Consider the following 288,358-nt stretch of genomic DNA (forward strand, 5'->3'; position numbering starts at 1 on the left):
TTACCAAATCTTCTACTTCTATATCGAATGAAAAAACCCGGAGAGACATTATGAGGTTACTGTCTAATCTAGTTAATTGAACTGTCTCCTAGAGTCACTTGCCAACACATAAGTACTTTTATGCTAAATAGTGTATTGCAAAGGTGTAGATTCAAACCATTATGGTTATGTTAACCAGACCTTTATTAAATTAAAATTAAAAGAAGGCAGGCTAAGTTCCTAAGCTTGTCCACTAGGCAGTCGATTTATTAAGTTTTTTAAGTTTTATTTGTTTGACATACTTTGTGTTCTAGTGGAGAAGCATACCCGTGACTCGTAGTTAGGACATGTGTTCAGAACAAAATAAATCCTACTTCTAAAAAGAGTTATGTAGGCAGTCATTGCAGCCCATATCTGTATCTGTAACTTAGATTACTATTTTTGGCCACCTCGTCAAATGTAGGTAATCATCATCATCATCATCTCAGCCATAGGACGTCCACTGCTGAACATAGGCCTCCCCTAATGCTTTCCATGCTGCCCGGTTGGTAGCGGCCCGCGTGCAATGTAAACAAAGGTCAAAATGAAGTTCTAGCCAGCCCTGAACGCTGTAGACTTGTTTGTAATTCTCTCCACATTGCACGTAAGCACAGTAGATAAATCAAACAGTACGGAAGCTTCATACAAACGCTCGAAATCAGACTCACGCACACAGACGCACGCTTTACACGGGCTCTAAGCGAACCTCGCAGTCCATCCGTCGCGAGTGTCGCGCGCGTTGTGTTTTTAATAATAATTTTATTGCATGCACTGTCCGCTGTATTTTTAAAAACATGCCACGAGTGTATTGCGTAGTATACGGCTGCTTGAACTCGGCATCTTCAAAACCAGAACTTTCATTTTTTAAACTTCGTAATAATTCTGAATTGTAAAAATGATTAAATATTACTTTTTAAATAAAGTGCTTACATCTAATTTTGTAATAGTTCTTTTTAAATTACGTAATTACGCTTTTTAACAATTTATGTTAGTGTAATGTTCTATTTGATAAAGTAATTTGCTCCGCACGCTTTTGTACTAAGTGATGAACTGTATTTAAAATGAGGCAATAGGTATGTGAAAGTAATATCCGGTATTTTATTTATGAGAATAGATCTTTTACCGGCCTCTAATAGTACTTAATCAATTTATTCGATTATGTATTCGATCATTATTATAGAACCTAATTAACGTATTGTTTTTTTGTTAACTACTTAGTAAATTAATTTATTCCATTAGGTATTTGATAATTAAAAAACCTAAATAAACGTTTTAATAAATAAGTAAGTAAGAACCTTATTAATTTTATAAAGGTTAAGAGTGCCAACCCTAACACTCAGTTGAAGTGTAGGTATTTAACTCGCCGAAAGGGCTAAGTTTCCGTACTGCTTTAGCTCATATATATACTGTGACGTAAGTGATCATGCATTTTTACCTGCGAAGGACGCGGACCGGTTCCCCCAAAGGTTAGGACGACGCGATTTGCGTGCCATTTTGTATATTGGAGGTCATAAATTACAATATTTAATATACATGGAAATATTATAGGATTTGTTTACATTTGAGACTTTTTTTTGTTTTCATAAACTACTGTAATAATTTGGATAGATTAGCCTGGAGCTGTGACTGACAACCCTAGTGTCTTAAAACCTAGGCCATAATGTTAATCATAGTCATTGATAAAAGCTGTCAAGCTTTGTCTGATCTTCTAAGCTCGGAAAAGCGTTCTTATTATATTATAGGTTGTTTACGCCTAAATATACTATAAAATAATATTATAAGAATTTATTTAAGAAGCACAGTTTTTTTTTTCTCAAAGTTTCTTTTCCTAAAGCTAAAAAAAGATGCATCTACTAGTACAAAAAAGTCAACGTGTAATTTATTTCCTTTTGTGAAAAATCTCGCGTTAAAACTGTACTAATAAATTAATAAGTGAACACCCTTAAAAGCTGAAAAAGTTAACATTCTGTCTTGATACACCGGGAAAATATTATATTGTTCTGACATAATATTATTAGATTTATTTTCCTCAAAAGTAACACGCTCGTACTTTACACGTTGTAAAGTTTCTTCAAAAGTTCCGTTCTTACGATTTTCCTTAAAGGTTTATTTGAATAGAAATTAGATAATATAGGCATTTATTATTATCTAAATTAGATTTTACTATTTAAATCGGCGAGACTAACCTTTTCAGAAAGTCCCAAGACCTAAATTATAAAATTGTACATAAATAAATGTAATATTCATTCAACTACACATAAACTTAAAATACACAAAACTTTAGTCTTTCCCTTTGAAAAATGAAAATGTTAAGTTTTATTCAGCGACAATAAACAACATCAAAAACCTTTGGTGAAGGAAAGGAAAGTTAAATTATTTTATAGTATCAAAAAATGTAATACCTATCTCTAAAATACCAATATGACTAATCATTTCAACCCTTTAATTAACAGCCTAAACCACACTGGGAATACCAATCTCCCATAAAACATTGAAAAGGCACTATTTCCTGGTCTAATCTGGACTGTAATTATTATTTTTGAGCTCACTTGCGAGCTCATTACTTAATTAACTAAGTTTTTATTAAAAACGCAACCAATTAAGTAGCAGATTTTATAAAAATTCATAACATAATCCCGCCGGAAACTGAGTCGAAATTTATTTTTTCCCGTTCATTTTAACCTAACCTAATATAAAAAAAAACTTAATCAAAATCTAAACGTTGGAAAATATTATTATTTGTGCCTTTATTAGTTTTTGCTGAAAGTTCTAACAAATGTAGGTATACCTAGGCGTAATAAATTAAACTTTTCCTCTAAAAGTGTAAATAAAAGTTATCCTCAAAGTTTTGGTCTTAAAGTACCTACTCTGTTATTTTTTATAGCAAGTAGGTATAGTACTATAGACGACTTATACAAAAGTGTATCAAAGTCGAAGGCCGAAGCTAGTGTTCTTAGTAAACAGTAAACATCACGTTCGCTAGACGACGCCGAAATCTTCCGCGGCCATGTCTTGCCTTGACCCTGGCTAGTTCTGGATAACATCTTTATCACAGAGTACTTTATAGTATATCTTGATGAACTAGGATCTTAATGAGGACCCTACCAAGGCCACAGTGATCTTACTGGGATAACAACTTTATGGGATTCACCTAAGTCTAAAAAAATAAAGAAGACTCATTTTAATTTTATTTCATCACAACTTGTCTGATTCCAATCACTCAAACAGAAATACAAATCATCATAGGATAGTACCTAGGATATTTACTATTTATAAAAGGGAAAGGTCACTGATTGACTCACTCATTCATCACGAAATTTCAGAAACTACAAGTGCTAGGAGTCTCAAATTTTGTATGGGGGTTCCTTTTAGAACGTAGGTGCTCACTAAGACGGGATTTTGCCTCTAGTCCCAAACTAAGCAAAGCTTCTAAAAGCTTGTAGTTGTACTATTGGTATTGATTGCTAACTATGATATAAACTAAATCTTAGCATACAGGGTGGAAACTATAAGTGATCTCACGCGATTATTTCTAAACTATACAAGATATCCAATGACTGGTTACTGATCCTGAAAGTGCTTTACGAGCTCTTTCCAACGGTATAAGTAATAGGTTACAGAATTAACTGGATCTATCCGAAAATTCAATGTTTTCAGCCTCCATACTAAATGTATGCCAGCCACACAATATTAGAAGTGTTATTTTTTTTATTAAATAATAAAAACTTAAATTGAAATCGTAAATTGCATTCTCATTTAAAATTATTCATGGAAAACATTGGTTTTAGGCTTTATTTGCTATAATATTATCAAGACATGAGTGCCATGACTGTGGCAGTACTAAATGTATGGAAGCTGGAAACATTGAATTTTCGGATAGATCCAGTTTATTTTGTAACTTATTATCGGTACCGTTGGATAGAGCTCGTGAAGCACTTTCAGGATCAGTAACCAGTTTTTTGATATCTTGTATAGTTTTTAATATTATGTGGTTTTGCTAAATGTATGGAGGCTGGAAACATTGAATTTTCGGATAGATCCAGTTAATTCTGTGACCTATTATTGGTACCGTTGGATAGAGCTCGTAAAGCACTTTCAGAATCAGTAACCAGTTTTTTCGATATCTTGTATAGTTTAGAAATAATCGAATGAGATCACTTATCGTTTCCACCCTGTATAGGTCTGTGATGTTTTATAAAACAGAGATTAAGTCATGACGCTTGTTTTCGGCGGGTCTCGCCACGTTAGGTAATAATAGTAGATGCTAACCTGCTTATTTATGTTAAATTGCCATGTACGAGTATATCAACCAGTAGCAAAGGTACAGAGACAATTTTGTACAGTTATAATCATTTTAAAGTTATCAGTAGTGAATTGTGATTGGATTGAAAAAAAATCACTTAAAAATGGCATTAAAATTGTCTTAATTTGGAAACAGAGATTTTTTCAAAAGCTTATACCTACAGCATTCAAAGCTTATCTAGGAGTGCTCATATTACTGAAAGCTCAGGCTACTCAGATATGATAATTATAACTTATTAATGGTGCCAAATGGATACAAGCTATCAAGTTACACAATAGCTTGTATGACTAGTCTGACCAGACTAGTGGAGTTAATATAGTACAGTTCAGAATTCTCTAAGATCTAAGTAAAGTATGTGGTCTAATCCGTGATCCTATATGTACCAACTAACTTTCCCACTACATTTGTGAAGATTTTTGATCTTCACTAAAGAGCTTGTCTTTCGCTTTTAGCTCTACTAAAGATATCATGACTAGCCACTGTCATTTCAGCTTGTTTATTTGGTCTTTATCCTTATGGTTTTATCCGCCAGAGAAATTGCGAGCTTTACATAGCCATCATCTGAAATTGAGTAACTAGTCGTAGAATAAGCTTATGCCTTACTACATTAATTATCTCTTGCTTTGTGCTTGAATTGTGTCGAAACGTTTTCTGAACTACTTTGTGAAAGCTAAAATAAATTCAGCCAAAACAATTATAAACCCCACCGCGTCTCATCACTGACTGCAAACCTGCCTGACTGCATACACGCTACAAAGTAAACGATCAAACCCGTTCGCCGCGTCCTTTGGACGCTGGCCTAAGTAGGCACTAAGTATCCAAGGCTGCTCAAGCTACGGTGGAGCCTTTAATCTTTAGGTTTATCACTCTACTAGTTTACTCTGTTAGTTGGTTTGTCTTTCTGTTCATAGTTATCACAAGAGATTACAAAAAAGTTTTACTGAACATAATGCATCACTTTAGGTGCTTGGAGTCTTGTCACAGCTTTCTTTTTGTTGTATTATCGGCGCCCTAAAGAGGATAAAGTTATCAGGGAAAATTTCAATATTGAACTGTTTCATTTATGGCATGCAGCTGCTATTGCTACTGAATATATTCCAATTTCTTCAGTCTCTCTCTTTTCTGTATTAAGAGATGAAAACGTTGGTCCAGATTTTCTTACAAACAGATTCACAATCCACATAGATTTACAATTCAAAGTATGGAGCTTGCAAATAAGCAGGTTTTTTGCTGCAAACTTTCAACGTGGGCAAATTAAGCAATATACATTTTAATCACACAGACAAGTTATCGTTATGTATGTGTATCAAGTCGAGTAAATCCCCTGCACATATAGTATGTAACATTATGTTCGCGGGTCACGTCGACACTACGATCGTATCACTGCCAAGGTCCAGTTTTGAGACTGCGTCAGTCAGCGCTTGGGCCTTGAGTTTAACTGTTATTGCCTTCGTATGATGTGCTTCAAGATTTTTTGGGCTTAAGCAAAACACAGAATACGAATATAATTTGCCGAATTTTTGGACCTTTGCACCCATTTACAGAGAAAATATGAATGTACATCACTTGCTTAATCGAGAGAACTGTTATCATAATTTTTCTGCAACTGAATTCGCTAACCATTTATTGATTACAGCAACTCAAAATTTAGATAGATCTAGAGGAATTCAATCAAAAATGATTCTATACTCTCTTCATTATTGGTATGTCCATAGGACAGCTCTTCTATGCTTGCCATTCCAACCTACTTAAAAATATTTCTTCTCACCCATCACGTCTCAGTTCGTTGTGCCTCGTGCTTGTCAATTGACATTTCAGCTTGCTAATCCACCAAGCTATGTCGGCAACCTTGAGTCTTCTATTGAATTCAGATTAGATCTCGCGAACAAATAATAAGTTGAAGCAAATCAACGTTTATTATGACAAACGATGTCCAGTCTAGACCCATCCTGGCCACTCTAAACAACTTGGACATACACGCGCGCGCTTTGTAAAAAAAACGACTGCAAACAAGTTTCATCAAGGTGTCTTCACAAAGTTATGCAGTTTATTAACACCCGAAAACCACTCTTATGATTTATAAGATAAGCATGTATCTGACTGTAATGCAAATTACATTTCACAAGGTAAGGGCATCCGCGCAGTTCGCGCTATCACACGGCTACCTGAGGTTTGGGAAATGTACAAATAAATTCGACGCAAGTTGATCAGTTACATTGTTTTTGAAGTGGTTCTTAATTATTCGTAATTAACTATTGAATGCAGTTAAGTTGTGTCACGTTTATTGAATCACTCGTTTACAATGTAATTTTTATGGAGGTCATTAAAAATATTGAATTGACACGTTGATGATTCTCTCAATATAACGTTGCGGAAAACAAAATGGTAAAAAAAAATATCAAAACATAATTTATTATTTTTCAGGTGCACATTTTTCCTATTGGACACTTGTATTGACTCCTGCAATATATCTAAACTCGAATAAGTTGAAACATTCAGTATTGTTGGCCAGCAGCCTGGAGTGGACCAGAAAACTGGTCTCACATTAAAATACACATCATGCTTTTGCCATTAATTAAAGAGTAATGATATCAGTCAAACTAAATTACCAATGCAAGTAACACAAGCTACCTGATAACAAATGTGCTACAAAATGATCTATGCTCTTTGCTATTGCCAGGAAATCTCATTTACGAGTAATTTGTATCGATAAATATGCATGCATCTTGATGACTAGATCAGTATATTGATGAACTGGTTCTGGTGCCTTTACATACGTTTTGTGCTTTTGTACAAACTAGTATGTAAATAAGATTGCACCGGAAATGGGTGGGCGATTTCTTAATTGCGATAGAAATAATTATAAAGCAGAAATGTATTTATTATAATCTATTGCGATATTCATAGGATAATGCAATTTACACAGACACACAGAACATGTTTTGTTAGTTGCTACTGGAATTAAATAAATTCATTAGCATACATAATAAATTTTAATTTCAACTGTAGTAGGTAGTTCTTTTTAAGTAGTATCCAAGTTTATCATCACATCGCTACCATCTTCATTTCTTATTAGGTAGGTCTCCCACAACATGCACCGACGTTTGTTGTCTTTTCTTTTTCCAATCGGATGCTACATTTCAAAGTAAATGCATGTGAGCTTCATATTAATACGAGACCATAAACAAAACAATTTCTTTCATCTTTTTCAAGACTATTATTATCTTATCAATTCTCCACAGAAGCATTTAATAATGTTTATGTATGATGTAAATAATAATATTAATTACGTAACAGGCCCAGTTTGAATAATGCAAGTATGTAATTGTATGCGCATTACCTGCCATTAAGGTCAGCAATAAGACGTTATTATCAACATGGCGGTGACAGGAGGAATCTATAAAATACGACAGAAGCATAAATACATTGATTAAATTGATACAGTCATAGTTCATAAACAAGGGAATCCCGTGCTTTAAGTGCCTTTGCTTCCTGAATGCTTTCAGTAGTTATTCTATAGCACTATAAATTGAAGAATAGTAAACACTAAAGCTATCTAATTTTATTAATAACAGCCTCCTGGCTTGATAGAGTTTTGCTTACTGGACTATAGTACCTGCTGCCTGTGGCAACGTCTTCGAATCCCATAGGGAAGACATATCGAATTATGTTAAGCACGGGCATTTTCACTTAAACTAATGGACCTTTATAGTATTTTTATACAGTGACTTTACCAATAGACAACATTGTCAAATACACGGTAATAGAGATAAGATAGAATCCTTCACTCTGCAGTACCTAACAACATTGCCGTGGCCCGATGTCTTAAGCTCCAAGAGAAAAAAACCTTCACATACTTAATTTACTCACACTTTTCAGCACATAATGTTAATTATATGCACGGCATACATTTAACTTATGCACTCTTCAGGGGTGACACGATGCTCGGGGAAACCCTTCAGGTGTTGTGTCGTGTCTAAAAGTTTCCGAGAACGCCGTTATCCTTGACGTCAAGGCCGCGACACGGCACGCCCCATTATTCACCACCAGCCTTTAAAAAATCCCAAGCGTGTGGTTGCGGCTTTATGGTGAAAAGAAAAGAAATGTTGCGCAATATTTTGTGTCTGTTGCTGCTTTTAATCATATGATGAAATGCTACATGAAAAAACAGTATCTGTTAAAATCCTATCTTATCAATAAGCCTTTAGCGGCGTAGATACTCTTATGCTGCTTGCTTTCTGGGGGGATCTGGGATGGTTGGAGTAGGAAGATAAACCAAAAATTGTGCAAAATGGTACAATCTAGAGGTTTAGTGCGACTCAAATGCCCCGCTAAACTAACTACAATACTAACTAATCCAATCGTAACTTCTTTGTGACCACGCTCCTTTGCGAGATCATTTGTTTGCTTCCACTTTTCTTATTCCTCATTTTTCACCTAAACTCTCTGAACTAGAGTCTATTATGTTCCTGGACAGGTTTATTTATTCTGGTAAAGTCTTATAGTGCTGGGTCCCGACCTCAAAAGGACCATCCCATAATCTAGACAGCGCTGCAGTCATAGTAGATTGATTCTACTATGCTGCAGTGCAACGCGTCGAATTCAAAGCTCAGACTCTGTTTGTTCACCACACGCACGAAAAAATCGCTATGACCCGTTTTGTAAAGAACTGAAACTAATTACTCAATTCAATACTCAGTAAACTTTCAATCAGGAAAAACAACAAAGAAATTCTGAAAGCATCCCAGATCGTATTGAGCTTTTCTGTTATAATGGCTGAATAATATAATTGTGTTTATTTACATTTCAATAGTAGTAATAAAATTTTATTATGAATTAAATGCACTATGCAAATAATTTATATGAAATCTATTAAACTAAAAACCCGCCATTATTGCGGAGCAATCATCGGCACGAGCTAACGTAATATATCGGTTTTGTACAGTATATTATAGTTTTCCTCATTCCACATATATGCTGCCGCCACATTCTACGAGTCCGACCTGGGACGTTTATGTACAAATAAGCATGTAATGTGTTTAACTAATTATTTCCCAGAAGACAGCATAGCGGTATTGTTAATAGAGAATTAACTCTGGTTCAACGTGTAAGTACAAGCCTTATCAAGAGGCAAGAGGTTTACTTGGCTTGATGTAATTTCTTTCGATTGTCAAGTAGTCAAGTTATCAGACAAGCCAATAGGTGGTTTTGTCCGTCAGAAATTTGATGCTGTTTTCTTAGAAATAAATTATTATGTAAACGTATGCTGAAGGTCTTCATTATGAAGTCTAAAAGTTTATTGCAAGTTGATATTGACTTCGACTGCACAATAAGATATTTTTTTTAATAATTTCTTAAATGATCCTTGAAAATCTATTACTGTTACTACTACTTATTTAATAACTAGCGGCCGCCCGCGACTTCGTACGCGTGGATCCCGTTTTACCCCCTTCATCTATCTTACGCGGTTTAGATTTTTTCATACAAATGTTTTTTCCCGCTAACTCCCGTTCCTGTGGGAATTTTGCAATATCCTGTTGTAACTAAGCTTTAAGTTTACTAAGGTACCTGCATGCCAAATTTCAAGCGTCTAACTTAAGCGGTTTAGATTTTTCATACAAATATTTTTTCCCGCTAACTCCCGTTCCCGTGGGAATTTTGCAATATCCTGTTGTAACTAAGCTTTAAGTTTACTAAGGTACCAGCATGCCAAATTTCAAGCGTCTAACTTAATCGGTTTAGATTTTTCATACAAAAGGATTTTCCTGCTAATTCCTGTTCCCGTGGGAATTCCTAAGTATTCTATAACCTGCCCAGAAGTATGAAAAATAATTGTAACAAGTTTCGTTAAAATCCGTCGAGTAGTTTTTGTTTCTATAAGGAACACACAGACAGACAGACAGACAGACAGACAGACGGACAGACAGACAGACAGACAAAAATTTTACTGATTGCATTTTTGGCATCAGTATCGATCACTAATCACCCCCTGATAGTTATTTTGAAAATATATTTCATGTACAGAATTGACCTCTCTACAGATTTATTATAAGTATAGATAAAACATAAAAAGGGCCATTCAATATCTGTACATAGGTTGAGAAAACATCATCATTACGAATCTGATCTAAAGCTAACCTAACCGACAGAAAAAGAATTTAAAAAAAGTTTAGGATGTGGTAATAAGATATTTTAGGATACCTACTTTTTGTTAAAATTTGAGGTATTCTTCCACTCAGTGACATGTTTTGGCAGTATAGATGGCAATAAAATCGAAAAAGGCACTTATCATCGTATAGTGATAATGTGCAATGATGACTTAGGTACAAGGTGACCCATGTACGCGTAAACAATCGCTATTATAATAAAGTTTGTTCATTAGATTACCAATGACTTAATCTGTCAGATACCTGACCTCTATCCAAGACCTGTGAAACCAAAAGCGCTTTTTATTTAGCAGAGACTTTCTCCAAACCTGGGAAAACTGGCCCTAAGCCTCCTTCAAAAACCAACATTTAAATTTATACTGTTTTAACCAACAATAAGCTTAATAATTTAAATAAACCCAAAGCCATAATTTATCAGCTAGTCTAAATTTAGGCTTGACGAATAATAACGCTTTAGGTACACCTATACCAATCAACAGTTGTGTATTTTCCTGTCAACTGACATTATTGAAACCTGAGAGGCATATTCCATAAATAATATTCAGATAAATACATGAAACATGACTGAAATATTCAACTAATTAGTTCCATGTAGAGTAGAGGAGCTGTATCGTCTGTAGTTCATACCTACGTGTAACCATATTCATTACTAGCGGTCCGCCCTGGCTTCGCATGGTTTGATATAGCATTTATCTAAATAAAAAAAATATATAGATCAGAAAAAAATGCCTTTGTTCATCAGAAAAAAAATTGATGGTGGAACAATTTTACGGAGTTTCGGAGCCTATTCAATACAAACACACAGAATACAAGTATTTCTCTTTTATAATATTACTGTAAATTCATACTAATTTAACTGCTTAAGTTTTTTGTGTCTAATGTTAGAGGATATTATGTTTAACTCTATTTCGTTCTCCAAATTAGGTAAATTACCTACCTAATACCAACATTAATTAGGTAATATACATTAGGTACATAGTTTCAGTGGTTTTGGCGTAGAAACGTAACGAACAGGCAGATAGAGCTACTTTGTTATATTATTACTTAAATAACTATTATCAATATACCTCCGTATATCTTGTTGGAATAATTAAAAGTATTTTTCATTTTAAAATGTGTGTTGTTTTAACCAATAAAATATAAGATTCAGAGCATGGCTTCCTCAATGATATCAAGACAATAAGCGTTTAAACTTGACCGACAGTCGCAAGGCGAAAATCTCAGCGTGTGCTGCGCATACTCATGTTAGCACGTAGGGGCGCTGACACTGAGCTGTGCAGAAGGCTCCGGACTGGTTTATAGGTCATGGCAGGGTTATTTTATGGTCTTAGACCATATATCGTTACGTTGAAAACAGTACAGCTAATGCAGATGTTTCAGCTCATGCTGGCGGGTGGGAAGAATCTCAGACGATACCGGTTTTCACAAATTAATTTAATCAAAAGAGTAAATTAAATTTCATTTACATTATTCTTCAAATAAACAGCTTGAAAGCTCAGTTTATTAAATTGCATTCATAAAAATCCCATAGCTGCTCTTCAGTAAAAGTGTTGCATAACAACAACATACCTAATAGTGCATGTCTTTCCTTGCGATGAATGAACTGTTAACGACGGTAAATATAAACAAATATTATGTTTTTGTTGACACAAAAATATTGATTTCCTCAAAACGTCATGGGGAAGGAAGAATCACAGAACTTTAGTGGAAGGAATCTGTTACGTAGCAGATTATTACCTCAATAAGTTACACACCCATACAATTATTTAATGAGGTACGTACCCACAGGTTTTGTCACTTGATAAATCATCATTGTACATTAGTCGTCACTTGATAATCTGGGTATCTGTTTATGAGGCGGTGAATAGCTGTTTCAAAATAAAATTGTATCTCTTGCTTTAGCCATATACAGTGAAAAGGTTCTTTAACTGATCAAAAAGAAGTTGTGGAACTTGGATGAATTTCTTTCTTTTCGCTTTTATTTTCATAAAAGAGATCCTTGATTCCCTAATATGTTAAGATAGTAAATTAATTATTGTTTCTTATTAGATATTGAATATTATTATGCTAAATGATTACGTGTATGACCCCCAACTACTAAGAATAATGTAGAACACAAAACTGTATATGCCCCTTATGTTAAGGAAGGATATAACCAGAAATCACCTAGGTGCCTACAGCCTACTTAATATATTCATAATGTACAAAATCGTAGTACCTATTTATTTTTCTTTGTGTTGGATTATTATGTGCTTGCGACGTATTATGGGCTCGCGCTGGGCTAGGCCGATAATGGACGGAGTATATGGCACTAATTAAATTTATCTCCCACTCCTGACGCAAGCGGCCAGGAGCCGTAAACAGCGCACGCGCAGCGATAGGGCTAATCATGCTCCAGGGCTGCCACTCGGCAGCTAACCCATTGTTTTAAACGCCATCATTTCGGCCTATAGCCAAATCAAATCAATATACCTATTAAATGTTGAGCAGTATTTTGGGCACTTATGAACGTAAAAAACAATAAATAAATAAAAGTGGCCCTTAGCAGTCACAAATAATAATGGCTAGTGCTCGCTTACAACAACGGAACCCATAATGCACGATCCCTCTCCCACAGAATCACAGAACGCCAAAACACCTGATATTCCACTTTTTTCAACAATCCACTGCCTTTTTGAAGTAGTTGATCCATTTATGTAACCGTATCATTCAAAAGTTTCATCGGCAAACTTGATTTCTTCAGAGGATAACGCTTTACACTTAAAAGAGAGCTTGAATTGACATATAACAGCAACTTAATTTCACACTAATTTTATAATGCGATAGTAACTCTGTCTGTTAGTTTTTCATTCTTAAAATTTTCCTTTTTATCATGTGTGTAACAAGCTGCCTAATTTCGTACTCCGAACCCATTTTCTTAACTGTACTGAAAATTACATTTATTTATCTTACTCAGTTTTACGGTGACCGGACCCCTATCTACATTACCTACATCTGACCGGGGTGGCAGCTAATGTGTTTAAGCGTGAAGCCATGGTCGAATTCTTTCAAGAAATATTCAAACAATTAATTGAACTCTAAATACATTTTCAAAAGCGACAACCCTGAAGCGACTTCGCATCAAGCCCGTCATGTTTCGTTTTAGTTATTAGCCGAAATATTGGTTTACACGTTAATGTTCTTACGCCGTACATTATAGCCCCGAGAGTGCCCGAGATAAGGTTTAATTATTTTTTATATTTCGTCAACTATTCCAATTGTGTCGCACTAGAAAAACATAAAGTTTAACTGCTGTGTCGGTTTATATTGCCCATGAGTTACTGACCAAAATAAATGTATAAATTATTGATAAGTTCTTTTACACCCAAGCACTCGTAAGTTTTAATTAATCTAAACCTTGAAAAATTGTTTTTACTTGTATTATGAATATTGTGATAACATTAACTAGATCCATTACTTTTAGAAAAGAAGTCTCTTATTTATTACTCGTAGCAGGCCTGTTCATCTCCGCAAGTTTACATCGAAAACAAAACACGCACGATGGCCCACCTACAGGATACTATTCGACAAGGCCTCACATACGAGCGAACATTGACTCACGCACGCGTATTCTTGTGTATGATGGAAGAAAATAAAGAAAATGGTGTACTAAATACTGTGCAGTATTTAACTGCCTAAATAATAATAAAAACACAGAATGTACTTTTTTAAGTTGCCTCAAGACACTGAGAGGTAAATAAGTAGTTAATATTATTCATGATAATTCATGCTAAATCATGTATTTCCTCCGCCATTTTCCGCAGTTTGGCACCTCACGTCACATCATTTTACCGAAGTCAGCCCTATAGCTTCGGCGCAGTGCCGATCACTGACGTTTGTCAACAAAATGGTGCTTGACTCTTGAGACAGGCTAAATTACACCATATTGTTATTGACATTGAGCATATATTTTTTTAAATACCTTCGCGAAGTAAAACTTCTGTACGTAGTACTTATTATTATTCTGTGCTCGTAGTAAATAATGTCTCAGTATTGCACATTGCTGCGGCGATTACCGCCGCTCTTCACTTTCGTCGGCCGCCGTCAGCGTCCAGGCATTAGCTTGTGACACATGCTGAGACGGAGACCTTTTGCTGCCGCAACTCTGCTCACATTATTTCATTTCTAATTGTTTTTTTTTTTATTGAATGTGCATGTTAAATATTGAATATTGAATTATGTAATCTTGTTGAACTATGTATGTGACTTTGTGTGCAGCAAATAAATGTTTACTTACTTACATATTGAAATCATGAACTGCATGTTACACGGACATAATAAATTATTAAGATATCGTATAGTGATTCGTTGAAGTCTTTTACATCCACCAACTGTTTTTGTATTGTAAACATGCGTTCACGTAATTTTTTTAACAATATTAATTAGTGGCATAACAACAAAATGACTAACTCTATACTGAAGTACGAATATGCTATGCTAGGTATTACTTTTTTTTATGCAGGACAAGGAAAGTATGTGACCGCAATCGTACCTAGTATTAAATAAGATACAGTCTAGGATGGTATTTAAAGTAAGTAAGTAAGTAAGCATTTATTTGCTGCACACAAAGACACATACATAGTTCAACAAAATAACATAGGTAATACAATATTTAACATGCACATTCAAAATAAAAAAAATAAAATAAATAACAATGAGAAATGAAATAATGTGAGCAGAGTTGCGGCAGCAAAAGGTCTCCGTCTCAGCATGTGTCACAAGCTAATGCCTGGACGCTGATTTTCAGACGGCGGCCGACGAAAGTGGAGAGCGGCGGTAATCGCCGCAGCAATTCGCAAGGGCATTAAAACACAAATGATAAAGAAAAATTAAATAAATAAAAAGTGACAATTAGTTTAATGTCAAAATGATATATTAAATTATGTAAATTAGATGTCAGGAATAGGATTAGCAGGTCAGTATTATAAATAATGTCAAATTAGAGGGGTCGACTACACCTGGCCATTAGAGATTTTTTGGAATGCCAGTATGTGCTTTTTAAGTTTACTTTTAAAAGTAAACTTGGTTATAGCTTGCCTAATGGGTGGTGGAAGGTTATTCCAGCACTTCGTAGACAGGTAGGGTAATTCCAGGATACATGCCCAAGTGGGATAGGTGCCGCGATTTTAAGTACACTATGTTACAAGCAACTTAGCCTAAAGTTATAGTACGTTTAATAGAAAGGGACCTCCCCGTACCACTTTTCGCCTCGCAAACCATCAAAGAGTGCGTTCGTTTAGGCAGTGAGAGCAAAAATCTTCCGCGGCCAAACCTTAGCGAGCGTCGAAATAAAATTGGTAAGTATCTTTTAATGGATAATTTTTTTGTCAGCTGTAAAATGAAGCAGATTTTTATATAATTTGATAGACTATCTTATAAATTATACGGGATAGATATGTTTAATTCGATTTTTAGTGTTTTTATATTTTTTATTAAAAAAGGCACCTATCCTATACTAAAAGGATAGTTGCCTAATTTTTTTTGGGTATAGATGCCCTTAGGGCCATGTCCCATGCACCTAGGGGCATCTATCCTAACCTGCTCTTTAGTCACAAGTAGCAAGTAAGGAGAAAAAAAGAATGTAGTACGGCTAACCTTAGGAAAGTAATAAATAGGGTGCCCTTCTGATCGAATTACCTTTTTACCCGACTGCGCTAGAAGGAGGGTTATGTTTTTCGGGTGGATGTACTATGTACTATTTTTAATAAAAAATATTAAATTTCATTTTTAATTCATTTAATAACAAACAATCTTAAATAATAATACTTGGCTTGTTTGATTTCAAAATGCGTTTGATCCTTAGAATTCAAAAACTGTATTAACGAGTCATCTATCCCTGCATCAGGCATCTATCCTTTGAAGCAATCATACAGTGAGTCTTCTATCCCCCACATTAGGCGTCTATCCCACTTTTTAGAGGTCAATTAAAATGGTATTTACTCAGAATCGGTATAACTTAAACTAAAATAATTATAGTAATATCGTAGACGAAAGACCAAAGTTTACAGATACTAAGGTCAAATTGTTGATAAAAACTTACTGACTGAGTTACAGAGCTGTTTCAAAAAGTGGGGCATCTATCCTGGACTTACCCTACCTAAAATTATTTCGATTTTTCGATTGTCAATATGACATTAGTTATAGGGAATGGGCCTTTTAAGTGTGGTTTTGGTGGATTAGGCGGGGGTTGCACCATCTTACTTTAATTAAAATAGCTTTTGTGCGCGGCTTCACGCGCGTGAAATTTAGTTTGTCACATATCGTCATAAATTATATAGCATTTATATTTTATTCTTAGTTATAATCAATAATACTGTAGTTTCATCAAAATCCTTTCAGTAGTTTTTGCGTGAAAGAGTACCAGTACCAGATATCCACAGAAACTTTCGCTTTTATAATATTAGTAGGATAAACGTCAAAATCCATACAAGAGTCATCGGTTATAGTAATAGTTACAGTTAAAGTTAAGGTACTGTAACTCAGCCTTAGATAATAAAGTGATTAGGTATGGTTTAAATCAATACATGTATTATTAATCGCATTTATATTTAATGTCAGTGAACTAAAGCCCCTTTCTAAATATAGGTAATTAGTTTCATGCGTTCGTTGTTGTTATTCTATGGTTATTATTGTTTCCATAGACAATCTTGGATTAAACCATACAATAATTGACCACAGATACTGAACTTAGGCACTTTTAACAATGTAATCCAATAATTCTAGGGTTTTCCATTTGGCACAATACCACTTACTCGTTATACCTACCTTTGCGATAAATATACATAAATAGCTTTTGTTTCGATATATGTATTAATATTTAACACTCATTAGTAATCGTATTAAACGAGTACCTACCAGTTATTTTATATTTAGGTATCACGGTACTAAAATTAAAGTGTAAAAGCTTTAAAACTTTGGTACATGACCACTGGATTATTTGAAATAGTTTATCAAGGTATTTTTAAAATTTTCATAAAAAATATCTTCATACTCATGACACGAACGAAAGGAGAAAAGGAAGACTAACTCTATAAAGAGTAAGTCATAGTAGTATAATAAGTTGTAATAATTACAGTAGGTACATAACTTGAAATGGATACCAACTATTGCACGAACTGTACTTTTTCAATGCAATCGTTCGTTCACTCGATTGACTCAGTGCTAGCAACGAACTTTTATTCATTAACTGTAAATATGTTTGTAATCGTATGTACCTAGTACATGCTAGACAATGACACTTGACTCATTGATTCTTATTGCAAGACAATAAACAAACAAAAGCCGACAGCTTATCAAGTTCTCTGTACTTAGTTGTAATTATGCAATGAAAATATACAGTCTGATGGCCTGCTATAGTTTTTGCAATTCGCGAAGGCGAGTGAGCTTTACACGTGTGATGGCTCGCTACTGTTCGTTTTTCAAAAGTTTTGATAGACATTACAGTATCTTTATGTGCATTACACGTACAGTACTTACACACACGAGGAAAGCTCACTCGCCTTCGTGAGTTGCAAGAACTTTACTTGCTAAGTGTCCCCACCGATAAGTATACATACCAGACTACAAAACAAGTCAGAATTGTGGGTTTTGTTGCTCGTCAAATGACAATCCCAAAGTTCAATAAAGTTTTTTCGGCAGTTAGACGCCTGTTTCTATCCAGAGAACTACTTAAAGAAGCATTGACTATGATTTTTCACGTCGTAAGTACCCATCTCAATAATTAATCAATCGTTTATTGCTTTACCACATTAGCTGGATCGAATTCAGAACCTACGCATCGAGAGAGACCACCAAAGGTTTTCCACAAAGATCGGTCCTACGCCTCCCGCATCCAGGCACCTCCCGCGACCTTCACCAGATCGTCGTTCCACCTAGTGGGAGGCCTGCCCACACTAGTCTTCCGGCTCGTGGTTGCCACTCGAGAACTTTTCTGCCCCAGCGGCTATCAGCTCTACGAGCTATGTGCCCCGCCCACTGCCACTTGATTTTAGCGATTCTGCGGGCTATATCAATCATTTTGGTTCTCCTGCGGATCTCCTTATTTCTGATTCGATCACTCTCTTTATCTCTATCACTAGGCCGTAAAAACATGCAAAAGATCATGTAGACACGTCATCAAATATAACCTAACGTCACAGGGTCGACGCGAGGTCTCTACGATGACGTGACTGGGTTCCGAATCCGGGCCGGGCCCGGCCCTGGCAGTGCGAACGCCCTGAATTATGCATTTGTGCCATTGCCGTGGTTAAGTCAATTCCGGAAGTCTAAAAAATAGCCAACCCTCGCCTAGTCATGAAAACATGACAAGAAGTAGGTAAGTAGGTACTTACTTAGTAGTTTTCTCAAGATCGTCAAGTTCTAAGTCAAACAACTTTAAAATGACAATTATTATCCACAAGGTTTTGCCCGCGACTTCACCCGCCTGAAATTTAATTTGTTTGATCTTCATAAATGATAGCCTAGTGGTTCTGGGTTATAAAAAATAATATTGTAAAATTTCATCAAAATCCGTTCATTACTTTTTTCATGAAAGAGTAACAAACATGTTAACAGGAATCTAAACATACATACCTACAAACTTTCAAAATCAAAATTCAAAATCAAAATCAAAATTTTCTTTATTTGTTTAGACTAATTAAATTAGTACTTGCAAATCGTCAAATGCTCTTAAGGAGCCTATACATGTCTCATTCTTTTTTTGCCCTACCAGCATTCGTAATATGCCCTACCAGCATTTCGCATTTGTAATAATTGTATTAGTAGAATACTTACTGATATTACTAAAGTTTTTTCTTTTAAATCATAAAATCTACTACTACCTACCTAGGTTTTCAGGAAAGTTCCTGAAATCCTTTAAATCCCCGTAGTCATTTAATTTTAAACTTTTTGTACTGCATAAGCCATCTAGCGGAAAACGTTAGAACTGCGGCCCGCGGCTCATCGTGCATGCTTTTCCGTCTCTCGAACGGCATTTCAGTTGGTTCATAAGCAAATAAGTAGATGACGCTACTCACGAATTAATTTTTCGCCATTTTTTTTTTCAGGAATGCCAACCAGTTTTTCAGGACAACACAAATTGTATATTTGTTAGTTTGTGCTGCTATTTAAATATGTATTTTTGTGCTCAAAAACCTATTTTTTTCCATGAATAAATTAAAAATAGTCTTGAAAATTTTCAAGAGAGCATCTACGAGTATAACCATGGTCCATGAATATGATGAAAATAAGATGAATATATTATACTTTGGCTATTGAAGCTTATGATATTTTAATAATAGCCAATTCAAAAAACTCTGTTTTGTTTTGTATTTTGGACTGCGAAAATAAAGTTCAAGCCCAAAAATATTTTCTGTTTAATATTATCATTATCATTTCCATTTCAATAAGACTAGTTTTAAATAAATTCTGTCCGAATCTCGCTGAACATCCAATTTGTAGATACAATTGTCAATTTCGTCACACAATCAGTTAGTGTAGTGCAAATATCGATAGGTTAAGGTAATATGGAATGGCGACCAATACAATTATTGAAGTGTGTGAAATGACAACTTTTCAGGATTCCTCCTGATTTTCCAGATATTTTCCTCCAAGAAACAGAATTTCTGTAAATACAACGTTTTAGATACAACTAAAAAAGCTTTGATCTTTTCTTTTTACCATTTTTTGTGTACATTTCAGGTTTAGTGTCATGTGCTTGAAGTTTATTCTTGCATAATAGAATAGAATAGAATATAAAGTATTTATTTGTCTCAAAACAGGTTTAATATTAATTTACTACACAACATTTTTATACCAACAGTCATCTCATTAAAAGTACCTACATACATAAGTTTTCTTCAAATCAGCTGGTGATACGTAACTAATAAAACATGTAAAGCTTGGCAGCAACGAAATGTTATTATAAAATATGAATTAGTGAAATTACAATTGCATTTTATTTATTTATGTTCACCATATTTTTTTATCGATAGTTTAAAGATAGTCATCGCTGGACAGCACTAGCCAGCACCCACTGCTCGCGGAAGCGGCGCGCGCGCGGCCTCGCGGCTTCCGCGCGAAAAACAATCGCGGGAGCCATGGATGTCACGGCTGGGCTTACAACGGACGCCGCGGCTTAGTCAGGGTGGTTTTCAAAACAGAATGAGGTAGGTACGGTGATTTGGCACATTTTTTTGTGTTCGCCATTTTTATTACTCAGCCATGATAAAAAACACAGTTCTTGGTGTACTGGTGTTTACTTTCTACAGTCAAATTATCAATCTATCGTTTACCACTAGGGTCCTTTTCAGAAAACTTATAAAGCTCTTAACAAATTCATTTCAGGACAACCAATGTGTCTTCCGCTTCATCTTTCCTTTTTTTTCTTCTGATTATTTTTTGCGGGTCCATTGACAGTTTCATTTTCCTCGGGACTAACATTGCAGCCCTCAAATTATCTGTTTTAGACTGTTTTCTGGCGTAAATCACCTCCTTTCTACATCTAATCTACTCATAATTTTCAGCTACAAACACCTACAATCTACAAGCTCCAACAAAACAAAAACTATAGATACAACTGAACTGCTCTACAACTGAAAAACGGATGCATGTCTTAACATAAACTATGATATTATGTACGTACATGTAAGTAGATATCATCAGTACCGGCATACAAAAATGGTAACCATCAAAATAATTCTAAATCTATCCAAATTCATTTCAGTCGAAGACACACCGTTGAACGTAAACCTGAAGATACGCCACGAATACGAGTTTTTATCATCCAGCCACTGCCAAGCCAACTGTCCTCTTGAGGTCAACTGTCAATAGGGCAAAGGCGCCTCCTACATTATGTTTACCGAGACGTGGGTGGAGTAAGTAAAGTAAAAAAAGTAAAAAATGTTTTATTTGACAAAAAGAGCGACATCACATTTACATAAATTATAAAAAGAAAAAAAAGAAAAACATTGTGCCCTGCTGTCAAATAGGGGCCCGCTCAGCATTAATCGGGGCATGCCATGGGCATGCCTTGACACCGATTTTCAGCGGGTCCCTTGACGTTGCTGCGCCCTACCGCCGAAGGAGAAGCACTCCGTAAAGTGCCTGTCCGTCGGCGGGAACACGCAATAAGGGGGCGGCAAAATTATGTACCCATAAAAACAAACACAAAAATCAATTACAAAATAATGAAAACAAAAAGTGGACGTGGAGACTCAATACCGAAACCCGTTTACCCCATCACCTTTCATCAGTTCTGCGACAGGTATGATCGGTCCAGTTTCTTTGGCTTGGTATCATATTACCAATTACAATCTTCTAACATTTGCCACAAAAATACCAACCAATCAGTCGAACTCTTCAAGTCCCAAAAAACTAATTAGAATAGTTTAATTAGCGCAGTAATTAATTTAAATGCAATCCGGAAAGCGAGCGCTCCTCCGAGCGAAAGATGCGCGGGCGCCGCTTCCGGTCCGAGCCGGAACCAATGTGACGTCTTCGCTCCGATTCTATCTAAACTGCGTGTGTCAACTCCAAGGTCGTCTTTCGTTGTCAATTGTCACTAAAAAGACCAAGTTGGTTTACAATTAGGCTCGTTTTGTGTCAACTGCGCCTTTGTCACAGTATAATCTGAACGCAGAAAACTTCAGGTGGTGTTACAGTCAGCGTAAAATAGTTCGTGACACCCAAACTAGCAAAAAAGTTCGCAATACCTCTTTGTTACAGTTGAAATAAGGTTGTGTTTTCAATTTTTTTACCACTTTGGGTTTCACTATTTGCCGCTGACTGTACGGTGATAATAAAACGGCTAGTTCTAAAGGTGTTCGTGATTCTTTTCATTTTGTATTACAAAACAACTACAAAGTAAATAAGTATCACAAAATAATAAATAATTCATTTCTTCAGATAATCTATGAAAAACATGATTTTTCTAAAATAAAATGTTGAGACTTCCCTGAAATTCTCATAAAATTAGTACCAAGTAAACAATGGTACGAAACGACAATGTCAATCCCAGCTCGGAACATGATGACAACAACAATGCTGTTGGATCACCTTATTGTGGACCATGAGATCTAGATTAAGGCTTTGATGAACTGGATGAAACCAGTGCCGTTAATTACATAATTGATTTAATTGTTGCTGCTTTACATTCTGTGACTGCACGTAACAGTCGCGAAATGGCTTGCCTTCACCTTAAATAAGGGTACAGACACAATGCGTAACCTAAGGCTTTGAGCACATGGAGCGTGATAGTAACCTTATCTAAGTAATAACGCCAGAATTATTTTCTACAACCTAAATGGGTTCAGTTATCTATTTCTAAAAACTCTCCAAAAAGCGGTTTCCGATCTTTTAAAGTTCTTTTTTTTTCTTTAAATCTCTAGACCAACACATAAACACTTTCTTGGATACTGACATATGGCGACCTCTCTAATAGTTGTTTATAAAGAAATTGGAGATCATTTGAATAATCGCTTTAACAGCGACAAAAACGCCTGGTATCTCTCTCTCTAGAAATGCTTGCCTCTCTCACTAATCTCTACAGTAGTCTATTCCGCATCCTGTCTACAAAAGTCTATCGTTTTGGCCGCCTCCTAAACCTTACCGCTATCTTTACCACAGTGCTCTTACCCTTACTTCACTAAATACACGTCAGCAGCCAATGTTATTGCCCAGAGAGCCGGTCAAACGTAGAGCTCAGCTAAAATAAGCCTTTTTCTATTCAAACCAGAGCGCAGAGGTATGTACCAACACATTTTGCTTCCACAGCTTCCAGAAAGAGTCTCGCTGTCGCTGCCGTCGCCACGATGCCCTGGTGCCAACTGCATCGCATGCAGATCAGAGCTGTCGAGCGCAGCGGCCGCAGTACCGCGCTGCACCTCGTCCCGGCACCGCGCTCGCCAGGTCAGTACGGAGAAAGTCATTTGAATTCCAACGGCGTGCGGCAGTTTCTAACGCGTATTAGGATGTGTGACTTATTGCCGGTTTTGTTTGTTTGTGGAATATTTTCTGTGTATTCGTTTACAATTCTAAATTTCTAAATATTTCAAAGGTGTTTTCTAGTATTTTTGATCAGATTTATGATTAAAATGTAGGAACAGTTATCGGAATACATATCAACAAATGTAATATACGGTGTTGTAATCAAATTGATTTGTGTGACCAAAATAATCCATTTTTGTCGGTTACCAGAAAAGAGTGTAAATATCGCGAGTGTGTTTGTATTCATATACTTCTTTACATTAATTTGCATTACAGAAATCTAGCATTACGTGCTGATGCTAACTCTGAATGAAAAAATATTAATTTATTGTTGTCGGTATCATCTTCTCCATTTGAATATGTAACAAGAAGTATATTTAAATATTTACTTTAAATGAACATTATTTCAGTGGTTGCCTTTGATGTTCAGTTGTTATCAGGTGTGACCAAAGCACAACAGTGAACGCCAGTTCCGCGCCCCAAATATTGTCATATTGCCTTCCGCGTTGATTTGTTCGAGACAACACTGTACAAATATGTTAATGACCTTATCCACAATGGCCGCCTCATCACACCTGCCATACGCACGACATCGCATTGTCCGCAGACAACAAACATGGGTGACATGAAACGCGAGGCAGTGACGACAATCGCTGTAGAGACACCTAAAGTTGACAATAACATCATCTTGACTTAATACTTTTTCTGGCTAACGGTGCTTTTTGTAATTACGTAGGGTAGCTATGAAATGTACGTGTTCTTCCCCTTCTCATCCTATATGTATTTGCTAAACATAGGTAAGTAGTCAATAGGGGTGAGAGCGTGAGAAATTTATTGCGGTCATTCCAATGTCAGATTTCTGACTGAAAAATGCTGAAAAGGGACTTGTAACAAGCCATGACTCAGTATTTCTAAACGAATAGAGTACAATGTTGACGTACGTATCCGTGTACAAACACACCCTTCTAGAGTTTACATTTAATTTTGCGTTGTTGGCAACGGAAAGTTTTAGTGTAGGTATCTATGTTCTTTATTTATAATCGGAATAGTTGTTTTCAAGTATAGACCGGTATAAATCCATAATAAGCTTCAGCTGGCGAATTAACCCAGATACTCCTGAAACTTTTTATACTTGTCAATTTTTATAAATTTTTAGTATGTTTCTAAATAGAGGTCAAGTGTCCACAGAAAAATATTAGAAAAATTCTTGGTCAACTGGAAAAGCCGGAAAATGGGTGGTGTTTTTACACCTGGTCGGAGAATGGACTACTACTACGAGAAAAAATTATACTATGATTTTGTTAGGTTCAAGAGTTAAAAACGAGTTGTAAGTTATACTCATTTATTTAAAAAATACCAAAATCTTATTCAGAGGAGGTAGGAGGATGGTAGAGACATAAATCATAGCCTAGGATGCTTTAATACGTGGCGCATATTTTACACCAAATTGATTTTTTCTTGCGAATTTTACATGTCAGTTACGTGTAGTACTCGTAAGTAAAGTAGTACATAGGGATGTAAGCTCCGTGGACCCTGGTTGTGACGCCATTCTTCATAAATATTGTTTCGGAGTATGACTTTGGCACAGAACTTTCACAGAAGGTACTATATTGCATTGTTGTAATTGTGATTGCGGTAGGTACTTTCATGGCAGAAGAACTAACTGCATTGGTGACATAATTAGATTCATTTCGTCTTACTTTAAAAAATTCAGAGATCGGACTGTTATCATCTTTATCTGAAGAAGACTTGTCGTACTGTACTCCTGCCTCGGCTCTAAGTTGCGAACCTGGATGTTCACGAAAAATAGCAATAGAAAACTTACACGCTATAAGTAGTAATGCAGAAGCAACGGATGAATATTCTGGTGAAGAAGACCACGTTATCTTACAAAATCTTCCAGGTTATAGTTAGATAAACGGAACCAGGCTAACCTGGAAGATTTTGTAAGGTAACGTGGTCTTCTTCACCAGAATATTCATCCGTTGGTTCTGTATTAGCATTTTCTGGTGGTAAAATTGCTATGTAATTCGGTATCTGAGCATCGTCGTCAATGTTTTCTAATACGTCTACAATTCGTGAAGCCTCAGCGGTCTTTTATATCGTGGCCTAAACTTTTAATAAATATACAGGTTAGACGTCGATTATGCGACCAGGTGTTAAAACACCGATTGTAATTTTGTCATAAAAAGTCTCAAAAATGTAAAGCATTTCAAAAACATATGTTTATAGTTTTATAGCTAACAGTAGTACATAAAATAATAACTAGTATTAATCTGAGGTATTACTAGCAAGTTTATGAAATATCTTACCTTTTATTAGACGTTTTTGCACAAAACTAAACAACAGAATTCAAAATAATAAAAAACTAACAAAATAAAGCAAATATGCGATATCGAACATACTCAATTACAGCTTGATTCGTAATGAAGAGAAAATACAAGGAACAGTAAACAAATTCTCAATATTTTAATAATTTATCTGAGGATATTCCGAACTACTTTTTAGAGGTGTTATAACGCCTGGTAGGAGTAAGTGGATTAAGCAAAGATGCTATCGTTTTCAAAAACTCCTTATTTTACCAAATACACAGCATTAATATTCACCAATGTAGAAGAAATCTAATAAAATTTCGTTATGCAAATAAAATTATTTGATTTATTGACGTTTGTCGTCTTCGCTTAACTTTGGTGGATACAGCACCGCCGGAGAGATTACGCTGTATATTTGAAACACGTCATATTTCAGCGTTTTCAGATTTGAAAATGTTAATTTAACAAAAGATAGCATATAGATTCAGTCTAAACCTGTTCTAGAATTCTAGACAACATAGTGATTCCGAACGAAAAAAGCTTAGAATAGTGACGCGCGCGCATTGTTGCTTTGTTGGTAAGGTCAGCTGCACAGAATCAGGTCGGCACGGCCAATGTCGCCAAATGTCAGGCATGCCAGTAATTATCTGCTAAATATTAATCAGTTAAATTACAGTATTGAGTGACAGTTAAATGGCCCGGGGATGGGGTCTGGTGATTTATTGATAGGTTGGAGACAGGTAGATGATGCTAATTAGATAAAATTAGGTAGTAATTTACAAGATTGTGTAAAGTGCCTTAAGACATGAAACTTGGCCATAGAGCCTTTGGTCTTAGTCTATTCTGATGTCCTCAAAAGACGACTAAACTAAGATGCGTATAATTACAAAATGAAATACAAAAATCGATTAAATTTCAAGCATTAGTTCAGGTTTTGGATTGGTTGAATTTCAACATCAGACAGAAGTTAGGACTAAAATTAAAGCTATTAATTTTGAGCGCTGCTTTTGTTCTACAGACCTAAGACCAATTTCAGCGGTAGAGATATGCTGACCATTAGATAGCTATCTATTAATAAAATATTTAAATGAATAATATAACCAAAAGGAGTAGCTAGCCACTTTTTAACACAGATAAGCTCCTATGAAGGTATCAGAGACTTCGTCGACTGAACTTCAGAGCATGACCTTAGAATTTGTGTGGATTTTTAGAGTGGGATTACCTGGATACAACTATCTCTGCTATTTATAGCCAAGACACGTCAGGCATGTGTGACACCGGGAATTTTCCGCGCACCCGCCGCGCACCGTACCTTGAACTTGCGTCGGAAGCAGGCAATTACGTCTTCGGCTCGAGATGAATTGCCTCCGCATCCATCGCCACTCCTCGTCATCGTTTACAGTCTTCCACCGAATTATTGGTGCAGGGACGGACTTGCTATGACAGGGCCCCGAATGTACGGGGGTAGTTCTTGTGACCGAACATGTGGGGCAGTAGTTCAGCAGTTTTACAAAAATTGTCTTCTTGGCTTTTAAAATGCCACCAACCATATTGTAATTTAAATTATTCTTAGAAAAAATATTGTGACACTTGCTGAGACGAAGCAACCTAAGATTCTCCGCCATGCCATATTTTGACTGAGGTGTAGGAGTTAGGGCGTGCAGAATTAGAAGCTTGGCTCTACATGAGATCAGACCTTTTTTACAGTGCGAGCCATATGGTTCGTCCTGGCAACATTTTAAATAAGCACTTTATTTTATTGGAAGATATTTTTTACTTTGTTCATTCACTTCCTGCTTTCCCTAACGCCGGCCCTGGTTATACTTACGTAACACGAGCTAATAAATAAAAGCGATAAACAAAGCATGTCGTAAAATACAATCAACTTATTGTTCCGCGAAAACGATATTTGGCCATTTGCACTTTGCCCATATTTTTGCACTAGGAAGCAATCAATCTATTAGGTATCATAATCTTACTTACTTTTGGTATTGCAGTCTAAGCATATACGTATCTATTTACTTTATATCTATCTAATCAATTCTTTGCTGTAAATTGTTTCATATAGTCTTGTGTTTATGACTCTGATTTAGTGGTGCCTTGATTGATGAACCGTTTGTAAAGAAATAAGTATCAAAAGTTCTTGTTCTAAGTATCTAATCATCAGTTCAATGAACAGTTACAATGATGTAGCATTAGTGGCGCAAACTTTAAAAGTCTCCATCAATCACCCGCCGTCACCTTTTTAAACGTGTAGAAAGGTCACAACCCTGTCAGATGAACCGACAAAAAAATTAGCGTCTGACATAAAAAACATATTTTAGATCCTGTATTCATACTGCTTGCATACATACTCTTTATAGCTAGCTCTACCTACACACAGCAAACACGAGTCCCGTCCATCCACAGCAACCCCATAAAGCCACAATGCACATGGGACCTTGAAGGGTGGCCTTGGCAGTAAGGCTGGTCACACACTACGACTTTGCAGCGATACAAACGCGTCTATCAAGTTAGGCTGCTTATAACGTCCGTTTTTTTTTACCGGACTACGGCCCGATTTTTCCGTCTGATTTAGCGATGGTGTATGGCTTATAATAAACGTGTGCACAATGCACATGCATCGAACATAGATCGTCTGGTGAAAAAACGGATGTCTACAAACGGCCTTATACGACATTTGTGTGTGATGCTAAGAAGGCTTTACTAACTTGTCTCATATTTAACCATTGATTACATGATTCTATAGATGCAGTTGCTCTAAAGAACCAATACAAACGTAAATACACGATTGTATCTTATATCGATGCATACGTGCGTGCAGTCTCTATTTACGTTTCTTTCTTAGAAGTAATAAACACAGAGTGTTATTAAAACTGTCTCAATCAAACTCATCATCATCGCGCTGTTCTTAGCTGCCAATAAATGATTGACATTTTTTTTTATGCAAGACAGGTATTAGACCGCAATCGCACCTTCTGTCTATTTAATTCTTTAGATTATTTACGAATTATACTTATTTATTTGATACCTTTGCTGCATCAATACTTAGTCCCCTATACATAGTATAATTTCTAGTGGTATCTATTAATAGCAACTGTATAGGTAGTAACTCATCCAGATTTTCCTAAAGATACCATTAATACCATAAGTCTCACTCAGTGTGCAAAATGGGCTTACGGTGAACCCTATTTCGCTTATATTTCTTTTCATTAACTCTACTCGTATCTTACCTTGGAAAGATAGAGGTCAATTCGTTACGCGCAATTTAAAAGTTCGTCCTTGAAACCGCGGCAATGTGAATCGTCCCCAGAAGGGTGCGAACTGCGCAGCTTCCGACAGGGGTCGTGTGTGCTATAGCTGCACCTAGGTATTGTATAATTCAGGTCTGTTATAGTAGGGAATTTAGTGCAATGATTTGTATGGAGACCCCTCCACTTTGGTATAGAAGGCTCATTTTGGCAACAGTGGTTCTTTGGATGCTCCTGAGTGGATTTCCGTCGGTAGACATCGGGAGCCCCCCCTGTGGTAGCAGGGGGAGGGGGGGCAAGTTTCCTTCCGCCGCGCTTCACTTTAAGGCCCATATCTTCAAAACTATGGCTATTAGGGCAAGTGTGGTATCATTTTCATATAATTAAAAGATGGCGAATTCATTTCTAGAACAAACTTTTTGCCCTTTCATACAAAAAAAATGAAATATTGAGCAAAATTCACAAAAACAAAAAAGTATTTTTTCAAATAAACGTCGTTTACTTTTAAACCACTGGAGATAATCTAATAAAAAAAATATGACCTGAAAGCTACATTTATCAGGATTATAAAAATATAACATTGTATGGTACTTTTTTCGCAAAAAGTAGGTCAAAAAAATTTTTTTCTTCAGGACACAGCGGCGAATTTTATTGCGCATCGGAAAAAAATATTTATTTTATCCATGAATTCATACTATTTGGTTCATAAGCAAGCAAGGATTATTATTTTAGAATTTATTTAGAGTTGCTGGCACAAGTGGCACATCAATCTACCATGATTTGTATTTTTTCGTCAATTGATTTTGATCTCTATGTGTGAGACATAAGGTTGAAAATAGCTTAAATACATTTTAATATTGAAAATATCATAAGAAGAAAGCACTAAATAAAGAACTTTAATATGTCTAAACGTCTTAATGATTATTATTATTTTAATTAACACTCCAGTGATTTAACAGAAAGGTAAGTGTGAGGAAAATGAGGTTTCACAATCATAGTACGGGAGATATTTTTAGCACAAAGGTTATGGCTGTGACCGTTTTAGTTGTTTTTTTTTTCATACAGCACCAGCTTCTGCACTACTTGCACTTAGATCTCACCATTTCCAGGCAAGCCTCGGCAGCTACGGGAAAATCGGTCCATGTAGGCTCCATGTTGCTATCGACTCTGGTCCACTCACAACCAGTCGGGTAAAGGGAAGACTGAGTCGGTTGCTTGCACCTGATCCTATACGCGAATCCCTTGATATACTGCCAGTAGCCAATGCTGATACAAAGCTGCTGCTGCTGTCTGGGTTATCTTATGTAGGGCCTAAGCTAAGCTAAGCTAGGTCTAAGCGTAGTCCACAGCGACCCATTAGGATGCTCCCTTTTTTATACCCTATCATCCAAAAAAATCCTATCCATTAGGTGAATTAAGCGTCTGAGTGAAAGCCATCTAAGTCTTCTGATACTGTAAGGATGCCAAGCAGACCCATCCTTACAGTATTGATTCATGGACCCCATATGTATTCCACATGCTCGAGAGCTGTCTTCCGTTGTTAGGCCCATTTTGTTGGACATGTGGTTCGTTCCATAATGCCCAGTTTGCGTCCAGTTTGCGTACCAATAATTGCTTGGGCTTACCTTTTATTTCCGCTTAATGAGTTTTTTCCATGACCCTGTGTTTCCCTTTAGGAATGGTTTGGAGAGGCTTATCTTACATCGTTGGAGCTTTCCCATTCAGCACTGTGCTTCTTGGATATGGCCATATTATGGCCATGAGGTATGCTGTTAGATAAAGGTAAGTATCAGTTCTGACCCAATAGGTATCGCCTCTGACCCTAGTTTCGCTAGACTGTCGGCTCTCCCATTGCATTTGATCCGTGTATGTCCAGGTATCCCACATCAGGGACACTTTTTCATGCCTTCCGAGTTTGTTCATCTTTAAGATTGCATCTAGAATAATTCTAGACTCAACCATCACTGAGGCGATGGCTTTTTGTTTGAGTGCTGCCTGGCTGTGGATCAGGATGTAAATATTGCGTTTTTTACACCCCTGTTCTTTAGTGCACACATAATTATAGCGTAGAATTCAGCTTGAAACACTGTAGCAAACCTCCTTAAGCGTTCACTATGTTCGAAGTGTTTACAGTAGACGCCCGTTCCCGTTCCCAAGGCCATCTTTGCAGTGGCGGCGTAAGTCCTAAGACACCCCCTGGTAACCCCCACGATTTTGGGGTTACCTACCGGTTCCAAGATTGAAAGACAATGACATAGACAGCAGACTTGCTATGCAGATGCGCCAGTGAGTACTAATCTGTGCGACATGTGTCACCCCCTGGTAACCCCCTATTGCTTGGCACCCGGGGCGGACCGCCCCCACGGCTGTCTGAAAAAAACAACTAAAACGGTCACAGCCGTAGCCTTTGTACTAAAAATATCTCCCGTACTATGATTGTGAATCCTCATTTTCCTCACACTTACCTTTCCGTTAAATCACTGGTACAATAGTATGTAGAAATAAGTTTTAATTAAAATTATAATAATCAATCATTAAGGCGTTTAGACAAATTAAATTTCTTTATTTAGTGCTTTCTTCTTATGATATTTTCAATATTAAAATGTGTTTAAGCTATTTTCAACCTTATGTCTCACACATAGAGATCAAAATCAATTGACGAAAAAATACAAATCATGGTAGATTGATGTGCCAGCAACTCTAAATAAATTCTAAAATAATAATCCTTGCTTGCTTATTAACCAAATAGTATGAATTCATGGATAAAATAAATATTTTTTTCCGATGCGCAATAAAATTCGCCCGCTGTGTCCTGAAGAAAAAATTTTTTTCACCTACTTTTTGCGAAAAAAGTACCATACAATGTTATATTTTTATAATCCTGATAAATGTAGCTTTCAGTTCATATTTTTTTTATTAGATTAACTCCAGTGGTTTAAAAGTAAACGACGTTTATTTTAAAAAATATTTTTTGGTTTTTGTGAATTTTGCTCAATATTTCTATTTTTTTGTATGAAAGGGCAAAAAGTTTGTTCTAGAAATGAATTCGCCATCCTTTAATTATCTGAAAATGATACCACACTTGCCCTAATACCCATAGTTTTGAAGATATGGGCCTTAAAGTGAAGCGCGGCGGAAGGAAACTTGCCCCCCCTCCCCCTGCTACCACAGGGGGGGCTCCCGATGTCTACCGACGGAAATCCACTCAGGAGTACCCAAAGAACCACTGTTGCAAAAATGAGCCTTCTATACCAAAGTGGAGGGGTTCTTGCACTAAATTCCCTACTATTATGCAATAATGTGTTATTATACAAGTTCTAATATTTTTTCTAACGTCAGCGTAACTTGAGTACATACCTACTATGCTGTTGAGTAGACAAGCACCTGTAATTTCGTTATTATTATTTTAAATTCGATAAATTTGACTGTTTTGTGGCTAATTTCTAATGTCTTCTTCGTCATAAAGCTCTAAAAGCCTTGAAATAGAATAGAGATGCTTCTCAATAATAAGTAGTAATAGTAAGTCATTCGTTGGATCGCTAGAATTATAAAGTTCTCAATTCTCATTTTGACTTATTATAAGTGTAATTTAATCATAATTAATATAAAATATTACATTATCGACCCACATAATTATTCAAATAAAAACAAACATTATGTAACCCAAAGATTACACTATCTCAGCAACACAGATTTGTGTAAACATAGGAAGCAAATCTACTAAATAATCAGCAAATGTTTCAAAATGGGCACTTCGACCTTTGCGAATGCGTGAATAGGAACGTAATAATTTATTGCTAAACAAGCGTGTTAACTTTCAATGACTTGGCTTCCTTTCAGACTTCATACTTTCGTAATTTTATACATCTGTCTGTTCGTATATTACGTTATTTATATTTAATACTAAAATACACTCATGTATTTTCAAATGTACATGTACTTTGCCTAACTGCTTACTGCAAATTATAATTTGTAGGTTAAGTTTTTTGCTAAGTAAAAATACATTTTATACTTTAGTATTTTTTCCCTGATGCTAAACAAAACACATTTTGCCTGCATTCTACAATTTTTGCAGGGGTTTATGCGCATTGTCTAAATTATCAAGCAAAACCGGTCGCCAAAACTAGAATGTTCTATTAGAGACATTTTTACTATCGGCTAAGGAAACGTGTTTTAGCTTATACCTACGAGTATTATAAAGAAATGACATACTTATTTTATTACGGATGTCAGTAAATATTAAAATTTTATCGCCCTATTTCACAAGTCATTCAAAACGAATGTTTGGAGCTACGACGATTCAGTACCGCCATGGCATTTTCAGCGTCGTACCCTACACGATAAAGATTAATATTGCATGCGGATATCTTAAAAGAGGGGTATTCATGATTGCCACCTGTCTTTTTTTTTCTTTGGACACATTCGATGATTCGAGACTTGGCAAACAAACTTTTTGCCGAATATGATTTTAGTTTGCATAATAGGTTCCTGTGTACAAATTAATACATGTAACAAGAAAAGTAAAATATGATTTCTCAATGTTTTTTCATGTAATACATTATATTTTTTCATGAAAATAAAAGAAAAAATAATAATGAAAGTAAAAATTTATAGAAAATTAAAATATAAACACTTCAATTTGCAATAAGTACGTGAATTGTGTTTCTTAATTCAATAATAATTTCCCATCTTGGGTAATTAAAATACATACTATAATATGAATAATTTTACGTCAAAACTACCGCCAACTGAGTTAATAACCATTATTAAGGTTTGCAATAAAATTACTCAAATAAATGTGTGCCAAACTGCTGTATGCCGGTACTCATTTGTTATTTCAACCGGTTCCTGCACAGCCCGGATAGCTCAGTCGGTAGAGCATTGGACTTTTAATCCAAGGGTCCAGGGTTCAAGTCCCTGTTCGGGCGAACATATTTTATGGTTACCAAAGACTAAAATCAAAAATAACAATTTGATCATTTAAAAAGTTACAAATTAATGTAAGATATTTAATTTATCAGTCACTACAATAACAATGTACGACTAACCAATAAATTAATATCTGTATCACCAAGGTCATATTACTTATCATAAAAGAATTTTAAACTTTTATAATACGCAAAAACTAACAGGTATTAAATTGACCACATAAAAAGTCCATTACAAAATCCGCGACCTAATTTGTAATTACTTTTTTCAGATCGCCGATCGGCAGCGGACTGTCGCACGTTTCCCGCCATTTTCACGCCGGCTGCCGCAGCTGACACCCGCTTACGCGCGAAGCGACGCACGCGACATTCCATTTTCGAATTTTTAAAACATTCCAAACTGTGATTATGACATTCCTTTTTTAAGTTTTCAGTGTTGTGTTCCATTTCTTAATTTAAATGTGGGTATTCTGTAAAAGATGTCCCGCGCATCGTCGTTTAAAACCGTTTTTTAACTAAAATCTCTTTAAAAGACTGTGCGTGAAGAAATGACGAAATACAAGTTGAACAACACAGTGCGGTCGGCGTCTGAGGTGACGTTGACTTCTTACATGACCGGGAGCACCGACAGCAGGACGGACCGGCCGTACCAGATCCAGATGGACACGAACCAGAACGATACGGTGAACGCGGAGTCGAATAGGAATCTGGAGGCGAAGACGTGTCACGTGTGTCCTCACTCCTGCGAGTTTCTGGAGAACAGTGGCAAGTTCGCGGCTTCGCTGGTGAAGGAGAGTGACCGGTTCGGGCTGAACGAGCTGAAGGTGGAGGGCCTGGAGCGCAACGTGTGCTTGTGCGAGAAGTACAACGGCGGCTGCAAGCTGTGCCCGCGGCCTACCACCGGCCTGCCGCTGGGCCTGGACGGCAAGGAGGCCTGCCTGGCCTGCCACGACTCCGCGCCCGACCAGTACAATCGTGAGTCAATTTTATTCTTTTTATTTTTCCCTGTAGCCAGCAATAACTTTTTCAATTTTATGTGTCGTAGGACTTTTTTTATACGAACGGAAAATTAAAGAAAGTGGTATCTTATTTACTTTGTTGTAATGAGTATTACAACAAATATGTAGGCACGTATGTAGGTAATATTGTGACGATACATTATATTCAATTTATTGTATGTTATAAGAATGTTATGCAAAGCGTCATAAACGTAAGTGTGAAATCACTTTTTATTGTGCCACAAGTTTCAGTCGCATTTTAGTGTCATTCCAATAAGAAATATAAAAGTTACGTTAATAATTATGTGCGCTGAGTAGGTAGGTGTACTAAGTCGAATTAAATAGTATTAATTTTCAACACTACACTAGCTACACAATCTGACCAAAATAGGGGCCATATTTTAACTTTCTACGAGTATTCCTATCGAAATTAAATTCACGGTCTCCCAACTTTAATTTAACATGATTTTAACCAATTTACAATGCTAAACTGTTTACTACACCATTGCAGTTTATTGCACCAATACCAATGTACATCGTAGTCAGTGACATCTTCAGCACATAGTTTTTCTAAGATTTCCCACGTTGTCTTTCGTTTAGTTTTATTCGCTGTACGTCTTGTTAGGTTTGAGTCAGTTAAGGTTTTATCTATCTCTATATTAATCAGAGACCTAATCAGATACCTTAGCAATGACCATAAATAAGCACGTAGTTAAAGTCAAAGCATCCTATGTTTTATTTATCGATCTATTACAATAGGATTATGATTATTGACATCTGTTTAAATTTCAGTAGTAATGTGTTTACAATATTTATCATACTACGTAATAAATAGTTATTCCAAGTATGAACAAATGTTATTAACTTATAACTGGAGACGTCTTATAAATAACATTTAGGATTTTATTGTATTTTTTTCGGAATTTCTACTTTTAATATTGATTTTATAAAGACTGCAAACTCTTGAAAACGAGGCTGACAATAGTGACTAACTTTCTCGCGCTGCTTCTTCACAACACTTTAAAAGCCTACTTGCAAAAATAAAATCAATGTTTCGAATTTTGAATTTCATTGTTTTTTATGGTCATCAATGTACAGTCACGGAATGAAAAGGTTCGTCAGTTTTCAAATTGATTCCTTCAACGAATCGCGAGCACATATTACCTTTTGAAACTATGTTACAGAATAATCTCGAGTTAGAGAAAATAATCTTTAACTGTTCGTCAGTAAAGTTCAAAATTATCCAGATCAAAGTTGTTTGACGATTTATCTTGTCAAGAAGATTATTATGATTGATAAACTAAAACCTTCTTGTTGGTTCAACCTGCCATTATTATTTCTATTAAATAAAAAAAAACTATTGTCAATTGGTCAATGTCATCATTGCATTGCACTGATGGGATAGAAAAATAAACAAGCAAAACCTTATTTGTTAGCAAACGTCATATTTATTTAAATGTTAGCAGCACTGTTTCTTGCACTGTTATGTTGGCAGGTTTGACTCTTACAGTACCTAGTGCAAGCGAAAACCGACACTAAGGTGACGAACCTTTTCATTCTGCGACTGTACCTAATTATGTTTTTTAATTCAGGGTTTCATCTCAAACACTGAATATATTTTTATGTATTTTATGTAAATGTAGATTGTTTTGCTTTTTGAATAGTAAAAAAAATAATGAGACAATTAAAAAAATAATCAACCATTTAAAAAAAAAAGTATTTCCGTCTATTGTCTTAAAAATACATTCATAATTAAGTAGAATATTTGCATTGATACATAACCTTCACAATATAATTATTAAGGTTTATTTAATTTATTGTTTCTCTTTAGTACGACTAGATTAAATTGAAACTGACACTAAAGATTTGTCAATCAATTTTTATCGGACTTCGGACGCAGGTCGGCCGTAGTAAGGACAATCTGTTCAGGTGGGAATTCTTGGATAACGGGACTCTTCCCACCTCTCGTTCCCACCACTGCAACTCCTATGCTTGCTACAGCTTGACCGCCACAAAAACCCAACCAATGAAGGTCAAGTTTGTTTGGGGGAAAGTTAAACTGTCATTGGACCCGCAACGAAATTAATCAGAAGAACATTGGAGGAGTTCGAAATTAAAGTTCGACTTCCCTGCGGATGAGAGGTGACAAACAAAGGTTTAAAACCTTGGAAATTCTTGGATAGCTCAAACTTGGAGTGTAAGTGTGGTTGTGCTCTCCAGTCGATGAAGCACTTACATGATGTCGTGCCCTGCGTGCCCAAACAACTGCACGCGCACGCTGCAAGATTTAATGAACGCTACTGACAAGTCACTGACTAACTGACTGGTTGAATGAACGGGCTGACACTGTATTAATCAATTTTCTTGCGATTAAGATCTTACCGGAGACAGCCTAGAGCGTGGTCATTAAACTGAATAGAAACATCACAGCTTTACGAAAAAAAGGCTCCGTCTAAGCTATAGCAACCATGACTACGGAGCGCCTTAGCGTACGCAAACTATTTTTATACGTTCCCTAATATTTACTGTAAATGGTCAAAAGATAAGCAACATTTATCGCATCTTGCCAACATTTATTTGTAATTATCTCCGATTAGTTAACGCGGGAAGTCACGTGACGCACGTGTCGGCACACGCAGCCGCGGCCGCGCGGCGCACGCGTCGCCGCATTGCAACAGGGGTTTTGACATTCGACACATTACACAACTCCTTATTCATTCAAAAACCTAGCAGTTGTGAGTCCTGACATTGAAAATTTACATAAAACTTATATTAGGTTGTCATGGCTTTTTGGCAATCCAACATTAGACCTAGAAGACTCCAGTTTATTAGTTTTACAGTGGGTACTTATGTAAATTCGGTGGCAAAACTGACAGGATGACCCAAGCCTGCAAATCCTTAGCATACTGAAAATACTGATATGCTTTATTCTTACTTTTACTCAATGATTTTATTGAGTCACATTTATCTTATTCCTAGAAACGTAGATCATAATCATAATCTTTAATTAGTATTATTTTGCTCTCTTATTAACTTACTGTAAATCCTGCAGCTATAATTACTAAGGCGGGATTATAGGCTGCGATCTGCTCCACCTTAGGTGCTCTAAGTGGAATAGGCTGGGTGCTATTCGTGCAGGTGCTATTTGGGCTGGTGCTCAAAGTGGAATACGTCTCCGTAACGTCTACTAGTCTAGTCTGGTCAATAGTAGTCAGTAATAGGCCTTAGACCTAGACCTAGAACTCAAACCCATAACGGGCACGTGTCGACGCAGTGGGAGCGCGTCGACCTCGGAGCACCTTCCTTAGTTCATCTAGCAATAGATTCTAGTAACTTCCCACGATCGTTTATTGTACAGAAGATACAATCTTATGCAGATTTGTGCCTGGGTAGGCGACAGCGCATCGAGCTAACATATGAATGAGTGCTAATTTGCAACAAAAAATGCAATATGACACCATCCTGAAAGACCTTTTTGACCTTTTTTAGAAAACGACTAAAATAAGCCATTTTCTTGTCAAATCACATTAATTTGCAAATATCTATCCTCGTAGTTTTAAAAGCTGCGATAAAGTTTTTCTATAAAAACAAAGCTTTTCTCATATTTGTAGCTTCGTAGCACTGACAACATTACCGAGTAGAAATCATTAAACATTTCAACAATAATGTTGAACAAAATAAAATCAAGATAGTGTATTTGGCACCTAACTAGCTATCAATTTGAGGATCCACGTGCGAGTTCACGTGCGCGAGAGTGACAGCGTCCGCCGGCCTCCAGGGCATCCACTGGCGCTCAACGCAGGATCGCGCTGGATGGGGCGCCCTATCTGCACGAGACCAAATATAATATAATAATTCTGTCGAGGGTAATGACCGCTGGAGAGGCACGCGACTTTTTTGCTGTTCATCGCGAAAAAATCGTGATTGACGATATTTATTTTGTGATAGGTATTTTTGTATGGTCCTTTTCAACCATGTGTGCGCAACCTCTTGAGATTTTTTTAAGCATAGATACTTATTACACTTACCTACTATTTTGTACAATCATGCACAAATTCCTTGGCCAAAATCTATTCGATATCAAAATGTTTTAGATATTTCGATTTAGCAACAATATTGGCTTACAGTGGTTCTGAATTACAGAATTAAGTAGAAACAGGAAGTGTAGAGTCGCTTACAATATAACATTTTCTTTCACTTTGCATTTGTCCTTTAGGCAGACAAACGGTTTTCCTGTGCGTATTTTCAAAATATGTAACTCCAAAACTGTATCTAACTGTATTACTTATAATTATCTAAGTAACGCATGTATTCACTTATTAGTGGAAAACGAATAATTTTCCGCTCCGTAAACATTCCGTGGAGAATCGCCGTACGTGTCATGTGGCTCTTACTGGGGCTGATAAGACTGTAGCGACCATGTAGAGAATGTAGAGACAATAAGAAGACAATAAGATTATTTACTAAATATGACTAACACACTTCATTTAAATATTCTACTGAAAGTAGTGACTCTACCATAGTTCTCGTCTAGGCATCGTATCTACTCTATTATCTGTAATTATGGTACTATCATCCCATAATATTTCAAACAGTTTAGTACCTACTTCGTCACGAAATCCCTTGGTCACCATCGGATTTTAATAGCTTCTTTAACCCGAGATACAATCGCGTGCTAATAGCACCCATCATGGCAGACAGTAATCAGTGCTTAGTCAACCTTCAATTAACCGGCAAATCATTCTGAGATCGTGGACTTGGAAAAACACACAATGAGATTTGAATTCAGGGTACTGTAATTAATTTATGTTTGCTGAAATAAGTTTGTTGTTGGTTTGATATTAATAGCCTAAGTGACTCACCATCACTAGTCGTATTTTTACCACTTCTGATCCTAGACCTCCCCCAATATACCTATCCACATGCATATTGTGCTTATTGCTAATAACCTCGCTTAGGACAAAATGGCAGAAATCGTCTCTATCTCTCTTCTTGACTCTACGTCTGCTCAAGTGAAACAAAATTCACCTCCAGTGCTTTATTCCCTTATCCATGAACGTAATTCAGCAAAATACTCAACCCTTATGCCATCTTCAGTTCTTTACCTCATATTAGAGGTGGGCGCCGATATAAAATTGGCCGGCGGCGGCGCGCCGACTTTTTGACCTCGGCGGCGGCGGCGTCGGCGGCGTGACCTTGTATGACCTTTGTTCATTAGGTATTTTTTTTAAATCCTTTTTTTTTAGTATCTGTCGTCAAGACTAATCAGGTGATTTGCAGTTGATTGGGGTTTGAGCCACTAGAGCAATGATTTACCCTAGTAAATTAGCTCTCTTGATCATAGATAGGTACTTTGATATTTGGATAGCGGGTTTGGCTGAGATCAGGTTTTCGTGTTCTTTTTCCTAAAGTCGAGCGTAACAATGTGCTGATAAAAGTACCTTTAACATGTATTTTTGAGCTCTTTGGAGGCACATAGTTAATGTTGGATTAGCTGACTGTCGGTGGAATATTATATTCAGTTCTGTTTTATTTATATTTATGGTCTTTCCATGTCATCCTACGGTCCAGGATTTTAATGCAGGTTGACTGCAGGAATGTGTCGAGGTCTAGATTGGCCGGAGGATAAGTTTCACGTCTTAAATGATAATATGGTGAGACTTCGGGGCTTAATTACATGCGCCACTTGGTCAGCCAAGCAGCTGACTTTGCAACAGTCTAGTCACTTTAAGATCACAGTTCCATTTGAGGAATGCCGTAGCTTTCTGGTGTCTGGGCTACTTTATCTACTAGATGTTATAGAGTATCGGACCAAGTACAGAGTCCTGGGGTACTCCAGTTCTGCAGCTAAAAAGAGAAGATTTTGTCACCGAGTTTGATTTAAAACTGTCTGTCACTGAGATAAGAATCCATCAGCAGGTAGTAGAAGTGTGCTAGAAGGTACTTTTTAATTTCATAGAGTAGTCCTTTATGATAAACCCAGCTGAAGCCGCAGCGAAAGCAGACGTACAGGATTCTTTCTTTTCCAAACATTGTACTGATTATGGTTGGTATGGTTTCTGCCAAAATTTATGGTCGGGTATACTATATTACATGGGTCATACTTAGGCAAGGGATTAAACGAGCAATAATGATCCTTTTCCATAATAATTTTAACAATACAAATGACAGATTAATTGACCGATAAGAGAATTCGTTAGGCGACTTGCCAGCCTTATGGATCATTTCCAAAGTTAAGAGACTTGCGAGGTTCTTCTCACTCAGTGTGGTCATTGTCAAGACCATGGACTTCATGGTGATCAGATCAAATGCAAGTGCTTTACGAGGGTCCATTTTGGCAATTTCTTTAGCTTAGCCATCTCTCTTAGCGTTAGTTCTTTCGTTTCAGCCGAAAGACGTCCTGCGCCGCTCGCATCCATGCACTTCTTGCGACCTTCCCCAAATCGTCGGTCCACCTTATGGGAGGCCTGCCCACGCTACGTCTTCCGGCTCGTGGTCGCCACTCAAAAAATTTACTGCCCCAGCGGCCATCAGCTCTACGAGATATATGCCCCGCCCACTGCCACTTGATTTTAGCGATTCTGTGGGCTATGTCAGTCACTTTGTCCTCCTGCGTCTTTCGTCCTCAATTAGCGTAGTAGGAATCAATCTTCTACTTTGAACTTGAGGAGGGTAAGCGGAAACATGGCGGTCAACTCCTCCGATAGTCAAGTACAAAAATGTCCAGAAGTAGCATACAAAAAGATGCAAAATGAGCCCTCTCAAATCACAATGGGAAGGTTATTAAGGTATACCGTGTCAATGGGTTTAAATAAACCGGCTTGTCATGTAGCAAAAGTCTTGAGATTTTTCTTGTCAGTTCGCACTCGCCACTCATGTATTACCGGACCTAATAAGCGGAGAACACTTTGAGGGAGGTACTTTGTTGCCTTCCAGAGGTTGTGGTTCCCATTTGCATTCCGAGACATATTTGCCAATCTCTGTGTGAGTGATTCGCTTAAAATATATAGTCCAATAGTGTGGGTTATCTGCCAGACGAAGGCGGGGATTTTTTTCTTGACAGCAAGAGGGACCGGCGCCTCTCGTGATCAATTAAGCAGTAACTTGAATAATGTACATGATTAACTGTTAATATAGTTAGTATTAAGTTATTCAATCAATTTATTAGTATATCAACGGCATTAAATTCGCCTTGTGTACCAATTTATATGGCATTAAAGAATAAATATTATAGTTAGTTCTTCTGTTTTAATATGGTTTACTGATGGGTCAAAATGGGCCCTAACGTAGGCTTTGGCGTGTATGGAGAGCAGCCGAAGCTTAGGCTATCTCAAAGCCTGGGTAAAGCCTCTATCTTTCAGGCAGAAGTCTACGCCATTATTGAATGTGCGGAAGCTAACCTGCGAATAAATTATGCCAACCACATAATTTACATTAACTCAGACAGTCAGGCCGCGCTGATGGCCTTAAACTCCATCTTAATCACTTCAAAGTTGGTAGAAAACTGCATGAGTCGACTGAATACCCTAGGAAAACGTAACAGAGTAACGCTGAGATGGGTTCCAGGTCACGCGGGAATCGTGAAAATGGCCAGAGCGGGAGCGGAGGGAACACAATATGGTCCAGAACCCTTTTGTGGCATTTCCAAAAGTCTCGCTCGAATGACCCTGGAGAACATCTATTTAAACAAATCCTTTAAAGCATGGTCAGACACGCCAGGATTAACTCATTCCAAAGCTCTTATAAAAGCCTATGACCGAAAATGCTCTAAGCAGATCATAGGACTGAGTAGGATCAAAATGCGCATCTTAGTTCGAGCCTTCACTGGACAGTGGACACTGCAGCTTAAACAAGCACTTGTCCACTATGGGACTGTCCGAATCAAGAACGTGCAGGATGTGCCAAGAGGCAGATGAAACGCCACTACACATTCTCACGGACTGCGGACCTTTGATGCGCAAGCGGAGCTTACACCTGGGCAAACACATCCTAAGCCAACAAGATGTAAAACATATCGCCCCCCAAAAGATACTGCAATTCCTAATGGATGCAGGACTCGGAGGCGAACTGTAAGGAAAATAGCGGCGATCACAATAGATCGGTACCGGTCGCAGTTATACTACGACTTTATTGAACTAGAATAGCCGCTCAACTCAATAAAAAAATAGTTCTTCTGCGTTTGAAACACAAATTAGTACAGTATAGGAGAGGAATAAATTGCAAATAGTTTGTACAGTATCAGTATCGGCGCGCCGACAGCTGGTCGTCGGCGGCGGCGGCGTGAAAAAATTCGCGGCGGCGGCGGCGCGCCGGCGTGGCGCCCACCTCTACCTCATATTGGCAACCCTATACTTAACGATTGATTAATTCGAATTCTAGTTATCGAGGCAGTTAATCCGCCATCAAGTGCGACCAATAATATGTCGATAAGCCAGGAATCTGAGGTATTTCATTGTTTAATTTTGAAATGTAAGGTTGAATGGAATACTCGATAAAAAGGACCCTGGAGGAACTTTACGCATACGTTGGACGATATAAGCACAAGTGAAAGGATAATGTGTTTTTGCTAATCCATATTAGATACTTCCTTCGAAATAAGAGCTTATAAAACTTCTTTGACGTAACAAACGTGTTTTACAACAAAATAAAACGATTCACACCCCAATAGCTACAAATTGTTTCCGCAGAATTATACAGATTTGCCACAAATTTTGCCCAAAACACACAATTTGACATTAATGATCGGTTTTTGTGATCAAATTGTCACACGATGAACATGACATGACCATGACTTAAATTAGTAAACATTACATACAACAACATATGATGTCCATATAATTATTTTCTATTTTAAGTTTCCTGTTCATCCAACAATTTGGTGATATGATTTTTCAGAATTTGCATAGTTAAGATGATAATGCAAATAATTTTGCCTTGAAGATGCTGAGTGCCCGCCGTATATTTAAGCTAAACTTGCTTTTAAACGCCCACGTGAAGAATGATCTTGATCATCTATCTACGCATGAGTTACAACATGCTATTAAGGTCTTTAAATTCTTTACAAATCTAGCAGAGCTGATGACGTGGAATCCGATTCTTCTGACGCACAGTGCAACTATATTATTATCACCTTCTTCTTCTTTCATATCAATAGTGATTTTCCTTATATGGACCTGTTTTAACATTTTACAACACCTGAGCATTATTTGTCAGTTTTGTCACCCAGTGAAGGATAACCTCTTCTAGTATTATAAGGAAATTTCGTAGAGGTTTCCGATACAGTTAGAAAACCTGGTAGTAAAGAACTGCCTTTCATCTCTAAACTAACTTTCAATATCCTGTAGAGATACAGCTCTTCTAATATAGCCATGTTAGATACCATTAGGATCCATAAAATCACACAGATCTTCAGGCAGAAGCCTTGAAGAAATGCTGAACCTAGACAAAAACTTGATCAAACCGAGAAACAGCGCGACAGAATTTAAAGTAATGCCATCAAAATATTCTCCTCTGTAACAAATTCAAATTAACTCGAGATAAAAACCGCATATCGAATAATCGAAAAAGCCTCGGATCGATCTAATTCGATTAGTCCGGGCGATTGCGGCGCGATAAAAAACGAAGGAAAAACAATTCAATGTTAAAATTACGACATCTAATTAGTTTTAACTGTGGTCCGTAAACTTTCACCGGTTTATACATTTTTTATCACGAAGACGATGAGTCTATTGAGTTTGTGAATATGGGCGTGGATAATTAAAGTGTTAGTTTTCGATTAAAGCAGTCTGTAAAGTCACGGCCGCGTCGTCATTTAATCCGAATAGGTAAATGTCGGCTTCCCAGAGAAACGTTACATACGATTCTCATTGCACTAATATTTTTTTTAAATATAAAATAATATTGGTTAATGCTTATGGAAAGTGAAAGTTCTTTGTATTTTTTTACATTTACTTTCGACTTTTCCGTCACATTTTTCCAAAACAAATAAAATGTAGGTAATAGGTGCTTAAAAGTAATGATCCTTCTCTCGCGTTAATGAGCTTTGTTTAAAGCAGTTAAACAATGTTCATCAAACACCTGTTTGCCAGATACATTGTCACTGACGTCTATTGCCTAGCACCTCTCACAAGTCCCTAGTTTTTGCCACAATTTCGATTTCCTGAGCTGGATGGAAAGGCTAATTACGTTTTTTCGATAATTGCTTGGTCAAGGCAGCCAACCGACTGAAGCTTCCTTCTGTGCTTCGCATAGTTTTTTATGTTTTTTGTCGATCACTCTATACATTCGTAGATAAGGTGGCAATGATGTCAAAGAGAAAATTACACGATACAAGCTGTAGAGACTGTAAAAATGATCATAAAGTCCAATAAATAGGTCTACGTAAGGATACGTAAGGACGCAGTCCTTAATAAGTAAACTAGATATGAATATTGCATTAAATGGACATTAAACTTGGTCAGCACTATTCTTTATTTCCTAGAAATGACGCAAGTTGTATCATAAATTCAAGGCATATCCATTGCATTAATATTAATGTAATAAAGCTAATCTATTGCCTAAAGCAGATTCTACACACTTGCAGGACTAGAGTAGACAATTATTCATATTTATTTATTCACTTCGCAATCCGTCCATGGTGAAAATAATCACTCGATCAAAATCAAATCAAAAATCTAAATCAAAATCAAAATCAAAATTTTCTTTATTTGTTTAGACTAATTAAATTAGTACTTGCAAATCGTCAAATGCTCTTAAGGAGCCTATACATGTCTCATTATTTTTTTGCCCTACCAGATCAGACTTTACATGCAGTTTATCTCGGCTGCTATGAATAAGTGCAACTCTATGCGTACTATCGTTCAAAAAACCTCCCCTTCGTAAGATTAACACTAGTAAGGAGCCTAACAGCTATTAAGATTTTCAAAGTGAATAATTTTGGATCCATAATATTAACATCCACGATTGCTTATTTATTAATCACCAGGACACTTTAAGTAAGTGAAAGATTTGAGTTAAAGTCAGTCAAGTCATAAAACTAGAATAAATGCGTTCCAAAATACATGACAATATTAGAATTAGTTACGGGTTCATACCTATTACAATGTTTGAAGAGGTGTTAACATGCGCGTTTGTGTCAACGAGGAAGCAGGTAGTAAGTTTAAGTTAGATAATAATACAATAGCAGTATGTAATACGTATTCGGTCTGTTAATAATATATCTTAAAGATTACTGTGTCGTAATGATGAAATTATTGTTTTTAGATAATTTTCATTGCCGTTGATTTCGTAAGGCTCTAATTTTTTGGCATGTTAATGTTTCAGTTCTTATTACAATCAGTAGGTAGTTTAAAAAGTGAATCACAGTATTTGATGCTACCGCGCACTTTCGCAGCGTTGTTTGTAGGAGTTGTTATGTCTGGGACCGACCACGAGGGTCGCGTTTCAACACATTGTCTTGTGTTCGGGGAAACAGGAACTCGCAGACACGGTTTACAGTATTGGGCCGTTTTATGTGTATATTTAGGTAGTGTTCTAGACGTAAAACGAGGTCTACTTAATTCAGGATAGGTGATACTTAAAACAATTTTAGTCATACTCACTCTAACGGTGCATTTTAATAATTTAATTACGTTCATTTGAGAACAGGGTCGCTTTATGTGACACATGTGTGTGTATGATGTGCCTCTATGATTTAGGCTTGTAACCATAAATTTTGTATGGAGTTAACAGACTTTTGGCGTTTGTTATAGTTAAAGAAAGATGGTGTAACCCAGCCTTAGTAAAATATCTAATAGACATTCGACATGAACATACGAGTATTTCGATTAACAAAAGCCCCATCGGCCTTGCGTGGCCATTCATTCGGGCACTGCACGAGTGGGAACCATCGGCGGCTGGACGATACTGGTTGCCAACCACTGCTTCCTGCGGGATCAATGAAACTCGATGAAAGGTGTTGATGCACGCAGGATTTGACCCAATTTTACCCAATAACTTTAGATGAGAATTTACTATGCAATTCACTAGCCTCTTTAATTTTGCCCGCAACTTCACCCTTTATAATTCTAATAAAATCAAAATTGGTAATCCTTTTCTACTCCATAATAATTCTTGTAGTTTTATGATAAGCGTATTGTAGACATGCTACGGTTTTGATAGCATGTATTTATTTAAAAAATACTTTAACAAAATTTCATAATCGTAAGACCCTTTGCTGTCAGCTGCCATAATTCTGTTACAAAAAGTTACACGTGCCCTTATTTGACCTTGTGTTCGCTTTAGGTGAAGAAATCAGAAGGGCCGACGTTCAATGCACGGCGACTTGCGAAAAATTACAATAGGACTCGTAAAGGCTCCTTAATGAGAACTTTTTTATTCGTTTTGTACTTGGTTTGCTGCCTTTTAACCCATTATAGACTGAGTTTTCTTAAAGTGTCAGATTTTTGTTTTTTTGAAATGTGTTCATAATTATGGTCTACATAATGCTATACAAGCATTAAAAAAATTATTCGACCTGTAATCTGGAAAAAAAATGCTGGTACCATATGGTACCGCTAGCCTCTTACCGTGTCAGTTGGTTAAAACATAACTTTATCATGGACTTTATAAAAATTGGGTAAATTAGATATTTTATTATTATTATAATATTTATTAATATACAAGCAAATAACAGGAGTGATATTAAATGTAAAAAAGCTGTATATTGGGTAAGCAATATTCATTTTTATCTTTAAATATTCAAAAATTTGGAATGGAGCTTAGCATTGCACGCTGCATATAGCCCCACGTTACATTTTCTATACTCTGATATTGTTCGAGAGTTGCAATTATCTTGAGTTCGTTCTATAAATTTCTGCTTCGACTTGGGACCTTCATCGTCCTCCAAAACTGCCAATGTTTGTGAAAGTTACATCTAAAATAAATAAAAACCCATGGTTTTGTAAAGTATAGGAAACTATTTTACTTTATCTTCCTGTATACCATATATACCATTGAATATATCACATACTTCCCAATAAATACAGTAAAAACTAAAAATCATAAAATAATTAAAAAGACACGGTAAGCGGCTAGCGGTACCGTACGGTACCAGTAATTTTGACATACAATATTTCCCATTATTATTACCTATCGATGTAATTTTACACCATTTCACAATAAAAGCACTTATGGAGAATACAAGATTGTAACAAAATCAGTATTTCACTATCACACAAAAAAAATATGATCACTTACTTTTATGGCGCGTCAATTTTTAAGAGAAAATTTTGATGCGCTCACTTCAATCATCAATTACACACAACTGAAAAGAATAACTGTCAATTTTTATTCCTATTAGCACAGACCATATCTATTGGCTACGATTTGCATCAATCAGAGCACTGCAGCTTTTCACGTGTTAATGTATAGAGCCAAATTAAAACACACAAAAAAGTGGTACCATATGGGACCGCTAGTCTATAATGGGTTAATATAATTTTATAGTAAGTGTTTAAATACTAGATTCGCCCGCGTGAAATTCTGTTTGTCACACATCGTTATGAATTTAAGCCTTTGTTATTCGGATGTATAAACCATAATACTGTACGGTTTCATAAAAATCCGTTGAGTAGTTTTTGCGAGAAAGAGTACTTACCTAACAAAAATCCATCCTTAAAACTTTCAATAGTAGGTATTACTGAGTAGCATGAAAGTTTCGTAAATGAAATGGAACTAAACAGCTAAAGTAAAATAAGCGGCGGGCAACTATGGCCAATGTCCGAGCTAGGACAATAACTCGCGGCTCCGTTTCTTTGGGCTCCAGTGGACACCGTCGGTAGTTTTAGTGGGTAGGCCTCGCCATTAGTGAGCAAGAGGGGAGAGTCCCACATAACCCACTGGCCTTCCCCATCGACCAGTGGGTATGCGCAGAGCATTTCCCGACGTTAAAAAAGAGCAACTAAGGCCCACCTTTTGTGCCCTTGACTTTGCTCCTTGCTGGAGTAGCGAATCGGTCGGTTGCGATTAGAAGCAATTTCACATTAAAGTACACAAGGAAAATACTTTGTCTGTACTCCTATTAACATAAATAGCCATAACAAAGACCGAAGCCAAGTGTGGAAGACAACGGGCAGTTACTCACCACGATATGAACAAACCTTGTATTGTCTCAATTGTCCTCCCGACTTCAATCTTCGCAGAAATATTCCATAACAACTAGAAATAAGTTACTAGCAGTAGCTAATTCATTTCAGTAGGTATACGATTAAGATTTTATCCAGTTTTTAAATTTTAATAAAATCTTACGAATAAAAACGCGAAAGATGGGATTATTGTCGATAGATGATGTTCAGATTGATTTAAGTACCTAGGTAATTAAGTTCACTGATGTCCAAATATTAACTAATGTAATTAAATAGACAGTAAACGCTAAAGAAATACCTATAAATGAAACGGTATCACATTATTTCTTTTTCACAAAAGCGCAGGACTTTCAAAACCTGCTAGGGTAGTTTGAATTATGGAATGAACTATAGCCACATCTTTCTGCACGCATGCGCAACTGGTAGAACACTCCCCTCTGTCGATCATGGACGTTTATTTTGCGTTAGCGTCGTTTACGTGTTTTATTTTGTGGCCCTTGTCTCGATCGATTTTTTTGATAACTAAAAGAGAAAGAATCTCTCCGCTCCGCGTGGTTTCCGATCTATCAAAAATTTTGTAATTTGGCTGTGCTGTACCTCACCAACAGATATTACTAGTTTAATCAGTTAAGACAGATAAGTACATGTTATTCCGCCCGCATGCGAAGTTGCAGGCGTAGCTTATCTTAAATAAGCACAGAAGGGATCTGTAACAATCAGTCGTCAGTGTTGACTGATGTTACCCGAGCCCGCACGTGCGTGACCGATTCGTACACGTTTCGCTAGCTCTACACGCTTAAAGCTACGAGTATGTTTCCACCTCTGCAACTGTAGCAAATCTACTTCCGTAGCTCTAATTTTCGTGTCTAGGGATCACGATCTTGACCAACATTAAAAACCCAACTTTCTTCTTGGAGTTTGATCCAAAATTAATTCTATCAATGTGCAGCGCATTTCAAAGTAACTGTTTGGTAAAAAAAGACCCACCATTACATGGTCATGAAATCGCGATTCTGTTCCAGCAGTATTCGAAAATTCTGAAAATGATGTATGATTCATGAAATAGGATAATTAGGTACTTAATGGACGTCCTGGTTAGACCAGCCATGCATCTACTTATTCAATTTGTTATTCACAGTGTGCTTTAGAATTTTACCCACTCAATAGAGCCGTAACTATTATTTCTTTATTATAGTGTGACTTATTTTAAGTAGTTTTCGTATGTAGAGTAAACATAGTTCACACGCAAGCGCAGCGCACGTGTGGCGCGGGCGCATGCTCCGCTAGCCACGCTCCTGGTGACGTCATTATACGCGTGGTTATTATTGCACACTTGCACACGTATAAGCGTGAAAAAATAAACAACAGGAGCAGGAGAAAAATCTAATAATAATAATAATAATGTATTTTTATTTATTTTTTTTGATAATTTACATTGTAAAAAAATATTTAAAATTAAGAACCAAAGTTAATAAAGATAATAATAATAGGGCAGCTTTGTGGCGAGCTGTTGGTGAGTAGCGACACCACGGGGCCAGTTGTTAATCCGAGTGCTCCCGAGAGGCGGTCAAGACCCTCGTCTTCGGCTTGCCGAAGTGGAATCCGAGAGGGTCTGCAGGACTTTCACCTCTGGCTTGCCTTAACCGGCCGGCCAGAGTGGAGTCGCTAGAGCTATATGCTCCAGGGGTGGAAGTGTTAAAGGGCATAACGCCGCGAGTAACTTCGGAGAAAGCGCAGCACACCTCTCTACACCCCTGAGCTGGCAGACGCCAATGTTGCTCCTCAGTCCGGTCTATACGACCCATGACGCCACGGGGGGCCCATTTAGTCGCTGGCTAGTCACCGCCTGCCATTTTTTCAGTCCGAGACTATGAACCAGGCAGGTGTCCCGTAGTCTCCATCCATAGCCCAGTAACCAGTCCATCCATCCTTCATCCATAACCCTAGTCCATTCTCCAATAACTGCAATAGCTCCTGTGCACAGGCTGGGGATGGTCTCTGGCTACATCCCATGATATGGTCAGAGACTAGATCCAGCATGTGCACCACTTTCACTTTTGTCGATTATTTTGCGCTTAAAACGGCCTCTACGTGTTGGATCTGTATCCCCACGCAAGCCTTATAAAGGACCGGGCCACTTTTGACCCGTGAGCTCCAAAGCGTACAAACATAATAATAATAGTCTTTTGTCTGGCGGCAACAAAGTAAGAGCTTTCAACGGTTGGGTGATGCCTCTATTGATATACTCCTTCGGCATACTAAGATGGACTCAGACTGAACTTGACGCCCTGGATAGGAAGGTACGTCAGCAGCTCACACAACATCGCATGTTACATCCGCGTTCATCTGTGATGAGACTGTACATTCCACGGAAGTGGGGTGGTCGAGGCTTTTTAAATGCCAAGAACCTCCACAACCGTGAAGTGTGCAGTCTCAGGGATTATTTCCTTGCCAATGAGTGCGGAATGCATCGCGATGTTGTGGCAGTTGACAAAGGCCTCACGCCGCTCTCCTTGGCGAACGAGAACTGGCGCAAGCCAAAGGTCCTGAGCGTCGCGGATCGGAAGGACGTATGGAAGAGCAAGGAGCTGCACGGGAGGTTCTATCGGGCCCTTACAGGTCCTGATGTAGACCTCCTCGCCTCGGTGAACTGGCTACGCTTCGGTGACCTCTTTGGGGAAACCGAGGGTTTTGCTTGTGCAATTGCTGACGAGGTCATGATGACGAACAATTACCGAAAATATATCCTGAAGGACGGTACGGTCGACATTTGTCGAGCATGCCACCGTCCCGGAGAGTCACTCAGGCATATAATTTCTGGTTGTTCGCATCTTGCTAACGGTGAGTACTTGCACAGGCATAACCTAGTAGCCAGAATCATCCATCAGCAACTTGCTCTTCAGTACGGCCTTCTTGAATCTGAGACGCCTTATTACCGATACCAGCCGGTGCCAGTTCTCGAAAATGGTCATGCATTGCTCTATTGGGATCGTTCTATCATCACAGACAGGACTATTGTCTGTAATAAGCCTGATATTGTGGTGGTTGACCGATCCCAACGTCGGGCAATGCTCGTTGACATTACCATCCCGCATGACGAAAACCTCGTGAAGGCCGAGAAGGAAAAGCAAAGCAAATACCTTGACTTGGCCCACGAGGTGACCGCCATGTGGGATGTTGACTCGACGATCATTGTCCCGATAGTTGTCTCGGCAAACGGGCTAATAGCGAAGAGCTTCGACCAACATCTAAAGAAGCTCTCGCTGGATGGTTGGCTCAAGGGTCAGATGCAAAAGGCGGTGATCCTCAGCACGGCACGCATTGTCCGGAGGTTCCTCAGCCTGTGACCCTGACCACCGGTAGCTTGGGCCCTGCTCCGCTACCAGCGGAATAACTATTTTTAAGTATTTTTTTATAATGTATTTTTATTTATTTTTTTTTTTGATAATTTACATTGTAAAAAAATATTTAAAATTAAGAACCAAAGTTAATAAAGAGAATAATAATAAAACATATATTTCAGATATAAATCCATATAAAGGTGTTAGTAACATGATCATCTTAATCTAGTGTTAATAATAATAGAATGTAAATTGGTACTAATTAGCGCCACGTACGTTTTCTGAAGATCCTAATATAATAGAGAGACTGCTCGGGACGAGAAAAACTGCCGCTGACAAATAATGGCCATAGAACGTGTATGCCATGATTTATAGTTAAGTTTAAAAGCTAACGGTGATGAATGATGTTAATTGGGTCTGGTCTATACCACCTCATTAAATAAGTAGGCGCAATACGGGACTATTCCCACCTCTCGTTCCCACCACTGCAACTCCTGTGTAACCAGGATCTACAGCTTGACCGCCACAAAAACCCAACCAATGAAGGTCAAGTTTGTCCCGGGGGAAAGTTAAACTGTCATTGGACCCGCAACGAAATTAATCAGAAGAACATAGGAGGAGTTCGAAATTAAGGTTCGACTTCCCTCCATTGCAAAGCGGATGACAGGTGACAAACAAAGGTTTAAAACCTTTAAGAAAAAGATTATGCACCACGGACAATAAAATAAATTAAGGGGGCCTATCTTATGAGCAATTAGCAACTACCTGCCAATAATATTTTTCACAAAATCGCTTAAAAGCACGGAAATTTTTCCTTGTCGCGACAAGATCGGTGTAATAAATTGCGGAAACAGATGTATGTTGTATTGAATTAAGCATTATATCACGTTCATGTTTCCAAAGATCACACTCCCACAAGATATGATGGGCAGACTGCTCATGACTGACATCATCAGTGGAACACTCACAAAAAGGAGACGGAACTAGTTTGAATTCGTAAAGTTTATGTTTAAAGTTGCCATGTCCCGTGAGGAACTGCGACGAGCAATGGTCGATTTCTAACCATCGCTTAGTTAGACGTTCGCGTACATTCGGGAAGAATTTATATAAGTGACGTCCTTTGACTGACGTATCCCATCTTTTTTGCCATTCATTAAGTAAATCTTCTTCAACGACTTCTCGGGAATCAAATAATCGACTTATTTTAGAACGATCGCGGCTATTTAAGAAATCGGAGGTTATATTTTCCCTTGATGCGAAGTACATAGCCGCACGCTTTTGTACCTCTAAGTCGACCGGCAGTACACCAGCCAGGACTGGCAGAGCCTCCGTGCTCACAGTTCTGTAAGCTTTGCAAAGAAAAATCAATGCAAGGCGTTGACTTTGGAGTAGTTTCCGTCGAGCGGCTCCTATAGTAGCTCTGTCAGCCCAAACTGGTGCACCATAGCAAATGGAGCTTAAATAAGTGGCCGAATATATTACTCGGAGGATTTTAAACGTTAGACCCCACGTCGAGGTTGAAATGTGACTTAAGGCATAAAAGTTCTTTTTAGCTTTTTCACCGATCTGTTTAATGTGCTCGACAAAACTAAAGTTTTTCTAAGTAGGCGCAATAGAGGCAACAGAAGAAGTGTATTCGTAACTAACTTGATCTAGGGTAATAGAGTGAAGGTATTGTTTGAGAACGTTTTTTTCTTTACCCTATACTTCTTTAAGCTGGCTAATGGTAGAAGACACGATGTACTAAAGGTTACTTGAGCGAAAAAGAAAGGAAAAGTTCAATTAGTCAATAAGCAAATAGAACGTATTAAAAAAACAAGTGACACTAAATGAGGTTTGTGTACAAAATAAAGTTTTATGCTAACACAAGTAATGAATTCGCTAATCACTGCGAGTGGAAAGTCGTCTACGTCACTGCGCAGGTTTGCTTAATTTCCCTCATCGAGAACTTTTGTCACGCTTAGGGCTGACCATAGTGACCATGCCGTTAGTAAATGACACGCAAAATCAATTAAACTGTCACACGCTTTGCCATGAGTGACATTCTATTGACCGATATTATTATTAAGGGCCGATTTTTCAATCGTCGGATAACTTTTAACCGAAGAATAAAATTTTCATTTTGACATGTTTTTCATACTGAAACCGTGCTGAAACTGTCAATGTGCCAAACTTATTCTTTAGTTAAAAGTTATCCGACGATTGAAAAATCAGCCCTAAGTCACCTAAAGTCTAAAGCAAAAATTAGGTATTCAAGATTCTTAGTGCTCCTTAGTTTTTCATGAATTTAGTAGTGCACCTGTCACTTATCTGGCAGTAATGTAACCTTCATGCAAATCCATTAGATACGATGACACATCATCATTCGCTTCGCATCGCTCGCACGGTACGGACGTGCGCTCCGCCTCGCCCGCCCGCTCGCATGCGCTGCGCTCCGAGTTCCTCGAGCTTATCGCCCTCGCTCTGCGAGTCTTGTTTCTGTGGTGTTTTGTCACAATTACGTGGCTTGCCCGCGGCTGCGCTTGGGATACCTAACGATGATAACGAACAAGCGTAGTTAAACGCCTTTCTAAAGGCGGTTCGGTTCGATTGGGAGCGACCGACAGTGCCTTTTTCAAGGCGCTGAAATTTCCTGCCGCCGCCGGTATATTAGGCTGTGAACCTTGGCCTCCTGGAAGGCACGTTTGAGAGGGTGAGGCGTTCCTCCTCGCCCTTGAGACACTCGGTTTCATAGTCTTCTCACTGCCGGGCGTGACCCCCCCTACCCCTCCCTACTTTCCATCCCTGAAGGAGCGTATCCCTGGTTGTTTTTACGACCGGGGCCCTCCTGAAGGACTGCTAGGAGTAGGTACTCACCCTACGTCGCGGCGTTGCTACGTTGCGGCGTAGTTACATTGGCTAGGGCACACTTTTCCGACACACCCCGCTCGGTTTACACCGACTGTGCGGGACTTACACACCGCTATAACCACCGAGTTTCTTGCCGGCTCTTCTCGGTGGTTGCGACTTGCGAACCGGTGTAGATTCACGCGAATCTCAACTCCATGCCATGGACACGGAGGAACTCCTAAAGTTCCTCCGGGCCACTCACCCGGAGGTCCTCTCCGGGTTTAAAGCCCACATACGGGCAAAATCCCTCGCAAGCTCCGTATATGAGGAGCCTGCTTCCCCGTCATGTCCCGAGGACGCCATGTGCGATCCTAACTCGGCCCCGCTACCAATCCCGCTCACGAACGACCACTCTATTGTCATAGAGCACCAATCCCATGCCCCCAGTAGGGACATGGAATGTGACTCTGTCTCAGACGCAGATGACGGTGGCTTCACTACCGTCAGTCGTGCGAAGAGGACCCGCAAATCCGCGGCCTCTCCCCCTCCTTCCCCCCCTGCGAAGGCGCTGAAGGCCAACTCGGGCCTCTCTCAGCCCTCGCAATCTTCCCAGCCCTCCGGCTCGCAGTCGAGCACCGGGCGGACTGTCAGAGTCCCCCCAGTCTTTGTCCAGGACAAGGCGTCCTGGAACAAGATTTCCGGCGCGCTCAAGGAGCGTCACATTAACTTCTCGCACGCTAAGTCGTGCAACGTAGGTATTAAGGTGTCCTTGTCCACCTCGGACGAGCACCGAGCCCTAACACGATTCCTAGATGAAAACCGTATCGGTTATCATACTTTCCCCCGCGAGGAGGAAAGGGAGCTGCGGGTTGTTATCCGTGGCCTTCCCAAGGAGCTAGACTCCGCCTCCATCTTGGCCGACCTCAAGGCCCAAAACTTCCCTGTCAAACAGGTTCATCGTCTGTACAGGACTCGTACTCGTGAACCATTTGACCTTGTCCAAGTAGTCTTGGACTATTCCGATGAAGCAAAATCGATTTTCAATTTGAAATCGGTTTGCTTTATCTCCGGGCTCAAAGTCGAGCCACCCCGTAAGCGCGGCGCTCCCGGCCAGTGCCACCGCTGTCAACATTACGGGCACGCTGCCCGTAATTGTCACGCCCGTCCTAGGTGCGTTAAGTGCCTAGGCGATCACGGCACAGCCGACTGTGTCCGTGACAAGGCCACAGCCACCGAACCACCGAGCTGCATACTGTGTGGTACCCAGGGTCATCCTGCGAATTATCGCGGTTGTCCCCGGGCCCCACGCACTCAGCCGCGTGCCCCCATCCCCTCTGCCCCCAGGCAGATCAATGCTACTCGCAACTTTGCGGTAGCAAATGAGGCTCCAAGCCTCCGCCCCAACAGGCCCAATGCTTGGGCTAGGCCTCTGGCCTACACCCAGGCTGCCAGCCTTACTCCCGCACCCGCCCAAACAGCTGTGGCCCCACCCGCGCCCCAGCAGGCTCCTCAACCCCACCCAGCCCCTAAGGCCACGCCAAAGGCACCTACCCATCAGGCGTCTAACCCAAGTCCCCCTGCCCCTAAGGCACCGGCCCACAAAGTCCCGGCCCCTCAGGCCAAGCCCCAGCCGTCACATTCACCTGTGGCTGACATTAAACTGGTCAGAGACTTCTTTGGCCAAATTAATGTCGGCGAGATGTTTGTGATCGCCGCAAAACTGCGCGCGACTAATGGCGAAGGCAACATCATGGATAGGTTATCTATCCTCGCCGAACACGTAGACTTTTGCTACGCTATCTCCTCTTTCCACGCTCCGTAATGGCTAACCCCACCGCTAGGATCAAACCCCGGTCAATTACCTTAGCTTTTTTCAACGCTAACGGTCTTAGACAGCAGAAGGACGAGGTTACTCAGTTCCTTACCGACCACCAGGTCGACATCTTTCTGGTTCAAGAGACCCTCCTAACACCCTCTATTCGCAATCCTAGGATAGCGAACTACAATATTATCAGACACGATAGGCCCACACGTGGCGGCGGCACGCTTATTTACTATAAGCGTTCTCTGCACTGTGCTTTAGTCGATCCCCCTTCTCTCTCTAACCTAGAAGTCTCACTCTGTCGGCTAGCCATGACTGGACACGAGCCCATTCTCATCGGCTCGGTTTACCTCTCCCCGAACAAGACTCCCTTAAGGAGCGACTTTGAGGCCCTGTTTGCTATGAATAGTGCAGTCATTCTTGGCGGCGACTTTAATAGCAAACACACTCATTGGGGTTGCGTAACATCCACTGCCAACGGCATGATGCTAAGCGAACTCTCTGAGGAACTCATTTTTGACATCTTAGTCCCTATGACGCCCACTCACTATCCTTACAATATCGAGCATCGGCCCGACATTCTTGACATGGCAATTCTAAAGAATATAGGCCTCCGCCTACACTCTATAGAAACCATGCACGCGCTCACTTCTGACCATCGCCCGGTCGTACTACAACTAGGCTCTCCTGAGTCTACACCCACTATGAAGACAGTTGTGGACTGGGACAAACTCAAGGTAAAACTTGGGAACTGTCAGAGCCCACAACTGTCCTCAATCCCCGACGATATAGTTTCGCCTCACGAAACTATTCACGCGATCGATGCCCTCACTAGTCACATCTCGGTCGCCATCGGCGACTCGTCTAGGCAAGTGCCTGCGATGGCTAACCACCGTCTCAGGTTGCCTGACGACGCGCGAGAGCTATTGAGGGCAAAGAACGCAGCCACTCGCGATTATGACGCTTATCCAACCGAGGAAAACAGAGCCCGCCTACGTTCCTTACAGCGCGCTGTCAAGGCTCGTATCGCGGAACTCCGTAACAATCAGTGGGATGATCTACTTAAAGAAATCTCGCCATCTCACCAAGCCTATTGGAAGTTGACGAGAGCCTTTAAGTCCGACACCGTAGCGTCCACGCCACCGCTTTTACGTCCCGATCAAACGCTTGCGTTTGACGACGACGCCAAAGCCGAATGTCTAGCCGACAGTCTAGAAGCACAGTGCTCCCCCAGTACCCTCCCAGTAGACTCTGCCCACCTCCGCATGGTGGACAGCGAAGTCGAACGTAGAGCCACCCTCCCTCCGACCACAACCCTAGACCCGACCAACGTCGACGAGGTGCGAACGATAATCAAAGGTTTCCGTCCCAACAAAGCCCCCGGCCCGGACCGTATCTCTAATAGAGTCTTACGCGCCCTGCCCGCCCCCCTAGTATACCTCTTGGTTGCTATTTTCAACGCGGCCATGTCTCACTGCATCTTTCCCGACGCGTGGAAAGAGGCAGAAGTCATTGGCATCCCGAAGCCCGGTAAGAAACTGGCTGACCCCACAAGCTACAGACCCATCAGTCTCTTAAAGACCATGGGTAAGTTATACGAACGTATAATTGTTTCTCGATTAAGAGATTATGTATTTTCTAATAATCTCTTAATAAACGAACAGTTTGGCTTCCGCGCCTCACATTCCTGCGTACAGCAGGTGCACCGCTTAACGGAGCACATACTTAGCGGCCTCACTGCTAAGCCACCCGTAGGGACAGGAGTGCTATTCTTCGACGTAGCGAAGGCATTCGATAAAGTCTGGCACAATGGCTTGATTTACAAGCTTTACGAACTCGGTGTGCCGGACAGTCTCGTGCACATCTTACGTGACTTTTTATCGAATCGCACCTTTCGTTACCGAGTAGATGGCTCCCTCTCCTCCCCCCGCCCCATAAGAGCCGGAGTCCCCCAGGGCTCCGTGCTCTCGCCCATCCTCTTTTCATTGTACGTCAATGACATCCCCAAATATCCGAATACGGATTTAGCCCTCTTTGCGGACGACACCGCACTCTACAAGTCCGGACGTAATCGGAATTACGTCATCTTGGCGCTCCAACGCGCAGTCACGCAATTAGGCGAATGGTTCAGGAAGTGGCGTATCGAGGTAAATCCCGAAAAAAGTGCAGCAGTGTACTTTTCTAGGGCTTTGTCTGCGAAACGTCCTCCGGTTCGCACTCGTCCTAATGTCCCCACCCATCTCACCTTATTTGACCAAACTATTCCTTGGAAAAGTGAGGCCAAGTACTTAGGTGTCACCCTCGACCAGAGATTATCGTTCGCTCCGCACCTCAGACGCGTCTTGAGCCGTGCGAACCACTACATCCACCGACTGTACCACCTAGTTGGAAGGAAAAGTAAATTGTCACTTAGAAATAAGTTGACAATTTACAAAACCTGCATCCGTCCAGTGTTGACTTACGCCAGTCCGGTGTTTGCTCACACTTCCTGCACAGACCTTAAGAAATTCCAGACCCTCCCAAAACAAATTCTTACGCCGAGCCGCGGATGCCCCGTGGTTCGTGCGTAACACGAATCTCCATAGAGATTTCGAGATCCCATCGATTGATCACTTTATGAAAGAAGCCTCTCGCCGCTACTTTGATAAAGCGATCAACCACAAGAACCCTCTTATCGTTAGCGCCGCCACGTATACACCCCAGAAAGATGTCGCTGCCCAATACCGACGACCTAGGCATGTCCTAGACGACCCGGACGATCCTATTACCGAATTTCTTAACACAGACATCACTGCCTTAAGCACGCCAACTACTCCACAACACAGTAGCTCGTTACACCGTACTCGCCGGCGAGTACGAGGCCCTGCTTTCCATTTCGGACGGTACAGACATGTACCGGGCCGGTTCTCCCCTATCCGTCCCCCGGACACGGCCTGAGCCGAGGTCCGAGCCTACCGTGGCGCCCTCAGGCCGCGTCCGTAGTCCCCTCGATCGGGCCCACTAGAGTGAGCCCGCCGTAGGCTGGACTTGGGTCCAACACCGCGGTGGGCAACCCTCTAGTTGGGTTCGCCACTGATCGGGCGCCTTATGCGCTCGATACGGCCCGATCGCGAACGTCGGTCTGCGACCGACGCGGACGAGCCTGGGCTTCGCTACGCGAAGCCCACACTCGGCCTCGTCGGCACGCGCACCGACGATCGCCAAACGGCTAGAGTACCTTCTGTACTCGCCACTCTGCCCGGTGAAGCTGGAAAAGCTCCTCAAGCTACCAGCGCGCGTCCCTTCAAAAAAAAAAAAAAAAAAAAAAAAAAGATGACACATCATCTGATGAATAATAAGAGAAAACTGAATTAATTCATGAAAACGCGTATCTATATTAAACCATCAGAAACTAAAAACATTATTAACAGAATTTAGTGATATTAGCAAATGAAAACCCTAGCTATGCGCAAACGCAGGCGGCGTCGTAGCTCACTTTCCTTATGCTAATCGTAGCTGTAGGTCAGGTTTATTTTGATTGTAAACGAGCTCGAATGAAGCTCGATTACTATTCATAAATAAACATCATGGCGACACACATTAGTGATTTACGTGTTTACTCTACACCACTACATAAATCAGAGGCAAATAAAAGTTTTCACTGCATTTATAGAGTTGTTAATTAAGTGGTTTATGATTTCGAGTTTAAGGAGGTATAGCCTGACCAGGAACATAAAAACCCTGGCATAGAGGCGCGTCAATTGCATTTGATAGTGCAACACTGAGTACAGTCGTACCTGTGTTAAATTAATAGGCTAACTTTATGTATCAGGATTCAGGATTACGGGCTAATTTGATATTTTCATAAATTAACGAAAAAATATTATTATAGGTAACCTGGTTTAAATAAATAAAATGAAACCATCAATCGAGCTAGTAGGATTTATTTTATTATTCATTAATAATCAAATTCAGAACTTGAATATTCAACTGCAATGTCTGCTCATGAACGCTTCAAACTCGGTACTTCTTTGCCAATTGAGAATGTTACTAGGTATGCAAAATCACTTGAAACCTATGTTACAGTTAAGCTTTTACATTTACAAATACATTAGTTTTTATTTCATTCAAAAATACCCAGTAGTTATGATTTTATAGGCATTCAAAGTTCGCTTAAATATTGAGTCCCGCCGACGGTCACGTGACCCCGTGTGACGTACATTCACAGCGTCCGCTCACTAGAAAACGGATATAAACATACTTAAATATTTTTTTTTTGTAAATACAAACTTATTATACATATTAACACCCAGACCCATCACAGAAATTAAAATTGAACCAAATCCAAACTTGATGCGATTGTGTCGTTTTATTGCGAATTACCTTCCAGCTCCATCATTAGACCCCGATTACTATATAGAATTAAAATACTCATCAATACAAAACGAACGAGCCCAAACTCGATGCATTTAAGTCGTTTTATTATAGAGTTCCTTTGGCCACCTTCCAGCTCCATCATCAGATCAGCTCCATGTCATCATAATATTGCATGGTCATCCAAATCACATGTGTTTGCGAAATTTCAGCTTAATCGGTTGCCTGGAAGTGGGTCTTACTTCAGTTTGCAAGATTCCACCCATACAAATATGAGCCAGTCGTTGTAATATGACGTCACGCGCATAAAATGGCGGGCCGGCCGCCGCCCGCACTTTTAAAATTCAATATCTTGGAAACTAATTGACGTATCGAAATAATTCTTTCACGTGTATTTTTTATTTTTAACAGAGAATAAAGAAAGCTAAAAAACAAAATTAGTGAACATTCTTCATTCCATAAAATTAAACACTAAGAAAGTGACAAAAAACTTTAAAATAGGTAGTTGAAACAAACCACAGCTAATTTTCATAGTGAACTGTACTATACGATAAACATGTCAGTCAATTTGACAACCTTTGTCGAAAACATTATTCAATGAAAATATTGTCCGAACCCTTAGTATTTCTCTTCGACAAATACTTTAACACATTGTGAACCACTTTTCTTTCACGACTATAAAAAGATTTTAGCAATATAATTCACAAAATCAATTGCGCACATTTAAAATAAAGTTTGTTTACACTTTGACAGCAATAGACTGACATGCAAGGTGACATGTCAATGAAGTTTTCAGTTACTGTTGCCATTAAAAGAAATTAGTACCATTAGTTTTCCGCAACATGGCGAGGGTTTTTATGTTCCTGGTCGGGCTATAATTTTACCAACTATTTAGCTACAGTACATATTTCTGCTGTATTTTTATCGTATTTTTACTTCCGATTCCGATTTCTGGCTGCACTCTACATAAATTAAAAATATATGACGTTGTGTATTCCTTTTTGCTGCTGCAACGCAGCTCCTAAATTTTAAACTGTATTTGTGTATTTGCATATAATATTATTTACAAAGGAAATAAGTCCTTACGCATATAATTAAGACAACAGCAGTAATTAAAAGTAAATACTAATATTAGTAGATTGACTACCGCAATATTTAATCTGATTGGCGCCGGTCGTCCTTTCTGCCAGTGGGTGAAGGCCAACGAATTCAATTTACTAAATTCGCTAATTAATCTGCTCTTTCGCGGTGACAGTTACCTTTCAGGGCTGTCTCTATCTCATTGATTAAAATTCACATTTCAGCATCTTGTTTGTATGCTATGTTGATTTCATTTTATTACTGTCTTTGAAATAGTAGTGTCAATACGAATAATTAATAACATTAATAATATAAAAAATTCAATAGGCACCTTATACTTATCCAACATTGTTGTAAGCATGAATTATGATAATTTTGTTATGACCATGAACTAATTGATTAACTCCTAAAGGTTTTTTTTCAACTGAGGACATTCAAAATTTTGAATAAGACCTTTTTTACTTACAATCATGCTCGTACTTTTGATTTTCACCTTATTGTGGCACTTAGGTTATCAGACAATCCCACACACACATTTTAAATTTGATTGGGACCCATTGAGGTTGTATTTTTTAAAGAAAAGTAGCAAGAAGCTCACATTTTGACTGCACACAAAGACGTGTCAACCCTAATTGTATTACCTAAACCGGTATTGTTACCTATTTGCCCGTAATGTTAAACACTAGAACTGCTCAGTCAGAACGGGTCTGGTCCTTGGCCGTGTGGTCGCGACCCTTGCCTTTCGCCGAGGTCGGGGCCAACCCTATTTTTATTTCAAAACATTTCTGCACTCTTTAAAAATGTTGTGAAATTATTTATAGAATAGTTGATTGTTTAGTAGGCCTATTGATGTGTGTCTTAAACTGGTTTTGAGTAAGCCAATTAGTATTTTCTGATAGTTCCGTAGCTCCTTACTACGAAATCGTGACAGGCGTATTTACCACGTAGAGCACGCCGCGTAGAAAATAAAGTTTAAAGCTTTGAGTTCGTCTTTCTTCCAGGTTTTATCTATCTTCAAAAATCAAAAGTGTCATACTTAATAGTCCCAAATTAAATTGAACACTAGATTTGCTCAAGCGTTTTTTTTTTTTGAGATCAAAATAATGGATTGTCACTTTCTTTCAGCGGCACATAGATAATTGCCAGGAGTAGCATGAGGCTTTTGCATAATGGTTTTTCAGAAAACACTCAAACGTTTTCAAAAAATTCGCAAACAACTTTCGCCTGTCGCAACGAGCACAAAGGCCGTCGCATGCCATTGAGCATCCACAATGCTCAATAGGCGGCGCGAGCGTACACAATTCGTACAGCACCGCGCCGCACTCGCGCATCGGACTCAATAATGTAGATTGTAATCGAAATAATAGGCGGTTTGTTAGATTGTATAGTTAATTAATGGATAGAAATAAATTACATTTATAGTTCTAAATTCCTAAAATGAAGAGCTCTTAGTTTATAATCAGCGCTTTTATGTCTAGGATATCGCAAAGAAATTCCTACCGTTAATTACCCACTTTTAGTTTACCAATGCAATGTATTTTTACTGTCGCAAGATACGCAAACTGCTGGCTGCTGATCGCTATAAAAGTTTATGTGCATCAGCAAAATACTTAGGTTTGCCCACTCTTGTGGCGGAGTTTTGGGCTGAAACTGTGTAGGTTTGTTGTCGACACGATAAGAAGAAGAAGCAACATACTTTATCAGGGAATAGCCCCACAGGTCTACCTACTTTTCGTACCGACCTTTATTGCTCTACTAAAAATTTTCCATCTGTTATTTTGTGCTTGACATTGCATGATCTCCTCTTATCTACGCGTAGATACATAGTTGTTATATGTACTTATTGATTTATCATTGTTTCGACATTAACCAAGCTTTAGAAAAGGTTTGTGTGAGCGCAATATCTCATTGCATTCACCTCTATTGTGTCACACCATCAGCTGGTATTGCGCCGCGTAACAACTAGATCATGCTTAGTAATTCCACAAATATTGGAACTGCTCGGTCCGATTTCTTTTATTCGAGGCGACAAAGACGATGTTTCGCCGCGCGTGGGGCGAGCATCGCGGCGTATTTGTGCAAGTGCTTGTAAATACAGCCGCTGTTGATAAACAGCGGACGTCAACTGTTGGTCATACGCGGGAATCATTCCATTTGGAACTTGACACACGTTTTCCGGATTAAAATTTACTTTTACTAAGTTTTCAGTCAGCACATTGTCGACATGTCACATGTCGTCTATCAACTAGGGTTCATACTAATATTAAAGAAAATTCCACTTTTATAGATATCTATTTCCTTGCCTTTCCTATTGTCATTTCTAATTTTCCTTGACATTTTGCTACGAGACGACTTCCAACCTTGTCTTTCCATTATGTAATTAGTAAATCACACTTTCAGCACAGCACATCAAGGCAAATTCTCTGACATCTTATGTGATTGAAATAGGGGCTATTTTAAAATGAAAATTTAAAAGTTTGATGTATGTACTGTCGACTATACTACAACAAATATTCTTGATATTAAATACACATTGGTATTTGGTATACGTGTAAAATGGTGACTAAATCTAAAATAGACAACGTCTGCAAATTAAACAGCACAGGCATATTTTCGTAACATTACTCGTATTAGTCCATGTGTAATATTTGCGTAGCTGCATTTTTCTTGGTCTTCCTTGTTGTAACAGGGCCATGATAAGTACTGTTGGTTGTTGAACAAATACATACATTAAAGCTGTCAAGTCCATAAGTTTTAACTAGGGTGCGAAGATTCTGTGTTATTCTTATCACATCAAATACTTATAGTGTAACCGGTTTTAATTTTGATTCAAGGTACAAAAGGTGTGTGTACATCAGCATCACCATTAGGTAATTTAGTTTTCAATACAGGAACACGGTCCTCTCAATTTGTCGCAAATGGCGGATTTGACATACACTTCTCACGCTGGCCATAAGTTTGGGTAGACCTCTTGTTCGCATTTTTTCCCTTAGTCGATTTTATTGATATCTACCGGAAGAAAGGAGGCATTCCTATTCTACTCTGATAGAACAGCACATGGCTAATTATTCAAATATTATATCCATTCTAATAATATTCTCTTTCCCGCAGACCCCAATGGGCTATACCCAAGCAAAGACAGCGGCAGCGAGGCGGGAATATTTGTATCCATGTCAGTCTAATATTGTTCTCTTGCCCCCAGACCCCAATGGGCTATACCCAAGCAAAGACAGCGGCAGCGAGGCGGGTGGCTGGCGAGACGTGGGCGGCTGGCGGCGGCGGGCGGCGCGGAGGGCGCGCGCCTGTTGCTCCACCAAGACGCTGCGCCGCCGCCTGCCCATCCTCAGCTGGCTGCCCAAGTACTCGGCCAGGAACGGGCTCTCCGACGCCATCGCAGGTCAGTGACAAGTTTGGGAGAACTGCACCAAGGTCAGCGAGGAACTTGGGAGGACTGCATCGAGTCGCGTGCCTGCTGCTCCACCAAGACGCTGCGCCGCCGCCTGCCCATCCTCAGCTGGCTGCCCAAGTACTCGGCCAGGAACGGGCTCTCCGACGCCATCGCAGGTCAGTGACAAGTTTGGGAGAACTGCACCAAGGTCAGCGAGGAACTTGGGAGGACTGCATCGAGTCGCGTGCCTGCTGCTCCACCAAGACGCTGCGCCGCCGCCTGCCCATCCTCAGCTGGCTGCCCAAGTACTCGGCCAGGAACGGGCTCTCCGACGCCATCGCAGGTCAGTGAGTCTTCTTCTTATTATTCGTTTCGCTCTTGGCAGAGCGGTCGTGGTCACATCGGCTGTAGAGGCGGATACAACTCTCCGCACGATCTCCCGCCATCTCTCTCTGTTGGCAGACTGTCTGGTGCAGTTACATACGCCGTCGCCCACTGCCGATTTCACTTTTCAGTGAGTCTTAGAACGGTACTATTCCCACCCCTGCAACTCCTGTATACCTAGGATCTACAGCTTGACCGCCACTAAAAACCCGTTCGAAGGTCAAGTTTGTCCCGGAGGAAAGTTAAACTGTTATTGCACATGCAACGAAATTAATCAGAAGAAAATTTTCGAATCAGTGGCGCGCGTCTGTGTCTATGACATACTATGGAAATCTACTCTAGTTTAACCTACACAAAACTATTTGTCATGCGAGTGGATTTTATGAGTTGAGACAAAGTGGCTTTACAGGAAAAATTACAAGTAGATGATAATTAAGTTAAAGTAGTTTTTTTTTTCTTGAAACTCAGAAAACTTGAAAACTAGCCTGGCTGTAGCTGTAGAAAGAAACTGTTCTTTGAGTTTGCCCATGACGTTCTAAGTCTACATAATGTAGAAACCCTGACATCAGTTTCAGAAACTGCAACAATGCTCGTTGCGCCAAGCACATTGTTGTCCACAAACGCTATTTCACGGATCGGCGGCGCGGGCGCAGGCGAGGTCAAAGCACTTGCTTTTCGCATCATTTATTGATATAATCAGAGAAAATGCAGGTCGATGACTCAATTTTCAAAGTTGTTAAAAATTTTAGAGAAAGCTTAATAAAAATAAAATCATCTCTACTTATTTTCTAACTTCGAAAACGTCTTGAAGCCTTTAATACAACCACAGATAACAAAGAATTTCATTATTCAGTTTAGAAAATTCAAAACCGCTTGTTGAAAGCTTTTTGAAGCCATTAATCCTATTTTTGTCGAGCAAAGTTACTTTTAAGATTTCAATCCCGTCTTTCTGATTCAACTCTTATAATAATTATCATGAATTAATGGTGTTTTTTTTTTCAAATACATACTTACCTACTTCGATAGTAAATAAATTAAAAACAAACTTAATTACGGAGCAATTATGAGTAGGTACCTACTGTATTTAAAGACTCGTTAATAAGAAGTAATTAATTACTATGATTATCTCATTATGATTGTTACCATGAGAAAACTCACCAGTTTAGCACATAATGAAAGCAATAATAAATAATAAGTACCTATTTGCAACTTCGCTAGAATAAACCAATAAATTAAACTGATCATAAACGTCATAAGGCGCTAAAACATTAAATAAGTACTTAATGGAAGGCCTACAGTCATTGTTTACCCGCTAAATACGGATGCAATTTGTGCAAATATTTATCACAGCACACAAAAAAAAACATGAGATCCCAAATAAAACATGCCGTGTCGCTCTCCACTACAATAAGTCTTTTTTCAAATTATTAAAATATGCCTTCTTATTAAAATTAAGTATTTTACCTTTATGAATATTCTGAATATAGTCAAATAAACTTCCTGTACTTGTTTCGCTGCCCCTTGTGAGATGCTGTATATCAGCCTTACAACTACACTCTCGGCATCAAATAAATCGCACCTCCCGCGACAAGCACTTATCAAACGTATGCATCCCCACTTCCCACCAACGTTGGTACCATTTGAAAGCCTAGTTTTAAACTTCATTTCATTAAAGGTTTTTACCCCAAAAATGTGTCTTTACAAGGATCCAGAGTCATTTCTTCAAAAAATAGGTAGTTACGCTATAGCCATTTTTTATGACTATAAAACTGTTAAGTTGGGATTAATCGCTATCCATCTGTTAAAGAGGACACGTGAGATCTTTATTTGGTTTTATAACCATAAAAATTGGTCTGATTGATCCCAGAGCTGCAGAGGTGAGCCCAAAGTGAGGTCTATTTTCAAGTCACATTTATGGTATATGTTAATCATTTATTTAGAAATGAAATGTATTTTTCTTTAAGGATATTTATTGGGCTTTCAAATAACACCAATATTGTTGGGGTACCATGATTGTGTCAGAAGAAAATCTTTAAAGTTCGCGTCGCGGAAGGTGCGGTTTATTTGATGTTGAGTGTATAACGTCTGTAAGAAATTCCGTTCTCTGTAAGAAAGAAGAAGACTCTCCCTTTGTCTGTAAGAAATTCCTTCCTAGCAATAATAGCACCTAAGTGCACTATCTAAGTTTTGTATTTCCCTGACTGTCAAGTGTGTGCAATAAATAAGAAGTATCACCACCACCATCATTTCAGCCACAGGACGTTCACTACCGAACCTAGGCCTGTCCCAATGTTTTTCAGATTGTCTGATGTGAAGTGGCCTGCAAGTTCTGGTGGACTTTACTCGTATCTAACTTCAAATTAACCCATGCTTTTGTCCCGCAGGCATAACAGTGGGTCTCACAGTGATCCCGCAGGCGATAGCGTACGCGGGCGTGGCGGGCCTGCCGCCGCAGTATGGGCTGTATTCGTCCTTCATGGCGTGCTTCGTCTACACCGTCTTCGGCTCCGTCAAGGACTCCGCCATCGGGCCCACCGCCATCGCCGCCATCTTGACGAGGGAGAACTTACACGGGCTCGGGCCGGAGTTCGCTGTACTACTGGCTTTTCTCTCCGGCTGCGTAGAGCTGCTTATGGGAATACTGCAGTTGGGTAAGCAGCATTTCTTAAAGCTCACTAGGAAGCAAAACAGTCCGATGTAGAGTTGTAAGAAACTCGAGCTCTTAGTCTTCATTTGTAGACTTGTCTATTTTCAAGTAAGACTACTAGACTAGGTTACTTCAAACTACAACTATGGATTTAGAGTACTCAGTCATGAGTATTTTTTTGAAAAAGACTCAGTTTTTGAGTTCTTTTTGGCAGAACTCGTCTTTTTACAAAAAACTCAAAATTCTGAAGGATTTGAGCCCTATGTTTCATTAAATAAGACTCCAAGACTCGAATTTCTTACAACACCAGTCCGAAGTCCGGTGTGTTCTCCTTCTATTTAGCTCCTACCTACGGAATAACTTGTTCTAGTTTATAATTCTATGTAACCAAGACAGTGGGTGTAAATTCGCGAACAGTCGACGTATGACAACTAAATAAACTGCGGATACCGTTCGTTCATTATTTCATTTAAATAATGCGTTGACACATAAAATCGCCCGTTGATTCAGTCTGGAACGTCTGGAACTGACTCATCGGATTCAGTGTACTCGGTGTTGCTAAGAGAAAGAAAGGAACCCATTCGCACAAGGAAACAGTTAAATGTCATCAGACACTACCTCTAAGAATCAGGGTAACTTCATTCGGCCTTCTGTATGCAGATTTATCTAAAATCTTGAAATACATGAACCACAATTTACAGAAATGTACCGACTGCCTGTACCTATTTTATGATCTCGAATGTTTTCATACTTTATTTAAGGTGACAATGACTTCAAAGATAAGGGATAAGGAAAAGATTTTCTTGGTAGGTGTTTTTCTCTAAGGGAAATTGTTATAGACTTATACAGGGTGTTAGGTAAATGGGTATATGAGCCGGCACTAGCCCATGATAACATGGTCATATAAATGGTATGGTGAAGTCAGAAAATTGATATCATCATTTTAATTATTTTAATTTTCATACAAATTGGATTTTATAAAATTTATTGTAGCCCATGTTAACATGGGCTAGTGTCGGCTCATATACCCATTTACCTAACATCCAGTATAGGCTAATTTGTAAAAACCTTAAAACCTAGCATGTACTTACTTACCGGACAAAATTTGCATGGATATCGAATTGTATGATTAGTAATATGCAATAAACACCTGCTGATGGAAGGTGAAAATTTTCCTTCAAGTTTGTTTACAATTAATAATATGTCAATTTACCAGCTGAATAGGTGCAATAAAGAAACCTTGGTGTATCAAATCGGGCACACAGTGCTCGATGGAGTACATTGGTGTCAGGTTACTAATAATTATATTAATAAATTAATAAACAATGTATCAGCATGCTCTACCGGCTATAGTATGAAAGGGACAGATTGGATTTGCATATCATTTTAGATTTTACCAGCTTTCCTCCAAACTTACTGATTAATTTAGGTTAGCGCTTCGAACTAAAAACAGGTTCAATAAATCATGTTGTTTTAACAAAATCCTTTAGTTACATCAATAAAGCTTAAGAAAGCATTAATTTCAGTCTGCTGTGATCAACAGCTGCTGAAACCTTATTGTTTGACATGAACACTCACGATGCATTGTCATAGTTACTTACTTACTCATTGCACTTTTTGTATTTATTCTTTTGTCACAACAAATAACAGTGTTGCAAGCGCGTCACTCTCACGCAGAATGTTTGGAATTCTTCCTCTGTTCGTTTTCCTGTGTTATTATACTTATTTCGTAATATTTTCTGCGGCCATTGTATGTTTCATGAGGTTGTACACGGTGCGCTCGTTTATCGCCCGAGCTGACTCAGGGCGGAGGCATGTTTCAAGTTAAATAACTTCTTTTATGGTTACTTGGCTACTGAAAAAGCCACGGAAAATATTTAGGAGAGAATGCAATTAAAATAATAATGATATAGTGAACAAAGTATTGTCCAGTACCAGTCTGAATCACAAAAATAGTTTCGCACGATGAATATTTTGTGTAGAGTTATCTTGAAGGTAATTTTTTCTTCAGCACTTTAAAGCAATTAGGTAAAAATGTCAGTAAAAAATTATATTTTTATTTTAATAAGGAAAACATACATTATATTTACGTTAAATATAACTTGGCCCCGTGAGTTGTGCACTTAATTGCGTACCTAGTTAATCAGAGATGGCACGCACGATACGGACTCGTTTCCGGTATGTCAGATCAGATCTCTTCAGCGCCTCGTTGTAGGTAATAAGCAATAAATATGTGCTTCAGGACTTGATAAGACAGCAATTAAATATCTACATAATAATATATCTTGGTAACAGAAAACTTCCAGACGTCGCCATTTAAAAAGGTTGACTGACTGTATTAGTTTTTGTTACTAAGTCTAATATCGCTGAAAATCGTCTTTTACGGAATTCGTACCTACAACAATATTTAAAGGCTTTTGATTAAATGGTAATATGTCCAGCTGCGATAAGCGTTTATCGCGCATTTTATCGATTACATGCGCATACGCCCATACGTTTGTCGTCTAAAATCGTCGATAAGATTTTATCACCGCCACGCATCATCGCCCTGCAGAAAAAAACACAAACTGTAATCGTTTACCGCGTACAGTAAAGTTTTTCTTACTTCTCAAATGTTGGTTTCTGATGTGTGCAGGGTTCCTGATCGACTTCATCAGCGGGCCGGTGTCGGTGGGCTTCACGTCGGCGGCCGCCATTATCATCGCCACCACGCAGGTCAAGGACATCCTCGGCCTCAGCTTCCCCGGCGGGAAGTTCCTACAGGCAGGTGCCTTATGCCCGTTTTCACCATCAATCCCTAATTTTTAAGGGACCCCTATGGAAACAAAACTTCTGTTATGTGTTACCATAGGGGTCTCTTAATTATTTTTTGTCTTAAATATATAATGGTTGCTAGGTCGCATAGCATCACTGGTTACCTACCTACGTCTTTAAGCTAATCGCATCTACCTACTTAAAATTCCTACTTCAGAATAAAATTATGACTAATTTATGAATATTTAATTATTGTTGCGTCAGATTCCAGTTACAAATGAACTTCAGTTTGCATTTTTTATTAATTGTAATTACTTAAGCCACTTGTCGCTCCAGCTCGCGAACTGTCAAGCAATTATTTTTTGCTGCCCCCATTATGTCAGAATGAGAGTTTTTGCGCGAATAATTTACGTTTTTGCAAGTTGGCACACTTTCCTTCGGCCTTGGCGGCGGCTGCGGCGAGCAGACGTGGTCGTGGTCGTGCCTATCAGGCAACTCTGGGAATCTAGACTAGTCTCGTTACAACACTTATTGATTTAAATAATCACGCGCCGAACGAAGGAACTTGCATTCAATTCTGATTCCTAAATAGATTCAACTAAACAATTTATAGATAAATAATTCTCATGAAACACATTAGGTAGTTATCTATGACTTCCAAAGTACGAGAACTGAATCTGTAAAAATTAGACAGCAGATCCTTATTTTGCTCACTAACCTGGATATGAAGACATAATTACCTATTTTAACCATACAGTCATACGGATTAGTAGTAAAATATCATATTAATTATAATGTTATGTCATTGATTATGTGTGCGCAAACATAATTCTTATGTATTCAAGCAAAGACTTCACCTTAATGTCAAAGTGTTCGACCCTGACCTTGGCTACGTCTCTACGAGGATATTTTGTTCTCTGAACAATTTGATATTTACAGCACAGCAACCCTGCTTTGCTTTTTGCTTTGCTAAGCATACTTACTTACTGACTGAAAGGTGGAAGTTGACTGAATCCTCTAATTTATATTTCCTGCTAATGAATTTCGATGCTGGCCCTTGGCGGGTTGGGTTATTTTATAAACTTATAAAATTGTTTATAATTAAAGATTTATTTGTTGACGAACAGTGAAAGTTAGGATCTAGGAATATTCGAAGTGACTCTACATTCGACTAGATCTCACAACTTAAATTGACGGTTTATTCTTGCGAGACCTGGTAACATTTTCCTCTTTTGCCTCTATTAGATTAGAGAGGGTCGTCCTCCTGTGTTGGAGACTAAATGTCCTAATGATGATGATACGATAAACAAGCTAAATTATGTTCAATGAAGTATTCTTTTATGTTTATTACAACGCTATGCTCGTGCGCAGGTGTGGACGGGCATGTACGAGCACATCGGCGAGACGCGACTGTGGGACGCCGTGCTCGGGCTCTCTTGTATCGTGCTGCTGCTACTGCTGCGGGTAAGATACCATCTTTTTACCAAGAATTAGCATTATAGTCAACGTATAGCCATATAACTTGGCTCTCTTTAAGCACTACTCCATGCACAGGTTTAGGGCTACCATCTTAGACATAAACAGACATTGTTGCTTTTACCAACCCTGGCTTTCTTGCAATCTGGTCTGCATTGAGACCACTCCTCTCGCTCTATTCGAGGGCTAAAGCTCCAAAGTAGACCAAAGTTCATAAATGGACTACATTGGCTCTTTTCAAAACTGTTTTCGTTGTACTTTCAGGACAAACGCACGAAAATTGATTTTAATCATTACAAGACCGCTACTATCAACGCTCATTATGCTACTAAGCAGTCCTGGATCCGTCAATAGGCCGTATAGGCCGCGGCCTAGGGGCGGCAGATGTCAGATGACGCTTACTCGATTTCAGAAGATAAAAGTTAAATAAAGATCCAACCCCATCCTAGCCTACGGGCGGCAAAACTGTAAATCCGCCACTGCTACTAAGAATAAAGTCATCCATAGCATAGATGTTCTAGGTATTACACGAGCACGGCCTTTGCTAAGCAACACAACATTAATGAGCCGTATATTTTTCCATTAAACCTTTGGCCACCTAGAGCTGCACTTATATTATCTGTGGCACAGATAATATAATACTAGTGCTGCACTATTGTTGCATTCCGTGCGTTTAGATTATATCTACAGATGTTACTGCATCCGCCACTAGCAGCTCATTATGTCTCTTACGTGCAGGGCTGTCGAAATCAAATCAAATACTAAAACTGTGATGAAAACCTTTGAAGTAAAACATTTCACCGAAGTTGTTTGTGTATGAATATTTACGTACGTACGTTTTACGAGTCAACGTTAATCGAAATGAGATGAGAGAGATAGCAAAAGTTTATTCCATACAGACTTAACCTGCGGAAAAAATTGCTATAGAAATTCTTCCAGGATGCGTGAAAAAGATTGAAAAATAATCAGCATGTGGCAGCCCTAATACGAGCGATTGCATCGCACTGTAATTTCAGTCAGCGCTGTGCAGCGCCGTGTAATGCAATCAAAACGTGCGATTGTGCCGCAATTTGCGGCAGGTGATACAATTGTCATAGTAATTGACGCGAGTTGATATCTACCCTTATCATTCATGCTTACCTACATCCTAGTTACATACTTTACTATTTACGACGAATTTATTTTATAACGACTTAGTTTGAAACCTAATAATTGACTGACTATTTGGTCTCTGAAATCAGAATTTAGGAGCCATGCATCAAAATCCTTGATGAACTAAAAAGCTCAACAATCTATCTAATATAGGGTTCTTAAATTTTGGGTTCTGGTTCAGAATAGAGTCTAAAATTTTGACATATTATTTCACGAAAACCCTACGCGGTTCCGTAGTATTTTAAAAGCATGAGTACTTACCTATACTACCTACTCTAACGCCCGTACCTATTCACAAACGATGCTTGCTTAAGTGAAGCAGCAAATCAAACGCACAGCGTTGAATAGAGGTCTGTGATTGGTTTCGGGTGTCACCCTGTGCGTTCACGCGCACTGTGAGACCTCACAAACGTTATGTGAATACGGGCGTAACTGTATTTTCCGATTTGTTCTTCATTTTATTTGTGCTTTAAATTTTAACTAAAAACTTCTAGGTAACTTATAACACATTTTTGAACCGTCCACCATCCCGCAGAAAGTGAAGGACATCAACGTGAGCGGGTCGGGGTCGGCGGCGCCCAGCCGCGCGCGCGCCGCCGCCGCGCAGGCGCTGTGGTTCCTGTCCACCACGCGCAACATCCTCGTGGTGCTCGCGTGCGCGGCGCTAGCGTACTACTTCGACACGCAGAACCAGGCGCCTTTCGTGCTCACGGGTGAGGTTTAAATTGCCTTCAGCTTCATAGAATATCCTTCTAGTGCTGGTGAATCCAGCAGCGAGCGTCCTTCAATCATAAAGTTATTTGACTGATGTCCGTTTTCACCATCAATCCCTAATTTTTAAGTGACCCCTTGGGTAACAAATAACAGAAATTTTGTTTCCATAGGGGTCACTTAAAAAATAGGGATTGATGGTGAAAACGGACATGAGTGCTTTAGAATTTAGATCTAGTTAAATTGTTGTGGGCGATATTAAAATTAGGTAGGTACTGAATTGAATTTTAGACATTTCTAACTTGTTAAATATTCCTAAGACGTATTCCTCAACTCTCACCCTTTTACGGTGCTCCTACGTAATGACAATGAGCTTGATCACTTCATTAAAACAAAATCCAACCTGGTCTTGAGAATAGTAAATGTTGTCAATAGGCTAGTATCCTAAAAAAATTTTTTTAGTCCGTCATGTTAAATATCAAAAAATATTGGACACAATTTTTATTTGTCAATCTATCAAATAATTACATACATAGTTATGGTGCGTTGAAGTTCCGCACGACGTCACAACGTGCGGCACTTTTATGCACGCATTGACGTCACGGGCCTCTTCTTATGAATTTTGGCGCGCTTTATCTCTTTCAATTTTCATTAGTTTGAAAAAGTGAAAAATACGTGTAGAGTATTTTTTGATACTTTGAACTGACGGACTAATTAAAACTCTTGCTTTTTGACTCAGGAAACATCCCTATTCCGAATAATTGTCGTTTCCAGGCGACGTGAAGCCGGGGCTGCCGCAGCTGTCGGCGCCGCCGTTCTCGGCGACGGTGGGCAACCACACCTACACGTTCGCGGAGATGGCGTCCACGCTCGGCTCCGCCATCTTCGTCGTGCCGCTGCTCTCCATCCTCGAGAACATCGCGCTGGCTAAAGTCTTCTGTGAGTATAAAACTTAAGCCGGGTCTCCAGCGCGTGAAAACATGTCAACATTCAATAAAATTGCCTATAAAAATGTTGAATGTTCACATGTTTTTGTTGATTGTGTAAGGCAAAAGACGCGCTGGAGACCCGGCTTAAGTTTTCTGCTGAATTTACAGAAGTGATTGGATTTTTCTCCTCAATTACTTAGAAGCCTTTAATGATGCCACTTGACTTAAAGTTTTGACCAGAAGTGAAGGATCTTCTCTTCGGCATATTTTAGGTTACCTTCTGATCCTTGTGCTTAGTAAAACTTTTTTGGTTGACGTGTGCCATGCATTTTAGTGACGTCATATAACTTTGAACGGGCTCACATAGTAGAAATGAGCATGAGTTGCTTGGTTTCCAGCGGAGGGCAAGTACGTGGACGCGACGCAGGAGATGCTGGCGCTGGGCGTGTGCAACATTGCGTCGGCGCTGGTGGACTCCATGCCGGTGTCGGGCGCGCTGTCCCGCGGCGCCGTCAACCACGCGTCCGGCGTCGCCTCCACCGCCGGCGGGCTCTACACCGGCGCGCTCGTGCTGCTGTCGCTGCAGGTAACTACATCGCGTCACGCTGGTGGACTCCATGCCGGTGTCGGGCGCGCTGTCCCGCGGCGCCGTCAACCACGCGTCCGGCGTCGCCTCCACCGCCGGCGGGCTCTACACCGGCGCGCTCGTGCTGCTGTCGCTGCAGGTAACTACATCGCGTCACGCTGGTGGACTCCATGCCGGTGTCGGGCGCGCTGTCCCGCGGCGCCGTCAACCACGCGTCCGGCGTCGCCTCCACCGCCGGCGGGCTCTACACCGGCGCGCTCGTGCTGCTGTCGCTGCAGGTACTAAGCAAAAACTCCCATCCCACCCCTAAGTATGACTCCTATTCCACTTTGATCACCTGGATTTAATCACCCAGGTGATAGGCCTACTTTGGTGTCCTTTAACCACCTAGGTGATTAAAGTGGAATAAACGACGGCAGTGGGCGGGGCACATAGCTCGTAGAGACGATGGCCGTTGGGGCAGAAAAGTTCTCGAGTGGCGACCACGGGCTGGAAGACGTAGCGTGGGCAGGCCTCCTACTAGGTGGACCGACGATCTCGTAAAGGTCGCGGGAAGAGCCTGGATGCGGGCAGCGCAGGACCGTGCATTGTGGAAAACCTTGGAGGAGGCCTTTGTCCAGCAGTGGACGTCATTTGGCTGAAACGATGGAACGAACGAACGATGGAAACGACGTGTACAGCTTGTCTAAGCCCTAAGGGTGGTAGTTCGTCAGTGACCGCGATAGTACATCCTGCGTCCGGCGGCGCTACCACCGCCGGTAAGCTCCACACCGGCGCACTCGTGCTGCGCCATCGCTGCCTGCTGCCGCGCGTCTTGCGTCCAGCGTCCGACCTTAACACCTCCGCAAGACTAAGGCCTCAGCCTCGAACTTAGCGGGCAGTGGGGCGGCGGCGGCGGCGGCGCGGGAGCGGGGCGGGCAACGCAGACCCGTTCTCGAAACCAGCGGGCAGCTCGCGCGGCGCTTTAGCGGCGAAGTGTTGTGTTCGAGGTTGTGTTGTCGATATATTTGTTTTTATTCGCGAATGAAATGTCTGAACAACAGCGACAATTTTATTTCGATTCAAATTTATTCCTTACGCTCGATTTATTGTGGGCAATAAATCGAGCATAAGATCCTGCCGCTCCCGCGCCGCCGCCGCCGCCGCCCCGCTGCCCGCTAAGTTCGAGGCTGAGGCCTAAGTATGGCTGAGTTGCACCACCTTATTTTAACCGGAACAATAACAATAAGCGGTACTTTTTGTATAGTTTGAGTGATTTTGACGTTTGTAAAAGTTAAAGTAAAATGATGCAACTCAGCCTAAACTTTTAATAGTGTTCCAAACAAACAGAAGCAAAAGGAGTTCAAAGTTATGATTACTCGCAGTCGCAACTTGCAGATTTTATAAAGATACTTTTTTTTAATTTCCAGTACTTCACGCCGTACTTCTACTACATCCCGAAGGCGTCGCTGGCGGCCGTGATCATCGCGGCCGTCGTCTTCATGATGGAGCTTCACGTTTTCAAGCCCATTTGGAGAACGAAAAGTAAGGACCAAACTATATTTAAATCCTTATAAGTAGTTTTCTTAGATCATGGTTACGGGCTTAATGAGCTCGCAGCGAATTGTGTGTGCCAGTCTGATCAAGTCATGAAATCTGCTCATTATCAGTAGATATTGTAAAGGCCGGTCTGTGAGCACGTAGAATTTTGTCCAATGACCGCAAGCTACCCATCCTTATCGCTCGCACGTAATTATATTGCTGTCGCGACTGTGCAACGGACGCCCGCAGTGAGTGTGCGAGCGCGACAGCAACATAATTACGCGCGAGCGATAAGGATGGGAAGCTTGGGGTCATTGGAGAAAATTCTACGTGCTCACAGACCAGACTATAGTGTAGAAGTATCCAAGATACCTTGCAATCGAAGAAAAGTTTAATGAGTGATGCAAAAAAAAATGCTAACAAGTGATTGTTTCCCGTTTCAGAGCTGGACATAATCCCGGCGGTGGTGACGTTCGGCGCGTGCCTGCTGACGCGGCTGGAGCTGGGCATCGTCATCGGCATCGCCGTCAACCTCATGTTCCTGCTCTACGCCTCCGCGAGACCTTCCGTCAAGGTCACGCGCGCTGTGGTAAGATCCAATTTTAACCTTCACTTCAAACTCCTCCTATGTTCTTCTGATTACTTTCGTTGCGGGTCCAATGACAGTTTAACTTTCCCTCGGGACAAACTTGACCTTCACTGGTTGGGTTTTTATTGGCGGTCAAGCTGTAGATCCTGGCTACACAGGAGTTGCAGCGGTGGGAACGAGCGATCGAACGTAAGATTACCAGGATGCTTATTGGCAGGCTTTATTCTTTGGCAGAATCTTGTAATCAGGTACAAACCTACAGGTAGAAAAATATGTCGATCCTGCGATAGGTCTTTTTTCAAATATCATTTCCTAGTGATGTCCTTGAGCCTTGATAGTTACCTAACTTTGCCTACTAGACTTAGGACCAACAAAGAAAAAAAGTTGAAATCATCAGGCCATCAGGCTGCTTTATTTATAAGTATAATAGCTCTGTTGTAAACCAATATTTAGCACCATCTATTTATTTATAAATAGTTGTTTGTAAAGCGCCATCTATGGTTATGATATGGTTCTTCCTTTGTTACCAAATTACCGAGAGTTAGGCTCGAGACAATCTAATTCATACAATGAACCATAGATGGCGCTGCATCTGTGCGTGCTGCTTTTTATCGATTGGTCCGCACTCGGTCATTACTATTCAAGACTGGTACCTACCCTACCTTTTTTTTTACAGTGTTTGACGTTCATAAGTGCCATCAGTGGTCAAAATTGAATAAAATATTTTTGATTTGATTTGACGTGTGTTTGGTGTTTTTATGCAGTCGCGCGACGGCGTGGAGCACCTGGTGGCGACGGTGGACCGCGCGCTGGCCTTCCCGTCGGCGGAGTTCGTGCGGCGCGCGCTGCGCAAGGCGGCCGAGCGCGAGCCGCTGCCGCTCGTGCTCGACGCCACGCACGTGCAGGCCGCAGACTTCACCGCCGCCAAGGTACGCCATACGCACAGGGCCGTCCCTGCGCCCTTCTGCTGAACTGGCATCCGCAGAATACCAGTGGTCGTGACGTGCTCTCTGCCGTCACGGCTTATACTGAGCAGATGCCATTTTGGTGCGTGTACTCTGTTTTTAGTGTTTAAGTTGTTATTTATTTGTAACGCTTTTAATACTCGCATCAAATAAATACTTTCTTTCTTTCTTTCTTACTTCTTTCTTTAACCTACTAGGGGCCCCGGGCACTTCAGGATCAACGGGGCCCTTTTCATCTTGAAAAAGGTTTTCTTTGAGAGCAGACGGGGGCAGTGGCGGCGTAGCATGGGTTGGCACCCGGGGTGATCACCATGCTTGGCACCTGGGACGGAGGATATATCCTAGTCGTGTACCTACTTTTCTACTGAAGAAACAGTGGATTGTCCACTCGCGGCACGGATACATAATTTGTATACCTACTCAATTGCAAGACACGTTAGATACAGACTTCAAGAGCTTTACACTGTCTCATCTTGGGCCCGGTTCCCGGTTCCCGTTTCCATCAATGCAGAGCGGAGCGGAGCAGAGAAGTGTTTTGTATAACCAGATTTCATTATATTTTTTACTTCTCTTCTCCGTTCTGCTCCACCTTGGTGAAAACCGGGCCTTATGGCGGGGTAATAGGTGCTATTTTTTTTCAACATTAAATGTCGTCTATTGTGGTGTTGTTGTAGACGTTGGACACAAAATACACTATGCTAACACCTATAACCTGACTGATCGTGTTTGGCAGGGCATCAAGTCGCTGATCGAGGACTTCCACGCGCGCGGGCAGACGATCATCTTCTACAACGTGAAGCCGTCCATCGCGGGCGTGTTCCGCGGCGTGCGGCCGCGCAGCTTCCTGCACGTGGCGCGCCGCGACGACCTCGACCGGCTGCTGCTGCAGGCGCGCGCCGCCCGGCCCGCGCTCACAGGTGCGTGGAAAAACTGCACTTTTACTTCAAATACTTCCACCCCCATCACTTAGATGGTTGGCAGTCCACAACAGTACGTTTCTCTAGAACAGTGGTTGTTAACCGGTGGTCCGCGGACCACTGGTGGTCCCTGAAGACATTCCAAGTGGTCCACGAAGTGCACTTGCACACCTTGGTTAAAACCACTTTTAACCCTATACTTGGCAAAGACGGTTTTGGTTAATATTTGTGATTTACACTATAAATATTGGATTTAGGACGAGTAAAAATCATGAAAAAAATACGAAAAAAAAAATTAGGTATGTAGTTTTGGAAATATAGTATGTATCTTTAAGTGCACATTGCCAGCTTTGTAGTAAATTAAAAGATGGTTTATTTGTTAGTAAAAATTAGTTATTTAAATGAAAATTACTACAAAACCTTAAGCTATTCCTTATTTGAGAAATAAAAAATAAGTATTTTTTACAAAAAACTGAAAACAAAGTAAAAAACCCACTTCAAAGTCTGTAACGCCTTGCAAGTATAGCTGCATTTGGATGTATGAGAACCACTCCATCAGCGTCGTTGGAGTACCTCCTGAACCTCACACCCCTCTTACCATCCAGGAGAAGCAAATGCAGATAGGACACATAAGAATCCTGCAAGACCATTAAAAAAATACGAGGGGTATCGACGCCAAATGGTACCAAACTGTGTTCACGTCTTCGATTGAAGATAATTTGATACCAAACTTACAGTGGAAACGCCAGATAGTGGAAATAGATCTCTGGAACTCTCTGGGAAACTATGCAGCAGTCGAACTGGCTGAAATTCTTCAATCACCAGCTTTATAACCAGAAGCATACAGCAACCTGGATAGGCTGCTCGTTTTTTGGGGGTGATCTGGGTTATTTGGAGTAGGAAGATAACCACCCAAGAGAATCAGGAGGCTAAGTGCGGCTTCTAATTCATCAGCTGAAGTGTCACTGCCACTAACTTTCGACCTGGTTCCAGATTTTGGAACCAGAACCAGCATTTTTCGCGCCTGATTTTGTTGCTGCAGCACAAAGTTGTCCAAAATAACAACATTCTTTATTACATGAATTAAAACTCACATCGGCATATAATTTACAGCTTCAAATATTACTAACTAATAACATGATCGCTTTTTTATACAATAAAATCTATGAAAAAAATCATAAAATAAAGTCAACGAGAACCTGGCAATGTGTCTTTAAAGATACATTCAAAATTGAAAGTAAATTATTACGTATCTGACAGTGTGCATTTAAAGATACATTCGGACAATCCGCATCGTACAAGAATAATTATACAAGTTTTGGGATGAAAAAACAGCATTAGCATCAAGAAACCTTTATTTACTACCCATAATACTACAAATAATCACCAATATTCTTTAAAAAAAACACCGAAAATAATTAAAATTATTAGCCGGTGCGTAGACGCCTGTCAACGGTCTGACATTTTGCATATTACTGATAAATCTGTGCAGCCTGTAGCGATTCTATACTGTGTAACACAATCTGTAGTATTTGGGCTAATGTTATACAGGGTGTTACTTTGCATTCTTGCCATATTTACAGAGGTTACTATATTACTGAAACTGAACACAAATCCGTAAAAAAATAATGCCCGAAAATTTTTTTTTTTAATCTTGATTATTTTATTTTATCGACAATCTGTTAAACACACCACTAATTATCGTAACGCATGAACATCACTTGTTGGCGATGGCGATGGAGACTTTTTTACTTTTTATTGTATTTTTAAATATCTATTGCAATCTTTTGTCTTTAAAATGTCTTTTTGACACTTGTAAAAAACTGAGAAATCCATCAATCACAAATCACGTTATAAATAATACACAAATGTCTGAAGCGTATTCAAACAACGAATAATTTAATCAAAATGGTGCTTGGAGTGTCTGCAAGACGTCTTAGACGAAATGCTTGATGACGTACCCTTAGCGTTACACCAAATGCTCTACTACCAGCAGGATGGTGCTCCCCCACAATAAGGACGTCAAGTGCGCGAATAATACGTTTGGTGAACAGTGGATTGGACGAGGGGTCCAGTAGCTTGGCCACCACGATCCTCGGACCTGACACCAATGGATTTTTGGAGTGACTTGAAACGACTGGTATGCGCAGAAGAGATAGGTAAACAGTGTTAAACGCGTTACACGAAAGGATTGTTTTAGTGAAACTGTGAGACAAAATGTTGTATGTGTTGCGAAAACTAAAGCGAAAAACCTACGCTTCGCAGTGCTAGACTGTGCCTTGATCAGATGATCAGAACGGAGGCCACTTTAAACACTTGCTTCGCAGTATGTAAACTTTGTAAGTAGGAACTTTTTAATAAATAATTAATTGTGAATAAGGTGATTTCATTTCATACTTAATTTATTAATTTGTAAAAATAGGGTACAATGTTATAAATTAATTAAAACCCTAATAATTATTACGTATTTTTGACGGTCCTAAGCCCGTAAAGTAGAAAGGGAAATCTGAAATCAACTAAAGAGTATTTTAAAATAATTATTATGACTGGATAAAAAGGCTGGTACCCAGAGCCATAAATCAACAGATTATTAAGAACTAGGCCACGCCCACTAGGTTTATTCCACTTGCACCTGTAGAACGTGCGAGACAAAATTGGTTTATTCCAATTTGTACTGAAAAACCAAATTTACTAAAATCTTAGTGTACTTTCTTTATGGGAGTCTCTTGTTTATCTTAAATAATAGGTATTGTTCCCTACTTTTATCTCTGTGAATATGGCAAGAATGCAAAGTAACACGGTGTATTAAAAAAACAATTAAAAATAGTTTTTGGTTTCTCGCCTATATTTTTGTTTTGGTCAACGTATCTTTAAATGCACAATGCCAAGAAAAGGGTTAACTGATTTTTGCAGGCAAACTGGTTTTGACCGATTATAAGGTGATTATACTGGTTTTGACCGATTTCTCACGTCCGAAATACCGCAGTGTCTCAAGACAAAAGTATTTGACCAGTGTGTGTTGCCAGTGATGGTGTATGGCTCTGAGACGTGGTCGCTTACTATGGGCCTCATAAGAAGGCTCAAGGTCACCCAAAGAGCGATGGAGCGTGCTATGCTCGGAGTTTCCCTGCGTGATCGAATCAGAAATGAGGAGATCCGTAGGAGAACCAGAGTGACTGACATAGCCCGCAGAATCGCTAAAATCAAGTGGCAGTGGGCGGGGCACATAGCTCGAAGAGCTGATGGCCGCTGGGGCAGGAAAGTTCTTGAGTGGCGACCACGAGCTGGAAGACGTAGCGTGGGCAGGCCTCCCACTAGGTGGACCGACGATCTGGTAAAGGTCGCGGGAAGTACCTGGATGCAAGCGGCGCAGGACCGGTCTTTGTGGAAATCCTTGGGGGAGGCCTTTGTCCAGCAGTGGACGTCTTTCGGCTGAAACGAACGAACGAACGAACGATAAGGTGGTCCCTGACAAGACAAAAATTTGGTAAAATGGTCCCTCATGACTTAAAGGTTAAGAACCACTGACTTAGATGGTTCAAAGTCAAAGTCAAAGTCAAAGTCAAAATTTCTTTATTTGTTTAGACTAATAAATAGTTCTTACAAATCGTCACTGTCGGTTGGCAGTCCACAACAGTACGTTTCTCTAGAAACTTCCTGCCCCGCACAACCAAACTGTGGAATGGACCGTCGTCTGCGGTGTTTCCGGACGGATACGACCTGCAAGCTTTCAAGAGGAGAGCGTATCTTCACCTGTAACGCCCCTGGGTCTGCGGGTGTCTATGGGCGACGGTAATCACTTACCATCAGGTGGTCCGTCTGCTCGTTTGCCTCCTGTCACAAAAAAGAAAAAAAGTAACTACGTGCGGCCGATGGGGCAGCAAGGTTCTGGAATGGAGGCCGCGTACCGGAAAACGCAGCGTTCGACGTCCACCCACAAGGTGGACCGACGACCTGATAAAGGTAGCAGGAATGCGCTGGATGCAGGCCGCTACCAACCGTGCGATGTGGAAGTCATTGGGGGAGGCCTATGTTCAGCAGTGGACGTCCTGTGGCAGAAATGATGATGATGATGAACTACGTGCTCCCATAGACCCCTCTCCCGTGCAACTGCGCCAGTGCGGTCTATTCCTGACTCCAAGCGACAATTTGGAATTGGAATCCAATTTAATTATTTATTTTAGTTTCCTTTAATCCGCTATTTGATTGAATAGACCCGCCCAGTGAGTGAGCCCTTAACTACGCGCCCCTCAGCCCCCCTTTCCCCTCAAATGTGCTCGCAGGTGCGTACAGCAGCTGAGGTAATGTAAAGGTCCTGCTACTGTAACAGCTGGAGCTCCTTACGTGTCCTAGCCTATTCTTCTGCGACCCTCGAAGATCTACTACATGTCTGTCTGTCACTCATCTGTGGTGATCTCATCATCATTATCATATTATTGTATTTAACTGTTGATGATTTGGGATTTATTAAATAAAATAATCACTGTGTCATGTACATCCTGTTTTACTCTCCATTATCCACAGACAATACATATCCAATCTATAGTCTATTCTCAGTAGTGTTGTCACATTACAATAATGTTACATCTTTCCTTTTAACAAATTAATTAAAAGATACATACATTTGTTATCAGTTGATTCTGATACAAAAGTCTAGATGACTATAAACAAACAATTAGCATAACTATAATTAATTAACCCTGCACATAATCTTCTAAGTATTTAGGAAGCCTAATGGCTCTACCTTTAATTGACCTTTTACAATTATTTTGTGATGTATGATTATTTAAATTATCTTCCATTCTATTTTGTACAATGCAGCTAGGTTCTATGCTGGTTTCATTCTGTGATAGACGTTTATTATTAAGTGCGTCCTGGTGACTTACATTCTCATAACAATCATTAAATCCTGGATTTTCAACTTCTATAGCCTCATTGAAACTATTAAACTTTGGATATTCTATTTCTTTAACACCACTTGCAACAAACTTATAATCTTTTGAGCTCTTTTTTAAATGATATCTATTTCTATTAACAATATTTCCCGATTCAGTTATAACATTATATGATCTAGGTTTATTTGATGGACCCAATATCTTTGCATGTCTGTCATAAGTCCCATTTTTGTGATTTTTTATTAATACATTTTCTCCCGTTGAAAACTCCTTCAACGGCCTAACATTTCTGTCATAATAATATTTTTGATTAGTTTGCCTTTTTAATAATTCGCTTCTGACCTTCTGCTGACTTTGACTACTGATGCTTTCCAGATTTGGTATCAGACCTCTAATTTTACGACCTAACAATATTTGATTAGGTGATTCAATGTTGTTTGAGATGGGGGTGTTTCTAAGTTCTAATATTGCTAGATATGGGTCTTTTTTATCTTCTACGCATTTTTTTAGCATCTTTTTGATAGTTTGTATGTGCCTTTCTACCATACCGTTACTTCTGGGATAATAAGGCGAAGAAACTGTATGCTGAAAACCCCATTTGTGTGAAAATTCTTTAAACTTCATAGATGTAAATTGAGGTCCTCCATCACTATTTAATTCAATTGGAATTCCAAAGCGTGCAAAACACTGTTTTATTGCTTTTATTACCTCCTCTGTAGATAGTGACTGTAAAGCTATAACTTCTACATATTTTGAAAAATAATCCACTATTAACAAATAATCTTTTGAATACAAATGAAAAATATCTACACCTATTTTTTGCCAAGCCTCCTTTGGAATTTTGTGTGGTAATAGAGGTTCTTTGTAATTTTCTACACTATGCTTTGTACAAGTATCACAGTTTTGAATGTAATTATCAATGTCTTTTGAAATTCCTATCCAATATACCGACTCTCTAGCTCTTATTTTAGTTTTCTCTCTACCCAAGTGATTATAATGCAATTTGGATAAGATGTCTTTCTGCAAAGATTTTGGGACCATGATACAATGTTTTTTGAAAATTAGTCCATCCATTATATGTAAATCAGTGTGAAATGTATGATAGGGTTTTAAGGAATCCGGTAAATTTTTACCATTAGTCGGCCATCCTTCAGATAATAACTTTTTTACTATTTTTAGGTCTTCATCACAATCTGTTTCTTTTTTAAACTCTTCATATCGTTTCACACTCATTTTTTCTTTTAAATCTACTAACAATATACTACAATCAAAATCATCATCCTCCTCAACCTTAGCTTTTAAATAATTACGTGACAAGTAATCAGCAAGTTGTAATAACTTTCCTGGTTTGTATTTTAATGTTATGTCATAGTGCTGTAATCTTAACCGCATCTTTTGTAATCTAACAGGTATTTCTGCTAAAGGTTTTTTCATTATGGGAATTAAAGGTTTATGATCAGATTCCACCTCAAAGTTTCGACCCATTATGTAAAAATGAAATTTTTCACAAGCAAATACAATTGCATACATTTCCTTTTCGATCTGTGCCCATGATTTTTGTGTGTCTGTGAATGCTTTGGATGCATAGGCTACTGGAAATCCATTTTGTAATAAAACTGCACCCACACCATTACTACTTGCATCTACACTTAATAAACATGGTAAGTTTGGATTGTAATATTGCAATACTGGGGAGGAAGTTAAAAGCTCTTTGATTTCCTTGAAAGATTTTTCTTGTTCTAGACCCCATTCCCAATCCTTGTCCTTTTTTAATAATAATCTTAGAGGAGCTGTTAGTTCAGATACATTGGGAATAAATTTAGAAACATATGTAATGATACCTAATAGCTTTTGAATGCCTGTTACATCTGTTGGTTTCTCCATTTTTATTATGCTGTCTATTTTATCCTCATCAATATAAATGCCTTTATCAGTGAAAACATGTCCCAAAAATTTTAATTTGTTAGTTTTAAATATACATTTGTCTGCATTAAATGTAATATTATGCTCTGAAGCTTTTTGTAATATTCTGTGTAAAATTTTCTCATGTTCAGCTTCACTATCAGCCCATAAAATTAGGTCGTCTACAAACATTTCTACATTTGGAATGCCTTCAAACAGGCGAGAAAACTGTTTATGGTAAACCTCTGATGCTACCTTTACTCCGTATGGCATTCTTAAAAAACAATACCTACCAAATGGTGTTTGAAAGGTGGTTAGTTTTGAACTGGTTTCGCTTAATTTCAATTGATAGAACGCTTTACTACAGTCTAATTTACTGAATACCTTAGCGTTTGCCATTTTTGCAGCAATTTCTTCAAATGTTGGTAATTTAAAATGTTCCCTTAATAGACAAGAATTGAGATATTGTGGGTCAAGACATATGCGAAGCGAATTATCATTTTTTCTTACTATTACCACTGCATTTACAAAATCTGTGGGTTCTTCTATTCTTCTTATTATTTTATTTTCCTCCATAGTTTGCAACTCTTTTTTATATGCATCCAATAGCTTCATGGGCACCGGTCGACAAGGAATTACTTTCCCTGTGTAGTTCGGGATCAACTTGAAATCATAAACATAATCCTTCAGTTCTCCTATTCCTGTAAATAAATTAGAGTATTGCTTTATAATATCTTGTTTTTGTATTTCCCCTAATAATATCATTAAATTTAATTTTTGTATGGTTGGTAATCCTATCAATGGAGATGAATCACAATCTACAATATGAAATTTCAAAACATGTTTTTTATTTTTTATTATACATGATAAATCTAATGTGCCTAGTAAATTAATTTTTGAGTTATTGTAATTTCTAAGAATAGAGCTTGACCTATTTAACTTTTTATGAATTCCCAAACTGTCCAACATTTTTTTAGATATTACATTGCAACCGGCACCTGTGTCTAATTTAAATGTAATATTTTTATTGCAGTCCTGTAGTTTTACCTGCAATGTCCAGTCAGTGTATACTGTACCCAATGTATATTCTTGATTTGTTTCTTGCTGAGGATTCTGCTGTATTTCCTTTATGTTGTGATCCTTCATTCGATTCCTACAGACAGTAGAAAAATGGTTCATCTTCTTGCAATAATTACATTGTTTGCCATATGCTGGACAACGACGTGGAGGGTGTTGATATCCGCAGCTTTTACATTTGAATGCTCTACTCATAGGTTGTTGGCGATGATCTCTATTTATTTTGTCAATATCTTTCGAGTCTTCTTCTGTCAGTTTTCTCATATATTGTGTCGCTATTTCTGCGGTCTTACACATATTTACTTATGCACTTTTCTAATGATAGTTCTTGCTCTCTTAAGAGTCTTTCTTGCAATGTTTTATCTAATAATCCTCCTATTATTCTATCTTTAATGAGACTGTCACGTAGACCCTCAAAGTTGCAGGTCACTGATAGTTTCTTTAGTTGGGCTACATATTCTGTTATATTTTCACCCTCTTTCTGATTCCTGTTAAAAAATGTGTGTCTATTTATACTTTCGTTTGTTTTTGGCATGCAATAATCTCCAAGGGCTTTTAATACCTCATCATAATCCTTCTTTTTAGCTTCAGGCAGGTCTATCGTGTCAAATTTGTCCACTCCTTCCTCGCCCAAGAGGTGTAATAATATTGCTGCTTTTATTTCAGAACTCTTTTTATGGCATTCAGTCGCCACCATGTACAGTTCCACATGTCTTATCCATGTCTTGAAGTTTTTTGCCAAATCTCCTTCAAAAGACAATGGCGGCGGTTGGGCAAGGCTTAATCCCTGCATCGTGTCGGCTTTAATACTCACGGGTCTTACACCCGCGGCCTGGTTCTTGCCATCTCCTGACTGCGCCATATCATATTATTGTATTTAACTGTTGATGATTTGGGATTTATTAAATAAAATAATCACTGTGTCATGTACATCCTGTTTTACTCTCCATTATCCACAGACAATACATATCCAATCTATAGTCTATTCTCAGTAGTGTTGTCACATTACAATAATGTTACAATCATCATTTCAGCCATAGGACGTCCACTGCTGAACATAGGCCTCCCCTAATGCTTTCCACGTTAATCGATTGGTAGCGGCCTGCATCCAGCGCTTTCCTGCTTTTTGTGATGTGGTGATCTATTGAAAGATATAGGCTAAGGAACAGTTTGGCAAGACCCGTCTCATTCTTCTAGTAATTTCATTTTTAACCTGGCATTTTCAAATCAGAACTTGTATGTTTGCAGGTTAAGTGCTGACGAGCAGAGGCCCCGCTGCAGATCTCCTCAGTTCCAGACACGACAGTATTTATTAGTGTGTACATAGACGACGTGCGATGTATTTATTAGTCTCGTTGTAAGTAGATTAGCTAGCGTAGTCAGTTGTGGTAAGAGTAAATAAAATGTTGATTATTTTCTTGTTTTGATCCTTTGTTTCGGTAGATTAGCCCCCAACTGGTGAAGGATATTTTCAAAATAAACATCGCATGCTACAAAATGTTATGCAGGGCTACAAGTTGTGGACAAGGGTGTGGATTAGGATTCGGTAGAGGAAAATCGTTTCATCGAATATCATAACATCGAAAACTTCAAATCGAACTGTCGATATATCGATGGTTCGAAACTTAAATCTCGTAACATCGAATGGTCGAAACGTCGAATGTCTAAAGGTAAGAGAAGAATATGAGAAGATGAAGAACCAGAAGAGACGGGAGAAGATGATGAGAAGAAGAGTAGAATAAGAAAAGAAGATGAGGTAACGAAAAGAAGAAGAGGAAAATAAAAATAGAAGATGAGACAAGTATGAAGAGAAGAAAATAAAAATAGATTAAGACGAGAAGAAGAAGAGACCAAGATAAGAAGCGGAGAAGATTAGAAGAAGAATAAGAGAAGACGACTAGAAAATAAAAGATGAAGAGAAGAAAAAAGAAAAGATGAGAAGAATCAAAAGAAATGATGAAGAAGGTGCTCATCACCTTCTTCATCATTGAGAGAGTAGATGAAAAGAAGGTAATAAGATGAGAAGATAAAAAGAAGAAGAGAAGAAGAAAATGAGATAAAGAAGAGATGAAGAGAAGAAGCGGAGGAGAATATGATAAGGAGTATAAGAGGAAGAAGATAAGAAGAATAAGAGAAGACGACAAGAGGAAGAAGATAAGAAGAATAAGAGAAGACGACAAGAAAATAAGAGGAAACCAAGAGAAGAAGAGGAGAAGAATATTAGAAAAAGAATTTAAAAAGATGAGAAGAAGCAGAAGACGATGAAGAAGGTGATAAGAAGAAGACAAAAAGGAGAAGATAAGAAGAATTGGATAATTGGATTAGAAGAGAAAAAGAAGAAAATAAGAAAAAATTTAAGATGAGAAGAAGCTGAGAATACTAGAAGAAGAATATGAGAAAGAGAATAATAGGAAAAAGAATACGAGAAGACGACAAGAAATGAAGAGAAGAGAATAAGATGAGAAGAGAACAAGAAGAGGAAAGTGTGAAGAGTAATATGAGAAAAAGAGGAGACGAAGAGAAGAAGCGGAGAAGACAGAAGAAGAATAAAAGAAGAAAAAGAGAAGCGTGATATGAGAAAAAGAGAAGACGAAGAGAAGAAGCGGAGAATATAGAAGAAGAATATAATAAGAAGAATAAGAGGAAAAAGATAAGAAGAATAAGAAAATACGACAAGAAAAGATGAGAAGAGAACAAGAAGAAGAAAATGAGAAGAGTAATCTGAGAAAAAGAGGAGACCAAGAGAAGAAGCGGAGAAGATAGAAGAAGAATATGATAAGGAGAATAAGGGGAAGAAGATAAGAATAAGAGAAGATGACAGAAAAGAAGAGAAGAGAAGAAAATGAGAAGAGTAATATGAGAAAAAGAGGAGACTTAGAAAAGAAGCGGAAAAGATAGAAGAAGAATATGATAAGAAGAATAACAGGAAGAAGATAATAAGAATAAGAGAAGACGACAAGAAGGGAAGATGAAGAGAAGAAGCAGAAGAGACGGAGATGAAGAGAAAGAGTAAAAGAGAAGAGAAAATAAGAAAATTAGGTAACGAAATGGAGATAAGAAGAAGAGTAAAATGAGAATAAGGGGAGAAATGTAAGAGGGGAAAAAGAAGAGAAGAAAATGAGAAGAGGAGACGAAGAGAAGAAATATAAAATGAAAAGAAGACGAGTCACGACTAATCTAATAAAAATAATTACTGTTCGATGAAACGGCTTTCGATAATACGTAGGAACCCGCGGAAATAAAACGCCAGCGTGGAGATAATAAATGTATTTAGTTTACAATCGTCGCGCGAGCAGCCGCAGCCTCCGCGCTCGCGGCGCCACCACACTGAACTTATATTTTATTGCATTTTTGTAAAAATGGGGATAGAGACCACCGTAAACCAAAGCGCCCTCTATTTACTTGTAAGAAACTGTAAAGCGCCATCTATGGTTCTTCTTTCTTTCTCACTGAACTACCGAGAAACGGGACGAAGTGGTTCTTACAATGAACCATAGATGGCACTACATCTATGCGTGCTCGTGTGAAAATACATAGATGGCGCTTTCACACGAGTACGGACTGATTTAGCGCCATCTATAGTTCATTGTAAGTACTAGTTTGTCCCGACTCGGTAATTCAGTCAGTCGGAACAAACTAGTTCTTACAATGAACCATAGATGGCGCGATATCTGTGTGTGCTTGAGTGAAAATACAAATATTAACGTCGCGCGTAGCGTCATCTAGATGGAGCTTTCACACAAGCACGCACATATTTAGCGCCATCGATGGTTCATTGTAAGAACTAGTTTGTTCGGACTGGGTAGTTCAATAAGTCGGGACAAACTAGTTCTTACAATGAACCATAGATGGCGCTACATCTATGCGTGCTTGAGTGAAAATATAAATACTAACGTCGCCCGTAGCGTCATCTAGATGGCGCTTTCACACGAATACTACAGTACAGCTACAGTAAGAAAGGAAGAAGAACCATAGATGGCGCTTTACAAACAGTTGCTTACAAGTAAATAGAGGGCGGTTATATTAGTTTACAACATGTATAATAAATTGTGAGGACACAAGCCAAAATTAAACTACTCCTAAAAATGACCATGAAATTTACATAGTTTTTATATCGAGAAAACTTTTATGTTATAACACACAATAAAAGATAAGTTCAGTCTACAGGCACAAAACGCTCGACAGTACAACCAAACTAAATGCTAAACAGGTGCAAGTATAGCACCACAATTAACTATAAATCTCGGATTGAGCAGAGGTTAAATTCATAGTTGTACAGAAATGGTTCGCTAATATAAAGTGAGCAGAAGTGTAAAGTATCAGAATATCTCCCTGTTAGTGCTCATTACAATCCACAAGACTCTAGTTCTGCTACTGTATCCATCTCCATCGCACACTCGTTGGGATACGCATGAGTGAAAGAGCTGAATAATGTTTTTGTGACCTCAGTCTGTAGATATCTACCAATGGAAATAATTACGGACAGCCTAATTATGTATATGTATAGCGCTTAACTCAGAGTTTGAGGTATGGAAGCGGCACATGAGGGTGACATTGACATTATGACGTGACAGAGCATAATATAAATCCGAAGTCTGACGTTGACGTTAACACCCCCCCATGCCTCAGGCGCTGAATTAAGCGTTATACATTACGATATACAGAGAAGCAACTACAAAAGGTTACATTCTATCGAATTGTACTGAACGTGTCGAAGGAAGACGAAAGCCACCGAGAGATCAATAGGTCCCGGACACACTGGGGACGAATTAACATTTATATCGTTTAAGATTAATTTAGTTACTTTCATATAGGAAAGATTACTTTAAACCTCTCCTATATGAAAAGTACCTACTTTTCCGTCCCTAGTGTAAATTAGCAGCCGGCAGGAAAATAAAATAAATGCTGGAATTTGTTACTAATCAAGATCAATGTTTTGGTTAATGCACAGTTACTATAATCGCCGTATTATTGTTTCTTGCAAGCCATGTAGCTGTGAGCAGGGCGTCTACTATCGACCGTTATCTTGGGAAGTCACTTCTAATACCCACGCGTGGAGAGGAAGGAAATAAATAGATGTCTTAGAAAATAGTAACCATGCACACAAGTGGTTAGTGAGTAGGAAGTGTTCCTGCCGCCCGCGTGGCGTCGCCACTGTTGCATTCCATTTGGCATTACATCGTACAAAATATACCTAACTAACGATTACAATATGACACATATAATAATTAAATAAATCAAAATTTGCACTCCTCGCATTCAAGTCAACAATATAAAATGGATATAATCACAAACTAGTACTTATCTAGGCTAAGGTAAAGTCGGCCGGGGCTCGACTAGCACGAACCGACCAAGGGAGAATGCCTCGAGTATTTGACAGTTACATAAGGCGGCATTCACACTGGCGCGACCTGACCACTGACGCCACATGGCGGCCACGTAGGCAGCACACGGACTAAACTTAAATGACTGGTCAGGTCGTTTAAAAAACCCGAATTTCACTATTGTGGCGTTCTCTACCGCCACGAAACAAGCATTTTATTCAGTTACAATTCAGTTCAATTCTTACTCATGACTACTTTTTGTTCTTATGTAAAATAACGCCGAAATTTCTGGCGTTTCATATACAAGAAATCACACAAAGGAATCACCTCAATAGTGAAATTGTAGCCGAACAAGCGTGTTATCCGCGGCGTCACCGGCGACGATACAAATGCGATCGCCGCGACGCCGCAGTGGACACCCGCCCTAACTCTCCGTCAATTTTCACGCGCCTCCGTCCAAGGGGTACAAGTGGAAGAGTCGAGTGAGAGCGCGCGAAAAATGACAGAACCCTAATTTACCTAAAATTACGCTAACATAATATCGAATCTCTCAGATTTTGAAACTTGTGCGGTGATCGTATCCCGCTTCCAACGAATATAAAGTATTAAATTCTGAAAAAAATATTAAAGCCAACGCGGCCGACGCCGCCGATATAACTTGAGCCGTAAGAGTGACGGGCCGAACTAACGTAAACATCGGCCAGTCGAGATATGGCAGTTACTGTGACTGTTTCTTGCGCTTACTTAACCTACCTTATTTACATATTGGAACTACTACATTTGAGTGAACAATATTGAATACGCCTATACACCATACGAATAAGATTCCATCACATATTCATCAGACCTATGATCTACGCACCCGACACTTACAATTGCTTGAAATGATGGATTCGAAACATTTGTAAATGTATCTTTCATACAAAATTACACGAGTCTTGAACTTTCATTAACTATAACTAGACAGAAGAAGGACATTACGTAAGTATCATATTCTATTTTATATCTGAGTAATCACTCGGACACAAATCGTTTGGAGCGTACGCATCCAACTTACGGCCTCGTAATATTATGGAAAAATACTATATCTGTGATATAACACGTACAATAGTTTGCACATTACATATTGTTACACGTTTCATCTGTCTGGGTCCACGACGCGTCGCGGCAGGCGCGGGGCTCAGTACTTCAGGAGGTCTTCGTCGAGTTCCGTGAGCGCTAGTTTACTGTCTATCACTGAAAAATAAATAAACACATATTAATATTTTATAAACCGAACGTGTGTTCTACCCAAATGCAACGCAATCATATGCAACGTGTGAGTGGTTCACATAAATAGCATTTTCTTTTTTGTAAAATCTCCGAACTATGCTTTGAATGACTAAAGAGAGTTGACCCATTAGAATGTAAGCGACGCATATAAACTTTACAAAGTAATGAGTACAAATACTAATAACTTGTTAACCACTAATTCTTGATGCTATAACACGCCAATTTTCTTCTAATAATACATTGTAAATTATAAAAAAACGTAACAACTGATCAGCAAATTAAATATAGGGTATTAGACCTATAGAGAAAACTGGGGTGTTTAAGCACCTGGATCTGCTGCTAACAAGGTCATCAATATTTTACAAACAAAAATAAAGCAAAAATAGAAAAATAACAACGGTGAAACTATGAAAAGGTGACCCCAAAACATTTAAAGCAAAAGACAATAAATAAATGGAAATGATACGAGTACAAAATGCAAACACATTTCAATTTACATTGTATTTTCTTATACATAAAATCAAACCTATGTTTACAGGGGTTGAATACATAAGACGGCACATCAAGCTAAGCATTGTGGCCTCTTATGCCCTTGTAATAGGAGTGATTTTGCAACAAAAATGTATAGTCTGATCGCCTGATGTGCGGTCGTCTGTATCTATGTAGGTATATTACATCTCGCCCACTCAAAACTGGTCAAATTTTTAAAAGCAAAGGTAAATTTCAAAATATTTTGATTCTAAAACGATAAGTTCGTTAGGTTACACTATCTAGGTATTCGTGATTTATCTTGAATAACAGAACCAAGTAAGTATTATGTAAAAAATAAAAAAAACCTAAGGAACCTACTGAATTAAGTTACACTGTGCCTAAAGACAAACAACAAATTACAGAAAACACTTTTATTTAGTGTCAAATCTATCTGGGATTTGGATTTGGCAACGGGAAACATGAAGCTGGGAATTCAGACTGCTACTGTTTCGCAGAACTTCGACTTGGAACTCGGCCCCGTAGAGGAACAAAGCACATTCAGTCGGCACCTCGAACTCGGAACTCGGCCTTCGGAACTCAGGCGCGGAACTCGGACTCGACAACGAACGCGGAACACTTGGCCAGGAACCTCGGGTCACGGAACTCGGCCTCGGAGCTCACACTGTGTTACTTCAGGACCGTCTGTTTAGAGCACGGAACCAGTCTGGGATCTGAACAGAGGTCTTGAATTCTTACAGCTTGGGTAGGTGGGAATGGTAAGTAGAGAACAGTATAAATATCAATATAATCCTTTGTATTAACATTATTATGTTTTTCTTACCTTTCGTGTGTAACCTAACGAATCTATACTTCTATACATGACTTTCATCATACAACATTTTGGACATATTTATATAATCTAAATTATTTATCGTAGTTGGGATTATTTATTTAATTTACTTTTTACCCCCTTTAATCATTATTCACGATAAGTATTCCCGCTTAGTTTGCGACTGAGCTGTGATCAATGTATGAACTTGAGCATGTAGCCACAACGCTCGTGAGAACATATAGACAAAGCCCCGGTGTGCTAAGACAACAGCGGTGACCCGTGAGGTGCAACAACTTGCCAGGTACCTAGTCCGCCGCTAGTAATAATAGTCGTAGGTGGAGCGGCGGCGCTGCGCCCTCGGAATGCTGTGGACGCCCAGGACGTTTAGTATCGATATCGAGGACCCCACGCGACTTGATATCATTTCTGTACCTCTAGCATGAACAACTTTCGTCTTCGAATCGTTTGCGTATTCGATAAAATTCGATACTCAACCTTCGAATTAAACGATAAAACGTGACAATTTTGATTCTCAAAATAAGTTTCGTGCAACCATTTCTCATACTAAGTTTATACCTTACGACACGTTCACAAGGGCGCTGTTGTAGTTTTCGTACTAAATCTTTTGATGGCGATTCAAATACGCAAACGATACGAACTCGAAAGTTTTACGTGCTAGTCGTACGGGACATGGTCAAACGGGCCTGTTACCTCTCGCTCGATGACATCAAAGACCAAAAGCGTTGCCTCACACTGTCTTAGTAATACAGCAGAATAAAAAGGGTTCGTACAAACTAATTCGCGAGCGATTGCCTTTTTGAAATTAAATCTCCTATCGCTACAAAAACTGTAAAATTAATTTAGTAACTACATATTTTAATAATTAAATTCCACAAAGCTAAATTGTGATTATATCTTTCTTTTCGCTATGTATTGAATAAAGGTGTCTTGTCTAGCGAATAAAATGGTGCGTGTACTCACTTTGGTCCGGGATAGTAGTAGGGTGGGGGTCGCTCGTACTCAGTAGGGCCGTGGTAGCGTGGGGGCCCTTCTTCCCAGTGCCTGCAACACACATCCCGTCAGCGTGCGTGCGATGGCGCAAGCGTGACACATTGGAGACATGGGTGCCAATAAGTTTGACATATGATTTGGTAAACGTATGTGCCACAAGACAAAACTGATTGTGCCATTGCACATGTTAGTACAAGCCGGTCGAGTTAACTGCGCACCTGGTTGCCGTGACGTCACATCGACGCTCTGGTACGGACCGGAAGAATGCGGTGAAATGCGTGGGAGTCGCATTCCAGCAAGGTACGCAGTTAGCTCGATCGGATTGTAGTTGGGGTTAGCACAGATAAATAGATTGCTTTTAAATTAAGTAGTCAAATCTTGGTGATTAGTGAGGAATTTTGATAGAATATGATCAGAATGCAAGTTCTGTTATCAGCCAGCAAACTGGTTATTAGTGCAAAGAAACATTCACCGTTAAGGAATAAAGTAAAAATATTGTATCTATGTGGCTGACACGAATAGACAACTATCATAGACATGCTGCTGTAATAAAGATGACCTACACTGAACTCTCCCACCAAACTCATTGACAGGGAGGTGCCACCATCGTTCAATTACATAGTTTCCAACATGGCAAAAATCGGAACCTGCTGTCCGGTATTGACGGTGGCGCCCCCTGACAATGTCACGTGAGACGGTTCGTTGTAGTTAGACAAGACAGCTTTCAAGAATGACAACAGTCGTCCATTCGTGACAGTCATCATAGGGCAGGGATGGCGAACCAATGGCACGCGTGCCATCGATGGCACGCGCCACAATATTTAGGGCACGCCACCAATCACAAAATTTAACTTGTACTATCTATACCCCTCATTGATAGCATTAGGTGTTATTTGATGGCACGTCTATGACTACATCAAACATTTTTTCGGAAAAGTGGCACGTTGAGACATAAAAGTTCGCCATCCCTGTCATAGGGTGCAGCGTGTACTCACTTTGGCGCCATATCATTATATCTGCGCGCGTGTGCGTCGAGAGGCGTGGCCAGCGCCGGCCCCGCCCCCGCGCCGCGCGCCTCCCCCGCCGCGTGGGGCCGGCTGCGACCTCCGCGCTTTTCGGCCTTGTAGGCGCTGCGCATTACACACAATTATTATAACTTGGGACGAAACAGGATGAGAAATGGCGGCTAACGTGCTCTTTCCTCTTTCCCAAAGAAAACTATCCCCGGTTAAAGAAAGGTATCTCTTTTTAACAAGCACATTTTTTTTAAGTTATGAACTATAACATTAAGTCCCACTACAATAAATACTTTAATTATTTCTTGTTGAGCCCTGAAAGCTACCATTTCAATCCCGTTTAAATAAATACTTAGCTTAAATCGACAAACTGTCTACAGTCCTATCACAGAAAAAAATGGTCATGCTAGTGTTTAATTAAATTCACTAAAATTATAATAATACATTTATCAAATACTCGTATTCTAATTCCTAATGTTTTATGCTCATAAAATCTGCTAGACTAAATGAGATGGTAATAATATTATTCAAATATTTTAGAAATTAATTAAGAAATGACAGTGTTAATTGCTATCTTTATCTGTGAGGGTCGCGATGACACTCAATGTACGTGAATTGTTGACATGACTGTAAAAAGCTTATCGAGTATATTTCAGACAATATTCAACACATACATGACCCTAAATTTATAATAAATATTTTATTGAAATACGAAAATATTTACTTAAGAAAGTATGGACACAGGAATTTTAGTTTAATACTAAAGATGTTGAGAACGCAACAAACATTTTTTTAAATAAAATTAGCGTCATGTGTGTTTAAATTAAATTAACAACAAAACATGAAAGCAGTCACCACCACAAGCCATGAAGAAATACCAGTTTGTTAGTAGGCGGCGTTTTTTCACAAATATCCATAAACGATACAATAAAACTTTTGTTAAAAATATAATTGTTTTAAGTTGTTAATTGTTTTAAGAATTTAAACAGTTAAAGGAATCGCTCAAAGTAATGGAAAATGTAGTTGCGGTCGTTTATGAATATCCAAATAGGCGTTAGGTCATCAAAGCCACAGAATCTAGCAATACGAAGTCTTATGAAACGAGTCCTAGTGATTTTAATACTACTAACTCACATTTTTAAGTTTTTAGATATTATAATTTTTAACCTTTTTTGTAAATAACACAACAAATGTTAAATAAAAGTATTCAAAAGGAAAGTACATATATACATTTTTATTTTAAGGAAACATGTTTTAAAAATTTCAAACACCCCGGATACCATTTTTTTATTTGCAAGGAACCATACTTACCTACCCTTTGTTCCCTGTCTGTTCCTTTCTACTAGAGCTAAGTAACTAATTAAAGTAATTACTTAAATAAACAAATATCATGATCAGACAGATAACAAAGAACCAGTTATTTAATAATCTTTCGATACCGGACATAATTTAAATCTATTTAAAATCAAACTACAATTTAGTTATTAATTCGAGTCAGTATTTCAGAGCGGTGGTCTCGATTCCATGTTTGTTGCTGATCTTCAAACACACCATTTATTAGTCAATGAAAAGGGATTAGAGTTTATATTATTCTATACATAGTAAACCATATTGGAATCGAGTCCAGTCCGATATAATCATATCAATACTAACTCGAACTAAAATGTGTTACAAGATGTGCTCACGCAAGCAAGCAAGCGTCGGTTACCGAGTACGGCCGCGGCCGGCCCGTGGCGCTAGTGGACTAACGATTACTAACAACACACTACCCACACAGATTTGTGCATTCCCCAGAACATTAATAATGTGTACTGGACGTATAATTGTTTGTATACCAGCAAGTTTTGTTACCAAAGAGCTTTATCGAGTTTTATTTCAAAGTCTATTCTGTGTTGCGATTCTTACCCTAATATTGTTACCTTACAATGTAGGTATAAACGTGTGACAAAATGTCCTTACCTAGTAATGGAATACATTGATACAATATTAGAGAGAAATATTATAAATGGATATAAAAGACGGTATACATCAAAACCCTAGAGATAAAAACATACAAACGACATACAATTCTTAATACGAGTACGAGTATATTCACAACAACTACATCAATTCACTTCAGTGCAACTTACTCAGATTCCTAGTTTGCTTAAATGCACATTAACCTTAACTTGATATATTTATCTCGATATGACGTTACTTCAAGGTCCCCATAAATTCCAAATAAGTCATATACAGGGTGATATTTTAAAACTGATTCAATATTATTCCTAGACTATTTATGTAAATGTAGTAAGTTGATTAAATGTAAAGCATTTTTATAACGTAATAATTTATTTATTAAATATTCTCTATCCTATTCGTTATTGGATGAGGATATTTAAAAATGGCTAATGGACATTCATGACGCTGTACCACAACATCAAATTTTACTGTCAATTTCATTAAAATACAGTATGTAAATGTATAAACAATTCGATTACTTTATTATTATAATTTATTACTCTGAACCTATCTACGTGTGTATTTATTTCGATAGCGCAAAGCACGTTTTGGACTTCAAAATTTCAAAAATCAGTCACGACAAGTGACCTCATGTAAACGGACGGGCCATTGTCCAGCTAGCGAATATACAGCTTCATATCAAAATACCTTCAAAACAGTTCAAAAACCTTACCAGTATACGCTACAGTATGGATAGACATGTATATTGTATAATATGAGATCAATATTGTACGAGCGTTGCTGTTAGTATACGGATTCATAATGTTTGTATATTTATTGACCGTTTAACTACTATTACTTCATTATAATATTTTTTGAAAATAAATATCAATAAGCCGACCGTATAATAGAGCCTTCATGATTGATTAGTGTAACAAAACTAATTTGAGAACTTCCAGTTAGATGGCGCTAATTCTCGTGTCCATTGAAATGGCTCTTTTATACGCTTAGATCAGAATGGACCGGAATGTCTGCGTATTGCATTTGAGAACAAGTTACACAGATTGATTTTATAAATGTTCTCTATTACCGCAAGTCGGCTTACTGCTCTGTTGCACTATGGTCAGCTAGAGTAACTGGGCGAGGCACAAGCGGTCGAGTAACGGAGCGGACGTACGTGGTCAAGCGCGAAGCGTGCGAACTTTTCATAATTTTTCCTAACCTATTCATTTGATATTTTATTACGTTTAGAACCTGTTCGATTCGAAAACCAGGTCATTGACTAATAACAAATTATGTTAAGAAATTATTCGTTTCACGAATTCCTATAAAACAAATTTTGGCTGCCTAGGCAGAACATTTCTAACAATTTAAAAACAAATATTGGACTCGAATCTAATTTAAATTATAATTAAGTACACCCTATTTCTAAAAATGACGATATCAAAATTTGTGCCGTCAAATGAAGATTTGCAATCTGCCTTATGGCGAAATTTTACTTCAAAAATGGTCTAAATTCGCCTAAATTTGGCAGCAGAGCTCCAACTTAACTCATTAAATACAGAGCAAACGAGTACACTGAACTGAATTTGCAGTTTCCTAAATAATTTAATAAAAAAAATTATCGAGCCCTCATCAAAGCCGGCAACCGATGTGAACCAAAGCTGGTGGCCGCGGCCGCTACTCGGACTCGTGGATGCCGGACTCGTTGTCCTCGTCCTTGGCGTCGAGGCGCGTCTTGAGGTCGTCGATGAGCGCGGCCGGCACCAGCTGGCACACCACCTCCGCGCCCTCCGCCACCAGCAGCGTGCGCGACCCGCCCCCCGCGCCCGCCGCGCCCCCGCCCGCGCCCGGCGGCGAGGCCAGCGGGGCCGACGGCGCGCTGCGGCCGCGCCACTCCGCGATCTTGCCCTCGATGTCGAGCGTGCTGCGCTTCGATCCGCTGCGGCGCAGCGACCCGTCACGATTTTGGACAACACACACTCGCGTGTGACACCCCCGATGCCGAATTTCACAACTGACATATGATTGACAGTCACGTCCGAGTTGGCGTTTATAAATATCTACTGAACAAACTTTTTATCTAAAAAGGCGAACTCCGACTGACGCCACGTTTCTCCTGAACGAATTCAGCGGACCGTTTGCAACTTTTACGGTCCCGACCCGGGGGTGTCACGCCCTAAAACCTGCCTAGGCCCTACTTCAAAGTAACATCAAAATAAATGAACTTAAATAACGAAATGAAAGTAAACAAATCTACGGGTCCTGCATGCGGGAATCCGGTCGGAAACATGCCGGGTTTAGTACGAACATGCCGCTTAACACATGCGTCTGTCCCGTACCCTTGTACCGATATCAGTTTTCTAATAAAACGCCTACTGTTACAAGTTGTCAAAAAACCTATGCTATAAGAAAAAACCTCAACCGCAATAAGAAAAAAGGAAAAGGCAGAGACTAGGTTTCATGCAGGTGCACTCAGCCCCCCGATCGAGTCCAGTGGGGCTGGGGGCACGTCTCAGTGACAAGCGCATGCAGCGGGGGCGGGTGGGGCACTTACTTGGCAAGGGGTACGTTATCGCGGTCTGCGTACGCGTCATACAAATACTCGCTGCAACAGACAACAGACGGTCAGTCAACCCTCGCCACGAGCGGGCCGACGCTGGACTATCCACACGATAAAACACGCTCCCATTATTTTCAAAACCAGCATTTTTCCAAGAGCTTAAGGTTATTTGGATTTGGCAATAATGGGAATGTGTCATGTGGGGTTAGGTGAGACGACGGATTAGGATTCAGACACGGGATGTCTTACTATGTAAACGAATGCTTTGGATCTACCTACTTTAAGGGAACATTTAAAAAGTATGGAGATCTTTGGAACGACTAGCACTAAAATGATGATTGGATCAGTTTGAGATCTATACTAATATTATAGAGAGAAAATAGTAATCCTGACTGTCTTGTCGTTAGTCATATCATGAAAAATATTGCTATTCAAAAGATATAAAACACCAATAGCTATTGCTGCCTCCAAATAAGCTAAGTATCATGACTTTCTTAGAACTACTACATAATAAATTACATAATAAGCTATGTATATCGTATTTATAGGATGAGAGATGATGATGAACAAAAGAAAACAAACGAATAGTAACAACTGAACAATAAGGGGCTTATTTACATGACACTAAGTGCTACGGGCGTATGTACAGTACAGTCGCGAGCAACGGAAGTGACAACATGAACTATACAGCGACTGGCTCGAGTACAGTGGGCGGGACGCTAGCGCATGCCACCTACCTACGCACACGACACCAACAAACCGCCTGCCTACCGCCGTCCATAAGAAACACGCTCTATTCATAGATTTAAAAGTACAACATTGAAAGCACAGATGTACAACAACTAATTAGTTATCTATTGAATTTAACGACAAAAATGATTAAAAGAACACAAAAACAAGTCGTTTCTGAAGCTTCTTGTGAACCAAGACACTTGAGTAACTTGTCAAATATATTTGAACTTGTAACTTCTACTAATCAAAAATAATATTATTGGGGATACTCAAGAACTTTCTACACAACATAAACACGGTTTCAAAGCGGGAGTAACATGGACAAGCACGGTACGACACGGACAGGACAGCTATTAGCTAATGGACGGCGGCGGGGGCCGCAGGAGCGTGCAAGAGGTCGAAGAGCCGCGCGCGGCCGCCGCGCCCCGGCCGATAGTCATCCGAGCACACCAATCAACACCATCGGAACACGCGCCTTATGTATCGACACTTAAGACGCAAAGTGGTCTGGCAATGAATTAAAGCGATTTCGTTATAAATGACTATATGAACACTACACTGTATTTATGTAGGCTTCGATGTTGAAACTCAAAAGATACCAGGCATTCATGTGTCAGAGTGAGCTGTGAGGAGTGTTGCAAGGTGTCATTTACAGTCTCGATTGAGACTACGAATTTTGGTAACGGTGAAGTTGCTCACGCATTTACAAGGACCGAATACTGATTCAGAGCCCCAATAGCGTGGGTAAAAAGATATTGTCAATTTCCCGGTGTAAAAACTAGTGATGGTCAACTCGAGTAAGTAACTCGAGTTGGGCGTAACTCGAACCCACTCGAGTTGAATTCTCTCTGACTCCAGTTCGTATCGTAAACCGAATGGAACCGACATGGAGCGAAGTTTGCCGATCATTTGAGTGATGAGACTATGTTCATTCGTCCATTCATAACAAACAAGTGTTACAATATAATGTAGGTTTGAAATTAACTTTAAATTGCCGGTTATTGTTGTAGATTTTCGTGTTTTATGTTCTGTTTTTGAAAATTGCCAAGTGATAATAAATATAAATATTTTTTATAAATAAAATTCAATCCAAAAATACATGAATAAATTATTCTATTTCAAACAATAATTTTCTTTCTTACTTTAGTTAAGTTTAGTTAGTATGATTCTCCCAATTCATTATAAATAAATAATATAATTATATATTTTTTTTAAACTGTTATTGCGAATCTCGAGGGAATAAACTGGTAAAAATTAAAAAAAAAACATTCACTTGTCCACCCAGTTAACTCGAGTTCAACCCGTGTTACGTGGATTTTAACTCGGGTTAAATCGAGTTTTGTTTTTCCCGAGTTGGCCCATCACTAGTAAAAACCACAATTTGGAATGAATGTTGTTTTCGTAATGGACCTGGCAACACGAGCTCTGTTATTACTAGGTCCGGGTGTGCGGGCAACTACCGGCCGCTGCTCGCGCGCACCGCTCGCGCGCGCGGTCGGACGCGTTACCCGGCGCGCCGCGTCACCGCCAGCGCCCGCGCCGGCGCATCGGCTCATACGCGCTGCCAACAACACGCCAGCTCAGTCCCGCGCGAGCGACCATGGGCCCACAACTAATACACTCGCCTCGCGATTGGCTTCGACCACGTTTTCAACATAGACCTCATAGTTAAATAAGTGTTTAAGAGGTAAAGCCCGGTCCGTGAGCACGTAGAATTTTGTCCAATGACCCCAAGCTACCCATCCTTATATCCTTATACCCACACTCACTGCGGGTGCCAGTCGCACAGTCGCGACAGCAATATAATTACGCGCGAGCGAAAAGGATAGGCAGCTTGGAGTCATTGGACAAAATTCTACGTGCTCACGGACCAGACTATAGCTTGGGAACTAAGTTTTATGCGAAATAATTGCTCGATTCGCATTTCGAATATCAAATTATTTATTCATTTTATATTGCCAAACAAATAGACTACAACGCCCTCGCGACCTGGCTCATGTATTTGCTGTCGGACCACACATCAACGAACCTAAAACTACTTTTCGGGGAACAAATTCTCTTTTCTTTCAAACCTATGACGTAATGGTGGTGAGTGAAAACTAAACAAACGAACTGAAATAAAATTATGTACCCTCTCTCAAAGTATAAAACTAAAAGTAATAAATAAAACCTTTCCTTGTCGAGTTAATAGAGTTGAATTCAAAATATTTTAAATTATAAATGGGGTACATCCATTTTTGCCAATCACCGTCACTCGGTTGATTAGTCACATAATTTTATAGTAAGTATACAATCTGTATAGTAGTAGTATTATAGAATATAAAATTTACAAACATTTTTGTTTATTTATTCAATGTATCACAATAAAAAATTACTTTGTTTTAAGTGTGTGTGTTTTTTGTTTCGAACCCGAATATAGTAACTAACATTAGTATACGCAGCGGCTCTTCAACCTCAATTGTTGTCCTCGAGACTAGACGAACGTGTAACCAATCGCAGAGGCGCTACAGACGACATTCCTTTACTGAGAGAGTGTGGCTAACGCCCAGAAAGTAACATTTCAAGCAACCTTCAAGCTCCATGTAAATGAAACGCCACTAGAACTTTGAACTATCACAAGTATTGATATAACATTTTACACAATAATGATAAAGGTTTCAGATATTGGTCCTCATCTTATTTAGAAAGATAAAACGGATCTTTATATTAAGTACTAATGAAGTTTGTAGTAATTATAACCTTTTATTTGAATTCTCATCTCATAGCTTTTAGATCGATTGCAAGCTTTAAAAATAGTATCGGGCGATCACCGTGTCAATTATGTTACTGGCCACTTTGTTCAAAATGGCAGTGCTTTACGTAGATATGGATATAACCCCACTCTCTCAGGCAACAGGGGAGTGGAGGGGAGGCGGGGCATGGGGTGCAACAAACCCAACACATCAAACGACAACTGAACGTTAACACACAAATAAACAATCCGAAATAAAATACTGAAACGAAACAAGGAACAGAAAGAGAAACGAGTGAACTGTTTGCAGTCTCCACTTGTTCTAGTTTTAATGCAGAACGGTATTAATTTGTGATTCGCATGCGTCGAGTGATAAAAGCTAAATATACTTATCCACCCCTCTTTACTTTTAATGATATTTTTATTATCTTATTAATATATTAGCCATAATTAATTTCTTTATTTTATAGACTTCACAATTTTTGATAAGCAGTAGCAGCAGCGCTAAATAATATTCACTGGAATATGTAACCTACCGTTAGTAATGGCAAATTAGCGATTATATTATGATAATTGAATTAACAGACCCGACGCCCACGAATCACCAATACAAACGCACTACAGGAATGAGTTTAGTGATGGAACCGTAATAACAATCATGCAACACAACTGCAAACAATTCGAATAAAACGATGATGAATGAATGATCTCCTAGCCCGACACAACGCCTTTCCGGTCACAAGGGCTTGTGAGCGCAGAGGCGACAACAGAATCATTATACACAAAAAGAGTCTATAAGTGTGGACATAGCCAAAAATGTGATTGACTTTGGTGCGAGTCCTTTTCCTATGATTGTATGTGGAAGAGGTGTTTTTAAATCACATTTATGAGAACACTTGATTGTAGTGAGTCATTTAATTTTGTGGCTACGTCCAAACTATACTCGACAACAACATGGCGCCATAGAAAAACAATTGAAGCTGAAACATTTGTGCGCGTGCAGTTACTGACATTATAATGCTGCAGCGGTGACACGTGACAGGTTCAATCGTTTTTTATGACAGCAGCATGTGAAATTAGGTAACATTTGAGTGTGTAGTGTAGGTAAATCACTTGCTTCATTCGTGCTCATAGCGTGGATATTGTTGTTACTTATAATTCATGATTCCATGTGCAAATGGTAATGCTTGCTTTATGACAATATAATGGAACAAGTGTTTTAGAATGTTATGTATTTCAAGATTGTAATTATTTTGAAACTAAATTGATAAAGTTTCTCACACGTACCCGTGAGTGGACTTGTAAAATTTAAGATAGCTGAAAAATACTGACGCATACTGACTAACGCATCCTTTTATATGTAATTTGTTTAACATTCTGTATGTATCTCCAAGAATTCGGATACGAAAGTGGGCGTGGTTTTCCACACCCATCTCACGTTACAGCGTATAGTTTAGTTTGCAGTTTCTGTCTGTGTCATCATCTCACGTATTTCAGCTAAGATGCCGTTGCTTTAAAAGGCTTTTACTGGAGACGTGTGGTAATGTAAAATTTTAGTAGGGTGGGTGTACCAGTAACAAACCGAATAAGCGACATTTTAAAAGTAATTTTGATATTGTGACTCAATTATTACAGCAATCATTGCAAAAAAAAAAAGAATTAACTACTCCTTGTCTATCATAGAATCAAGTAGCTTATTGGAATAAGCTTTTCTTAATAGCTGTAAGGTTTATTTTTATTTAACAATCAATGTGGAAAGTCGCAATGTGCCTAAGGTTGACCAGATCGTACCAAGTCGTATTTGTCGCTTTTATTTATGACTAATGATTGGTAGAAGTACGGCAGTGCTACCAAACGAAACAAAAGTGGCGGGAAATTCGACAGATTGTTAATATTTTGATGTGAAATTAGAAATGGTGTACTACTGGTTCCTGGTGTGGGACTGGTGCACCCACCCTACTTGTTTATGTGTGTAGGTAGAGTGATGTAACATGTGTGTGTGTGTGTGTGTGTGTGTGTGTGTCGTGATATAGGGTGTACTCACGCCTCGTGCAGCGGGCCGGGGTAGGGGTCGACGTGCGTGTAGAGCCGCGCCAGGCGCGCGCCCGCCAGCATCAGCGGCAGCAGCAGCGCCACGCACCACGCCAGCGACATCCAGTAGCCGTTCTGGAATACACCACCCGTTATAATGTCAAATGACGAACAATAGCCGTCGAAAATACGTGTCGGGCTGGTCGAATAGAGATCTGAGGAACATGGGTTCGAACCCCGCCGCTGGACGAATGGTGTGAACTCACTCATAACACAAAAAAGAAAGTTTATATTACCATAAGTTTGTTTTCCTAAATAAATTAAAAAAATATATAAAAATGAGGAGATACGGAACCAATATTCTTTTTGAAGTTAAACATAAACTTTTAATAAAAAAAACCCTTTAATCATCAGAGTATAATAAACTCCAATTAGGTATAGAGTTCGAATCTATGAAAACTGTATGAACGACGTATTGGACAATCCATCTTTTTTTTTTTCATTCTTACCAATACACTAGAGTAAATGAAAAATAACAGCATTAGAAATAAATCTTCATATAACGGGACTATTCCCATCTCTCGACCCCACCCACTGCATTCCTGTGTAACCAGGTTCTACAGCTTGTCCGTCAATAAAAACTCAACCAGTAAAAGTTTAACCACAGTTAAACTGTCATTGGACTCACAACGAAATTAGTCAGAAAAACATAAGAGGAGTTCAAAGTTAAGGTTCGACTTCCCTCCAGTGCAAAGCGGATGACAGGTGACAAAACAAAAAAATCTTCATGTGGTTACTCAGAAAGTCAGAAAGAAAGTAGAGCTTCTACCAGTAATGGACTTTGCAATTCAACGGAATACCAGTCAAATAATCCGCTCCCAGAACGCATCTAATTACGGCTATGGATGGCCAATCGTAGAGGAAGAAAAATGTAGTTACTGACCCAAGGCATCAGTATCTTGTGGCAGGCGGCATCACGCGTGGCATTGAAGGCGTTGGACAGCGGCCCGCAGCGTCCCACGGAATGCTCCGCGGCGTCCTGCAGTCGCTCCAGGTACTGCTGCACCAGCGTGGAAACCACGTCGCCGAACTCACGTGTGATCTGCAAACACATGTTTCAAATGTTAGCCATTGGGGTTGCCACTTGCCATTGTCGTGGTAAGGTACAGAAAATCAATGTCTTTTTTTATGTAGGACAAGGCAGGTATTTGACCGCAATCGTACCTGTACAATCGTCTGTAAGAGACAAGAGAATCAATAGACCATTTAAAAAATAAGTATGTTTATATGCTGTCTGATACTCATAGTACAAGTTTTCCTTAGTTTGGGACTAGATGACGCAGTGTAAATGTTCAAAAATATTTATTAAAAACTTAAACATAAAAAAGATTAATTCAGAAACATGTAACAAATTTTTCTTGAAGGGTTTTTTTATTTTTTGTATAATAATTTAGGTTCCCGGCACGAAATTAACCTCAAAATATAATTACACTGATTCGACAACGCTACGCATCACATCTTGGGCACTGGTATTAAAATTCATTACATCGTGAAGAGGCAGCATTCGTTTAGAAGCGATCGCGTTATCGTGATGACGACTTCACATAAACTGTAAATGCACAGAACATCGTTTTTTGTACATAATATTAATACATACATTCTGCACCAGTTCAGGCCCTTGCGTGTTGAGGTAGTGCTCAGCCTGCGAGGTCTCGTACAACAGGTAGGAGATGGCCTCCTTCAGCGATGTGTGGTTGAAACGCAGCCCGTCGCGTAGCTTCATCGCCGTCGTCTGCGAACACACATTTACATTTTAACAATCACATAAATAAATAAGTAATCATCCTTACCGATTTCCCGCCTTTTGTATTTATATGTGCACTAATATTACTATTTATATATGTTTATCTAGACAATTTTATGTAGCTTACTATTTTATTTATTTACCAATGGTCCGTGACCCTCACTCGACATGGGGCACACTGAAAACCAGCGCCGTGGCCTTCGTCACCGTGGGCCACGGCATATGCTGAGTGGGGTCCCGTTGCAGTGGGCATCTTGTTGGTGGATGGGTGGCACTGCTCAGTTTACTCTTTTTTTTATTTTTTCTTCTTCCATTATTTTGTGCCACTGTCATGTCTATGTAATTGCCTGTATTTGTGTGATGTCCATTGTAATAAATGTATCTTTCTTTCTTTCTAAATATCCTTGGACATCGGCGGCGGCGCGGCGCAGCTGTGACGTCACGTGTACTCACGTTGAGCTCGGCAGTGTCGGCCAGCAGCGGCAGCAGGATCCCTCGGTGCAGGGTGGCGAGCGCGGCGGCGGCGCGGCGCAGCTGTGACGTCACGTGTACTCACGTTGAGCTCGGCAGTGTCGGCCAGCAGCGGCAGCAGGATCCCTCGGTGCAGGGTGGCGAGCGCGGCGGCGGCGCGGCGCAGCTGTGACGTCACGTGTACTCACGTTGAGCTCGGCAGTGTCGGCCAGCAGCGGCAGCAGGATCCCTCGGTGCAGGGTGGCGAGCGCGGCGGCGGCGCGGCGCAGTTCGGGCGCCACGCGACTGTAGCCGCTGCGTTCCTCCACTGCCAATGCTGTGCTGTTCAGTTGCGCTGCCAGACCCTCTAGTGACAGTGACGTCATGTTTGTTTCCAGCTGAAAACCAACCATAAAGATTTAACAAAATATTAACTGACACCTAAATCAAAGACGAAATATGCTCTGCACATACGTACACACGGCCACAGTGTTAACTATCCATTTCCGTGTTTGCTCTTACTCTCATCAAATGGTGATTCTTTGCGATTGAACGAGACGGCATGACCGGCAATGGGTAGTGAACACTGTTGTCAATAGTATTTTTTTTTTATGAACAAGTTAATACTTATATCTGCGTACTGCTCATGCTCGATAAAAATAATACCGTTTTGCACATAGAACGTGACAAAAAAATAGTTTACAAAATAAATAAATAAATATCCTTGGACATTTTACACTGCGCCTCTAGTCCCAAACTAAGCAAAGCTTGTACTATGGGTACTAGACAACGAATATAAACATACTTAAATACTTTTTTTTTGTAAATACATACATAGTATACAAAGAAAACACCCAGCGTCACAGAAATTAACATTCATCATTTCAATTTCTGCTCAGCCGGGAATCGAACCCGGGACCTCTCGGCATAGTAGTCCGTTCTGAACCACTACACCAAACGGTCTATATACACAACAAAAATCTATTATTTTTTTTATTCAATTTCGATAAAATTTTGGCACTTCCCAACGTCAACTATCATTGTCAGTTTCACCACCCACTCACCGCGTGCAGTATCTTGTCGAAGTTGAAGTCGGACAGGCCGGTGCCGGCGAGCTGGCGCAGCTTGTCCTTGGCGGAGGGCTTGAGGATGGTGACGGGCGCGGCGGCGGGCGCGGCCACTCTCAGCAGCGCCGTCCGCGCCGCCAGCGACCGCTTGCTGTCCGCTACTAATGCTTCCAGGTCGTACAGGCGGTGCAGTTGCAGCGTCTGTGCGGAAGATAGTGCATCAGCGTTGTGTGCTCCAGTTTATGGTCTTTTAATGCTTGACTTGATCGTCTGTAGCAACTTGCTATTGGTTTGGAATGTATAAAAATGAGAATTTATAGCAAATAAAGAATTTGAGTTTGAATATCCATAAAAATCAAAACATAGACTAATAATATTAGACCAAAGTAACCTATACCTACATAGCCAACTAAAGGCGCAATAAATGGGACACAACTTTTAGAACCAATAATAGTTGAGGCAAGATAGTTCACAAATGGCGACCACGGACCGGAAAATGTAATGTAAGTCACCTACAATCCAGTCAAGTTAATTGCGCACCTGGCTGATGTGACGTCACATCGACGCTCTATGTGTAAGTGGGAGGAAGAGTCGCATTCCAGCGAGATAAGCAGTTATCTCGATCAACCATGCTAGGATGCGCGCCGTGATAAATCGATCGCCATCTTATCGATGATTTTAGACGACAAATGTATGAGTTTATCGCGTAATATCGAAAAAATTGCGTGACAAAAGCTTATCGGGGCGCGCCTCCTAGGGCTACAGATTTTACTCAGTGGATCGATGATCTGGTAAAGGTAATAAAAGTAGACGTACCGTGTAGATGGTGCGGTTGGCGTGGCAGGCCTGCATCACGGTACTCAGGTTGAGGCCGGGCTCGCGGCGCTCGTTGAACAGTACTTTCTCCAGCTCCACGAACCGGTCCACGTCCTCGAACAAACGGTTGCCGCGCGGCTCGCTAAGGGGGTGAGATAACATTATAAACTGTGTACTATTGATGACACACAATCAACATAAATATGTGTACAATTTGAAACATAATGGATAATAAAGCAGTTCAGAAATTAACAAAAAACCTTTAGGTACCAACTACACTAGCGTCTTTCGAGCGTCCGTCGTCTCGCCAGCGCCTGCGCAGTGTGTAGTTTAAAATTGGGTATTTGACACCATTTACCAATAATTCTACTTAAAAACGCATTGTATTCTTGTCTTAAAAATATTTTTTTTAATAAACTGTAAATTAAAAATTTGGTTGTTTTTGTAAAAAGTTAATTGAGTTACCAAAATAGTGACGTCATGGGTTGGTATTGCTCTACAAAATCTATTGGAGCTTCGTTTTGACAGTTCATAAAAGCACGTCAATTAATTGGTGGTGTCAAATATCCTATTCTGGGGGGTGAAGCCGCCGTTTTGGCTCATATAGTGTTACCTACATACTTCAAAGTTTACGACAGATTAATTTATGAAGCAACTCACGTGAGCGGGTCGCTTGAAAGTTTAGGTTAAATGATACTCACGTGAGCGGGTCGCAGACGGCGCGCTGGGCCGCGGTGCCGAGTGAGTGTACTCACGTGAGCGGGTCGCAGACGGCGCGCTGGGCCGCGGTGCCGAGTGTACTCACGTGAGCGGGTCGCAGACGGCGCGCTGGGCCGCGGTGCCGAGTGTACTCACGTGAGCGGGTCGCAGACGGCGCGCTGGGCCGCGGTGCCGAGTGTACTCACGTGAGCGGGTCGCAGACGGCGCGCTGGGCCGCGGTGCCGAGTGTACTCACGTGAGCGGGTCGCAGACGGCGCGCTGGGCCGCGGTGCCGAGTGTACTCACGTGAGCGGGTCGCAGACGGCGCGCTGGGCCGCGGTGCCGAGTGTACTCACGTGAGCGGGTCGCAGACGGCGCGCTGGGCCGCGGTGCCGAGTGTACTCACGTGAGCGGGTCGCAGACGGCGCGCTGGGCCGCGGTGCCGAGTGTACTCACGTGAGCGGGTCGCAGACGGCGCGCTGGGCCGCGGTGCCGAGTGTACTCACGTGAGCGGGTCGCAGACGGCGCGCTGGGCCGCGGTGTACTCACGTGAGCGGGTCGCAGACGGCGCGCTGGGCCGCGGTGCCGAGTGTACTCACGTGAGCGGGTCGCAGACGGCGCGCTGGGCCGCGGTGCCGAGTGTACTCACGTGAGCGGGTCGCAGACGGCGCGCTGGGCCGCGGTGCCGAGTGTACTCACGTGAGCGGGTCGCAGACGGCGCGCTGGGCCGCGGTGCCGAGTGTACTCACGTGAGCGGGTCGCAGACGGCGCGCTGGGCCGCGGTGCCGAGTGTACTCACGTGAGCGGGTCGCAGACGGCGCGCTGGGCCGCGGTGCCGAGTGTACTCACGTGAGCGGGTCGCAGACGGCGCGCTGGGCCGCGGTGCCGAGTGTACTCACGTGAGCGGGTCGCAGACGGCGCGCTGGGCCGCGGTGCCGAGTGTACTCACGTGAGCGGGTCGCAGACGGCGCGCTGGGCCGCGGTGCCGAGTGTACTCACGTGAGCGGGTCGCAGACGGCGCGCTGGGCCGCGGTGCCGAGTGTACTCACGTGAGCGGGTCGCAGACGGCGCGCTGGGCCGCGGTGCCGAGTGTACTCACGTGAGCGGGTCGCAGACGGCGCGCTGGGCCGCGGTGCCGAGTGTACTCACGTGAGCGGGTCGCAGACGGCGCGCTGGGCCGCGGTGCCGAGTGTACTCACGTGAGCGGGTCGCAGACGGCGCGCTGGGCCGCGGTGCCGAGTGTACTCACGTGAGCGGGTCGCAGACGGCGCGCTGGGCCGCGGTGCCGAGTGTACTCACGTGAGCGGGTCGCAGACGGCGCGCTGGGCCGCGGTGCCGAGTGTACTCACGTGAGCGGGTCGCAGACGGCGCGCTGGGCCGCGGTGCCGAGTGTACTCACGTGAGCGGGTCGCAGACGGCGCGCTGGGCCGCGGTGCCGAGCAGGAAGTACGCCGCCAGCACCGCCGCGCACCAGCCGCCCACCAGGAACATGGCGCACATGCCGCTGTTGCCAGAAAAACACAGTTACATATCTCATTGGAAAGAAAGAAAGAGATGCGAGCAACACAACAGTCTGTAGAAATCATTACGATAGCCTTTGTCTAGCAATGGACACCTTTGGTTGAAACAAACATAGCTACGGCAGGCACGTGTACGACAGGAGCGCGCGGCCACTCACCACAGCAGGCAGGAGGAGCCGGAGCCCTTGTTGCAGCAGTCGCTGGCGCCGTACACGTCGGGCCGCTTGCCGCACACGCCGCACGTCAGCCCCAGCGCTAGTAGCACCGTGATCTGTGGAAATAACAAAGTATTGAAGAGCGCACAAAATAAACAAACGACGTGTTACGACCGCACAAAACAAACAAGTGACGTAAGACTGTAACACAGTGATAGTACGTGTCTGTTACGGGCTCCCGTATCAGACACGTACTATACAGGGTGACTGCAACTGAACCCGCCATAGCTAATACGCGTATAGAGGAGGTCATTTGCTAAATATTGAACCTTACTTTCTATGACTAAAGTTTTATAGTTTAGGAGATATGTCAATTTTTTCATATTTTTCCGAAATTTTACCTAAAAACTGCTTCAATTTTTTTCTCGCATGATTTTAACCGATTTTTTTATTTGATAGTAATATCGAATAACCCTTTAGTCAAATAAAATAAATTTCAGATCCAGATAATGATTTAATAACTAGTCACGAGCCGCCAAAGTTCAACAAAAGTACAAACCACGATAAAAAATTCAAGTTCGAATTCGATTTAAAAAAAAGCTAATGGTGATAATGGATTGCCAATGATCTTAAAAATATCTCTACTTTCTCTTCTTTCCAATGATATATCACACGTAGTAACTAGATATTGAAATTTGTTAAAAATTCAAAGTTTATGGAAGAATTGGAGTAATAATACGAAAATTATCCATACAAAGTTTCTTCAAACATCTCATATTTTCTGCTATACTCCTTTTCATAACTATTTTTGTGTGTTTTTTGAAAAATGAATTTAAAAATAATAATCACATTATGAAGAAAAGAATTTTAAAAAATTCAAAATCAACTTTGTATGGATAATTTTTGTATTATTACTCCACTTTCTTCCATAAACTTTGAATTTTTGACAAATTTCAATATCTAATTACAAGGTGTGATATATCATTGGAAAGAAGAGAAGCTAGAGATATTTTTAAGGTTATTGGCAATCCATTATCACCATTAATTGTTTTTTAAATCGAATTCGAAGTAGAATATTTTATCGTGGTTTGTACTTTTGTTAGACTTTGGCTACTTGTAACTAGCTATTCAATCATTATCTGGATCAGAAATTTATTTTATGTGAATAAAGACATATTCAATATTAATATCAAATAAGAAAAACTGTTGAAATCACACGAGAAAAAAAATTGAAGCAGTTTTTAGGAAAATTTCGGAAAAATCTGAAAAAATTTACATATCTCCTAAACTATAAAACTTTAGTCATAGAAAGTAAGGTTCAATAATTAGCAAATGACCTCCTCTATACGCGTATTAGCTATGGCGGGTTCAGTTCCAGTCACCCTGTATATTAAAAAAAAAAAATTAATAATAAAAAAAATTAACACTTCTAATATTGTGTGGCTGGCATACATTTAGTATGGAAGCTGAAAACATTGAATTTTCGGATAGGTCCAGTTAATTACTGATACCGTTTAAAAGAGGTCGTGAAGCACCTTCAGGATCAGTAACCAGTTTTTCGATATCTTGTATAGTTTAGAAATAATCGAGTGAGATCATTTATCGTTTCCACCCTGTATAGCTAGAGCTAGACTTGCTTGCACCGCTTGACCACCTCATCCGTCGTGTGCTCTACGTACCATGAGCAGCGCGGTGGCGGTGGCGAGCCCAAGGTAGCGGCGGTAGGGCCCGTAGCGCTGGTGCAGCTTCTGCAGCTCGTCCGCCACGTCCTCGCGCTGTTGCAGCCGTAGGCTTGCATTACCCGCCAGGGACGTGATCTCATCCGCCACCCCGTGGAGACGACGACCTGCAAAATGGTTTTGAAATGTAAATTTTTGTCAAAATTTAACCAACCTTGATTTATGGCTCCTCGATGCCAGGGTTTGACCCTGAGCGGCCTAAGCCCTTGCCTCAGCTACACTGCTCGCTTCGACGAAGTCTTCGAGGAAGTTAACCGAAGTTCAAAGCGCATTTCAATACATACAGTCTTTCGGAGTCTGCACCCTAGACTACTGTCCGTTCGCTTTAAGTTTGCCGCTGGCGATATGACGTCACTCGGAGGGAAGCTATAACTATAACAAGTGATCTCGTAATGTTGTCAAACTGTCCGCTGGTCCTCCTGGATGTCCTTCAACACGCGCTGGCCGTCCGCCACGTGCTCCTGGATGCTCCTGGAGGCACTCACCGGTGCTGGCAAGCTCGGCCTGCACGTCGGGGATGTGCTGCTCCAGCTCGCGGCGCACGGCGCGCTGGATGTCCTTGAACACGCGCTGGCCGTCCGCCACGTCCTCCTGGATGCGCGCGTCCAGCAGCGCCGTCACGTTGTTCAACAGCTCCGACACGTCCGGCATCTGCGCACACGTCACATGTTAGGCCGGGTACCCATATGCCGGACCAGCAGATTTGCCAGAAACCGGATACCGGACAGACTGTTCACACTGCTCACTGCGCAGTGACAAAACGCTCGGTAAAAATGCCGGATCCGGGATGATGTGAATAAATTGTACAGCCGCTAACCCTTCCGGCAGGTTTACCGGTCCGGCGGATTTGCCAGTCATGCAAAGCTACTCGAAACGAGATGCCGACAAGACTGAGAGCGAAAGGTATATAAAAAAAAATACGTTAGAGTAGCCCCGCTGATTTCAAAACGTTTACTAAAGGAGTGGAGGTATCCAAAAAATAAAAAATAAATTGAAATTTACAACAAAGAAAAAACTGATAAAACTTCAACTAAGATTACACGAAGAACGGCTCGACTACCGCCCGATATCGCAATCTACCACAAGGTAAAAAAAACTAAATGAGGTTCTATATTTTTTATTGTAATAAAATGTGTAGGTAAATGCTATGAGTATTTTAGAAAGTAACGTATTTTACCTACGAAGACATTTGTGGGTATGTGGTTGAAAATAGTATGCCTCGAACATCCACAAAAAAAATGGCGGAACCACGATGGTTTTCTACAACGTAGGTATAAGTATTTACAATAATTAAAGAAAGTTTGCGAAAAAAAGACGAATGAAGAGTACCACTTTGTGTCCTAAACACTATTGTTATCTGGGCTAACAAATAAAAGACACTTACATGGCGCTTCAGAAGTCTTCGTGCATAGAATTCACGTGTATTTCAATAACCCATCCCCTAGCAAGCCCGCCTTACCTTCACGTTCACAACGACCTACTAGATCTAGAAGTCGGATTATAACAGTAAATCACCAAAATATACACTTAATTTTCACATTTTACAAAATTTTACGCGACGCGAAACAGACACAGTTTGAGATCTCAACAGAATAAAAAAAGATTAGGGGTAGGACCGCGCGTCATCGCCGGGAGTTGGCGCGGAATTTAAAATTCGAACTGCGACTTTCTTGAAGCGTTCCAAATTCAAATGATCACTTTGATTCAAATAGTGGGAAGGACACAAGTGGCGCCACGGTAATGCTCGTGGTGGCGCGAACAACTAGAGGTCGTATTATTGCCGCTAGGGCGCAGCACTAGCACAAACTGTTTTTTTTTTATAAGTGTTGTGATTTATAAATGTCGTGAATAAAATTGCAAATATGAAAAATAATACTTAATTTAAATTGAAAATAGCTAAGAAGTTATGTAATTTTTAATAATTTTAATTATGAATTTAGTGTTATAGCCTGACCAGGAACATAAAAACACTGGCATAGAGGCGCGTCAATTGCATTTGATAGTGCAACACTGAGTACAGTCGTACCTGTGTTAAAGTAATAGGTTAACTTTATGTATCAGGATTCAGGATTACGGGCTAATTTGATATTTTCATAAATTAACGAAAAAATATTATTATAGGTAACCTGGTTTAAATAAATTAAATGAATCCATCAATCGAGCTAGTAGGATTTATTTTATTATTCATCAATAATCAAATTCAGAACTTGAATATTCAACTACAATGTTTGCTCATGAACGCTTCAAACTCGGTACTTCTTTCCCAATTCCATAAAATTCAACACTTAGAAAGTGGCAAAATTTTTAAAAATAGGTAATTGAAACAAACCACAGCTAATTTTCAAAGTGGACTGTACTATGCGATAAACATGTCAGTCAATTCGACAACCTTTGTCAGAAACATTATTCAATGAAAATATTGTCCGAACCCTTAGTATTTCTCTTCGACAAATACTTTAACACATTGTGAACCACTTTTCTTTCACCACTATAAAAAGATTTTAGCAATTTAATTCACAAAATCAATCCGCACATTTAAAATAAAGTTTGTTTACACTTTGACAGCAATACTGACATGCAAGGTGACATGTCAATGAAGTTTTCAGTTACTGTTGCCATTAAAAGAAATTAGTACCATTAGTTTTCCGCAACATGGCGAGGGTTTTTATGTTCCTGGTCGGGCTATACGTTAAAATTCGATGCTTTGCTTTCTTATTGTTTGTGCTAGGAGCGCCCTCTGCAAAGAGTTTTGCTTAATAATCTCTATTGCTTCCTGGAAAATCCTTTGTATCGACATAATTATTTTGTATTGATTAATTTAAAAAACAAACTAACAGCTAATATGAATTGTATGAAGTTTTTGGGACAGGATCTAAACTACAAGGCATTCCAATAATTTATTACAGACATAATGGATGCAAGTTAAATACAGTACGGGTTAAGAATAGAAAGATACTTACAGTTGGGAAGTATTTGTCAAGCATCTATCCGAGTGTGCATGAAATAACAGACCACAGTTAGTTATGCAATTGATGTTAAAAAGCAAAAGACAATATTAGTATAAATCATTTTAATTGCATAAAAAATGAGAATTCATTTTACTAAGCTTCGAAAAATGAGAGTTTTTAGTCGATTGCCTTGAAATAGTTAACATTCAAAAGTAGTTTTTTAGGCTTGAGCAAGGAGGAGCTCACATAAACAGAGCATCCAGAAGGGCAAGACTTCTGGGCTTCTTGTCGCTGCGGCGTTTATCAGAGTAATTCTAAATGATGTAACAAAAATCGCATGTAGTTATGACTGCTCTGTGCAGCGTTCGCGTTCGGGCCTTACACCGAACGCGTTACCCCGTTAGCTTAGGATGCGCACCATTGTATTGTTATCGATGGATTTTATCGATTTTTCGTGTAAAATTATCGATAAGATTATATCATGGCGCGCATCCTAGGCCGGCTGGTCGTACTGCTGCGTGCACATAGGGTGGGGGTGGGGGTGGGATACGTACCTGTTTTTTTTTTCTATTTATTAATTTAGGGACTTTTACATAGTACGTCAGTCCCATCATAACCTAATCGTAAACTAAATAACCAAAAAATTAAAAATAACTAAACAATAAAAAGAACGAGTAACTGTCACTGGAGAATCACGGAAACCACGTACCTGGTTGTACTGGATCTCGGTGTCGAGCTGGCCCAGCTTGTACTTCTCCTGCAGGCGCACGCACGGCGGCTGCGAGCACTGCGCCAGCGTCGCCAGCAGCTGGCCCTTCACCTTGCGCAGCCCTGAACATAATATAAGTGGGTTAGTAGCCATTGAGGCCTCGTGGACGCACATGGGTGTAGGCAAATGAAACAAAACAGCGTGTCACTTCGAATTTTATCAAGGAGTTCGCGTGTTACAGTGTCTTAGGCAGGGTACTCACCTGCCATGTAGCACGTAACGTAGCATGTAACGTAACCAACCTTCAAGTGAGTACGGCTCGTCCACGGTCATCGCGTATCTGGCTGCGAGCTTCTGGGCAGGGTACTCACCTGCCATGTAGCACGTATCGTAGCATGTGACGTAACCAACCTACAAGTGAGTACGACTCGTCCACGGTCATCGCGTATCTCGCTGCGAGCTCCTGAATCCTACTGCGAGCCGCCTTTGTGCTCGCAATGATACCGAGTCGCTGCGATCTACCTGCGAACCACGCGCGAGCAGCTCGCAGCGGGCTCGTGCCTATGTACTCACTTGATACAGTATCTGATACATTACATGCTAAAGCCCGGTCTGTGAGCACGTAGAATTTTGTCCAATGATCCCTAGCTACCCATCCTTATCGCTCGCGCGTAATGAGGGCTATCGTTTTTATACTTAACAGTTGGCACCCCTGGCGATTGACAGGACCTTACTCTACAGTGGCGCCATCTTGCGATGAGTGCAAATGCGATAGTCCTCCTACCACTTTAGCGCTCACCAGTTGGTGCCACTGTCTTCGCTACTAGCAAGTGACAGGACTTTACTCTACAGTGGCGCTAACTGGTGAGCGCTAAAACGATAGCCCTCATTATATTGCTGTCGCGACTGTGCGACTGGCACCCGCAGTGAGTGTGCGAGCGCGATAGCAACGTAATTACGCGCGAGCGATAAGGATGGGTAGCTTGGGGTCATTGGACAAAATTCTACGTGCTCAGGTGCTCACAGAGCAGACTATACACGGCTAGATGAGTACGTTGCTTAAAGCTGGCTACACGGCGCGGGCGGGTCGCTCACCCGAGTTGAGCTGGTCGGCGTGCGCGCGCAGCCGCAGCGTGAGGCGGCGCACGGCGCGCAGGTCGGCCGCCACGCCGTCCAGCCGCTGCACCATGGTGTTCAGCGTCGTCACCGACACCGCGCGCGAGAACTCGCCCAGCTGCACCGACACCGTCATGCCTGTACCTGGGGAACACAAGGCTACCGTCAACCTTTGAGAACCTCTCAGCTACTTAATCATTCGACCCTTGTTGGCGCTTCTCGGGTCCTCGGGCTTCATCGACATCGATCGGCCATCATCGGCTCCGCGCGAGGCGCCGGCACACTCCGTATGTGCCCAACGCCCACTCAGCCTCTCGACCGTCACCGGTGTCAGACGCGGCCCTCCCACGTATATATTTACGATATATTTTATATTATACCTATGAAATACAGTCCGCCTTTAATTTACATATCTGAAGTCTAGTCAGACCCTAACAACCCTCGACAGTGCCACCGAGACAAAGGATGTGCGGGCCCGGCGCCTCGCCCGCGCTCGTCTCCGGCCGCGAGTCGTGTCCCTGCAGGATGTGCGACTCACTGGCCAGCAGCCCGTTGAGCTTGTGCTCGAGCTCCTGGTAGTTGGTGACGAGCAGCCAGCGCGCGTGGGCCTGCGTAGCGTTGAGGAAGGCGCGCGCGTCGCGCAGCCCCGCCCGCAGCGAGCCCGGCGCCTCGCCCGCGCTCGTCTCCAGCTGCGAGTCGTGTCCCTACAGGATGTGTGACTCACTGGCCAGCAGCCCGTTGAGCTTGTGCTCGAGCTCCTGGTAGTTGGTGACGAGCAGCCAGCGCGCGTGGGCCTGCGTAGCGTTGAGGAAGGCGCGCGCGTCGCGCAGCCCCGCCCGCAGCGAGCCCGGCGCCTCGCCCGCGCTCGTCTCCAGCTGCGAGTCCGTCGCGAACGCGCACACCACGCCGAACCTGCGAGCGATACGATGTTGCCTTTATTGTACTTTCTCCAACATTACCCCACAAAACACATTTTTTTTAAGTAAGTAAGTTTTTCTTTTGCTACTATAGTCTGGTCCGTGAGCACGTAGAATTTTGTCCAATGACCCCTAGCTACCCATCCTTATCGCTCGCGCGTAATTATATTGCTGTCGCGACTGTGCGACTGGCACCCGCAGTGAACGCGCTCGCACACTCACTGCGGGTGCCAGACGCACAGTCGCGATAAGGATGGGTAGCTAGCTAGGGGTCATTGGACAAAAATCTACGTGCTCACGGACCGGACTTTAAGAAATCTATAGTTTTTTATGTAAAATGTTACCAAGGCACTGTGAAAAAGTAATATTCATAAAATGATAATTAAAGTACCTAGTTCCAATCAGAATGTTAAGAAAGAAAATAAGCCATTTATTAATTCTAAATGATTGATGATGATGGTGATGAAAAAGGTACCAAAATGTGGTGAGGGAAATCCCTCAGTGAAATATCTGTAATCTTTTATTGCTTGTAATAAAATTTATGTAAGTATCTTTATCTTACAAGGTTTTTATCTAAATCTCAATAAACATTATTTTGCTTTTTCACGATGACGTCTGCTATCTCTCCAATACTTCTTATCAAAATATCTCCGTTATGTCTTCTTGATTCATAGCGCAAGCACGAGTGAACTTACAGGAAGAGCGTGAGCAGGCCGATGAGCACGATGGCGAGGATGCCCTTGAGGCAGGCGTCGTACTTGCGGTCGAAGGCGCGCCGCCGCCGCCCCGAGCGGCACCAGTAGCAACAGCACCAGAACAGCCTGCCGAAACCAACGCATTTTAATGACTACATAAATTGAGTGTTAGGCACTTCCTAAATTTCCACTAACAACGTATACGTCCACGTAGACCCAATGGAATCAACGTAAGCCCAATCCGCTTTGCAATGGAGGGAAGTCGTTCCTATTTTCTTCTGATTAATTTCGGTGCGGGTCCAATGACAGTTTAACTTTCCCCCGGGACAAACTTGACCTTCATTGGTTGGGTTTTTATGGCAGCAAGCTGTAGATGCTACACTTCAAACAGAGAACGGGCAGCAGCGCTCCCTGAAAAACATTAATCTTTTAAACTGCGATCTCCAACCCGCCTGCCAAGCGTGGGGATTATGGCAAAACCCTCCACTATAGTGGAGGAGGCTTATAATTCAGCAATGGACTGTAAAGGGCTGTTGATGAAAGCTGTAGATCCTGGCTGCACAGGAGTTGCAGCGGTGGGAACGAGAAGCGGGAATAACCACGTAGGCCAACAAAAAATGTAAGGGTGCCCTGGGAAGGCCCGCGAGCTGATAACGCGGGCCTCAACCAGCGGCATGTGGCTCTAGCATTCATTCGCTTGCGTTTCCTCTTTCCTCGCGAGCGTATCAGAACTAGATCTATCAGAGAAGGCGTGGTGTCTCACCCAGCGAGCGGCAGCGCGGCCACCAGCAGCGCCGCCAGCACCAGCACGGCCAGCGGCCCGGCGTAGTGCGCCGCCAACGCGCGCCATTCGCGCCGCGGCGACTCCACCTCCACGTTCCCGTCCGAGATCGACACGAATCCTGCAACCAACAGAAACCTGTGTCACTTTGGCACGACAATTGATAACTTAACACACCCTAATTTGCGAAAAAAAAAATTGTTTTAAACTATCATAGTCTATCATATTCTTTATTGCTCCATGTTGGTATACAAACGTAAAACTATCATGGTCGGTCACTAACAGAAAATTATTACTGATGAGATTGCTACCATGTACCATAATTACGATTACGAGTCTCCGATATTTCGGCACTGTTGCAAGCGCCATGATCACGGAGTAACTGAAGAAACTAGCCGGTGAGATGTTATGGGCAGACATATCGGTCTACCCTCTTTCGCAGTTTCTTATTTTATGATTGCCTCCGGTACGACTTTTCACTAACTCACTATTTTCTCGCAACTTTTGAATTATCCGATGTTAGCACATTCGAATCACTGGGTTACAATTACAAATTAAGGTACTACATGGTAGCAATCCCAAAGGCAAAAGCGTGCGTGCGACAAATACAGGTAGGTGTGCAAAGAATCGGCGGATCTTCCAATGTTGGCGATGCTGATGGTCTCTTTACCATTAGGTTACCCACAAGTTCTTTTCATTGCTCCCTTCTAATTCAAAAATAAGTCTATTATTTATGTGAGTAAAGAAAACGAACAACAAGTGGAGTGAAAATCTTGCACAAAAAGTATCAGACGGTTCAATTAGAACTGAGTGTCATTTTTTACAGCCTACCGACATTTATTGAACACAAATCCAATTTGTTCTTTAAACTCAGTTTTTGACTCAGTCTTTTATTACGAATGTATTTGCAATCGAATACATTTTTTCGAACACATTCTAAAGGCGGTAATGTATCGATTATTTGTGATTATTTTCTCAGAGACATTGAGCGGTGTGCGACTGGTCTGGTCTCTAGCAGTCAGAACCCGGATGTTTGGCGGCCGAGTCACCAACTGGCGGCTTTCCTTGAAACGCGTCACGCGACAATTATTGCCATTCCTGTACGAGAAATGCACCAGCCGAACAGTAAAGAAATTTCCTAAGATCTGTTACTGAATAATCTATTGCTTTTACAAACTGTTATGATGAACACTGTCTCACAGGATTTGTATTGTAGGTAGTTGTTACTCTGTAATCACAAAACTACCTACACTTGGAATAAATATTTGTAAATTAGGTCATTGATAGACTTGAATATCCATTTTTTTTTATCCACAGTGAGGTAAGTGATGATCAGGCCGAAGGTGGAAGCGATAAATAAATAACTACCATTTCCAGTTAAAGTTGATCTAGCACTGGTTGCAAACAACATTAAGAAGTAGAATGAGGTCGTACAACTTGTTTATTTCTATCGGCGACCCGTTCAAGAATATGTTCTATACAACGAGAAAAAGAGCAAGGGGGGTGCTCGCATCTTGAACAAGAGCTTTATGCAACTAGTGAAACCCGAGAAGTCCATTTAGTTAAACTATTTCAACTATCAGACCTCGCCTTCAATTGCATCTCATCAGTGCGCGAACTAATTTGATAGCCCTTATTCTGCACCTGCTACACCAATGTGAGCTTTATCTACTAGATATAAAGATCACATTCATCAGCGGGCGCAGATATCGCGCTCGTCCGTTGTAGCCAATTTATTGTCTCGAAACGAACGGACAACTGTTAACTGTTCAATTTGATCAATTGCCGCTGGACGAGCTACTTACAGCGGAAGATGCACAATGATTCACGCATCAAGATGTTTATTAAATACTCAAAAGATATTTGTCAGTTCCCATTGTGTAAGAAACAATTTCCTTTAGTTAATAACGTTAAATATTATGTCTTCACAATTTATACAAACTTATATAACCTTTTGATTTGGGTAAATATTGGTAATGAATACTCGTAGTATTTTTTTACATTGCCAAATACTGATATCGATTGTTTCCTCAGCCATATTTCCTGTCTTAAAGCTGCTAAGGCTAACCAAACAAGAACATCTGTCTGTCCCCTATCGGCGAACGAGAGTCTCGACCTCATATCAATATGACGTCACTGCGACGACGACGCTGCGGCACGTGCTACACAATTTTGAACGTCTCTCCACCGGCTCGTTGGTCTAGGGGTATGATTTTCGCTTAGGGTGCGAGAGGTCCCGGGTTCAAATCCCGGACGAGCCCAACCATTTTTTTTTTTTTGTTGTCACTAGAACCACAGAATAATAACAAAGTAACAAAATTAGATCGCAGATTGTTTTTAAAAACTTTTTATTTCCAATACAAATCTTAATGAGACTTAAAAAAATACTTTAAACTAAATAAACAATACGGAAGTTGTTTGTAATAATTTAATAAATAATAGATTTCCAATTAATCCCCAATAGGCCAGTAGAATTAAACACAAAAATTGATTAAATCGGAAATAATTCCTACAAAAGATTTTTTTGCTTTAATGGCTTCATTGGTTGCCCATTAAGACTCTCCTAAGTTTTCGACTTCGACGGAGTTGTGCTTAAGTGGCGGGGGCCCCCGAAAGCGGCGTTTTTTCGGTTTTCCGGTTATACCGCGTAAAGGACTTACCCTATCGAAAATTGGTCTTCATGACGGTTAAAGGGCACTTAATCCTGCATTGAATAAGACCAAATTCATATGTTTTGGACAAACCGTTCTCGCGCTAAAGTTCGGCAAAGTAGAAAATATACGTATAATTAATGACCCTCTCCACGTCCAATGGCTTGTTACCCACATGCTTCCAAGCCTTGTAAAGGGTCGCCTTAATCAGTGTAACCCTAACAAGGCTCACGAGTTTGATTCGCTTATCCTTGTTCGTCCCAGCCGTTCCTTAACTGCGGTTGCTGCACCTCTTCCTGACACTCTCCTGAACGACTGTGTTACCTAATGTGGCTGCCTCTCTTCCTTGTACCCTCCTGTACGATTGCATTGCTTAGCTATATGCCTGGTCCAAGGTTCGACGCCACAAAATCAACTTTGTACGAGTGAAAATAGTTTAAATACTATTTTCCGTGCTTGCAACATTTTTCTTTACTACTTCGCCTCTATTAGTCGTAGAGTAATTGTATATATCATATAGCCTTCCTCAATGTATGAGCTATTCAACACAAAAATAATGATTTCAATCAAACTAGTAATTCTTAAGATTAGCGCGTTCAAACAAACAAACAAAAAACTCTTCAGCGTTTTAATATGAACTTGTTGTTGTTGATTTTTGGCGTCGAACCTTAGACCAGCCATACGGCTAGGCAACGTAGTCATGCAGGAGGATACAAGGAAGAGGGGCAGCCACAGTAGGTAACACAGAGTCGTTCAGGTGAGTGCCAGGAAGAGGTGCAGCAACCGCAGTTAAGGAACGGCTGGGACGAACAAGGATAGGCGCATCAAGCTCGTAAGCCTTGATAGGGTTACACTGGTTGAGGTGGCCCTTTTCAAGACTTGGAAGCCTGTGGGTAACAAACCATTGGACGTGGAGAGGGTCATTAATTATACGTATATTTTCTACTTTGCCGAACATTAGCTCGAGAACGGTTTGTCCAAAACATATGAATTTGATCTTATTCAATGCAGGATTAAGTGCCCTTCAACCGTCATGAAGACCACTTTTTGATAGGGTAAGTCCTTTAGGCGGTATAACCGGAAAACCGAAAAAATGCCTCTTTCGGGGGCCCCCACCACTTAAGCACAACTCCGTCGAAGTCGAAAACTTAGGAGAGTCTTAATGGGCAACCAATGAAGCCATTAAAACAATAAAATATTTTGTAGGAATTATTTCCGATTTAAAAGCTAATTCTACTGGACTACAAACTTGTTGGCTTGATGAAATAATGATAAAAAGTTACGTCACAATTCATCAAGTGCATGATTTGTTTTACACACAATAACACGATAATTAGTGTAAGATTACATATTCGCGAGGTGAGCAGATGCAATCAGTGCGGCCTTGGCCGTGCGGCTGCGGCGCGTCGCGCTCGGCTGCGCATACGCGCATCCGCTGCGGTAACGATGCGGACTTAAAAACGGGTGCTTAAAAATATACTATCTCAAGGGAATCTTTTTTACGATAAACTGATGAATGGTAAAATCTTCAAAACGTTACGACCTAAGATGTTTTTATGTCATTGCTTCCACTCAAAAAGTAAAACCACAGGTAAAACATGTATCATCTCGCCGCAAACACATTATTTTTTGCACGCACTTAAAACCCAGAAGCTTTTAAGAACTTTCTAAAGATAAAAAATAAAGGGGAGGTCTGAACTGAATGAAACTAGATTACTGAAAGTAGATTACTTTTATACAAAAAATCTACATTTATTTTACTATTGAAAGTCACACGCTTTACAAACTCATTCATGTTAAAAATTTTAATTAGATAGAACCGACGAATTTGAAGGTAAGCTCCAAAGTACTTTGGGTATAGTTATTATAAAATTACGGGAAGTATCATTATCAGTTTACGTCGTCATTAATTCATGAAACAATAGAAATTTTATGTAAAAAAATCCACGAGCGTGTGAAAAGTTCAGGATTATTCCCACAACATTGGTGTCGAGTGCGCCGGAGTTTGTGCAGTGTTGATGTAATAATCGCCTCGCCTTGATCTGGTTCCGTTCACGCCACAATATCGGCTTCGAAATAAGCAAACGTGAACTATTTACAATTCCTAGTAAACATTACTTCGTTCTGAGTTGTTGTGAAAGTAATAATAGTCCAATTTGTCATCATAACGAATTCAAATGCGAATATTCTGGCATTTTCTGTGCCTTGTTACCACTTTCTCTTGCAATCACACCTGATGTTAAATGTAGATGCAATCTAGGGTAAGAAACAACATACCTACCTTACCCAGTATTTTTTTCTACCCTGTTCACTCTTGCCTTGAATAGGCTCAGATTATAATTAGTGACTAATTTATTTAATAAAGAAGTAAACGGGTATAAATATTAAACCGAACTTGTCAAAGCTTGTATGTATAATAAAAAAAATGACAAAGAACCTAAAATTAGCATTATCGCTTTAAAGGTCGTGTCTCTGATAAATATGGTTTGTGTTCGTAATGGTCGTATCAGTGTCTCGCCACGTTATTCAAGTATGAAATCAAGTGACTAATCATGTTCAACAAAAATAACAGACCACACTAAATCAACAATTTATTTACAAATTATCTACTGTCAATGTATCAAGTAGTAGTCTTCTCTTACAAAGCTTCGAAGAGCCCTTTGGAAGCTTGAACGTGCAACTCGCCTTGCTCGACAAGATGAAAGCCCTCTTTAAAATGCAAATTAGATGAATCTATTTTAGAAACGCTAGAACTTGCAAAGCTTTATTTAATGTCTCGCCGTTACCACTTGCTTATTAATATTATGCAGATTACAGATAGGTTCTCTTTCTATAAAGTAAAAATATGATAATCCCATCAAAAACAATACTTGTCAAAAAAACCAAGTCTCGCAACTCAGTTGTTCTAAGTTCTCTCAGTTGTTGTAAAAAGTTGTGAGATCCATGTAATACCAAGTCCAGGCCAGGAAATCTTTAACGTTTTACATAAATTATTGACTTGGCCATCGCACTAAATAATTTAATTTACACGTGTTTTCATGCGATGGCCAAGTCAATATATTTATGTAAAACGTTAAAGATTTCCTGGCCTGGACTTGGTATTACATGGATCTCACAACTTTTTACAACAACTGAGAGAACTTAGAACAACTGAGTTGCGAGACTTGGTTTTTTTGACAAGTATTGTTTTTGATGGGATCTCATTTCTTTTTGTATTTTGTAGACAGCAGTTATGTATCTAGAAAACTGGACCGAAATTGAAAAATTTTACTCGACTTGGCGGTTGCACTACCGTGCCCCCAAATCTCATTTCTTTTTGTATTTTGTAGACAGCAGTTATGTATCTAGAAAACTGGACCGAAATTGAAAAATTTTACTCGACTTGGCGGTTGCACTACCGTGCCCCCAAATATTTTAGTTTTTCCTTGATTCATACACCAAACACTACTTATATTCCAAATTTGAAGCTTCTAGGTCTGCTAGAAGTGCCTTAGAATTTTGATGATCGGTGAGTCAGTCAGTGAGACAGTGAGTGACAAAATTAAGTAACTTTGACCCGTTATAATTCTTAAACTACTGGTTCAAATTGAATGAAATTTTAAATATACCGTGTCTTTACAATGCCTGCATAGCTAATGAAAATTCAGCCTTCTAGTTTTATCCACAACGAAGTTACAGGCGGTCGAAAATGGCCTGAATTGCTTCGAGAAAAGGATGGTACGGCCGTGCCGCTTTTTTGCTCGACTTGGTGGGGGCACTGCCGTGCCCCCAGATATAATAAAAATATGACCACAGTTAAATGCGCCAAAAAGGCAAAGGTCGTAGCTTGGCTGATATCTTCAGTCAGATCGAGGGCGCCCTCCGGAATTTGTATAGGTTACCAAGTCCCGAGGTGTTCAGTTCACGAGGGCCTGGAGGACCCTCCTGAGCACTCGGACCTCGTTACAGAGGTGTCGCCCTTGCCGCGGGCCGCGGGTCAAGGGCCATTGGAACATTGACTCACACCCAAAATGGACATTACTCGAACTTTTTTTCGTTATTTTTATTTTAAAATGAATAAAGAATACTAATATGCAAAAGCATTTTTAATTTATACTTTAAGTTTTTTTAAATATGTACCAGTCAATGCATGACACAAAAATATAAAAATATTTTTCCCGTACCGGGAATCGAACCCGAGCCTCCTGGGTGAAAGCCAGGTATCCTAGCCACTAGACCATACGGGATACATTCTACCGAGACGAATTTCTTGTACCGTTTTGGTAGAAGTGTTTTATACCTCTACGCACAACAACTGGGTTAATTTTCTTGTTTACCATGGCTGATGATTGCATATTGTTCGTATCAAAGATTGTTTCAAAGGTCATTGTACTGTGCTTTCCAAAATAGCGATGCTTTGTAGCCTGTTGCTCGATGCCGGGCTGCGCAGAGCAGGGCGCGGGCGGGGCGGGAGGGCGGGGGTGGGGAGCCCTTTGTGGGTGCATGCGATCGATAGCAGCAACACAAACAGACACCGGCGCGGACCCTCGCCAAGTCTCATACCGACAGCATCCGATGCACCGTCTGGGGTTTCACATTCACCCGCCAATTACAACCCTCCTCGTGTAAATGATGCGATGGAATTTTATCGTTTTTAACACTAAATTTAGCATTCAGTTTGAATTTTAATCATCCAAATCATAAACATTTTATTGCAGAAATAACAACGGAAGGTTTTACGATATGGCTATCTTTCCGATAAAATATACATTATTTTAACATTTGTATCAGTTTGAATATATTGCGTGTGTATTTTATTATAATATAATTAAATAGCTCGTTAACATTTTTAAATCAACCTAGATCGTTTGCTACATTAAACGTTAGCAAACCACGAGTCTGCCAACAGCCCTCATTACGGACGCAACGTCTGATGTTCGGACAAGTTAATTAGTCACACACTTCAGGCTTCAATAAACAACTGTTATTATTGGGAACGTGTTGAAATTAACACAGTTCATTAATTAATAATTACAGACTATTTTCGTCACACAAAGCTAAGTATTTATAATGTAATGTAACTGCTACTGCCCAAAGAAGATAATTATGCCAGAAGTTTTGGTGGAGGCGCAAGTGCAAGTTAACATAAACAATTGAACAAACTACTCATAAAAATACATTTAAATATTTAGATAAACTATAGACAGAAAAGTTACCCCAAATTAATCTCAAATATAAATGACACCAATGAGTGATTGCGGGAATGTTGCGCTAATCTTCAACGCCTAGAAATCGACAGATTATAGTTACCCTCAACCTCAACATGAATCGGTTTCAAAGTGCAGTATGCAAAGTGGAGATTCACTGCACTCGTACGTTACAAAGAAGTTCTCCGGGCCGATTCAATCTGCGAGAGCATCGCGCGCCGGCACTCGGCGCCAGCCGCGACAAGCACAACGCGGCAACAAAGCGGCTGCCGATCAGATTGGGATCGAGACAAGTGCGAGACAAAGAAGAGCTACTTCACTGAAATACGCAACTTTCCCAAAGGAGACAACGAAGGGGGCAGGCACTGATAAAAGTAGAGTCAAAGTAATTTATTTATATCGAGTTAGGTAGTACCTGAGTAGAAGTAGTTGACATTCAATTGTGCTATATGTACGTGTATTACTAGATGTAAGTAGATCATATGCATCAATCGCACGCAATCAACTCACTCAAATGTACACATGAAAATGTTTACATTGATAAAATATTATTACAAGGAACTCCACTTCCCACAATTTTGCGAGTAAGTCAATAATGATCACGCACGAAGAATTCTTATAACCGGAACATAGAAACTTAGTAGAGAAATGGCAGATGCGGCGTTTAGTAAGCAAGCAAAGTCCGGATCTAACAAACAAAGACGGAGCATGTGCAGATAGCATGTAGGACAGGGAGTGCTTACAGGAGCTTTGTAAGATGTTCGACACAAATGACAAATAATACAGTAACGTCATCAGGGCAATCAACGAATTCAAAGAAAGAAAGACAAATTAATTATTTATTCAGCACCGCGCGTTAGGAACAGGTTTGGTCTATCTAGAGAAATTATTTTATAAATACCTATTAGCAATGAGTCAAATCGTTAAAAACCTAACTGTGAGGTTACTGCATGTGCGAGTGTATACCCCGGGTATGATGTAACGGGCACAGCAAACCTCTCGAGCGTTGATCCGCCGACTGCCACCCCGGGGAGCCGAGTGCATCAGTTTAGTATGCAGCGGCGTGCGCGGCATGTGTGCACTGCGAATCAAACGCACTGGAGCTTCTTGAAGCTTCGAACGCGAATGGGCTAGTCGCAAATACTACGCTCATAACTAAGTTGGCGCCCAACATGGAACATTCAAAATAAAACAGTTCTAATATAGCTTAATATAGAGCTTTGTAAAATGCTGAATTCATACAATGAGGCAATATACACAGTTATTGGAGAAAAGCAAACTAAACTCAACAGAAAGGAAAATCGATACGTCACACACACTTGCCACGTCCTCGAATTATTGGTCTGACTGAAAGTTTTCAGCATTCGAGCATGAATTTCATTTCATCACACAACGGTAGAAGTCATCAATTTTATCGTTCGAGCAAAAATACGTAAATACGTACTGTGTGAAAATATAAATGTTCTACGATATTATGCGTTATGAACCGATACTATAGAGGAACCTTATGAATCTACTGATTGATTAAATTTAGTATTCAAGATTGACTGAACGTCAAAGGCTATTGCAGAATTAAAACTGCAGCGCTTGAAGTCTAACCATTTAGCACCGGCCGACCAGCTCTGGTTTAAGTAAATTACTATCCTGCCATGGCCTACTGGCCGATATCCAACTCAGGTGATTCACACTCACAGCACAGATGTCACTTTCCAATCACATACTTATTGACGGCATTTTAAGATAAAAATGTTACTATCTCAAAAACAACGTTAGATGAAAACACGACGTAAGATTAAATGCCGAGTTTTGAAGGTCAAACAATATAGTACATACTCTTATTATTATGTTAGCTGTGATATTACATTTGCGCGATATTTCATAGAGCACAGGCAAACTTTTGGACTGCTCGTAAATCATTAAGCGCAGCACCATCTGGCGAAAACACTGTCCATAATATTGCTACAACCACAGAATACATAATAGTAGCAACAGAAATTGCACTCCTTTGTGTAGGATCAGATGCCGACATTTTAACGGTAATAATAATAATGCAAAATATCCAACGCGTATGGTGCATTCGAAATCGCACCTTACTTCTACGCTCACAAGAGCGCAATTTTATTGTGTTCAGAATTGATCTACCTCACAGCTCAAGCGTCAGGGTTGTATAAGCAAAGTAAAATAAATAAAAACTTAATTTTAAGAAGCATTTATTGTATTTACGATTGGTAAACTTTAATCTAGTGGTGTTTATATAATCGTACCATCTCTAATTAATTAATTAAACCTATTAATAAACTTCAGTGTTGCGATAATTCGAAATTGGACAAAGTTTTAAAAGGTGTAGTAGCTAAAATATTTTTTTGCTACAGTTTTTTGTCATAAGTATTTCAAAATTATTTAAAAAGTGTAGTTTTTTTAAATTATTTAATTTAAATCACTACAGTTAAATATTATTCCTAAATATTACGATTTTCCATTAAAGTAGAATAACAGTGCTTTTGGAACAATAAACCTTGATTGCGACGATGATCGACCGAGCGTGTATAGAAATACGCGTGTGCTCACAGGCGCGTGGCGGCCCTGACTGATTTGCAACTTGAAGTTGTCGCGCGCTGTAGGTAATTATCTCGGCCGACATAGGCGAGTGACGGAGGCCTGCTACAACTCACAACATGGAAAGAATAATAGGAGTCCTCTCAGACAAGTACATACGGGTATTATTAAATAGCAAGATGGAGCTGTATGTCTGTAAGCTGAATGAAATATGTACACAAAATATTCTAGACCGTCTAAAATACCAGCAACATTACGACACTTGTTGCTGCTAAAATGATAAACGCGAGACAGCTCTCAATTACGAGACAAATGTCGCAGAGTCATCTTCAATCAAAGCGGCATTATTGAATTCAATGACCCATTTCAACAATTTACTTAAGCCTTTTGAAATTGTTCTTTCAAAACTTCGAGTTCGTCCCTCTTTTGGTCATCCCCTGGCGAAAGGAAAAATAGGTCAAAGTCAAGTAGGGTGATTTTACCAGGGGTTTGTAAAGTATTGAACAAATACAGGGTTGTCTGTCGGACAGAACATAAAATTATGCTCATAGTGTTCAGAGGAATTTAAAAATTCGCTTCCGTCTGTTGTGGTGTACTTGGAATAGTTTAAACAAGATTGTGTAGTTCTTAATATCAACAAAACCATTTCAATTAAAACTATAACTTCGTCCGTATTACTGATAGAACATATAGATTCTGTAAACTTGCCTGCCTCGCAGGGCCGTTGTAGATAAGTTTAGTGTTGGTACTTGGTACTCAATGGCCTGCGCAGGTCATTGAGTACGACGCGGAGGGTGGCCGCCACCGGACATTTGTGAACAACCTTGTGCGCCGTTACTTTACTGACACCTCATTGCCCACGGTGTAACTACCTTGGACCTACGCTCGAAATAGAAGGGAGCGTTGCGGTAGGTAAAATGGCTTCAAATCACTATTCTTTTTCAAAACAATTTATCTTCCTAAAACATTGCTAAACCTAAAATCTATATGCATACCGTACCTACCTAGTATTTATTATTTTTGTAGTACAGACATAAAGAAACTACAAACCTTAAATGGCTATAAGAATTCCGGAAAATCCACCTAGAAAGCGGCAATGGCCTGTCAATAAGCAGTTTCGCACAGCGCACACAGGTCTCTCCAACAATTTAGCACGTGTGTAAAGCGTGTAGAATCGCCAAAGCCTTATAGAAAAGCGTATAGAATCAGCTCGTGGACTTTCTATCGGGAAAGCGGGCCACTATCGATGGCTCGACTCTGCCGCGCTAATCAACGCCCAAGGCTTGTTAGTTGATTAACAGATTAGAGTAATAGCACTGGGCGTAAGCTAACTCTAAATTTAGCCAAAGCCATTAGTATTGAACCAAATTGAACGTTGTCCAATTACATTTGTGTGCCACCCGGGGGAGCAATTCGTCGTAAACGCACACAGAAAATTACAACAGCTTATACGGCTGAATACCTACTATGGATAGAAATTGATTGAACATTCGCGCTCACATTATTGTTGAATCTGCAGCCAATTTTGAGTTGGTTCTCACTGGCCGTTTCTATTGTATAATCTTTAGGTAGCGAATGTAATATGAGGAATGTACGCGAGCAAGATTCATCTTATGTTATTTTAATATACTCTCATTCAGTAGAAATGTCTATAAAGATGAGTCTTCTTCTATATTATATCAACTGAATGAACTACAAATAATAAGTCTGCTGGTATTAGGTATATTTTCAAGATACAAAGCTGTGAAGGACAACCACAGTGACAATCGTCCGTTTGACACCCATATCAGCTGATGTTATCACTCGTGGAAAGCGCCCCAGATAAGGGAAAATAATGGAACTCTAGCTGTCGTTTGGCTGGACGTCCGTGTGTGGCATTAATGTTTATCGCTATCTTGATTCTGTTGTATTTACATAGAATTATGTATGACACATTCTCAGTTCTCCTCTTGCAGTTGTTAAGCATCTCTTGATTAGTTATACTTGAATCTACCAAGTGTGTATTTGTTCAGTTATCACTTGGCTGATATCAATAAATGAATCTCATCTGTAACAAGAGCCAAGTGAGCCACTTGTACCGTTTCATCCTGAGTTATTAGCAAGTAATTGGAGGCACTATCAGATATCAAACAGCACTCAAGGTGATTAGATAAGAGTGCAATCAAGATGTTTTGATCCTTTAACTAAAGCACTCATCGTAGTTGCACAATCTGATGCATGTCATTTATAACTTCTACGTAATGTTTGGGGTGTCAGGTCAACGTCACTGGTGTGGCAGAAATACGCACAATACCGGCAAAGAAGTCCCACTCCCAAAGAAGGGCCCAAGCACCAACTAGCTTCACATGTGGCGACTACTTTCTACATTGTTCACCGCTCCACAGAGAGGTCCACAGTCGAAAATACACGTTTTCACTTTCACAGTTCCACGGTTTAGTGGTTTATCTATGAGCATTGAGCTGACGACTGGCGATATTGTTTAGATGTTTTTTATTACACTTTCCACCTGGTCGGAGAGAAAGCATTTTGGACAATTTATAGGATTACGCAATGTTCATTATGGTGACGTTTTGTCTTACAGAATAAAGTACTGTTACAAGGTAAGCGTCTTATCTTTTCAATGCAAATAAAATTAAACATTTTTGTGATTCAATGATTAAAGAGACAAGTAGTAGGGAATTTAGTGCAAGAACCCCTCCACTTTGGTATAGAAGGCTCATTTTTGCACCAGTTGTTCTTTGGGTGCTCCTGAGTAGATTTCCGTCGGTAGACATCGGGAGCCCCCCCTGTGGTAGCAGGGGGAAGGGGGGCAAGTTTCCTTCTGCCGCGCTTCACTTTAAGGCCCATATCTTCAAAACTATGGGTATTAGGGCAAGTGTGGTGTCATTTTCGGATAATTAAAGGATGGCGAATTCATTTCTAGAACAAACTTTTTACCTTTTCATACAAAAAAATAGAAATATTGAGTAAAATTCACAAAAACCAAAAAGTATTTTTTTAAATAAACGTCGTTTACTTTTAAACCATTGGAGATAATGTAATAAAAAAAATATGTCCTGAAAGCTACATTTATCAGGATTATAAATATATGCCATTGTATGGTACTTTTTTCGAAAAAAGTAGGTGAAAAAAAATTTTTCTTCAGGACAAAGCGGGCGAATTTTGATGCGCGTCGGAAATTTTTTTTTATTTTATCCAAGAATTCATACTATTTGGTTCATAAGCAAGTAAAGATTATTATTTTAGAATTTATTTAGAGTTTCTGGCACATCATGCTACCATTATTTGTATTTTTTCTTCAATTAATTTTGAACTCTATGTGTAAGTCATAAGGTTGAAAATAGTTTAAATACATTTTATTATTTTATTTATTTTTATTTATCTTTATTAAAGAAACATACAGCCTTGTTTGACACATGCAGAAAAAATATCATATTGAAATAAAAATATAAAATATTGAAAATATCATAAGAAGAAAGCACTAAATAAAGAACTTGAATTTGTCTAAACGTCTAATGATTATTATTAGTATTTTAACTAACATTTTTATTTCTACATACTATTGTACCAGTGATTTAACGGAAAGGTAAGTGTGAGGAAAGTGAGGATTGATATTATCATAGTACGGGAGATTATTTTTAGCACAAAGGCTACGGCTGTGACCATTATAGTTGTTTTTTCAGACATCACCAGCTTCTGTATTACTTCTTGCATTAGCATCTCACCTTTTCCAGGCAAGCTTCGGCAGCTGGTCAATTGGTCCATGTAGGCTCCATGTTGCTATCGACTCTGGTCCACCCCCAACCAGTCGCGTAAAGGGAAGACTGAGTCGGTTACTTGCAACTGATCCTATACGCAAACCCTTTGATATACTGCCAGTAGCCAATGCTGATACAAAGCTGTCTGGGTTATCTTATGTATGGGCACACCTAAACGTAGTCCACAGCGACCCATTAGGATCTTTATTCTCCCTTTTTTATTCCCTATCATCCAAAAAAATCCTATCCATTATTTAGGTGAATTAAGCGTCTGAGTGAAAGCCACCTAATAGTCTTCTGATGCGGGATATGCTGACCCAAGCAGACCCATCCTTACAGTATTAAGTGTTTCATGGACCCCACATGTATTCCACATGCTCGAGAGCTTCTGTTGTTAGGCCCATTTTGTGGGACATGTGGTTCGTTTCATAATGCCGAGTTTGCGTACCTGTAATTGCTTGGGCTTACCTTTGATAAGTTTTCCATGACCCTTATTTGCTTCTTGGATATGGCCATAAGGTACCTATGCTTTTAGATAAAGGTACTATCAGTTCTGACCCAATAGGTATCGTCTCTGACCCTTGTCTCGCTAGACTGTCGGCTCTCTCATTGCATTCGATCCTTGTATGTCCAGGTATCCCACATCAGGGACACTTTGTCATGCCTTCAGAGTTTGTTCATCTTTAAGATTGCATCTAGAATAATTCTAGACTCAACCTTTACTGAGGCGATGGCTTTGTTTGAGTGCTGCCTGGCTGTGGCCCAGGATTTAAATATTGCGTTTTTACACCCCTGTTTTTAGTGCACACATAATAAATTATAGCGTAGAATTCAGCTTGAAATATTGTAGCAAACCTCCTTAAACGTTCACTGTGTTCGTAGTGTTTACAGTAGACTCCCGGTCCCGTTCCCAAGGCCAGGCTATCTTGGCTTGGAGCTGTCAGTAAAACAGATCAGTCAGTAGGACGCTATTTGCATCAAATATGATATTGCTCAATAATAAATAATAAATAAAAAATAATAAATAAATAAAAAGATTAGGCTGTTCTGTTGGGATTTTGGTCCTCTTTTCTAGTTGTCCCTTGTTCAATATCTATCCACTTATTAGCTCAATCCACTGTTTTTTTCAGTCCACTGGTATTGTTTTAGATCAAGTACGGAGGTACTTGTACTATTACTACATGCTTGACTATGAACGAGTTCTGTAAGTGCCCACCAACCTAGGCAGTTTTGTATTAGTATATCAAGGGCAGTAATTATGTCCTTATGATTTTTTTAAGTTATTTAAAATTTAGTTGGTTCAAGGGGTTCGCGTATATTAGGGTCAGTTGCAAGCAACCGACTCAGGCTTCCCTTTACCTGACTGGTTGGGGGTGGACCAGAATCGATAGCAACATGGAGCCTACATGGATCAATTACCCGTAGCTGCCGAAGCTTGCCTGGAAAAGGTGAGATGTTAGTGCAAGAAGTAGTGCAGAAGCTGGTGATGTCTGATAACACAACTATAATGGTCACAGCCGTAGCCTTTGTGCTAAAAATAATCTCCCGTACTATGATAATATCAATCCTCACTTTCCTCACACTTACCTTTCCGTTAAATCACTGGTCAATAGTATGTAGAAATAAAAATGTTAATTAAAATACTAATAATAATCATTAGACGTTTAGACAAATTCAAGTTCTTTATTTAGTGCTTTCTTCTTATGATATTTTCAATAATAAAATGTATTTAAACTATTTTCAACCTTATGACTTACACATAGAGTTCAAAATTAATTGAAGAAAAAAAACAAATAATGGTAGCATGATGTGCCAGAAACTCTAAATAAATTCTAAAATAATAATCTTTACTTGCTTATGAACCAAATAGTATGAATTCTTGGATAAAATAAAAAAAAAATTCCGACGCGCATCAAAATTCGCCCGCTTTGTCCTGAAGAAATTTTTTTTTTTCACCTACTTTTTTCGAAAAAAGTACCATACAATGGTATATATTTATAATCCTGATAAATGTAGCTTTCAGGACATATTTTTTTTATTACATTATCTCCAATGGTTTAAAAGTAAACGACGTTTATTTAAAAAAATACTTTTTGGTTTTTGTGAATTTTACTCAATATTTCTATTTTTTTTGTATGAAAAGGTAAAAAGTTTGTTTTAGAAATGAATTCGCCATCCTTTAATTATCCGAAAATGACACCACACTTGCCCTAATACCCATAGTTTTGAATATATGGGCCTTAAAGTGAAGCGCGGCAGAAGGAAACTTGCCCCCCCTCCCCCTGCTACCACAGGGGGGGCTCCCGATGTCTACCGACGGAAATCTACTCAGGAGCACCCAAAGAACAACTGGTGCAAAAATGAGCCTTCTATACCAAAGTGGAGGGGTCTCCATACAAATCATTGCACTAAATTCCCTACTAAAGGGCTAGTGTCGGCTCATATACCCTATAACCTAACCCCTAACACCCTGTATAAATAAAAATGAATTGCTGTTCGTTAGTCTGATTAAAACTCGAGAACGGCTGGGCCGATTGAGCTGATTTTGGTTTTAAAATGTTTGTCGTAGTCCAGAGCAGGTCTAAACGGTGAGCAAATAAGGAAAAATTGCGATGGCTTATTTATTGCCTTTAAGGCGGAACAGAGTTCGCCGGGTCAGCTAGTAAAATATAAAAAAAGACATGTCAAGTTGCATAAGTTTGACCAATCAAATCACAGAATAAATAGTGCCGTAATGTAATTAATATCCACCGTTGCCATTACAGTTCCATTTTTATTCACCTCTTATTACCTCTATATCTGAACAGATGATATAGCAAATGGCAACACTAAATGGCGGAACGACACGGGATGAGACAATCAAGGGGCGAGCGCGAGCGGAAAATGCGATCGCGGCCGCCGCGACCCGTGAGATGCGACTCACGCTCACGGCCACTGAACTTCACAACTTATTTATACCACAAGCCGTGAAATTATGAAAATGTCACTGAGGTATCAATATAGTAGGTATATTACATGTAAAATGTAAGGGTCACTTTAGATCTGTGTGCTTACCATGACTTTGCGTTAAGGCTTAGATTAATAAAACCTAGATGGATAGTCTTCATACAAACGCTTCGTCAAGAGTGAGGCAAAAATCTTATGTCATTAGTGTCAATTTTGTTGGGGAGTGTAGACAGTGAAGGCGATTTTCCCGAAAGTAGGGAAATTTTTAATACGTTTTTAATTATTTTATAACTAACAAAAACAAAACGCATCATGTACTTACTTATTTATTGAATTCAAAGTAGGGTCATTCCATCGTTTCGGGTGTTACGTTCGTACACACATATTCAACAATTTCTTGTATTTTGAAATAGTATTTTAATAATATTAATGCCTTAATCTGTCCGTTTTTAGTTGTTTTATCTAAATAATAAAGTTTGTGCAGCTTAGAATGTAGGATAACGAAAATATGAGTCGAAAAGTGTGCGTTTCGGGCGTTACGAGATTTTGCCTCTATGTTCTGACTGTTGCTGCATTTACTCGAAATTTAGCGAATTTTCTTAAGGAATCATACCTAAAACTTACAGGACTTCTAAAGTATGAAATTTGCAAACCATGTAACATACAATCACTGTTACATAAAACGTTTTACTATTTTTTTATAATTTTTTTCTTTGTTTCGGGTGTTACAATGGTTCTGTTTCGGGTGTTACGAGTACGAAAATGCAACGCGTTTTATCGATAAAATCGGTGTTTTATTAGTCTCTAGGTACTACAAAATAAGGAGTACAACAAATAAACACAAATAAAGCGAATTCTGGTTTGAAATTACGAAGCAGCTTTTCTTAAAAAATATACAAAGTTCAAGTTTCATTTTTCCTCAGAATATAGCTTTTTCTATTGTTTTTGGCTTGAAATAGCATTACTTTAATTTCTAATTACGATATTTAATGGAAATGTCAAACATCGATACTTTTTAGCAATATCTTAATTTTAGTGTTAAGTCGACATTTCAAAAATATCTTAAATAGAGAAATATGACTCCTTTTCCGACGCCAGCGCTAGTGGGAGGTCTAAGGACACCCACAGTAATACTTTTTGACTTCTCCAAGCAATATAGACACATTATCGACATATAAATAAAAATGTAATACCCGAAACGTTTCGGGTGTTACAGTTTTTAATCAAGAAAGAAACATACTAAATTAGTATCATGCTCAGATATTAGTTAGTATTTGAAATCATTACTACCATGACCTTACTTTTACCAAATATTGTTATCCTAATCCATGTGTAAGGTACAATAATAAAACAAATACCTGTTTTTTTGTTTCGGGTGTTACATCGCCGAAGTAACAAGAAAACACACTTAAAACTTGATGATTATAATTTTTTTTGGGACTATGGCGCTATCTACCAATACTATGATAAATACCCTCAAATCATAATTATAGTGGCAAAACGTTTCACAGATTGATAGTTTTTTTTTAATCGTATTACCAATAATTAGAGAGAAAATTATCATTCAGACAGTTGACTTAAGTATAGACTTTGAAGACTAATAACTTAAAAATTACTTGTTTCTTGCAGATTTTTTTTGTTGCACATTATAATTTGGAATGTTTACTTTCAAAATTCATCAGATTTAATGCGAAAAGAACATATTTAGTTTTTAACCCTCGGTAACATTTGTCATGGAATGACCCAGTACCTACCTAATAATAATAAGATAAATCGACTTAAAAGTCTCGATTTCATAAAAAAGGAAGTGTATTTGTACGGCGAACAATTGGGAAATAAATTTTCTTGTTACTGGTATCATTCCCGTATTTAATTTTTGAAAGCCAAATTCAAGCAAAATACGCGTCGAATGGTAGTACTTACTTATGAAATGTAACACTGGTCACTTTCTTTCGTTTTTCTGATGTATTTTAGACACCCTTTCACAGCACAAACCGTTTTAATTAATTAAAATTCGTCGGACGTGTTTACCAATTTTTCACTTTGACAGTTCATGTGACGTTTACGGGTGAGCCGTGCCGGCTCCCTAAAAACTGCCTCACCTTTCGTGCACTGACTATCTATCTAGGTTTTATTAATCTAAGCGTTAAGGTAAAAAATCTATGAAGATTTTAGTTCTTGAAAATAGCCGCTAGGGGCGCTGTACAAAGAACTGTCATGCATTTTATGTAATTTTTTACGCACTCGCTAGCGAGCACACCTAACGTAAAATAATGGCACACTAGGTATAAAATTTCAAAAAAAAAAAAACTCGTAATTAAAGCGATAGTAGCACATCTTTAGATACTCTACGCTACCTACTGACCGAAGGCATATTTTCCCACGCCATTGACATTTCAACAGCCGTTTTCAGTTGACATTCATGTGAGTATTTATTCTGTGGTGGCAGGTGCGTTAAGTTCATAGAACAAGCCGCATGCCAATACCACTTCCTTCGTACGCATTGCACGTCATGCAGTAAAAGGAAATTACCTATCTAATACACATGACTCTTAAATATCAGTCAATCTATAATTGACTATGAGTATGAATATAATAAAAATAAATTAAAGATGGAATCAGAAAATAGAAAATCAAATAAAATTAAAAGTTTGAATTTCAGTTTTATCGCGATATTTCGTTGATTTTTCAACTACATCTATCATGAGAAAGACGGTCAGCAGTCACAAAAACATATGACAGATTAAAATAAAAAGTAATTAAATACTACATTACATACCAAATATTTTCCTGTGACTCAATATTTTTGAAGATAACATTACGAGTAATTACAATTTCACTGTAAGCATAGTCGGGCATGTATTGAATTGAACTTGTGTGTGAATTAGATAACTTATCACGACTCGTTAAAGTTATCGTTACATAGGCATCAACAAAGTAGGCGACATTTTACTAAATAAAGTTTGACGTAATTAGGTACTTTGTTTGTTTTCATTGTTAGCCCTACTTAATTACAAATAACTGAAGTAAAATTAATAGGAGAGCGGTGGAAGAAACGGGTCGAAAAGGGGTTGAAAAGTAGCTTAAAGGTTTTTTAAAACGAATTTTAATTAAAATCCGCAAATATAATAAGGATTTATGCTAGTTACCTACAATAAAGCAAAATATGAAATTAATAAATAACAAAAAAGAAAATTCCCGTACCGGGAATCGAACCCGAGCCTCCTGGGTGAAAGCCAGGTATCCTAGCCACTAGACCATACGGGAGATAACAAGAGCCTCGAAATAACCGTACGGCATCTGTGACTCAGCGTTCTTCTCACAAGGTCATTAACGTCATTCACTTTCCAATTTGCACAGCTGTTGAGACAACCTCGACGCCAGATCACACAACCGAATTGAGAACCTCCTCCTTTTTTTGAAGTCGGTAAAAAAATTTAAATACATACATGCACATGATAGCATTATGCGAATCCAACATCGAATGTTATTTGCCTATAAAAACGAAGCACCTTGTTCAGCGCGGTGGTAAAGGACTGAATCGATACTTTTAGATTTCCCCTCTCTGTTTTCCATGTTATTGGAGGTTGTAATAAAAACAAAGCGACGGTGAATGGGTGGGTTGGGTACCGGTACAAAAGTCGCGAGGTATCCGGATAATTCTTCCTTTATAATTACGATTGTAAGGTTCAAAATGTTATTTCTTGGTTGGATCTACATAGAGGCTGGATTAAAACTCAGTCAGATACGTACAGCGAGGGTCGCCTAGTCTATAAAAGTAGCTTTTAAATTGCAGACAGCATAAGGTTATGCTTTGACTGTTAAGAACGCAAGTTATGTTGCTGTGTGGGTGTGTAGATATAAATATCAAATGACTATTTCATACTGATGAGGTTGTAGTATGTTTGAATCTTTCTTTGTTCAGATAATCTCTGATATTTTCTCTGTTTACCATCATACAAAGTCGTTAAATTAAGTAAATATTTCATTACGTGATCAGAAATGTAACCTTAGTGTTTAAATAAAAATTAAAAACTTCTTACACAAAAACATTGATAAAATTAAGTAGCTTCTTAGTTAGTTTTTTGTGACGCAATACTTATCATTCAATGATTAAGATGCTGCGCAAGTCGCAAAGGATACTTTACGGGCATTTCTCTGTAAGCTCGTACAGGTCCCATACAAATGCTGTCCTGGCAATTATTTTTAACATTTTCCAAAAAACCGTGTTCCATTTCAAAGAAAATTTACTATTATTTTAGTTAGATAAGGAGTCCCACTAAAATTATTAATATTTTCCGAGATAAGAGCGATTTTTCAAGAAATCATGACAGGGGACTGTTAATTGAGACAGAGGACTGTTATACTTTAAGAAAAAGTCATTTTAAATTAATCAATTATTTATTATTTTATAGCAAATCAATAGTAAACAAAGTGTCTTTATAAAAAATTAACAGAAATAACAACTTTCCTTAATAAACATTCATATCAAAAATTAACCTTAACCTCTGAGGCACTGAATTCCGAGTACCACCCGTTCCTGCTATTTCATCATCAAATCTTCGAGGGGAATTTGTGGTCAATTCAGGTTCAGCAGATTCAAGATCTTCCGTTATAATGCTCACAAGAACCACTGTTGCAAAAGCAGCTGACACTTTTCATTGTTAGTCATCATCATCATTTCAGCACTGGACGTCCACTGCTGAACATAGGCCTCCCCCAATTACTTCCACATCGCACAGTTGGTAGAGCGGCCTGCATCCAGCGCCTTCCTGCTACCTTTATGAGGTCGTCGGTCCACCCACAAGGTGGCTCGCTGTCGCTTGTATCTCGCTGCGTTTTCCGGTACATGGCCTCTACTCCAGAACCTTGCTGCCTCATTGTTAGTGTTTTATATTTATTTGGAAAGCCGAGGATGGACCAGGAATAAACACTTGCGACCTGATGCACATATTCGTGCAATTTCAGGCAGAGGACTGTTGCCAGGGGACTGTGTATTTCGGTTAGATTTCACAATATTTACGAAAATGATGTTAAATAGTGTTTTAAGAATCTACCGATCAATTAAGACATAAATATTATATCAATATACTTTATTTAGAGATTATTAAGTAATTAACATGCATATTATGACTTACCAGAGGACTGTGTGTGGTAGCGATTCAACCGCGTGTTCACCTCACAAATGACGCTCTGACACTAAAAAAATAGGCATCTCAACGCCGCATTCGGCAATGTTGCGTATTTATAGCAACTGCGTTTCATTTCACTCAAAAAAAACATCGTAACTATTATAGATTTTTTATATTATGAATTTAAATTTTTGGCAGGGGACTGTATTAAAATTCTGGGGACAAAGTTTACAGGAGTTTACTAAATAAATAAAATTGGTAATGAGAGCTTGTTTTACGAAAATAATATAATTTCATTATTATTCTTTATGCTATGAGCTGCCAGATGTATGTAGTTTCAATATCTTCTTCGTAAATCTCATTTCTAGGCGGAAATGCAATGATGGGGACAGCCAGGGGACTGTATTTTTCGGGCTTCAATCGAGTCTAGAAAAAAACTGAAAATAGTTATGGTTCTAAAAACAAAGGGCCTGTAAAGTTTTGGGGTTCAAGTTTCATTACGAGTGTGTTTTTTATAAATATTTTAATTGCTTTTTGAAAAAATCGGCCGGGACAGCCGATTACGAGCTTACAGAGAATCGCCCTTACATAATCAACATGAAATCAGCCAATTGACAATCAACGAAACGGTTTCTTCCTGTGACGGTGTGTCGGTAACAAAAAAGTGTCTACTTTGCCCAGCCCCAAAAATATTTGCAAAAGAGAATATTATTCGTGTTAGATTCAGTCAGACTGGTTACTATGCAACGCGCCAGTTATTCATGACTAAGCCATTCCTCTCCACTTGAAACTATCTCTTATTTCGTGTCCAAAGAAGGCATAGTCCCGTGCAGTACCGCAGCGTGTCTCAGTCGCTGGCGCATGGCGTAAGTCGTAACTGTTAGATTTAACTGTAACCCAATGAACTAGATTGCGCCTCGCGACAGATGGCCGGCTCTTTGAAGGCGTGACCAAACACTAGCTTCAGCACCAATTTGATGCTAAACGCTCAGAAATGGCGGGCGATAGTTCAGTAAACAACAAGCACTATACAAAAGAAACAGGTCATGCTGACACTGTCGACCTCTTTTTCATGATAGCTTTTAGCCCATGATTTACGGCTTGCTTGACCACTGACCTAATAAACTCGGCCCATGGAATTCTAATAGAGCCGAAATCTTTGTCCGGACCTTCAGGAAACCTACAAAAAGTCAACTCTAATGGACCATGGACCAGCTTAGTAATATGCGTGCTTATGGGCTACCATAATCTGCCAGTTGGCATAAATATCAGTCTTATTATTTGGGTGTGAATCGGATCGTTAACAACCGCTCAATTATTTATTAACACGCTTGTTTCACATTTACTGAAAGTAGGTCAGAAGTTTCTCCTATTAGACATGGTCACTTAATACTCATTCATAATAAAGGACCTAGTGACTGTTATCATGAAATGTATGATACCCTTTTTATTGGACAGTACGAAGAAAGAATATCATGATAACCTATAAGCGCGTTATTTTACTATATTCCGTGTTTGGTTTTCTTTATGTTCGACTGCAAATATCAGCTTCCAGGCGAATAAAACAAATGGAACTTTAATGAATCTGGCCCCAAGCTAATAATATCCTGATCGATACCGGTATTGCAGAACCGTTATCTCCTGGCTGGGAATAAACAAGAGCACATTTCATCTGGTTTACGTAACATCTCGTTTCGTTACCTTTTAAGGCTGGCGAGACATTTTGCAAGCATTGGCAAAGACGACGAGGTAAATGGAAATAAATCGAAAATCGTGAACAAAGAAAGTGAGCAGTGCATCATTTACCGAATCAAAGATTACAATTTAAGTATTATAAGTAAGGTTAATATTTTTATGGTACAGTACAGTTGATTGATTTCAGTTTTCAATGTTTCAATTTGTACTTGTAGTAGCATAAAACAGAGAGTTCCTTATTAAATGGTAGTACTTGTATGTAATATGGCGATAGCGAAGGCCTTCTCAGGAGACGACGCCTTCGTAGAGATACATTGGCTGGCCCTATCCATTATCTATTGAAGTCTCGTTATAAATAGCGGCGCGTGTCGCGCGTTGTGCAAGTGCCGGCACAGCTGCGCCCGCGCATGCTCGGTATACAAGCAGTAACAACCCTCTTGTGATGTTGGATGGTAAACAAACTGTCCTGGTTCGTCAAGGACATTGATCGAAAGTTAAACATAGCAAACGCAATGACTATTCTCAGCTATTTCCTCACTTACAAATTCTTCACAGTGTTATGCAAATTTCAACTGCTTATTGAAATAGTTTAAGAATAATATTAATAATAATTAAACAATACCTACAGCTACGTATAAGGTCCTTGCATAATATTCTGTTGCATGAATGTTATTTTTGTAATCACTCTAAGCGTGTCGAGTGTGTGCAATTCGGGCTAACTCAATTACTGGCAATGCGCATGAGCACGCTTCGGCCGACCCTACGCCTTGGAGAGATAATTGACTGCGGGTCTCGTGTATAGCACGTCACATCCTTAATTTAATTGGTATCTAATCTTAAGTAGAGGATTTGACTTTACCTCATAATAGGAACACAGTTCTCCCCAAAATTTTAATATAGGAAGGCAACATAACATCCATCATCATGAGCTCACAGGACGTTCTCTACTGAACATAGGCCTCCCCCAAAGACTTTCAGATTATCCGGTTTGTCCATCCAGTTCCAGTGCCTTCCTGCAACCTTTATGAAGCTATCTGAATGACGTCTCGCGCTAGCCGAAAAGACTGAATAACCTACAAAAATAATGTAGTTAGTGGTGGTGGTGACCTAAATCGGCGACCAAACCCACTACCCATCGAGAGCAATTGATTCGACCTTGCGGCTCCCTCACGAGCTCCCACCAGCGATCATTTGCCAAATTGCTCTGTTCGAGACCAGGCACCGTGACGGCCACAGATCGAGACCCTGCTTCTGGTCCAAGTTTCACACAAAAGAGATTCATTGAAACATAAGCTTTGCATATAGCAAAAGTCATCAACTAAAAATTGTTTTAAAAACAAAATAATCAATTTTGTAGCACTTGGTTGGAATCAATTTGCAAGTCTTTCTACCAATCATCACAAACAACAGCTGGTAAAGGGCTAGTGCGGCGGTGATGCGCACTAAACGCAATGCACCGATTACGAAAGAGGTCGAGAGTCGCCGCACTGCAGGTGCGACCCAGATCCCGATCCGGGACACCACCCTCCACTCTGCCACTCAAATGAGCAGGCTTATTTGGCAACCACTACCACCCTTGTTTTACCAACAAAATGAACATTCCGCATTGTGGAAAGGAGCTGTAAATAGAACCGCGCTTCGTATGTATTCATTCCTGGTTATGAAATGGCACGAGCCGCACAACGACCCGGCGACCCGGCCCTCAACGCCAGAATATGTCATAGATCAAATGGGAATAATTTGGATCAAACCGCTTTATAACAATTCAGCGGAATGAAAACATATTATGAAAGGAAGGAAACGACCAGTTTCAGATGAATGTTGGCAGTGCTCCAGTGCAGAATCAACATCGTAAATAACCTTCTTACGCGATGCGCTTTGGGTAAAATTACTTTAGAAATAGATAGGCACAGCATTTCAATTTAACAAACATTATTTCACGCTTATCAGAACTGTGTAAGTGAGTAATCTATTCATAGTCTGTAAATTACATAACAACAACTGTAAACGGAGTTGACGTCGCGCTGAAAAACGGTTTCTACAGTTACATCGACTGAAAAAGTACTAGGCGAGCATAAGCGGATAGCAGTAATCGTTATCAATGGCGAGACTGGGGAGCGGGGCGGGGGACCGTGACGTGCGACGCATCACTGTAACGGCTACTACGTTTACGTGACGTTATCTTATCAGCTGCCTGTCGAACGCGATCGCGTGCGTCCGCGCATCAATCTCCACAAGCCTATGACACCCTAGTATAATGTGCAAAATTTCATCGAAATTGTGAGAATTCCACTGAAAAAAAAACACATTTAATGCGAATTCCAAATAATAATTCCAAACGATATTACTTGAAAATGTTAAAAAATGCTTGCTATAAATTCCACGACAAATGCTTCAATTCAGGCATTGCTGTTCCGTGTCGTTTACATTGGAACCATTGTAGAATGTAAATGAAGCGTGACGCGCATATTTCTGAATAATGGTTTAAAATGGTCCCAAATAGAGCTTGCAGTAAGAAGTTTCTGTTACATTTTGACACAATAATTTTAAACGTCAAACGCCTGGTCTACTAACTAATTAGAGATAATAAAGATGACAGCACCTGCAGCAGAAGAGTCAACAATACGCAACGAAATGTGACCATAACGGTGTGACATCCCGTAAGAAAACGGTCACAGCATTAGTTCAGTGAGTGCGAGGCTTCTTCACACGCGCGAGCGCACATGGTGGCAGGGCTGACGCTGACGGGTGACGGATCTGAGGAGCGTCTGCGCTAGCAAATGAAGTGACAAATCACAGTCACAGTAAATTATCTTTATAATAACATTGGATGATACTCGCTATCACTTAAACGTCTGCTTCTGTACCGTCAAATTCATGTAAAAGGCTCGTCTCAGTACCAATTTATTATTAAATTCAATACAAAATATGTTATTATCACAGAAATCTAAAAATTGTGTAATCGTTAAAATTAATTAATTTCACAAATAAACATGTAGTTGATAACTTATTTATTATTATGAGGAAAAATAACGCGCCACGGGCAACCATATAGTCACAACAGTGCGAGCGTTGGGAGGCGCGATAACGCGCGGACAGCGACCCCGCGTCACAAACAATAGCTAACAGGAACCGTGGGCCAATTAATTACCACTAAATGCTAACAAAGGGAAACTAATTGCCTAATTAATCATAATTGTGGAGCATTGATTTCTAATTACCGAAAAAGATTTACAAAAATACTTATCGTTTTCAATTCGAGAAACTCGGTATAACATGATCATAACAGCAACGTGACGGATGGTTTCAGACTAAAACGGTGAGCATGGCACTAACAAAACAAACTGACTAATTACTCTAAAAAATAAATAAAATAAAATAAAATAATTTTATTTCGTTTACAAGGTTTCTTTAGTTTATAAGTAGATTGGAGCCTCCATTTAAGCAAAAAATGCCTGTGTTTGGAGGGTCCGCTCTTCAATAGATGTATACAATTATTAAACCTTATAATTAATTGAATCTCTCTCTCTATAATCATAATGTCAGGCAAACAGCCAGATAGGCGTGTTCCAAATTGAACAATATTGATAGCGAGGGGTGTTAAAAGAAGATAGCACCATAGTAGTTCAAGATGCAACTCTTAAAATCTAAACAAAAAATAACTCCATGCATATTATTAGATCTAGAATTTACGAGTTTACCTACGTTTATAATAAACCAAGGTTTAAAAGACAGGTATAATTTTTTTTTTTAATTTTGGGGCCATGGCTATTCATCGTTGTCGCTATAAATAAGAACCTTAGTTGCAGCTAAAATGTAGGCATTATTAGAAATGTATTTTAAATGACTAAATTGTTTGGAATCAACAAAAACAACAACAGGGCTGAGAGGAATGGTTTGAATTCAGTCAGTTGGGAAGGGTAACCATTAGAGATGGGTTATACTAGGTAAATTTGATACTAGGTGCACCTATTCCTAGTATTTATTAATACTCAATCCAAATACCTATTCCACCTAGTATGTAGTAATTTAGCATACTTGATGCGACTAGTGCGGACTAATTCACGTAATATGACTTTAAAATACAATTTTCTTTGAAAAGATACAACCGTAGTATGAATATGCAATTTGAAATTGAATAATAATTCCTCCCTTCTTACTTCAACAGGCTTAGGACTGTCAACTTAAAAGTTGGCGTATTTAAAACATATTATATATTTTAAATACGTTTAACATATTTTTTTCTTTTTTACATGAATTTACATGCATATGGTTTGACTACGTTTGTGTGCGTTTGCTTCGTCGCGCTCAAATTTGTTTGGTCAGACAGAGACGGAGTGAATCTCTACGTTCGCACAATATAAGCTTAGCGAGAAATACTCGGTACGCGTAATACGCGACTACGGATAACGCAATAATAACCTCTATTACAGTGATAGTAGGGTCGGAAATCGTGTAATTTAAAAAATACTAGGTGGATCAAGTATTTAAAAAATTGGAATAGGTGCCGCTTAGTACTGTTAAATACCTAGTGTGTGGATCTGTTCTAGTAAATACGTCTCATCTCTAGTAACCATTGACTTACATTGTTTGTGTTGGTGCTGCTGGTGCTAATGAGCACGGCCAGCTGGCCAAACAACTGCTTGTTTGCTCGATAAGCCGCCGTAATGAATGGACTCAACTTCAAGGTTCAGATTGACAGCAGATCAGCTCTTGAGTTCTTTGAGCTTTGAATATACAGCCATACAGCGGTCGGAAAAAGGGGATCAAACTACATTCTACAACATGACGACTTGTGCCATGTCACGACTTATTGAATACAGAATGAAATATTAACTAATTCTAAAGCATGGACCTATAAAAAAAGTCGGACGGATTCTCATCAACAAAATACTGTGACATTAGGATACACCAGCTTGCCTGTACGTATAGGCCGGCACGCACACATTCACACCCTGATACACCACTTCGAATGCAAACTTCACACAGTTGACTCATTTAAGCAGCGAAAAAACAACACGAATACGACATGTCTTGTGTGACGAAATTGTGTAAAAACCGTTCTGTTCGAACAAACAAAAATTAAGGAATCACATTTCAGAGGCAAAATAATAATCCAATCACTTATTTCCCGACATTAAAATATTGAAATTAATTGAAATCAAACGTCATTCACTCGAAAAAATAATACGTCAAAGACTAGTGTTCTCAGTTATTTACGTGGGAAAATTACCCGAAATATGGGAAATTAATAATAATTTTAGGACTTTTTAGTTATTTATTACGCATACTATGGAAATAAAATAATTTATCATAATAATTGTGTTTTAATGGGATATATTTTCATAGGCAAATTTGATCCTTCCCAAAAATGTGGAACTGCGAAATTCAAATTTTCTTACATTGATTGCAAGTCAGTGTCAGGTTGTATGTCAAAATCTATCAGAGATAATAATAATATATTGATGATGCATAAGCTTATGATTATAATGTACACAAGATTCGTAATTTGTAACTGCGTGAATCATTTTTGATCAAGATTATGTACATACCCTGACACACTGACTTGCAAACAATGTAAGAAAATTTGAACATTGAAAATTTCGCGCCTCAACCTCACCGCATTCACCTTTCATCCTTTTAAAATGGCACGGAATAATTCTGTCTACATTTCCAAGTAACATCTGCCGATCTATGTTTTTCTTAAAATAAATGGGTAAAATGTTTTGGCTAACATGGCATCCCTAAATTCACTCACACAATAGACAAACGCCAAAATTTTGCGTCACAGTTTTGTTGCAGCGCGAGTTCCGTCCGCCTTTTTTTATAGGTCCATGTTCTAAAGCCCCTTCGCATCAATATGTACAAGCTTTTAAAAAGCACTCACACGTCCCAGTATTAACCCTACCACTGCTTCGAGACAATAAATAGGCCAGTGTTGAGAAGTTGCAGCGAAAGAAACTCAGTCACTATTCTACATACGACGAGTACAACCATAGGTAGGTAGCACATACACAAACGAACATGCAGAAAGTAAACCATCTTCTTCAATCCTTGTTATTTGGCCGACAGCACGTTTACCGCTTTCATGTTTCTACTCAGCCAGGATATTACTTCGAGTTAATTGAATAGCGATTCCGCCTAAGAACTACGTTAGTTTATGTTTCGGTGAATTTACGCGAAAATTACTATAATAACGTAGCATCATTTAATGAAGCTAACAGCTGTGTAATTAGCACAGCCATTAAGTATTTCCAGTAAGTAGGCATTTTCGGAACAATAGCCATTTACGCAAGTAAGATACTTGCGAAGAAATATAAACGACTTTTACGATTAAGGAAATAAATTTTGATTTCTATTCATTAGTCATCTTTTAACCTCGCTCGGGACCAGAAGAGGCAACTATCAATCTGAGTCTAGCGATTCGGTTAAATTAGTCTGACTGAAGACTCCTCCGCTTCCGCTTGGACCTACAGAGAATAGTTTAAGAGCTAGTTTCTCATGAAGGTTCACTCACAATGGGATTAACGAATAAAAGATCTTCGGAAATCCTCAGTTAGTTTGTGGGTCAGCCACCTACGCTACGCCGACGTTACATGCCGTTTCTAATTCCACTACTCTAGTAGCGACTATTCAGAAGCGACTATGCATGCAAGTGCTTTGTAATGGAATGAAAATGTTATGAATAAAGGACCGTCAAAAAGCGGATTTTTTAGAAATATACACATAAATGTATGTTTATTAACCACTTAACCAACGCAACGATCTAGTCTCGATTCTCGAACATTCCCAAACGGTCAGTTACAAAACTAGTTTGTTGATCGTGCAAAAAATTGGCCTAGGAATTGAATATGGGTCTATTCATCTTAATGGCGGATTACACAACGGACCGCGTAACCTTGGCCCGGACACCGGCATAGATGTGAAAGTGGGGACCGCAGCACACGCGGCCCGGTCACCGGTGAGATCACGCCGAGCACCGACGCTGCCGGCTGCCGCACACTCATCAGTTTTGCAAGGTAAAACTTGCCTGACGTCTGCGTGGTGGTGACTAAGCGACCGTTAAAGGTAGTCGTGCCACTTAGATGCATTAGTGTTGACGTCATCGAAATTTTTGGTAGATCGTCTTCGATTTGGTATTCCACAAACGACTACACAAAAGTTCTGTCCCACTCATAATAGAATTGGAAATACTCAAGGTTTATTTATTTATTGAAAAGGTAAAGAGTGTAAATTGGGCAAACAAATTTGTTACTATTTTTTTAATTGTGTCAAATAAACCCAATCAGAAAACTATAAATACTCTAAAGCCTTCCTAATCAAAACAAATAAAAGGTTCAATTCAAGGCTAGGTTGCGTTCTCAACACATTGTATAGAGGTACGAGGGGCGGCTGAAAAGTTTTGAGCCTAGGGTATTAAAAATGCCGACAGAAAAGTATAAAAAATATATTTTTCTATTTAATCTCCCTCTACTACAACGCTCTTCTTACATTTGTGTAAAAGAGCTTTTAACCCACTGAAAAAAAAAACGCAATCTTTGCCTTCGAAATGAGCCTTTAACGCCACCTTCATTTCTTTGTCACTCAAAAATCTTCGTTCCTGGAGGTCATTTTTCCAATTTGAGAATTAGAAAAAAAAGCTAAGGATCCGGACTAAACTGTGTGGTAGGCGATTAATTTCTTGAAATCCAGTTTTACCCGGGGCAAGCCATGCAACATGCGCGGTGTTCACGGGCGAATTGTCTGGCAATAACAGATTTCCTTTCGCCAGTTTGCCTCTTATTATTTCGACAACCACTTGACGCACTCTTATCAACAGTACAACAAAATAATCCCCGTTTATTGTAGTTTTTTTTAAGTAGGTAGTCAATGAATAAAATTCCTCCACAATCCCAAAAATAGTGGCTATGAGCTTGGGTGTCGATCGCTCCGCTTTGAATTTTCGCGGTGGCGTTTTCCCTTTTCAATCCATTGTATTGACTCTTGTTTGACTCTGAATCGTACTGCTAGATCTATTATTTATTAATAGTGACAATGTGAGAAAAAATTTTGCTAGGATTATGGCCAAAGATGTCCTAAAACTCCTGCGAAGTTGTGACTCGATGCTGTTTGTCGAGTGGCGTGAGCATTTTTGACACCCATCGCGCACACCCCGTTTTCATGTGCAAATGAGTATGAAAAATATCGCCGATACGTTCCTTGCTAATGCCTATGGCTTTAGCTATCTGTCACAGCTTAATTTGCGGATCTCTAGAGCAAGATTCTTTAACTTTTCATTATTTTATTCGTTAATGGCGAAATCTGGCCGCCCTGACTTGCGGTCATCTTTTAGCGACTCCCTGCCATGCTTGAATTATCGGATCCAATCTTTCATGGTGGCAAATGAAGGCCCAGACTCCCCATAAACTGTCGACATCTCTCCAAATATTACCGTCAGCGTTTTGTTCTTCTTTGTGAGGCATTTTATGACAACTGTGTACTTCAATTTCGTACATTGCGCGGATGACTGAGACATGATGATGTTTACGGATTAATTACTAAAAACGTGATGATGCTAATGAAATGAAACTTTGTACATATACTAAGGAGGTTATTGGCAAATTAATTAAATTTAGTGCGAGTCAATAATAACACTTGAAGATACTTAGGCTCAAAACTTTTCAGCCGCCCCTCGTATTTGGTACTTGTAAATGGTTTGAAAGCAAGATTACCTCGACAATCGAATACTAGATTTAAGATCCAGCCTCAACCGATCGAGGTGAAAGTCTGAGGAAACGGGCGCGAGGTTCGATCGAATCCAGCGCCTTCAAATCACGACCGGCAGGCAGCTCAGTCAGTCAATTGAGATAAGAGGGTTATTTTCTACGTTTACAGCTTGCATTGGACTTTATCGCGTATCAGCGGGTTGTATGACAACTGCATTAGAATAAAAATGTCAGTCAATTATCAACAGAATATGCAATCTTGAAAACGGACGACAAACGTCCGTCTCAAAACGTCTAATTTGAAAGAGCCCTTAGGAGAATCTGGCGAAAACGGTTTCTAAAACAATGATGTCAAAATAATCTTTTTTCTTTGAATAATGACCATGTGAGACCTTTCGTGTAACTTTAAATCATACAATTTCACGGTATAAGTATGTCTAACTTAGCATGACAATGTTTTCCAAATCAAATCATAATTTAATTTAAACTTGAAAGACTGATTCATGTCATGAATAATTGTTATTGTAGTACTCTCAGGAGTTAAGTCGCGCGGTAATTACTTTCCTTATTCATCAACAAATAGGAATATCCGACGGTAATTTGCACAACACATATACTCAAGTGTTTTTTACCGAGAAGTGTTAGATAGATAAGATATAGTGGTGTACGCTGTTGAATTCAATGAGCCGTTAGATATAATTATCAATTAAACTTTCACATTGATTAAATCAACGAAAAGATTAGTTTCTATGAGAAACCTCAGTATGTATGTATGTAAGGTAACTTATTCTCAAATACTAGTTACTTAATTTCAGCATCGAAGCCATTGAGCAACAATATTGATAAGTTTTTCATTCGCTCGGCTGGCAGTCGGTGACAAAAGCAAACGAGATCGATCCATTGTGGTGCCGATATCGACTTCGCCAACACAATGCGTCGACGATGTGTCGCCACCGGGCCTAGAGGAATTCATCTGGGCCAAAGGATGGAATGATGGACGGTTGCACTGGACCGGTTTGTACAACCGTGACTGACGTGCGAGTACTTGCGACATCATGATGAGACACGCACTAAATATTTATAGCCTACCTTCATAATTCTCTAATCTTATCCCGTTGTAAATGGTATTTGGTAGGTGCTTAACAGATTTTGATGGATATCTATGACTCACACGTCAAAAGGAAGACTGCATTCAGATGATAATTTTTGTTCTGAAGTTAAAATGATGCACTCATTTCCGAGTGTAAATAAGCAGTGTAATAATAATTTATGGTCAAGAAAATAGTGCGAAATCTATTGCTTGTTTATTTATTTATTTGCTTGTTAAATACTACAAATGAATTTTAATGAAACTAATTTCAGCAATGTTATAAGTTTCAGTGATTCATAGCCCAGTTTAATGAGCTTTACCAGACGTTAATTACAGTGTAGATTCAAAGAAAATTAAGGCTTGCGCATTATACACCGTGTGCAACAAGTCGTAATTGTTTGTGGCGGCTTTAGATTCATTGTGTGGTTTAGGAATTACTCTACTCAGTTTAATAATTATTATGCTAATGATCAAACAAAGAGTCGCAATTGCGTGCGTTGCGTTCATCAATAAAAAAAATATTGGGAGCATGGAATACTTTGCTCTTTTTAGAGAACCAGTTTCATAATAGGACACTTATAGAACAGGACAAAACAATGCAACCCATAAATAAACCCTACCACTACTGTTAATACAAAGCCAGTGTGAGTGAATCGAAACCGCAATATGATGCAAAATACAAAATTAATTTAAGTTAATAGGAATAAAGCCTCATTATTTTATTCAAAAATATCCTTATTCCTGATTTACATACTTCTGACTAAATAAAATGAAACGGGGAAAATCCAATAACGAAATGGCTTTCAGTTTAAATCATCATACCATACTACGTCTCATTCGTTGGTTAGTCTTTCAGATCGAGTTAAATACCTAATACATATTTATTAAGTTATGTGGTCCAGTTTTCTGTCCAGCATAGCGGGTGGCTGCGTGAGTCAGCTGCGCCGCGCACCGTTATCGCATGTGCAAGCAATGCGCGCAGTCGCCGGTCAAACTTAACAATGAGCCATTCTTCTAAAGCTGATATTGGGATCGGAATGTTTGAAGTACGACCTCAAACACGATGGTAATTATGGTCTAGGGCGAATTAAAAACTGTACATATTACAGAACAGAGATTCCATACCTAACAATAACTTTCATCACCAGTAAGATCCTGCTCGAGTACATGCATAATCCTAAATCCTCCTGGATAGACCTACGCAGGGATGTTCGTGATAAGTCACGAAGCCCTGCCTGTAATGCGAGCCCGACACGACAGTCAGCACGAGTAGGGTGGAATCTCATTTATTAGAACGCAAACGTGTCGCTTGCATCATTTTATACTAAGCATATCGGTTTAACGACAAGTAGACACAGTTAATAAGAATAAACATCAACGTTTACAGGTCAGGCTACCATCATCTCTGCTATTAAAGAACAAAAATGAAATCTACAAATGGCTATACTTTTGGCAGAGAATTTGTTATTTCTGCAGGAACACACACCAACACCGTATTGAAACAAGAAAGTCGGATAGTGGTAAAATGGAAAACTTTCCGGGACCAGCATGCACCGGGACTTGGGTAGCTACAAGAAGATTGAGCCAATTTATCATGTCTCAGATTATAAGTGCGAATGTTCTACACGGAGCACGGAGCTGCCGGCGGATATTAAATCTGTCGGTGTGTGATCTACATACCGTGTTGCGGTACTACCTGTCGTGCTAATAGTACATTTGCGCTGGGTTAGGCTGGAGCACCGTCCGTTAGCGGATTTCACGTATTAACTGCGAGATGGGGCCAATAACAGCTGTTTGTTAGGACTCGGTGGGAATAAGCTTATCATTTTTATTAAACTAGTTTTTTTTCATAGACATGGTGAGACAATGAAACGCAAGATACGAAGAATGTTTTATGAATCACTGCTTCAAGAAGCCAACATTTGTTATTGTTTATAAATATAAAGAAAGTAAAATCACATTATAAATTTCCATAGAATAGTAACGTCAACATTTAAATGAGACGGTTATCTTATGTTACGGTATACGAGAACGTGATCAAATTACGAATGACGATAAACAGTTAGGACTTAAGCTGCTAGTACCTACCAGTAGTACACTCCACCAGCTCACTGCTCCATCGAGCGCATGAGATTGTGAAATTCTTAAAATAAACGAGCCAATTCCAAGCCGTTAATTGTCATGCAGATATCTCCCGCCGAGTTTGTGGCATCAAAAGAAAAAATATGTTATCGTATTTGGACTTCACTGCTTCGATTGTAGCGAACAATAGGTCACATATTTGCTACCTTGTTGCTGTACTGTCGACCCTGCCCCTGCGCAGAACAAAAGAAACGACAAAGAAGCAGGAGCAATAAGAATTAGAGCGCATCCCGTCGGAATCCGTCGGCGGAAATACGACGAGGAAAACGTAATGGTTTGATCTTGTGCTCGTGTTATTACTTGAGTGCCAACAAATTTATATAACAAAATAGGTACATTAAATTGCTCCTAACTTAGTGGAATTACAAAACGTACAGGATAAATTAATACGAGTATACCATGGAATGGACCAATGTGTCATGTGAATGTCATGCATGACTGAACTGTGATATCAATACCTATCCTTACTGTTATAAATAAATGATGAACTAAAACTTCGAATCAAATATTTATTCATTCGAAGATTCCTCCCTCAGGCAGACAAGTGAATGAAGCTGTAACCTACACCGCTTCTATTTGTTTACAGCGTGTCAGCCAGCAGCCAGCCAGCCCTAACCGCAAGTGCGGCCGCGCAGGTCGACGGCCGCGACACGCGACGACCCTACTCAAGACGAGACAATTTCGATTAACTGTTTCCCGACTCTATTCATCTCTTTCACGCACTCCAGGCACTTCGGGATAAGTGAGACAAAATATAGAGATGTTGCAGAATAGGTGACCTACGCGACGCGCACGACCTCATCGTCTACAGTGGCAAACGCGACCTACTCACGCGCATTGTATCGCGATAATTCGACACCATCCTTTCTCATCATTCTGCTTGTTAGGACATTACGAGGAATCTTAACTAAATCATAAGACAATAGTACACAGACATCATAAGCATCAGACAAGTGCAGCCCGTCTTATTTCCATGTGTGAACGAGCGGGGCGCCGCACGGTGGGCTGATATTAAAGCTTCATAGACTTAGCGTCGCTCAAAAATCAAGTGCCGAATTTTGAAAAAATAAATGTGCCAATGTGTTCCTTTACCAAAAAGGAATATTTTATGTTATGTAACGTTTCTTGATAAAGTTATTATTTAATAAGTTATTGACAATTTACTTTTTTTTTGTATGGAGCTCAACATTTATTTTTATTTTATTCGTTATTCTTAAGCTTTCTTAAGAAATTGACTTTTGTATTATGTAATGCAGCATATAAGCTATGTTATCACCAAGTGTCGCATTTCGGAAATCTTCGGAACATTGTCATTTTGGACTTTAAAATAAAAAAAATTAAAAAAATTAAATAACTGCCAAATTTTGTAAATATAACTACGCCAATGTGTTCCTTTGCCAAAAAGAAATATTTTATGTTATGCAACTTTTCTTGATAAAGTTATTATTTAATAAGTTATTGACAATAATTACTTTTTTTTTTGTATGGAGCTCAACATTTATTTTTATTTTATTCGTTATTCTTAAGCTTTCTTAAGAAATTGCTTTTTGTATTATGTAATGCATCATATAAGCTATATTATCACCAAGGGACGAATCCCGGAAACCCTCGGAACATTGTCATTTTCGACTTTAAAATAAATAAAAAAAATTACTGCAATGTTATGTACTTTCTTCCGTACTACCCTAACGAGGTGAAGAACTAAGCACGTTTTTTTATAGTGGTGTTTCCAGGAGGCCTAATCCACTTGTAAGATTATTAAAATAAATGTTTTATGGAAATTAAGCCAGTGTGAAGTTAAGTTTATTGGTTATTCAGAGTCAGTTTCTGAACCGTGAAATAGGCTAATGTCCACAAAAGTAAAGCTTTCTTTCAGTATCAGTATCAGCCTCATCATCAAATCGATCATTTATTAATTAACTTTTTGCTGCTGTTGATAAAACTTTGTGTTTTCTATGAAGTTTATATTATTATCTATATCTGAGAATCAGATTTTAAAAATAAATTATGTAAAATATCTTCATTAGTTGCTCTCCTGCAAAATTCGAGCGTGGTGTAGTACTTTCTGATTGGAAGTAAATATCTTTTCCGTGAGCAATAATTTTGTATGCTTGCAGGCATATACGTATGTAGAGCTCCATGTACGTAGTATAGTTTGGTCTGCGAAACAAAATTTGCGAAAATGATGATTCTAGCGTTTTAGGGCAACTTGTAAGTGCCTAAATGAACGTTCGGTTTGATGTCTCCAGATAAAATGGATAAGGGAAAATAAGGTTTCTAGCTCCACTTTTTACTATCGACTCATTTCTTTTTCAAATTTATGAAGGAGACCCATTTTCTTTTATTCAAAATAAGCTGCATTTAATTATTGTCGACCTATTTTAATGTTAACAATGAAAAAAACTTAATGGACGCGGAAATTGAAAATTTAATAGATCGTAATAAAATTCTGGAAGCAAAACAATCTCGTAATAACTGATTCTCACTTGATAGATAGAAAAATAATATCGTTGATAAATGGCAGCTCTGCACAAGCAGCGATGTGATATTTGTAAAGCCATATCAACAGAAATGAATAATTTAGATGTAATTGCCATCAAGAAAGGTTTTCAACACCACCAAAAAGTCCACTATAAATGATCAATTTCATGTCTAGGCTGATACTGAGAAAGAAAGCTTTACTTTTGTAGATTCAGAAAGTGGCTCTTGAGTCTAACCAATAAATTTAACTTTAAACTGGCTTAATTTCCATAAAACAAATATTATATGTATTATAGTAACCCTAGTAATCATGTGGATTAGGCCTCCTGGGAACATCACTATAAAAAACGTGCTTAGTTCTTCACCTCGTTAGAATAGTACGGAAGAAAGTACATAACATTGCAGTTTTCTTTTTCTTTTTTTTTTATTTTAAAGTCGAAAATGACAATGTTCCGAGGGTTTCCAGGATTCGTCCCTTGGTGATAATATAGCTTATATGATGCATTACATAATACAAAAAGCAATTTCTTAAGAAAGCTTAAGAATAACGAATAAAATAAAAATAAATGTTGAGCTCCATACAAAAAAAAAGTAATTATTGTCAATAACTTATTAAATAATAACTTTATCAAAAAAAGTTACATAACATAAAATATTTCTTTTTGGCAAAGGAACACATTGGCGTAGTTATATTTACAAAATTTGGCAGTTATTTAATTTTTTTTATTTTAAAGTCCAAAATGACAATGTTCCGAAGATTTCCGAAATGCGACACTTGGTGATAACATAGCTTATATGTTGCATTACATAATACAAAAGTCAATTTCTTAAGAAAGCTTAAGAATAACGAATAAAATAAAAATAAATGTTGAACTCCATACAAAAAAAAAGGAAATTGTCAATAACTTATTAAATAATAACTTTATCAAGAAACGTTACATAACATAAAATATTCCTTTTTGGTAAAGGAACACATTGGCATATTTATTTTTTCAAAATTCGGCACTTTATTTTTGAGCGACGCTAAGTCTATGAAGCTCTAATATCAGCCCACCGTGCGCCGCGCCGGCGACGGATGTACAGAAATAATGTCCTACTCCTGTCAGTGCCACCCCACAGAATAAAACTACAATGAGAAGGCATGTTGGGCACGCAAGGTCATTGAGTCATTTGTCATTTGAATGAACATACAAATTAATAATTTTTGTTTGTTACTTTTAAACTAAAAAAACAATTATTACACTATTTTTAAAGCTACCACATCATGTTTGTCTGTTGATCAGCTTATCACAGCTAATTTCAACAACAAGGACTGGAAAATGTTTATAAATTGAAAATAAATATTTGAGAGGGTTATAAATGCTCCTTACAAAATATAACATCCTTAGATCAGATACAGTAGTCATTACTGTAGAAGGCAGATTGTGGAATAAATGTAATACCAACATGTCTAAACATTAAAGTTTTCTGTAAGGGGTCATTCCATCGTTTCGGGTGTTACGTTCGTACACACATATTCAACAATTTCTTGTATTTTGAAATAGTATTTTAATAATATTAGTGCCTTAATCTGTCCGTTTTTAGTTGTTTTATCTAAATAATAAAGTTTGTACAGCTTAGAATGTAGGTTAACGAAAATATAAGTCGAAAAGTGTGCGTTTCGGGCGTTACGAGATTTTGCCTCTATGTTCTGACTGTTGCTGCATTTACTCGAAATTTAGCGAATTTTCTTAAGGAATCATACCTAAAACTTACAGGACTTCTAAAGTATGAAATTTACGAACCATGGAACATACAATCACTGTTACATAAAACGTTTTACTATTTTTTTATAAATTTTTTCTTTGTTTCGGGTGTTACAATGGTTCTGTTTCGGGTGTTACGAGTACGAAAATGCAACGCGTTTTATCGATAAAATCGGTGTTTTATTAGTCTCTAGGTACTACAAAATAAGGAGTATAACAAATAAACACAAATAGAGCGAATTCTGGTTTGAAATTACGAAGCAGCTTTTCTTAAAAAATATACAAAGTTCAAGTTTAATTTTTCCTCAGAATATAGCTTTTTCTATTGTTTTTGGCTTGAGATAGCATTACTTTAATTTCTAATTACGATATTTATTGGAAATTTCGAACATCGAGGCTTTTTAACAATACCTTAATTTTAGTGTTAAGTCGACATTTCAAAAAAGTCTTAAATAGAGAAATATGACTCCTTTTCCGATGCCAGCGCTAGTGGGAGGTCGAAGGAGCCTCACAGTAATACTTTTTGACTTCTCCAAGCAATATATACGCATTATCGACATATAAATAAAAATGTAATACCCGAAACGTTTCGGGTGTTACAGTTTTTAATCAAGAAAAAAACATACTAAATTAGTATCATGCTCAGATATTAGTTAGTATTTGAAATCATTACTACCATGACCTTACTTTTACCAAATATTGTTACCCTAATCCATGTGTAAGGTACAATAATAAAACAAATACCTGTTTTTCTGTTTCGGGTGTTACATCGCCGAAGTAACAAGAAAACACACTTAAAACTTGATGATTATCAATTTTTTTGGGATATGGCGCTATCTACCAATACTATGATAAATACCCTCAAATCATATACTGGCAAAACATTTCACAGATTGATAGTTTTTTTTTAAATCGTATTACCAATAATTAGAGAGAAAATGATCATTCAGACAGTTGACTTAAGTATAGACTTTGAAGACTAATAACTTAAAAATTACTTGTTTCTTTCAGATTTTTTTTGTTGCACATTATAATTTGGAATGTTTACTTTCAAAATTCATCAGATTTAATGCGAAAAGAACATATTTAGTTTTTCACCCTCGGTAACATTTGTCATGGAATGACCCTAAGCTTATTATGTTGCTCATTAAAATAAATAAATAAATAAATTAAGTCTATGTTTAATTTTCTGACAAGAATTGGACACTAAAAAGATATGAATGGAAATTATAAATCCTGCCAAAATATGCCATGAATACCACAACAAGGCAGACAATGTGTCTGGCTAAACCATCTCTACAATCAACAATCTAAAAAAAAGTAGTAACACTTCAAACAAAATAATTAATGTGATATTTGGAACTACTATGTCATTATCCAAATGAGTTGTTTTTTTGTTCTATGAAGAAAGAAACAAACCATTAGTTAATGTAATGATGTCTAACAAGTAAAGCATCTTGTTAGCAATTGAATAGCATTTTCTAAGTTTTTATTTACTTTTATTTGAACTCATATCACTCATTCTATTATACTGCAAATCGTTTATTGATAAATTTTGAATGAGATGAAGCCCATATCAAGGGCAGGTCAGACTTTGTACTATCAAGTTGTTCTTATTGTTGACAGAACTGATTGCTGATTGTGTTGCAGCGGTGCATTGTTACGGCTCCTAATATATTTATCGGAAAGCTGTGGCACCATTGTACTGGTCTATTGTATGGAAATATCATATTGCACCAGCAGCGTGTGGGGCACTATTATTACTAAATAAATATAAATGACATGAATTAGGCAACAGACATAGAACTGTCATTAGTAAGTACAAACAAATTGCAATAATAATTCCATTTAGAAACAATAAATAAATTAATAAACATCTATTTAGGTGTGTTGCATTAAAGCTTGAACTCCCTATAAGATGACAAAACAGCTTAGCTTACTGAACAAAGAGATACTCACCTTCAGGGTAGGCCTGCTTGTTGGCGATGAAGTCGATGATGAGATGCGTGGAGTTGTAGAGCGAGCCCATGGCGCGCATGTCGAACTCCACCGTGGCCACGTAGGTGGTGTTGATGGCGGGCTCCGAGTAGCTTACGGTGGCCATCTCCATCACGCCCGACAGCTCCGAGCGCAGGTTGCGGCTGATGTTGCTCAGGAAGGACTCGGCGGCCGCGCCCCGGCCCGCCGTCAGCACCAGCGCCGCCCACAGAAACATGGTCACCTTCATCACTCAAAACGACAACCACATCACGAACTTGACCGCGAGAACTGCACCCACTATTTATGATTCGGAGGGTAAACTATTTGTTTGCAAAACAAACGCCGAGTACCCGTTTACTAAACATAAACACTTGCGAACGAGGTCGATAACGAATTCGACCCGAAGGAAATGAGTGGAATACTGCACGATCGGTCGCTAGAATTAACTGTTAGTGCACTAATGAAATAAACTTCACTTAACCTATCTCAGTTTTAAGTCAAGATTTTCATGTTTTCAATAGTTCTTTGTTACAAAAATAAAACGGCAACGAGCCGCCATCCGCGGATCCGACGTGAATGATTGATCGAATTGTGTCAACGACCGACCGGATTCACAGTTGCCCCACCATTTTACCATTCGGTCAGAAAATGTTGCCATATAATTTCTTTTTTTACCCTATTTTTAACAAAACGAATGGAATAAGCAAAAGGCGGATAAACAATAGGATAGAGCATTTATATGATATTGTACGTTTGTACGATAAAAGCTTAGTTTCCAAAGCATGTTTCAATCGTTGTTCTAATACAATTAAATGCTCTAGAAATGTAATAATATATTCAAAAATAATGCCAATAAAAACCGTACAAAAGTTACATGTGAGTTGTGAGTGTGAGCGCTTTAATAAAATTGTGATTTGCCTAATCGACATTTTTTTGTAAGTATTAAGAAAACCTAGGTATTTAGCTGCCATGGCAGTTCGGAGTGTTCGCACCGGATTTTGAGTGAGTTAAAGCCTAGATTTAAAAGGGTAGTATTTAAACGAGTGACTGTAAATTTATGTTGTAAGTGTCAAAAATAATTAATGTGGGCTAAAGAATTACTAAGTGAGCGACTGAGTACGAGTGACGAAAAATCAAAAGAACAGCAACTTACAAAAAAAATTGAGTTCCTTAAAATACAAAATGAGAAGCTAAATAATATTTGAGCGACCTAATATTTGATTGAGTGTCAACGTTAGGTCCTGCATTTTTTTCAATATTTGGCAAATGCTTTTTTTATACTGAGCGGTATTTTTAACTTTAATGAAGTGTTTCGAATGCAAAAACTACTTTGAAAAATACTATTATGAGCAGCGTATTATGAGTCCACATTTAAATAAAAAATGATCTTATGAAATAAATATTTGACGGAACACTATTCTAGTAGCGAAAAAAATAAATCATTAAAATTTAAGGGTAGGTAATCAAATGAAACAATGTATTACGAAAAATTAAATAAATTTGTATTTCTTAAATCGAATCAACAAAAAAAAAAAAAATAAGTCGCTTCTGTCAACCAAAAAAAAAGTAATCTTATTAATAAAGTTCATTGATTGGCCTACCTATGAGGATTGAGGAGCTCTACCTACTCATCGTCACTGTATGATAAGTGCTGGCTTGAACTTAGCGGGCCGGCCTCGTTTTCTTTTTTGTCCAATAGGTATCAGTTTTGCTTCTTGTGGCGGTGTTGTTTGTTTGAGCTGAATTGCTAGACCCAAAACGTGTTTGCATACATATTTTGTTAAAAATTCGGGACAGTCGCCCCGCCCCCATTCGAATTCGCGCGCTGTAACAATCTGTAGTTTTCATTAAAAAAGCGTATCAAAATAAAAAACATGAGACCTCAAATATAATATCAGTAACCAATAATCATTAATAAAGCAGCTCACAAAACTTTGCTTAGAATTAACTTTTTTGTAGTTCGTTCAGTAAAACCTCAATTAGAAAAATCTAATGTATCTTCATATTAAAGTTGGCCTCTCTGTATTTCTAGTCGCTCACTTAGTAATTTAGTCGCCCGGATAGTATTTTTATGTCTGAAATATAATAATCAAAACCCACATTTTGTAAGCTCGTTCTGGATTTTATTATTGATCAATATTCGTCGTTAGTTTGGTAAATTTTTCGCTTACTCAAATTCATACCGCTCAAGGTATTAAAACAGTATGCCATCATCAGTCGCAAAGTTTTTTTTTAGTCGCTCGTTTTATAATTCCCCGATTTAAAATAATAATAATCAATAAAAATTAATTATACGGCTTCAATCGTACATTTTACAGCAACAATATCACTTTAAATATTGTGATGACAAAATACAAACCATTTTTATCAGCTTTGCGTTAATAGGTAATATTTTCGTGCCTGAGGCACTGAATGTTTTTTAAAAAATGAGTAAAATTTCCATATCAATAAATGTATTTTCGAACATAAATCATTATTATATGATTTGTTCCATTTTTAGACCGAGATAACAATGTCTGTCAAGGAGCTTTATGAGAATTAAATAAAGTTAAAATTCCCAATAAAAGGAGAAAAGTTTTTAGTGGCAATATAATTTTGTAATAAAAAAATGAAACACTTAAGCCATTCATTCATTCTGAATTCATCATTCATTCATAGTCTTGTGCGATTTTCAACAGATGGCACTATCTATACTTATAATAAATCTGTAGAGAGGTCAATTCTGTACATGAAATATATTTTCAAAATAACTATCAGGGGGTGATTAGTGATCGATACTGATGCCAAAAATGCAATCAGTAAAATTTTTGTCTGTCTGTCTGTCTGTCTGTCTGTCTGTCTGTATGTTCCTTATAGAAACAAAAACCACTTTACGGATTTTAACGAAACTTGGTACAATTATTCTTCATACTCCTGGGCAGGTTATAGGATACTTAGGAATTCCCACGGGACCGGGAATTAGCGGGATAATCCTTTTGTACGAAAAATCTAAACCGCTTAAGTTAGACGCTTGAAATTTGGCACGCAGGTACCTTAGTAAACTTAAAGCTTAGTTACAACAGGATATTGCAAAATTCCCATGGGAACGGGAGTTAGTGGGAAAAAACATTTGTATGAAAAAATCTAAACCGCGTAAGATAGACTCTTGAAATTTGGCATGCAGGTACCTTAGTAAACTTAAAGCTTAGTTACAACAGGATATTGCAAAATTCCCACGGGAACGGGAGTTAGCGGGAAAAAACATTTGTATGAAAAAATCTAAACCGCGTAAGATAGATGAAGGGGGTAAAACGGGATCCACGCGTACGAAGTCGCGGGCGGCCGCTAGTTATGACATAAAAAGATTTCGATGGATGATTTTCATTTATTTTGTATCAGCTTTTTTATAATAACAACAATACATAAGCATGTTATTTTAAATCAATGAGGATTTGATCTGATTTGAATTAAATTAAAACGATTGGAAATTGCAAAAATACAGGGAGTGAAAAGCCATTATCTCGTGTCAATAAGTTTTTTTACTTGTAATGGTTTTCCTCCCTGACGCTATAACTCCAGAACGCACGAACCGATTTCCACGGTTTTGCATTCGTTGGAAAGGTCTCGGGCTCCGTGAGGTTTATAGCAAAGAAAATTCGGGAAAAGGGGGTAAAACGGGATCCACGCGTACGAAGTCGCGGGCGGCCGCTAGTCTACTATATAATTATAAAAAAAAATAAAACCGACTCCAAAAAACCTACACTAAAACGTAGAAAAATAATTACTAATTACCTACTTATTTATTAGGACGAATTATTAATATTTATGTAGGTATACCATGATTGATACTTCTGGAGTCGGTGCCAAGATTATGAAACATGTAAAGTTTGCCTGCACCGACTCCAAAAGTATCAATCATGGTATACCTACATAAATATTAATAATTCGTCCTAATAAATAAGTAGGTAATTAGTAATTATTTTTCTACGTTTTAGTGTAGGTTTTTTGGAGTCGGTTTTATTTTTTTTTATAAAATTTTACTTATTTCTTGCTTTTTAGTTAACTAATTATTACCTTGATGTTACCACTGAAGGTAGGCAGTACACTGAGACCAAAAAAAATTGGTTCATAATCGGCGGAGATATTGCGTATAAAAAAGTTCATCCCCAATTTTCCACCCTTGGGGGTGAAATATTTTCTTCAAATTCGCATGAAACTACCCTTTTGATAATACCTATTCAACAAAAAAATAATCGTTCAAATTGGTTTATAATCGGCGGAGATATTGCGTATAAAAAAGTTCATCCCCAATTTTCCACCCTTGGGGGTTGTTTTTTTATTATTAAATTTAAATGGGACCACCCTTGAGGTATTACCTATACGCCGAAAAAAGATTTGTTCAAATCGGTTCATAATTGGCGGAGTTATCGCGTAACAAACATAGAAAAAAAAAAAAAAAAAAAAAAAAAAAAAAAACATACGGGTCGAATTGAGAACCTCCTCCTTTTTTTGAAGTCGGTTGAAAATAAGTCGGGTTTTCCTCCCTGACGCTATAACTCCAGAACGCACGAACCGATTTCCACGGTTTTGCATTCGTTGGAAAGGTCTTGGGCTCCGTGAGGTTTATAGCAAAGAAAATTCAGGAAAATTTAACAAACGAAATTCCACGCGGGCGAAGCCGCGGGCGGAACGCTAGTATTTTCTACATTATAATTGGTTAATATTAGTACTTAGTACTAGTATTATGTTATCTGTGATATTAGTCAGTCAGTAACAGTAATTATATTTTTTCAAGACTCAGCCTAGTTATTAATTTGCGAAAATAAAATGTAGATTTTATTATAATAATCCTTCTTTATTTACAAAATCATATTATTAAATAAGTAGTATTTATTTATTATTTACATTGCCTTTTAGGTTTCTTAAACTATCCTTTTTTCTTTTCAAGCACTTATAGGCTTACTTACTAACTCAGGTTGGCAATTTTTAACAAATATCGATTAACACTTATTTACTTCCTTCATAGATGTTTGTCTATTGCTATTATTATTATGAACTAAATACAGTAAGTAGATATCAACTATGAGAAGGAGACATCGTGGTGGGCCCCTTTTCTCGTGTTTAACATTTATTGTACGTCACACAAATGTTAGGTACAGGCAGCCGAGACGAACATCTGTACGGTGTATTGCAAAGAAACAGTATTTGAATGTTAAAACCGGAAAATAGTATTTTGAAACAATATTACATTAAAGAGAACTAATTAATTAGTTGCAAATATCACCAGTTTCATACCTTGGGTTTAAGACCGTAACATAGTCTATAAAATGCGACTAGTCGAATATACTTAAACTATTCTTACATTACATTGTACTACATACTTCTTAATTTTTTGAGCTGCAAGCAACCCTCAATTTACGTCACCTTAATTTTTTTTGACTTATCACATAAGTATCAAGAGTTAGAGTAAACCACAACTTTTTTATAATTATTCGAGCACAAAGTGTGGGGATTTAAAAATGTTTGAACCCAAACATCGGGTTCAGATGTCAGGTGTTATCGCTTTTCGGTGATGGTGTTCGACTGGTCCTCAGCAGCCAGGTCGCACTCCGGCGACTCCGCCTCCAACAGCACGCTAGTCTCGGCGGGTTCGGCGGCGGCGGCGGCGGGGCAGCAAGCGGCGAGTGCGGCGGGCGCGTGTGCGAGAGTGAGCGCGCGCTTCTCTATATGTTCCAGTTGTTGCAGCCGTCGGGCGATGTCGGGCGACGCGTTGAACGGGACGAACAGCCGGTCGGAGTCTTTGAACTTCTTCGCCAGGCGCTCCAGGGCCTGGGGAGAGAGATCGAATCGGAAATGAGGAGGTCCGTAAACGAACTGAAGTCGCTGACATGACAACGGGCCGGCTGAAGTGGCAACGGGCGGGGCATATTTGTCGGCCGTTTGGTGTGGTGGTTCGAAACGGACTACTATTCCGGAGGTTGCGTTTGTTGCGGCGCTTCTTCTCAGCACTTGCCAAATGTTTGTCTCGAAGCGCTGGTAGGGCAAAATAAGAATGAGATATGTATAGGCTCCTTAAGAGCATTTGACGATTTGCAAGTACTAATTTAATTAGTCTAAACAAATAAAGATAATTTAGATTTAATTTTGCGGGTTCGATTCCCGCACAGTACAAACATTTGTGTGCATGAACATATTTGTTTGCATTGGACTGGGTGTTTTTTATGTATAATATGTATGTATTTAGAAAAAAAAAAGTATTTAAGTATGTTTATATCCGTTGTCTAGTACCCGTAGTACAAGCTTTGCTTAGTTTGGGACTAGAAGCGCAGTGTAAAATGTCCAAGGATAATTTTATTTTATTTTTATTTGTTTATATAGTACGCAGAAATGAGCATGCAGCCGATGGGACAGCAAGATCGCGTACCGGAAAACGCAGAATGGGACGTCCACCCACAAGGAGGACCGACAATATCATAAAGGTAGCAGGAAGGCGCCGGATTCAGATAGCTACCGACCAGGCAATATGGAAAGCATCGGAGGAGGCTTATGTTCTGCAGTGGACGTCCTACGGCTGAAATGCTGATGATGAAATGACAACGAGCGGCAACTGCGGCAAGCTAACAATAGTGACCGAGTCTTGATCACAATAGTGACCGAGGCACTTGATCTGTTGAACTCGTATCTCACAGACAGAAAGCAAAAAGTTTGTATTAATGGAACTGAGTCTTCTGGAGCACCTCTTACCATGGGTGTGCCGCAGGGATCGATATTGGGACCTTTGCTATTTCTTATTTATATTAATGACCTTCCCTACTTTGTAAAAGATCTATGTGATATTGTGTTATTTGCTGATGACACATCTCTCATTTTCAAAGTTGATAGAGGTAAAGTAAACCTTGATGATATAAATGACACACTCACGGGTTTTGCATTGGTTTACTGTTATATAAAAGATAAAAATGTTTGGAATGTTTAACTACCTAGCTCGCATCAATACTTATGACTATAATTTGTATATTTTAAAGACTGTAAAACCTTGAAAAGGAGGCTGACAATAGTGACTGAGTTTCTTGCGCTGCTTCTTCTCAGCACTGGCTCATTTAATGTCTTGAAGCAGTGGTAGAGTTAATACTGAGACGTGTAAAGTGCTCTTTAAAAGACTGTTTGTAAAAAATAAAAGAGTTTTATGAGTTTATTCGCAGGGGCGTAGTTCAGGGAAGGAGGGAACACTGGGTACCTGCTCGGCGGCGTAGTCCAACAGCGCCAGGCCGCCGCAGTCGAGCAGCAGCGCGGCGGGCGCGGGCGCGGCCCACGCACAGCGCGCCAGCACGCGCTCCGCGTTCACGTACACCAGCCCCACGCGCGGCGCCGCCGACACCGCTAGTCCACAGCTCGTCTGCAACCACATCACGAATGATCAGCTCAGAAACAAATTATATATTTATTTATTTATTTATTTATATTAGGAAGACCAGGGTTTACATAATTGATTAATTTACAATTAATAACACTTGATAACCACATATAGGTCCCCACAGATAGAATTGTGGTGGATATTTAAAGAAATTATAAAAAACAGATATAATTAATATGGTACACGATACACCTACCTAACTTCCCGTTACCTCATATTTATAATAAAAAACATGATATAAAAAAAAACTACTGGATAGGCTTGAAAAAACGCTCGCTCAGCAGCCGCCTAAGCGCTGGTATGCTAGTATAGAATAAATCAATATCTAGTTCCTTACTCAGTCTATTAAATTTGTCGCCAGCACGCCATATAAAGCTATTCTGACCATAGTTAGTGGTCGCCTTCGGTAGAAAAATAAGTGGATTAAATCTCATGGGCCTTAGAGGCGCCTTCAGAGATATTTTAACTAGTAGGTGTGGGCAGTCAATTTCACCTGTGGCAATCTTTTGCAAATATGTGACGTCGGCTATCTCGCGCCTCAGTTCCAAAGGAAGAAGGTGGTGTTTTCTGCAGAGGGGTAGGTATTCTGAGGAATTATAAGAGTCTTTCATGCGAAAGCAGAGAAATTATATTATGTATATATATTCGCAGATAGAGTCGCTCGAGAAGCCTAACCACGTCAACAACCTGCGCGAGGTCATCAGGAAGACACTCTACTTCGTAGTCTGACACCAGTCAGACCGGCGAGGTTCCAGAGGAGTGTATACGGTTCAGGTGTTGCAGGTCAAACCAGGGAGGATCCTAGGACGGGCGTAGGATCCTAGGAGAGAAGGGGCAGGGGAGGGCAGCTGTACCTCCCCCCTGGATATCGCTTTGAAGGCGCTAAGTCAAATGATCTGACCTAAAATCTGACTTCATCATCATCAACAGCCCTTTACAGTCTACTGCTGGACTATGAGTCTTCTCCAGTATAGTGGAGGGTTTTGCCATAATCCCCACGCTTGGCAGGCGGGTAGAAAATTGAAGTTTAAAAGATTGATGTTTTTCAGAGAGCGCTGCTGCTCGTTCTCTGATATGTAGTCCCTAAGTCGCCTCTTACGACACCCACAGGAAGAGTAGGGGTTTGTGACAAATGTATTCTACTCTGCCGTCACCACACGGCTTAAAAAATCTGACTTGCTCCCCCCTAAACCAAAAGCTGGGTACGCTCATGTATCCTAGAGTACTTAGTGGATTAGCTGAGAATGAGTTTTGCTGGATGCGGGCGGCGCAGGACCAGTCTTTGTGGAAATCCTTGGGGGAGGCGTTCAGCAGTAGACGTCATTTATTTATTTTATTTTTATTTAAAGACTTTATTGCACACACATAACAATGTTCCGTACAAAAAGGCGAGCTTAATGCCATAAGTCATTCTCTACCAGCTGACCTTGAGCAAAACAGAGATATTGAGTAGGCGGTGCTAAAAAGCTACAAAAATGTACACAATATAATACATAAAATATTATAATATATATTTATACAAAATATATACATAAATACATACATGTAATTTATATAAAATGGATGACGAGAGGTAAGGGAGGATAGGAGAGGATAAGGGAGAAAAGGAGAGAATAAGGGAGATCAAGACGACAGGATGCGTTCAAGAAAATGTTTGCGCACAGAGTGTTTGAAAACAAACTTACTAGGAGCCTGCCTGATGTTCTCGGGAAGAGCGTTCCAAAGGCGAATGGAATTGAGGAGAAATGAATTAGAGAGGAAACCAGTGCGGTGGGAAGGAGTGGAGAGAAGGAGCGTGTTGGACGAACGAAGTTGACGTGCGTGCGTCGAACTCAGAAGTTTAAACTGTGTTTTCAAATAGGAAGGGGAGTTAGGGTTATTCGGTGGAGTTTTGCAAATGAGCAGAGGCTTCTGATACCTTGACGTGGTGCGTGGCGACGGCGGGGTGCATGAGCTGGTGCAGCAGCAGCGCCAGGTCGGCCAGCACGCCGGCCAGCACGCCCAGCTCCACGGTGGCCGCCACCGACGCCGCGAACGTCACCGCCAGCACCACCAGCTCGCGCTTGCTCTGCCGCCACAGCCGCACGCAGATGCCCACGTCGATCTGTGGTGCACAGTGCACAGTCACGCGCCACGACTCGTTATTGGCGAGTATACAGGGTGGAATTTTGAAATGCCACCTGGAGGGAAAGTACTCTTAATATTGTAGATAGAAAATTTTACTGAAAGAAAACATTCCTTTATTTTTGAAAAGAAAGAGAACTGCATTTAAATTCTCTACCATACCATACAATTTTCTGTAACATAATTAAAATAATTTAAGATTTCATGGTTTTCCTTTCATTTGATTTATCAAGTATGTTAGAGAGATTTCATCCTTATACTTAACCCTAACGATCGATGTAATAAAAATACAGGGTGTAATTTTAACAGATTTTAGTTGGTTCGATTCCCGGGTGAGTCAAGTAAATTTTTGGAAATCTTTGAATGCAGTTCTATTTCTTTTAAAAAATAAAGGAATGTTTTCTTTGAGAAAAACTTTCTATCTACAATATTAAGAGTACTTTCCCTCCAGGTGGCATTACAAAATTCCACCCTGTAGATCGTTTCATCCACGAAGACACGCCCCAACAATTTTTGGTCGAGGAAAGCGCGGGGTGCGGGGAGTTTGATCCGAGCAATCCGAGCGTCATTATTGTGTGGACTCATGGAAGATTTAGCGTATACCGATAACAGTCAAACATTAGCGGAAGAATGGTGGGGCGCATCTTCGTAGATGAAACGATCTATAATACTGATCTATATTGCTTGCTGTCGCCGACAAGTCACTCGATTCTGAGTAAATATCTCAGTTTACAATCTCAATTTTATTGCGAAAAGATTGAAGAAATAAATATATACTCAATGTACCGAAATCAAGAACACTAATGCCCTTTTTCATCATCAATCCCTTATTTTTAAGTGACCCCTAAGGTAACACATTGTTTTCATAGGGATCACTTGAAAATTAGGGATTGATGCATAAGTCTGTCCACGGCCGTATTAGACACGTACGTATTTTTGTACGCTTTGTCTAGGCTGCTTGCAGCTGATATACAAAACAATGAATTCTATCGACGGAGCCACGGCAATACTATAATGATATTATTACCGTGACGGAGCGGTAGCGTTACGTAAGCGACATTGTATGTTCAGGCGTACGCGTCTAGTTACGTTACACCAGCGTGGACACTTGGACTGTCACGCTAAATGACCTTCTTCATAGGAATCTTACCATGAATACGACGGCGCAGATGAGCACGGACGAAAGACACGCCTTAGGGATGAAGTAGAAGTACTTCGTCATGAATATCAGGGCCAGCAGCGTGATGATACCTGCAAATACAAATAGCGCATTACGTCATAGTCATTAACCGTTAAGTCAGTTTTTTTTTATGTGACAGGAGGCAAACGAGCAGACGGATCACCTGATGATAAGTGATTACCGTCGCCCATAGACACCCGCAGTCCCAGGGGCGTTACAGGTGCGTTGCCGGCCTTTAAGGTGAAGATACGCTCTCTTTTTGAAAGCTTGCAGGTCGTATCGGTCCGGAAACACCGCTATAATGAATATACATTTACGATAGATCTTCAATTTTGGGAAAACTGGTTGACCCTTGACAGTGGTGGATATTCTTGAAGGTTCCCGTGAATCTGGTTCAGTGCACCGGCCGGCGGCGCCGCTCCCGCTGCAGACAGCCGGGACACTCACCGGCGTAGAGGCCGGCGGCGGGCGAGCGCACGCCGGACGAGTGCGCGACGGCGGAGCGCGTGAAGGCGCCGCACGCCGGCATGGCGCGGAACAGCGAGCCCGCGCAGTGCACCGGCCGGCGGCGCCGCTCCCGCTGCAGACAGCCGGGACACTCACCGGCGTAGAGGCCGGCGGCGGGCGAGCGCACGCCGGACGAGTGCGCGACGGCGGAGCGCGTGAAGGCGCCGCACGCCGGCATGGCGCGGAACAGCGAGCCCGCGCAGTTCACCAGCCCCAGGGTCACCATCTCCTGCGTCGCGTCCACGCGGCCGCCCGGCGCTGCAATATAACACCACACGTCACATCTTCTCACTGATGGCTCCATTTCTGAACGGTACGCTCATGAGCTCATGCTCTGAACGGTACCTACACGCACTGCGTTTGCTAGAAGACAATTTGATAGTCAATCAACTTACATTTACAATAATATTAATCGTATACCCTATGCAACTATTTACATGTAAAAAAACGGTAACTGAGCGGTTAAAAACTTTATCATTACGCAGAGACTGAAAGTTTACTAACTAGAATAACCTAACACACACACACACACACACACACACACACACACACACACACACACACACACACACACACCCCCTCATACACACACACACTTGCATGCATCTTTTAGTCAATAAAGAATATTTTTTTTTAAATGAGAGGTGACTCACTGAAGGCCTTGGCGATGGAGATGTTGGCGATGACCATGACGACGGGCATCATGAGCACGGAGGGCCCGAGGCGGCGCACCATCTCGGGGAAGTGCGCCGTGTGGTTGCCGAGCCGCGCGCTGAACGGCGGCAGCGACAGCGCCGGCAGCCCCGGCTCCACCTTGCCTGAGGCACACACATACAAGTCGTAATGTTATGTATCCTGTTGTGAAGTAACTCGAATCCCATGTGCTGAAAGCACTACAAACATTAAAGCAGGATCCAAACGTGAGTACCTAACGTGTAATGTAATGAATTGCATGGTGTTTTTATATCTGCAATGTGGAAGTGCTAGAACCTGCATCTCGTCTGATGGAAAATGAAGATCAGACCGAAGATGAAAGCGAGCTTTACCCGAGATTTATTTACTACACGTAAAGTGCCACCATACAGTTCCCCAGTAGCGGCGTAAGGGGGGAGCGGTGGGGGCGATCCGCGATTGTCTTTCAATCTTCGAATCGGTAGTAGGTAACCCTTGTGGGTACTTCGTGCGTGTGTGTAGTTAAGTGTTGTGTAGGGCAGGGAAACCAAGTGATCAACACAAGATTCTAGTTCCAACTCATTTATTTATAATACCTAACTAAAACATTACAGTTCGGTGTCACGTGTCCGTGCGTGTGTCAATTTGGACATTGAACTTTACAATGCAATTTATTACAAATGTTATTGACACGGTAACCACATTACTCTCCCCCTTTGAAAATTAATTGGCACAATTAAAAATAGAAAAACAATTTAGACAATGAAAATACAAATTAAATCTTAAATGACGTTTTGATAACAAAAATAAACGAACACAATAAAAATATCGACAAAAAGTATACAATTTAACATTTCATAAAATATAGGTTAAGTAAATTGTTAAAAAATCTTACAATTATTTACATAAACAAATGGTTACAACATACAAGATTGATATTTAATTTGGTAATTAAATAAAATGGTTATGAGTTTTCACGCACATTTACAATTTTACAATTTTTACTACACTGTTTCACTGTAACGTTTTTAAATCGCTCACTTCACAGTCAGGGTATAAACGCGGGGTTCACTTGGGCTTGCCCCTGCGAGGGCAACGATATCACCGCCGGTGTCGCCGTAGCCGGCGCCGCCGGTGTCATCGGGATGCCGTTTGCCACAGCCAACCTTCCAAGTTCTTTGGCCATGGCCCTCCGTCCTCGGGCTATGCATTTCTTGAATATGTAATACGCCGCCAAGATGAAGAATATGAGGCAGATGGAACCCATCAGTAATTCGGTCCTTGTTACCTCAGAAACTGTTGAGGCCGACCCTCCACTGGCCGTTGATTGGGCCTGTGAGACGACTATTTCGTCCTTCGATGAATATCCTCCCATGTTGATAGATTGCGAGCTTGGTTAACAGGTGACTGATTGGTGTCAATGATTTGCGTATAATGATGAACAATTAACTACAAAATCGGACTACTGGTTTGCTGACTCTGCCGAACTTGGTCACGTACGGTGGCGTCGTGTGTCCGTTGGCTGTTTTCGTAATTGAACCTTGCGGTTTTTCTGCAGTCTGTGCAATTTGGGGTTCATCGACATCTTGTACTATGAACGCTGGCTTTAAGCGGTCGATAGAGACAACTGCGATGCGATTAGGCAATTGTATCTTGAAATATTTTTCGTGACGTTCTAATACTCTGTACGGACCTTCATATGGTGAAACCAATGGCTTTTTCACAGCATCTGTCCTGACAAACACATAATTGCATGTGTTCATGTCCTTGTACACAAAAATGTTTTGCTTGTGATTGTGGTTATTTGGAATCGGTTTAGTGCTTTGGATGGAGCGCTGTAGATCCTCAACATACGATTCGGGTGAAATGTTGTCGTTCTTCTTACTTCCATCGAAGAAAATCCCGGGTAATCTGACATTGGTACCATACACCATCTGAGCTGGGCTTACGTCGCACCCTTGGCGGAGAGTGGTACGCAGTCCCAGTAATACGGTGGGTAACTCCTGCGACCAATCTCTGGCATTTCCTCGTGCAATAATAGCAGTCTTCATAGTTCTGTGCCATCGTTCCACTATTCCGTTGGATTGGGGATGATAGCTGGTGGTCCTAATTTTCTTGATTCCCATTAATTTAGCTAGTGATGTGAACAGATTGGATTCGAATTGACGTCCCTGATCTGTTGTCATCCTGATAGGGCATCCAAATCTTGAAATCCAGGTGTTGTAGAACGTTTTTGCTACGATCTCAGCTGTGACCTCTGGTACGGGTACGGCTTCAGGCCATCGGGTGAATCGGTCAATAAACGTGATCACATACCTATTGTTATTAGATATAGGTAGCGGTCCAACTATATCAATATGCACGTGATCAAATCGTGCGGACTCGGGGAATTGCGAAATCGGCGAGTTGTTATGGCGAAAAATCTTCGATTTTTGACAGGATAAACATTCCTTGGCCCAACGATTTGTATCCTGATTCATGCTAGGCCAAAAGTAATGTTTTTGAATTAGCTTCCTGGTAGATCTGATTCCTGGGTGTGTGACGTCATGTAATGTACTGAATATTTGTTTACGAAATACGCTCGGTACATACGGTCGCACTTCGCCGGTCGATACTTCACAATATAGTAATTGACTGTCTGTTAAACTAATTTTCTTCCATTTCAATCTGTCATTTTGTAAAAGTTTCATCATTTCGGGATCAGACATTTGTTGCGCTGCGAATTCATTCCAGTCGATCTTATCGGGGAAGTCTATCTGTGATATTCGAGACAGCGCGTCGGCCACTGGGTTCTGCGCTCCCGAGAGGTGTCGTATATCGGACGTAAATTGTGCAATGTAATCCAATTGGCGTAATCGTCTTGGTGATATTTTTTCTTTACATACTGTTTGTTTATTTTTGAACATAAACGATAAAGGTTTATGATCCGTGTATACGATGACTTCGTGTCCCTCACAGTAGCTTTGAAAATGAGATATCGCCATGTAGATCGCTAGTAGCTCCCTGTCGTATGTGCTGTATCCTTGTTGTGTTTGTGATAGAGATTTAGAGAAAAATGCTATCGGTTTCCATTGTTTGTTGACATATTGTTGGAGAACGGCACCCACGCATGTTTGTGACGCGTCTGTCATTAGGGAGAGCGGTGCGTCAGGTGCGGGAGGACTCAGCGCGGTAGCTTTTTTCAAACTATTCTTGCACTGGATGAAAGCTTCCCTGGTTTCGTCATTCCACTCGATGTTATGGTTGTTATGTTTCGTGCTATTTCCACACATGTATTTATTTAGCGGGGCTTGGTACGCGGCTGCTCCCGGTATGCTAGTTCTGTAGAAATTTAGCATACCCAGGAAACGTTTCAAATCTCGTACCGTCTTTGGCAATGGATACTCATCAATGGCTTCGACTCTTTCAGGTAGTGGGCTTATACCATCTGTTGTAATTTTGTATCCTAGGAATTCTATTTCTGGCTGGCCGAATACGCATTTTTCCATGTTGATGGTTATCCCGTGGTTGTTCAAACGCTTAAACACTTCATCTATGTGTTCCCGATGACGATCTTGAGATTCTGATGCAATCAGGATATCGTCTACGAAGCAGAAAACATAATCCAGTCCACTCATTATCTCATTCATGAACCTCATGAAGGTTTGCCCTGCATTGCGAAGTCCGAATGGCATACGGGGAAATTCAAATAGTCCAAACGGTGTTATTATTGCCGTTTTTTCTATTTCTTCGACTGGTACTTGGTTGTAAGCTCTTTTGAGATCAATCCTGGTGAATATGTTCTTCTTAGGTAACAGGTAGGTGAAGTCTAACAGCCTTGGAATGGGATACCGATCTGGCTTGGTGATGGCGTTTAATTTTCTATAGTCGCCGCATAGCCGGATACTACCGTCTTTTTTCTTGGTGACGTGTATTGGACTTGCCCATGCGCTTTTGGATGGTCTACAAATTCCAGCTGCGAGCATGTGTTCGATCTCGTTTTTTACCAGCTTATACTTGTCGGCTGACAGTTGGCGGCACTTGGATACAACAGGATGTCCTTCCGTGATGATTTGATGGACGACGTTGTGTTTCGGGGTTTCTTTCGCGCAAAATGGCTTCGTGACGTCTGGATATTGTTCTAGGATGTCAGCGTATGGGGTTTGAGCGTTGATGGTTTTTATAGTAGGTATACTAGATGTGGTCACACGTGCGGGTGTTAATAATCCCGTAACCCCGTCAATTAGTTTTTTCTGGCGCATATCGACAAGTAGGTAATGTTTATCTAGGAAATCGGCGCCTATAATCGGCTGCTTGACGTCAGCGATGACAAACGTCCATCGATACGGCCGACGTAATCCGAGATCTAGGTCAAGAGTTCGTTCACCATATGTTTTTATTTCGCTCCCGTTTGCAGCGTATAATTTGTATTCATGCGATTGTATTGCTCTTCTTGTTCTCGGGATAACGGAGATGTTAGCCCCCGTATCAATCAGAAAACGATACCGACTTTTTCGATCGGTAACGCACAGGCGGCTTGATGGTAGTATAGCGCTGACGTCCGCCTCCGTCAACACTACTGGGAGTTTTCCGACTTCGTCTTCCAGGAGCAGGGTTGTTCGCATTTCTGTGCTTGACCTCTGAATCGGTGGTGGTAATAACACAGCCAGTTGGGACTATTCTGATCTCTTCTTTGTCTGGATCGGGAACGACCACGGAATCTTGAATTAAATCCGCGCCCTCGGCCACGTGTATTAAATCGGCCGTTTCTGAGTTCAGCGACCTCCAAAGACAGTTTGTTGATATGTGACATTAACTCATTTATTGGAAACGCACTTGAAGAGCTTGAGCTTGCTACTTCAGACACTTCATGCAATCTTACGTTTTCCATGATTTTATCGGCAATAGCGGCTAGATTATCCAGTTTCTGATCCTGGCTGACCGTTAAGACCGCCCTGACTGAGCCTGGTAGTCGTTGTAGCCACAAACTATGCAGGGTGGATTCGGCAACATTCGCATTCCGTGCTAATTCTGACATCTTTCTGAGGAGTTGTGATGGTTTCTGGTCTCCCAATTCTATTTCACTGATGAGTTTTTGGAATTGACGCTCGGCAGACTCTTCATAAATAGACAATAATCTTTGTTTCAATACGTTGTACTTTTGCTCGGACGGTGGATTGAGTAACAGGTCGCCGACTTGTTGAATTGTGTCTCGTCCTAATTTTGAGATGACAAGATTAAACTTGCATTCGTCGCCCTGCTTCTGAGGTGCCATGATTGACTCGAACTGTGCGAACCAAAGTCGTGGTATCTCGATCCAAAAATCAGGAATCCTCGCGGTCACACTGATGGATGAAACTTCGGACGCAGTAGTTTGTTGTGCAGATGACGTACTCGGTGCGTTGGGATGCATTCCTTGTGGTTGTTGCTGTTGATACTGGTAAACGCCTTGTGGAGTTGGTATCTCTGGCATCGTTGGCAATTTTCTTGCTTGATGATGCACTGGAGAAAATCACGCCGGTTGAAAATCACGTCGGTTGAAAATCACGTCGGTTGAAAATCACGTCGGTTGAAAATCACGTCGGGGTCACCAATGTGGGTACTTCGTGCGTGTGTGTAGTTAAGTGTTGTGTAGGGCAGGGAAACCAAGTGATCAACACAAGATTCTAGTTCCAACTCATTTATTTATAATACCTAACTAAAACATTACAGTTCGGTGTCACGTGTCCGTGCGTGTGTCAATTTGGACATTGAACTTTACAATGCAATTTATTACAAATGTTATTGACACGGTAACCACACCCTCAACACTTGGGATCTGGCTTTAAGCACCGACTTTCCTACGGTGACAATCTAAACTAAATAGTGGGTATATTTTTTGAATTAACGGGATCACTGCACGATGTATCTTTAGTAAATTCAAATTAATTTATCATACGATAAATGTATAAAAATGTCTACAGAAGTAAATAAAAATTAACTTTTTACCATTATTTAGAACATTAACCAACTTTTAATTACGTCAGCCTGCTCGAATTTGTATTTAATAGCTATTACCAAGTTTTACAAAAAAAATATTGGTCTTTTTAGATAGTTATTCAAAATACTTGAAGTAAAAAGTAAAACTGTTACGTCTGCTAAAAATTGGATCATTGTAAATTCTAATAGAAATGATATGTAATAATTGTCTATATGTTTAGTGTTATCTATTATTAATTAAACATTAAAATGTGTGTTACTTCGAACGCTAATTTAATTAAGGCCATGGGAACTCGTATCTGCGTTATTCAGTATTTTATTTACGTTTACACTAACTTAAGAGCGATGATTCAAACTAAAACTATTATACAAACCAAATACCTATCGGTGTTTTAAAGTAAGTATTAATATGATATATATGTCCTAATTAAAAAAAAAATATCTAACAGAATTACGTATGAATTTAACACTGATGAATTCAACCATAGATTTGATTGCGATTGGTAAAAATCAATATTTCGCAGAATCATAATATGCGGCATGTTTCCTAACAGACCCAAAGATAAACGAATGCAGAAACTGGTAGCTAATCGAACGCTTGTGTTCACCACAATAGTCCAGCGGCGCGGCGGGCATCGTACCCGCGTTTCTCGGATCCGACCTGACACGACGCCATTGGGCTATTGCCGCTAGTCATAGCAGACTTATCAACTCGGAAAGAGATCAACACCATCGCCTTTCGCCAGTTGTCATGCCTTCCGCGCGCTGTCAACTGTAAGGCGAGGCATTTACGTTGCAGTATGGATTTTCATACAAAGAATCCGGTCCGATCCCTTTCCGGGTTGATAAGTGTGCTACTTCCTTTAAGGACATAATTTCTCATGCGTACCTGAGAGCTTTCAGAATTGCTAAAATCAAGTAAGTGGCATTGGGCGGGGCACATAGCTCGTAGAGACGATGGCCGTTGGGGCAGAAAAGTTCTAGACGTAGCGTGGGCAGGCCACCCACTAGTAGGTGGACCGACGATCTGGTGAAGGTGCGGGAAGAGCCTGGATGCGGGGAGCACAGGACCGGTCGTTATGGAAGTCCTTGGGCGAGGCCTTGTCCAGCAGTGGACGTCATTTGGCTGAAACGAACGAACGAACCTGAGAGTTTGACGAGCAGGTTGTCGGGGTCGTAGGTGCAGTAGGCGAACACGGACGCCGCCAGCACCACCAGCGCGTTGCGCGAGATCGACAGCAGCCACAGCGCGCGCGCCACGCGAGGGTCCTTCACCTTGATGTCCTTCACCTTCTGCAAGCAACACGATCAATACCAGTTTAATTACCTTCTTCTCTCTCTCCTTGTCATGCAGGGGAAGGTTGAGGCCACAAGAGCGCGCGGCAGGTCGTCCATGCGCTGGACTGACCAGGTCAAAACCGCACTCAATGGTCCACTCCACGAGTGCACATGAAAAGCTACAGTGCGGGAGGAATGGCGACGGATTGTGAGGCTTGCCACCTGGCAAGAGTGTAGCGATGAAGAAGAACCTTTTTCTGAGTAATCGTAGCAATAGATCAGTCTTGCTATAGTATATTTTGTTGGTTGAATCAAGAAACGGTAGTCGTTACGCAAATATACTTAGATGATGTTTTCACAAAGTTTAGCACGTGCTATAAAACTGCACAGCGCGCGTCACAAAGGATCACCTTATGTACACTTTCGGAGACGCCCGACATAAATCATGCAAGTCTATCTTCTTAGTAAAGAAAGATAGTGTCGCACATCAGTGTCGGTAACGTTTACCTCGGTAATCTGCTTGCCGATTGATTTACAGTGGTCTGTTTGGTATTCTTGTGAAGATCTACGGCAGCTACATTGTCATCTGAAGGCTAAGGTCTTTGACCTTTGGTCTTACGGGAAGGTCACTTCAGTATAACCTTATTGTAACAGTAGTTCGAATACGTAATGACGTAGAATTACCTACTACTAATCTTGTACACAATTTAAGGCTTGTGAACTCGCCTTTCGGACTTAGCTTAAAGTCATATGTCCGCTAGATGGGGCAGAGGGCGTCCACAACAATCCTCCAACGCGTTCGGTCTTGAGCTTCGCGTTTGATCTCTCTCCAGGTCTTGCTGATTTACTCTGCCTAATCTGCTACAGTGCGCCGCCAAGTTTGCTTGAAACTTGAACTCGCCCTTCGGTATAGTGAATTTAGTTAACCGCAGCACTCACCCGCAGCAGCAGCAGCGCCGCGCAGCAGACGGCGGCGAGCGCGCAGTCGGCGGCGCGCACGTGGCGCCAGCGCAGCGCGATCTGCTGCAGGTTGTCGAACACGGACTCGGCCGTGAAGCTCAGCCCCAGCGCGCCCTTCAGCTGCGCCGCCACGATGATCACCGCCGTCGCCGACGTGAACCCGCTCGTCACCGACACAGAGATCAGCTCCACCATGAAGCCTGCGAACACACCAGCCGCAGCCGTCAGTGTCACCCGCCTGCATCGGCGGCTTATCATTTTAGCTCGTTCCAATTAATGCATGCAAAGGTGTAATGTAGCTAAAAAGATACATAACATAAGGAATGGTGAAGATATCACCTGGAAGATCCTAAAACCACAAGAAGTTAACTCTTTAACTAATGAAGTCAAATTGTAATGGCGATTAGCTCAAGAAGATTTGAACGATTTAATCGGAATTTCCGATTAAATACTAATCAGAAGTCGTTATAGCTTAATTTAAGTAACACTCTAAGGCGCCATGACCGCGTCACCAGACACGGCGTCACTGGGACTCCCAAATTTCTTCTACGTCCTTTGATCCTTTCACTCACGGCACCCAAGTCCTTGCTCGCCAGTTTAGCCAATCCTGGCCAGGAGGGCCTCATTTGCAAAGAGCGTCAGCGACGGTCCGGTCGCGGATGGGTCCTGTGGGAGGTGCTGAGTACTGACCGAGGCGCAACAGGCCCATGAGCAGCACGACGCAGCCGGCCAGGAAGGCGAGCAGCACCACGAACTCCACGGGCAGCCCGCGCGTGGCCTGCAGCGTCAGCAGCGCCATGAGGCTCGTGGGCCCGATCGACACCTCCTTCACCGTGCCCAGGAACATGTACAGGATCGTGCCTGCCCGACAACCGTCCATGTTATACGTCATATGGATCGTTTCATCCACGAAGACGCGCCCCACCAATTTTTGGTCAAGGAAAGCGCGGGTTGCGAGGAGTTTGATCATTATTGTAGTGTGCGTGTGCATTCATGGTTGATTTAGCGTGTACCGATAACACTCAAACATTAGCGGGAAAATGGTGGGGCGCGTCTTCGTGGATAAAACGATCGATAATGTTCAAATTGCTGAAATTTCATTTGAAACCGAGTAGCGTTCTGTCTCACCGTAGCTAACACATTTTTTGTCCCCATAATTTACATTATTATGAATTTATTACGTGCGAAATCATAACACATATATGATATTAATTTATGCGCCTATGCTACTCAAATCAATCAAGTCTAAATGGGTCATTCCACAAAAATATGTCAACTCTTAGTCCGCGCCACATTTCACATGAAATATTTGTTAATATTTTATTCCAAAATTGTTAAATAATAGCTCGCAATGTGCTTTATTCATCACCCATTTATATTTTTTGAAACTATTTTTAAAACATCTTAAATTCCTTTTGAATGACCCAAAACATCATTCCCTAGGCATGTCCGTACTCCAAAAGTTTGTGTTTTGGGACCCACATTTATAAAAACATCAACTTTATCCTTTGTTTTAATTAACGAATAATCTATTTAAATGTATATTACACCAAATTCTATTAATATTTTGCGGTTTCAATAAACAATAATTTGATTTTCTTTAGTTGAAAAAGAGTCTACAGTTTTTAGCGTCATTCCCTCGCCACGCACTGATTTTATAATTTTGCGCTTTAATATGTATTAAGAGTGAATGACATTTAGTTGAGTTTAAAGTACGATACGAAGTTATCCTCAGACCATACTGGCTTTGGCGGTAGCCGTTTTTTGAATAAGTGCAAACGTGCCAGTTGTTGCGGAAACATGTGTTAATCCAGTCACTTCGTCAGTCCCTAGTTGAGTAGCTTTATTGATTATAATAGGAAATTGTATATAATTTAATAGTATTTACGTGTGGTTTTTTGGCTATTTTCGGCACATCGTATTAAGCATCTTATAATATAAAGTTAATCTGCATTTGTGTTAAGTTTTACTCCAAATCGTCATTCCCTAGAGCGTCAGGCCCTAGCTTTAAACGGCACTTGGGACTAAATTACTAGTTAGGGAATGATGTTTTTTATATAGTGATAATAACAAAACAACTACATTATGTGTATTAACTTATCTATAAATGTTAAGGTTATAAGTTTTATGCTTTATTAGAAGTCATATTGGAGTAATGTAGTATGAAAAAATTGAAAATTATAATTTCTCCTAAAATAAAGCATAAAGTGACTGGCCCTTTTAGACATAACATAATTAATTAATAAACAATAATTTACACTAATAAAGTATTCAAAAGCATCTTAAAAAAGTTACGGACAAAATGACGTCGAAAATATACAGATTTTTATGGAATGACCCAAATACATATTTTTACAGTTAAAATATAACAATTCATGATATCCATTTTCCAACACGGCAAATGTGTGAGATACCGAAGATTTGTCTGTTATATCGAAGCAAGAGATATGCTCTTTCAACTTACGAAAATTCATAAAAAAAATCAAGAAACTCTAAACCCGTCAAAATTAGGCTTACTGATTTTTTACACTAATATTATAAACGGGAAAGATTTCACTATTTGTTTGTATTAAATAGGCTTCGACGGACTTTCACTATTAGAATCCTACATAATTAATGACACGAAGTCGGTCAGGTCAGCTAGTATGTTATACGTTTATTTTTAGTTATCTTTGTATCGCTCACCGACGAAGGAGGTGTAGAGGCCGTACTGCACGGGCAGGTCAGCCAGCGCGGCGTAGGCGATGCTCTGCGGCACCAGCGTGAGCCCCAGCGTGACGCCCGCCACCGCGTCGCCGGCCGCGGCCAGGCGCGAGTAGCGCGGCGCCCACGCCAGGATCGGCAGCCGCCGCCGCGCCAGCTTCAGCCAGCGGCTCTGTCCCTTCCCTCTCTTTCCCTCCGGAATCGTCTCCGAGTCCATTGTCAGTTTTCGATCGTTTCCTCCGAGGGTGTCGTCCTCGCGAGCGGCGTCCGTGGACTGGCGAGTGCGGCGCCGCCTCCGGTTATAATTCACGCATTATCTCCGCGTCATTCATCTCCTCGTGCGAGCAAACACTCGGATCAAACAATAACACTCCTCGTCGCAGGTTCATTGATAACGGCCGTCGTCGCGCAGACGATCCTTTGGACACAACGCTGTCGATGTCTGGACACCCAAGGTTTGAAGTTCACCGATTGAAATAAGTAGAACACCTTCACGATTCCTGAGCCACATTTTTAGTTAAATTTGGATACCTAGTGGCATAGCGAATAATTACAATTAAAGTGTAACATTTACAAAATACGTTATTGTTTATCTAACTACCAAGTAGAGACAATGAAGTTGTTAAGCTTTTGTCGCATAATGATAAAAGTGAGAGAGCTACAGATATACAGGGTGAAATTGAAATCTTTGGCATCCTTTTAAAATAAGACTACTTTCATTACTCTCATAGTGGATACTCTACATAAGCCCCCTTATTACAAAAAAATTAAACCCGGGACGATCACTGGTTTAAAATTACATTACCATACTTAGTGTCAATTTAAGCCAGAGTTCAACCAAAGTGTAACTTTTTGTAATAAGGCCCTTAGAGATCAGCCCGCCACCGTTATTACCGAGACTGTATACTGGCTCGACTTACGCTAAACTTTAAACGGTATTTTTTGACGATGATGAAAAAATATTTTAACGAAGCATGAGTTTTGTAGATAGATTTGATATTAAATTATAAAAGTTATAGAATAGAATAGAATAGAATACCTTTATTCAGCATTAACATTTATATGCATACATGTACAGAGGTTAAATTACTGAGCCATGCTGAAAAGGCGCCCGCTCAGCGAAAATCGTGACATGACACAAGTCGCCAAGTCACGAAGCTGGTTTTCAGTTATGACGTAGGTAATGATAGATGTAGGTAATGTCCTGAATAATGACATTTTGAAGTAATGTTTTACTATTGTATTAGGTATTTGTTAATGAAAAATATTCTCTTACATGAAACATGCTACTTTTAATTTTATTCATTACTCGTTAATCATTAAACTATCATACTACAAATCTATATGGTAAACAATTCTACGATCATGCAATTATATTACGGTGAATGCTTGAAATAAAAATACATAATAGAGTAAGGGGAATTATAAAACGAGCGACTAAAAAAAAATTTACCAAACTATCGACGAATATTGATCAATAATAAAATCCAGAACGAGCTTACAAAATGTTGGTTTTGATTATTACATTTCAGACATAAAAATACTATCCGGGCGACTAAATTACTAAGTGAGCGACTAGAAATACAGAGAGGGCAACTTTAATATGAAGATACATTAGATTTTTCTAATTGAGGTTTTACTGAACGAACTACAAAAAAGTTAATTCTAAGCAAAGTTTTGTGAGCTGCTTTATTAATGATTATTGGTTACTGATATTATATTTGAGGTCTCATGTTTCTTAATTTGATACGCTTTATTAATGAAAACTACAGATTGTTGCAGCGCGCGAATTCGAATGGGGGCCGGGCGACTGTCCCGAATTTTTAACAAAATATGTATGCAAACACGTTTTGGGTCTAGCAATTCGGCTGAAACTAACAACACCGCCACTGGAAGCAAAACTGATACCTATTGGACAAAAAAGAAAACGAGGCCGGCCCGCTAAGTCCAAGCCAGCACTTATCATACAGTGACGATGTACGACGTAGGTAGAGCTCCTCAATCCTCATAGGTACCAATCAATGAACCTTATTAATAAGATTACTTTTTTTGGGTTGACAGAAGCGACTTATTTTATTTTGTTTTTTTTTTGTTGATTCGATTTAAGAAAATACAAATTTATTTCATTTTTCGTAATACATTGTTTCATTTGATTACCTACCCTTAAATTTTAATGATTAATTTTTTTCGCTACTACACTCGCGAGCAAAAATATGGAATCACCCTATTTATTCCGAGTGATCATAAGAACTAAATGACTAATAGAAATTCAATAAAAATGGTACTATTTTAAAGGTGATATTATAACCTTAAAATTGATACCATAGATACATACAATACGTAGTCATTCAGTATTTAAGACCGCTCGGAACACAAAGGGGTGATTCCATACTTTTGCTCGTAAGTATAGAATAGTGTTCCGTCAAATATTTATTTCATAAGATCATTTTTTATTTAAATGTGGGCTCATAATACGCTGCTCATAATAGAATTTTTAAAGTAGTTTTTGCATTCGAAACACTTCATTAAAGTTAAAAATACCGCTCAGTATAAAAAAAAGCATTTGCCAAATATTGAAAAAAATGCAGGACCTAACGTTGACACTCAATCAAATATTAGGTCGCTCAAATATTATGAAGCTTCTCATTTTGTATTTTAAGGAACGTAAGTTGCTGTTCTTTTGATTTTTCGTCACTCGCACTCAGTCGCTCACTTAGTAATTCTTTAGCCCACATTAATTATTTTTGACACTTACAACATAAATTTACAGTCACTCGTTTAAATACTACCCATAGAGTAATAGGGCCTCAGGTTTTGAGTTACTCCTTAAAATAAAACAGATAGATCAGTATACAACAATTTTATTGCAATACATTCGTCCACTTTTATGTCTAAATTACATGTAAATGCACCACAGTCACCTGGTGTTAGTGCTAGCAACTGATAAATAATATAAATACATAACATCATTGTACATTACTATAAACATAACTAATAAATCATATATAAATAATACAACAACGCTATGGTACAACTCTAGGTATATTATACTATAATACAAGGCCCCTCAGGTACTTACGCTAAGTCCGGCTGCGCGGCGTGTGCGCAGGTCTGATCTTGGATCTACAGTGCGGATACTCAATTTTCCTAATTCTCAAAGAGAGCTATTCTACTTGTCATGTGTATTGTGTATCCAGCCAGCGCATGACTACAGACTAACACTATGTACAAGTCCCGGCACCGCGCCTCCGCCCGGGCAGCACCCTAACTAGTATACACAGGGTGCTTCCTTATAATTTACTTTATTGCTCTTCAATTATTGTACTGCAAAATAGACGTATCATTGTAATGGTGAATTCACGGTGACGTTTACGGGTAAACGCTAATATTTGCTTGATCATTTTCCTTCTTCTTGGACTTGATTAGATGTTTTTTAAACGAAGCTAATCATTTCATATCCATAACATAAGTGAATAACGGTGTTTTTTCTCAATTCACAATAATTATTTAAGTTCGTCACCCCCAAACGACGTCGAATTTGGCGCCCACTGCAGTAGCTAAATGCGATTGTTTACTGAGTCAAGTGAGCACTGTGCATGTGCACGTACGCGTCATAGCCCGCGCCGACTCCCGCCTGCCGCGTGAGCCTCCGAATAAGGAGCGGTACAAATCAAATGACATTCATGTTTTCTTTATGATAAAAAACACGGACACATCACGAGTACGCCGCGCTTCTGCAGCGGACGCGTGCGAGTCTGATTTCCAAGCTGTCATTTTAATGTAATACATATTTGATAATATTAATCTTTGGCCACACTGCAATACAGTTATACAGTCATTAGGTAACCATCTTCATTGAAAAGATCTATAGGAAGTTTCACTAAAATTTCATTACCTAGAAATATTTAAAATTCAGTCGACTGACGTAATTAATTATCCTTGAAGTCAAACCTAATCACTGACAAAGATTAATTAGGTATCGAAGGACTTGCAAAAAACTCGGTGAAGACGAAAATACGCTACCGTTCATACTTAAGCAATTAATTTATGCTTTGCGGAAAGCACCTCTTAATCTATTGGGTACAAATGTGCTATTAGCATTTAAAAATGTTCAAATTTGTATAATTTCATGATTTGATGTTTTTCGTACTAAAATGTACCTACTACTTCAATATAATAAAAGAAAAGCGAAGTTAATTTGTCTATGTCAAAATATCTTTTAAATTAAAATTGTAGTCAGTTTGTAAAATAAGACAAACATCTAGGTAATACTCGTACTTCGCTCAAAACATTCTAGTCATACCTAGTACCTAAAGATTCTATAATTTATGTTCAAATTAATCATTATTTCATTAAGTGTATCAATTAACTGGATTGCAGCGTATCAAGTCGTAAAACTTAATGTTAGGTACTTATCAATCTATTAGTCTCCGAGCGAGCGCCGCACGCCGCCCGCCGGCGCCGGGCTGCTTGGCTTCTTAGCCACAAATGCGAACGGATTTTCACTTCTTCTGATTTGCTTTTCTTTGTTTTCGAATTTGAGTTATCTATGGAGGTCAAATGGATGTGTGTAGTCCTTGGAGAAGCTACAAAGGTGGCGCTGCAACGCGGTGGAAGCTAGCGCCCAAGCGTGCGGCGAGCGATGGCGGCGAAATTCCGCGCTCTACTTGACGCGCTTCATGATCAGGTCTATCTGCTCGTCGATGCGCGGGCTCGTTCCTCTGGAACAAACACTCGGCTTTGGTGCTTTGTCGATAAACATTGTACTACGAGTATAATAATGTCATGGGCGACCATTTTTGAATAAGAAACAAATAAAATAATCATATTCACAGACAATGCGGATGTCGCTAAAATTACAAGAGTTGAAATTGAAGCACGATCGGTGTTATGAATATTCCTCGTGGGATGGCTTCGCGGCGCTGACCTGTAGGCGGCGGGGTCGGGCCCGACGATGGCGATGAGCTGCGGCACCTCGTTGGAGTGTGCGGCCAGGCGTGCCAGCGCGGCGCACGCGCGGAACAGGTGCTCCTCGGCCGGCGCGCACTGCAGCAGCTGCAGCAGCGCCATCGCCAGCTCCACGCACACCTCGTCGAACACCTGCGGACCCGACACGCTGTCATTCTCTCGTTCACCGACGTCGCCCGACCGACACCCGATGCTCGGGTGCGACGGTGTGCGGACGGTGGATCCCCACTTCTTCAGTGGTTCAAAAGCATAATAACACAGTAGATAAATCAAACAGTACGGAAACTTAGCCCTTTCGGCGAGTTAAATACCTACACTTCAACTGAGTGTTAGGGTTGGCACTCTTAATCTTTATAAAATTAATAAGGTTCTGACTTACTTATTAATTAAAACGTTTATTTTGGTTTTTTAATTAACAAATACCTAATGGAATAAATTAATTGACTAAGTAGTTAACAAAAAAATAAAACGTTAATGAGGTTCTATAATGATCGAATACATAATCGAATAAATTGATTAAGTACTATTAGAGGCCGGTAGAAGATATTCTATTCTCATAAATAAAATACCGGATACTTACTTTCACATAGCTATTGCCTCATTTTAAATACAGTTCACCACTTAGTACAAAAGCGCGCGGAGCAAATCACTTTATCAAATAGAACACATAAATTGTTAAAAAGCGTAATTACGTAATTTAAAAAGAACTATTACTAAATCAGATCTAAGCACTTTATTTAAAAAGTAATATTTAATCATTTTTACAATTCAGAATTATTACGAAGTTTAAAAAATGAAAGTTCTGGTTTTGAAGATGCCGAGTTCAAGCAGACGTATACTACGCAATACACTCGTGGCATGTTTTTAAAAATACAGCGGACAGCAGCGCATGCAATAAAATTATTATTAAAAACAACGCGCGCGACACTCGCGACGGATGGACTGCGAGGTTCGCTTAGAGCTCGTGTAAAGCGTGCGTCTGTGTGCGTGAGTCTGATTTCGAGCGTTTGTATGAAGCTTCCGTACTGCTTTAGCTCATATATCTACTGTGATAATAATGTCCGAGTCCCGAAGCACACTTGTCAATCGCAGTTAAAAGATTGGGGTTGCTGTAAACGACGTACGACCTAACATAATATGTATTTGCTCGCAATGTTGAACCATTCTCAATCAAATACGAGGGCAAGATTCTGCCAAAAAACAGCGACGACAGACGACAAATAACTGTGTGACACGGTCACAACAAGATGCAAATAAAGCACTGCGATTTATCGCAGAGAAAGATATAATAATTTGCTAATTTTCTGTGTTTGTAGGTGTTCCTAATAAATGGGCTTATTTTTTTATCGTTAATGGCGCCCATAGATACATAAAATATTAGAAAATACAGTTAAGAATTATAGCTATCCCAGATTTTGTGCATTTAAATTGCTGTCATTATTACCGTCTTCGTTTTTGGTGTACTTTCTAACGAACGATACTCATAAACCGTGAGAACTAGGCAAGTGGGTGAAATGTACTAAAATATCGTAATGATGCAACGTGATAATACTTGGGCAAATATAAGTATCGCCAGCGAAGGGCGCGGTTAAGACGTTTACGAGCGCAGGCGCAGATAAAGTGCGCTGTGTTATTGTCATCTTCGTGTAATTATAGAACTCTACGTTTCCACTGTATTGTTTATTACTCTCTGGATATCGTTATTACTCTATTTTATCAAATCATTAAATTAATTAACTAACATTCCTTATGCGAGTTAATAAATTGTCTTTCAGGAGGGTTAAAATGTAAAAGAGCTATTTATACAGAAACATTTTCCAGAATTTGCTAGGGTAGTGTAGTTATCCATTTAAATATTATTTGTACGTGAAAAAACCTCCACTGTACTTTTAAGCCTTTAATTTATAATAAGGTAATCCTATGAAATACAATGTCAGATAAAACAAATTATTACGAATTGTTTATGTGATGAGAGCAAATAGCACTAGCAGCCGCGTAAATACGCTTTAAATTGGCAAACAGTGAAATATGATTGTGTGCTTTCTTAACAGAGTGTCACAGAGTTTGCTTAGTCGGTATTTTCTGGTGATTTTTCCGTCTTAGTTGTGTGCGCAACAAACACAGCGACGGCTGCTTCCTGCGACCACGGGCTGTGTGCCGTGCACGTGATTCAGCATCAAGCGCTGTCATTTTTGTGAATGTCAAGATGACAGTGACAGGACCCTGGCGTGAATAATATTGCGTTGGCTCTAGATCCCTATCCTACCTGAAGAGGGAAGAACAATCTATGATCCACCAAACCAATAAGATGTCTGTGATATGAGTATGACATTGCATACAATAAAATAAATAATCAACTAATTTTGTTTATCTTTAAATCGTCGCTATGATCTTTGTCAAAAATGTACTCATAAATAAAAATATTTATTACTGAAGTAAATATTTAGCATAGAAGATTCAATTTTTATATCTGTTTCAATAATAAGTAATAGAATAGCACTTTGTCATCCCAACCCTTCCTTTGTGCTCATGTTTTGTATTTTTGTAAAAAGGCCATGTGCCATGTTTTGGTCTGTACTAACAGGATCACTCCGTTTTGGTAATTTGCCTTAATAAGAAGGTTTATGACAGTGACAGATGCGTGACGTGTGACGGCGCCGTACCTTGGACTTGGCTCCCTTGGGCAGCAGGTCCCGCAGCGCGCGCCCGGCCGCGAACCGCTGCAACAAGCGGCCGGATGCACCACACACACACACACACACTCACACACTCACTCTCACACACTCACTCTCACACGTCTTATTTCACGCATACATACGCATCGAACAGTATTGCACAACACCAATTTAATAAGACAATTATTTATTTCTTTACGCTTATTTAAAATGTGTTTTAATACAGCAAAAGATAAGTAATGCGAGTTACTTCTGCATCCTATAGACAGGGTTCTATTCTAAGGCACTATTAATAAAGAAACCATTCAGCTTTTAATGCAGGAACAATAAAAACATTATAAATAAAAGAGCTGATTACTTATAGTACTAGGGAAAATATGAACATTAAATAACAATAATATGTATATTATTAAGACAAATATAATTATAATAGATATAAAAACATAATAAATATAACAATGTAGGTTTGATGTTGTGTAATACAAAAAAAATATATTAAAAATGTTATACATTTTTACTAAATAATAATATAATTTACGTACGTACATACATGCGATTAGAGATACGGAGAGGTGGAAAGTTAATACAATGAAAGAATTTACACATATTGTTGTTAATAAATAATATGAAAAATGGTTTTAGTCATAACTAGGTAATATACAGTCCAGCGTCAAATATTTCGTGACACCCAAAGTGGCCAAAAGTTGACAACATACTTATTTCAATTGTATAGCCCGACCAGGAACATAAAAACCCTCGCCATGTTGCGGAAAACTAATGGTACTAATTTCTTTTAATGGCAACAGTAACTGAAAACTTCATTGACATGTCATCTTGCATGTCAGTCTATTGCTGTCAAAGTGTAAACAAACTTTATGTTAAATGTGCGCAATTGATTTTGTGAATTAAATTGCTAAAATCTTTTTATAGTCGTGAAAGAAAAGTGGTTCACAATGTGTTAAAGTATTTGTCGAAGAGAAATACTAAGGGTTCGGACAATATTTTCATTGAATAATGTTTCCGACAAAGGTTGTCAAATTGACTGACATGTTTATCGTATAGTACAATCCACTATGAAAATTAGATGTGGTTTGTTTCAACCACCTATTTTAAAAATTTTTGTCACTTTCGTGTTGAATTTTATGGAATTGGGAAAGAAGTACCGAGTTTGAAGCGTTCATGAGCAGACATTGCAGTTGAATATTCAAGTTCTGTATTTGATTATTGATGAATAATAAAATAAATCCTACCAGCTCGATTGATGGTTTCATTTAATTTATTTAAACCAGGTTACCTATAATAATATTTTTTCGTTAATTTACGAAAATATCAAATTAGCCCGTAATGCTGAATCCTGATACATAAAGTTAGCCTATTAATTTAACACAGGTACGACTGTACTCAGTGTTGCACTATCAAATGCAATTGACGCGCCTCTATGCCAGGGTTTTTATGTTCCTGGTCAGGCTATAACAAAGGCGTGTTGCAAATTTTTAGCTACTTTGGCTGTCACGAACTATTTGACGCTGACTGTACGTACAATGTGTCCCTACAATATGAATGTTGTGTCTGTGATGTGTGTTTTACAGCTCAATGATTTTAATCACATACATATTTAATGACTCTGGGTAATTGTGACGAAACGTTGCGATACGAGGTTTATTGCCAACGACAGCTAAAATTTTAATACTTAAAATAAATAATATAATCTGGATAATGGAATTATTCTCAATACATATATCATTTCTTCACAAAGGAAAGATATTATAATTAGTTCGGCGATTATATTTATCTATAAGTAGAAGAGATTTCAGATTTTTTTACGCCTTTTAAGAGAATAATAATTAAGAATATTATTGAATTTGCTGGTTCAGATAACGTAAGTAATTTGGACAAATTGATTACAAACGAAACATTGAATTTTCTATGCTATAAGCAAACTTTGAAATTTTGAATATACTCACTCATATTGTCACACTAGTCATCTGTAACTAATTGTCTAAATGCCGGTTGAAGACGTAACGAAATTCATTGTGTGTTTTAAGAAGAAGCATGCGAAGAAACCAAAATGAGGCTCTACTATAGAAGGTAGGGTCTATTTTTTGTACCAGTTAAAAATGGTGACTAAGGATTGTGAAAAACAAAATGAACGTAAAAGTATAGAGGGCAAAGGCGAAATTGGTGATGATAAAGATCCATTTAGTTTACTTAATTGCTATTCAATCTCATTTTTTTCGCGATAGCGTGCACGATCATCTCATCTCAAGCAGTTCAATCATTCATGCAGTTGAATGCTCAGTTCCAATTGGCTTTATCTATCCCACTTATTAGTTTACGAATGATAAAGTTATAGGTGAGCGGTTTTCCATATACCATTCACTATACCGAATAGAGTTTGCGTAACAAAGGTGTAACAGATGTATCCATAGAAAATCTTAACAACATTGGTGAGGAGTGATGTGGTTCATAATATGACAGTTCCTGCAGTAATATTATGGTATCTTTCTTATCGCCACAGTAAGTGCCACTATATGCATAACGCCATCGCGTCGCTTCCATAGTGGCCGAGGCCTTAGCTCGGGAAAACTGTCGGCTTAGTGTAGATAACTTTCCAGCGCCTTATCGCACGCGCAAGCATCGATCAACAGCGAGCCGCGCAAATAGCCGAATGTGCTCGCCGCTTACATTGGGACATGTGCAAACATGCCAGGTTTATTGCTCTAATATTGTGATTGTGACATCTGTTTTCTAGAAAGATATGAAAGTACATATGACGCTGCATGAGTCAGGTCAGGGCTTAGACTAACAAACGTGTTTCAAATTCAGACTTGTTTCATTCTTATTTTTGTCATGCACAACGTAATGAACACCTATTGAGGAAAAAGAACTGAAAAGAAAATTGAAAATGTATTTTATTTTTTTAAATATATTGTCGCTAATAGTATATCAAACCTATGTTTTGATTATTATTATAATTATGAATGTTATATTTGCTGCTGCGAGAGATTTTTAATAAACTAAAAACATAGGGACAGGTCGCGGTAAGAGGCTAGTCAATGCCATTATGTATTCCAAATTCTATGAGTTGCCCTTGAATCGAGACACGAGTTTGCTATAGAAGTAGATAAGTGTACTTAGGAATTACCAACGCGCGCACTCTCGCGCCTATGTACACACCCGTCATTCAGCCGCTGTAATAATACAAGCTCGTAATACTTACTAGGAAACTATGTAAGCAACATTGTCTCCAACCCTCGAAAACAATAATAAATCAACAAATTAAAAACTAAACATGTCACGTCGTTATCTAAGGTTTCAAAATCCTAATAACACTATATGGATTATTATATTATTACGCGGTTATTAATGTACAGCCAACATCATAATAAAAGTATTATCTACACTTCTACACTAATATTATAAAGAGGAAAGATTTGATAGTTTGTTTGTTTGTTCAATAAGCTTCGAAACTACTGGACCGATTTGAAAAATTCTTTTATAATTAGAATTCTACATCATCTGAATATAGGCTAGAATATGGATGGAGACATTATGTGACAGACCGAAGTCGTGAAAGCCGCTGGAAAAAGCTAGCATTACCAATAAATTATTTAATACATCGAATTACTATATGTATTTATAGTATGAATATTGTATAGTTAGGTCCATTTTTTGTGTGTTTCATACGAGTATTAACCGGACCTAGCAGATTACACATAAGTGGATCTGCCTCAGGGCGACCAAAGATTACGTAGAAGAGCATATTTTAAATTCAAATTCAAATTATTTATTTCAATTTATTTATTATTTATTTATTTTACGATGTGTCCTAAAGAAAAAGTGCAGGATGTGCAACAGAGACAAGCTTTCAGCTGCATCGGCGGCTCTGGGCCCGGACAGAGTAGTGAACGGCAGGAGTAACACTGAGATTTAACTGTCGTGTACATACATAATACATATATTGACATGACACGCATGTTGACACCACGAATCGTTAATACCAAAGTATAGTCCCATTAACATCTCTTGGCAAGCTAAATATGCTTTTCTTGTGAGTGGATTCACCAAAATAATCCAGCGGCGGCCATGGACCTATAAAAAAAGTCGGACGGATTCTCATCAACAAAATACTGTGACATTAGGATACACCAGCTTGCCTTTACGTACAGGCCGGCACGCACACATTCACACCCTGATACACCACTTCGAGTGCAAACTTCACACAGTTGACACATTTAAGCAGCGAAAAAACAACACGAATACGACATGTCTTGTGTGATGAAATTGTGTAAAAACCGTTCTGTTCGAACAAACAAAAATTAAGGAATCACATTTCACAGGCAAAATAATAATCCAATCACTTATTTCCCGACATTAAAATATTGAAATTAATTGAAATCAAACGTCATTCACTCGAAAAATAATACGTCAAAGACCAGTGTTCTCAGTTATTTACGTGGGAAAATTACCCGAAATATGGGAAATTAATAATAATTTTAGGACTTTTTAATTATTTATTACGCATACTATTGAAATAAAATAATTTATCATAATAATTGTGTTTTAATGGGATATATTTTCATAGGCAAATTTTATCCTTCCCAAAAATGTGGAACTGCAAAATTCAAATTTTCTTACATTGATTGCAAGTCAGTGTCAGGTTGTGTGTTAAAAAAAATCTATCAGACATGATAATAATATATTGATGATGCATAAGATTATGATTATAATGTACACAAGATTCGTAATTTGTAACTGCGTGAATCATTTTTGATCAACATTATGTACATACCCTGACACACTGACTTGCAAACAATGTAAGAAAATTTGAACATTGAAAATTTCGCGCCTACCTCAACGCATTCACCTTTCATCCTTTTAAAATGGCACGGAATAATTCTGTCTACATTTCCAAGTAACATCTGCCGATCTGTTTTTCTTAAAATAAATGGGTAAAATGTTTTGGCTAACATGGCATTCCTAAATTCACTCACACAATAGACAAACGCCAAAATTTTGCGTCACAGTTTTGTTGTAGCGCGAGTTCCGTCCGCCTTTTTTTATAGGTCCATGGCGGCGGCGGTGTTTGAACTATCGTTCCTCGGATCTCAATTTGACCTGTCCGACACCGACATCATCGATATACTGTCGCTTAGACATTAACATTTGCCTTCAAAAATGGTGAAGTCACAAGTATTTCACAAGCAATAGAGAAAGAGAAACGTCGTTTTGACAGATGTATTCGATCGGTGGGGTGAACATGCGTATCAGCCGGCGAGCGGCAAGCAGAGTAAAGCTCGATTCACACATAATATCAGTGAAGCCACAGTTCCATCACAGTGTCCACTCAGTTCAGTATCAGTGCTACAGTGTTGCGTCAGTGAAATATTATGAATATTTTAAAATTTCAGAGCTGTTTATACAGTGTGTCCGGGCATGTAGTGATCAAACTTTAAGGGCGTAATCTATGGACAATTTTATCGATGAAAATACTTCAAATTTGGGGCCTGACCCATTTCTCGAAAAATTACATCGATTTAAGTTTTTAATTTTTAGTTTACACCTCTTCTTTAAAAAGCAAGTGAAAGCGTGGGTAGCTTAACATTAATAGGCAAATATTTTATATCATGCGATAGCCAATAAAATTATCTATTAGTAGAAGAAGAAAACAGACACAAGTTTCGTACATTTTATGGGAGTAAGATTGGATTTAATTAGAAAAATACATTACTTTTTTAACTTCTTTTTCAGTTATTTTCCAACACAAGAAAAACCAGGTCGTTAAGGTATGTTTTATTTGCATTGTATTTTTAGTATTTGAGCTATTCTACAAAACGAATGTAAATTTATTAGTCTACGTCTATTACTTTCGACGTAATTGTTGAACAAAGATACCCCTTCCCAGCGGTTTCCATAGTAATCGGAATAGGTTGTGTGATTCTTTCAGGCAGTGCATTTTCGCATGTCACGTGCGCTATGGAAACCGCTGGGAAGGGGTATCTTTGTTCAACAATTACGTTGAAACTAAAAGAGGTAGACTAATAAATTTACATTCGTTTTGTAGAATAGCTCAAATACTAATAATACAATGCAAATAAAACATACCTTAACGACCTGGTTTTTCTTGTGTTGGAAAATAACTGAAAAATAAGTTAAAAAAGTAATGTATTTTTCTAATTAAATCCATTCTCACTCCCATAAAATGTATGAAACTTGTGTCTGTTTTCTTCTTCTACTAATAGATAATTTTATTGGCTATCGTATGATATAAAATATTTGCCTGTTAATGTTAAGCTACCCACGCTTTTACTTGTTTTTTAAAGAAGAGGTGTAAACTAAAAATTAAAAACTTAAATCGATGTAATTTTTCGAGAAATGGGTCAGGCCCCAAATTTGAAGTATTTTCATCGATAAAATTATCCATAGATTACGCCTTTAAAGTTTGATCACTACATGCCCGGACACACTGTATATTCTTGTTCAGAAACTATGAAGTGAGTTATTTTGTTTTTGATGCCGCGGCGACGTCCGTGATCCGACAAAAAATATCGTCGTCAACGAATACGTCCGTGATTGCCGGTGTCGGCGCCGACACTGAGAGCACTGTGTCGTCACTGACACCGACAAGTGGGGATGCGTTCATAGAGACTGTATGAAAAAATATTTCGCACTGTTCCGGTACTGAGCTTGAACTGTGACTTCACTGATACGTGTGAATCGGCCTTAAGTAGGAGTAGAGTGAGTGAGGAGAGCGATACTGACCACGGTCTTTACCTCCTTGGTGGCCACGTTGTACATGAGCGCCGTGCCCACGTCACGTAGCTCCGCGTCCTCGCTCAGGCAGCTGTGCACGCACACCTGCGCAGGACAACACAGTCAGCGCGTTGACGATGTGTGAGTTTACGTCAAACGTTCTCACTAGCGAGCGCGTTAAAAAAAAAATTTAGTTCTTGAAAGTTTCCGCTAGGGGCGCTGTACAATCCGTCATACATTTAATGTCATTTTTTACGCGCTCACTAATGATGACGTTTGATGTAAACTCACACTAAGCCCCCAGAGGGAATATTGACAAGTAGCCGAGCTGCCGAGATACGAATGGCAAACACATAACTTGACTTACGGACGTATTCACAAACATTACTATGAGGTCTCACAGTGCGCGTGGACGCACAGGTTCACACACGAATCAATCACAGAGCTCTATTCAACGCTGTGCGTTCGATTTGCTGTTTCCCTTAAGCAAGCATCGTTTGTCAATATGGGTGTTAATGTCCTATGTCCCCTAGATGGGGCAGAGGGCGTCCACAAATCACATATAATATGGACACTGAATTTAACGAAATTACAAGCTTACGATAAATATCTTTATGGCGCAGCTCGCAGGTGCAATATTCGGGAAACTGATCAACAGAAGCACAAACACGCCCAGCGAAGTATGGGCGACACACGGTAAAAGTTACTGAATGCGTGTTTACACTATCTAACTCAATCAATTTCGCGCATAGTGTACCTGCGCCATTCAAATCATTTACGTTACTATATTCAAGTCTTCTGCCACTTATGTCTATAGTTCTGGGTTATAATCTTATGTTAAGCGTACCTTGGTGGTGGCGCGAATGTTCGAGAGCGGTACTCCGTTGGAATCCCATTCGCTGATGTAGAGCAGCCACTCGGACGACGAGATGTTCTCAAACAAGTTGCACATCTGTAACAATTTTTTTCTGTTATTAAATTCGATCTTTACGCAGGAACGTACCTCTAAAAATTAGGGTTTGTGAAGGCCTTGTATTCAAGCACTTTCATCTCCCATTAGGCCGATATCAATTGTTTGGGCCCCACGAGGCTGGCAATTTTGTTTTTATAATGAAATTTTCAACCAGAAAAGAACGTAAAGAACCGAAGCGAGAACTACACAAGCCGACCAGAATAAATACCTACTTGAAACTAGGATGTATTCTACCTATCTAAGGATTTTGTGGTAGTTTTCACCGCTACGACTGAAATCTTTGCTACGATTATAGGTACTGCTACGGCAGGAGTGGTCGCTACGAGTGCTACAGTGCTACGGTTCCGGGGCAGCGCTCACCAGGCGTGCGGTCGATGGAGTGCGCGTAGGACAGCAGCGCGTGGTGGCGCCGGTCCTGCTGCAGCAGCGGCACTCACCAGGCGTGCGGTCGATGGAGTGCGCGTAGGACAGCAGCGCGTGGTGGCGCCGGTCCTGCTGCAGCAGCGGCACTCACCAGGCGTGCGAGCGCGCGCTGCTCGGGCAGCGGGCGCGCGTCGATGGAGTGCGCGTAGGACAGCAGCGCGTGGTGGCGCCGGTCCTGCTGCAGCAGCGGCACTCACCAGGCGTGCGAGCGCGCGCTGCTCGGGCAGCGGGCGCGCGTCGATGGAGTGCGCGTAGGACAGCAGCGCGTGGTGGCGCCGGTCCTGCTGCAGCAGCGGCACTCACCAGGCGTGCGAGCGCGCGCTGCTCGGGCAGCGGGCGCGCGTCGATGGAGTGCGCGTAGGACAGCAGCGCGTGGTGGCGCCGGTCCTGCTGCAGCAGCGGCACTCACCAGGCGTGCGAGCGCGCGCTGCTCGGGCAGCGGGCGCGCGTCGATGGAGTGCGCGTAGGACAGCAGCGCGTGGTGGCGCCGGTCCTGCTGCAGCAGCGGCACTCACCAGGCGTGCGAGCGCGCGCTGCTCGGGCAGCGGGCGCGCGTCGATGGAGTGCGCGTAGGACAGCAGCGCGTGGTGGCGCCGGTCCTGCTGCAGCAGCGGCACTCACCAGGCGTGCGAGCGCGCGCTGCTCGGGCAGCGGGCGCGCGTCGATGGAGTGCGCGTAGGACAGCAGCGCGTGGTGGCGCCGGTCCTGCTGCAGCAGCGGCACTCACCAGGCGTGCGAGCGCGCGCTGCTCGGGCAGCGGGCGCGCGTCGATGGAGTGCGCGTAGGACAGCAGCGCGTGGTGGCGCCGGTCCTGCTGCAGCAGCGGCACTCACCAGGCGTGCGAGCGCGCGCTGCTCGGGCAGCGGGCGCGCGTCGATGGAGTGCGCGTAGGACAGCAGCGCGTGGTGGCGCCGGTCCTGGTGCAGCAGCAGCGACACGTCGTCCCGCAGCGCGCACGCCGCCAGGCACGACAGCGTCGCCACGCGCACCTCCTCGCTCAGCGTTTCGTCGTTCAGGAGTCGCCCTGCAATCGGCGACAGGTCAGTTACGCGAGTTTCAATATCGATCGATCTCGAGGGCGTGCAATCCGGAGACGGGAGATACTGACCGACGAAGGCGAGGAACTCGTCGCCGAGCACCCAGCTGCCCTCGCCCAGCACGAGGTACTGCTGCAGCTCGTCCAGGCTGGCGCGCTCCTCCGCGCCCAGCGCCGCGCCCTCCAGCGCGCGCGCCAGCCGCTCGTACTCGCGCGGGCCCTGGGGGGACGCGCCGTTGTTTCATTAATATTTTGAATTATCTAGTATTGACATCCAGATTAATCGAAAGGACTGTAACCGGTCGATGTGAGCTTTATGTGATGTGACGACGTCAGAAGGAAGCTTGCGAGATCAACAACTATAAAGATTTTGGCAAGATCCTTTATTCCTTTTATATTTGGCAACGAATGCTCCCCGTCCTGGAGACGCATATTATGCGATTGCATTTGCGTTAATCCATTATGCGAGTGTTATAATTAGCCCGGTCCTTCCCGTCCACATATAACGGCGGTGTTGTGGATGCGCAAGCACAGTGCGCATCGGAGCAGTGAGCGCGGGCGCGGACGCGGCGCCCACGGCCGTCACAGTGACTCACAGCGCAATGCGAGCTTTAAACACTTGACTGTTTCCGAAGGATGGTACACGGAAATGCGATGAATGCGCGAAATCCGATTTCTAAGCATGGTAATCATAAATTCAGAATCCATTTCCCCCCATCAAGGAAATATGATAAAAAAATATGATAAAACATAGTAGAATAGCTGATAAATGTCGAGAAACGTGAGAATTTTGCTGTTCATAGAAAAACAACCGTTGGGACAATAAACTTACGAATGCATTTTTTACAACATTTTAAAACATGAAGGAGACTACATAAAACTAAAATTTTACTCCCAAATAAGAGACAGGGACACGTAATTTTAATTTATAAACATTTAATAAAATTGACGTTCAATATTTGTAGGTTTTATTTTATGTTTTCATGACATAGGAAAACAGAGGGAAGTGATATCGTGAAGTCTAAATGGTTTGATGCGAATTGTGTGTTTTAGTTTTGAGATTATTAATTTTCCTTGCTTCATTGGATGTCTAAATAAGGATGCCGTGAGCGAAGTCCAGATGTCGTGGTACAATTTGGAGCATTTCCATAATATAATAATCGCGTCTGAGTCACTCTTGCACCGGGAGTCACGTTGTTATTTCTGCAGCGTGTAAATTATTGCTCGAATATTTGGCTGGCAATATTCTAATACTCTAGAAAAGTCACTACATTTGTTTCATAATCGAATAAATTCAATTCTCAATAATAGTTTACTGCTTCATAATGTTATGAAGTGTGCAGTTTTATCTGGGATTATTGGTATTCATAGTTCAACAGTTTTTGTTAATCCTTAGTGGAACAAAGTGATTTTAAAAGAATTTGAAGAATATTTGACTGCCTAAGTGATTACGGGATGCGTAAACAAGTAGTTAGTCGGATGTCGGCTGACCGGCCGCCGGCCGCCCACGCACCACTCGCAAACAAACGGCAAATCGTTTCCACATCATTCACGCAGGAAAATTACTGGTATGCCGTGGAGTATACGAATGTACAAATACAAAAGTTCTTGTTAGAGACTCGAAATAAGGCTGAAGCTTAGTAGTCACAAATATGATGAATTGATGATGATAAAATGTAGATAACATATATTTTTTGTGTTGGTCTTATTTGCTGACAAACATTACAGTTACACATAGTCAATCGGAAAAACTTCTTGCTGATGAGTTAGCTAATGCAATTTTTCCTGAAAGGTGCAGATGCGATCTACATCGAAGAAGAAACATCAAAAGATACCTAAGAATTTCGAGGAACAACTGTCTTGAAATCCTTAGGCTGAGTTGCACCATCTTACTTTAACTTTTACAAACGTCAAAAATATGTCAAAGTCCATACAAAAAGTATCGGTTAATGTTATTGGTGCGGTTAAACAAGGTGATACAACTCAGCTTTAGTGTTGTATGAAAACTGTAATTGACTGTGCGTTTGATTTTAGGGCAGACAGGTGCTGAAAAGAAGCCGTTTACAACTGTAACTCCTCGCATCTTCGTGAGTAGAGTAGAAGAGGAGCAGGCAGGGCAGGTGAGTAGTGAATGAGGGTGTTAGCAGGCCTGTTCATCTCCGCGAGTTTGCATCGAAAACAAAGCACGCGCGACTGCCCCTCCTGAGATACCTAATCGACAGGACAATCACGAGTGAGTATTGACGCACGCACGTATTCTTCACCCATTTGCATTGTAAAGACAACAATATGTAAAAACGGTGGTGTAATTAATACTGTGCAGTATTTTTTAACTGCCTGAATAATATTAGAAACACAAAATGTACTTCATGCTTATTCATGTATTTCCTCCGCCATTTTCCGCAGTTTGACACCTCACGTCACACATCATTTTACCGAAGTCAGCCCTATGTCTTCGGCGCAGTACCGATCACTGACGTTTGTCAACAAAATGGTGCTCAACTCTTGAGACAAGGTAAATTACACCATATTGTTAACGACATTGAGCATACTTTTTTTTAAATAACTTTTCGAAGAAAATGTTATGTACGAAGTACTTATTATTATTACTTACGTCGACGTCGTTGAAGACGATGGGCGGGTCGCGGGGCTTGGCGCGCGGCTCGGCCAGCAGCTCGGCGGCGGCGGCCACGGCGGCCGACGACGGCCCGGCGCGCGACACCTCCTCCTCGCGCGGCAGCGCCTCCACCGCTTCGGCCATGTCTGCGCCTGCACCGCAACGCGAACGTTATTCGATTCTACAGCTCATTCGAGATGCGGTGGATAGCGATACCTTCGAATGCTCTATCGCCCTTGGTCCAGCGGGTGGACCATGGGATTAGTTTTCCGAGGTACAAATTTAATAAAATAAATATCTGAACAACATATTATGAGTGAGGAGAAAAACAAGTTTTAGCATTTAGATTACCATTTTGGAAAATAAAATAGGTACAAACAAAACATCGAAATCTTAGTTATTAAGGTCCCGTTTATAACCTTTGGGTACGAAACCCTAAAAAGTATGAATTAATTGAAAAAATCCTAAACAACTACAAGAACCCACGTGGGTTTAACTGCTATTTAATTAAGCTATATTTACATCAACAATGATGGTATTACTTATTTTAAATGATTTGCTTACGGTGTATCAGCTCATAAATGTCGCACTGACGATAGTAATAAAACGCAGAGCCACTCTTTTTACTTTTATGACACGGCTATAAATTGCACGCGAGTTCAGTCATCTATTTGTCTAATGAGATCAACTGCCGACGCGCACGCAGAGATCGAGGGCGTGATTCAGTTCACTCGACGTAGAGATTGCAGGAAGGAAATTTATCATCATTCGCCACTTTTAAATATTTCAGCATTTTCACAAAATCAAAGATCTCAAACAAAATCAGCACAACGAAACGGAGAACACCCGCTCGGGCGTGCGCAGGAACAAATATTTATATCGATAAGTCGGTCAACAGCCGCGGGCGCACTCCGCGGCGTCACGACAGACGATAATTCACGAGTATCGGGTTCCGGCCGCGGGGACGCACCAGGAACGCGGTTCAATTTAACCGGAGTCAGGACAGAAACGGGTCGGTTATTTTCAGAGACGGAGGTTCGAGCGGGGTGGCACACGGACACGGCAGTACCTGGAAGGTTCGGGGTGCGTGCGGCGGCGGGGCGTGTGCGGCGGGCCCGGGCGACGCGGCGCGAATGCCGCCCGCCCCAGCGCGCTGGCGCCGCGCCAGCCGGTCTCCATGCGCACACTATATTTATACCCGGGTTCGCGCGGCCGCCTCCTGCGCCGCGTGGGCTCGGGCCCCAGCACCGCGAAGTGAGCCCCGGCGGCGTGCGGCGGCGAGCATGCTGGGCGGCGGTGCGCTCGCCGCAGCACGCGACACGTTTCCTGTAGGCCTAAGATGCGCGCCGTGATAGGCCGTTATCACGCTATTTTATCGATTTTGCCCATACAAATTGACGTCGATAAAAGTCATCACGGCGCGCACTGGTGCTCTTTTTTTAGGATTCACGACACGGGCCAACGAGGTCAAGAACCTGAACTCCACTCGAGAGTTCATCCGGGTGATAATACAAGGAAATACGCAGCGAACCGATAGGTTATTTAGAATGTACTTGTGCGTACGTAATTTCTAAAACTAGAATTTACTCATGAATCATGTAAAAAATTTAAAGGTTGGAAAGCTTTAGTAAGACGCATTTCTACAACGTGTTTTACGTATCATCATTTGACATTTCCTTTGCCTGTACCAAACGCAAATCTTAGGTTAGGAAGACACCACAAGCCACATTTCCTTAGTCATGTACTCTTGTCTATAAAAGTTACAGTAAAAGTTATTACTCAAATATTACTTCACTCACAATGACTCCAAGTTTATTACTTTGTTGGAGTATAATATCCATACATATCTAGAATATCTATCACACCGGCAAAGTTCACGAGATAAGATTTTGCGTTGTTCATTATCGTAGGCGCATGCCGGTTCATTTTGAATTGTTGCTCTTTTCAAAGCGTCAGGAGTTTACCAACAAGCGTTTCGAAGCAGTGTCGGTTCATAATCTTCGGGAAGACCTTCCTCGAGCTTCCGCTCGGCCGACTGGACTCAGCCGCACTCACCGTCCGGGTCGTGGTCGCCGGCCGCGTGCTGCTTCTTGCGCTCCTTGCGCGCGAGCTGCTCCGCCAGCGTGCTGCGCCGCTGCTCCCGCTCGGCCGACTGGACTCAGCCGCACTCACCGTCCGGGTCGTGGTCGCCGGCCGCGTGCTGCTTCTTGCGCTCCTTGCGCGCGAGCTGCTCCGCCAGCGTGCTGCGCCGCTGCTCCCGCTCGGCCGACTGGACTCAGCCGCACTCACCGTCCGGGTCGTGGTCGCCGGCCGCGTGCTGCTTCTTGCGCTCCTTGCGCGCGAGCTGCTCCGCCAGCGTGCTGCGCCGCTGCTCCCGCTCGGCCGACTGGACTCAGCCGCACTCACCGTCCGGGTCGTGGTCGCCGGCCGCGTGCTGCTTCTTGCGCTCCTTGCGCGCGAGCTGCTCCGCCAGCGTGCTGCGCCGCTGCTCCCGCTCGGCCGACTGGACTCAGCCGCACTCACCGTCCGGGTCGTGGTCGCCGGCCGCGTGCTGCTTCTTGCGTTTCTTCTCCTTCTTGCGCTCCTTGCGCGCGAGCTTCTCCGCCAGCGTGCTGCGCCGCTGCTCCAGCTCGGCCGACTGTACTCTGTATCAACATGTCAACCATCAGTTCAATTCTTATAACCTTATCGCAATAATGTGAGTAAACGATAATAGGCCAGTAGAATTAGATTTTAAATCGGAAATAATTCCTACAAAAGATTTTATTGTTTTAATGGCTTCATTGGTTGCCCATTAAGGCTCTCCTATGTTTTCGACTTCGACGGGGTTGTGCCTAAGTGGTGGGGGCCCCCGAAAGGGGCGTTTTTTCGGCTTTACGGTTATACCGCGTAAAGGACTTACCCTATCGAAAGTGGTCTTCATGATGGTTGAAGGGGATTTAATCCTGCATTGAATAATACCAAATTCATATAAAATTATCACTTCACGGGATTTATTGCAACAATATCTATTTTAACGGTAAATAATATTTACCCTCCCGACGTTAGATATTGACGACGAAAATAGATATTGTTGCAATAAATCCCGTGAAGTGATAATTTTATAGTAAAAAATGCAACATAATAGTTTAAAATACCAAATTCATATGTTTTGGACAAACTGTTCTCGTGTTTATCTTCGACAAAGTAGAAAATTTACGTATAATTAATAACTCTCTCTACGTCCAATAGCTCGTCACCCGTAGGCTCCCAAGCCTTGTAAAGAGTCGCCTTAACCAGCGTATCCCTGTCAAGGCTTACGAGTTGGATTCGCCTATCTTTGTTCCAGTTCCAGTACTTGTTTGTCCCAGCCGATCCTTAACTCCTTACTTGCCCTCTCCTGAACGACTCTGTGTTATCTACTATGGTTGCCCCTCTTCCTTGTTGTGCTTGTACCCTCCTGTACGATTGCATTGCTTAGCCGTAAGCCTGGTCTAAGGTTCGACGCCACAAAATCAACTTCGTACGCGTGAAAATAGTTTAAATACTATTTCCCGTGCTTGCAATATTTCTCTTTACTGCTTCGCCTCTATGAGTCGTACAGTGATTGTATATAGCCTCACAAAATAACACAAAAATAATTATTTAAATCAAACTAGTAATTCTTGAGATTAGCTCGTTCAAACAAACAAACAAAAAAACTCTTCAGCGTTTTAATATGAACTTGTTGTTGATGATTTTTGGCATCGAACCTTAGACCAGGCATACGGCTAGGCAACGTAGTCGTGAAGTAGGGTGCAAGGAGGAGAGGCAGCCACAGTACGTAAGACAGAGTCGTTCAGGAGAGTGCAAGGAAGAGGTGCAGCAACCGCAGTTAAGGAACGGCTGGGACGAACAAGGATAGGCGCATCCAGCTCTTAAGCCTTGATAGGGTTACACTGGCTTAGGCGGTCCTTTTCAAGACTTAAAAGCCTGCGGGTAACGAGCCATTGGACGTGGAGAGGGTAATTAATTATACATATATTTTCTACTTTGCCGATTAGCACGAGAACGGTTTGTCCAAAACATATGAATTTGGTCTTATTTAATGCAGGATTAAGTGCCATTCAACCGTCAGGAAGATCACTTTTCGATAGGGTAAGTCCTTTACGCGGTATAACTGGAAAACCGAAAAAATGCCCCTTTCGGCGGCCCCCACCACTTAAGCACAACTCCGTCGAGGTCGAAAACCTAGGAGTGTCTTTATGGGCATTAAGCAATAAAATCTTTTGTAGGAATTATTTCCGATTTGATTCATTTTTGTGTTTAATTCTACTGGCCTATAAGAACATTAACATCAACATGACAAATATATTTGAATTCAATTACAATCAAAAATCAATTTACAAATTGTGCACACCGTTTATGCAATGTAAAGTGGACACAAAAAAGAGTAATTCAAGAAAAGGTTATTAGACGAATTTTCAATCTCAATTAAGTTCAGTGGTCATTTACATTAGAGTTAAGACCCTTATAGTGAACGGAATAGGTTAATTCATACCTTGACACCTCTTCGACGTAACGGCTCACGGTAGCAGTGTTTGATAAATATTTATGATTCGTTAGTACAAAAATGAAAATGCTCACAAAGGATATTACGGTTTTTATTTAAATTTCATAATGGGTCTACATATATTTTTTATTTAAACAACGACATCTATTATAATATAACAAGCGAAAAATATTATAATATCAATAGATAAATGTTAATATTTCAGATAAGAAGTAAATAAAATTGACGCAGTTACGAAAAGATTATGATTCGCAGTGAAACGTGAAAATATGAGCTTCGGTTTCGGTCACAACGGTAATTACCGTCGTCGTCCTCTCTGTAAAAATTGTATCGCGGTATTTGGCTACGCAACTTTAGACGTGGTTTCGTGCGGTCGGGCACGGAGACCGTCCGAGCGTGCTCGGACGTGGAGCGGGGCGAAAGTTTGTTCCGGCGTTTCTTCTCAGCACTTGCCATATGTTTGTCTCGAAGCGCTGGTAGGGCCCAAAAGATAAGGAGACATGTAAAGTGCCCCATAAGGGCTACCTTTTCTTTTTTTGTTATTTTCTATTGACGTTCATAAGTGCCACTTGTGGTCTAAACTGAATAAATATTTTTGATTTTGATTTTGATTTTGAAAAACAAACGAACGTGTCAACGGAGCAGCGCCGCCGGGGCCCGCCGCTGGTCGGCAGGCGCTCACAGCGGGCGGTGCTGGTGCGCGGGCCCGGGCGGGCGCCAGCGCTGCAGGAAGGCGCGCGCGGCGCGGGCGGCGCGCACAGTGGCGCCCACGGCCCGCACGCCGCGCACGCACGCTCGCATCGCGCACGCCGCGCAGCCGCAGCCGCCGCCGCCGCCGCACCTGCCGGGGACCTCCGCCTGTACCGCCGGTCGCGGCCGTCGGCGACGTTGACGCGGTCCGGGGCGAGTACCCGCCCGATGAACGCAACAGTGTGACCTCCCACTTTCTCATCCGGCCCCGGCCGGTTGTCTCGCCCGCTCGACCTTCACCCCTCCCTCGTCGACCCCTCTCTCTTTCGGAGCTTCATTTTGAGAATATTTTTCTATGGTATTCGGCGAAATTACCTCCTCGTTCCGACTTAATTCTGAGTTGCATCATGTGCACTATAATACTTTTTACACTCTAAAAGTGTCCTACGTTTTTTTTTTTCGTCGCCGACCGACGTTCGCAATCGGGCCGTATCGAGCGCATAAGGCGCCCGATCAGTGGCGAACCCAACTAGAGGGTTGACCCAACTGGAGGGAGACCAAAGTCCAGCCTACGGCGGGCTCACTCTAGTGGGCCCGATCGAGGGGGACTACGGACGCGGCCTGAGGGCGCCACGGTAGGCTCGGACCTCGGCTCAGGCCGTGTTCGGGGGATGGATTGGGGGTGTCCTACGTTGCTTTAAAGTCTGATTAAGTATAAGCCTCGTGTAGACTTGAGCATGCTTAGCGCTCAGCGCCAAATGAGCTATTCATTCGCCTGAGCTGCTCATTGCTCAAGTGAATACAAGGTTTTATGAAATATATAAATATAAATCGCATAGTTAATAAAATATGTCCTTTCGTAAAAGTAATGTTTGTCATTTGCTTTGTCACGTATCAAGGAAAAATACGAAACGCCACAACGAATGCATGAGCCGTTTCAACAAATTAAACTGCATTCGAATCAAACGCTATCTTAACTAAACGCGCCAAAGTTAAACAACGTAAAATTTAAATCATTAGTCAGTGATAAAACCTAAAGCAGTTAATATTGGTTACACAATAAAAAAGATGCATTTGTTATTTATAGTAAGCGTTTCTATGAAAATGTAAGAAGCATAATAAGTTACCTCGCCTCCTCTATCTGGTTGTTGAGCGTCAGGTACTCAGGGCTGTCCTGGCGACTGTGGCGCACGCCGTTCGCGTACACCGACTGCGACCAAACACATGGAACATCACCCACAAAATAAAATATGTTTTGGAAAATATTCACATCAAAAAGTTAATCTACTAAACGTAGCTAAAGGTTCTGCCTACGGGAACAAAAATATTTGTTTCATTAATGGATTTGTAGTTGCACATCATCACGCTATAATTTAGAAGAAAAGATCTGGTAACTTTCAATCAACTCACAGAGTGGAATATTAGTAATAATCCTACTGGGGAGCGTCGGAGCGACCGGCGTCGGGCTCGCTGTCGGCGCCCGGACTCTGAAAACGGACTCCAGTTCACGTAATACTCGCCAACTCCCTTAAAATCGGCTCGTAATTTTCTAAATTCATTTAATGTCCTATAAATACTAAGGAATGTGGGTGAACCTACGTATCGTATGCTACTTTCGCAATCACCATTAAACAGCTCGTGCGCATTCGTTTATTAGAACTTTCAGGCCGTTTTTTCACCGGACGACGAACCGTCAAAATACGGATATCCTTTGTTTGCTGTCAATTTTCTCGCCGGACCTATGTCCGATGCACACGTTCATCATAAACCACCGCTAAATCCGGCGAAAATATCGGGCCGTAGTCCGGTCAAAAAAATTGATGTTTACAAGCGGCCTCATTCGTTTTAAATATTTTTATGAGGTTTCATCCCTCTGGTAAAGAAGCCCTCGGTAGATGAAGCCCGTGAGTACCTGCGTGGAGTGCGGCACGAGGTTGTCGAGCAGCGCCTGCACGGCGAGGCGCTGCGGCGGCGACAGCAGGTGCTCCTGCTGGTTGACGATGTGCTCGGGCACGTGAGTACCTGCGTGGAGTGCGGCACGAGGTTGTCGAGCAGCGCCTGCACGGCGAGGCGCTGCGGCGGCGACAGCAGGTGCTCCTGCTGGTTGACGATGTGCTCGGGCACGTGAGTACCTGCGTGGAGTGCGGCACGAGGTTGTCGAGCAGCGCCTGCACGGCGAGGCGCTGCGGCGGCGACAGCAGGTGCTCCTGCTGGTTGACGATGTGCTCGGGCACGTGAGTACCTGCGTGGAGTGCGGCACGAGGTTGTCGAGCAGCGCCTGCACGGCGAGGCGCTGCGGCGGCGACAGCAGGTGCTCCTGCTGGTTGACGATGTGCTCGGGCACGTGAGTACCTGCGTGGAGTGCGGCACGAGGTTGTCGAGCAGCGCCTGCACGGCGAGGCGCTGCGGCGGCGACAGCAGGTGCTCCTGCTGGTTGACGATGTGCTCGGGCACGTGAGTACCTGCGTGGAGTGCGGCACGAGGTTGTCGAGCAGCGCCTGCACGGCGAGGCGCTGCGGCGGCGACAGCAGGTGCTCCTGCTGGTTGACGATGTGCTCGGGCACGTGAGTACCTGCGTGGAGTGCGGCACGAGGTTGTCGAGCAGCGCCTGCACGGCGAGGCGCTGCGGCGGCGACAGCAGGTGCTCCTGCTGGTTGACGATGTGCTTGGGCACGTGCGCGCCGCACAGGAACTGCGCCACCTCCTCGCTGAAGTGGTTGCAGTTGTGCTCCAGCAGCCGGTAGGCGGACGGCCTGCACAGGGAAAGGGCGTCACACACGGCGTCGCTCGAGTTGGCACTGTTTTTTTTTTCAAACATAACTATGTTTAAAACGTCGAAAGCGGAAAATCCCAGATGTAGATCTGGAACTATCCATTCACCCATTGACCCCGCTGCAGCTGATACGTTTTTGCAGTTAACTCTGCCTACAGCCTGACCTTCAATAAACCTAACCGGTGATTTTTCTAGCTTTATTAATCTCTGAGAAGAGTTTAACGAAATACAGTAACTAACCGATTTATTTCAAAGCAGAAGTCGTAGTTTCAGCCAAATGACGTACACAGCTGCACAACAAAGGATTTCTACAACGATCAGTCTGGCGCTCAAAGCAGAAGTAACAGGCAGCAAACGAAAAGCTTATAAATATAATGAATGATACTGACGTGTAGGAAGTCGTGGCGAGCCCCTGAATGTAGTCCACGAACACCTGGAAGGGCACGAAGGTCTCGCCCAGCCGCTCCGTCTGGTGCGGCGGGCCCAGCTGCGTGCCGCCCTGCACAAAGTATTAAGAATAAGAATAAGAAAGTCTTTATTCAGCACAATATGGTGGACAAAGCAAGAGTAGACATAATTAACTTAAAATAAAAATATGCTGAACAGGCGCCCGCTCAGCAAAAATCGCGACATGGCACAAACGTCATGCCGAGAAGCTGGTTTTCAGCGGGAACCAAAGCGTGATGAGGATTGCGCGCCCTTCGAGATCTGTGTTATTTATCACACGTTTAGCTAATAATATTAATTAGTGCTCAACTTTGTATTACGAGTACTGCATATCATCGCGATTATATTTAAGTGACCGAAACGAGATATACAATTGATACATACGAGTAAGTATAATATAATGCTTCGTCTATTTATAATAGAAATAAATTACGTAATATGTCATTAAGTAAATAATAAAATAGTACATTTTAATAATTCATTGAATCGCATTCAAGCAAAAAAACAAGCAGGTTTTTTTTACACACGAAACTTTTTTTTAAATAATTTCTACGCAACAATAACCAGGATGTTTTCATTAAGATTTATAGCATGTTGAAGTCGCCAAGCAGTAATGAGAATTATTTTGCGTTAACATACAGGACTGACGTCTGACATTTGGGAAATGGAGTCACCTTAGCAATTCGTGGATTCCAGTGGCGTGTGCTAAATGAGCGTTAGGAATACAAGAACAGCAATAGCACTGGAAAAGTTACCTTGTGCCTTTAGAAATAATGATCAAAAAGGGTAGAAGTTGTTGCCGACTATATTGTGGCAGTGAATGCAGTGTGGAAAAGAGACGAGTAGTTCAGCTTGAGGGTGAGAGTGAGCGAGACGCCCGGCTGCATAGGAATACGCGAGTATTTTGAGAGATTCCAAATACACACAATGCGTGCGAGTGTCGCCGTTCGCCGCTGCATAGATCTGGCCCGCCAAGATGCAGCAATAGCTTTGAGAAATTTATGAACCCACGCTTAGTTTCCGTGTATTTGAAGTCTTGAAAATAGACGAAAATTCTGGTATTTAGCACACAACGGCTATCATACGACTACTGATTCACTTGTCTTGTCGTCATGTTCTTATCAACAGGTTTTACTCATAGACTTAATAGAATATCGATGCAGGAGTAAGATTAATCAATGTTTATGAAAACGAAAGGTGTTCAAATACACCAGTCCCCACGTTGGTCGTGGGAAGCGCAGGCGCACCCACGCGGTTTTATAGTCTGTTTATGCTTCGACGAAATTTCGCATGAGGGACCTGCTAAATGCGGCCGATACCGTCGTCATAAATTCGGGCTGAATTCGACTTGCTTTATTCCCATAAATTTTAAAAAACATCACCGGTTCAGTAACCCGAGATTAAATTAAAAGGGAACTAATGACCGCGCTACATTATCATTATTTGCATAACGAGTTTAGCGTCCAATACATAAAAATAGGAGAGAAACTCAGGTAAAGTTTTTATAGTAAGTATTCAGTTATTGTCATATTGGCGCCTCGCCGCCGACTGAAATAGACAATGTTTACAATCTGACGATGTATAAATGAGACCGATCTAATTTGAACTCCCGTATCCCCCTCTCGCTGAGCGCGTCTGGAAGTCACAAGTGATAGGATGTGCGATGAGGATGTCCTTTTACACTGGACACGTGTTGTTATGAATTCGTATGTATAGCGTAATAAGATAAAAATACCACAATGCGAAGAATGCGCGCGAGTTATGAAATGTATTAATACTAGTCTAATATTACACGTGACATTAACGCAACGCGCACGCTTTTGCGCTTTGATTTGATGAGTGAGATTGAACAACGGGATATAAACTAATCCGTTAATAAACATCATCTCATTCAAAATATTCTCGTCTTCATTTGTGAAATTCGCTCGCTTAATGTTTTGACAGTTTTATGTAATGTATCACTGCCATCAATCAACGGAGACAGGTTTGTGAAGTCTAGAATTATACAAAAGACAACACATAAATTGTTATTATGAATTACACAGCATAATAGGGATCAGATGGTTTGCTATGATAGTAAAACAACAAAAACGCTTTTATGTTTACTCGTGAGAATGCTAGAGGTGTCCTAAGCTTTCAGCAATTCAAAACCAGTTAAAGAAGTTTTGGGCTAATACCATCGGTCATTATCTAACACAGGATTCAGGAACCTTTAGAGTGACGTCTGTTTTTATATGTATTAAAATATCGCTATTACTTATATGACTCAGCCCTCACAATAAAATATAATTTTGTCACGTTCATAAAAACAGTATACTTCCTAGTCGTATGTCGCTTCAGTATTCGCGTGACGAGTCGCGATCGGAGCATGATTGAGGGCCCTCGGCTGGCGCGGGGCGGCGCACGCGCTGCCAAGCGCTCGCTCATAGATGGAAATATTGCGATAACATGTCTCAAAGAGCGCGACGCAGTATGGCAACTCGTGTTCCGTATAACTCAACCATGTTTTACCTTCAATGACAACTAGTGGTCAAAGCACAATAATTGAATATGCTAAATATGCATCCAAAGCAGGTTGTTACATCAGATAATTAAATTATACTAACCCTTAACCAGTCTCAAAAAAAAGTTATGGTTTTCAACCGTATCTTCACAGCATATACCTACTTAGTTCAAATAGATGTAGGCTGGTTAAGGATTAATGTATTTAGTAATGACATTGTTAATATCGTTGTTATTTTGTTCCAGAAATAAACTACTGTCCAGAATAGTATGAACGGAACTGTTTATGTACCTACTCCTTTTGATGTGAATCACGTAGGAATAAGAGGAAATTTTGAAAACTATAATTCCGAAAATTGTATCGTGCGTGAACTCTTTATAACACGTAATTTACGTGTCATAATATGGCATTGATGAGCGCATAAACTATGTGAATGAAACCAGTGGTTTTATTTTAAGTTCCGATTGTGTGGAAAGTGTCTAATAGAGCTGGCGAGTTGTTTACGATGCTACATACCACGAAATAATCTAATTTAGCCAAGCCTGAACAGGTACAGAATTTCTTGAATCCTCAAATCAGACGGCTCACTGATAGACCAATATACAACACTCGTGTTGTCTGGTTAACAAATCTACGTGTATTTTACGGTTTATGAAATAAAAATAATTAGGACATTCAAATCCCAAATATAGTTTGCCCTATAGCCACTTCGGGGCAATAAGTACGAGTATATCGGCTGGTCTTTCAACAAAAGAATTAACGGTTCGATTAATCAAATTGCATTTTCTGTAGTTAACAAATCTGCATGCTTACATAGGGTTCTGCTTCCATTTTATTTTACAAAAGTGCCGTAGGTACTCACAGGAGCGCAACTGGTGACTCCGCTGCCGCCGTAGAAGAATTCCCGCTCGTATACCACGATCGATGTGTGCCACACGCCCTCTATCTGGCGGCCTGAAACGCCAAATGAGTGTGTACAGTTAACAGCACATAAGACTTTCAATTTATGTCATAGCACCTCTAGCTAAAGTAATGTTTCCGAAATTAGTTACATAAAGTGATCATTGCTAACAGACTGGTCAGACCTTAGTTTTGAGACTGATCTCGATACACTCGTATACGAGAAGTTGGTGGCCCAAGATATTAATCGTCAACAACTGCAAGTTTGGTCTCCAATCTTCGCAAGAGCCGATGCACCATAGACATACTATTTGACATCATTTTTGTCTTGTTAAGTTCAATTCTAGCACAACTCATTGAGAGGATCTATTGGAGCTATCAAGCATTGTGTCTGACTCGCCGATTATATTGTTGCTGAATTGCCAATCCTAAGTGGCAATAGGCAGGGCGCATAGCTCTTAGAGCTAATGGCCGTTGACCGCAGAAACGGTTTCGAGTGGCGACCATATTATAAGGGCCGGAAGACTAAAGACTTGTTTGCACTAATCGTAATTTAGTAACCTACTGGACTAAATTTTTGGTGTTCGGACACGGTTAGCTACTTAATAACTCGTCTCGTCACTCGACTAAATTACTCCACTAGTGCGAACCAGGCTTTAGTGTAGGTAGGCCTGCTACCCGATGGACCCATGATCTGGTGCAAGTAGCTGGAAACGCCTGGATGCGGGTCTTTGTCCAGCAATGGAATAGTTTGGGACCACCCTGTACATTGTAAGTAATATCGTCATTACCATCCAAATGAATGTCATATAAAATAACAAGAAAATAAAAAGACAAATCTTTTACCACAAAAAAAGCGATGAATTTTCGCAGAATTGTCAAATCGCATAACAATATGAGTGATGCTTTTAGGATTATTTAAAGAGTCGTAAGTAGAACAACAAAACAGTCCTTGAAACAGATTCGGTGGTGAGTGAGATGCGTGTGTCAGTCCTTTGAAAGTAGGTCGCGAAAAGTTCGCGTACAAAGTTACTACTATCCCTACAGACATCTCATTATTTTAGGGAATGCCAACAAAGTTTCAAATTGCCACTAAATGATAAGCAACATTTTGTGGCAATTTTAAACGTGGCGTGCATAATGCTCGGCCACGTACCTACTTGCCGCGGGCTGCCGCAATCAACTACGAGGAAAAGCAGAGTGGCAGGCTTTTAAAGTGGAGTCAGTCATACATATGATAGTACACATAGTGCATGCAGTCCTCTGCACCAGCCCGTCCGTTTTTGTGGGAGTAGTTAGCTTTTTTTGTTGTTGTTTAATATTACAGAACATTTATTGTCCCGAAGCAGTGCAGCAGTGGTAGGGTTAATACTGGGACATGTAAAAGTGCTTTTTAAAAGCCTATTTGCAAAAATAAATGAGTTTTATGAGTTTCAAGTAGCTAGCCCGATAAATAAATAAAATAAATAATTGATTGATTTATTCTAATAATGTTGGGATAAAAATATAAAAAAGCTTGTCCTAGCTTAACATTCAAGATTAACCTTTATTTAATTATTTTTTTTATTTATTGTAAATTAAGGGGAATTATGAGATATTTGTATAATAAAAGGAAGAGAATTAAAACTTGGGGTTGAGTTAAAGAGAATTAAATTATATGAAGCTGGAATGAAATCAAGTAATGTGTCATAAACCTTATGACATTTAACAATCACAAGAAGTTTATAACTCACCAATAATAGCAGGGGAGAGCAAAGACGCCATGCCGTTGGTGAGGTCGTAGATGTACAGCTCCACAGGCACCCCGGCCTCGGAAGCCATGGCTCGCTGGTGACATGAACATTTATTAAAACTTATTGACAAAACTAATGTTGATAATTTCCAATTTGTTTTACTCTTTATTATTTATTTCAAAGATCAACAGTTATATTTGAGATTCTGAATAAACAATTTTATATTTGTAAGTCCAATCAGCAGTCAGTTGTTACATATTAAAGAAGAACTATAGATGGCATTATCCTATACTGAAAAGTGGTGTTTACCTTCAAAACATAAAACACTAAACAGAACACAAGTTATGCAATTAACTGACTTCACAAAATACCTTTAAATAGTAAACTGATTTATTGGAACTTAGTATTCAATAAATAGGTGACTTCACATTTATTTCAAAAGTTTCAAATTTTATAGAGCGTGTAAGCGTAAATATTTCGCTACGAGAGCAGCGCCGGAGGAGCGCGTTCGCGGTGCAGCGGCGCGGGACACCTGCCGCCACCTGCACACCTCGACTGCGAGCCGCGAGCGCCGCCCCGAGCGACGCACTATTTAAAGACATCACTTGAGAACGACTCTCGCTCCCGTTGCGACCTCTTCCGCTCTCTGCTGTGTAAACTGTGTTTTATTACCAGGAAATGTACTATTATAAGAACACATATCTGCTCATTATGGTTCCAAAACAATTTTGAGGGTACCTATGAAATATCCTCCCAAAAAAAATTTATACTTACGTAAATTTCAAATTTTCTACTCCACACAACTTATTATGGATCAAGGTTTAGTTAGAAATTTTCCTATTCGAAGATATTTTTGAAAATATTTTAAAACTGTGATTTTAAAAATAGATTTTGTGTTGATAAATTACAGCTGATTTGAGCTGATGAAAATGACAGGCCTGACTTGACAAAATCAAGTTTGACACTTGCTTTTTTTATGGGCAATAAAATTTATGAAACAGCTTGTTTGGAATCGTAGTTCTTTGCACACCAAATCATCTAAAAGATAAACTGTGCCTTTTCTTGTCTCCAATGCATTTTCTAGAAGTAATTTTTTTATATTTCGGAAAGAAATCTTTCTTAAAATAATATGAAAAAAGGTTTTTCTTTTTTCTAATATGTTTACAAGGCTGTATAAAACGTGATCTGGGGTCGCAACCATTGGTTCGCATTTAAAAAAGAAAACCGTCGTTGTCATGCTGTCAAATTTCCATGTCAAAATTGTCATGTCATGATTGTTATGTCAGTGAACTGTTGGTATTGTGCAGTTATTTTAGTTTAGTTAAAAAATGTCTGGTTCAAAGAAAATGGTAAGACGTTACTCATATCCTCCAAAGAATACTAAACCTAGCACAGTCAGTTCAGATCAGAACTGTGTGCGGATTTTGCGAATTCGATGATAGAAAACAGTAGCCTATCCGAGGGCACATTCACATCGCAGGAGGTTCAAGAGAGGTCTTCTCTGGCGGTCTACGACACGACCTCGTCGTCCTCGGCGGGGCAACGGCGATTTCACGAAACGCCATCGTTCGGATGAGTCGACGGACGTACGTAAATCGTGACGCGGTGGTTTCAGACGCTGCGGGTGCAGTCGGCGGAGGGCACGGCGCGCGTGGAGCTGGCGGAGGGCTCGCCCACGGCGGCGCTGTTCGAGCGCGTGCGGGACGCGCTGGCGCTGGGCTCGTGCGCCTTCGCGCTGCACCGCGACCGCGCGCGCCGCCAGGAGCTGCCCGCCAGCCGCGAGCGCACGCTGCGCGACGCCGGCCTGCAGCACGGCGACATGCTGTACCTCAGCCCCGTCAACGGCTCCGTGCTCAAGGACCAGCCCTCCACCAGCACCGAGGTGCCTCCCACGAGCCGTGGTGAATGTGATATGTGAAGTACGCTATGCGCTATTTATATTAAAAATGGTGTGTTCATCAGCAGGCTAACAACAAGTCCTTCGGTGAGCCGGTAGAAGCGGGCCCGTCGTCGGGCGCCGCCGCGCGCCCTGCGGCGCCTGTAGAGGACGACGTGGACATTCTCCTGTACGCTCAGTCCGGAGCCATCCAGAGGAATAGAGATGAAAAATTGTAAGACTTCATCCTGGTGCTTTGTCAATAAAAATTTGAAATGAACTACACAGTCATTCACTATTATGTTTTTGTTAAAATAATTAAAACAAATATTTGACACATTTCGTATGTCATCGTGTACAGATGCAGACACAATTCAAAAGGATGCTGCGTGCACTGCTCTCCGTTGGAACCGTGGGACGAGGGCTACCTAAAGGAGCACAACATCAAGCACATGTCGTTTCACTCCTATCTGCGTAAGATGACCTCTGGGAAATTCATCTCATTGGAAGAGATGTCCTGCAAAATTAAGCCAGGTGGGTAACATTTTCAATATCAAAACCTACTCACAATAAAACTGTTTAAAAATAGATTCCTACATATAATAATTATTTTCGTAACATCAATGGTATCCTGGGGCCTATTTTAAACATAATTTTCGTAACATCAATGGTCTCCCCGGGCCGCGCAGGCTGCAAGGAGCACCCGCCGTGGCCGCGCGGCATCTGCTCCAAGTGCCAGCCGGGCCCGGTGACGCTGCTGCGGCAGCCGTACCGGCACGTGGACAACGTGGTGGTGGAGCACCCGGCGCTGGTGGAGCGCTTCCTGGGCTACTGGCGCGCCACGGGCCACCAGCGCGTGGGCTACCTGTACGGCAGCTACGAGGCGCACCCCGACGTGCCGCTGGGCGTGCGCGCGCGCGTGGCCGCCGTGTACGAGCCGGCGCAGAGCTCGTCGCGCGACGCCGTCACGCTGCTGCCCGACCCCAAGCAGCCCGCGCTGGACGAGCTGGCGCGCCGCCTGGGGCTGCGCCGCGTGGGCTGGCTGTTCACCGACCTGCTGGCCGCCGCGCCCGGCGCCGTGCAGCACATCCGGTGAGCGCCCGCACCCGAGCTGTCTGTGAAGCTTACGCTGTGTCCCGTTCGAAAGCTCACCGTTTCTTTTCTTCTCAGTGAGATCACAGAAAACGCATATTAGCTAAAATTGTGTTAAAACTTATATTTGTTCTCTGAACGTTGAATATGTACGTGCTTGAACGTTGACCGGTGTGCGCAGCGGCGTGGACACGCACTTCCTGTCGGCGCAGGAGTGCATCACGGCGGGCCACTTCCAGAACCTGCACCCGAGCGCCTGCCGCCACGCGGCCTCCGGCTACTTCGGCTCCAAGTTCGTCACCGTTTGCGTGACCGGTGAGATTCGTTCACCCCCGTTTTTCTATTCGTGTCGGTCTCGTTGTCCAACGATCGAGTCAAACGAGGTTCGGGTGTTCGCAGGCGACAGCAACGAGCAGGTGCACATGGAGGGCTACCAGGTGTCGGCGCAGTGCCAGGCGCTGGTGCGCGACGGCGTGCTGCTGCCCACGCGCGACGCGCCCGAGCTGGGCTACATCCGCGACTCCGGGCCCGCGCAGTACGTGCCCGACGTGTACTACAAGGTACGCTCGGCCGCCAGTGTACATTGCACTGTCATTTTATTTATACACGGTATTACTTTGCAGTCTTGCCATATTTACAGAGGTAAAGCCTGGTCCGTGAGCACGTAGAATCCCGTCCAATGACCCCAAGCTACCCATCCCTATCGCTCGCGCGTAACCCATAGCAACATAATTACGCGCAAACTATACAGGGTGGAAACGATAAGTGATCTCACTCGATTATTTCTAAACTATACAAGATATTAAAAAACTGGTTACTGATCCTGAAAGTGCTTCCCGAGCTCTTTCAAACGGTACCAGTAATAGGTTACAGAATAAACTGGAACTATCCGAAAATTCAATGTTTCCAGCTTCCATACTAAATGTATGCCAACCACACAATATTAGAAGTGTAATTTATTTTTGTTAAATAATAAACTTAAAAAGTCGGTTAAATAAACTCGTAACTTGCATCTTATTTAAAATTATTTGTGGAAAACATTAGTTTTAGGCTTTACTTGCTATAATAAAATATTATCAAGAGATGAGTGCCATGACTGTGATAGTACCTACTAAATGTATGGAAGATGGAAACATTAAATTTTTGGATAGATCGAATTTATTCTGTAAGCTATTGTTGATACCGTTGGATAGAGCTTGTGAAGCACTTTTAGGATCAGTTACTAGTTTTGCGATATCTTGTGTAGTTTTTAATATTATGTAACTTTACCAAATGTATGGAAGCTGGAAACATTGTATTTTCGGATAGTTCCAGTTTATTCTGAAACCTATTATTGGTACCGTTTGAAAGAGCTCGTGAAGCACTTTCAGGATTTTTCGATATCTTGTATAGTTTAGAAATAATCGAGTGAGATCACTTATCGTTTCCACCCTGTATTACCTACTGACACTGAATGAGCACAAATCACGAAACTTCTCCATTGTGCCTGTTGAACGTGCGAGACAACATTGGTTTATTCCAATTTGTACTGTAAAACCAAACTTACTAAAAACTTATGTGCTTTCTTTATGGGAGTCTCTTATTTAACTAAAATGATAGGTATTGGTATTGTTCCCTACTTTTATCTCTGTGAATATGGCAAGGATGCAAAGTAACACAGTTTAGATCCTACAAAAAGCCGCGAACGATACTGAACAATTTGGGACTTTTAGGGCAGTTTTTATAGATTTTTTTTTAACCTTGATTCCTTTATTTCCATAACAATTAATTATTCCTAACCTAATATTTCCATTGGCCGAGATCCCCAAAAGTGGTTAAATAGCCGTAGAGATAAGAAATTAAATAACAAAATATTTACTTACTTTAAAGTTCTATTTTGCGTTCCTATACTGTAATCTTATTTACTATGGTCACGAGTTGACAAAGTTTAATGATTGGTGACAGACACTGTTGGTTGACTCATACTGAGATAATGGCCTGTAAACTTGATAAATCTCGTGTTTTATGATCCTACTATTACTTTTGAACTTACAAATATTTTATACAACTCACCTTTCATTGAACAACTGAACGGATCTTCCCTGTGGGCTTATAGCCACGATAGCCGAACGGTGAAAGGGTCGGACTGGTCGACTCGAGATCCGAGGAACGCGGGTTCGAATCCCACCGCTCGACTGTTGTGGTGAGCCCACTCGTCACAAGCTTATTTAGCTTAGGTAACACGAGGGGCTAACGGGACTATTAGTAATATGTGCAATACTTACTTATGTTGATAAAAAAAAAAGGTAATGCTGTATTTTGTTACACGAATGAAATAAAACGCTATTTTACTGCTTCATATTTATTGATCTTGAATTCGCTTCAGACTCGTGTGTCGCACACATAACATCAACAAGCCGCGACACACTTTATAGACTATATCGAAATAAAACGCCGCTACATTTAGGTAGGTAGTATTAATGTATCAACAAGAATAGTATAACACTCGCCTGTAGGCAGGGCGAGCCACAAGTCAAGTATCCTAAGGCGCAAGAGCCAAGGCACGCCATGAACTCTGATAATAAAAAAAACTCAACGAGTCCCTACTCTGCCTGCTTCCCCTCGCGCGCTCTCCGCTAATTACCTATCATCACAGTCTTGTACATCTTTCAGAAAATTCAATTATTTAGTGGCACGAATATACCTACACATAATCTAATAACTACGTCTACTCCGTAACCCTACCACAATTTAATTCATTTTTGGTGGATAAAATTACGATGCATGGGTGGAATACTGAATATAGCTTAACTTTGTTAAAATAAATGCAATGAAAATAATAAAGTATGACAAGTTAAAAATCACTCTTCTTTTTAAGCATGTGGTTCATAAAGGTTAGTTTTTTTTATCATAAAGGGGACAGTTAAGTAAATGTGCTTTTTAAAAGCATACTTACAAAAATAAATGAGTTTTATTACCTTCCTTTTATTTCGTTCTCTTTCCTAAAACTGTGTATCCTCGATTTCGGACATAAATAAAAACCCAACCCCCCGAGACGTAAGAGAATCGGGGCCCGCCGCACCGTCTCTCGAGCGTCGTAAGGGCACACGTAGACTTGTCAGGCGCACCTGTGTTGCAGGAGAAGGACGTCTACGGCAACGAGGTGGGCGTGGCCGCCAAGCGCGTGCCCGTGGCGTACCTGCTGGTGGACGTGCCGTGCGGCGTGGCGGGCGCGGGCGCGGGCGAGCCGGCCTTCTGTCCCGCCGCGGCCTTCCCGCCGGCGCACCGCGCGCTGCAGGCGCAGCTGCAGACGCCGGCCGCGCTGCACGCGCAGCTGCGCGGCGCCGCCAGCTTCCTGGACGCCGTGCGCGACCTGCACGTGCTGCTGTACCTGGCCACCAACGACGCGCTGCCGCTGGACTGGCCCACGCTGCAGCCGCTGCTGGACGCCGTGCGCGCGCGCGACGCCGCCGCCGCCGACGCCTGGCGCCGCCGCCCCGAGCCCGCCACGCTGGAGCAGCTGGCGCGCGCCGACGCCGACCACGACGCCGAGCCCGTGCGCAGGTACCGTACAACGCTCGACGCCGAGCGAGTTCGTCGTTCGCTCGACGTGCGAGGTTCGCGATCGAACTCGTCTTGTGTAACCCTTTTGAATGTGCAAACCGATTTTATTTATTTATTTTGACATAAACGACGCGTGTGTTGTCCGCAGCGGGCCGTCGAGCGGCGCGGGGGGCGCGGGCGAGGCGGTGTGGACGTGCCCGCTGTGCACCTTCCACAACGCGGCGCGCCACGACCAGTGCGAGATGTGCGCCATGCCCAGGTGATGCGGCGGGAGACTGACGCGACGTGTCATCTAAAGCGCGACATCTTCTTTGTAGACGACATTCTGACCGAACCGCACGACAAATCTTAAAGAGCATCTTTTCCGCGAATCGAATCTTTCACCTGCTGCCCCGACGCTGACCGTCGACCACGCCGCGAAGCTTATTTTGATCCGCGTTTTATTGGCCGTTTTTTTATCGATCTACGATCACCGGCGACGCTGTCCCAAACTAGAGTCCGTTCCCGAGGGACGTGCCCGATTTGCCGATTGATAAATTAGATATCATAAAATTTTTATTGTGATAGGTACAAATGTAATGTCATACCTATTTAATAAAAAAATGTTTTTCGTTTCAGAAATAACGCTATGTAAATAAACGCAGGGGAGGAGAGAATAGTTCACTTTTTATACTGAGGAAATTTCGCGCGATCGACTTGTGAATAGTGAAACTAGGTTTACTTTATTTTTATATTCGCGGCGACGCCGAGCGGCGGCCCGGACCCGCGCCCGGCGGACTGCGGCCGGCTGGGCTCGTGCCCGCGCGCTCGTCGCCAGTTGCGACGACGTCAGGCACGGCTCGAGCAGGAGTATCACGCGTCACGCGTGCGCGGCACATTTAGGCGAAATAAATTATCAGAAAAGACAATGATTCATTTATGTTTGTCCGTCCCGTTGCAAAGGTTTATGTATATTTGATGCATTTCAAGTGATATCAGTTTATTCTCATTGTATGGTTCGATCAGTGTATTTTGTGTTCAGTGAAGGTGTCCGTAGGCTCGCCCCGAGAGGCCGCGCGAGCGTCCCTCATCTCGGGACGGCCGAGTGCCACTCACCCACTTTCGACTAGTTGTTTTAACCCACTTATCATGATACACTGCAATTGTGATATTCGCAGAGTATGTATACTATTGTAAATGTTATGTTATTTATTACAAGCCGCCGGGCTCGGCGCGGGGAGCTGATAAATACAGTGTACCTACTTTGTACCCGCTGGAGTTTCATTCGTAAATTAAACACCCAAATGCTTTTGTAAAAATATTTATTCATTATTATATACAATTTTGTATCTAGCAGCACACACGCTCGCGACGCCGGCGCCCGGGCGCGAGCGTGCGGCGTCGAGGAGCACCGCGGCCCCGCCTCGTGCGCTCTGTACTCTGTGGTGGATATTTTTGGTGCGCTTTTTCCTTTATTTACTGCGATGTTATTTCTTTTAAAAAGTCAAATAGACATGGCACTCCCGACGATCCGAGATATTAGTTACATGAATATCGATAACGCTATACTATAGTCTGAATTCTACAAAAGGAAATCTCTCAGCCGCATCGTCAGTGCCGATGAAAGTTAAGTTTCGCGCGAAGGACTGAGCGCGGCGCACGAGGCGGCGGGTGCGTGACGTCACGCGGCGCACGAGGCGGCGGGCGCGTGACGTCACGCGGCGCGGGCTCGGCCCCGCTGCGGCCCGGAGCTGCTTCATTATCACATCACACACATTCTACATCTTTTATTTAGACCTTGTAAACGATCACATAATTTTTGTCATGTTTATTTATTTATTTATTAGGTACACCAACAAAGTCACATACATAATACAGTTCATAAATTTTAACATGGTTTAACACATGATACGTATATGACCTCAATTACAGGTATACACAGCATTTCTTTTTGCAATGTTAGGGTAATTATACACTAGTAAAAACAAAAATCAAATGTTAAAAAATAATATAGAACGTGCGTTCGGATAGATACAATAGAAAAGGCAACGCCAGCGGGGACGTAGCTCTTTTTTAGCAATACCACGTGTAATGTATCTATGAATACATATAAGAGACCAATCGATTATTATGTACTTTAAAAATATCGTTTATGAATTCATAAAAACATGCATTCTAATGCTTATTCATATTATGTTTAACTAAAGATATAATCCAATGATGCATTACAAGCGATACGCTCGGGATGCTCCTCGACTGCGGCGCGTCCGCGAGCACCGACAGCTCGGCCCCGCGCGGGACAGCGAGCAAGCCGCTCGCCGCAGCGTCCGGGCGGGAGGCCGACGCTATACTCTATAATACAAGGCTCTATAGTTACACAATATGTACAGGGGCGCTGATGTCGCCGCCCACGGATGTCTTTCAAATCTGCACCGCGACAGCTGTGACTGAACTCGACTGAAGCTTTATTACTTCGACGCATCTTTGCGATTGCCGTATTTAATTTATTTCCAAAAATTCTGCCATGCCTAAAAGAAATCGTTATTCAGCCGGAGAAAAATATGTTTGCTTTGTTATTTATTTTAGTAACACAAAAAGGTTATGTAGGTCGAGCGAGAGTATCTCGTGGCTCCACTGGCTTGCCTAATTTATGCAAATTATATAAAAAAATACTTCTTGATATGTACCCTTGAATCATTTCCGAAATATACAAAAATAGTTTCGATAACTTGAAAGACATCGTGGGAATGTAAATAATTAATCACTAATTATTTTTACAGTATTTTTGTTACATTCACAAAAATCTGATTTGAAGGACCAATCTACGTCGCTGCATATAGTCCGTTCGTTATCCGCGTGACCGAGAGCCACGGCAGTGTTCTACCAACAGAAATATTTCGGGACACGTTCGCTAAAATAGTATTATCAATTATTATGTAAAGTGTATTTCACAAGTAATACTAAAAGTTAAAGTGGCGCTTACTTCAGCTATTCCAATACAATATTTTTAAAAACATAATGTTCAATATATAAAAAAATATGCAGTGTAGAGTAATACATCCATTCATTTTATTTACAACAGTCGACAAAATAATTTTTAAAAATATTTAGATTTTTTGGTAAGACTCAATACGTCGTCAATGGTCGTTTAAGATTAAAAAAAAAGAACAGTTCACACTCTGAGCCCCGATTACGGTAACTTTTAACGTTTCCAATCCAGACACGCTTCTCGATTCTGCGATACGATTGGTCGTTCAACAGCGTACGTCAGCTGTTTTGACCAATCGTATCGCAGAATCGATGAAGCGTGTCTGGATTGTAGACGTTAAAAGTTACCGTAATCGGGGCTCTGGTCATTCAGCAGGAGCGGAATCCACGGAACAAAGTATTGAGCGTCACACGGTTTTTTTAAATAATGTGAAACCTCAAAACGGGAGACACGGCCGCCTTTCTATAAGACAATTACATAAAAAGACCAACGTCCACAGGACGGATCGAGGGTCGACCGGTACGGATCGTAGGTTGAGGTTTCGCTCATGAAAAAAAAACGAACGGAATATAGGAGGTCGCGGAGTTCCCGGCGGCGCGGCTACTGCGCGGCGGCGGCGGCGGCGGCGGCGGGCTCGTCGGCGGCGCGCATGGGCGGGAAGTGGCGCGGGTCGCGCAGGTCGTAGGGCCCGCGCGGCGGCGCGTCCAGCGCGGCGCCCAGCTCGGCCGCGCGCTCCGACTCTGCACACACAGCGCGCTCACAGCCGGCGCCCGCGCGCCCTGCCCGCGCCCGCCCCGTCAGTCGCCGGGCGGACGCCGAGCGAGTCCGAGCTTCGTAGCTCGAGCGGTCGTTTCGTGTGCAAGTGCGACACGAAGCGCTCGAGTGGGTGCTTTAGGCCGAGGTGACCGTTGATTTATTATAATGATATGCCATTATATTATTATAATAAATCAAGGAGTCTCAAAGGAAGCTCGGACTCGCGAGGTTGAACCGATCTCGTTACCGACCAGTAGGCCGCCTAAGATGCGCGCCGTGATATCTTTTATCGACGTCAAAATGTATGGGCAAAATCGATAAAATGGCGTTATAATCGCTTATCGCGACGCGCATCTTAGGCCTAAGTACTGGGTGGTTAAAGTGACATGTGACAATGATGTAGACTTCCCGTGGCGGGGATCGAACCCGCGGACTTCTTACCTTGAATGATAAACTTAAAAAATGAAGCCACAGCAAATGAAACGTTACCAAAACAAATATGCCTCGAGTGCACCAAAAGCGTCTCCAGATTCAACATTAACACTTACGTTTGTAGTGAACATCAAATATCCATTGTGCTATGAAAATGTAAAGCGGGATAGACACTTTAATATTAATGCAGTTAATTTTTTTCTTCAATTAATTTCTCATCCACAAAATTAAAACTAAAACAATTAGTTCCAGCACGAAAGGCTTCAGTCTTTCAGTCGTTTGAGTCCTAATTATTTTGTAAAATACTAATGTTAATAAGTAACATAAACATTACAACCCAAATTCACAATGCACTTTTAACAGTACATTGTTAGCTAATAATTTAAAATTACAACATTTGGCTTATTTAATTTATGTTCTGTCAAACAAAGTTTTAAGATGATAATATTAGAATCAAATTAAATTCAGGTAACAATATTTTATTATGTTTTCTTGGTCCCAATTGCTTTTTATGTTTAAGAGCCATTTTACATTTTCGTGCAAATTTCTAAGATTTTGGAAGCATGAATTACTATCTTTAGCAAAGCAAGCTACAATTTAATTACTGCGAAAGATAGTTCAATCCTTGTTGTTGACCAATAATGTAACGGATTTACTAAAACTCTTTTGATTAATTCTCAGTGCCCCATCTCCCACAACCATTTTACGGAAAAATTGCCGCAGACTCAATTTCAAAGTCCTGTATCTATTATTTATGCTCGTATAATAAGCTTAAAAATATATAGAAATCATCGGACATATATTCTTGTAGTCCAATAATCAAACGGATTCTTGAATTTCATTACCATTATTGAGTAAAATCTAAAAATATTTTGGCAAATTTTTAAGATTTACGTCACATTTTGATCGTGATTTTTGGTTTTAATACACAGCAATAACAGCAATAAAAGTATCCCAAAATAAAGAATATTCATTGGAGAATTGATTTCCACAGTTATTGTTTAAATATTAGTAACTACTTTGTCAAAATATTGATGTGAATATCAGTATAAATTACAATGCGGAAGCCGACATTGATTAGTACGGCGCGAGCGCCCGTCAAGGCAGGATCTGTGTCATTTTTCCCGCCATGACGTTTACGTGTGTTCGTGTCATGAAGCGGAGATTTATACGGCGACCAAATACTTTTGATACTATGCCGGGAGGTCCGTTTTGAGTCGGCCGTTTGGTGGTTCGAAACGGACTAATATGCCGAGAGGTCCCGGGTTCGATTCCCGGCCGAGCAGAAATTGAAATGATGAAATTTAATTTCTTTGACGGGACTGGGAGTAACTATGTATTTATGTATGAATTTAATTTAATAAATAAATTATAAAAAAGGTTGTAAGTGCACATAGTATATCCATTAAGCTAGCACCCTTAACACAAGCATATTAGTTGCTTATTTTGGGACTAGATGGCATTGTGAAATTGTCCAAAGATTTGTTTATTTATTTATCCGCTTTGAGTTTTGTTTCGTGAAGAAGAAAAAGAACCGTTTTGTTTCGAGAGGGAAGTTTTGTTGTTAAATCAATAGTAATAAAAGAGGAAAGATTTGATTATTTGTTTGTTTGAAGGCAATAGGCTCCGAAAACAAATTCTTTCACTAAATGTTTCCTATGTTGGCTATAAAATATTTTCAAAAACTTTACTCCAAAATCTTCGATAATTGGTCGTTTAATAAATAAATTAGATAACATATTAATATTTTTTTATTGTTTCCAGTACGATTTCAGTACTAGTTTTTAGAAATTGTATGATTTAACTAAAGTGTTATTTTATGCATAATTTATTAACTTCTAAAATATATTCCCTATTGATAGATGACGTGCTTCGTATTTGGTTAAAAAGGTGTAGAATGTTATTTTGAAGATAACTTGCTTCCATAGAGATATAGAAAGATGCTAAGTAATGCGCTGAGTTCGAAACTCAGTGTCAAAGAAATCAAAATATGTGCTCATTATCCACTGCGGTATCAGTATTCAACGTTCGAATAATCTTTAGTAGTATGCAAGCAATGTAAACTGTTTACATTATAACGTCGCTGCTGTCATCATTGCTTTCACAAGCAATATGTTCTGTTTTTGGGCATATTGTTGCGACACCGGCTTCGCTCCCTTATCACATTTCCCTTTAGTTTCTGTGATCTGTGCTTGCTTCGAAGTTGATATCAATTAAATATTCCTTAGTGCTTTTGATTTAAATTATTTTTTTTATTTTGACACGTGTTTGAAAAATCAAGAAATAGTCAATAATACAACAAATGAAAACGAAACATTGCATTGCAAGTTGCAATGTTTCAATATTGATGAGGAGATTCCATTGGAAAGTCTGTATTCATTCCTAGGATTCCCCTAACACCATCAAATTCAAGAGAATTCTAGAGAGTGCAATTTCCCATCTCATGCTTAGGGGCCACGGTTTAAAAAAGCGTGGTTGCATAGAGCCTGCAACGGGCAACCGCGTGCGCTGCTCATACTAATTTTCGATACAAAAACAAGTGTTGGCTCACGAGTTTTAGCGGAGTTCCATGTGGTAGCGGGAGTAGACTTAAGGGAAATCTATGCTTCTCCGACGGCCAGTGTAAGTTGTATGCTCCAGAGTATGTGCACACAATAGCCTGGTGATTTTAGCACCCGAAGGAAATGTTTCAATTTTGTTGTAGAAAGATATCATAATTTTGTAAGTATTCAGATATTTAAACATACCTAATAATTTGTAGGTTTTATATTATAATTATAAATCAGCTAGTAGTGCAAAGAGGCAAGGCATGTTTGTAAGATGGGGATAGCGGTGCGGGTTGTACAATAACTAAATGTCGATGTATAACTTTACTGCATATCTGAATTGTACAATTGTTTGTTATCCTAAATAAAATAAAATAAAATAAATAAAATATTAAAAAATATTATCATATAACAAAATTAATAATTGAATAATTTAATTTTATTAGAACCAGTTTCCACTTCTTCGCGGAAAAAGTCGCGGGCAAAAAGCTAGTATGAAATATGTAGTATTGCCCGCGGCTTTACTCGCGTGAAATTTAGTTTGCTACAGATCGTCATAAATATATTGTTATTCTGGTCGACGCCAGGGATGGATGAGCGTCGCTGTCGCTGGCGACAGGGTCTTCTGGTTAAGGGTTCATGACGTAGTTCTCAGGCAAAATGAAATCCACTCATAGAAATTAATAAACTTAGTCTATTCACGAGAATAATTACACACAGCACTAGAGTCGTATCGGGACTGAGTGAACCAACGGTCTTGCGATAGGAACGTCCGACCCGAGTGATAGTTGAACACAAACTGCCTAGTACTGCTGTACTGTACTGTAAAGCTTCATCAAAATTTGTTCAGTAGTTTTTGCGTGAAAGAGTAACAAACATCGAAACATCCATACAAACTTTCGTATTTATAATATTAGTAAGACTAGTAAGAAGAAAGACAGTAAGATGAATTTATTTTAGTTATTTGTTAAATAATAATAATATTTATTTATTTCTTAGCTCTGTCTGATCTGGAGGAGTTGCAATGGCCATCTCCATTGCAACTCCATAACAAAACAATAGAACCCTATGGAGTTTGGGCTTGTGTAATTCGCCTTGACGAATACTTAGTCTAGGTAAATGATATCCAGGGTCCGATGATGGAGCTGCAAGGGGGCAGATTTTTTTTCACTGTGTGACTGTCTTTATTTTGTACTTAATATAATATATTTTACATATTATACCTATTCGTGTTTCATTATTAATCGAAATAAGTATAAAAATCTTTAAAAGACTAAATAAACTCTATTAACATTTTAAATTAATTTATCATGTTTTAATACCTTATTCTACCTTAAAATTAATAACTTATAATATAAGTCTTAATACGGTCACGGCTCAAGATTTTTTTGTCCATTTCGGCGTTCTTTTTACTCTTTTGTCGTTGCGTTGACAGTTTGTAGCTAGATTCGCGCGGAGTATTTTTGTGAAATGGCTCTTAACGGATATTAAAATCTCCAAGATTTATATTTACCAAAATTCAAAATCGTAACTTTATCTAGGACATAAATGGTATCGCGACGGAACATTGTACTTAGGAACAAAAACATCACATGAAGCGTAAAGTGTATATTTGGTATAAAAGTAACAAAAGTGGGGCGTCGGCGCGGCGGCTACTCACGTGTCCGCCTACCTACTACCGCTCCGGCGCCGCGGCGGGGTCTGCGCCTGCACAACACAGCCATTACCAGCGCTGCAGCCACGCCGCCACACGACCAACGACTGAGAAGCGAGAGCCCGACTGCCGACTATGGGTGGAAGCGGGGAAGGGTCACGGGTGTGCGCGTGTACGTTCCGATTTCGATCGTATGTCTTGTGTGTATTAATTTTCATTCGAGTTTATTAGTTTCATCACACGAAGCGGTTAGCACTTTTACCCATATTATTCATTTATAATCGAATATGGTATTCAAAACACCCTCCGATATTAGTCAGGATGCGGTTTCGATCGTATTTACATCGTCCGACGATTTTGGATTCAGGTTTTCGTGTGTGATGAGTCTACTCACGTATCCCGCATACGGTGTGTGCGGTGTGGGGAGCGGGCGGGGGCGGGGGTGAGGGGTGGGAGGGGCGAGTACCTGTCATCCGCGTGGGGTCCCGGCCGCGCAGCGCGCCCGCGTAACTGTTGCCCGCCGCCGCTGCTGCCCAAACAAGAGGTTAGCACGCGCCCGGCAGCGGCGCCTCCGCGCTTCACGCCCTCTACAACTGGCTCGGCGACCCTGCCGCGGCCCCGAAGGCCTGCGCTCCTGTTTCTTTCAGGTCAGGGTCCGTTTTACAGGAGAGCACCGGCTCTCCGGAGATCGGTGAGGCGTGCGAGTACGCGCAATTTCAAGATAGCGGCTAGTTTTCTTGGTGAAATACGATTCACAAAAATGACAATATGAAGGCATTTTTTTTTACTTTTTATTATTAATAATTAAAGATTCTTGCGAGTATGTCACGTTGAAAATGAAGTTCGATCAAATAAAACCGAGTCCTCGTAAGCCAGTTGTATGCAGTCCGTGAAGCCCGGAGCGGCCGGAGGGCCGCGCGGCGCGCTCTCGCCCGGGGCTGATTCCGACACGATCTTTAATCTCTAAAAGTGCTACCTGATCTACTTCTACCAGATTTTATTCTCATGTACGGATACTGTGCCTTTCTACGGTATGTAATGTTTATCTTATAAAATCTTGTTATAGGAATCAATAGACAAATTGAATGCAAAATAAAGATTTCAAAAATAGGTTGTTTAGTTGACAGATTTAATTTACAGTAATCTAAAAGTAAAAAGAGAAAATTAAATATAGACGAACAGTTTTAAAGATAGTGAACGATTACGGAATCAGGCCCAGGGTTACGCTCTACACTCGACTCGATGAGAGAACCCTACCTATCACTAAGAACAAGAAAAAAAACTCGCGTTTCTGACGATTGGGTTTTTAATATTATGAGCTTGATCTCAATGATTTGTACGAGTATTTTATCTTCTTTCTTGTACTTATATTGATTGGTACTGAAATGCCATATGATGTTAACTAAAAATTTATTAACGGCTGTCAGTAATTCTTACATTATTTTATTTTCAATGTTGCCAAATATTCCAATTCACACAAGTTAGTTTTGACTACCTTCAAGTATGGCTTGACTTCGTTAATTTATGGCTTATTTCGCGAAACATAAACCTACAAAACTATATTGTATTTACTTACATTAGCTATTTATTACATCAACTACAAGCCCGTCCGTACTGTCGGCAAATAAAAAAGAAAACCTTGTGTTTCTCTCTACGAACGCATACTGTTTATTACGAACGAACGCCTATTATATTTCAGTATTGAACTAGTTTGTAGCGGTTTTAAAGTAGAAATGAAAGAAAGCCATATTACGTATTCGTAGCAAATACTGTCACGAGTCGAGTGTCCACTCACTCTAGATTAAGCGTTTGACAATAAGTTTTAATTTATTAGAATACATAACTTTACGGAAAACCTTCGAACCGAAGAAAATTACATAGAATGCAATAACTAAAATGAAATGTGCTTCTTCAAACGCTTAACCGCAGAGCGGCGCCGAGCGAGCGCAGAGCGGGCCGCGCGGGCGCGTCGTCGTCGCCACTTGGCGCGTCTACTCAACCATTACTCTGCACAAATCAAAGTAAATGAGCTCGGAAGGTGTCAAACGAAACATGATCGTGAGGTTAAGCGGCATCATTCTCGTCGCGCACCGATCGGGGCTCGGTCGGGCGTCGCGTCGATCGTATCCGTCTACGCATCGTCGGGCGGTCATTCTTTCGGTAGCTACTATGATAAGCCGGTATGAGGATGTGTGATGCGGGAGAGGGAGCGGTAGAAGAGAGAGAGAGAACCAAAACGAAGAAGCATGTCCGGCCGTGGCGGCCGGCGCGGGCGAGGGCACCCGGCCGGCGCGCCGGGCCGCGTACTGTGCGGCGGGCTCGGTCGACGGGGTCGAACCGTGGGAACATTACGCATCATTGCGACAGATCAAAGTCGACGTGCGACGTTTCAAAAATAATATTATGTCAAAAATTAAGGAACAATCGAACGGGCTCTACGACGAGCCGCGCGCTCTCTCGTCCGTCACTTTCGCGACTGAAATAATTTTGAGGCGATGTCAGTATCAAAATTCAAGTAAATATAAGAATTCAAAGTTTTTGAGTGTTTCCTATAATAATTAGGGCAGACGTGAGAGCGCGGCCGGCGGAGCGGGCGCGGGCGGCGGCGTACCTTCGTGGGCCGCGAGCGGCGCGTGCGGCTCGGGCGCGGGCGCGGGCGCGTGCAGGAACTGGTGCTGGCGCAGCAGCGCGCACTCGCCGCCCTCGGCCGCGTCCAGCGCGTACACGTACAGCACGCCGGCCGCCGTGGCCACCAGCAGCCGCGGCGCGCGCGCCACGCTGCAAGTTGCAACACGCCGCGCGTTACTCACATAGTCCCGCCTGCTTTGAACCGAATTCAAAGAGGAGCTTCTCGATTCGGTTGATGTTTTACTTGATTAGAAGCGTGCGCGAAAAGCTATAGAGCGAAACGTCATTTCAACCGAAGACTTGGTTGTGTGGCGTATGGGCCGGGCCATACGGTATGGCGTAAAATACACGTCGAATGTTGAAATGTTTTTGTTAATTGTGTAGGGCAAAACACGCGCTGAAGGCCCGGTTTTACTAAAAATACCTTTGACGACATTTAATTTTGTGAATTCGGGCGCGCCCAGTATGAAGTTGGAGTATAGTATGTATGATTTGATGTTATAGCATAGGTTCTAAACTCTTCGATATAAGCCTTGTGGTTTATACCGAAGAGTTTAGAATATGGCCAACGTGTGTGGTGTGTGGGCGTGGGCGTGGGCACGTACTTGGTGATGGCGGCGACGGCGCGGTGGCCGGTGGCGGGCAGGCGCGCGGCGGCGAAGGCGCGGCCCTGCGCCAGCACGTCGGCCACCTGCGCCGGCAGGTACGTCTTGCCGGCCGTCACGGCCTGCAACGGAACATAGTCGTGAAGGGAGAGGGTGTCTCCGCAGACTTTTTACGATTATTCAGTGGCGAAAACCCTTTTTGTGAGGTAAACGTAGAAACGGTGGAGGTATCGGCTATCGCAGAGGAAGGTGGCCGACTCGAGATCCGAGAACTGCCGGTTCGAACCGTTACGACGGGTCAACCCGCTCGTGACGCGCGAATCGCGATATAGTTAGGTCAGTGCGAGGGTTTGACGGGATTAATAATTACATGGTCATCTATAGAGGCTATAAATAATGAAAACATTTATGAGTGTACCGCTGACCTGTGAGATCCATCCCATCCAGGTGGCGGCGGCGTCGGGCGCGGCCGCCTCCTCCGCGCCCGCGTCGTCGCCGGCCGCGCCCTCCTGCAGGCGGAACACGTGCACGGTCTCGGTGTTGGAGGTGGCGGCCAGGTACAGCCCGCAGGCGCTGAAGGCCAGGCAGGCGATGGACACGCAGCGCTTGAGCCCGCGCCGGAACTCGTGCAGGCGCGCGCGCTCGGGCACGCTGAACACGCGGATGACGGTGCCGCGCTCGGACGCCGTGGCCAGGCGGCGGCCGCACATGCTCCAGGCCAGCGCCACGAGCGGGCTGTCGTGCGCGCTGATGACGCACTTGGCGTTGAGGTGCACGGCGTCGAAGATCTGCACCTCGCCCACGGCGCTGGAGCCGGGGTAGGCCACGTAGCAGTGCTCCACGCACGGCGACAGCGCGCACAGCCCGCGCGGGTTGGGCGGCGTGTCGCGGATGGTGTGCAGGATCTTCATGTCGCGGATGTTGTGGATGTGCAGCGACTCCTCCAGGCACACGATCAGCCTCTGCGGACGAAGCGAGGGCCGTTTCGATCGGTCTGTTCCGCTTTGATCACCCGTGGACGAGAAGACCTGGGTGATCGAACTGGACTCCGGTTCGATTATATTTTAGTTTCCTTTGATCACACCTATCGATCTTTGTCGGAAACCTTTGGGCGATTCGCGCTCGGACTCTCGGACCTTGTTTGAGTTCGTTCCGTGTTTATAAATTAATATTCATTTATGACGAACGCCGCTAAAATTAAGTTCGCAACTCTTTATAATTTTCAACATGGTTCAAGTTCATCTACATTCGGTGCAAGTTCAAGGTAAGAAATCTTCATTGAAAAGTAAGTTAATATGTCACTATCTGTCTGAGATAACGCAAGTATGTTGATGCTTTGTATGCTTTCATTATCAGAAAATCAACATGTCTTTATTTTCCCATTAACTGCATATGAATTAAATAGCAAGATTACAGCTTATCAATAATGTCCTGTCATTTGTGTATAAATAAATAGGCGTTTTGAACAATCGCTTCCAGTAAGTCTGTCTGGATTTTTCTTTTACATCAAATTACGACCATTGATCGCGGCATTGTGGATAACTATTTAGAGTATATTATTTTCTTTTGCCCGTGGCTTCACCCATGTGAAATATGTTATTATTGTTTTTTTATTTATTAGGAATACCAATAGCAACCAATACAAATAATGAAAAATTATATCTACTTAGCCATTTACAGTTACACAATCGCTTTTTTAATCTTTTACCCCATCGTGTGTGGTATCGTTGGATAGGTCTTTTAAAATGGCTTAGAGGTTTCTAAGACTATTTTTCCATGTAGGGATCTGTTTGCAAATTATTAAAAATTTTAGTTTAAAAGTAATAGTCATTTAACTCATTAAATTATAAAATTTCTTAAAAAATTCTTAGAAAAAAATATTTAAAAGTGACTTTATGATGAAGTAATTGCTTGCTTCTGAAATATATTGTGTTAACGACGGATAACTACGGAACCCTGCGCGTGACACGACACGCACTTGGCTAATTTTTGTATTCTGAAGGTGGCGAGAAAATGGTTCCAGTACTCACAGATCGATTCAGCTTGACAGCAAGGATCGTGTTGCTGTAGCTGTAGTTGCATATCTCCGTGCCCTTCTTGTAGTGGCACACGATCAGCTTCCTGCGGCAAACGAAAACAAAACAATGGGATAATATACAGGGTGACTGGAACTGAACCCGCCATAGCTAATACGCGTATAGAGGAGCTCATTTGCTAATTATTGAACCTTACTTTCTGTAACTAAAGTTTTATAGTTTGGGAGATATGTAAATTTTTATACTTTTTCAGATTTTTCCGAAAGACCTAAAAACTGCTTCAATTTTTTTTCTCGCGTGATTTCAACAGTTTTTTTTATTTTTACAGGATAATTTTCGTATTATTTCTCCATTTCCTTCCATAAACTTTGAATTTTTAATAAATTTCAATATCTAATTACTACGTGTGATATACATTATCATTGGAAAGAAGAGAAGGTAGAGATATTTTTAAGATCATTGGCAATCCATTATCACCATTAGTTATTTTTGAAATCGAATTCGAACTTGAATTTTTTATCGTGGTTTGTACTTTTGTTGAACTTTGGCGGCTCGTAACTAGTTATTTAATCATTATCTGGATTATTTGACTAAAGGTTTATTCGGTTAAAACCATGCGAGAAAAAAAATTTAAGCAGTTTTTAGGTCAAATTTCGGAAAAATTAGAAAAAAATATAAAAATTGACATATCTCCTAAACTATGAAACTTTAGTCATAGAAAGTAAGGTTCAATAATTAGCAAATGACCTCCTCTATACGCGTATTAGCTATGGCGGGTTCAGTTCCAGTCACCCTGTATAGCAATATTTTATTGCAGGAACTAGAGAACGAGCCAAACAATTCCTAAACAATGGGATTTGTGCCAGCGCGAGTGATACTTATACATTTTTAAAGATGATGTAAATTCAAGGACCTTCCACCAAATTGTAAATAACTGACTGTTAAGGAATATTTCACTGTCCCATCAATTTGCTGAATGAAACTTTGCTTATGTAGATGGTGCTACAGGAACATTATAAATGACCGCCAAACTAATCGGAGATCAGGTGAAGAAGGCCAAGACATAACAATGCGCGCGGAATTTGTCTTCCTCGAGGAAACAGGCGGCATCGGCCGGCGAGACAGCGCGGCGCTGATGCACTCAATGTTAATATTTTGGGATTGTTATTGATTATTGACAAATGATACAAAAATTATTGGTTTAGTTTCCAATAACCAGGCCGTGTGGGTACTCCGGACAACGGGGTGGTGACGCGGCGACCTCTGCAGCGGAGGTCGCGGCATAATTGCTAATTTTAGTGCGGTTGTCGCGGGAGCCGAGTATTTTCGGACGGACGTGAACTTGGCCGACGGCTCTCCCTTACACAACGAGGCCGCCACGTAACACGACAAAAAGCGCTTACACCACCTGACCACCTCATTACAATACTCTACGCTCGTGCAGCAAAACCAGCTCGAATCGCAGTTCAAAACCAAATTAAATTTATTATCACAACAAACTATGACTAACATACTTATCTTTACGGCGTTTTGCAGCGCAGTTATTGAGAGTCACGCGGCGATAAATAGAATTTGAGGCTAAATACTTATACGTTAGTTCACAACGAATAAATATTGTTAATTTGATTGTATCACACACTTAAAAAGTGCAGAGACACTACTGCAATTTGCTTCCCAGCCTTTACTCTGGTCGTGGTAAATACACATGCCGTGCAGGTCATAAAAAAATAAAAAACATACAACATCGCTTAAAAGCGATAAGGGCGCCTAAATTGTAGGTACTGTCTCTTTTTGTGTATTTGTTTCTTTTTTGTGGTGTTTAATAAATAATATGATTAATACAAAAAGCATACTACAATCGAATTGAGAATCTTTTTTTTAAGACGATTGAAAAGTCGAAACCTGCCTGATACCTATTACCAGTTATTGAATGTATTTTTTCACTGAACTTGGGAAAGTGGGCCATGACATGAGCACCATTTGGTCCCTCCCTAGCCAAATTATAAATCGGTAATAATAGGTTGTCTGAAATCTCAACGTAAATTATATTATACATACAAGCATAATTATTGTACATGTATGTACCTATGCAATCGAAATCGTAATCGGTAGCGTTACGCGCAGGAGCGTGCATCGACCGCTCTTCAGGGCCCGGCCAGCGAGTGACGCGCGGACGCGTGCGTCGTATCAGCTGCGGCGTTGCGCAGTTAGCGGTGATGCGCCGATAGTAATAACAAGCTCGTGCGTCAGCGGCACTCCGCCCCGGGGCTGCCCGCCGCGCCCGCTCTCACTTGCCATTTTTAACCGACTTCAAAAAAAGGAGGAGGTTATACTATACTCTAACATTAATGTGACATAATTATATCACATTCATTGTGACGATGAATTGAAATAAAACTAAGCAGACGATATTTACAAAAGTCATCACAGCAAAGACTTACCTGGGAGCTGATACCGTGACGATCGCCACCAATGAGCTGCTGAAAAGCCGGTCCACCAGGCATGTGTCCTGGCCGGAGCGGCTTGCGTAAATTTCTTCAATGCCATCGTCAGGGGTCAACGCAAAGAGATGGTAGCCGCTGCTGCTGCCTGCTACCAGGGACCTAAGTAAACAAAAAAAAAAAATCAGAGCTACGTACAAGATGATTAGTGCCACCTTTTATATCTTACTTTTTATTGTTGATTCTACTACTTAAATACAATTACTATTACTTAAACCTACATCATACTATTGACTGATAGCTGATGATAATTTATATGGAAAGGTTTTTTTAAATATAAATGAACTTTGGTCTCTTGGAAAAAGTTATATTGCATTTGAGCTGCCAGTAGAATCAAACTTTTATTTGGCCAAGTATAAAAACCACTTAATAACACACTGTAGGTACACATACATTATTTATAAAGTGACAAAAGGCTTATATTTGTATTTTTAATGCCACATTAATCATAAAAAGTACTTACAATGAGCTAATTCTGAGAGCATTAGGGTATTGACCTAAGACCTATCATACTTATTAAATTAGGTAAGTCCAGTGTCCCAAAATATGATGACATGAGGACAGAGTTTTAATTTAATTCAAAGCTACATAATTCTTACAATACATTGTTCTAAATGACTTAACAACAATTTACAGTTTCATGCATTATTGTGATTTAATTGACATACATACAAAGTCCACATTCATTCAAAATTACTGTAACATACTGAAATCATCAAAAAGAACCTATTTAGCAAATAATAACAGATTTGCAGTAACAATGTTTAGGTAATATTATGTAAGTCCTCTGTGTGCATCTTAATCCAAACAATCACAATAAACTTATCATAATAATGATGAGTCTCAGACTAAGCACATTAGTTAGGCATGTTCCTCCACAACAAAGCAGTAGGCTTTGGCATGGTATTTTTGTGTCTTTTGTATATTCTTGCATCTGAGGTCGACAAAATGATGCAATTTGTGCATTAGTCATGCACTTAGGTCATGCATATTAATACAAGTTAAAACAAAAAGAAAAGTGTAATTAAATGAAATGCTGTTAGCTTAGAACAAAGAGTTAATACACAGAGAAGTAAAATACTGAAGAAGGAATTTGGGCCAGTTTTTTGTTGTGATCATACCTACATTACTTTGTTCTGTTTGATAAAATCACCATGAGATGCCGTAAATACAGCGAATGCCGAATGTTAACAAAACATATGACAAGGTTCAAGAGACGCCATGTTTGTTTACGCCAGCTGTTAGCGGAGATATGGCCGAGGATCACGCTTGGTTACGACACTGTTGGCAATGACATATTGCATCACCGCTAACGCTGGGCCCGAACCCGCGCTCTAAGCTCCTGTGATATTGCTAATTAATGACAATGCCCGCTTTCGCAACTACAAGGAACCTTGAGCCCTAGTCTAGCTTTACCTTGCATAGTTTCTTAATCTAGTATCCTACACTTTAGTGTCGTAAAACACTATAAATTACCTTCATCCCTCTCTACTTACGTGCAATCCTGATTGAATTGAACGAATATTCCTCCTGCATTTGATCCCTCAGAGTTCTGACCTCCTCCCAAACTCATTGGAGCGTTCCGAGTAAACAGATTGTTCTAAAACTTAGAAGCTGCTACACAACATACGCGCACTATGAACTATGTAATTGAACACAAAATAGTCAGTCACTATATTAACAAGTAAATATTTAAAATGAATTATTCGTCACAAGAAGTAGATTTTTTGACACAAAGAACGACCTTGCTACTAAAAACAAGCCCCCTCCAGGGTTGCCAGATATCAGCTAACTCAATTCGCCTAATTTTTCCTACCGAGTAGCCTAAATCGCCTAATTTTTTTTTTTTCTTAAAGTAGCCTAATTCGCCTAACATTTTGAGCTAAGTATACAAAAATTGCTTATACAAATACATATCAAATCGACACATTAATGACAAACAGCTGTTTATCTCTTTCTAACTTACCCATGGTGACGTATAAAAAAAGAGATAGATAATGTTTGGTCAGTACTCATTCTGGCGACTTTTTCATATGACGTCACTACCTGACTTGTGCCGAGTACATAAAAGATTTAAGAAAACAACATGGCAATCAGCTGACAACTACACCTACACACACACACACACACACACACACACACACACACACACACAAACCTGTCAGCTGATTGCCTATATTGCGGCCATGTTGTTTTCTTAAATCGTGTATTTATAATGCGTGTAAGTGTGTGCGTAATGTATGTACTGAGCACGTTTATTTTAAAGTTACGCCAATTCCATGAGATACGAGTATTACCTATCCTACAAATATTGTTATGCGAAAGCTAGTATCTCATATCTATACTTGTACGCACAGTACGCAATAGTTCTATCTCACTCTTATGAAGAGTGAGCGAATGGAAAGAACGGTGGATGTCTCAGATTAAGTGTTAGGTGGATGATGTGCATTATTACGTTTCGTTACTTTTGTTACATGCAAAATTTATTTTTCCAAGGTAATCGTGAAGTAGCCTAAATAGCCCGATCTTTTTTTCTAGGTAGCCTAAATGGCTACTGGTAGCCGTTGGCATTTTTTGGTCGCCATTTGACCCCCGAAGGTAGCCTAAATGGCGATAATTCGCCTAATCTGGCAGCACTGGCCCCCTCCCGCACAACACAAATCGCACAAACACACTCCTCGCCTTGCTCGAAGGGCCGTTTACTAAGGAACAAATTGGGACATAAAAAAATTTTTGTCTGTCACTCTACTAAACCATAGAACATTGTCAGGATCAGGAGGGCGCTACTATCAACACTGGATAGTTTCGATTATTGCCACGTTGGATTGGACATCCATAAAATTATGACATTTACAGGAGGGCGCTACTATCAATACTGGGTCGTTAGTTTTTGATTTTTGCCTCTTGACGTTCCAGAATCGTGGACTTTAGGCATTAACTTAAGACGTTCCGATTGTAGCCATTGTAGGCACGTTAAGTTAGACCATGGAAGTATAATAGTGACGTCTTTTTTTATTGCGCTGATTCTGCTCCACACTGATGGCTGGAGCCTATAATAGATGATATTGTTTTTTTACACATACAATGTCACTACTTTGTTGCAATTTCTTACAAAACTTGCGCGCAGAAAGCAAATCTAGTATGTAGAATCATCAAACTTCTAATGCTCGTAACTCAGTTCAGACTGAGTTTAGAGGTATACATGTCGTAGTAAGTTTGGTTTATTACACTATTTTGAAATCAAAAAATAAGGTTTGGTCGATGGCCGCGCGAAAAAAAAAAGACGCCCACCTTCCATACAAAATCTGGCATCTGATTCTGCGATACGATTGGTCGTTCAACAGCGTACGTCAGCTGTTTTGACCAATCGTATCGCAGAATCGATGAAGCGCATCTGGATTGGAAACGTTAAAAGTTACCGTAATCGGGGCTCTGATTTACATAAGTACAGCAGATTAAACTGGTGAGTTCGTGGTGGAAGATGTTAAAAACATAGATATGCTCAATAAGTTAATTGACAAGAAACAATAAATAGGTATCTTTGAAAATTTCTTTTTTTAATTCAGACCCACTTTTGTTTGTTATAAACAGAAACCTTTTTGATAAATAAAAAAAAAATAACAATAGGTTTGTCCGTTTTGATCGTTAATAAAAACTATTGCGACTGCACCACAAACAATCGGAAGGTTTCGTTCTTCTCATTGGTTGGTTGCTCCAGTGACATTTTCTATCATGACATTATTTAATGTTTGGATACACTATACGAATTCATAGTATTCTTTACAAATAAATGAAGTTGGTAACTCTCTTTCTTGTGTGTAAAGTGGTATTAAATAAGGTTTTTTACCCGACTGCGCCAAAAGGAGGTTTATTTTAAATTGTAAAGGTTTTTTAAAACATTTTTTTTAAGTGCACACTGTCTTCAGCTGATTTTGAGATTGACTTTAATGACTTTAACTGTCAAAATCACAGATGTCAAAATTAGTCAACAACATAACCAACAAATGCGACCACAAATTAATCTATTGTAAATTGATAATAAGTAACTGATTTGACTTAAATCAAGAAAATAGTGTGTAGTTTCTTCCCTACAAACATCATTGTGGACTAAGAAAAGTGATAAGAATAAATTAATTATGGGTCGTAAAATACCAGCGAAGAAACATCGTGGTGTGAAAGATCCACTGCAGCAACAGGCAAAACGTTTACAGAGGTAAAGGTGGTTTTAAAAGTGGGATTTGTTAATGACCATTAGTGAAAAAGTTAAAAACGTTTATATTGAAGTTTGAAGGGGAAGATAAATGCGCCGCCGAAGGATCCGGACGAGCAGCCCGTGCCGCGCTCGCTGCTGCGGCTGTTCGGCGCCCGCGACGCGCCCCGCACCAAGCAGCCGAGGCGGGCCAATCTCCAGCGACAAAGTATAATGTATTTCATTTACTCTCCATTCTCAGTAACAGCTGATTTACTTTTTATTCCTCAATTAGTGAGTTTGACCAATATGTAGGTTATTCTTGTAACTTGATTAATAATTTTTTTTTGATAATAATTACAACTCAATGTAATTGGCATTTGAAAACTGTTGCTCTTGTTGTTTCAGTAAAATATGTAGGTCAATAAATTATGTAATCGCTAACCTTATAGGTGACTCACGAGGAGGCAAGAACCCCATTTCTCAAATGAAGAAGCTTCCGGGTGAAACTGGCCGGTCATTCTCGCTTCGCATCAACAATGCTATCAGAGCACTACATGGCACCATAGACCAGGAAGATTACCCAGTAAGTTTCACTCAACTAGTCTGAATAATACTAATTTGAACCTCAGTACAACTTAGAAACCTATATAAGTTCATTTCTGCTCAATTAGCCGATATTAGTAACAATGAACAAGTTACAACTTCAATTTCTTAATGAAGTGTCAAATATGTTTTCGATTGTGAGACAATTTTGAACAGCAGACATGAAAAGAAAATTTTATTTTTCTCTCTATCCCCCTTATTAATAAAAAGTTACACCTAGGATGAACACTGGATTTAAATGACATTTCCATGTTAAATGACAATTTAAGACAGAGTTCAACTAGGATGTAACTTTTATTAATATAAATAACAAACATGTTTATTAGTATTTGTATAACAAAAATCCTAGGCTCAAGAAACTCTCGCTCGGTCCCTTGTAAACCTTGAAATACAATATTTATTTTTGGAAAACCAGGGTTTAACATAATACTTAATGCAAACATTCAGGTAGAATTAGAGACGGAAGCGGATGACGTGAAAGGCGAGCGCATGGAAGCGCAGCGGCGGCGGCGTGAGCGCAAGCGCGCGGCGGCAGGGGCGGGCGCGGGCGCGGGCGCGGCGGCGGGCGCGGCAGCGGGCGCGGGGCAGGCGGCCGGCTCGCGCGCGCGCCGCGCCGCACTCAAGAAGCAGGCCAAGGAGCAGAGGGAGGCTGAAGTATGTGTTTTTGTTACACCTGGGACAAACAGTCCAGTTAGGTAGGTCCAACTTCGAGAAAGAGGTCAATCGTCGAATCCAACTCGGCCGGGCAGCGTTCAAAACAAAAGTCTTTGACCAGTGTGTGTTGCCAGTGATAGTATACGGAGCTGAGACGTGGTCGCTTACTATCATAAGAAGGATAAGAAGGCTCAAGGTCACCCAAAGGGCGATGGAGCGTGCTATGCTCGGAGTTTCCCTGCGTGATCGAATCAGAAATGAGGAGATCCGTAGGAGAACCAGAGTGACTGACATATCCCGCAGAATCGCTAAAATCAAGTGGCAGTGGGCGGGGCACATAGCTCGTAGAGCTGATGGCCGTTGGGGCAGGAATGAATGTAGGCGAATGAAATAGTACAGTGCAGCGTCGCTTTAAATTTTATCAAAGTGCATATCAACCGAAACTCCTCTCTCAAACCCCCCGACACCATAATCGAATAAACAAATAATAATACATATAATGAGGATGCAGGCCGCCACCGACCGGCCGTTGTGGAAATCATCGGGGGAGCCTACGTTCAGCGGTGGACGTCCCGCGGCTGAAAACGACGATGAATATAATGAGCCGCATCTCCCTTGTGTTGCAGGCGGCGCAGGAGCGGCGCGAGCTGGTGTACGAGCGCGTGCGCTTCGGCGAGCAGGCGCACGCGCCGCCCGCGCTGCCGCCGCCCCGCGCGCGCCGCCACCCCGCCGCCCAAGCCGCGCCCGCCGCCGCCAGGGTGAGTGCACGCTTTTGTTTCATTTCATTAACGTTGTGATAACTGATAATTCTTCCTTTCAAATTCTGTGCAGTTTATTTGCCTCGTTTTAAAGTTGTACTGAAACGCGTGACGTTGATTTACCGCATTGATAATATTTTCATTGGAAGTCTCTCGGGGATCAGATTTAGTTGAATCAGATGAGCGTCGCTCTCTGGCGCTGATCGAGCTTAATTTATTATTTGACGGAGTGGCATAAGCACATCACGCTCGGTTGATTTGCGTTCCTATTAGTTGCATGGTATCTAAAAGCATGAAAGTGAAGTATTTAATTGTTATCGCTCACAAAAGGAATCGCAAATTCAGCGGTCAGGTAAAATACTGTTTTATTTTTGTTTTATGAAGTATGAAAGATCTTATCATTATCATATTCATAACAAATAAGTATAATATCTCTAATACAGTTTTTAAGTCTTTTATAGGTATCCTTCCGTTTGACCAAATTACTTTTCGCCAAATTTCACTTCGCAAACAACTTATCGCCATATTTCATTTCCCAAACGAACTTTTAGCAACTGTACTTTTCACAACTAATTCATTTGGTCAAATTATCATTTGGTAAAATTTTACTTGGCAAATGTTTATATAGCAAATGTTTTATTTTGCCAAATATTATATCCCAAATAATTTGTTTGGTCAAATTGACACTTCACAGTTCACATACTTACCCACCGTTACCCACAAATCAAAGCATAAGGCACATGATCATGGTTTTCTCAGTAACAAAATGTGAATCTAATAAATTTTAGTCAAGGAATAGCATGACCGGGCTGGTATACGATCTGTTTGGCCCCGCAGCCGGGCCGGCGCGAGCTGCTGCTGAGCCGGCTGCTGGCGCCGGGCGGGGCGGGCGGGGCGGCGGGGGCGGACGGGACGGGGGCGGGCGGCACCAAGGCGCGCGCGCTGCCGGCCGCCGAGCGAATGCGCCGCGAGCGCGCGCGCCAGGACGCCGTCGACGCCTACCGCAAGATCAAGGCTGCGCACGCCAAAAACAGGACGCAGTAGGAAGCATTTTATCGGAACAATAAATACATTTATTTCATAAATATGGCGTATTGCATTTTACGAACGACCGTCGTCTGCTGTCCCCGCGCCGCCTGCCTGCCGTCCTGACGCTGCTGCCCTGGGCGACCTGGGAGCGGCTTCCTTCCTGTCGCACCCTTATTATGTTTAAGTATCTATTGTTAGGCAGGGCTAGGGCTCTAGGGACTTATGCCCGTTTTCACCATCGATTCCTAATTTTTAAGTGACCCCTATGGTAACACAACAGAAATATTGTTTTCAAGGGGTCACTTAAAAATTTGGGATCAATGGTGAAAACGGGCATTAGTGTCTTAGGGAATAGGGACTCTAGGCTCACTAAGGAGTTAGTTCCCTTCCTGACCGCATATCCCGGGCACGGGAGCGGTGCCTCACAACCACTGCCTCCCGCCCGTACAGGTACCCTTCCGGCGAATGAAGTTCTCGCCTCTTCTAGGTGCCTTCGCACTTTCACGATTACCTAATTACAAAGTTATATCTATTTTGATTAAATGACTAGCATAATATCAAAGTAATAAATGTTCGGTGTCACTCTTCTTAGCAAAAGCTGCAATGGGAACGCTGTTAAAGTCACATGGATGTGACTACTTATTTCGAGCGTGATGTGTGTTGCCTAGTGCTTATTTATTATTAATAGTACCGACAATCGATCGATACACACAGTAGTAACCTAGAATTAATTTCCATTTTCATAGAAGTCTTTATAAGTAACTAGTATTTTATAACTTCCTTGAGGCTCGGATCATTCAAATTGCTATGATTTTCATAAAAGGCGTTGATGAATTTGTTATCGAATCCTATTTTTCGATTTACTTGAACTTTTTGAAGACCAAAAACGGCTGCTGCGAAGAAAATACAACACAAACGAAATCATTCACACGTGACAATCAACGCGAGGAAACATCGTAACAACAGAATTGGGAAGATTTTGGCAACGATTTTTTTGTTTTTGTTTACAAATTATTTACATGAATTTAATAACTGGCGGTTGCATTTAATATAAGGTCACAAACGTCATAACATAAGCTGAGCAACTAGGCAAATTATTAATATATGCAACACGCGTCGTCGTGGAATAAGTACAAAAAGTGGTTTAAAACAATAGAGATTTTTTTATATAAAATTATGTGTGATATGGTCTCTAAATGACCTGTATACATTTTATTAGGCATTGTAATCAGTAGTTATGAGTCTGTCATGATGACGTACGCTTGTACCTTGTACCTACATGAAGGCAGACAGAAATTGCCGTCACTATACAGGGTGGAAACGATAAATGATCTCACTCAATTATTTCTAAACTATAGGTAGGTACAAGATATGGTAAAAGTGATCGATCGTTACTGATCCTAAAAGTGCTTCACGAGCTCTTTCAAACGATATCAATAAATAGGTTATAGATTAAAGGTCATAGCAAACTTATCAACTCAGAAAGGGATCAACTGTAATAGTAATCACTAACTAACTTTTGCTTGTAAAATAGAACAATAACCTACATAACGAACATTGGGTAAAGGCTTGGTATTAATTAAGTCATGGAAGTAAGAAATCTAAACTCATCCTTACAGAGGCGACTAATTAGTCTAGGCGCAGACCATCGATTTTTCGTCGGCCAATAGTTTAGTCGGGCAGTTGATCAGTATGGGCATGTATGGAAGTGCGCACATTACACCGATTTGATTTGGCCGATTCTTCATACAATTTAAAATCGGGCACAACTATCGGCCAACCAAAAATCGATGGTCTGCGCCTAGTCTAAGGGTCCACCGCACATTACTGGGCGGGTTCGAATGCTGAAACTCCCGTCGGTTATAATAGGTAGTACTTAATTCCGCGTCTTTTACAGCCCTGCCTAGAATCTATTTTGATACTGATGTAATAACGTGCAAATTTTCAAACGTGGGCTGAAACAAAAAATCAAATGGAATTTTGCGTGCCTATCTAAACTTTGAAAATTTAATTTTAAAATCAAGTAGGCAGGTAGATATAATAACAATTAAATACCTACAACAACACTATTAATCGGGTAATAATGATTTGCTAAAAGCTGGTTGTTATTGTTAACCGAGCCATTCAAGGCTATCGGGAAAATTCAGTCACTTGATTCCGAAATCTACGCAGTAGTAAAATGAAATTTATTGAGCCATCTTATGACTCACATTAAAACGTGTCTATGCGACAGTGTTTAGTTTGAGCAACGCCCGAGGACACATTCGTCGTAGTCGGACTCCTAAGGAAGTTGACCTACGATTATTATCCAAAGCGAAATGATCGAAACTGCGTCAACAACCTGTATTTGGCGCGTGATGAAAGTTTGCCATTTTTATGTTATTAGTTACGTGTGCGTTAAAACTTAAAGATTCTTAGGCTGGGTTGCACCATCTTTCTTTTACTTTGACAAACGTCAAAAATCTGTCAAACTCCATAGCACCGGTTATCGTTATAGTCACGGTCAAAGTTAGGTGGTGCAACTCAGCCTTAGATCCTCATAGTTAAAGAACATGATAACTTTGTCATCATCATTTTGTAGAAAAGAAAAGAAGTTTAATAGTAAACAATTGAAGGGGTGAGTGGACAAAGGTCTTAACTAACAAAATGATGAAACCGCTGGGAATGGGTATCTCTGTTCAACAATTACGTCGAAACTAATAGACGTAGACTAATAAATTTACATTCGTTTTGTAGAATGGCTCAAATACTAATAATACAATGCAAATAAAACATACCTTAACGACCTGGTTTTTCTTGTGTTGAGAAATAACTGAAAAAGATGTGAAAAAAATCATGTTTATTTCTAATTAAATCCATTCTTACTCCCTTAAAATGTATGAAACTTGTGTCTGTTTTCTACTTCTACTAGTAGATAATTTTATTGGCTATCGCATGATATAAAATATTAGCTTATTAATGTTAAGTTACCCACGCTATCACTTGTTTTTGAAGGAAGAGGTGAAAACTTAAAATTAAAAAGTTAAATCCTTGTAAATATGCGAGAAATGGGTCAAGCCCCAAATTTAAAGTATTTTCACCAATAAAATTGTCCATAGATTACGCCCTTAAAGTTTGATCACTACATGCCCGGACATACTGTATATAACTCAAAGGACTGACTGACTGACTGACTGACATGTGATCTATCAACGCACAGCCCAAACCACTGGACGGATCGGGCTGAAATTTGGCATGCAGGTAGATGTTATGACGTAGGCATCCGCTATGAAAGGATTTTACGAAACTCCACCCCTAAGGGGTTAAAACGGGATCCACGCGTACGAAGTCGCGGGCGGCCGCTAGTTATACGTAAATAAATATGTAAATATCTTTGGATAATTTCACACAGCGCTATCTAGCCCCAAAATATGCTGGTGTTATGGGTGCTAGCTTAACGGATATACATACATATTATACATACATAGTTATAGTAACACCCAGAACCGTTATAGAAATTAAAATTCATCATTTCAATTTCTGCCCGGCCGGGAATCGAACCCGGGACCTCTAGGCATAGTAACTAGTCCGTTTTAGAACCACCACACCAAACGGCCGACTTATTAGTAATTAAGGACAAACTCATTTTTAACTTTTAAAATCAAGTTTTTACAAAATGTTGTTGTAGATAGATACTCTACAAAAAGCTTTAAATGACTCCAAGTACCTGGTGTCTACATGGTCTGTAATTCGAGTTAAACAAAGAAGTATGCTTAGCTGCTAGCTGAAAATACACGTTTACCTACTTCCGTTGAAATTCAAAAGAGATAAGGGTCTTTTTTACAAACAAGGGCGTATAAAATAACCTAACCTGCACTAACCAACCATTTTACTGATTTATTAAACCGACTCAAACCTTTAAGCAATTTTAGGTACGACGACTACGTAAGAGAAACGGTCACATGATTTAAATTTTCCTTAAAGTGTGTTTCATATCAGGTTAAAGATTTTAAAGCCTTGTAAATTCCCTACGGTTAAGGAAAACCTCGCAAGAAACCCACGTTGGTCAATTTAGAGCTATTTAGCCTGTACGCTAGCATTGCCAGTCGGTGTGGTTATAGACTTTTGACAGAAACTAAGTAATCGGTGCTTCCTGATTCTATGACGGATGCGTTCACATTAGGGCTGCGACGGAGCAGTGCAAGAACTGGCTGTGATCATGTCGTGGGGTCAGAGAGATTACAATTTGTTATTTACTAAACAGTAAGCACGCCTGAGTTATTTCCTGTCTCCTCCTGTCTCTGTCTATGAAATGTTTCAGTCAGTGATCCTCATTACACACATACATCCACAATTACATTATGATAAATCTTTATGCAGATGATTAATCTATTGATATCGACTTTAATAAATCTTTCCCAATAACGTTGCGATATGACACTATATCTTAATTTGTTTATTCTCTCAATAATTATCTCTTGCTGAGAAGATAATGTGATGTAACATCGAAAACTAGTATTATATTATCTGTGTCGAAAGTAACAGACTATCCTGCTGATCATGTCATAATATTAAAAGTTCAGTACCTAGCTAAGGTACGAAAAATACATTATGTAGTTCTGTCTTATTTTCTCAATATGGTGAAAATGGTCAGAAACATGGTAGGGATTAGTAGTTACTAGGTGACTCTACTTTGACTGATCTCGGCTGAAACGTGTGTATTTATTAAAGCACAGGTAGCCTACTAGCTTTTCCTGCGGCGTATCCAACCTGAATTTCGATCTGTTACAAAAAAAAATTAAGCGCGTGTCCCGCTTTCAAAATACCGGGATAAAAACAACCATATTATGTTTTTCATGATCTGATATACAGGGTGTCCCGTAATGTAACGTCAAGCCGGAACTGGGTGTTGAGGCAAGTTGTGCTGGTTATCAGAAAAAAATAAAAAAAAATCTATGTGGCATATTTTAAAAATAATAGGCATTTAAAAAAAATCAAAAAATTCTACTCTAGGTGACGGTCCTTTTACTCGTGTTGCCACAAATCTTCACTTTTTCCAAATTTTTTTTTTGTTATGTAACCCTGAATAATGCTTCTCTAAATTGTTATCAAAATTACAAAACCAGCTGCTCCAACTTGGTTGAAAAAAATACATTATTCCCAAAAAAAATATCAAAATAAAAATTTTTTGACAATATATTCTGTAACTGCTTAGTGCTAGAGAAATCAATAATAAATTTTGTTAATTCTGATCATTGCGGTCAAATAGTGTCATTTCAACACCATTTTGTGCCATCGAGCAAGGAAATAGAATATAGACCAGTCACTGCATCCCAGAAAGACAAATTTAAATCTCAAATATCTAATAAGGTCCCACTTTTGCATTATTTTAACTGTAGTATAAATATTTTATATGAGCAATTATTTGAATTAATTAAAAATGAGTTCAATAAAACTTTTCCTAAGAAAACAATTATTATTAAAAACAATAAAACTAAATTCAGTGACTGGGCTACAGTAGGTAGCAAACGCATTCGAAGGTTACTTCTCAAATGTACCAATCATAACAACAAGCAATCTTAATTCATGTTCATATCAGGCAATGTCTCTTCTCGAGGGTTGTGTTGATGTTTGCAATAGCCCATTAAAATTTAGACAAATAGACCCCATAGTTATTATAAAAACTTTCAAAGAACTAAATATAAAAAAGACAGAGGATATATGGGGCATATCAACAGACATAATAAAACCCATCATTCCTCTTATAGCTCCCCATTTAGCTCATATCTTTAATGAATGTATTAACGAAGGTCAGTTCCCTACCCTGATGAAACATAGTAAAATCATACCATTATTTAAAGCAGGAGACAAAAGTGACCCATCCAACTTTAGACCTATATCGATACTACCTGCGCTCAGTAAAATATTTGAAAAAATTATTTTCAATCAACTACTGTCTCATTTTAACTTAAATAAACTGTTTCATGAAAAACAATATGGGTTCACAAAAGGGAAAAGTACGACCGATGCAGGGGTTGCTCTTATCAAACACATTTCCGATGCTTGGCAGGAGAAAAAGGATGCTATTGGTGTATTTTGTGACTTATCGAAGGCGTTTGACTGTGTTGATCATCAAACTCTGTTATTTAAGCTAGAACATTATGGCGTATCAGACAAGGCCTTAAGCCTATTACACTCTTACCTCTCAGACAGATTACAAAAAGTAAATATTCACGGAACTAACTCTTCGGGCGCCCCCCTAAAAATGGGAGTGCCCCAAGGCTCAATACTGGGACCATTGCTCTTTCTGATTTATATAAATGATCTACCTTTTTATTCAAAGGACCTTTGTGAGATAGTATTATTTGCTGATGACACTTCTTTAATTTTTAAAACTGACAGGCGTCAGGAAATATTTGACGACGTGAATAATGCTCTTTCCAAAGTATTAGACTGGTTTACAACTAATAATTTGCTATTAAACGCAAAAAAAACTAAATGTTTAAAATTCACTATGCCTAATGTCAAACAAGTTAATACTAATATTACAGTAAATAATGAACGCATTGAACTGATAAACTCTACTGTCTTTCTAGGTATTACCCTAGACTGTAAATTACAATGGGGCCCCCATATTGCTGCCTTGGCGGGAAGACTTAGTTCAGCTGCCTTTGCGGTGAGAAAGATCAGAAACTTGACTGATGTTGAAACAGCAAGGCTTGTATATTTTAGTTATTTTCATAGTATTATGTCTTATGGTCTTTTACTGTGGGGCTCAGCAGCAGACATAGAATCAATTTTCATTTTACAGAAAAGAGCTGTTCGGGCAATATACGGTCTTAAACCACGTGACTCGCTTAGAGAAATTTTTAAAGAAATCAATATATTGACTGTGGCTTCGCAATACATATTTGATAACATTATGTATGTCCGTAAACATATACATTTATTTACTAAGAAAAGTGACGTCCACTCATTTAACACGAGACATAAGAATAAACTTGCTGTTCCATCATTTAGGTTGCATAAGATAGGTAATTCATTCTTGGGGAAATGTATTACCATATTTAACAAAATACCACACAACCTTGTCGAATTGCCAATAAACAAATTTAAGATACATATAAAAAATACCCTTATGTCCAAAGGGTACTACAAGGTTCGAGACTATATTGATGACAAGGATGCGTGGTCAGTTCAGTCTGCACATATTTGATGTACTTAAATTTGACTATTCTTACCGTTAGATAATTCCTGGCAATAAGTGGTGACTGAGTTTGTTCCGGCGTTTCTTCTCAGCACTTGCCATATGTTTGTCTCGAAGCGCTGGTAGGGCCCAAAAGATAAGGAGACATGTAAAGTGCCCCATAAGGGCTACCTTTTCTTTTTTTATTATTTTCTATTGACGTTCATAAGTGCCACTTGTGGTCTAAACTGAATAAATATTTTTTGATTTTGATTTTGATTTATATTAGTAGGAAAAAAATGTTTGAATTATATGGTAGAAAAGCCTATAGTAGCGACCCGGACTTTATAGAATATGTAAAAAAATACTCAAAAGTTTTTAAACAAGTTTGTACCATGGCAAAATCTATTTACATACGTGACAAAATTAAAAACTCTGGCAACAAAATTAAAGCTACTTGGAATTGTATTAATAAAGAAACTTGTAGAATTATATCTCGGGATGACACATTCGCATTAAAAATTGATAATAAGTATATTAAATGCAATGATAAGGTAGCAAACGCATTCGAAGGTTACTTCTCAAATGTACCAATCATAACAACAAGCAGTCTTAATTCATGTTCATATCAGGCAATGTCTCTTCTCGAGGGTTGTGTTGATGTTTGCAATAGCCCATTAAAATTTAGACAAATAGACCCCATAGTTATTATAAAAACTTTCAAAGAACTAAATATAAAAAAGACAGAGGATATATGGGGCATATCAACAGACATAATAAAACCCATCATTCCTCTTATAGCTCCCCATTTAGCTCATATCTTTAATGAATGTATTAACGAAGGTCAGTTCCCTACCCTGATGAAACATAGTAAAATCATACCATTATTTAAAGCAGGAGACAAAAGTGACCCATCCAACTTTAGACCTATATCGATACTACCTGCGCTCAGTAAAATATTTGAAAAAAATATTTTCAATCAACTACTGTCTCATTTTAACTTAAATAAACTGTTTCATGAAAAACAATATGGGTTCACAAAAGGGAAAAGTACGACCGATGCAGGGGTTGCTCTTATCAAACACATTTTCGATGCTTGGCAGGAGAAAAAGGATGCTATTGGTGTATTTTGTGACTTATCGAAGGCGTTTGACTGTGTTGATCATCAAACTCTGTTATTTAAGCTAGAACATTATGGCGTATCAGGCAAGGCCTTAAGCCTATTACACTCTTACCTCTCAGACAGATTACAAAAAGTAAATATTCACGGAACTAACTCTTCGGGCGCCCCCCTAAAAATGGGAGTGCCCCAAGGCTCAATACTGGGACCATTGCTCTTTCTGATTTATATAAATGATCTACCTTTTTATTCAAAGGACCTTTGTGAGATAGTATTATTTGCTGATGACACTTCTTTAATTTTTAAAACTGACAGGCGTCAGGAAATATTTGACGACGTGAATAATGCTCTTTCCAAAGTATTAGACTGGTTTACAACTAATAATTTGCTATTAAACGCAAAAAAAACTAAATGTTTAAAATTCACTATGCCTAATGTCAAACAAGTTAATACTAATATTACAGTAAATAATGAACGCATTGAACTGATAAACTCTACTGTCTTTCTAGGTATTACCCTAGACTGTAAATTACAATGGGGCCCCCATATTGCTGCCTTGGCGGGAAGACTTAGTTCAGCTGCCTTTGCGGTGAGAAAGATCAGAAACTTGACTGATGTTGAAACAGCAAGGCTTGTATATTTTAGTTATTTTCATAGTATTATGTCTTATGGTCTTTTACTGTGGGGCTCAGCAGCAGACATAGAATCAATTTTCATTTTACAGAAAAGAGCTGTTCGGGCAATATACGGTCTTAAACCACGTGACTCGCTTAGAGAAGTTTTTAAAGAAATCAATATATTGACTGTGGCTTCGCAATACATATTTGATAACATTATGTATGTCCGTAAACATATACATTTATTTACTAAGAAAAGTGACGTCCACTCATTTAACACGAGACATAAGAATAAACTTGCTGTTCCATCATTTAGGTTGCATAAGATAGGTAATTCATTCTTGGGGAAATGTATTACCATATTTAACAAAATACCACACAACCTTGTCGAATTGCCAATAAACAAATTTAAGATACATATAAAAAATACCCTTATGTCCAAAGGGTACTACAAGGTTCGAGACTATATTGATGACAAGGATGCGTGGTCAGTTCAGTCTGCACATATTTGATGTACTTAAATTTGACTATTCTTACCGTTAGATAATTCCTGGCAATAAGTGGTGACTGAGTTTGTTCCGGCGTTTCTTCTCAGCACTTGCCATATGTTTGTCTCGAAGCGCTGGTAGGGCCCAAAAGATAAGGAGACATGTAAAGTGCCCCATAAGGGCTACCTTTTCTTTTTTTATTATTTTCTATTGACGTTCATAAGTGCCACTTGTGGTCTAAACTGAATAAATATTTTTTGATTTTGATTTTGATTTTGATTTTGCCTCGTTTAAACTGACTGTACTGAAAAAAAATTGTACTACGCGAGTGTGGCAAGTGACGTCATAATTTGGCGCATTTAGTAAGGATTCCAAAATGGTATAACACTTTGTAAAATCTTGCTGTAATTGTCGACAATTTTTGTTTATTGGAAATAATCCCGTTTTTAACTTTATCTACCTTGGTTAAAAATATTATTCTAATGTGCCCAAAATTCAAGTTTCTGGCTTAAGTGAGGTGGAGAAGCCATTTTAAAAGGTATGAGCGGGACGGAGAGGGCCATCTTACCAAGTAGGGATGTTATGAATATCCGTAACCGTAACCGAAACTATCGGATATCCGAAATAAAAAAATGTCCATAACCGTAACCGAAACGGATTCAAAAGTTACGGATAGTTTCGGATAAAGGCCAAACTGCAAAACTCTATGAAATCTGCAGTATACACGCCGCAGCTGCAATGCCGCGCTGCCGATTTCATAGTTTTGCAGTTTGCGGTTGCAGTTTGCGGTCTGCGGCCCGTCTTGGAATTGTACCTTAAATCTTAATATTAGTTACCAACTTGTCTGGCATTCGCTGGCACCATCTAATATGCCTGCCTGTTTTACCTTTATCATACATAGGTGTCGTCTTAGTTGGTACATAAAGTAGCTATGTGGGTCACGCTCACGCAGCATCTTGCTATTTGTATTATACCTACATTTTTGAAATTCTAATAATTCCGTAACCGAAATTATCCGAGACTTTCGGATAATCTGAAATGATTTCATATCCGTGACCGTAACCGAAACTGGTATAATATTATTCTAATATCCGTAACCGTATCCATAACCGAAACTTCATATCCTTATTATCCCTGTTACCAAATACAAGTGCAGGCAGAGCAGGTAGTAAAGGCGCGCGCGCACGGGTGACTTTTGTCACAGTATGTCAACTACTAATTACTGTCATGGTGACAAAAGTTTCTGTGACTGACTGTACGGTAGTCAGTCACAGAAACTTGAATTTTGGGCACATTAGAATAATAACTTTTAACCAAGGTAGATAAAGTTAAAAACGGGACTATTTCCAAAAAACCAAAAATTGTCGACAATTACAGCAAAAATTTACCAAGTGTTATACCATTTTGAAATCCTTACTAAATGCGCCAAATTATGACGTCACTTGCCACACTCGCGCAGTACATTTTTTTTTCAGTACAGTCAGTTTAAACTAGGCAAAATTTTTATTTTGAAATTTTTTTTGGGAATAATGTATTTTTTTCATCCAAGCTGGAGCAGCTGGTTTTGTAATTTTGATAACAATTTAGAGAAGCATTATTCAGGGTTACATAACAAAAAAAAAATTTGGAAAAAGAAGATTTGTGGCAACACGAGCAAAAGGACCGTCACCTGGAGTAGAATTTTTTGATTTTTTTTAAATGCCTATTATTTTTAAAATATGCCACATAGATTTTTTTTTATATTTTTCTGATAACCAGCACAACTTGCCTCAACACCCAGTTCCGGCTTGACGTTACATTACGGGACACCCTGTATGTGTAAATCAGGATACGTTCAGAACTTAATATTACGATTTTATAGATATAGGTAAGTTAAAAGACATGAAAAGACTACTTTTTATTGGCGTTACGAAGTTCGCATGGACAGCTAGTCATCATAACTTTTCAAATCTTATGATTTGATTCTTTACCTACCCAATTTGACAATGACGTATTAAAAAAACATAGGCGAGCTAATTCTGAAGGAGTCGGAGGAATAGCTTTTACCCTTTTTAATTTAATTTATTTAGGTACTTAAGTAATTAGTTATTTATCTGTAAGATTAATAAAGGAAACAAAGATAAAACACCATATTGGACAATAAATCATAAACGTAGGATTTGGAATGGACTCCTCGTGCGGTTTCTAAAGTGGCAATTTACCTGCGCACAATGAGCCAAGTCGATCTTGTGACTTGCGGAGAGGAAAACTGCGGCTGATATCACAACACCTGTCACCTTTGCCCGTGCTCACGAATGAAGTATAAACATAACCCTCCTTCTGACGCATTCGAGTAAAAAGCCTAGCTTTGTTAAATTACAAAATTGAAAAAGATTAAAAAAAATAATTTACGGGGTGTCATTATAAGATCAAACAAAAAATATTGAATCTACGGCTCAAATGCAATACTTTCCCCAAGAGAAAAAAGTTCAACACTTCAAAGAAAATATACTTTTTCATACCACCGCACCGTGAATTGTTTCTCACTTTATACTAATGAGTGTATTCTTATACATAATACTTATACCATTATTGCTATAAATGTGAGTACCAATAATATGCTAGAGCATCTATTTGGAACATAACTGTGATTAATATGATTATGTTATAGTGTCACCCTTTCACAAATTAAACGTCGAACTATTTATCTGTATTATACCATTCGTAAGAAGAATGAAACATTGAAGTGCTCAAATATCCCTTTGAATTGTGACGTTGATTCGTATGCAGTAAATGAAATCATTCAGGAAACCAACCGTTTGTGAGGGGTGTTTTGCGGTTTAGGAATGTTCGCTGGCGTCATAGGTGGTCATGAGGATAAGATGTTCGCGGTACTTTCGATCTCTGATAACTGCTTGCGGTTATCCTTTTCAAAATACCGATGGTGACGCACTTCATACAGTATGTATTATAACGGGCTGTGCCCGCGACTTCATACAAGTTAAAAACCCTTAGTGTCATCTAGCTAGCTAGGGGTCGAGTATAAAAAATAAATTACGATAAATTCTCAGAGCTACCGAACATGATTACGTATAAGATTTCATAAAGATCGGTTCAGCCGTTTCCGAGGATTATGGTGTGATGGAAATAATCATGAAAATATTACTGCTATTCACACTAATTTATTTAGAAACGGGGTCTAACTAGGTATGCTGGCAACTTGATAGGTACTTTTAAACATTGCAACAACAATAAACAGTAGGTAGCATAGCACTCCAAAAGCAATAGAAATGAATCAAAAGCAACAAGCTCCTCATTTTGCACCGCACCATTTCCGTATCTTATGGACGTACAAAACGGCAGCTCACTTTGCCCCATTAGCAGTATGGCGTTAATTGACATTTAGATTATATTTTTTAATAGAATCAGATATAGTCCCAAGGTTGTAGTGTAATATTTTTAATTAAATTCATCTTTGTGCTCAGCTCAGAGATGTCACGATTGAGAACTAAACAATAATATTGGATGGAACAATCAGAGCATTAAATGGCGAAAGTTTACGACCGACGTTGTCGTTGTGGAAATATAATTATAATATGTACCTAGGATAAACGTAATTGAATGCCCTGTAAGTTCACTTATTTTAATTTCTTGTGTTAATGTGGTACGTGAAAGCAATTCTAAAGAATTCAGTATTTTATTTGGATTTAGGTATATGTATAAAGAGAGGTAGGTACTCTTTATTTATTTTATACTCAGTTCCCTTTTGCGTTAAGGGCAATTAAACCTCCGTGTGAGGTTTAAATGTGCCAATGTAGAGGTAAATTTGATATAACTGGAACTATAGAATATTTATAGAATTTTAGTTCTGTTGTTTATTCATGGATTCAATGGAGGCGGCACTTATTCCCGTAAGCAGGTTCCATCGAATCCATTTTGGAATTCGGATTTGGAAAACGTGTTCAGGACTCACTTGATGAAGACATAATTTAACATAAAAAAGTTTATTATTATTATAGTATTCGGTTATCGAGTGTTTTTCAGGTAGGTAAATAAGTATGTACATGTAAAACCCTGGACTGTCAAAAAGATAACTCATGGATTTAGTAACCACTGTCGTTGCTTATCTGCCTACTTTCCTATTTATCGAAATGTCGTCTGATGGATCACTCAATATTGTCAAGCGTGTAGTGTTTTTCCTCGTAATGTACATACCTAAGTACATAATTTTCCGTCGTTTCAGGTGTAATTGCAAGTGATTTGTTTATTTGCTTCGTTTACCTTTGAGCTTGTCAGCCCGGTCGCGGTGACACACCTCTCCGCTAGGAAAATACCGCGTGGTGAGAGAACAATACCGCATTGACTATCCATTTTATCTTCAAAACTGAAATGATACATATGTATAGAACAAAGTCACATTAACTACTGTATTTAGTTTTGTTTTCATTTTATTGGTGTTGTTTTGTGTCGCTGAATATAAATTTCATTTTCATTTAAAAAAATATGATAAAAGCAGTGTATTCGGAATTTCGGACACGCTCTTTGTACTTTTAGTTAGTTACTTTACTTTCGGTACCATATTACCATACACGGTACTTACATACGGTAGTCCGTCTGTAGTGTAGAGTGTTTACCATTTATATTTATTATCACATTATGACTAAGACACAATAATATGTGATGAGCTATTTGGTTTTGTTTTGTAGTAATCAGCACGTGATTATTTGCCCGTGCGCTCTGCGACAATCTGCTACCTATATATTTCGTCACTGTAAAGCAAACTCAGGTGTACAAATAACTTCGCAGGCTGCCTTGATTGAAAAAAAATGTAATTGGGAATGCTAAGAGCGAATTAAAATTTAATTTAAATTATGGCGGCTGTGGTGGTATTAGGGTGATTATAGCTCAATAGTGAAGGTATCGGACTGGCCGACTAGTGATCCGAGGAATAGAGCTTCGAACCCCGTCGCGCCGCTGGACTACTGTGGAGAACCCACTCATGCCACAAGCTTATCACGAGGGGTTAACGGGACTATTAGTCATTTGTGCAATACTAATGTTCTTTAAAAATAACATTCTAATGTCACGAGAAGTCCATGACTATCCTAAATAAAGCATTAACCCCCTTATTAATAAAAAGTTTCACCCTTATTGTCTAAAAATGGCGTCTACGACTACATGACATTACTAACTACTAACAAATAATGTAACTGCTGTTTTAAATCATAGCCTAAAAAATGCAATAACGTTATTTAAAACAAATAAGACAAAAACATGAGCAATTAGTCATTTAGTATTTTTTGTTACCATAATTTAACACATAACGAGTAACGACATGTCGGATGCGTGTACGCAGGCACAATAATTATATGATTTATGTGTTTTTGTGAGCTAGTTTAGGTATGCTTTGTTTTATAGTAGGTACATATAACAACAATATTATATCGAAAATAATGCTTAAGGCAGGATTCGAACCCACAACCTTTCACTTGCCGGGTGACTGCTCTTCCATCTGAGCTACTTAGACATGGGATGAACCGGTCGAAATTTTCAAGTTTAGTTTGAGAAGCGAAGCGACTCTTATCGTTGAGAAATTTTAATAACATAACATTACGGTAGGAAGTATAGTACTTCTATGACAAATTATCAAGTGCCCCTTGTCTTATCCTTTGAAAATATCAAACGATTATTAGGCCGCAGTAAGTACCATGGAGCATCGAGCAAGTAATCACTTGTTTTACGTAGTAGTAAAAATCTCGCTCAGTTTTCTCCTAATTTGACTTTTTCAGTTTTTACAAAAAATATGTTTCTATTGCCCACCTGACTTTGTTATATGTTATTTATGGCACCTAAGACTAACTAACAGCAATTAATTTATCTACCGTAATGGTCAATCAAAGTTATCCAAATTGCGTGTCATTATTAGGTACTATTAGTATTGTAGTGTCTTACCTGTAAGTCTAGATCTTAGCACGTCTACATTGTTTATTATACTACGCAATTTAGTATACCTACCCATTCTTATAAGATACACCATACAAGAATGCGTGGTAAATTCAGATAACTGCTGCTGAATCAATAATGTACCTGCTTCTGCTATTTCTATTTATTTATTATTTTCATCTGGCAGACTTCTTCTCTGCATTTGCTAAATGTTGGTCTCGAAGCGCTGGTAGGGTAAAAAGATGAGACATCATGTAAAGGCTCCATAAGAAAAAATCTTTTTTTTTAGTCTTTTATTTTTAAAAATAATCATAATATCTTTATTATTTTCTTTAAATATTTGACGATCGTCAAGTTAACTATGAAATTATACAATTTATCTGCGCAATTTCCTCAACTTTTATTCCCGTTCCGTTCCATCTTCTATGCTAAACAAATCACACAATGGAAATGAACAGTGGATGTATTGTGTTGGTTCTGTCCCGCGACTGCGCAGGGCCGCAGCAAGCCGCTGCGAGCGGAGCTCCTGTTCTTCTAGATCTAGATTGTGCCATTGACGTTTGGAATCCTTTTCTAGACCGACTGAATAATCTACTTTATAATTGCGTTCGCCGAACCGCGCTTGCGTGGATCAGGCCTCGGTTGCCTGACTACCGAGTGCCTACAGCCTGATTGATTATGTACGAGCCCGCCGTTACATAATTAAATTGTAAACAACAGACAACAAAGATCGCCATGCTAATACAGGTTTACCAACTTTACCTAAAGATTTATGTTTTTGTATGTTTGTATTGAACAGGCTCCGAAACTACCGGACAATTAAAAAATTCATTCACCATTTTTGTTTGTGTGTTTGGAGGGAAGATCTATATCGATTTGAAAATTCTTTCACCGTTAGAATCCAGTCATTTTTCTGCTTAACATAGGCTATATTTTTAAAAAAGTTACTTGAAAAACTTCCATAATATACTTTTCTATACTTATAATAAATCTGTAGAGAGGTCAATTCTGTACATGTTAATATATTTTCAAAATAACTATCAGGGGGTGATTAGTGATCGATACTGATGCCAAAAATGCAATCAGTAAAATTTTTGTCTGTCTGTCTGTCTGTCTGTCTGTCTGTCTGTATGTTCCTTATAGAAACAAAAACTACTCGACAGATTTTAACGAAACTTGGTACAATTATTCTTCATACTCCTGGGCAGGTTATAGGATACTTAAGAATTCCCACGGGAACGGGAAAATCCTTTTGTATGAAAAATCTAAACCGCTTAAGTTAGACGCTTGAAATTTGGCATGCAGTTACCTTAGTAAACTAAAAGCTTAGTTACAACAGGATATTGCAAAATTCCCACGGGAATGGGAGTTAGCGGGAAAAAACATTTGTATGAAAAACTCTAAACCGCGTAAGATAGACGCTTGAAATTTGGCATGCAGGTACCTTAGTAAACTCCAAGCTTAGTTACAAGTTACAACAGGATATTGCAAAATTCATACGGGAACGGGAGTTAGCGGGAAAAAACATTTGTATGAAAAACTCTAAACCGCGTAAGATAGACGCTTGAAATTTGGCATGCAGGTACCTTAGTTAACTCCAAGCTTAGTTACAACAGGATATTGCAAAATTCCCACGGGAACGGGAGTTAGCGGTAAAAAAAATTGTATGAAAAAATCTAAGCCGCGTAAGATAGATGAAGGGGGTAAAACGGGATCCACGCGTACGAAGTCGCGGGCGGCCGCTAGTTAGTGAATAAATTTCTTTACGCCATATTTTTGACTGAAGTTCGCCGATACAGCTAATTCAAAAAGAACGTTCAGAAATTACCAAATCTATGTAAGACCACTTATGTACCTGGAATTACGCAAATAAAGAAATTTGATTGATTTGATTGATTGATTGATTAATATAGCTATTTTATAGATAAGACAACTTTTTAATGGCGGTTCGAAATTCGCCGGGTCTAGCTAGTGTATCAATATTATAAATTACCTAATGGTTATTCAATACACAATCTTTGTTTGATGAACAGTGGCGGTTAGTCCTTGACTTTTGCATGTAAAATTATTGTTAGGTACTGTACAATTTTTGAGTCGTTGCGATATTAAAAACCATGGCACTTAGCAGGCTGGTAGTGCATCGAATTCCAAAGTATCAATCATGGTTTATTACTATTACACATCACTATCACTACACATTATTAAAACAAAGTCGCTTCGCTGTCTGTCTGTCCCTATGTATGCTGAGATCTTTAAATAGGATCTCAAGTAGGCAACGGATTTTGATGCGGTTTTTTTTAATAGATAGAGTGATCCAAGAGGAAGGTTTGTAAGTATAATACATATTTGTACGGGTCACTAGTACTTATTAAATGTTTTTAGTGAATTTTTTCAAGTCGGTTTTGTTTGTTAAAATTTTGCCCTACCAGAGCAAAGTACTGAAAAAAAGCGCCGCAGTCACTCTTGGGGAGTGACTCATTCAGTTTACGAGTGGTTAGAGTTAGTTAGTTTGGTTCATTCACGTAGAATGAATGACAACAGCAAACGTATCATTATTAACCATTTTCACAGACCTAGACGTAGTGTAATTCTCGTGTGTGTCGTTTACCAGACTGTCAAACACAGTTTGCTTTGGTAAGCAAATTCAAAAGATATAGGAACTCTTTGAGTGTAGGTATTCTTTGTTTGAAGCTTAATTTTAATGTAAATTTTAATATTGATGATGAGTAGTAGAGTTTATGGAAAAGTACGTAGATTTGAGATAATGTGGTTTAATGTGTGGGCTGTAATGGCGTGATATATTTAGATGTTATTTTCTAGAAATGGTGACTTATCTAAATAAAAACCTTCTTAAACCTTCCGGAGGTCCAAGAGGACGCCATTTCATGCAAATGAAATGGAAGGAATTAGCGGAAAAATTAAACAGTGATGGAACAGGCGACTCTCGATCGGTGGAGAAATAGCGCAAGGTATGCGGATGCGATCTCAAGTGGTTTAATATTTCAAGTGTGCGAATTTTTTGTTTAGTTTTAGCTTCAATGAAATGATTTGTTCTATTTCTGTTTGTGGTAAAGGTGTGGAGTGATTTAAAAGATAACACTAAAACAAAGCTGGGTAAAATAAAAACAGCTGCAAGTGGCACTGGTGGTGGACCGACCTTGAAAACAGGGTCATGCAAATAATTGGCACTACTGGCACGACGGTGGTGGAAGCTGGCTTTCAGCAGATCTGCATTAATTTATTTCAGTGTATTATAGTTTATTTATCAAAATATCATTTTACTTTTACACAAGTCTGGCAAGGGAAATCCTTAAGCGTGCAAATATTATTCTAACTAATTTTTATTAGATCTAAATATTAAGTTTATAGTATTTACGCATAATATTATTACTTGACTATTACTTGTAAACTTTTAAAAAGAATACAGACATGTTTATTAATTAATTTATATTAATCAAGGTTTATAATTTAAATATTGTTGTAAATATTATTAAAGTGTATACATTTTTCAGAATGAAGATAGTGGAAAAACGCCCAACACCCAGCCAGAAGAAATTATGATACCTGGGTATATGGAAGATAACCAATTATTCACTCTGGATACAACAGCTACAGGTAAATTTCATTCTTTTAGTAATTTTACATAAATTAACAGACAAAATATTATGAAAAATATGGCAAATCGATGTTAAAATTAAATTAATTAAATCAAGTTGTTAATATGAAATTAAATTACATTACAGAAGCCGATCGGAACACCCCAAGCACCAGTAGCCAATCCACCGTGGTGCCGCCCACCTTCAGAGTGAAGAGACCGGTGTTTCTTCACCTTCTAATTTATCCCTTAATTATTTAATTTAAGATGTGTGTACAACATTAATGAACAAATAAAGCTACTACATAAATACTTACGTTAGTTTTAATGTCAAAGAAACAATGAAAATAATCTTAATATTACAGCTTTCCAGCCATAAAAGTATTTTTAGATTTTGATTACATGTGTAGCCTATTAATCTTATCAACTAACACACTTCTTATCGTCTTCAGCCTCAAAAACATGTTTTTTTCTTCCGACGCAAGTTTTCACACTGAAAAATCTACCGTGACAAAACATTCGTAAGCTTACGTTAGCCAGCTATCGCCACTTACTAGGTATTCTATACGTCAAAAAAAGGTTCGTGATCGTAAAGTTAGTATAAACATCATACGATACGTTTACGGTACGATTACATTACTATACAATAGGCATTTGTGCTGCCAAATTTAGTTTGTTTTACGTCCGATAGAGGCGCTCTCAGATTCTCAATACAAATTATTTACGTTAACGATACGATTACCTTTACGCAAGTTATTCGTGCTTGGCGTACGATTGTTTTATAGGTACTGTTAGGTACTCGTACCTATGAAAGACAATAAACGGCAAAATCATTAACGCAAAATTATAAACTTTCTGGATAGTTAAACTCTAATAGTTATAAATCAATAACGTAAAACGATTAACTATTTCCATTTTCCGTCACTTTTCAAAAGTGAAACGTACACACAACCGGGAGGGATCCACAGTTGCGAGTTGTAACCGCTGCCGCCGGCTGCGCGCGCGCAACGTTGTTTGAGCTACCCTCAAACGACACGATAACTGTGTTAAGATTTGTATGCAGGATCCCATTATTTAAAACAGTTTCTTTAGAAAAAAGTGTTCAGAGGTGAAAGAAAGATAATGTGTTTATTTATTAAAAAAATGTGAATTCGTGTCATTAATTATGCTCATGGTGATAATTAAAATTAAGCTACAATGTGTGACAACAAGGGTAATTAAACTGTAAGTACCTGTGATAATAAACTTCCTTTTTATAACGTTTAATTAATAAAAATATGTAAATAAGAATTTCGTTTCACTTCAGCAAAAATAATATAAGAGGCTAAAATAAGTCGAGTGCCTACTTAGTGGTTTTGAAATGCGTCTTAAAGAGATAAGTAATCCAACACGTTTGCCTAAATCAAACTGGCATCATGGCGCACAAACAAGCGCTAGAAAACAATGGATTATCTTTGTTGTACGTACTTACATAGTTACTTATTCTTACCAGAATGACGAGTTTAAGAATACTCGACGACGTCTATTAATGATACTCGTAGGCCGAGGGGATTATGTGGATCCAAAGGATTTATCTTTGCTGTTGTTAACGTGTTATCGACGCGCTCACGCCAGCGCTGCGGCTGCGCAAGCAAATGAAAGTAATATTTTTAACTTATTTACCTTCTTAGGATGTTAAAATATAGAATAGAATGTATTTAATTTCGTTTATGACATTATTAAATAAGTTAAGTTTAAACTTTTAGAAATACGAGTATTAGGGCTCGTTGTTTGTTTTATTGCAGGATCCCGCTTAGTAGTATACGTGTATTAATATTAACATTCACACATCCCGTTTGCAGTGTCCCGCAAAAAACCGATTCATTCGAATTTCAAGCACACACTTGTGTGTTAACCATGACAGTCCAGCCAGACACAAGTCCAGAGTCCGGCAGAAATCTGATTGCTGTAACCCTATGAAAGGGCCCTTATGTCTTCCACTTCCAGTTTGGACTACCTACATAACATTAGGTATAGTAAATTAGTTGTAGGTAATCATAAATGACTATCTGCGGCTATAGTAGTAACGGCCCATAATGCGTGTTAGGTAGACATGAGACTTCGTGGAATAGAAAACCCTGCTTGTTCAAATAATCTACATATTTCTAAACTATTCATATAATATTATGTTAAAGTATTACGCAACGTCATCACTTTATTTCTTTAAATAATGGTGCAATCCGTGATGTGGCCATGTGGTGTGCCGCTGATCTTGTCATGTGACCAGCGACTTACATAGTAGGATTAAAATGCGAGCATCTTTTAGATAACGCAAATACGAGTGTAATCACTCGTATTTGTGTGCGGAGACTCGTTTAATTATTCAGTATTATTATTACATCATATTCATTACACTACAGGCTGCTCTTATCATTGGTCCTTTCGCCTGGGGACAATATTTATTTTGCAAAAACGTGCGATAAGATACTTGTATAAAATGAAAGCAAGAGCGTCCCTTAGAGAATTGTTTAAAGAAATTGGCATTCACACGGCCGCTTCACAATACAATACATCTTAAACTGTATTCTATTTATTCAACAAAATATTCATGAATTCAAAAAGAAAAGTGATATTCACCAAATTAACACTAGAAATAGAAATAAATTGGCTATACCCGCTTTTAGACTTAATAAAGTGTTTGCCACCTTTATGGGACAAGGTATCCATTTTTATAACAAAGAAGTCAAATTAATCAGAAGAACATGAGAGGAGTTCTAAGTTAAGGTTCGACTGACTTGTGAGCTATTACGGGGTTAAGTACCTACCGTGTCAATAACATTTTTCACAAAATCACTTAAAAAGCACGGAAATTTTTCATTGTCGCGACAAGATCGGTGTATTAATAAAATGCAGAAACAGATGTATGTTGTATTGAATTAAGCATTATGTCACTTTCATGTTTCCCAAGATCACACTCCCACACGTAATATGATGGGCAGACTGCTGATCACTGACTTTAACAGTGGAACAGTCTCAAATAGGAGACTTAAGTTTATTGCCTCGTAAGGAATGCGACGAGCAATGGTCGATTTCCAACCACCGCTTAGATAGACGTTTGCGTACATTTGGGAGAAATTATACAAATGACGCCCTTTAATTGAGGTTTCCCATCTTATCCCATCATCGTCATTCAGTGACTAAATCTTCGATAACATGGGCATTGGTCTCGACTACACCACAAACTACCATAAACAAGGTTTCCATGTTATGTAACATTCATTAAATTATGATTTGAAACTCTCAAAATCTTTTTTCAAATAGGTGCTTAATAAAATATCTGGGAAATTCAATGTCATTATTGCAAACATTTTATGTTGGGCCACTTGTTACAAATCGATTTCAGTCTTATTATATTGAATCCGCAAAAAAGCCGTGTCATTGAACGACGTCATTGAATTACCTGTTGTGGTATAAATAACATCACTTAGCCTTCAAAGCTTATGACTAGCTAGATTCATTATTCGTTCACTTTAATACATTTTAACACCTATTAAGAAAAATAGGAGGTTCTCAGTTTGAAACAATTTACGCGTTTGGCTGAACCGATTTTGATAATATGAATTGTTGTTCATTAGTCTCGTTTAAACTCGAGAAGAGAACATGTCAACGGGTTTCTTAGAACTCGCGTCGCCTGGCACAAATGACTGCCACAACTCCTAGCTCCGCCCGGTCGCTCCAGCAGTGTGTACCCGACGCAGGTCTACCCTACAGCACTATTAGCCGATCTGTTTGGTTGCCGTCACGTGTACTATGTGCAGGCGTGCTGATAAATCGAAGTCGAAGTTTGTTTGTGATAACTGAAGAACAATACCTATCTGCCACAGAGAAAAGCGACGCCATCCGCTATCAGTGTCGAATAACCTCTGATAGGTGACAAACATTAATTGACTGGGCTTCCGCATCATGCATTATCGCGAAGTATATCTGACAGGTAGGTAGATACTAGAAGATTGTTTTATACGAAATTCAATATGTAGTACTAATCATGAAAGTATGGAATTTATGAAACACAAACAATCTAGCTGATGAATATTGATGTCGGCGATTTTGTTGCACGCGATGTCACGAGCTCTGTCTGTCGCGGGTATACTGTGGCCATCACTTAACATACATACAACTCTGCATTAAAACAATTATGTTGCATCTGCCTGATGTCTAATGATCATTCTATTAAAATTTGTAACGAATTGAGTAATATGACATAGTTTAACTAGCTTTTGTTGACATAAGTAAATTCAAATCAAAGTCAACCGGGAGTTTGACCGTCAGAAGCCGTCAGAGGACGACGCACAGCGCAGACAGAGACTGAGGGTAGATAGGTAGGGGAGAGGTGGCTTAAAAGGATACGATTACGTATCCTTTTAAGCCACAAGCCAATTATAAAATTTTCTTAAATATAAAAAAAGTACTTCCATAGGTTCAAAGATAAAATAATTTAACGCCTGTCTTATATGGCCATAAAGTTTTAAATTTCGATAAAAATATGTTAACTGTATACCTGTATTATGTCATGATGAGTGACATTTTGTTGTGCAAATAAAATATTTTATTTGATTTCAACTCCTAAACTAAGAAAAGCCGTAGAAGATACATACGAGTAGGGTTTAAATCGATAGGTATGGTCCTCAACTATCACATGGCTTTGGCTTTACATCTTACAGAAAACAGCCTATATTATTATGTATTGCTATATTATTTTATTTTATAAAACACATAGGTAATGACCAATTACAATTTTCAAAAAAATATTTTAACAAAATTATTTTGCTTAGATCTAGATTGTATGATATGATATGATCGCATCTCCTGAGTTCCTGACAGTTCCTTTAATTATATTACCATAATTCATTATAACGATGCACTTGGTACTCGTTAAACTTCGTCACGCTTGAAATCTAGTTGTTTAGCGAGATTTATGATAATTATGTATAATTTATTTTCGTACTGAAGTCATGATCTATTGTTTTTTTACGGACCTTAGCTAAAGCACCTATAAAGTCGCAGTTTCATGGATACTCGTTTAACAAATAATGAATTAATTAGTTGCCGTGTTTTGCACGTGATCATTAATTTGCTTTGCAAATACACAATATAGGTGTATTTGCAGTTTTTGAACGAACCCAGGAAGTACATCATATCTCAAAGGAAGTACACTATCTACAGTGTCTCATATTTGGGGATTGTACTGTGTATAATGATAAGTCTTATGTTAAAAGGATGTCAATGATTTAAATTTCATCCTGTATATTTCAATGTCGTGTTATTTTTTCCAGCTTTTTGGTGTTCAACTATGTAGATGGTTATTTATTTTGATTGACATAACTAGTGGCCCTTTACTGTGTTGCGTTAACTTGGATTGCGGTAGTACTGGGTTGTTCTTATATCACGTAGGTTCATTCGACATCGTCTTTAAATCCAATGATGATGATTGTTTTTTATCGGTCGACAGCTCCTGCGAGTGTTTGCGAGTCTATCGCACCCGAGTCGTCGATTACGGCGGCATCTCGCGATAATCTCGCGATAATCTCGCGATCTCGTACTTATTTATCTCTCGATTGCCACTTAAGAGTATCAAGACATGCCGATACTGTGTTCAGTGTTCGTGACGCAATACAAAAATTGACATCAATGTCATTGATAAATAATATTGACAGGCTAAGCAAGTGGCTTCGGTTTTGTCGAAACACAAGTTTTGATATAAGGGCAACAAAACCATCTATATGTTTCAGGGTGATAATAAAACTCATAAAACCACACTGTATGCATAATTGAGTATACTGTAAAGCATTATTTTCAAGTTGTGAAGTGTGAAAGTAAGAAGTTAAGTAGTACTTAGTATCAGTAGCATTCTGTGAATATAAAGAGGGATGTAGTTTTAATAGATTGTTTTTTTTATCACAACCGCCGAGAGCTTTCGTTCAAAAGGAAATAGTGAGTCAAAGACAGAATGTTCGATTGCAATATCAATCAGGCAGTTTTAGAGATGCAATATTGTCGGATGCAGGAGCAATTAGCGCGTCGCGTCGCCGGCGAACGAGTTACCGGCGTGACGGCTCGCTGCAGCCGCGTCTGCTTCGAGCGCGCGGTGCTGACACAAAATGTGCTGACTTCAGTCACAGCATGCACACTCGTAGGAGGAACTGGAATCATCTCTCACTGGCTCTAGTATAGTCTCACATGGGGGTGGTGGATCTGTGGTTTTAGAGCGCCAAGTTATTTTTGGTACTGTTAAGCAATAGCACAGAATAAGTACTACTAATAGACAGACTTGACAGTTACCTACACCAAGCAAAGAAATTGTAAAACACGTTTACATATTGCTTCAGTAAGTAATTTCTTTTCTGTAAATAGGCTTTCTACACTATGTTTCTGAGGTCAAGCCGGGTTCAGTACAAGCCGTGGATTGCTACTGGCTGAAGGATCATGGTGGTTACATTTATATTACTAACTGATACACACGTAACAAGTATATACCTACAGCAAATAAAGCTAAACCTATTAAATAAATAAAAAATCGAATGGGCACCCTTCCATTGACTCGTGCATGCAGGGCATTCGATCAACAATTTTACTCATTGTTTAAGTTTGGAATGTGGTACGAAGCAGACTAGAAAAAATTAAGCACGGAAGTTACGGAAACGCTCATCCCATCTCTCATAGTCGCAAACACCATCAGTCTGCTATCAGCGTGACCCAAATGGAAGGTGACAGCGCTTTGCAATCATGAACGATCTTCGATTTGATAAAGCCAGTACAGATTAAAGTAATGCGCACATACTTGGCCTTTTCTTTACTATCTGCGGGTTTATATATTAATCCTTCATTTCCTCTTTAGAGTTACGCCAATAAAGAGGAAGAAATCTCATTCCCTAAAGATTTAATTTAAAGATCGGAAAATAATTTCACTTGAAGAATTTTTGAGAGCACAAATATAATTTTTTAAGTTGTGAACAGGAGAAAGAAAGATTAAAAAAGTTTCCCCTTTTGTGTCTTTAAAATGTTGCTTCATAGATAAAAAAATTGGCCAAGTGCGTGTCGTGCCACGCGCAGTGTAGGGTTCCGTAGTTGTCCGTCGTTAACACAATATATTTCAGAAGCAAGCAATTACTTCATCAATATTTTCTTCTAAGGAATTTTTACTAATTAAGATATTTTATAATACATGAGTTAAATGACTATTACTCTTAAACTAACTGATGTATTTTAACCGTTATAGTTTTCCTTGAAAGTTCATGAAAAGAAGTATTATTACGATTTTTTCCAGATTTTTCTAGCCAACAGTTTAGTTTTTAGAGGGGGGGGGACGCCCTACTCGAACAAAAATTATCACTTTAAACTTTAATAATTTGCAAACAGATCCCTAAATGGAAAAATAGTCTTAGAAACCCCTTAGCCATTTTAAAAGACCTATCCAACGATACCCCGATATCCGATGGGGAAGAAAATGAAAAAAAAAAACATCCCCACTTTACATGTAGCGGAGCTACCCTAAAATACACTCGCGAGCAAAACTATGGAATCACTTACATGAAGTTGTTTCCACGCGAACTTGTGTACTAACGAATTTGTTAGTAACAAAAAAAGTGGCACCATTTTAAAGATTAAACTTTTATCTTTAAATTGATACCAAATTCATTTAAATCACACCGGTATTTAAAAAGATATCCCGGCTGATGTGAAGAAGTAACGAAAAAGACATGTATGAACTGTTTGATACGTCGCGAGTTGCGGCCTATTTAGACCCTATAAAAGCACGCGTTTTCGGATTTTTGCTTTCACACGTTGATTCATACACATCTCCGCTTCTTTTGACACTTTACCTGGGATTCTACACCTTCAGAAGCAGCACAAATCGTTGCACTATTGCAAGAAAGGCTCAGCCAGCGGGCTGTCGCACGTCAGCGCCAGTCATGTAAGCCAGTCCTGGGTTTCGAAAGTTTCAAGACGCTTTCGGGAGACTAGTGGCTTTATCCCGAGACCAAGTTCTGAACAGCGCCGGTGCACATCGCAGAGGGAAGACCGTTTTTTCATGTCAACCTCTCTATGAAATCGTCATTTGACTGGAATCGATGTCCATCAAGAGCTCAGAAATGTTCGTAAGATAGCTGTTAGCGAGTGGACAGTTCGTCTAAGATATAAGCAATAGAATTTGACTCCAAAATGGCCTGCCACAGGCTCGAAACTGACGGCAGGTCACCGATAAGCACCCTTTCAATTTGCTCGTACACACACATCTCGATGGGAAGGCGAGTAATGGAGGCGAGTTCTGTTCTCCGATGAATGCAAACTGTGTTTGCAGGGCAGCAGTCGAAGAGGTCGGGTTTATAGGCGGCCTGAGGAGCGATTTGTGCAGTGCTGGTTCGCTGAAACAGTGGCTTATGGGGGTGGCTTGCTCGACTTAACATCGAGATGTGTACGAGCAAATTGAAAGCGTGCTTATCGGTGACCTGCCGTCAGTTTCGAGCCTGTGGCAGGCCTTTTTGGAGTTAAATGCTATTGCTTATGTCTTAGACAAACTGTCTACTCGCTAACTGCTATCCTTCGAACATTTTTGAGCTCTTACTGGACGTCCATTCCAGTTAAATGACGATTTCATAGAGAGGTTGACATGAAAAAACGGTCTTCCCTCTGCGATGTGCGCCGGCGCTGTTCAGAACTTGGTCTCGGGATAAAGCCACCAGTCTCCCGAAAGCGTCTTAAAACTTTCGAAACCCAGGACTGGCTTATGTGGCGCTGACGTGCGACAGCCCGCTGGCTGAGCCCTTCTTGCAATAGTGCAACGATTTGTGCTGCTTCTGAAGGTGTAGAATCCCAGGTAAAGTTTCAAAAGAAGCGGAGATGTGTATGAATCAACGTGTGAAAGCAAAAATCCGAAAACGTGTGCTTTTATAGGGGGTTAATAAGCCGCAACTCGCGACGTATCAAACAGTTCATACATGTATTTTTCGTTACTTCTTCACATCAGCCGGGATATCTTTTTAAATACCGGTGTGATTTAAATGAATTTGGTATCAATTTAAAGATAAAAGTTTAATCTTTAAAATGGTGCCACTTTTTTTGTTACTAACAAATTCGTTAGTACACAAGTTCGCGTGGAAACAACTTCATGTAAGTGATTCCATACTTTTGCTCGCGAGTGTATATTTTTTTCAAAATTTTATTCTACTGTTTTGTCGGCGTGATTAATATACATACCTACCTCTAGAAAATTACAGCTCTCTAGTGCCAATAGTTTCCAAGCAAAACCTCGGACAGACAGACAGACATATCGAAACTATAAGGCTTCCTTGTCAGGACTACGGAACCCTAAAAAGTGCGAGTCGAACTCGCGCACCGAGGGTTCCGTAACTTCCGTACCTACAAACCTGTTATGTATGTACTCGTAGGCATACATATAACTTTGATTTTGTTACATACTTGAGTATTTGATATGAATTTCAATTTAATATCTCTACGCGTTCATGAAGAAATATTATCAAAAATATTTTTTTTTATATGATGTATTCAGCTGATAGAGAATGGCACATGGCATTAAACTCGCCTCGAATCGATTCTGTAAGCGTTCTCCGCCAGTCGTTTTTCCATTGGACTTATCACCAATAGGACGTTCTTGAGAGATTCATCGACAGAATGTTTCACCCATGGACGTTTCGCCGACAGAATGGTTCGCATTTGTGTGTTTCGGAGACAGGCGTTTTCCACTACGGACTATTCATGCACCGACAGAACTTTTCACCTGCGGACGAAAACTAGTTGATTTCTATATTCATTTGAAAAGCATAAACGGCTGTAAGCTGTATCTTTTAATTGCATTGGCTTCGGAGTTTGATTTTTTCACAGCTCCAAGGGACAGTAGACTTTAGTATTTTGGTATAAATTTTAACTACCTCCACGCGTTCCTGAAAAAAAGGGTCAGACGGACGGACAGACAACAAAGTGATCCTATAAGGGTTCCGTTTCTTCCTTTTGAGGTACGGAACCCTAAATATGGCACAGTTATCTCGTACTGTACTGTACTGTACAATCAGTATTTATCGTCTCGCCGCAGACACCCAGTCACCTTACTGTTGCTGCTGGAGCTAATGAAGTCATATCTAGTAAGTAGGTAGGATGTCTCGAATACTATCATCGCGTAGGATAACATAAACCAAGCACTTGTCACGTGTCTCGTGTCACTACGAATTCACAAGTACCTCCCAGCCGGAACGCAATTGACTCGTTAGCGATTAATGATACGATGACGATTCAATAAGTTCATGACCGACATATACAGACGTAACTCCGATTCTTCAATGTGCATCATTTAGCGGAGTGATGCATTTATTACTCGCTGTTTCTGAGTAGGCTGCATTGCGGAGGTGCTAATAGAGTGCTATTACCGTCGCTTGTCACATCTCGTCAGTAATTAATTTACTTGCCTTTTCATCATCCGCACGCTGCACACCATTGACTCGGCTCGTGTCGTGTGACACGGACACGAACGTCGTCTAAACTCCTTTTGTTCGGTGTAATTATGTTACTTGAAGTATGTACATACATACGTTAGGTAATTAAAAGCGAACACACTCGTTACAAAAGTGAAGATTATTTTATGAGTTAAAATTTTCCATGCACTTGCACGTACTTGGTATAAGTGTGGTACTGTGGTATAAGTTTCGCTAAAATATTCAACCAGTGATAATTTTGCTAAAAAAAGAGGGATATGTATTTAGCATAACACGAAGTTCTATGTAAAGATAGCAATTATTGTGTTGGACTGTAAATAAGTAACACAACCGCTTCCCTGTATCGACGTTGTGGACATGGGCATTCTTCTGCTATCATATGGCTTTTTCCTAAAGTTTCAATAGCTTTCCGCGTATTTACCTTATTCACAAAAGACAAAGAGCTATTTCGTCCCGAACAACAAGGTGTGTTTATCAATCTCCTATGGGTGGCAGCTTTATCGTGACTCGCGACCAGCCTCGTTCGTGTCCGATACCCGATGATGGCACCTGTCCTAACTTGGAAAATGACCTTACCACTAAATTGACATTCATTATACATTTTCATTTTTTGAAAAAAAAAAAAACAATCATAACTAGCTACACACACCGGCAGATTTCTTCTTCTTCTCAGTCGGTACATTCTTGTCAGAGTGGTCGTGGTCATCATTGTGAATCACGATGAGTGATGTTCCTCGCAATACGGCGCCATTCCTCGCGGACTACAGCTTTCCGGGCACTTTCGCTAACCGAACACTTAGTTGCGCCCTTGATCTGGTCCGTCCATCTCATTGGTGATCTACCACGTGGTCTGGTGCCCTCAACTTTTCCCCGCACTAAGACGCTCTATAGAGTCATTACTGCGCCGAGAACGAGATACATGGCCGAAGAAGGTCAAAATGCGTGACTGAACCGTGGTTGATAGGCGTTGTCTGATGCCGAGTTCTTTTAATATGGAGTCATTGGTACGAAACTCGGTCCACGATATTCCCAGCATCCGTCTCCAGCACCACATCTCCAATGCGTCAATCTTCTTCCTTTCGGTTTCACGAAGAGTCCATGTCTCCGTCCGACGCATAGAGGAAAATGGGGAATATTAGGTAATAAACAAGCCTGGTTTTCATGGCCATAGCAGTTTTAAAAGTTACGAAATTAATGATAACTTCTAAATTACGAAAAACATACATGGGAGTGAAATCGATAGGTAATTTCCTCACCTATCATCTGTGGGTCTAGTCAAAATGCCATCGCTAACCAATAGGAAGCTCTCGATAATTTCAGCCGCCGCGTCACCAGTAATTCGATTCGATCGTAAAATGGCAGCCAAAATGCACATTGAACCACGATCGACAAGGCGTTTGAATGAACTACATTCATTCAAAATCGAATAAAAATTATAAAATGATAAATGAAAATGAAATGAAATGATGAAAAAATAACTAAATTTTTTTGGTTTGCGATCAAATCGAAGCTTATCACCGGGGTTTTAGTAATCGCAATGAAAATGGCGGGTGTTTCGATTCGATTCGATTTTGATTGAGTCTTAAATGCATGTTGGCTAAGCCTTTGTATGGGAAATGTCAATCCAGTCTTTCGATTATCGATAGGTGGTAGGGCTTTGCGATTCGATTTTTTCCGTTTGGCTAAGCCTTTTTGGTTATTTATTTATTTATTTATCGACCACTTTTGCGATTTGTTTATTTGTTTGCGACTGGTTTGCGATGGGTTTGCGATTTTAAAGTGCGTTTTGACTAGACCCACTGATTACGGCTTGACATCTTAGAGTAAACACCCTATGTAACTAGGTACTGACATAGTCCTAAAACGTAAAGAATTTTAGGTATTTTTTGCTCGTTATACTTACGTACGCGTACGAGCCTGCGTATCAGAGGTTTGTGTCAGCGGCGAGCATTGGGTAAATAACCGGGGTCTCCCAAGCAAGCCGGATGCGTGCGATGGACTAACTGTCATCGTCGCCTCTTCAAGGCGCGGATTAAATCAAATCCATCGCTTGCGAAATATCTTTTTCTATTTTTTTCTTGCTTACAATCTCTGTTTACCTCTCCGGTAAATTGATCGCGACTTGAAAGTATTTAATGTCAACATCATGGAGACATTTTTACGATTTCCTGCAGTTTACAATAGATGGCCGAAGGGCGTAGCGAATTATGTTATTAACTTATCACGCACGCGGCGCGCGCCCACGATGCGCTTCTTTGGGACCATGTTGGTCAGTAGTGAAACAGGCTGGGACGCATTTAAAAATTTCAGTGAATAATTCCTAGCCTAGCCAAAATCTCATGAAAAAAAGAAAATTCTCAATTAATCACTAATAGGTACATACATGAGAAAAAACATAATAAGATAAGTCATAAAGTCATTTATTTTCTGCATTTATTTATTCATAAAATCCCATCACATCATAATTATCACTTTCAGTTATTTAGGTGATTTTTTCATTTTATTTTCATTTTCCCCAATAAGATGAAACACTCGCTATCACTGGAGCGAGAGTGTTCATTAATGCAGACAAATCCGAATAGCTCATGAGCTCCGATGCTATGGACATTGTCACACTATGGATGGACATTGATCGCGCGCCGCGCGCTCCCGGGGCAGCTCCGTCGCGAGTCCCGACTGAGCGGCCGCAGTCGCTATCAACGTTGCATAACACGACGCAAAAGGGCGAGTGGAACAGACTCTACGGAGACTGGTCGCGTCTGCGGGTCGTAATACGGGTGCGAGTTCAATAAAGCTATTTATAGACGCCTTTCAGCGAGAGCACCTGTGCAGGTCGTGTTCTACCAGCGATATTATTGTATTAATGACAGCTATCCGTAATGGACTTCTTCTTATTCTTATTTATGTACATGCAACAAGTTTAGTCTTTCGATAATATGTTCGGTATTTTCATAAAAAGTTAGTTGTTACCTACTTATTTTTTATGTCGTAGGTCATCATTGATACAAGTACAAGATTCTTTCTCTCACCTATTCTATAAACTTCCTCTGATGGATACTGCCAAAATAATTATTTGCTCGGCATACTAGGTATTACGTCACATGCCACATTTCAGTTCATTGGTCTAGTGTCGACGGCCAATAAAGAACAAGTGCGTTTTTATGGTAGGTAATGTCGAATATCACATAAATTAAGGAAAATGTGATGTCCACTCCCCGCTGCGCGCAAAATGAACATATCGCGAAGGGCACGTGTCGCGCTTCTCGAGAGAAAGGGTCTGTTATGTCAGACCTGTCAGCTGATAGATGAAGATGACGCCAATTAACTTAATCAAGTAATTGGCAGAATTGATTTAAAAGAAAATCAGAGTTAATATAGGTAGGTAGATAGGTCATCCGAATACCAGTCGACTTTGCAATGCAATTGATATTCAATCCTTTTATCTTTCTTTAGCTATTGTCAAGTTAAGTTTTCTTAGACCGTGAGCGAAGCCCCTAGGTACAGTCAGCGTCAAATATTCTGATTCGAGACACCTAAAGTGGTAAATTAAGTTGACAACACAACCTTATTCAAATAAATTATTGGCTGCTTTGGATGTCACAAACTATTTGACGCTCACTATACTTACGTACAACCCACCCAGAAATAACAACCACGCTTAAAATAATGGTACTTTTTATACAAAATTACCTAATGAAGGAAAAATGGTCCGACCTCGAGCCTTCTTGTGTGTCGCTAACAACGCCTTCTTTACGTTTCATTGTGTCGGCCGACACGTGCGCGAGCGCAGTCGCGGTTGGCACTTGTATAGCAACTAACACGTGCAAAAATTGTAGCGCTGGCTAGCTTTATAACTTTTATTAGAATGTTATAAAAAAGTTATCGACTTCTTATACGTTAACGTTAACGTGCTCCTTTTGATTTCCTGGAACTCTAAGGTACCTATGATGAATAAGGCCACTTCAAAGAATCGAATGGCATTAAAATAACCAATTTGTGCTAATGATGTTTAAATTAAAAACATTGTTGCGCGACACTAATGCTCTATACTCGTATTACTATTACATAGTTTTCAACTTGCTGTAATAATCAATAAAATATTTATTAGCTTTAAAATCCAGGTAATATAAAATTGAGACTATAACGTGCTATAACTAAGTAGGTAGATTACCAAATACGGGTTACCTACGCCATATCGAATGACAAATGATCGAAAATCAAAATATCGAATACGTTTCATCGAACGATCAAAATATCGAATGCTCAAAATATCGAACGTTCAGAATATCGAACGATCAAAATATCGAACGATCAAAATATCGAACGATCAAAATATCGAAAGTCGATATAGACGTTTTTATTTAATTCATCTACCTTGCTCGGCTCCGGTGCATGGTTGTGTTTGGTCATACAACTTTTCAACAAATGTTCCTCGGCTCCTTGCTGAAGCGTTGTAATTGCCGTACTGCTACAATTAAATTTATATTTTTGTGAACAGTACCAATAGAATGTTTCATCAACATTTTTGTTCATTGCCAGTACAAAGCCCTCCAAAATGAGGACTGTTTTTCCTTTTTGGGACAGGCTAGGCTTATAATAGGTCCCCACGGACATTATTCTCCAAATTTATAAACTTTTCAGGCACAAAAATACTTAAGGCACACATTAACTGGCAAAACAAAACTGTACGACCAAACACAACCATGCACCGGGGCCGAGCAAGGTAGATGAATTAAATAAAAACGTCTATATCGACTTTCGATATTTTGATCGTTCGATATTCTGAACGTTCGATATTTTGAGCATTCGATATTTTGCTCGTTCGATGAAACGTATTCGATATTTTGATTTTCGATCATTTGTCGTTCGATATGGCGTATGTAACCCACCAAATACATCTACCTGCTTAGAATTGTATAAATTTTGGAAGGCTTCAATAATTCTAGGGTCATATTTGTCTTAATGTAGATTTTTTTTTGTTATGGCTATAATCGTCAAAATTGAAAAAAGTCGAAAACGCGATATTGTTACAAATTTTTTATCATAACTCATTCAAGGTTATTGTTTCATGATTAGTAACGGGATTCCAAAGAAATCTTTATCAAGATGAAAAATTAGCACGCAATACTGAGTTGATACATATTCATCCTACTTAAATTCTGATAAGTACTGTTTTATAATAAAAGTTCATTTTATTGCATACGGAAAGTAAGTGATACTGAGGACGAATGTTAACAACCCTACAGCTCGGTTAAGGTCACGTTATCGCCAAATTCCGGTCTCTCGTTTTTCAAAAGAAACAAAATAGCCAAGTACGTGTCGTGGCATGCGCAGTGTAGGTTTCCGTAGTTGTCCGTCCTTACCATAATATATTTCAGAAGCAAGCAAGAACCTACTTCATCCAAAGTCGCTACCCTAAAAATATTTTTTTCAAAATTTTATTCTACCACTTTGTCGGCGTGATTAATATACGAGTACATACCTCTAGAAAATTACAGCTCTCTAGTGCCAATAGTTTTCAAGCAAAACCTCGGACGGACAGACAGACAGACGGGCATAACGAAACTATAAGGGTTCTTTGTCAGGGCTACGGAACCCTAAAAAATGGCGACGAACTGTTGTTTTTGGCCATATGTATACCCACGCAGCGGCTTTGGTGCGCAGTGGAAGGCCCTGGCCGGCTTGCAGAAGGCGGCCCGGTCACGTGACGCCGCGCTGGGGCGGTCGCTGGTGGCAGGAACCAGATAGATTAATAATGGCCATCTTTTCGAAAATCGCTGAACGTTGTTTATTGCTTTTACTAATAAAGTCCGATCACCTTATTTTTTAAACTAAAATTACTAAAACACAACAAATGTTCGTGAAACGTTTGAGAAAAAGTTGCTTTCTGTCAGCTTTTACGCAACGAAAGCTCATTACATACAATGATTGATTATTTTCGTTATGGACCCAGTGGTTTGCGTTGTGCGTTGACTTGATAGGTATTTATATGTTTGTTAGTCAGTCACTTTTACTTTTATACATAACAGAAATGTCAAATGAAATTATAACCTAACCCTTATAATATTTTAAGATACTCTCAAGAAAATTTCTGATACAATGAGCAAATATTGAAGAGCGTGTTAATGTTGTTGATGTATGCAAATCAGAGATCCGGCGCTCAAACGACTGTCGGGCGTCGGCAGCCGCTTTTTTTTTTCGACTGTAAAATGCATGAAACTGCATACTCACCAGCCCGGGGGAGCCAATGAGCTATGTGGGGCTCTCCTCGCCTGAAGGGCAAGGCCTACCCACTAAAAACCAGTCGGGTCCCTCTGGTCGCGCTTAGTGGGGCAGTATACGAGTCGAAGAATCGTTCGCATGCGTGCCCCCACGCAACAGCCGCAGCTTCGCTCTATAGACCCCTTCAGTGGGGTCCTCTCAAAGGGCGCGCGGGGACTGGGCTGAGCCGGCTACGGCTGCATCATATCTCTTTGCGATTTGCAATGAGATAACCCACAAATGACAGAATCGGTAACAATGGTAGAGACAAAACATTTGAGGACATGAAGTAAAACTGGTAGATGACGCAACTGGGACGAGTTGTGTACTATGTTCAATCAATATTATTTTTGAATTTTAATTTAGTAATGCGTAGCTATTTTTTAGATTTCAAACCAAACAAAAAATTTATTGTACAGTTGATTGAGTTTTTTTGTTTCTGTGTCAAGTAACGCTAGATCCACGGTCGCGCACTCGCAGTCGCAAGTCCCCGGAGATACGTACATAATGTACCTACCTATTAATATTATGTTTTCAGATACATTTATAATTTATACTTTTGGGAGAAAGAAATAAAAAAATTAGGAAAAAACTTTTGAAAGTAAGAAAGTACAAATAAATAGTAAATAAGTACTAGCTTACATACCAATTTTTTAGATATCAATATTAACATGGGCATATAAATAGTATGGTGAAGTCAGAAAATTGATATCTTCATTTTAATTATTTTAATTTTCATACAAATCGACGTCGATTGTACAGCTTTTCTAGCGGAAAATTTCAAGAACTAAAATTTTCATATATTTTTTTTCGCGCTCACTAGTGAGGAGGACGTTTGATGTTGTAAACTCACACTCAACCCTCTGGACAAAGCCTTGGCTGGATTGCCCCGCGACCCTTCGTGTACATGCGTGACGATGCTCCGACCTGCGCGTGAGTCAGTCCGTCGTGGTGCGCGGGCGCCGGGCGCGGGGAATCACGTGAAGTAGTACGCGATGGACGCGTTGACTCTCTGACTAAAGTCATTGGGAACCTACGAGACAATGTTGGTAGTCGTAAGCGGTGTGAATGCGATTGTATAATACGTATTTATTATTTTAAAAGCCGATTTACTTAATCAAATATTAGGTACGAACGAGTAAACTCACACCGCTTTCAACATTAATTTCTCCGGTAAATCGCATTCTCCCTCTCCGGTAAATCCCCTGA

The 288,358-nt window shown here is 40.1% G+C and overlaps 6 protein-coding genes, 1 long non-coding RNA gene and 4 other non-coding genes across 20 annotated transcripts; 5 read left to right on the forward strand and 6 right to left on the reverse strand.

The window, feature by feature from the left end:
• Positions 1-20,587: 20,587 nt before the first annotated feature.
• LOC135074875 (sodium-independent sulfate anion transporter-like) lies at positions 20,588-89,835 on the forward strand. The gene is made up of 19 exons (XM_063969257.1): positions 20,588-20,672; positions 21,030-21,150; positions 21,230-21,380; positions 23,278-23,412; positions 34,254-34,956; positions 65,730-65,924; positions 65,966-66,091; positions 66,133-66,258; positions 68,684-68,950; positions 71,582-71,709; positions 73,072-73,164; positions 74,864-75,041; positions 75,814-75,978; positions 76,367-76,554; positions 77,964-78,078; positions 78,519-78,664; positions 79,429-79,593; positions 80,363-80,546; positions 89,669-89,835. Exons 5-19 carry the CDS (start codon positions 34,530-34,532, stop codon positions 89,671-89,673), a joined length of 2,508 nt encoding a protein of 835 aa, XP_063825327.1. The 5' UTR covers positions 20,588-20,672; positions 21,030-21,150; positions 21,230-21,380; positions 23,278-23,412; positions 34,254-34,529; the 3' UTR covers positions 89,674-89,835.
• Trnak-uuu (transfer RNA lysine (anticodon UUU)) lies at positions 33,909-33,981 on the forward strand. The gene has a single exon. It is a non-coding gene; the product is annotated as a tRNA-Lys (tRNA).
• Positions 89,836-93,331: 3,496 nt separating the features above from the next.
• LOC135074876 (prominin-like protein) lies at positions 93,332-166,415 on the reverse strand. The gene is made up of 22 exons (XM_063969258.1): positions 165,807-166,415; positions 123,743-123,881; positions 122,980-123,105; positions 122,096-122,279; positions 121,906-122,056; positions 121,347-121,511; positions 120,252-120,373; positions 117,080-117,245; positions 116,535-116,701; positions 114,859-114,971; positions 114,580-114,684; positions 112,482-112,623; positions 111,663-111,866; positions 110,808-110,996; positions 110,002-110,136; positions 109,288-109,446; positions 108,358-108,479; positions 102,845-102,895; positions 98,326-98,460; positions 97,301-97,381; positions 96,625-96,684; positions 93,332-94,980 (listed from the first exon to the last, which is right to left on the reverse strand). Exons 1-21 carry the CDS (start codon positions 166,072-166,074, stop codon positions 96,636-96,638), a joined length of 2,973 nt encoding a protein of 990 aa, XP_063825328.1. The 5' UTR covers positions 166,075-166,415; the 3' UTR covers positions 93,332-94,980; positions 96,625-96,635.
• Positions 125,950-126,021, forward strand: Trnap-agg (transfer RNA proline (anticodon AGG)). The gene has a single exon. It is a non-coding gene; the product is annotated as a tRNA-Pro (tRNA).
• Trnae-uuc (transfer RNA glutamic acid (anticodon UUC)) lies at positions 130,566-130,637 on the reverse strand. The gene has a single exon. It is a non-coding gene; the product is annotated as a tRNA-Glu (tRNA).
• Trnae-uuc (transfer RNA glutamic acid (anticodon UUC)) lies at positions 144,053-144,124 on the reverse strand. Its single transcript has one exon. It is a non-coding gene; the product is annotated as a tRNA-Glu (tRNA).
• An 8,428-nt stretch (positions 166,416-174,843) lies between the features above and the next one.
• LOC135074879 (sodium-independent sulfate anion transporter) lies at positions 174,844-188,819 on the reverse strand. Its single transcript, XM_063969259.1, has 8 exons — positions 188,585-188,819; positions 186,590-186,760; positions 185,879-186,099; positions 184,807-184,954; positions 177,685-177,849; positions 177,128-177,289; positions 176,495-176,595; positions 174,844-175,324 (listed from the first exon to the last, which is right to left on the reverse strand). The coding sequence occupies exons 1-8, from the start codon at positions 188,817-188,819 to the stop codon at positions 175,097-175,099; spliced, it is 1,431 nt and encodes a 476-aa protein (XP_063825329.1). The 3' UTR covers positions 174,844-175,096.
• Positions 188,820-191,447: 2,628 nt separating this feature from the next.
• LOC135074755 (uncharacterized) lies at positions 191,448-222,566 on the reverse strand. Of its 2 annotated transcripts, XM_063969129.1 has the most exons (14): positions 222,399-222,566; positions 221,625-221,718; positions 219,854-219,945; positions 216,431-216,540; positions 215,181-216,021; positions 214,396-214,478; positions 210,571-210,692; positions 208,045-208,199; positions 205,503-205,650; positions 205,228-205,418; positions 203,846-203,950; positions 203,008-203,103; positions 193,530-193,702; positions 191,448-193,323 (listed from the first exon to the last, which is right to left on the reverse strand). In XM_063969129.1, exons 2-14 carry the CDS (start codon positions 221,710-221,712, stop codon positions 193,266-193,268), a joined length of 2,262 nt encoding a protein of 753 aa, XP_063825199.1. In that variant the 5' UTR covers positions 221,713-221,718; positions 222,399-222,566; the 3' UTR covers positions 191,448-193,265. The 2 variants fall into 2 exon arrangements, with proteins under 2 accessions (XP_063825199.1, XP_063825198.1); XM_063969128.1 differs by lacking the exons at positions 191,448-193,323; positions 193,530-193,702; positions 203,008-203,103; positions 203,846-203,950; positions 222,399-222,566 and adding an exon at positions 221,934-222,178 and having other exon boundaries at positions 204,489-205,418.
• A 306-nt stretch (positions 222,567-222,872) lies between these two features.
• Positions 222,873-229,943, forward strand: LOC135074756 (nuclear protein localization protein 4 homolog). 2 transcript variants are annotated; one of them, XM_063969130.1, is made up of 10 exons: positions 222,873-222,973; positions 223,240-223,506; positions 223,587-223,735; positions 223,862-224,034; positions 224,190-224,592; positions 224,774-224,907; positions 224,992-225,152; positions 227,711-228,135; positions 228,284-228,394; positions 228,754-229,943. In XM_063969130.1, the coding sequence occupies exons 1-10, from the start codon at positions 222,953-222,955 to the stop codon at positions 228,767-228,769; spliced, it is 1,860 nt and encodes a 619-aa protein (XP_063825200.1). In that variant the 5' UTR covers positions 222,873-222,952; the 3' UTR covers positions 228,770-229,943. The 2 variants fall into 2 exon arrangements, with proteins under 2 accessions (XP_063825200.1, XP_063825201.1); XM_063969131.1 differs by having other exon boundaries at positions 223,590-223,735.
• On the reverse strand, positions 229,420-246,025 carry LOC135074757 (WD repeat domain phosphoinositide-interacting protein 2). Of its 8 annotated transcripts, XM_063969135.1 has the most exons (9): positions 245,758-246,025; positions 244,202-244,363; positions 241,755-241,845; positions 240,150-240,686; positions 239,725-239,846; positions 239,103-239,269; positions 236,958-237,017; positions 236,498-236,624; positions 231,777-231,843 (listed from the first exon to the last, which is right to left on the reverse strand). In XM_063969135.1, the coding sequence occupies exons 1-8, from the start codon at positions 245,832-245,834 to the stop codon at positions 236,506-236,508; spliced, it is 1,335 nt and encodes a 444-aa protein (XP_063825205.1). In that variant the 5' UTR covers positions 245,835-246,025; the 3' UTR covers positions 231,777-231,843; positions 236,498-236,505. The 8 variants fall into 8 exon arrangements, with proteins under 8 accessions (XP_063825203.1, XP_063825202.1, XP_063825206.1 ...); XM_063969133.1 differs by lacking the exon at positions 236,498-236,624 and having other exon boundaries at positions 229,420-231,843; XM_063969132.1 differs by lacking the exon at positions 236,498-236,624 and having other exon boundaries at positions 229,420-231,882.
• A 24,338-nt stretch (positions 246,026-270,363) lies between these two features.
• Positions 270,364-270,716, forward strand: LOC135075065 (uncharacterized). Its single transcript, XR_010257959.1, has 2 exons — positions 270,364-270,424; positions 270,553-270,716. It is a non-coding gene; the product is annotated as an uncharacterized LOC135075065 (long non-coding RNA).
• Positions 270,717-288,358: the final 17,642 nt, after the last annotated feature.

The sequence above is a fragment of the Ostrinia nubilalis genome, chromosome 9 (genome assembly GCF_963855985.1).
Source record: "Ostrinia nubilalis chromosome 9, ilOstNubi1.1, whole genome shotgun sequence".
Lineage (NCBI taxonomy): Eukaryota > Metazoa > Arthropoda > Insecta > Lepidoptera > Crambidae > Ostrinia > Ostrinia nubilalis.

Coding starts and splice junctions, on each gene's coding strand:
- LOC135074875 (XM_063969257.1), top strand. CDS start 34,530: ATGACGAAATACAAGTTGAACAACACAGTGCGGTCGGCGTCTGAGGTG. Junction 71,710..73,071: donor CCGGCGGGAAGTTCCTACAG/GCAGGTGCCTTA, acceptor GCTCGTGCGCAG/GTGTGGACGGGCATGTACGA. Junction 76,555..77,963: donor TCGTGCTGCTGTCGCTGCAG/GTAACTACATCG, acceptor TTTAATTTCCAG/TACTTCACGCCGTACTTCTA.
- LOC135074876 (XM_063969258.1), bottom strand. CDS start 166,074: ATGAAGGTGACCATGTTTCTGTGGGCGGCGCTGGTGCTGACGGCGGGC. Junction 123,106..123,742: donor GCCGCGCTGCCGCTCGCTGG/GTGAGACACCAC, acceptor TGGTTTCGGCAG/GCTGTTCTGGTGCTGTTGCT. Junction 117,246..120,251: donor CCGAGATCCAGTACAACCAG/GTACGTGGTTTC, acceptor ACGTGTGCGCAG/ATGCCGGACGTGTCGGAGCT.
- LOC135074756 (XM_063969130.1), top strand. CDS start 222,953: ATGTCTGGTTCAAAGAAAATG. Junction 222,974..223,239: donor TGTCTGGTTCAAAGAAAATG/GTAAGACGTTAC, acceptor CGGTGGTTTCAG/ACGCTGCGGGTGCAGTCGGC. Junction 223,736..223,861: donor AGGAATAGAGATGAAAAATT/GTAAGACTTCAT, acceptor CATCGTGTACAG/ATGCAGACACAATTCAAAAG.
- LOC135074757 (XM_063969132.1), bottom strand. CDS start 245,834: ATGAGTTTGGGAGGAGGTCAGAACTCTGAGGGATCAAATGCAGGAGGA. Junction 241,846..244,201: donor GTCACGGTATCAGCTCCCAG/GTAAGTCTTTGC, acceptor CGTTTGCCGCAG/GAAGCTGATCGTGTGCCACT. Junction 231,883..236,957: donor GGACCCCACGCGGATGACAG/GTACTCGCCCCT, acceptor GGGCGCGGGCAG/GGCGCGCGGGCGCCGGCTGT.
- LOC135074755 (XM_063969129.1), bottom strand. CDS start 221,712: ATGGCTTCCGAGGCCGGGGTGCCTGTGGAGCTGTACATCTACGACCTC. Junction 214,479..215,180: donor TCGTGCCGCACTCCACGCAG/GTACTCACGGGC, acceptor GTTTGGTCGCAG/TCGGTGTACGCGAACGGCGT. Junction 208,200..210,570: donor CGGCGACCACGACCCGGACG/GTGAGTGCGGCT, acceptor GTTGCGGTGCAG/GCGCAGACATGGCCGAAGCG.
- LOC135074879 (XM_063969259.1), bottom strand. CDS start 188,819: ATGGACTCGGAGACGATTCCGGAGGGAAAGAGAGGGAAGGGACAGAGC. Junction 184,955..185,878: donor CGGCGCTGCTGCTGCTGCGG/GTGAGTGCTGCG, acceptor TGTTGCTTGCAG/AAGGTGAAGGACATCAAGGT. Junction 175,325..176,494: donor TCTGCGCCGTCGTATTCATG/GTAAGATTCCTA, acceptor TGTGCACCACAG/ATCGACGTGGGCATCTGCGT.